At 44.3% G+C, this 258,803-nt stretch overlaps 2 protein-coding genes across 4 annotated transcripts; both read right to left on the bottom strand.

Moving 5' to 3' along the window:
* Positions 1 to 25,552: 25,552 nt before the first annotated feature.
* GAREM1 (GRB2 associated regulator of MAPK1 subtype 1) lies at positions 25,553 to 182,213 on the bottom strand. 2 transcript variants are annotated; one of them, XM_074987230.1, is made up of 6 exons: positions 181,818 to 182,213; positions 142,350 to 142,490; positions 61,500 to 61,630; positions 44,983 to 46,161; positions 37,210 to 37,376; positions 25,553 to 29,724 (listed from the first exon to the last, which is right to left on the bottom strand). In XM_074987230.1, the coding sequence occupies exons 1-6, from the start codon at positions 181,924 to 181,926 to the stop codon at positions 28,824 to 28,826; spliced, it is 2,628 nt and encodes an 875-aa protein (XP_074843331.1). In that variant the 5' UTR covers positions 181,927 to 182,213; the 3' UTR covers positions 25,553 to 28,823. The 2 variants fall into 2 exon arrangements, with proteins under 2 accessions (XP_074843331.1, XP_074843332.1); XM_074987231.1 differs by having other exon boundaries at positions 25,553 to 29,721.
* An 11,413-nt stretch (positions 182,214 to 193,626) lies between these two features.
* LOC142009343 (ras-related protein Rab-10-like) lies at positions 193,627 to 250,847 on the bottom strand. Of its 2 annotated transcripts, none has more exons than XM_074987229.1 (6): positions 250,595 to 250,847; positions 230,159 to 230,219; positions 227,897 to 228,035; positions 212,986 to 213,075; positions 204,445 to 204,546; positions 193,627 to 194,712 (listed from the first exon to the last, which is right to left on the bottom strand). In XM_074987229.1, exons 1-6 carry the CDS (start codon positions 250,728 to 250,730, stop codon positions 194,635 to 194,637), a joined length of 606 nt encoding a protein of 201 aa, XP_074843330.1. In that variant the 5' UTR covers positions 250,731 to 250,847; the 3' UTR covers positions 193,627 to 194,634. The 2 variants fall into 2 exon arrangements, with proteins under 2 accessions (XP_074843330.1, XP_074843329.1); XM_074987228.1 differs by lacking the exon at positions 193,627 to 194,712 and adding an exon at positions 194,732 to 195,555.
* Between the last annotated feature and the right edge of the window lie 7,956 nt (positions 250,848 to 258,803).

Here is a 258,803-nt window from a genome sequence, read left to right as displayed (position 1 = left end):
GCCTTCTGCCACCTCAACGCACATTTTAGGTGCCTCCTGACTGCCTGGATGTGGGTGAGCACAGTGTCCCCCAAGTTCCCACTTGTTGTGCCCTCCACAACTTTGTGGAAGGGAAGTGGGGAGGCTTTCCTCTCAGGGTAGGGGGAAGCCACCGGTCACAGCTATGAACAGCTGGGCACAACTCCAATCCACCATGCCCATCAGGACAGGCTGCAGATCCAGAAGACCCTACAGGAGAGCTTCTCCTGCGATCTTCAATGATCCTCCCCATACCCAGCACAACCCCTCTCCCCGCATCACCTCTCCCTGACCCCTCCCCAGTAAGGATGGACACAGAGGAGGTATTCAAATAACTTGTTTACTTACAAAAAGATAAATGTGATGAAAATAAATGTTGAGGAAAAACTAATTACAAGGTGGAAGAAAATACAATTACCCAGACTAGAATGAGGGTGCTTGGGACAGTGGGTGGGGGGGCCGTAATCCATGGAGGGGGTGGGGGCTGTGACACCCCCCCTCCCACTGCAGGTTCAGAAGCTGAGAGTATGGGGAGCTCCAGCAGTGGTGGGGCTGTGGTAGGGTCAGGTTTGGCAGTAGGAGCGGGGGAGGCCTGGGGGAATTGAGGGGGGGTGTGGCCATGGCCAGCACCCACCAGACAAGGTCCAGCATGTCTTATTTCAAACTGTAAAGAACAGATCCTGGACTTCATAAGACTGTTGCTACAAAACAAAGCTATTTTAGTGCAATATTTATAACGAGCTGGAAAAAAACCTCAGAACCATCTTTGTCCATTTCAATAAGCTAGAACATTGAAGGGTTAGTCATCCTATTTTGACAGGTGTGACAAAGCCTCCCCTATGATCAGTAATTCCCCGAGCTCCAGAATACTTTTCACGGAATAATTTTATCACCTCTTATATATTCTTCAGAGAAATGTAGCTGAATGTTCTGTTTCCTGAACATTCCATGAAGATGTTTTGGAAAGATGTATTCCCACTGCGGCTGCTCCAAAGAACCAGTTCGATGTGCAACCCAACATTTGTTTTATTAGCAACAGAAGCTCGAGGGATACTGTTTTGGGCCAAAGGGGCTTTTGGAGCCATCACATGACTTGTTGGAGATTAGTGACTGCATAGACAATGTGTTATCATACATCGCAAGATACTTCCCTCTCCTGTGCAGGCCCCTCTCCAAAAGAAAAGATGGGACTACAATTTTTCACAGATTTAGTTAAATGCTGGTAGTACACTGAAAATAAAGTATTGTTTTGATTATATCAATAATTACCTACGTGTTATCCATTTTAAAAGGGAAAGCAGGACTTTCTAAAGTGATGGAATCCAACACTCCCATTATTTCACACATCAGTGCTGACAGCTGCCATGGGCTCCAAGTCAAGGTGGCCCCAGAAAGGGCCGGGCCAGGAGCAGATGGGGAGGAGATAAGGGCAGACAGCCCTCAGAGCTGCCCAGACCATGGTGATGGGGTCCAGGCCCACTTTCTGACAGCTGCACACATCTGGAGCAATGCTGCCACGGGATTTCAAAGAGACCCAGTGCTCCAGACACCACCACTGGAGCACTGGGCCCTTTGAAACGCTGGGCCTGGAGGAAACTTTCCCATTTGTCCGCCACCAGTCCTGTTGGTGGGCCCGATTTCCCCCTAATCCTTTTTGTAAAACCGAGTTACCAAAACAACTTGATCAGTTTGATATATATAAGAAAGTTATCTCTGCCAAGAGCTGTCACGAACTGCATCAGCTTTACTAAGTTAACTGCATCTCAGTTACAAACACTGAAAAGAACTGGTGTTTACAAATGAAGCAACAATGGTTACACGTCGGCACGGTGAATGTTGAGAATGCTAACTTCATAAACTTGCTAGAAACGCTGACAGCCCATTCTTGACATCAGTGACTGAGCATTTTGCCAGTGGAAGGAGTACATGATCAGGTGCTACCTTTACAGTAGAAGCTCAGAGTTGCAAACATCTCTGGAATGGAGGTTCTGTGGAACTCCGAAACATTCATAACTCTGAACAAAAGTTATGGTTGTTTTTTCAAAAGTTTATAACTGAACATTGACTTAATACAGCTTTGACACATTACAATGCAGAAGAAAAAGGGTGCTTTCCCTTTATTTTTAGTACTTTACGTTTCACACAGTAGTACAGTCAGTCCTCAATATAAGTTATTCCAATATAAGTTGTTTCATGCTTGCACCACTGAAACTTCGAGGAACACGCCATAAAAATCCCTCCTGCTTAAGTCCTTTAGAAAATGGAAGATTAGCATATCCTCTGCAATGCTCCTCTGTCTCATATGGCACATGGGATAAAAAAGGTTTTAAAATGCATTTTTGGGTTAGGACAATTTTTTTAAATGTTGCTTTAAATGCATGGTATGGTAAGTGAGTGGTACATTAGGGTTTTAATGGTCACACAGGCAAAGCTTACGCTCTGACAGTTCCTAGCCCCTGCTATTTACATTATTTCTTAGGGGGGAAAATTCCTCATTATATGTCATTTTGCTTTAAGATGCAATTTAACGGCCCCTGTCCCTGACATATATCAAGGAGCCCCTGTTTGTCATCCCCTGCCCCTGATCTTTGCTGTACTTCCAGTTTGTGCACTTCCAGTTCCAAATGAGGTGCATGGTTGACTGATCAGTTCTTAACTCTGGTGTTTGCAACTCTAAAGTTCTGCTGTATTGATCATTATGACTCCACAAGTTAGGGACAAAGACCAGATGTCAAGGAAGTGGGAAAGTGTGGGACAATACAGAACTGGTAAAAGTGTGCCCCAAAATAAAATGCATTGATTCTAAGACAGGAACAAATATTTTTGCAAAGGGCAAAATGATACCAGTCATTGTGCTAGTTTGGCTTTTGTTTTCTCACTAATATTGCATAACAGAACAACACCAGCATCATGATGAAGAGATGGATAATACAAATAACTCTTCAATGCATTATTAATGCTACCTGCTCTTATCTGTTAGTAAAAGATGTTGATGTCTCCTCTAATGTGCGTCCCATTGTTGAGAACTTCCTCATTACCTTCCAAGTAGCATACACAAAATGGCTTTTTTAATACACTCACGGCCATGACTGTTTGGTGCTAAAGACTTGCTTAAATGGTCAAAGATACCCTTTTTAAGAAACAGGAAACATTTATGTTGCACATTATCAACATTAGACTAGAATCTCATTATCCAGTAGCCTGTGTTAGTGCTATTTGTAATATAGTTTAGTTTGAGCTTTGCAGAATTGCTTAATCTTTGCCACATCATCGGCTAAGAATGCGATGCCATTTCTTTGGTCATCAGTTTGATATTATTAGCCAGCAGGATATTCTTGGACATGTTTACCCTGATGCAAAGAAATTTCATGAGATTAGCTACTAAATAAATTAACTATTAAACAAACGCTGCAGGGCTGAGTTAACCTTTTGTGGGCCCAGCAACAGACATATTTGTGGGGCCCCAGAGCACCTGGGTCTAAAAATCAAGCCCAAGCCCATTTCAAACGCAAATCAGCTTCTTTCTGCAGAAAAAAGGTCGGGGATTGGACACTTTTGCCCAGCCTTTTGCTAGCCCACCTTCCTGAGTGCTTCATAGCCCTGGGGGAAATCATTCTGTTTTGTTTGGAAAATGCTGCTCTACGTCTCGGCAAACATGTGCTGTCCCAGGCTTTGGAGGGGGCGCATTTCAAATCCGCCTGGGCCCATGTCATTAACACATATGCAGTTCGCTGGTTCAAAGCCTCAAGGTCCCTCCAGAAAGTGGCTGGACTGGGTGGATCCTGGGGTAAGGTGAGGGGGCAGTTCTGTGCCACCAGAAGGGACAGGGCCTCAAGCTGTCATCCCTTAGCCCCACCCAGACTGCAGCACACCCATCCCAGCCCTCAGAGCCCTGCAGGGTACTCCCATAGCAATTCAAAGGAGCCCAGGGCGTGAGGAGGTAAAGAGGTACCTTACTTGCTCCACTGGCTGCTCCCCAATATGCCTACCCCCACCACTGGGTGGGCCATGGCTCACACCTCCTCGCTGCCGTCCACTGGCTGTCAGTCACCAGCCGCTCAGCTGTGACCTCAGCACAGCAGTCTCAAGTGATTTCAGCTCCCAGTGATTTTTAATTCCTGGCAGGCAGGGTAGAAGAAATATAACTTTACCATAGTTAACAGGACAGAGGCTGCTAATGAAGCCTATTTAACCACTATTCATTAGAGGATCTGAGGGACCAGGTCAAACCAGCCCAGGCAGTAAGATTCCCTCTTAGCTGCCTGGCCACACAACTGTCCGATAAGCCCTACACAGGGACTCAGGGCTGCTGGGCATGGAGCTGTTATGACCTGAGGAGAGGCCCTGCTCGTGGCAGCTCCCTGCTGGGGCTTGAAGACAGGCGTGCTCAGCTGGCCACAGCGGGGCCAGTAGGGAGCAGCACATTTTCAAAGTTTTCCTTTGGCTGCCCCCAGCAGCACAGACCTGCCAGAGCCAGGAGAGCGGTGCCCTGCCTCCAGCCCAACCCAACCCAACCTCACTGGAGCTGCTATGGCCAGCAGAGAGGCACCTCACACCTGGCCCAGAGCTGCGGTGGTGAGAGAGGCATAGAAGGAGCCCTCTGTCCTGGGAAAGCCTGTATCAATCCCCCCTCATCTCCAGCTCCATCACAGATCCTGCACCTCCAGCCACAGCCTTCACCCTTGACCCTAACCCTCTGCTGAGCACCCCCTCCCACACACCCAACCCCTCGGGCTCACCTCTACCGCCAACTGGCCATGCGTAGAATGAATTTTATGTGCACCAGTATGGTGAGGATGTGTCATTCTGCACGTGGCCATAAAAAATTTTTTTTTTTGGGGGGGGGGGGGCAATGGCCAATGACTCACAGAAAAAATCATTTGGAAGCCACAAAAGCAAAGCAAAATAAAACAAAAACAAACACCTCCCCAAAATCCCTGAAAAACAAACAAAAACAGGAGGACTGCCCCCCCAAGCTCATTCCCCTTATATATCAGCCCCAGAGCTGGGTGGGGGGGTTAGTATATTTTATGTTCAGAAGTAGGCTGGGGGGGATCTGACTAGGAGGGGGTGCAGAAGAGGGGTGTGGTCTGGACAGGTGGAAGAGCGTAGTAGGGTTTGGAGTGTGAGGGCTGGGAGGCAGGAACAGGTTGGGGTGGGGCATGAGGGAGGGAGGGAAGCTGCAGGAGGGGAGCTGGGTGGGAGGGGTCACAGGCTCAGTCAAGGGGTGCAGAGGCTGGGCGATGGGGTGCAGCGTATCTGTGCGGCACCCCCCCCAACACACATGGTTCTGTGCCCCCCTGCCCCACCCCCTGCTCCCAGACGACCCCTCCACTGCTCTGATTGGCCAGAATTACAGCCAGAGTGTCAGGACAGACTCCCGGCAGTGTTGCCTCTCGCCAGCCCCTTTCTCTGGCTGAGGTAATGACAGCAAACAGCCGCTTCCTGCCCCGACCCCGCCTCCCACTGTGTGCCTCTTCAGAGCCCGTGGGCCGGATCCAGCCCCAGCTTGCCTGGCTCCAGCCCATGAGGCTCCACACAACCCCACTCCTCCATGGGCCGAGCCTAGGGGGCTGGAGCCAGGGAAGCCGTGGCTGGGGGTTTTCCACCCCATCTTAGAGATCTGAAAGCCAGGCCCCTGCTTAGCCAGCGTCCTCCTGCTGCGAGCCCGTCCCTTGGAACAGACTAAGCACAGGCCTGTTTTTCAGTCTTCCCACAAAATTACAATAATTGGTAGCCATATTTCAGCTCTCACTGCAGTCAATACAAACATAGCTAGTGTGGGACTCTAATTAAGTTGATCACAATGAGCAAAAAGCAGCAATTTCGAAGTGCCGCAGCCAGCGGCATGCTAATAAGGTGCTGAATATGCAGTTCAGAGCCTCATTAGTATTCTTGAAAATGGCCATTGGTATGGCTATTTCGAAGTTTTCTCTAAGCGTAGCTGTAGCTGTAGACACAACCAGGGTCTCACCCTCCACTTCCAGTATCAGAGGGGTAGCCAGGTTAGTCTGTACTGCAAAAACAACGAGAAGTCCTGTGGCATTCTATAGAGTAACAGATTTACTGGAGCACAAGCTTTCGTGGGCAAAGAGCAACTTCTAGCTCGCTGTCAGGGAGCATTTCTTCAGCTCCTGCTTACACATTTCACTCTGCTTGCACCGAGCATGCACATAAACTAGTCTCACGTCGGCTGTGGCCACACTTGGCCAAAACTTCGAAATGGCCATGCAAATGGACATTTCGCATATTACTAATATTACTAATATTAGTGCCTCATTAGCATTAGGATGCTTCCAGCCGTGGCACTTTGAAACATGGTCTGGGAGATTTTGAGCTGTTAAGAAACAGGATCAGAGAGCACCGAGCATTTCATGCTAAATATTCAGAGGCCTTAATTCAGTGTAATTTAGCTTCCTCATAGATTTAAGTAAATTAGTAACTTTCATTGCTAACTAATGAACACGGGAGGTGAAAGAATGTGCTCCCCAGACAACAGTAGCCATGTTAGTCTGTACTCCAACAAAACAAAACAGCAGACATGTAGCACTTTAAAGACTAACAAAATTATTGTTATTTTGTTAGTCTTTAAAGTGCTATGTAAATACAGTTTGGCCCAGCTTTGCTTAGATTTGCTAAATGTTCAGTTGATAAAGCAGAGGGTTTTTTTTTCTCATTGTAACAAGCTTGGCTGATATTGGGTCACCAAATGTGTTAATACCAATTGCAGTTTCTGTAATTATTGAGGGCATATGGAAAAAAAATGACTCTGCTTAACGTGGCTCAAACATACTCAGTTTAAAGAATGAAACTCTGAGGTGCATGTAAATATAGTTCCTGCCGATTATGGTGTTTTGGTCATTGTAATTAACTGGATGATTGTGGGGGGGTCTCAAATGATGTGAGTACTAAAAGCAGGAACTGTGAAACATGATCCCGAATACGTGCAGTTATGGGGGAATACAGAAAAGACAGACCATGTTTGTATTATTTTGAAAGAAGAGGGAGACACTGTCAGTTGAAAGGATCTCAAGAGGGACAAGGGCTCCATTGCCAGATTTCTGTGAGGGAGACTTTTGGTCAGCCCACTACATGGTCTCCAGGCATTGGCTGTAAGACTGGTTTTGCCTGTTTCTCCCCACTGTCGCAATAGTAGAGGCTAGAGGTAAAGTAGACTCCCTAAGGAATCTCTTTTATTATTTTAATATTTATTCCAGCAGATGCTGAAATTTCTTGTGGCTGGGCTGGGCTTTGGACCAAGAACTGAAATCACTGAGTTTTGCTCAAAGCCAAATCCACCCCAAGCAGGCAGGACAGCTGATGGAGTGATGCAACAAGTGGCTAGTAGAGCCATGGTGGTGGAGAGGTGCAATGTGTGCAGGGTGACAGTGGAGAGCAGGTGGGTGGTGAATGGCCAACAGTGTGAGTAAGATTTCTCTTTTTCGCCTCCCACTTGGGATGGGAGGTGAACTCTGTGGCCGTACCTCTGAACTCTGGGTCTATTCTGACCAAGGGCAACTACTGAGAGTGGGGAGAAGAAGCAGGTTGGGCATGTGAGGGGGACATTCAGATTGCTGGACTTAAGAAGCTGAGAGGAAGAGCCCACTGCCCAACCTATTTGGGGTGGGACTTTTACTCATGGTTCTTGTTTATGAACTCTGTTTGTCGTGTTTTCCCAGATTAATGCCAAGTTACTTCTCTCCCTTTTGTTAAGAGTTTTCTATACTCAGATGCTGTGCTTGCAAGTGGAGAAGCATTGCCTGTCAGAGGTGTCTGGAGTGGCGTGTGAATTGCCCAGGTTACTGGGTGCAGGCTTGAGCCAGTTCTGCGTTGAATGGATCGAGAGGAAACCTTAGCCTGGTGCTGGCTGCTCCTGGCTTCACCTGGCAGAAGGGTTACACTAATTATACAGAGCTGAACATACACTTGGGATTTTAGAGAATTCCAATGCAAAAAGGAGAATGAATGCCCTAATTTGATGGTGTTCTTCAGGTTTCTGTGTTTCAAGCATCTTCCACCCTAACCCTAATCCTAGCCCTACTGTGAGGGCTTGTCTTCTCTACGTGGTGGATTCAATGCTGCAGCAATCAATCCACCAGCAGTTGATTTACTGCACCTGCTTAGACATGATAAATCAATCTCTGAGTGCTCTCCCATTGACACCAGCACTCTAGCATATGAGAAGAGTAGCTGGAGTTGATAGGAGAGCAGCCAGCCAGCAACCTTACCACAAGGAAGACACCGCAGTGAGTACCTCAACTTCAGCTACACTATTTGCATAGATTATATCAATGGGGCGGTGGGGGTTGGTAATGTAGACAAGGCCTTAGAAAAATGTATTAAAGATATTACTGACAGGAAGAAGTGGTGTGGGATGTGCATTATGTTCTTATTTTACTTGTTTGGGTGGTGTACTTTTAAATGCAGGAACAACGATCATTGTGGGCCTGCAAATCAGCTAAACTCTATAGGAGTTGCTTTGTTCATCAGAAAAACACATCCTTTGTGTTTTGAACCCAGGTGTGTAGTGTTACTGAGAGGGTCTTTGCATGCTCTCTCTTGTTTAGCCTTCTGTTCTTTCTCAGTTGAGAAGAAGCCATTCACACAGTTACACAGTTGATATTTGTAAGAGCCACACAAGACTCTAGCTTTAAAGTTTCATGATCAAGAGCAGTGCTACAACTTCAATAGGAACGCTTAGACGTATTTTACTTATGACTTTTTCCATTCCTCATATTTCCATCTAAGCTCATTTATACTGATCTTTGCCAGTCACATTTCTGACTTTGCTATGGAAGATCCATCCCTTGGTCTTCCTGAAAATTAATTAGTTCAAGTAACTGAAAGAAACAAAGGGCCCACTAGAACACATGCCTTTTTTATCTAACAGAGGTTAAAATGCCACACCCAAGGTATTTTTATTTTAACTGGACAGCCACCATCATACCAGTAACCCTTTTTCTACTGCTGCAAAGGGAAGAGACCATCAAATCCAAACAAAAAGTTATATATGTGTGGGCAGGCCAGCTGACATTTTGCTGGGTCCTGAGCAAAACGTGGGGTGGGGGTGGGGGTGGGGGCACAATGGCGGAGAGACAGCTCTAGGTCCCCCTGTGAGGGAGTGGGCTGGGGGATAACCTCCCTGGCAACTCTTCTGCCCTACTTAGCACACATTGTCCAGGGTTCCAGCAGCAATTTGTAGGGCCCAGGGCTTCAGCTGCAGCTGTTTCTGCTGTAGCAGCAGTGGTGGCTGGAAATTCAGGGCCCTTCCGTATTGTTGGGCCCCCAATTAGCTATGCCGCCCTCCCCACCATTGGCAGGCCTGCGTGTGGGACACTAAACGCTGCATGACTTGTTAGCAGCATATTGGACTTATTCTCAACCAGGGAAAGAAATACCTCAGTGCAGCAGTGACAGGTTTATACTGCCACAGATCAATGGTCCCTTTGGGTGGGAGTGGGAAGATGGGGGTGGGGTACTCTTAGGTGCATGTGAACTCAAAACCACATGGAAAGGGAGGGCCCAGCCCTAGAGGGTCAACGCTTGCCTCTACCCAGACCTTCAGAATAATACTCAGCTCCAGTTCAGTACTTTGCAAATAGCCACATGGGTAACCTTACATGTAAGTGATCAACTGTTACACCAGGAAACACACAAGGTACCAATTACCCCCCGCCTCCTCCCCCGCCAGCACAGGATTGGGACTAGGGAAAAAATGGCTCTGGAAGCCTGGTCCCTGGAAAATCCACAAGGGGCACAGACAGCAGCAGGGAAGGAGTAAAACTGACTGTCCAGCATACGCCAAGCGCTGATCCACAAGTAATCACAGCTGGGGGCGTGGGGAGGCAAAGGGGGAAACTACCCCTGGGCCTGGCAATTCAGAGGGGCTGGGGACTTCCGGCTGCTGTTACTGCACAGCAGCCGAAGCCCTAGTCCCCATCCCTGCCAAAGCCTGGAACAGTGCACGCTGGGCAGGACAGAGGGAACCTGCTCCAGCCCCGCCAGCTCTACGGCTGCCCCAACAGCCCACAGCGGCTCCTGCTGCTCACAGCTTCACAATGAGCTGCCCTGGGAACACAGTCATAATGCACAACTCTCACTCCTGGCTGTTCAGCTATAAAAATAACTCTCAGCCTGCCACTGATGTTCCTCCCAGCTTAAAAGCGTCTCTGTTCACAGCGCACAGACGAGGGCACTCGAGGCAGAAGGTGCGCTGTGTACTCCAAAGCCCATACAATACTAAAAATAAACACTTGAATGGACTGTGTAATTTTAAACCGTTGCCATTCGCCTCAGCCGCTAATGGATGTGTCCTCCGTCCAGCAGGGTTTTCTTGGGAGGAGTGCGTTAACAAAAGGGTGAACTATGGCTCGCTGCCTTAAAACTGACCCAGCAGACCAAGAAAAGCAGCCACAGGCAACTGAAAAAAGACAAGAAGTGTTTTAAGTCTTTCTTGCGCCAGTAATTATGTTATACATTTATTTGTATTACAGCAGCAGCCCTTGGCTCTGACTGAGGTTCAGGCCCAACGAGGAGGGAAGCAAAAGGGGCTGCTGCCTCAGAGCCCGATGAACCTAAAAGTCCCAGGGCTCCGAGCTGCTGCATTGCTTCTGTGGCTGAGGGAGTGGCCAGAACCCAGGGCCCTTTAAATTGCTGCCTGAGCCCCGCATGGAACGCTCTGGGTAGCATTGAGGGCTGGCTGGGGTAGGTGTGCTATACTCTGGGCAGCACTGAGTCTGCCTGGGGAAAGCTAGCTCCAATCCATCCCTTTGGGGCATGGATCCAGCCCCCCTGCTTTGCCCAGGAGCCCGGCGAAGCTGACAGCCACACCGCTGAGGTTATGCTAGGCCATGTGCAAGTACACAGAGAGAGAGAGACCTTGTTCCAAATGAATTTTTAATCTAAATGGTCAAGAAAAAGCTGGGGATAGGAAGCCGACGTGAGATCACAGGCAGATATGGGAAACAAAATTCATGGCCCTTCAATCAGCCTAGTCTTCTAAACGCTGCACCACTTGGACTTCCTAAGTAGTTGTTTTGGCTGAGATAGCATCAACTTTCAGCCTACATCTGAAGAAAGTCACATTCACAGATCCCCTTCCATAGGCTGTTCAATAAGCATTAGCAGAATACAAACCATAAACAGGAAGCAGAGAGGGTGTGTTTATTTTTTCTTGGCAGACACATAGAATAGTGCAAAGCCTGAGCTCTAACCTAAAGTTAAGTTGAATTATATATTCCTGTACTGACATCTTTGGTGCATGCAATATATTTGCAGCATATTATAAAAGATAACTGGACTGGATTAAGCTGCTGCTGAACAAATCTTATCTTCGATGATGTCTTGTGAGCAACTAAGCCAATCCTTAATAGGTAAACCTAATCACAGATAATCCCACCATCTGTGGGTGCTATGCACTCTTATGTACTGCTACACTTGTCTTCTAATATCTGGATACGCTGACTTTCGAAATGTTTGATTCCTTGCAATAGTTTGCTGCCACAACAATCTGTTCTGAGCTATCATTTCCAAATCACCAAGAAATATGCCACATGATTTTATGTTGGCTTTTAAGATCTCTTTATAACGCTTATACTGACTGTCAACAAAACATTTTGCACAAACACACTGGCCACACAAGACCATCTTTGGTATCCTCATAACATGACAAATCCAGCAAAATTGTTTGTTCACAAGCATTGCTTCCATGCCCATGACACAACACAGCTCAAGGACCACCATGTTCAGAATTTTACCCCACTAATTCACATGGGCAATCTTCCAGAGGCAGTGCCTATGGAACTGATTAAGTTTTGAAACATGGGAGTGATATACTGTCCTTGACACCAAAGTATACAACAGGATAGTTGGGACAACTTCCTGATAAATTGCTACCTTCATAGGAAGTTTAACACCATGGTCATTCCATAGGGGTTTAGTCAATCTTCCAAAGGCAACACTGGCTTTGGATAATTAGGCAGTTACATTGTTGTCAACATTTATGCTGGAGGACAGTATGCTTCCAAGTTAGCTGAACTTGTCAACAGCCTTAACCACAACATGTGCAGATGTGATCACTGGAAGACTGGGCTCTTTCCAAACAAACCAAGACATAACTTTATCCTTCTTGAGGTTCACAGGGAGTCCAAAATGGTGAGCAGAGGTAGCAAAATAATCAAAAAGGTCCTTTGCAGCCTCAATTGACTAAGACAACGTTGCACAAGCATCAGCAAATAGGTAGTCATGGATGGTTGTAGTATATACTTCGGTACAAGCCTGAATTCTTCAGCAGTTGAAATGCTGCTGTCAGTTTGGAACTGAATGGGTATGCCCAACGCACAGTCATCAAAAGCAGCTAAAGTTGTCACTGAAAACTAGACGTACAAGAAAAGGAAGGACAAATCATTGTCTTGTACCATTTGATACTTCACTGTACCAGTGTCACGCCATTATCAAGAACACATCCTAGCACATGAACAATACTGAGGAATTTTTCAGAACAGACAATTCAGCCAAGTGCTTTTCCAAAGCCTGTTTCTGTTGACCTTGTCAAACACTTTGGTCAGGTCGATGAAAATCATGTTGACAAGTATCAGAGAGGCAGCCGAGTTGGTCTGTAGCTTCGAGAACAAAAAGAAGTCTTGTGGCACCTTATAGACTAACAGATATTTGGGAGCATAAGCTTTCGTGGGCAAAGACCCGCTTCATCAGATGCATGAGTTGGGGAGGTGGGTGGGTTTCAGAGGGGTATTTAAAGAGTGGGGTCCCAGTCAAAGGGAAGGCCAGAGCTGACAAGGTCTATTCAGCAAGGTGGAAATGGCCCAGTGTCAATAGTACTTATAAAAAGAGGAAAAAACAAGTCAGATCAGACAGGGGGATGTGAGCCTTTGTCAGAGTCTAATGGGGAAGATATTAACCCCTTACAAAGGCAGCTTCTCTGCTCTGGATGTTAATATTTCCGCATTAGATTCTGACAAAGGCTCACATCCCCGTGTCTGATGTGACTTGTTTTTTCCCTCGTTTGATAAGTACTGTTGATACTGGGCCATTTCCACCTTGCTGAATAGACCTTGTCAGCTCTGGCCCTCCCTTTGACTGGGACCCCACTCTTTAAATACCCCTCTGAACCCCCTCCCCCAACTCATGCATCTGATGAAGGGGGTCTTTGCCCATGAAAGCTTTTGCTCCAAAATATCTGTTAGTCTATAAGGTGCCACAAGACTTCTTGTTGTTCTCAAAAATCATGTTGACATCCTGATGTTGCGCTCTACATTTTTCTTGGGTCTGCCTGGCTGCAGCTATCACATCAGCAGTGCCTTGACAGGCATAAAATCCACATTAACTTTCATGAATGATGCCATTTGTAAACCCATGTAATGACAGTCAATTGCAGCTAATGCAAGTCAGGATCTTGCCAGTTATAAAAAGTGAGACACCCTTGTGGTCGTCACTGAATGTACCGTCACTTGTCTCGTGTTAAAGGTGACTTGATTATATGAATTGTAAATTAGGCATAAAGTGTTCTAGTGCTTGACTTTAAGAAACATTTTAGCTAGTTCCAATTATGAATGTCATTTAAAACTGCACTAAACTTCGCCTGCTTCACCAAGATTCCTGTTCTTTATGCCACTTTTTAAAATGTCCCAATCTTTTTAAAGGCCCCCTTTCTTCCCTCCCTTGTTTTTAAGGAGACTCCAGCACACTGAAGCCTCCACATGCGCACACTGGACCAACACAAACTTGTGAACAGCTTTATTTTTTGCTATCTGTTTTGTGACTTGAGAAGTTTTAAATCACAGTAATTCAGCTGCTCTCTCTAATGGAAGAAGAGACTGACCAGTTGTGGTAGCCAGAAACACACTGGTGGGAGAGGCAAATTGGGCTATGCCATGAATCCTGGCCTGGCTTCTGGCTGGGATCAAGCATATTAGAAGTGCTAAAGAAAGCACTCAGGCTTTTCCCTAGTTGCCATGGGGAGATTTAACCTGGAGTCTATCTGTAATTCGTGTCCTTAAAGAAACTCAAGGATGGCATCATTAACTTGTCCAAAGGGGCACAAAAGGGGAAGGGCCGCTAGTGTTGCCCCTAAAGATATCTGAAGCATCAGTGGTAGAGCAAAATACTGATGGGGCTCCTAAAACTTCAGTGGGGAGCCAAAGGCAGTCACATGTCACCTTGGTCATCTGCTACAGGGTCGGAAGCAAACAACAGTAGGAGCTAAGCATTTCATTTATGAGATCCACTAAGGTAATATTGGCAAGTGACAAGGTGAGAGGCTCGTCTGACACTGAGCCCAGGTGCTTTGGGCATTTATAAGGTATCAACAAGCTAGGCTTGTTTCAGAGGCCAAGGGGTTCCAGTGGAAGAGTTCGGGAGGTAGTGAGGCCAGCTGGGGGTGATGTCCTTAAGCTGTAAGTAGGAGAAAAGCAGAAGGAGCCTCTTGCTGTTTTTTCTCTGTATGTTTTTGCAGCATTTAAAACTTACACTAACTTCTCCAAGGAAACAAAGGTGCCTTCAACAAAAGTGCTAGTGATAATTAAACCAGCAAACCCTGTTCCTCAGAGGAGAGCGCATGGATGTCCAGAGCAGCCTGCCAGCCTGGTGATGTAACCACAGACATTGACAGGCCCTAGGAAGTAAAGACACAGTCACTGCGCAAGCATAGTGACTAGACCAAGCCCACTTGAAGAATGCAGACTGTCAGATCGGATTTGCAGACAAGGTTTTTTCCTTTTTTTTTTTTTATGTGGTGTGTCTAATTTCTCATTGGTTGGTAGCTAAATATTTTACCAAGGCACACAAGTCTGAACTTGAATTACTTCAAACCTTGGGCTTATCACTTATCTAGGTGTTTTTATCCTGAGTCCATCTCTTTTGAGGTTTGGTTTGTCCCATTACCTAGAAAACAACCAGAGAAGAAACTCAGATCTGGAGAAGATGCTCTATTTCCATACATTCCAGAGCTCTTTGGAGCCAGAGTTCTGGTATTAGCCAATCTCTAAGAGCATATGTTTATATTAACATGTCAGGAAATGGTAAAGTTTAGCTTTCATACTTTCTAAAAATGAATAAAATGAAGTATTGCTGAGCAAGGTTGGAAAATACTATTGATTTTTGTGTTGAGAGTCTGTCACTTGCTTCCCACCAAATGCCATTTAAATTGGAGCCTACTTAGTTACTAGATGGCTAGTCACATATTTGGGGAGTTGAGGGGTATTTGACACAGAAAGACCAACATGCACTTCTAGCTATTTTACAAAACTAAATGTGGGGAGGGAGGGAAAGGAGAGGCAATTTGAAAGCACTGTGCTTTCTGCAAATACTCATAGACAAACGTAATTTGTCCCTTACCTGCTCATCATGAGCGGACAGAATAGTAAAGTATGCATGACTGGCTACAAATATTGGCAGATGTAACACAATTTATTAGGCCAAATTCATCCTTGATGTGATGCTGTTGGCTGAAATGGAGTTACATCAGGGATGAATAACAGCCCATTATGAGTAGCACTGTCTTTCTGAGGGATAGCACTGTAACTACTGCTAAGGAGAAAGACCAGGGGCAGGTTATGGATGCAGTTTGTACTTTTGGAGCAGCAGAAGGACGGTCAGGTCATAAATCATAAGCCCAGATAATCAAATTCCATATTAATGGCAGGTAGTCTTTAAAAAAATTCATTGCAATCAGCTAGTTCTCAGACATACTGCTTGCTTAACTACAATCCTGCATCAATACCTTTATAATCACTACGATACATAGCCCTTTGGAATTCAATGAGACCTTTGTGGCTCCTTAGTGTCATCCTATGAGGCAGTTTTCTTTTTGGCTTCCTTTTTGGGTTAATGCACTAAAACAATGCAGTAGAGCTGGCCCATTGACCTATACTAATCCATCGTCAACAACCACGGGCTCAGCACCCGCTGGTGTCTGATGTGCGTCTCACTATTTCCTTCCATCTTTCCCTGTGCAGTGCAGAGTGGCTTAGTTTCTGTAGACGAGCTCCGCACCAATCTACTATATCCTCTACTCCTTTTCTGTGGGGCATACTAATTAAGAACTGTTTATGTAATGAAACAGCACAGAATGATTAAGGTGGACTTTAATCATAGCAGACTGTTTGGATAGTGAGTCACAAGTCCTAATGAGATTCCTGGTGCCAGCTGTTTGAGCAATGTAGCAAGTATTTAGGCCATTTTTTTTTCTTTCTCCAGCTATATGCGAGTCTGACACTGTGTGGCCTATCATGGTACTACAGTGCCCAACCAACCACTCAGATCAACAGCACTCGGAGAATGACTTGAAGTTTACCACTGTTTTGCTGTTCCCATTATGGTTGTAAAACAGGAGATATCTGCCAAATCTCTTCGCAGAGCCCTGCAGGTTGCTCCATTGCCTCTTGCTATAACTGGATTCTCCTTTCCTCCCACTTCAGGCCTCTGATCCTGGGGGTGGACTTTGGAGCCACTCAGTGCTGCTGTTTGTTTAAAAGGAAGCTTAATAGCTTGACTCCTTCAGTTCCCTTAGGGCATTCTCATTCTTCTAAGGACCAAGGGAGACAATGGATCGGGGTGGGGTGGGGGATGGATATCTTCTATTACCCATGCAGTCCTACCTGCACCTTTAAAAATAGAATGTTTTTAAATGTTCTTAAATGTTTCCAGTAGTGACAGCGTAAGGCCCAATCTTGCAGACCTTGGTCAAAACCGTTGTTCACAGTGGGATGGGCAGAATAACCTGATCACACATATGTAGAGGGCAGATATAGTGGAAAGAAGCAAGTGTGTGAAAATGTGAAATAGGCCCGTTGTTGGATGCAGTGTAGTTGTAGCTGTGACAGGCCCTGGATAATATGTAATAAAAATAAAAGATATTACTTCACCCACTGGCCTAATATAAATTAGTTACTATAAAAATAGACTGGCCTTGACTCAGTTTGACATGCAAAACAGGGTTCATAGCTCCCCACCCTCTTCCCCGTGTGATGCCCATAACATCCTCCTGAAACCTGCTGGAGGCAGTGAACAGCAAAGCAGCCCATGGGAATGTGTCTCCCTCAGAAAAAAACTGCTGTCGTGGACCCGGGGGCACCAGTGAAACAAACACTTAGTGCACGGGTTTCAGCAGAACGCTGTGCAATAGTCTATTGTATAGAGTGACCATTTGTCCTGTACTGGGTGGACAGCCCTGTATTTTGGGCACCAGAAAGTCCCCCCTTATTTTTTAAAAGGGGCTTATTGACCCAGTCCCCCACTGGTTGACCTTTTCCCACAGCAGTGTGTGCAGGTGTAGCTGCTGGCCAGAGTGGACATGGAGAGCTTACATGTTCTCTGGCCACAGGAAGAGGGAGCTGGCAGGAGGACTTCCAAAGACAGGGCTGGTTGGTGCTCTGCTTCCCAGCTCCCTGTGCCTTTTGGGAAGCTGGGGGAGCACCAGTGGCTGTCGCCCCCTTTCTGGCTCCCTGAGGCTTGGGGAAGCACTGGTGGCTGCTGCCCGCCTGACAGCTCCCCAAGACTCAGAGAACCCTCGCGCCCCCACCATATATGGTTGCCCCATGACTGTATGGCCCAGCATCTCAGCTAATGCTGCAGGCGTACCATCCAGTCCTCTGTTTCCCATGAACGAAGGGCAACTCTGTGAAAAAGTGGAGTCTGCACCTGCCCCAAAGTGGTATATGGGTGTGATTCTAGCCATATCATACGCAACAGCAACAAAGCACTGTAGTGGTTTGTCACCGACATCTCAGATGAAGGACCACAATCTTTCATTCTGTTGTGTAACTGAGTCCCTCACCTCCAGGATACAAAATTCAGGTGAAAGGCTCAAACAGTTTTGCATATGGCTTATGCCCATCAGAAGGTAACAGTAAACAGCCCAAGCATGTCGTCTCTCTTTGGGCGGAAAAAAAGCTATTTTTTTAAGAAACTTCTGCTATTGATATATTCCTTATTTAAAAATAGGTATGGCTATTAACATGATGCACAGGGAATTTGTTTCAGATGTTACATGCCAATTGTTGTTTCACAACACTTGTATACATTTGAGATGTTTTAATATGTTTAGTGGGAATGATATTTTCCAGAAAAGAAAAATTCTCATGTGTTTTACAACATGCTACTGCTCTTCCCTTCCCCTCTGTAGATCAAACAATTGCTGAAGAGCTTGGAATTCAGCCAGGTCCATCCTTGCTAATTAAAGTGCATAAAAATCAAACCATTTCTCCACTTGCAGCACTATCTTGTGGTTTTCATCTGGGATTATTCTGTAACGGTGTTTCTCAATGACTGGTCCATGGCCTGCCACCAGTCCATGGCGGCCTCCTTGCTGGTCCTTGAGTTCTCCTCGCTATCATTTAAGGAGGCAGCAATCTGGTGCTGGTATAAAAAAGGTTGAGGGATTATGTATCCAACAGCAAAATGTTCCCACAGCAGGGTAGTTCCATGGATTTTAACGGCAAAACCAAAGCATGTGTTTCATCACATTATACCAACACAACTTATGTTTCAGATGTTCATCATCTCCTCCTCCACTCCCCCCAAGACACACACAGCCTACGTCTACACTACAGAGATCTTTCAAAAGAGGCTCTTCCGGAAGATCTCTTTTGAAAGAGAGCGTCCACACCCTAAAAAGTGGCTCGAAAGAGTGATCTGCTCTTTTGAAAGACAGTGTCCACACAGCCCCTGCTCTTTTGAAAGAATGGGCCAGGTATTGAAAATGAAGATGGTTATTTCAAAGGAAGGGCCCTGCAGAGTGTCTACTCATGTTCTCTTTCGAAAGCAGCTTTCGAAAGGGGGCGCTTTTCCTGAAACAGGAAAGGAAGAGCGATTTCTAAAGGAGCACCACATTCTTTCAAAAGAACACTTTCTGTGTGTAGACGCTCCATGGGCTGTTTTGAAAGAGCTCCTTTCTTTTCAAAAATCTTTTAAAAGAACTTGCAAATGTAGACGCAGCCACAGTATTTCAGTGGCACATGAAGCCCTATCATAGATGGCACCTTCTGAGGACTGAATTGAACAAGTCAGCTAGGACAGATCACTGTTTTATGTAAACAGAAGTTTTGTGCCAGATACTGCATCATTTTTTGCAGGATTTATTTGTGATAGATATGGCAATTTCCCGCAATGACCTGGAGAAACCTCGCTGGATGAAGTTAAATCTTATTAAATCTGGTCATTGTGGGCCAGGGATGCTATGTAATTCCACCGGGGTGAGGCAGGGGGGATGAGGAGCAGGGAACCACAGCCCTCCAGTGAATAAGAATAATGCAGAGCGGGTAATTAAGCAAATTTACTCAGGTGGTGACACCTCCTGAAAGGTTCTACCACTTGGAGATATTCCCATGTACTGGTTCAAACTGGACTCTTTAGATGCCAAGCAGATGAAGGAAGGCATGTGGGTAAGTAGTTGGGAGTTTAAAATAACTCCAGACCTGCATTCAGATCCAGCAAACACTCTGGCTCTTCCTGAGGAGGGTTGGAAGGACTAAACCTATTCACTGGGTTTCTTATTCTAAGGGATGGGGGCTTGAAAGATAGTTTGCTAGCCAAAGTCTATGTTCAAGCGTGGGATGATCTCCAAGTTATTAGCTAGCCTGTAGAGTCTTTTATTGCTTTTAATGTTTTCTCTGTAATGCTTTTGTCTTGAATATGCTGGTTTAGAAAGAGCAGCATGGTTACTTAGCTATGAGGAAGTACAAAGTTTATGTACAGCCTCTGAGGAGAAAGCAAGCAGGACTGGGTAGGCAGTTGGAGTTGCTGGGAAATCCCCCAGTCAGGACGACAAACCCAAGATGTGTGACTCATGAGGAACTGGAATTCTACAGATGGGTAGAGCCCATCAGTGCATCTCTGTGGGCTGCGGAACATGTTTGTAGACAGTGGAGCAGACATGGACACAACCGTACAAGGCTCATCTCACCTACGGTGCCTGGCCTGCAATGTCAGCTCAGGCAGCCTGGGGGCTGGGCAGCGTGCTCAGCAGCCCACGGCTGGGGTGGGGGTCGCAGGTCTGAGTGGGGCTGGCCAGCACCCACTTGCCACAGTGCTTCCCATCAAGTGGCTCAGGCCCCTTGGGCAGTGCAGCGTCCTCCACTCCTGGGCAGCCAGAGCTGCCCCTGGTTGTGGGGACCTCTCAACCCCCACTATGACGCAGTTAGCACTGGTGCTGCCTGGTGCCACTGCTCGTGAGCCCTTGGGAGCTGCACACAGTGTGACATCCCTTCTCCTCAGCCCTGCTATTCCATTCCTTCTGACACCCTGCTCCCCTCCTCGCCCATCTCTGCTCCTGCCCTCCCTTCCCAAGACAGCTTGCTGCTGCAGGTGTGGGTGGGGACAGAGGCATAAGATAGCTTAGCAGGTTGATCCGGGCAGAGGCAGACCAAACGTGGATCCACATTTTTGGGTCAGCACAGGGGTCTACGACAGGGTGCTCTTGCTAAATCAGGGAGGAGGCACACAGACAGGTGGCGTTATCCTGAACTGTTACAGAACATATTCATGGTTCTGCACTACAGATGGTTCTCAAAATTTTAACAGAACACACTTCTCTGAGAGTACGCTGTGGTAGAAGACCCAGAGCTCAGAAAAGCAGTGCTCTACGTGTCCATGGACAAGGGACTTGCTAGTTATAAATTCTTTCCTAGCCCTAAGTGTCCTGAAGATATCAATACAGTACAATTGCAGGACCACACAATTACATGAACTCGCTCATCCAGCGATGTTTTCTCACAGGCTTTTAGTTAGCCAAATGACCACTTATGGGTGTGGCCAAGTTTCCCATGGCCCCATAAAATTTGTTTACAGTCACCAGTGCTGGCTCTTCGTGTTCTGTGCTGTTATTTAGCTGTCATGTCCGCTTAAATGTGTTCTAAGAGCCCACTAAGCAGTGGAAGTGTTAGTAATGTTGCTAGACAATATTGACCTCCTGTGGTCCAGAATAATTCTCTCATTTGACACCCGGTCAAGTCCCAAGTGAGGTTCAACCTGTAGTAGAATTTCTAGAAGGGAGAACAGAGAAGCCTGATCAGTGTACCTGAAAAGAGTAATTTTCCATGGAAGCAGGGAAAGTGCAGTATTTGTTATGCTTGATATACACTGATCTGAGTGAGGTGTCAGTCACCTACTGAGGTTTTTAAACCTGAAATACTGAACAATATTATTCTCCACCTGTGACCCACCCATTATTTCAGCAAACTGCATACACATTTAAAGTATCATGAAAATAATATCTTTAATATACAGTTTATATACTTACAATACACAATTGAAATTTGTTTACATACATTACAGGGATATTTATTTGCATCTGGTTTAAATCATCTGCTTTGAGTCTTTTACAGAGAAGCCTAAAACAGCACAGAATTCCATGCCTCCACCCCCGAAAAAAAACAAACACATTTTATAAGAGAAGTGGACTGAGCCAAAGGATCTGGAGTTTTGAGTTTGTTTTCAAATGTTACTTTTTGACTACAGGACATGCATTTAATCAGCGAAAACTGGAAGTTACTCCTGTTGTCGATAAAAATCCAAAAAGACTGTTAGAATGAAGAAGAATCATACTTGAGACATTCCAAGTCTGGCCATAATGAATATGAACAGCTCTTGGATTATTAGGAGTTGAAGACATCGTTAACGGAAAGGTATTTTCTCCTAAATTGCTGTAAGGCCTCTAAATTGACTTATTACCTAGGTATCACACAATATTAGTGACAGTTCAGGCAAACACCATTTCCTACCTGCCACTGACGTGCTAAGAGGTGGGATGCTGCTGTGTATTCATGTAGTGGTGTGCACCCTGCTCGCTGGAGAACTCTGCCCAGCAGCACCTGCTGGGGTGGCACTTACACCCGGGGGGCCGTAGTCCCTCCCCCATGCGGTATAAGGGAGATGCTGCTGAGGCCCAGTCCGTTTCTCACACTGGATGTCAGAAGTACAGTCTCCGATGTAGCGTGGACAGCGGGTGGGGTGTGGAATACCTGTTCATATCTCCCCTGCCCCAGAGAACAGCACATACAGGTATGTAGCTGTTTGGTGAGGAGATGCAGTTATGTATTCTGTGTGGGTGAGTCCCAAGGAGTGCTTGCAGGAGATGGAGCCTGGAGTCTGTTCAGAGGACTACCTTCCCATAATGGTGGTTTGTAAAAATATGCACAGAGGACCAACTGTCCACCCAGCAAATGGCCAATACAGACCTGAGGAAAAGCTCTGTACAAGCTTGAAAGCTTGTCTCCCCCACAAGCAAAAGCTGGCTAACTAAAAGTCATTACATCATCCACCTTGTCCCTCTATTACCCTGAGACCAACACAGCTGCACCGAACACTGCATACAATGTAGGTACATCATTCAGAAATGCTATTACCACCACCTGAGCTCTTGTGGAATGCGCTCATACCCCTTGTGGAGGCATAGCCTTGGCTATGTCATAGGCTGTCATGACACAGGAAGTTATCCCCCTGAAGACAGGCTGGGGAGAGAGTGCTTGAGCATTCATTCGGCCCACTAATGAGACAAATGGCAAAGTGAGGATCAGAAAGCTGTATTTCTACCCAGATAAAATGCTAGACATTTCCTGCACTGGGTGTCAGGTAGATACTGCTTCTCTGGAGTCCCACACAGCTTAGGGAAGAACAAAGGCAGTTACATAACCAACACAAACTAAGCCTAAGGCACAACTGCATACAAGAAAAGCTCTCAAAAATCTGAGAGCAAAAGTGTGAGAAGACACTACACAGGGCCCTTACTAGCCACGAGTGGTGAGAAGGAACTCAGGGAGGTGGAGCATCACAGTTCTTACAAAGCTGGGCATACTATGGATGAGAACTGCCTCTGTGGGTACTGCTTGGTAAAGTGATCTGGCTCTGGTGCACTGGGTACACACACACAGGCACAATACACATTTGTAGCTATTCAAAGACCTCTCCTTTCCTCCCGGTCCTCACAGATTTCACTAGTTTCCTCTAGTCTGTGCTTTGAGCATTGCAATGCTATGCACACACAGGGTAGGTCTACACAACAACTTGACACAGGCTCCTGGCCTGTAGTGACCAGCTCAGGCTCACAGGGCAGTTCAATTGCTGTGTAGACTTCCAGATTCAGTTATAGCCTGGCCTCCATGACTCTGCAATGCGTGAGGGTCCCAGAACTCAGGCCCCAGCCAAGTCTGGAAGTCTACAGAACAATGGTAGGGACCTGCAGGCCAAGTCCAATGAGCTCTCGATGGGTGACATGGGTTTCTGTGCTACGTAAACTCATTCAAGCAGCTGGGTGAGTTGAGTCTCTGGCTAGGTGTTTATACCTTTGCACACCTGCTAGGCTGGAGGTGCTCCCCTTTGAATGGTCTAGTCAATATTACTACTAAGAATATTCCTCCTATGTTCCCCTAAAGAGGTTATATGTCTTCCTCCGCTCCACACATGCTTGTCTTCTGCCACTGCATCTTTCCCTCAAACATCCAGCTCACTGCTAGTGACAGAAACCTAAAATATAACTAACTGGCATGAGGAGATTTTAATTAGTATGAAGTCAAGAACTCATATTCAGAGGAAGCTGTGGCACAAACACATCCAAGTACTTAACAGATTTCAAATAAAGGGTTTTTAAAGTCTTGCAGCCATTTACACAATGAGCTGTTAAAGATATTATGGCATAAATCAGTTTAAAAAGATAATTAAAATGGTGATGCTGACAAAACGCACACAAAATATAAAGTGCTTTAATCTACTGTTTCTTAGCTGCACGAGAAGGCTTTTAAAAAGACATTTTCCTTCTTGTATTGGATGGATCATGTGTCTTTAGCCTGTATTTGTGTAGCACTAAAGTCTGAGGTTTAATACAGTGAAAGAAAGAAAAACCTACCTGAATACAAAGATACACAATGAACTGATTTCAGTAAAACTTTGGTTAGTCAGACAGGCAGAAGTATATGGGTACTCAAGGAGAACCTAAACATACCCTAATTTCCGCCCCCTGAAAAAAATTTTGTTGCTGCCCCCTTACAAAAGCAGACAAGTCCCCCTTGTGTTAGGACTTACATTAGAGGGGTATGATTAGTCAAGTACTTTAACTGCCCATTTAATTCTGTTGGCACAACGTACAAGGTACTAAGTTCCCATTAACATACCGGGGCCATTGGAGTGCACTATAAACCACAGGAAAAAGACAAAACAGGATTCAATTCAGAGCAGTGTTCCAGAATTTATATCTTTAAAAGGGAAACTTATTACAAATACCAACAAGAAAAAGGCATCACTGGCTTGATTTTTACAGATAAGGAAATCCAAAGTTAGGGATAATATTCTGCTTTGGGAGGAGAAGCGTATCATTTTAGCATTCAGTCATGGAGGTGCTGGATCTCTGAACTCAATAGTTAGCTTTAGAAGGAGAAACACAAGCTAGTTCACATGCACAAAGAGCATTAAATGTGGCTATTCCAAGAGTAACATTTATTTTTTCATGTGGAATTTCAGAATTTGCTTGTTTGCAAAATACACATCAAAGTGCCTAATGCAGAATAGAACATCTACGAGCTCTAAAGCTGTGACTGTATCTCGATTCTAAACAATTGAGGTTCAGATTTATTAGGCAGGGAAAATCCAGTTCTCAAGTTATAAGGAGAACGTGCTAAAAAATTATTCAAAGTTAAATATTGATGGAGGGGCCAAACGCTATAAAGGGCTGAGCATTCTGACTTCCCATTGACTTCAAAGGAGTGGGAGCAGCTCAGGAGAGGTGTTCAGCACACCAAAAGATCTGATTAAATCTGAAACCGCCGAGCAGAGGAGGGAATGTTAATACAGTTTTGAATCCAAGTGAGTGCAGCATCTTGTAACTTCGTTTTTCGGATTGAGCTCCTAAGGCCCAGAGTTTTAAATCTGTTCAGATACTACTGTGCTCAGCCTCACAACACCCAACTTAGAAGCGCAGATGGCATTTAGGCGCTTAGGAGTCTAAATCCCATTGGCAGCTGACGAAACTCAGACTAAGCCCTGGTCTTCACTACTCAGGTCAACATAAGGTAGTTAACATCAGCATACATATTATGGCCATGCTCCTGCCAGCGTTACACTGACAGAAAATCTCCACCTCCACAAGAGGTACAGGGCTTACGTCAGTGCAGTTAGGGTAACACAACATCCACGTAGATGCCATATTACTTACACCAGATATGGGCTCCATGCTGGAGCTGTGAAATTAACAAGAATGTCCTCCTTGTTCCCCGCCAGGCTGCTGCCCAATGCGTAGGCCCTCTACTCAGAGCTGGGCTCCTCCTGGGGTCGCACCAAGATTCCTTCTGAAAATTTGTGCTGCGGTGTGGAGTGCAGCAATGTATGAAGAGCTTTAAAAATCTGAGCCAAAGTGACTTGGCCAAATTAGAAACTCAGGCCTTGGAATGCCCAACCACCCTTACACAGACGGATCCAGGCAGCTTTCCCAAGTTATTCAGGACTGGAAAACAAAACAGGACAAAACAAAGAAACAAACCAAACTAAACAAAACAACAAACCCCCCCCCCCCCAAAAAAAAAAAACAAAAACCATTTACAGTTATTCATCAGTATAAAGAATTCTAATAAAGACCTGGAAAATTATGCCTATGAACAACAGGCAAGGCAGAAAGGGTACGCCTACACAGCAGCCTTATTTGAAATAACACTGCTGCACACAAAAATGCATTTTGAAATAGCACTTAGCTAATCCAAATTCATCATCTAAACATATAGGCTGTGTCTACACTAGCTCCCTCTGTCAAAGGGAGATTACTAATGAAGTGCTGTGGTGCATATGCAGCATTTCATTAAGCTAATTCTCCCCCACGGCAACTTCAAAGTGTTAAACTTTGAAGTTGTCCAGGCGCTTAGAAGTACCAGCAGGTTAGCCAGGGCTACACACAAGCCAGCACTTCGAAGTCCTTTTACTCCTCAAAATTTTGAGGAGTAAAGGGACTTTGAAGTTGCCCAGGCACTTCAAAGTTTAACACTTCAAAGTTGCCATGGGGGAGAATTAGCGTAATAACGTGCTGTGCTTCATTAGTAACCTCCCAACACCTTACTTACCACGCTCCCTTCAAAGCAGAGAGCTAGTGTAGACACAGACATAGAGTCTATTTTGAAACAGAGCCATTCTATGCCCTAGGGCTACTTTCAAAACAGGTGTTATTACCTATCTTAACAGCACCTATTTCGAAATAGCTATTTGAGGTTTACCAATTTCGAAAGAAGTTATTTTGAAATAACTGTGCTGTGTAAACCTACCCAAATACAGCAACGTGCCGCAGATTGTACTCAAAGAAGCCAAGCCCCTGTGCACTTTTTAATATCCTCAGAACCATCTAAGATGCGTGAATGTTACCAAGACAGCAATCTTCTTCCAGAGATCAAAACTTTCCCCAGAGTAGCAAGAGCACCGAACAAACAAAATTACTTAGAAGGGGTCTTCCAGTGTTGAATGCCTATTTGGTTTAGTTAGGGCTAAACACTGTAACTGCACATGACACAACCCTAAGGGCAGAGTAACACTGAACTTTAAAGAGGATTTGAAGTTTATCCAATTTATTCTTACTTGCACTTTATAGCTATAATTAGGAAATGTAAATATTTAATGGATATTTAAAAACTCGAACAGAAGCGACAAAAAGCAGTCATCGGTTTGTTCTCTCACTCTATCTTGTCAAATGTTATAAACACTTTTGGGTAGGAAATATTTACTTATTATTCGTTAGGTGGATGTTTAGAACCCACCAAAAGAGAGTCTTTGTCCCCCACTGTGACTTCTAGATGCTTTTGCAATACAAATAATAAGCAAGCCTTTTGCACCAAGGCATAGCCTGAGCTTTGTCCAGCTCACAGAAAGCAGCTTGATCTTTTAAAAGACATCCCGCTTTTTGTGCCTCAGAGTGGCTGAGAAGACCTGCTAAATCAGCTTTTTAACGTTTGTCTGCTTTCTGGCTCCGCTATTCTCCCAAAGGCAAAAACTAATCATGTGTGACAAAAATCATGGAGGACATTCTCACTCCCTGCTCAAGTCCCTGGGCCCCAGGGCAACAAGCCAGAGACAGGCTAAGGTACTAACACCTCTGGGTCTGGCCAGGCGAGAAATCCCCTAGTGCAAGAATTGAGGACAGTCACAGTCTTGAGGATCCCCTTGTGAATTCTGCATCAAGGTGTGCCGGTGCAGGGTATATCAGGGCAGGCGAGTGTAGGCTAACACAGGTCATAAGCAAGCTTGCTGCTCATAGACAGACAGTGACAGGCTGCTGAGGCCTGCCTAGGTTACTGGCCAAGTCACTTTGTTCTCAAAGCAGCACAGAATTGGAAGGGCTCAACACGTGTCTGTAAGTCACCTTCCCACCCCAGGCAGCCATGTTCTGTGCTAGGGTTGTCTTCACCGCAGGCTAAATAGGTGCTGATGTGAGCAATGCAGTGGCATTGATTTAATGGGTCTGCTGAAGATATGGTAACAATGGGAGCGCCCTCTCCTGGTGACTAAAACAGCCCATCTCAACAAGACGCGGAACCTGCATCGACAGGAGAGCATCTCCCACCAACGCAGCACGGTCTAGGCACCCCTGTAAGTCAACGTAAGCTGCATCAACTTAAATTATGTAACTTAGGCTGACTCATTGCATAGGGTAGATAAGGCCCTAGAGAGACAATACCGAATCTTACCCAGTGCATTTATTTTCTCCCTACCTTTCAGCATCTACCCTGTTACAGGGACTTAGGGTGCTTTTGTACCTCAGCAACCATTTAATTCCAGGGGACGCTACACAAGTGCAATTATCAGGCTGCAGAGACCTCTTTGCAGAGTCTGCATGGATTCACGGAGCTCATCACAACAGTGAAATTAATCAAACTGGGTTTCTTCCTAGTGATGGGGACATGGAATGCGTGAATTAACAAAAGGCGCAATTTGCTGCATGCCACATAGGGCTCTGCTGAAGGAACACGTGAAGTGATTTGAAACAAAACTGCCTTTCCCGTGAGAAATTGACATGACCTGGTGATCATCCTAGTAAGTGACTCACTTGATAACAAAGCACCTTTTGAAATCGATGGATCATGAACTCTTAATTGGTTTATGGCAAGAGCAGAACGGTTCAGAGTAGCAAATATTTTTCCCCATGGTCAACCAGATAAGCAGGCTCTTTATTTTCAGGAACACTGAAGCTTTATTTATTTATTTCCTATATAAGTATTTTACTGAGAAGCAGTAACATGGCAAATTTGTCTAGGTAGTCATGAAGATATTTTGGTAAAATTATCTTGCAAAATATACTGTTTTAGTGGCATTTCAATAGAAGTTTCAAAACTTTAAAAAGTTCAGATACACTGTTAAAAATGATATTTTATATGTTTGATCCTATCCTTTACTAATAGGAGAAAAGGAAAAACTAAGTCATGGCATGTTGCCAATAATCTCAACAGAAATAACCTCAGAAAAGCACTTCTTGCTGTTAACACAAAACTGTAAACTGGAGTTGTATGTGGCTTTGCAGATTAATTGCTCAGTAATAAATATAATGTCTTGACAGACTACATGAGTAAAAATTAATTCCCTTATGTCCAGTTTTTAGCAGCTGCTGAATGTTCAGTGATGCACAAGGCACACTTCTATGGATTCTCTACATTTTTATTGACATATAAAAATCTGTTCACTCTAAAACTTTATCTGCATAGTAAGAATTTCTTCCACTATTATTTACAGAAAGGGCTTTTAGTGCAAAAACAGGAATGATGTACTAGCCCCCCTCCCACTCTTCTAGCACATCTCTCATACATGTTCATTAAACACCAGACAGACTCACTGGACTACATCTTCGGCCGCCAGCCATTAATGAACTGCAGTATTTTCTTAACCTGCAATTTGCTTAGCTTAAAGTCCTCAGAAAGAATCTCTTCTGTAAGCTGAACAAGTAAATTACCATCAATCTTCTCTGTAACAAAAAATGATATGACATCTTCTGATAAACCAATGAACCTCAGAGATTTAGACACTTCCTCTATGGAGAGCCCAGAAAGGTCTGTTGGTGGTTGCCAGGGAGAGCCATCACCACAAGACCTTGGAGCTAACTGGAGGTGAAGGGGAGATGAAAAAGGATAAGACACTGAGAAAATGTCCTGCATGCCCTTTTTAACAGCATATTGATCTTCTGAGAGGTCTGGTGACCCAGTTTGAGATTCTTCCTCTGCACCATCTATTTTCAGAGACAAAGGACAAGTGTTTAGAACTGGTTTCTCACTGTTTGCTTTGGGTACACGAGGAGGTAAGGCTGGGCATGAATGACTCTGCTTTGTCTTGCTGACAGCCATATTTTTCTCATCAGTGCATTCTAAAGAATAACTTGCTGACTTTGGACAACTGGAGATGGTGTTGCTGAACTCTGCCATAGCCAACTGCGTGCACCCAACAGGGAGTTCACACCCATCAAAGTCGAAAGAAAAAGGAGCTGGACAGTTTCTCTTTGGTGTACCTGGAGTCTTCTGTCTGGGATAACTATAACTCCTGCTTGGATCCAGCAGAAAATCATTCCTGTTTGAGCCTTCAGCAGCTCCAGAAAAATGGTTTGGCCAGGACAACCTAGAAGGCAGAGATTCAGCAGAAGGCATCCTGCTGTCAGGCTCTTTTGATTCGGCTTTCATCATGTTGCAAGGGTAGCAAGAAACAGGGGCACACTCAGTTGGATTTGTTGTGTCACCATCTGTGATGCTGCTTAAAAAACAAAGCAAAAATATGGTTCATATGAAGAACAGTTAGTGTTTAAGCAATGCTGATATTTAACGTTATAAATTAGGAGATGGGCATTTCAAAAAGTGAGGACCAAGGCAGAAGAGCTTTTAACATCTGAACAAGCTCATCTAAGTTTATTATTAACATTGTTAATCTTCTAACTCAAGCGAAAGCAGGAAACACCAGAACACTTACAAGAAACAACATATTACGTCTCAGATATTGTCCATTCCCCCTGCACCTTAAACTAGTTTCCTATACCAAGCACCATGGTATCAGAGCTTTTCTACAACCTTACAAACATAGCATCTCCTCCTACTGTATTTTATTACTTGTAGTAAATATTCCTACCAACTAAGGGCCCCAGTCAGAACTGGAATCCCACTGTACCGGGTAAATAGTACAAGGCTTGAAAGATTTACAATTTAGAATTACTATAGTACTCTGTCAGAAAGGGTCAGTGCTTAACTTAGGCCAGGGCTGAGGCCTGGCACATGTAGGGTTCGTAGTTCATAGCCCCAGCATTTCAGAGATTGCCATGTCAGTTATGAAAGTAAACCAGTTGCTTGAGTACTGGCACTTCTTTCATTACAGATTAAACACCAGACAGGATCCATGAAGATCACTTATGTGAGAAGCCCTGTGGCACTTTATAGACAGAGGCCATGCCTACACTACGAGATAATATTGATTTTAAGTCATTTAGCTCGATTTTACCATGTCTGTAAATTCCATTAGCTCAATTTGTGGTGCACTAAAATCGACATAATAACGATATCATAATATTGCAGTAACCCGACGGGTGTAGCGTTCAGTTTGAATTTAAAATTCCGAATGGAGGCTAGTGTGGGAGCTCCATGTCTTTAAATCAAATTCATTAGCCTCCAGAGATGTCCTGTATGCGCCCTACAGTTCTCCAATCTGGCCTCTTCTATCTCACTGCTTGCAGGTGCGGAGGAATTAGGAAACAGGAAGACCGTTTTAATTCAGCGCCTGGAAGCCAGTGTCTGTTGGGTCATGAGAGGCAGCTGGGGGGGGTCCGTTGTTCTGTGTCTACCTCTGCTAGCTGCCTCTTCTTTTCTGCACTGCCTGGCACCAGCCACTGCCCCCCCAGCCATGTGGTAGGCTGTGGGTGGCGGGGTCATGTCTGTATGACAGGACGAGACACTTCTTTTCAGCTGCTTACATTTTGTCCTGACACCCACATCCCCTCTCTTCCCTCCTGCTGGAGGCGCCAAGCAGTCTGGAACTTTCCAGCGCCCAGACGCATCACATGGCTTGACCCTGAACCAATAAAAGGACATGCTGTGCAAGGTGCCAGGCAGCCTGCACACGGTGAGGATCACCGCGGTAGCCGGCCAGGGGAAGTCTCCCTGGTCTGTCATGATTTTTGGGCAACTGAAGAAAATACTTTGTCACGAGAGTGGCTGTCCTCTCACAGGAAATTCTTGAATGGGCTTTATCCAAAGGTTAAGGGGCTGGCTGCAGCCAGGGGTTTATTAGCTGCCTGGGGAAGTCTCCTCGGCAGAGATGATTTTTGGGTGCTGGCTGTAGCCGAGGGTGTTTTAGTCACCCTGAGCCATAATTGTTTCAATAAAGGCAATGCAGTAGCTATACAATTACCACAGTTCTCGAAGTAAGGCTTGCAGTGAGGAATATTCTTGTTCTTAGTCTCTTCTCTGGCACGTCAAAAACTGGCTGTAGCTACTTAGTCTCCCTCGGTGGATACGATTTTCGGGGCTGGCTATAGTCATGGGTCTTTAGCTGCCCTGAGCCATAACTGTTTCAATGGTTCATTGCAGTTTCAGTGTAGCGCCTGTGTCTACTTAAACAAATTCTTGTTCTGAGGGTTTTCTTTTCCAGGAAGTCTACAGCTTTGCCAAGTCAAAACCTAGGTCCAAGCCTGGGCATGCTGTTAATAGGGGCAGGGGGTGGGTTTCCCTTGGCAGTCACAGTTTTTGGGTGCTGGCTGTACTTTGGGGTCTGTTAGCCACTCTGAGCCGTAACTGTTTCAATGATTCACTGCAGTTTCAGTGTAGCACTTGTGTCTACTTAAACTAATGGGTCTTCTTTGCCAGGAGGTCTAAATCCAGATGCAGGTGTCCAGCCCTGAAGCCAGGGGGCTGACTGTAGTCGGGGGTCTTTTAGCCGCCCAGGGAACATCTCCCTGGCCAGTCACAATTTTCGGGTGCTGGCTGTACTCTGGGGTCTTTTAGCCATCCAAGCCATAACTCTTCAATGATTCATTGCAGTTCCAGTGTATCGCCCATGTCTACTTAAACAAATGGGTCTTCTTTGCCAGGAGGTCTAAATCCAGATGCAGTTGGTGGAGGCCCCTGCAAAGATCCAGTGCTCTTTTATCCCATTTTGAAAACCTGTCAGTTGAGGTTTTCTAACCATTTCTAACCATTCCTAAGCGCTTTACCACTCCTCCTCTCCTCTCAATTATAAAAAGCACCTCTCTTATACAGGCAAGCCAGACCCCGCCTGGAAAAAGGGATGTTTGGTTAACAATGCAGGGGAATGAGGGAAATGAAATGTGGGAAGATGTCGTCGGATACCCACAGCCACTTGCGGAGCATTTTTTCCCATGCTGCACCAGTGAAAATAGCCAGAATGCTACAGGGCTCAGGGAACTGTGGGACAGGTTCCTACAATATACTGCTGCAGCAGTCGATTTGAACTTCTTGTGTGTGGCAGCAATAAGTTGATTTTGTGGGGAGCATGTGGGAACGTAAGAATGCTCAAAACTGAATTGATAAAACCCAGCATTAATATATTGATTTTAATAAAACCAATTTTAGCCGATAGCGTAGACACAGCCTAACAGATTTATTGGAGCATAAGCTTTCATGGGCAAAGACCCACTTCATCAGATGCATGCATGGGTCTTTGCCTATGAAAGCAAATGCTCTAATAAATCTGTTAGACTTTAAGGTGCCACAGGACTTCTAGTTTTTGAGGATATAGATGAACACGGCCACCCCTCTGATACTTATGTGAGAAGTAATCCATCAATCATACTTACAAAACATAATACAAACTGAGTAAAACGATAACAATAATGAAAACTTGCTGCCATACATAACCCATTTAAATTTGCAGGTCCCTCTTCCTTTCAAGCGCATTTAAGGAAGGACAGTTCTAACAGGTAAATTAAACTCTGGATCAGATAATTTATATCCAAAAGTGAAGAATTAAGGAGAGAAGTTGCTAACTAAACTATGTAATCTCCTACTAAAATCAGGTATATGATAGAGGACAGGACAGTAGCAAATGTTTCAGCCTTTTTTTTTTTTGGTTAAAGATGCTTTGGGGTGGCTCGAGGAATGACAGATCAGTAAGCCTTACTTCAGCGACAGGGAAATTGGAAAAGTTATAATGAACATAATTCTTTTAAAAATACCTGCACGTACAACAGAGACAAACAAGCACAGAGATGAAAAGAGTTACCTGAGTTTTTCATATATTTAACTAGGTTTGGAAGAACTGGATTTATTTTTCTCAGTAAATGTATGTAAATGTCAATTCCCTCTATACGCACCCAGATTAAAAAAAATCCATCAATTATGATCAAAACTGATGGATAGCAAAAGAAAAATGTTACTTGAGCTGTTTATTTAAAGATATTTTGTTTACATACTTTGACATAATGTTGACAATTTTTCTTTTAACGGTTATAAATAAGGTTCTACTTGAAGTGCCAGATGATCTTCAATTGTGGTTGAGTTGCAGAAAACATGTGGGAAATAGTGGAAAAGTGATAATGGACTTTTTTTTTTTAATAGCAGCAATTTGGAAAAGCCAGAGTAGAGATATCTGTTTAAGAAAAGTTTTCTGGAATGATATAACACTCAATTATTATGTTCAGTCTGCTAATTTTTTTTAATAACCAGGTATTTTGCTCCAGCTATATTACACAGAATCTTAGAATGCTAAGACTGGAAGGGACCTTGAGAGGTCATCAAGTTCAGGCCCCTGCCCTCATGGCAGGACCAAGTACTGTCTGGACCATCCCTGATCGACATTTATCTGACCTGGTCTTAAATATCTCCAGAGATGGAGATTCTACAACCTCCCTAGGCAATTTATTCCAGTGTTTGAACACCCTGACAGTTAGGAACTTTTTCCTAATGTTCAACCTAAACCTCCCTTGTTGCAGTTTAAGCCCATTGCTTCTTGTTCTATCCTCAGAGGCCAAGAAGAACAAGTTTTCTCCCTCCTCCTTATGACATCCTTTTAGATACCTGAAAACTGCTATCATGTCCCCCCTTAATCTTTTTTCCAAACTAAACAAGCCCAATTCTTTCAGCCTTTCTTCATAGGTCACGTTCTCTAGACCTTTAATCATTCTTGTTGCTCTTTTCTGGACTCTTTCCAATTTCTCCACATCTTTCTTGAAATGCGGCGCCCAGAACTGGACACAATACTCCAGCTGAGGCCTAAGCAGCGCAGAGTAGAGCAGAAGAATGACTTCTCATGTCTTGTTCACAACACACCTGTAATACGTCCCAGAATCACGTTTGCTTTTTTTGCAACAGCATCACACTGTTGACTCATATTTAACTTGTGGTCCACTATAACCCCTAGATCCCTTTCAGCCATACTCCTTCCTAGACAGTCACTTCCCATTCTGTATGTGTGAAACTGATTGTTTCTTCCTAAGTGGAGCACTTTGCATTTGTCTTTATTAAGCTTCATCCTGTTTACTTCAGACCAGACCATTACTTAAGGAAAGTGACTGCTACAATATAAAGTTCAAAAGACTAAAAGTGTTGACACAATTGCTGTAGGAAAGGAAAGGAAAAGTTAGGCAGTAGAAGGACTGGGATAGAAACTAGTGAAAATACTACAGTATCAAGGTATTGTTTTCCAAGACAGAGTGGTGAGGGCGGCTGTAGAGAGCCAGCTGTGCTTGCTGATTCAGAACCATGACAACCCAGCCCACATTATATCTTCATGGGAACTGCCCTAACTTACAGCAGTGGAGTAACAGGCACGGCCGAACTCTTCACCAATGCACCTTCTCCCCCCTCCCTAGTTTCTCTCTGACATCTTCCGCCCCACCCTTCGTTGTGCACTTGACGGAAGGGGGTGGGGGCAGCTAGTGTAGGTGGCAGGTTACCAACAGGAGACATCATTCCTATACATGCAGTTCATTCTTCTCTGGTCATATCCCGCTGCTTTATCATCATTTAGAGCAGTGGTTCCCAAACTTTTTGGCATTACACCCCCCTTTTGATTTTTGATAAACCCTCACATCTCCCTACTTCTTCTTTACCACCATCCAACCCCCCTGTTAACAAACAATTCAATTTATAATTTAAAATAAACACAAAAACTTGACATCAAAATGTAAAATTACTTAAAATTAAATATAAGCACAAATATTTTTTCTTGGTCCTTTACAGGTGCCTGGTGCAGCCCCAGCTGGCCAGCTTCCTCAGCCCTGTGCCAGGCGCCAGAGCTGCATGTGTCAGCGGCCCACCCGCCTGAGCCCTTCATTGCCAGAGCCACCCAGCTGCCCACCTAAGCCCTGTGCTGCCAGGGCCCGCCACCAGCCCAAGCCCCATGCTTTCGGGGCCAGCTGCCCACCTGCCAGCCTGAGCCGCCCAAGCTCCACGATGCCGGGCCCATCCACCCAAGCCTTGCAAGCCCTGCGGCCCAAGCCCCTCCCCTCCCCTCCCCCCGAGCCAGGCACCCCCAGCCCCCCCAATTAACCTTCTACTCCTCCCTTCCCCAACGCACACTCACTCACCTTTGCAGGATGCAGCTAGCTCCATGTGGGTCTTCGCTGGCTGACTGCTTTTTATAGTGGCTGTGCCGGGTTACCCACCCAAAATGGTGGGGGCTGAGAGCGCTGGAAGCAGTGGCCAACTCTTTCTTTGGGTGAGGGAAATGATGGGGGGGCTGGGTTGCCCCGTGCCCCCCTGGAATTTCTTCACAACCCCCCCAGGGGGGCATGCCCCCCAGTTTGGGAAATCATGCTTTAGTGCCACCAGGCTGCACAAAGTAGTCTTAGCAGATGAGAGACTCCAGCCCAAGGCCAGTCTAGTTTTGAAGGGTAGTTCGTAAGAGGGCATAGCGGGAGTGTACAAAAAGAACACGATAGAGGAAATGAACTGGTTACTCTCATCTACCTTCTGCCACCATCTCAGAACTAGGGACTCTTCAATGACATTTTTTAAAATAGGAGCAATACATTCAATATGAAAATACTTTTGAAGATATTTATTGATCTCTCTCCCACCTGCCACAAATGACCCTACTGGATCTCAGTGCACCAGGACTTAAAGGGGCCAGGGCTCAGGAAGGGCTCAGGAAAAGATCATTAGATGTCTGTAAGACCAATGGAAACAATCAACTGAATGTCAGATTTGTTTTTCTGAAAAGGATACATACATAAACCTCTATGCTTAAAGCCAAATGCTGACTTCTAACAAGAGAAGTCCCCAGGAAAACAACTTGCCCAATAAGCTAGTCCATAATCTCCCTCCTACATGGCTTCCAACAGTGGGGCCATGCCACTGGTTTCAATTAACACAGTAATTCCACCATAAACTAGTTTCATAGTTTACTAACCAAGCCTTGATGATAAATATATTTCAATAAAAATGTTGAAGAGCAATGTACAATATATGCTTGATGACAAAAGTGTTGCTAGGATATTTAGTTAAATTTTTTACATAGAGTTAAGTTTGTACATATAAGCTAACAAACATTTTCAGGCTTTTATTCTTATCCGCACAGTCTTAACATTCTCTTCATAGGTTTTGTTTTAAATTAAGCATTATATAGAATTTTATATGATTCCTCTTGGAGTTTAGGACAGCGTATCTTGTGAAATGCAAACCTGCAGTAATGTATTAAGTAAGGTATTAAGTAATAATTGTCAAGTACTGTATAATAAATCCCCATTAGACTCTGACACAGGCTCATATCCCCCCATCTGATCTGACTTGTTCTTTCCTCTTCTGATAAGTACTGTTGATACTGGGCCACTTCCACCTTGCTGAATAGACCTTGTCAGCTCCGGCCTTCCCTCTTACTGGGACCCAACTCTTTAAATACCCCTCTGAAACCACCTCCCCACTCATGCATCTGATGAAGCAGGTCTTTGCCCATGAAAGCTTATGCTCCAAAATATCTGTTAGTCTATAAGGTGCCACAAGAACTTCTTGATGTTCTCGAAGCTACAGACTAACACGGCTACCTCTCCGATACTTGTACAATAAATTAACAGTTTCTACTTACGTGAGTTTTCTTTCCCTTGAATATTTTAAAAAGCTACTTTACCAAGTTAACCTCCAACAGGAAACTGTGACACCAACACACATCATATGTTAACAGAAAACTTTTAAACAAATTTGTTGATAGTTTCAGACCAGATAAAAATGTAAAAATCTATAGACAAGCCATACTAACTGTTCAGTGTTATATTTAGAGTTAATAGCATCAACCACCTACATGTTGTGCAGTCCTGAAGAATAGTAAGACAGAGTAGGGCTGGGAGAACGAGTCTGTTGCCGGGCTGGTTTGCTTGTGCGAGGAGGAATGGAAGGACTGGTGGACAGGGGCTTTGAACTTCGTGGTGGAACAGGTGGAGCGTTGAGGAGCCTGCACTCCTCTCTTACCTGTGTTAGAAAAGAACATGTAGAAAATAAGCTTAAGAACCCAGGGAACAACGTTCTGTGGCAGATGGCACCCATCAGTTCAGGTTTCTACCTTGGAAGGAAATAAAAAGAAGAAAGGAGAAGGAAAAACAGTAGTGGTAATCAATACATTTTAGCAAAATATAATCAATCAGTCTTAAGTACGCGCTAGAGGAGACAAAAGCTTACAGGAAGTTTGCAGCCAAGTCTTACTACTGGGGAAGTAAAGTTACTAGTGTATGTTGTGACTCACTTTTATTTCTCTAGCTTTACATTTGTTCTTTCAAAAGAGCTAAGACTGAAATATGTTGAAAGGAAACTTTAAGCCATGTGGAAAGTTGAACTATTTCAGATACTGTATGTACTGTAGGTTAATGAGTCATCTGAAAAAATCTGTTTGCTAATGGAGTTAGTTGTAATAATACTTCCTAAGATAGGAGGCGAAAAAGGCTAAATAGGTTTTAGTGCTTCATGGTATAGGTTAGCATCAGCACTGAGAAATCTACCACACCCTGGGCTAGTTGCTACCTTCTACCACCCACTTACATTTTTGCTAACGTGTCATATGTACCGTAGGATATATTTAACACTCCAGAGCAGATGCATTAGCACTGCAGAACTGAAGCAGACTAGTTGGGACACCTGACACTTGATTTTGGTTGCCATTTTCACTTTTTTGCAGCTCTGTCTTGTATCTTGCTCTAGTGGTCTTGAGGGACATCATGTAGATGTTCCTCTTGCCAGCCAGCAGAGGGCACATGGTAACCAGTCCTGCTTTCCCTGCCATCCTTAACCAGGAAAGTACAAATACGCTTGATGGCCTACAATTTAGGAAACTTGTATCTACCTCTAATATCAGATGTGCTGTAGAAGCTGAGGGGAATTGGCCATGCATGATAACTAATATACTTGTCTTCTCAGTCTTCATTGATTCTGCTCAGAGGGGGTTTAGGTTTATTATAACATCACATGGAATTGCAGGGGTACTATAGGTTGGGTCTGACAGGGAGTTCTTGATCTAAACTTTATGGAAATCCAGATGTACTTCAGAAGCCAAGGACTTAGAAAATCTGTGTAACTCTGAGATGTGATGTATGACACCATATTACATGTAAATCTACAAATGGCCTGACATATTTTTTCCTTCTATTTGTGGTGCAAAGGGAAAATGGCCTCCAGCCCCCAAGCTCAAAAAGGGAGTTAGAAATACTCAGTGCTTGGGCTGGGGAGAGTGGGTGGGCAGAGAGAGAGAGATTTCAGAGAGCAAGATCACCACTTCTGTAACAAAAATAGGTTGAAGTATGAGGGCAGAGGAGCCTGATAAAATACAAACTCATCCTATTACGATGGATTTCAAGCAAAAAACCCTCTTTCACCCAACAGCTTACATCTACATCACATGTAGAGTCAAGACAGTGGCCCAGATGTCATAATAAGAGCAGTGTTCATAATTCATGATTATTGGAGTATTACTGTAATTATTCCTCCTTTATCAAAGTTTTAGTTTGGGCTCATTTCTAGCTGGAAAACTCCATGGGAACTTTCCTCACAGAACAGAACAACAGGTTAAAAATTTGACTCAGCCAACAATGAATAACTTACTCAAAATAAAAGTTATTCATACAGGTAATATTAAGCCCTTCATACACTGCATCCAGACTTATTTTAAATATATAACTGAGAAAAGAAAATTCTCCTTTTAGCTAGAAATTTTATTTCTAAGTTTCAGAATATTAATAGTTTGGTGACACTGTAAGATGCAATTAGTGTTTAAAGCAATTTATTTTTTAAAAAAGGGAAAATAAAAAATTTGAAATTGACTTCAGTGCTTCCCCAACGCAATAACACATTTAATACTTGTGCAAAAAAGGGAAATCAGGGACTGGGACATTTCAAGTACATTCTTTTCTCAATTCAGAGAAAGCTAAAATGACAGGAAATGCCCAACAGCACAAAATGCTGAAATAAATCTGGCTCTAAGGGCTCTTATTTTCTCTCTCTCAAAAATTGAAATCAATTTTATATATGTTTATTATTGAATTCAGGAATAAAACTCTTCAACCATTTTAGTGCTGTATCCCCCCGAGGATGCCTAGGGACTTCAAAAAACTAAACCATACTAAGCAATGGTAATATGGCATGCTCTGTAACATGCCTTTAGGGTCAAAGATAGACCATTCAGAGCATCTCATTGTACACATGGAGCAGTTAAGGGGTTACGACATTTTTTACTTGAAAGAGTAAAAAATATTGGCACAAGGAATTACACTTACTGCCAGTCACCTATGTCATTCTGTGTTTAATTCAGGATAAGGCCACAGACGATACTAGTTTGCAGTCTTGATTTGTTCAGTGGAATTGGCAATGTATTTGTTCAAGACCGCCATAAAACTGTCAGGGCTCAGCTCCGAAGAAGCCCAGCACAATAAGAGTAGGGACTGAAAGTTACAGGGTAGACTGGTCAGAGCTTGGGAGAAAAACTCTCACTAGGTCTGGCTCAAATTTTATGAGCATGAAAATGGATCAAATGGAGAGGGGAAACAATTAAAAAGTATCTAACTTTATATGAACCAAGAGGAAAAAGGGACCATGCAGCCTCCTCTGGTTTATTGAAGAAAAGGTTCTGTGAAATGAACTGGGAACATCACTCTCCTGGCTCAGAGACACTCATCTTCTAAGAGAAGTGCTGACCAGCACCTACTCCCTCTGGCATGCAGGATGGAGCAGGTTCATCCAAATCCTGCCTGGTCCCATGCCGAAACCATGAGGACCTGTACTATGGACTCTGGTTCTGGCCGGGGGGTGTCAGTTGAGTCAGGTACAACGTCTGCACCAGTGCAGATGGACTCTGCACCAATGACATATTAGGCAGAATTGGATCTGCTTTGGTTCTTAATCCCCGAGAGCTCAGGCAACAGCAATAGCATATCTAAATGGCATTCCAATACTGGACATCTGCAGCAAACCTGTTGGTCCCTTGAGCATACTAGTGCAAACCATTGTGCCACTACTCCGGCCTCCAGCTAAGAGGCACGCTTTGGGAAGGCAACACTTCAGGGCTTCTAAAAACAGACACAGACCCTCATCTTCTGCAGTTACTGCTTGCAAGTCACCCTCAAACACCCAGTGGTATCTACTTGAACAAGAAAAACTGGGTAGCCATCTGTAACTGCTGCTGTTCGAGACATGGTGCAAATGTGCGTTCCATGACCAACCTGCCAATTTCCTCTGCATCCGAGACTCAACTTCTGACTTTTGGTGAGAAGGAACTGAGGGGCTCACAACAGCGGTACCCTTATATGACCAAGGAAATGGCTAATGCCACAGGGCGTGAGCATCACCCGTGTGGACACTGCTAGACAAAGTTCTCTAGCTCTGATGTGGGGGGTATATGTCTGTATCGCGTCTCAAAGAACACAAGTTAGCAGTAGGTCACCATTTTTCATTCTTTCATTTCTGGAAGTGGATGATCTTTCCGCTACTGGTCAACAGAACTAGTCACATTAGCTAGGTGCACAGGTTTGCTTTGCCAGGGTTAAACAAAACAGTTTGCTTAAAATCAGTTCTTGAAGAATACTCAGGAATCCCATAAGTCACCATTTCAGATCATCCACACTCTCTACTCCACGCCTCAGACATTTTGGAGTCCATTGACAGCTCCTGAATAAGGGCAGTCCCCTCCCTCCAGCATCAGTATCTAAACTGCCCATCTGTGGCACAAATCTTTTACATCGAGCACTTGGCTTTATGCAGAACAGATATTCCACCTTTTTAAAAAGGCCTCAGGGGTAAGATACTTTCTTATAATGAGCTTCACACAGGCAGCTCTTTGGCCACAACCCACACAGCTGATGGCAGAATCAGGACAAGTTACCAACCTTAGGGCACACTTAAAAAAAACTGGGCACAAATTGCACGCTCGCTAAGCACTCTTATACTTCAGCTTCACCAATCAAATATTCAGTGTAAACTCCTCAGGCACTGATGGTAGCAGCCTAGCCATGGAGAATCTCTAGATTGTCACCTAGGCAAGCTGGACTTTGTGATACATGGCCCCTTATGCCTAAAATCAAAACAGTATTCAGATTATTCCCAGTCCCAAAGGACTAGTCACTTATCCTTGGTCAACTATGCCTTAGATCTTACACCTTAGATAATACTCGTATAATATTCCATAATAAACTACCTAAGCCTCTATTAACCAGGAAAAGGAATAAAAAAGTTGTTGACATGGTTAAAGCAGGAAAACACATATGAGTTACAGTCAAGTTTTAAAAGGTAACAGAAGTTTCTCTAATAAGCAAGCTCTATTATATCTCTTAGGGGTAGCCCGGGTGAAATGCTGGGGATCTCTGGCTTATGCCTAGAAAACCTTGCCTTCCAAGGCTATGTCTACACAGCAGCGTTATTCTGGAATAAGCTATTCCAGAAGAAATTGTCCAGAATAACTTATTTCGAAATAGCGCTTCTATGCACAAAATGTGTATCAAAATAGCTTATTCAAACAGAGTATTCAAAATAGAACCTCCACACTGAGTGTATTCAAAGCATATTCAAAATAGAGCCCTTCATACTGACTGGCCAGCAGAGCACCCTGGGTGGCACTGGAGGTCCCCTATTTTAAAATAGCTCCTATTTCCTGTCTATACAGCCCCTGTTCCAAAATAGCCTCTTTCAGCCCCTATTCTGAAGTATAAATTGTGGAATAGGCACTATTCTTCATAGAACGAGATTTACAGAATTTGAAATAATCCACCTGCTACTTCAAAATAATTTCAAAACAGTGCTTTTGCTGTGTAGGTGTTTGCAAAGTTATTTCAGAATAGCAGCCGTTATTCCGAAATAACTTTTCTGTGTAGACATACCCATAGTGTCCAAACAGCACAGAGATTCAGCTTTTTTTGGTTACTGGTTTATCCTATTCCTCATCACTGTGCTGCAGTTCATCTGATAGAAGGCATTCGCTCAGACATTCTTCATGACAGGAGCACAGCAATCGAAGTCTTTTGTCTTCTGATATTCCACAATAATTAGTCTTGTGTGGATGGGCCTTCTTTGTTAAGCAGGAAAAAAACAACTCCTACTAATGACTAGTATTTCATACTAGTTCAGTGATACTCAGACTGAAGTTTGTGAGCTTCAAGTTGCTCCTTAAATGTGTCCCCTTTGCGGCTCTTTGCAACACATGATATTAAAGCATTATGACATAATTATTAACTAGTCAGGATGCTGTTACTATGTTAGTAGCCAATTGCAATTGATAAAGTAATACTACTTGGTCATTTTGCTGTGAGATATAGGATATGGATATAGATATAGATACTAAATGAAGCCATGAATTCATACCACTGTGAGTGACTCTTTCAGGTAATATTGATCGGTAACGTAGCTTCTGAACCATGGTGGTCGGAATATCACTGCACTAGTTAATGCTTCTTTCCTGTCTGGTGATTTAAAGAGGATTACAATGCATGCACTGAAGTACTACCTTATGGCATTGGACATAAATTATAAAGTGAGATAACTGCATGCAGCAATTTACATGCATTCCATACAGTCTAAAAACATTCCTTATTTCTAATATCTATTGTAACAATACTACACATAAACGAGCCAGACTGCTTCCAGCTACATGTGTGTCATTGTTCACTTGAGACCTACAGCCTTGACGTAAGAAAGTACCTGGTCTGCCAGGGTCACAGTCTAAAGCCTTTTGAACTACATAGAGTAAAATTATCAGAGGCACTAAGTGACATAAGAGCTTCTGAAAAATAAACCCATGACACAGAATACATCCCCGTCTATAGTTTTAAAAGTAGAAAATATCATGCTCAAAATTAAACTAACAGGGTCTCCAATTGAAGCATATTAACTTTTCCAAAATATATTTCTAAATTTTTTTGTTTTCATTTATAGAAACTTGACTCCTGCAGTACACAGTAAACAAATCAGAGACTTCACATAGCAATAAGTCTCTCTGAAATTTCTTGACTTCCTATTTATAGGCCTTTAAATTGAGTTATTTGTTTTCACAGCCACAATTTTACTAATACAATGTTTACAGAATACAGGATTTTTTTTCACATAGTATTAAAATCTTACGATAATGCAGACAAAAACCATGTCAAACTTCTGAATAGTTACGTGTGCCACAAACCACGTTTTTCCTTTTTCATGCATATTTTAAAATTCTATATATGCAGAAATACAAGCATTAGCCAGATTTTATGGAGAAATACTAAAGAATAGCATTTCAGGAGAGTGATGACAAAATTGTATGTTCACTAGCAGCTACTGAGCTATAATTGCTCTATAAATACACCACATGGAAATTGAAAAAAACAGTCTTTTCCAACCCTCATTCCCTGATGAAGTCAGTAGGTCGCTGATTTTGAACCATATCTCATAAATACCTTGCCCAATTTGCTTCAGAGTTTCTTAAGGAGGAAGATGTGGAACTTACCCAGAGATCAGATTACAGTAGGGTCTCAACATTTGCGAGGGTTCCGTGTCGAGAACCCTCGCGAATGTTGAATTTTGCAAATATGTCAGCCACTTCCTGCTGGGAGCCCAGCTGCCAGTGCTTCCTGTTCGGAACCCTGGAGGAAGCGGTGGCAGCCGGCGCTCCTTGCCTGGAGCCCCAGAGGAAGCAGCGGAAGCCGGTGCTCCCTGCCCGGAATCTCAGAGGAAGTGGCTGCTCATGAATAATTGAATTTGCAAACCTTAAGTTTGTGAATGTTGAGACCCTATTGTAATTTTGGTTTGGTAGAGGATGCAATGGAAGAGGGTGCTTTAAATATACTCCAAAATATAGCCAGGCTTATAATGGAGGAGAAAGTAATCTACAATCACTTACAAATTTAAGTGACTTATGCACAGTGACAAACTACAGTAAAAGCTTTCATATCTGTCAGCCTCGGGACCAGGACATTGCTGGATATTCAAAAATTCTGGCTAATAGAGAACTATACCTAGCAACACATAACACCAAAGAAAAACAAGATTAGCTAGGAAAAACAAAAATGTATGCTGAGTACTTTATTTACCAACAACAGTAGGTTTGGACAGTGTGAGCTTGTACTGTATTTGCTGTATTTATTTGTATTTACTTTCACTTTCTGTACGTACGGAAAATGTAACTAAAATTTACTTATGGTTAAAATGCAGGTTATTTGAGAGTTCTGGATGATAGAATGCCAGATATGAAAGAGTTTACCGTATTAACTAAAGATACACATTAAAAATATTGAAATATCACTGTGTAGCAATATCTGTGGCTTCGACAAAATTTGAGGCATTGAAAGGGGGGAATAATTTGAAAAGAAAAGGAAACATTTAGGGACTGAGATTCCTTATGCAGAGCGGGTAACCAACACTATATAAATCCAAAAAATGAAGGGAATAAATGATAGTAGTTAATTTGTTTTAAAGTCGATCCTATGGTATGATTTTCATGTGATAAGGAACAGATTACTACAGACACTTCTTAATTCCTTCCCCATCTCAACGCTGGGGTCTTGCCCTAATAACTCCCCAAGCACACCCTCAGTTACAAGTAAGTAAATAAAAACAATTAACACTGACTTACAGCTTCTGATTTGGGAGGCACCGGAGGCGGAGGTAGGGAGACATCTGAAGATTTCGTCGCTGCTGCTAGTGTTCCAGGTATAGGAACAGATGCAGTACCACACTTTGATCGGAAAGAACTTCTGTAATGATCACATTTGTTTTTTTCACTGAGCGAGCGAGTAAGAGGCGGATCGTTGGGCTTCCTGGACTCTTGGTCCAGCCACAGTTCTTCATAAGGGAGTTCTGGTTTTGCAGGTAGAAACATGGATTCTTCACTAACTTCAGGAAAAAGGTAGTCACTGCTACTATCACCAGAGTCCTGATACTGCAGAGCATCATGAGAGAACAGAGCCCACTCGCTACACAAGTCTCTGCACCCATGAAGGTTCACCTCACTATTCCCATGCAAGTTGTTGCCATAAACGCAAACTGACAGCCGGTGAAAGGACTGTGTTAGCTCATCCCGGGCGTAGCTGAGAGAACTGGGCACATGATTGTGCCCAGTGCACCGACTTTTCTTAGGGCTCTTACAATCATCACTCCAGTCAGTTTTCACATCTCGCACAGCGCGGGAGTATTCATCTATGTCGAACTGCTCCTGGCAGATGTTGAACCAGTGCTGGACCAAAGTTTCATGCCACAGCTCCCCCTTCACAAGACTCTCTGGAAGGCTAAACTTTGGAAGAGTCAAGTGCAAGGGAAAATGCATTGGAATAACTTTGTTACCACGCAGCACACAACACACCACTACAGTCTTGGTTTGGATGTTGACAAACTTGTACCTATGCCCCTCACGGATAAAATGCAGGTCATAAGGGTTTCTTGGTGGAGGGCTTGGCACAGTTACATTAACAGGCAACCTTGTTTTTTCTACTATATTACGAATTGTATGCTCACCTTCTTGCATCTGTAGCTCTAGTGGACTGCGAGTGCTAAATCTGCCCTTGCACTGGAAAGGAAGGCTAATGCTTTCATTGGTCCTGTGGTTCATGCAGATGAGACAGGGCATTTTGCCTCTGCCTAGCTTACTGATGGAATTAAGTTTCCCAATTTTCTTGAAGATGGTGTTGAAGCGAGACTTTTCCTTGGAAGATTTTGCATAGAGGATTTCTGCTTGTCCCATTAAAGTGAGCTCATCCCCAGTGCACAGGGTGATATTATAAACCTCCGTGTCTTCATTGCATTCACCTGAAGCCACCTACAATACAAATATAAACAAATAAAATATTTTTCCCTGGACAGTGAAGATAGATTTAGTATGAATTCAGGTGGGATTGGACAGTAGGATAGGAAATTAGATCTAGAAAAAAAACCCTGTAAATTATTTTTCGTATAAGTTTTTAACAGAGTCAAAAAAGGATTTTATCGTGAAAACCTTCAGAAGCTGTATTGCTTATATGCATTACACATTAGTATGGTCTTGCCTGAGAAAAAAGTAGGGTACCTAGAATGGACATAACTGCCAGAAAGACTGTGACTAGACAAGACTAGTCTTTAGGGAAGGACAAAAAGTAGATTCTGCACATTTAAATAGCAAAGGCAGTAAAGTATATCTGGGAGATACTGGAATCCTTTGTTATTTGGCATCCATTCTCTCTTCTCTTTGTTGTTTTACACCATTTCCCTGTGGAAGTCTTGCAGGAAAAAGGTTAGAAGAACAGAGATGGCCCGTACCTTCTTGATATAATCTCTTCCCAGGCCTCCAGCCTTCTAGAGTGAATGCACCAGGGTCAAGCATATTGCTTCTGCCATCTCTGCTCTCTGTCCCTATCACAATCTAGGCTTCCCTCTGGATGTTACTAAGATTGTGATTTGAGAATTTAGGTAACGTGTGTGGTCAAGTGTTTCCTTTTATGGGAAATGTACCAGAAGGAAAACAATGTTGAGGCTTGGTTTGTTCAAAGACTGACTAACTCTAAATCCTTCCTCTATAGAGCCTTTCTGCCTCAGATCTGGGTGCTGTAAAAGAAAAAAAAATATCCCCTTCTCAGGCTATATCTACATTAGGCAAAGTAAGTCAACTGCAGACACGCAATTCTAGCTATGGCAATTGTGTAGCTAGAATCGACACATCTGTGTTTGGCTTACTTAGCCATCTTTACTGAAGAAGGTTGATGGGAGAGTTTCTCCCATCAACCTCCCTTAATCCTCAAGTCTTTGAGGAGTAGCGGGGTTGACAGACCCCTGAGAGGTCAATTTCGCGTGTCCCTACCAGACACACGAAATCAAACACCAGAAGAATGACTCTTAGCAGACCGATCTTCTAGACTAGTGTAGACATAGCTTCCATGAAATAAGACCATCCCCAGTGGACAATGGTAATCCGGGAGGGGGTAGCGCATTTGAGAGGTCCTGCCACAGGGCAGACGAGGCAAGGCAGAGAAGAAAAGAATGTCAAAAACTGTCCCGTGGCCTTCCAAAAGCTATCGACATCTGTCCCTTCTGTAATAAGAGCTGTGGCTCCAGAATTGGGCTGATCAGCCATCAATGGACTCACAAATAGGAGGAGGACATGAAGATGTCCTACTTGTTATCGAGTGAATACCAAGAAGAAAAGAACTCAGCTAGCCCTGTCTCACCAGGATCAGTATCTGTATGCAGAGTGAGGCTTCTCAGGCAGACCCTGCCATCCTGTTATAAGCACCTGCTGTATGCTGGCTGAGCGTGTTGATCAGGGGTTTAATTTGCAGATATTTTTAAACTGCATAAAAATTGTTTTCTTCACCTACAGAAAATTCTGTTTATGTGCAGAGTAAAGTCCTAATTCCAGGCTTCAAAATCTGACACACTAAGCCAAAAGATACCCTGCAAATTATTAAGACAATTTACTAACCAATTTTATTCAGTTAGTTTGTTACGGAAAAGAGAAATGCTGTAAGTAATGCCTTTCCTCGTGGAAGTTGTAATTTGCAATTTGTCTGTATCAGTGAAAAAGCGATTTCTTGACTTCTGTGATTTTCTTCTGAGCAAGTACGAACAGTGTATTCAATACAAGTGTTTCGGTATATTCAGCAAGTCTACTTAGCACTTCAGTTTCAATGTTTCCTGACAGGAAGTTATTCAAGTTCTGCATTATCTAAACAAAACTAAGTAGTCAAATCCAGGAAACTATCAGGGTTTTATTACATATAACACCCATTCACAACTTACGTTAGAAGTCAGGCAACATTCAGAAACACTGAGATACATAAAAGGAAAGCATTGCTCTTTTGACGACAACATTTTCACCAAACTCATTCCAACTGACCCTTACAAGCACAGGACACAGGAAGTTAGAGTCAGAATGTAGTTACTGGAGGTCATTGTGACTTCAGTGGAAATGGTGGGTGTCGAGTTGTACCCATTGGCTTCTTAGAGTCATCTTCGGTGAGAACGGTTACTTGTATGGAACTGAAACTGTATGCATATCCTTGGAAAGAGGCAGGGCGCAAAGAGAAATTTAAGACTTGAGAGGTAGCTGCATTTTCTTACTGCACTCTTTTTTTAGAGCACCAGTGGGAGTGGGGTGACCATCTGTCCCGTTTTTACCAGAACGGTCCTGTATTTTAGGTAGGCATCCCGCCTTCTTTTACAAAAAAGCTAATTTCCCTGTATATTCACTCCCCCTGCGGAGCTGGCCTTTCCCCAAGACAGTGCAGCTGCAGGTAAAATCAATCAGGAGCTGGCCAGATGGCATGTGCAGTATGTACCAACTGGTCAGTTCAGGCAGCAGCAGGAGAGGGAACCAGGGGCCCTGCCACAGAGGTAAGGAGGATATGTTAGAGGGTAGGGTAGTGTGTTTTGTCTCCCCCTCTAAGATTTTAAGGTGCCCCAGCAAACCTGGGCAGCCCCTCCGTGGAGCAGCTGCCCCTGCAGACAGGGAGACCACGGTGGGGAGGTAGCCCAATCACTGCCACAGGACAGCCTCCCATGTAGCTGTCCTCTACCCCTTGTGGGGCAGCTGCCTCCTCAGGTAGGGAGTCTCTGCAGCTGAGAAGCTCTCCCATGGGGCAGCAGACCCATTCCAGATGACCCGAGGCATGGGGCAGCGGGGTAGGTCCCCCCGTGAGGTGGCATTCCTGGTTCCCAGAGGTGTGGGCAGCTGGGAGCTGCAGCCGTCTCCCGAAGCCAGGGAGTGACCCCCAGCCACAGTGCAGCAACCCCCACAGGGCAGCCATGGCTGGAGCCAGAGAGCATCCCCGCAGCACTCCCAGAATGCAGCAGCATGGGGCAGCCGGTGAACACCCCACCCCCACTCCTGCAAGGCAACCACCCCTGCAACCAGGGAGTTCCCCATGGGGCAGCAGCCCCATTCTGGCACCCCATGGCATAGGGCAGCTAGGGAACTTCATTTGCTTGGGAGATGCAGCCATGGAGTGCCCCCTGCCCCAGGGTGTCCTGTATTTGGCATAGGGTAATGTAGTCACTGTAAGTGGGAGCAAAGAAAAGCTTAAGGGAGTTGTAATAATCTGACTGTTGAGTTGCTGCTTTGGTAATTTGTCATCCCCTAGAGATCTACTATGATCCAGAACAGCAGGAAGCACTTAGCCAGATATTAAGCTACTGATGTAATTAATCCAGGGCTTCACGATGAAGCCTATGTGTCGATGGAAGTGAATGCTAGTGATCAGCGATGTCCAATTTAAAATCAATGATAGTGAACTGACTAATAAGTTGGTCAAGTCAAATTTCATTTTTTTTTCAACCCAGGCTTTTAGCAGAGAGTTTTATACTTTACTGCAAAAATTGACGTGGTGATCATTAGAAAATAAGGCTAAATTTTACTTATGATGTGTGAAAACAATAGAAAGGTCTTGCCAGAGTTCCAGGTTGGTTCTTGCCTTGAATAAAATACAACTCTGCAAACTTCATTCTGAATGGCAAATTCAGTACAAATCAGCTGTTGTCTGAAACCACAAGAGAACCATAAAAAAATTAGCTCCCATGTAAAAATAACGCACAACTAGCTCGCACCTAAAAATCCTCATAAAATGAAATTAAAGCTGAAGGAAGATCTCAGTGCGTTGAGTGCACATTAATTTCAATATTCTTTTCAGAGAATTAAGAAAGCCTTAACTCCCATTTTCCTGGCTTATGTGTAGATTTGATTTTTTTTAGTCTTATTTTGAACATATTAATATGTTCATTAAGACACTTGTATATTGTAGTGCAGAGCATGCAAATGTTTATTTCAGGACACAAAACATTTATTGCTAGTCTAACTACATTAAGCTGTCAGTGTTCAACACAGCCAATGAGTATGAAGAGGACATATCTGTATTATTTCTTAGATATGGCAGCTGAAGTATTGTGACTCTGCCCTTTACCAGTGTCCTGAGAAAATTAAACTCACTAACTTGGTCATAAAAATTTTACAGTGATCACAAAACTAGTGGTCACCTTTATCCTTACTATGCTGCTCTATGGCTCTCTTTATTATCAAACACCAGACAAAAGCACAACTTAATCACTTCTCATGCTTACAGACCCAATTCTGCCAGGGCTAAGGGCACCCATTTCCTTATCAAAGGTGCTCAGAACCTTACAGAATCAGCCCCTCTGGAATCCATGGTATAGCCAGTTAGCCAAGTGTTATTAGACACAGAGCTAACTTGCCTCCATATACAAAGATAAATATGAAGATGGGTGAACCTGAGGATGTTGATATAATAGGCATCACAGAAAACTAGCGGAATGATGACAGTCAGTGGGCTATTGGTAATACCAGGATATGAAATATATTAGAAAAAAAACAGAGTAAGACACGATGGTGGAGGAGTGGCACTACATGTGTAAGTGTGTATAGTAGATCCAAATGGAGTGAAAATCTTAAATGTAGGAATGTATTATCAACCACCTGACCTGGGTACTGATAGTGACTGTGAAGGGCTCAGGGAGATCAGAGAGGCTATAAAAATAGAAGAAAATTCAGTAATTGAGCAATTCAACTATTCCCACATGACTGGATACATGTCACCTCAGGGATAAAATTTCCAGACACCATCAGCGCCAGCTTCTTGGAGCAGCTGGTCCAGCAACCACCAAGGGAAGAGGATGTTCTTAATTTAATCTTGAGTGAAGCACAGGATCTGGTCCAAGAGGTGACTACAGCTGAACTTCTCAGTAATAGCGACTGTCATATAATTCAATGTAACCTCCTTTCAGGGGTGGTAAAATACCTAAGAAGCTCAGCACTGTAGCTTTACAAAAGCAAACTGTACCAAAATGAGCTGTCTAGTTAAATGGAAATTAAAAAAGGAACAGTCAGAAAAATAAGGCGCCTAAAAGCTGAATGGAAAGTTTGTAAAAACGTCACAGCAGAGGCTCACATTTAACGTACATCACAAATTAAAAAAGCTGCAAAAGGACCAGAACAGTGCCACCATGCCTCAGCAGAGTAACAGAGGTGTTTCAATGCAAAAAGACAAAAACTGAAAGCCAAATCCTTCCTGAGGAAAACACTAAGGAGCATAAATGAATGAAGCTGGGTGACTGGACAACAAAAAGGCAGGTGAAATTCAATGTTGATAAATGCAGAGTAATGCAGATCTGTATGTATGAAAAACATTACAGAAGATGGTTTTACTGTACTCAGCTTGTGACCAGGAATTGAGAGTAGACTGGCATCTCCATGAAGACAGAATTAAGATGGCTCTGGTGCCCACTCTGAGTCAACTGAAGAGTCTCCTGATGTTTGGCACACTGTTAAAAAAACTCTAGGAGTCTATTAAAAGTTGTAATACTCAAGAGGTGACAGAGAATAATATTGGAGAAGAAAAAGCGATACTACAACCAATAACCAACCATACTGAACTGCTCAGACATCCTTTATTGATGGCATTAGTGTCCTGGTAGCTCATAGAAATCCCAGTCTGGATCAGGGCGCCACTGATGCATTTTCTCTTCTTATTTCCATGCCTACTGATCAGCAAGGCTACTGCCCCCAGATTACCTCAAATGTGGTCACATTAGGATATTCCTAGTTCCTTCGTTCTAATTCTATTTGTGGTATTGCCAACCTCAAGTGATTAAAAATATGATTTTTTTTTAAGAAAAAGTTTGATTTTCTGTGGGGGAGAAATCAAACAATGTTTTTAGTTTATTTATGTTAACTTTCCTTCTATTCCTCTATCAACATGTGTGATGATTTCAGGTTGAAAAGTCCACCTCCAATGACCCTTTAATGCAACCAAAATGCATGTCTCTCCCCACCTGTTCAGAGAGAACTACACCTCTCTAACTTCAGGTGAGGGGAGGGTAACTGCCATTCAGATCATACGACCATCATGACCCCACAGCAACACATCTCTGCCTGGGACCTAGCAGCAGCTGCTTCCCCAACAACTCTCTTCCTTATCTGCTGCCTCTGGAGCCCTTTCCCAGCGATAGGGCTATACATGAAGGCAGGGTTCAGTGGCAGGGCATGTCTGCATCTTTGCCCCAACGCTTTAGCACAGCGTTCTGCCTGCATACCTAGGGCTAAAAAATCACCAGCCAGAGGAACATCTCACATCATGATGACACCTCCCTCCCACAGGCACCAACACCCCACAACTCACCATCAATTTGCAAGTGCCACAACATTGCAATCCTGTCTCTTCCTAGCTGGCTCGAGGGAACTCTCCTTGCCTGCCACTGGCTGGGTGAGCAACTACCTGGGCCCTCCATCTCATGACCATTACTGTACTCTGCACCCTGTCAGCCTCCTTCCTGCCACCCACATCCAACTACCATTCCTAAATCTGCCTCTCGTTCCTGCCACTGCCTACCCACCCCCAGTTCCCGTTGTTATACTGCCTCTGCTGCTCCTCAGAGTGCTTGGCCCTCTCAACAGGGGAGTGGCAGCCATTTTGCCTGGGGGTCTGGCTTAGATCTCACTGAGAATGGTGGGAGGTGGCAGTGATTTTTTTTTTTTTTTTAATCAAGGGCAGCCTTATTTCCACATGCAGATAGATGGCAAGGAAACGGTGCCCATCGTGCTGGCTTCTGCACCAGTCGTGTTAATAGGAGATGGTGGTTATTTTGACTGAAAGAATATTTTTAAGAGGGTGCCTTTCGCCATGTTTGCATGAGACAGGTAAAAACACACCCATAATCTCTAGAGTTGGGATAAAAGCGTTGGAGTTGACAATACTAGTTTTAAAACAAGTTAATCTGGGAGCAAGCGCCCTGCCTGCTTGTAGATCCATAAACTCCAGTGATGAGATGTCGAAGGACAGTGAATGAGTTTTGTTTGGACAGTTCGCCTCCCCACAGTGTGACAGCATCACATAGTTTCACATTTCTTCTGAAAGCTTTTCCCCCTTCCACTTAAAATAGAAGTCTTTGAACATTTCACTATGAAACTCCGAGGTTCTTGTGGTTAGCTTGTTAATAAGCAAATCCCGAGCTAACAAATCCTAGATCATTTTCTTTGGAATTGAATCAGTTACAGTTTATTGTTATTATCTTGTGAACACTAAGCTTCCTCGAGTTATTATATTAACCTGGCAGAATCCTCAAGTAACCTTCTCTTCCTCCCACCCCACCCAGTTATTTTTGCCTTCATGCTTGTTCTTGCAAGATGCATTATCTTACAACTAACACTAAACTACATAGTCTGTCTCCCCCGAACTTCCTACATCTTTCAAATTTTATTTCTCGACGATATTTGACCATTCCTCCCTTGGCATCTGCAATATTTGCTGTATTGCATTTCAAAGCCATTTCTAAATCACTAGCACACATTTAAACTGAACCACTCCCAATTTTCAGCCAAGAAGGTTTGGGACATATCTTCCACCAGAAGGATCCTCTTTCCTATATTAGTTGCTCTGTTTTCTCTCTGCCAGTTAAGAATTCACCAACAACTTTGACCACACTGGATTCCTACAAGACATTTTATCAAATGCACTGCAAAGCAGTAAATTATGTTACAGTAATCTTTTAAACCCTCCGTCTCCTGCAATGCAATGGCAATTTAGATTGTGTAGAGTGACATTTGCTGCAGAAGACACAGACATCTGGTAGATAAAAAGTGGCTACCTAACCAAAATTCTGTACTGGGAAGATTAACATATTGCCTCTCACAAGTTAGCAGAATCTATTATTTCACACTAACAGCTGATGCGATAGGGTTTCAAGTCCTAATTGTTCTGTTCTGTTTGACGAAAAAGTGTTTAACCATCTGCATATATAAAGGTTTATATAAAAGACATGTAATTAGTTGCTTTATTATAGCTTGTTATGTCTGCTGCATGGTATTATGAAGGACTGTAGCAGTTACTGCACAGCAAACGCTACTTAGTATCAGTGGTAACTAAAAATCCTTTAACTACGAGCCTGCATAGTCACCACTGCAGCAGGTACTTTTGAGTACAGATGGTCTTTCACAAAATAAGTTATTTATAGATAGCAAAAAGTTAAAAAACAGAAAGCTTATTTTTTCAGGCTACATAAGCACACGTTCTTTTTAAGACGGATGATAAATTGGAAGAGTTAAGCAGTTGTGTCCGTGATCAGAGACTGAAAGGTCTTTTTTGTCAGTAGTATGCATGGTGTTTCATTCCATCTCCTCAAGCAGACTTGGTCTGGGTGAGGTGGAATGAAACGCTGCACAATACCGACAAGAAAGGTCTATCAGCCTCTGATCATGGAGGCAAACGAAGTGATCTCTCAACCCTGACTTTAACAAGGGGTGGGGAATCTGCTTTGCTTCAGCCTGCAAGGCTTGGGGCTTGATGCCTCATCACCCGCAGGGGTGTGAGCCAGCACCGGGGCAGGGGAGGGAGGAGATGGTGTGGCTGGAGCACCAGCACTGCCTCACTCCCCTGAAGTGAGGTGTGTGTGTGGTGTGGGGGAAGGGGCGAGCCCTAAGAGCCTGACCCAGCCCACAGGCTCTGCCTGGTGGGGGAGGAAGCAGCTCCTGCACACTGCAGGGAACCAATAGGAGCAGTGGGGTGCGATTTCCTGCAGTACATGTGCAGCAGCCCCCCCGCACAGCTGTGCCAAGTAGGTGCCCCCATCCCCTGTCCCCTCCCGTCCAGACCCTCTACCCACCCTCTACTCTGCACCCACAATCCACTTCTGCACCCTACCGCCCACCTCCCACCCAGACCCTGCACCCCGTCTCCATCCTGCAGCCTTCCCCGACCATACAGCCCCTCTGCCACCCTACTCCTGCACCCAGCCCCTGTACCCCCAGCCAACGACTGCACCCCAAGCTCACTCCTGTACCTCACCTCCTGCCAAGACTCCACACCCCACCCCAGCCTGCTCCCTGTCAGCTGCCTCCCCTGCACTGAACCCCTCACTTTGAGCCTACCCCAGCAGCTGGGAGGCCCCACAAAACCTACGAGCCCCAGCCCCATGGGATGGTGCTTGAGGGTAGTGAAATGAAGATTGTTTGTTCGGTTTCTCAGCTGGGGGCCCACATATGTGAGGATTTGAGGGGTTTTTCTCCTCAGTTGGGGTGGGGGGCAGGTCAGTGAGGTTATTTTATGCTTTCCACTTACATAAGAAACAAAAAAAAAAATTACTTTTCACTTGCTTGTGGTCTCCAACTGATTTTTCTGGCCCTGACTCAAACAAGGTTCCCCACCCCAGCCTATGAAGTGAACCTTTCAGTGAAAAACCCTAAAGCACAATGTACAGCAGGAATGGGCCACCTAGGCTAGTAAGTGGGACACATGATTGGCCCTCCTAGATGCATGCACTTTTCAGAGTGCTAACTGGAAATCGCGGTGGGCAAGATACAGGCCGCAGGCTGGGTCCAGCCCACCGAGCCTTTTAATCTGGCCTACCCTATGACTGCGTGGGGGGAAGCTTTGGGTGCTGCTCCCACCCCCAGCAAAATCTCTCAGCTCCCATTGACTGGTTTCTAGCCAATAGGAGCCGAGAGATTCTGCTGGAGGTGGGGGACAGTGTGTGAAGTCCCACCCCCACCACAGACAGCCACATGGAACAGCCAGTGGGCTGGGACTGCTGGCCGGCAGGGAAGCCTGACAGAGTGCTGCTGGCCAGGGGCTGCTTAGCTAAGTGTCTCCCACCCACAGCCTGCCTCTGGCACCACAGCTCAACTCCCTCAAAGCCTGCACCCACTTCTACGTTCCTCCCCCAGGCCAGAATCCTCTCCTGGCCCCATACCTCTTCCTGGACATTGCACCCCAATCCCCTGCCCCAGGTCACAGCCCCAACTCCCTCTCAGACCCTGCAGCTGCTCCTGCACCCAGTGTCCTACCCCAAGCTCCTTTCTGCACCCACCTACCACACCCTGCACTTACTCCACAGAACAGTGTGGCCCTTGACCACTTACCAAAAACTTGGAGTAGCCCCCCCACGTCAAAAATTATTGCCCACCTCTCTTGTAATCCTGCCCCACTGCCATTCTTTCCTGTGAGCTGAACACATGGGCTGTCACCCAGAGTGACTCAAATGCCACCCAGCTGATTATCAGAACGCCCACAGCCAGCAGCATGTATGTCTAATGGTGGTGCCCATCCGCACATCTCAATGCACACAAAATTTAATCCACACACCAATGTGAAAAATTTAAGGGAACACTGCCCACCACAGGTGTTTGTTTGAATAGGCAAGGATCACACTAGACTATCCATAATAGAAGAAGGAGATGCATAATCATGGATGGATTAGCATACATGGATAGGGAGCAGTTCAGCAGTTACCCTGATGCATTAGGGAAGACAGGAGCTTTTTCTTTTAAAGTTAGCCGTCAGTGTGAAACCCTAACAGTCAGACCACGATTTTTTGGATGGGAAAACATAATTGAAAGTGAGGGAAAGCTAGGAGCAGAGGCTTAGAGAATGAACAGTGGCTGGAAAAGCAGATAGATACACAATGGAGCAAAGAGGTGGACGAAGGAGGATTCAAACAGGAGGTGAACATTGTACTGCCCTACGAAAGGAAGTGTTCAGTTTTTGCTTCCATAAGGAAGCAAGTAACAAGGTGGAAGATAAAGACAATAGGAAAAGAGGGAGAAAAGAATGGAAAAATTGTTAACATGACAATATCCAAGGGAAAGGAATTGGTTTTTTAGCATATTTCCTGTATTTTATTGCACTATGTTAACTGATAGAATGGGAGTGGAATAACATTGATGCTGCTGAGCATGTAACAATAGTGATAGGACGTATAAGCATGGAACAATATTAATTGGGCAGACAGCTTTCAAAACTGTCATAGTGGCAGTAGATTTTCCTGACTTGCCTGCCAAGCTTAGTACAATATTTGGGATTCTTTATAATAACAACAAATGAATGCTCATTTTCTAATAAGAATATATGAACGGACACACTGGGTCACACCAAAGGTCCCTCTAGCCCAATATCCTGTCTTCTGATAGAAGCCAAAGCCTGATGTTCCAGAGGGAGTGAACAGAACAGGTAATCACAAAAACAATCCCTCTCCTCACATCCATTTCCAGCCTCTGACAAACGAAGGCTAGGGACACCGTTCCTACCTGTCCTGGCTAATAGTCATTGATGGACCTAACCTCCATGAATTTATCCAGCTCTTTTTTGAGCCCTGTTAAAGTCTTGGTCTTCACAACCTCCTCCAGCAAGGAGTTCCACAGGCCTACTATGCACTGTATGAAGAAAAACTTCCTTCTGTTAGTTTTAAACCTGCTACCCATTAATTTCATTTGGTGACTCCTAGTTCTTTTGTTACAGGAGCAACTAAATAACTTTTCCTTATTCACTTTTTCAACAACAGTCATGATTTTATAGACTTCTATCATATCTCCCCTTAGTCTCCTTTTTTCTAAGCTGAAAAGTCCCAGTCTTTTTAAATCTTTCTTCATATGGCACCTATTTCAAACGGCTATTAATTTTGTTGCCCTTTTCTGAACCTTTTCCAGTGCCAATATATCTTTTTGAGATGAGGCAACCACATCTGTACACAATATTGAAGATGTGGGTGTATGATGGATTTATAGAGGCAATAAGATATTCTCTGTCTTATTCTCTATCCCTTTTTAAATGATTCCTAGCATTCTATCTGCCTTTTTGACTGCTACAGCACATTGAATGTATGTGTTGAATTATCCACAATGACTCCAAGAGCTCTCTCAAGTGGTTATAGCTAAATTAGTCCCCATCATTTTGTATGTATAGTTGGGGTTATTTTTTCCAACGTGCATTACTTTACTTTTGTCAACATGAAAATTCATTTGACATTCTGATGTCCAGTCACTCAGGTTTGTGAGATCTTTTTGAAGCTCTTCACATTCTTCTTTAGTCTTAACTGTCTTAAGTAGCTTAGTATCGTCAGTAAATTTTGCCACCTCACAATTTATAAATATGTTGAGCAGGATTGGTCCCAATACAGACACCACTTGGGGAACACCACTAGTTACCTCTCTCCATTCTGAAAACTTACCATTTATTCCTATCCTTAGTTTCCTGTTTTATAAAGAGCTTTCAGTCCATGAGAGAACTTTCCCTCTTATCCCATGACAACTTATTTTATTTAAGGGCCCTTGGTGAGGGACCTTGTCAAAGGCCTTCTGGAAATTTAAGTACACTACAATTCTTGATACAAGAGTTTTCTGCTATCAAATTACTAACCCCACACCTCTGGTTTTAAGATTTCCTTTGCAGAGGACTCTATGGCTATGTGTACACTACAGTGATTTTTCAATAGAAGTTCTTCCAGTAGATCAATTCAGAAAAATCTTCCTTCGAGAAAGCCCACCTACCCACCCACAAAAAAGAAGATCAAAAAATTGATCCACTCTTTCAATAGAGTGTTCACACAGCCACGCCGCTTTCAAAAGAACAGGCCGGGGATCGAAAAATTTGGCGCCATGAGGACTTCTCTTTTGAAAAAAAGGCTTTCTTGGGCATCCACATGTTTTCTCCCAAAAGAATCTTTCAGAAAAAGGTGCCCTTCCTCATGTGGAAGAGGAAGAAGGCCTCCGGAAAAAGTGCTGCATTCTTTCGATTTCAGATCAAAACAGTGCATTTTGTGTGTAGATGCACCACAGGTCCTTTCAGAAAAGGCCCATTTTTTTTTTCAAAAGAATTTGCTAGCGTAGACACAATCTCTGAGAGAGCTCGTGATTCTCAGTCTTTTCCCATGTCCGTTCCTCCCTCCCATCCAGCTGGAATCTACCCAGAATCTTGAATATGGGGAGAGTGATGGAGGGAGAAGAAATCATGACCCCCAAGTTAAAGAACATTTAGTGTAACTCCAAAGAACTTCTTGTGAGCATCTCTGTAAATGCTGCAAACATACAAAGGCGTCAAGACTACCCCACACAAGCTGTTTTTCCATCTTATATTTGAACACTGAATAACAACATATTAATTTACAACATATAAAACTGGAGAGATTTATTATACATAATAAACTTTAGCCCTTCTTCCTGTGCTTAAGTCAATTTCCTAGGCTCTTGTACATATGGCATTTGTATTGTACAATATTTATTTTGATAACTTTTTTATAACAGACTATTACTTAAGCCATTAGTCAGTCTTCTTAAATTACTTCACTTTTGTTTTCTATTTTTGGTCTGGAGAAACATCTTTGATTTGAAACAGTTGTGAGGAAAAAGGCTAAGACAACTGTTCAGTCCACTGTTAGACAGAGGATTTTTTAAACTGAAGCACATTACTGTATTCCGAAAATTACTCTGAACTGTATTGGCCAAGTATTTGAACAAAATTTGTATTCAGCTTCTGCGGGAATATTTTACGTTTAACATGCTTATATTTGTATACTCCTCACCTGGGCATTTCATTCGGACTGCATGTTAATTTTTCCATCGATCAGTGAAATAATGCCCGTACATTTGCACACTGCTACACAGAACTATAGGTCCCACTGTAAGACTGTATTTCATCTTATGAAGATTAAGCTTTGGCCTTGGAATGAAAAACTGCTCTGTACTCTGACATAATAAAGTGAAGTCATCAGGTACCTGGTTGTACACATTAATCAACAGTCTATATGAAAATAAAGGTGCTGATTTTTTGAAAGAGGCAGTCATTTTATCAGTACAGTAAACCCTGGATTTTACAGATCTCCGATTTAGCGGACTTGGGGAACAACAGATGTCTGCCAGACCCCCTGTTATTCCCGAAGCCTGTGTAATTGAGGCCTGGAAAATTCTAAATCCCTCCTTCACACCTCCTCCCACCAGGCAAAAGTATGGGACTTATCCAAGGTGCCAGAGCCACCGCTGCCTGGACCGCAACCAGCCTGCACTCCTCCCACCTGGGGTGGGGCACGTATGTGGGCAGATGGCACTCGCATACGTCCCCATCCCGGTGGATGAAGCATGTGGCAGCTCCAGTGGCAATAGCAGCTCCTCTAGCCACATGGTGGGGTCCAGCAGCTCCAGCTACAGGTGGTGTGGGGGTCCCCTCCAGCTATGCAGGGCAGCCCCAGCCATGGCAGCAGGCTCTGGCTCCTCCAAGGGCTGTAGTGACTCCAACAGCAGCAGTCTGGTGAGTCTCTGGCTTTTTTAGGAGGCTGGAGCAGCCTGGCAGGGGTGGGTGGGCAGTAAACCCTCCATTCAATGGACTCTTGGTTTCACCAAACACTTCCCCCGCCCTCATTAATCCATTAAATCATGAGTTTACTGTACACGAGTTAAAACTGTAGGTCAAAGATCACACCTCACGTGTACGGGAACTGTGGGTGAAACCCTGGTCCTCTGTTGCAGCATCACAAGAGGGATGAAGGAGCCAGGTAGGGATTCCTCCTGGGCAGAGAACTCACTGGAGGTGTAAAGCCAGCATAATCAGCTGGCTCCCCCATCAGAGTAGGAGCTGTGGTTGGAACCTACTGGGCTCTAGCTCCAAGAGGTTATGTAATAGCCTTAGTTGGTGTTCCAGCTGGCACAAATCAGATTGACCTTAAGGCTTCTGTGACCTGAGCTGGGCACCGAACTGGGCTGCACTGTATGCTATTGAAACAACAGACAAGAATGTGCGTAGACAGATTCAGACATCGCCCTGTGTAATGCAGTTTCAGTCGGGAGTGTTTGTGTGAGGTCACAGGTGATTCTTTCCCTTCCCCATGTGAATCACTCATCCTGTCACAGACTCAAGATGTACACAGGAAAGCAAGTGGGTCTTTTTGCTGCCACAATGCTATTTAACTACAGTAATCTTCCTGCTGACTAGAGACAAGTAAATCCATCCCAGCATCCTACACACTGTCTGGAAATGAGGCTTTCTGGAGATCAAGTGGAGCAGCTGGTGCCTGGCAGGGACTAAAATCCAGACTGTGTTCGGGGAGGGATGTGTGTGTGTGTGTGTGTGTGAAACAAAAGCCACTTTGTCTAAAATCTGGCAACAGGATTCAAGTCAGAGGGATGGATTATTGGGAGTACTCCCCGATGGGCTGCAGGATCAAAAGGCTCTTGAAGAACACACCGCTTTAATATGACAAAAAAATTATGCTGACAGTCACTGCCTAGAAATGTAAGATTACAGACTCATCTGTCTTAAAGTTGCTTTTCCCACATATGGCACTTGCTCGTTTGCCATGTGTATAAAGATTGTAACACTTAATCATTTAGATGGGGACAAATATTTATTCAGGGGCTACCTTAACGTTGAATGTTATTTCCTCCATGACGTAAACTCGTTCAGGAAATGCTTTAGCCACCTCCTCCACACTGTTAAAATACTGCACTGGCTCCTTAATATCTCGGTCTTGTTCCAGCAGCTTAAACTGCCCTGAAAACAGATGATAAACAGAAAAGCAGTAAGATATTTACATTGGACAGCTGTCACTGTGGTAATTACTTGCTCACTCCTTTGCTATCAGGCTCGGTCAGTTTCATGTGATTATTAACAGTGAAGCAACAGCAGAAGAGATTGCAAAAGAGTCTCCATAAGCTTGCAAATTAAAAGTTCTCAAGTTTCTCTAATCCAGAACTACAAAAATGTGTAGGAGGTAAAGTCAAATTGAAAAAGGAATACTTTATCAGATGGTCTCTCTAGAACTGGCAAGTATCTACTAGTGCTTCTACATGTATGTACTTATCCCTTATAGCTTCTGTGTAGAAAGCTTGTAGAATACTTTGATTTATAGAAAACACACACACAAAAACTTGTGCTGCAAAAATAAAACAAAACCAACACTGAAATTTGAAAAGTGGCATTGGATTGCAGGCAGTAAAAGAGTTAAACTAAAACCCATATCCTTCCACTGTATTTTGGTAAAAGTAGCGTAGTGGTTGAATGGTTTTCACATAAGAATTTCCGGTCAGAAAAAACATACCAAATAACTTGTTAGAGCTAGTTCCATATTACAAAATTTCACCTTTAAATGCACATACACTTGACTATTTAAAACTCTGTGGAAGACACAGTATTTTCCCTTCTGAGGTAAATAAAAAATGAAATGTTGGAAATAAGTGTTGCCTGCTAACTTTATCCAGAACCACACGACAGACATTTTAATTTTATTACTTTTCTAAATGTCACAGAAGACAAATTTGTTCCCAGACCACGTACTGTGGCCATAACCAGGATTTTGTAAATAATGTTTACACAATCCTGAACAGTCACTCCATTTACTGCATTGCTTTTTCTACAATATGAATATACAATTTGAAAGTAAGCTTTTGCTCTAAAGAGCAGGTGCTAAAATTGAGATAGACACTATATTTTAAATAGTTTAAATGGTGCCTGTCCAAGGCTCCAGGCACCCTAATACACTGTTAACAAATGCAACTTGATCTCAAAAGCACTCAAATTAGCATTTACACAGGAACTCAGCTAGTCAAACACCTACAAAACTTCCTCCTGTCCCTTCTAAGAAATATACCCTCTACCTTCTCCAAAACATTAGGCAAGTATCTTTTGGGAAATGTCAGAAGAGCTTCAAATTTTGACTGCTTTGAACCAAGGGCACCAGAAATCACACCCCAGAGTCCAGGATCTCTGAAAGCAGCCCACTCTCTTTTATAATCAGGGAGAGCCAACCCAAGTGTCCTATCAGCCTTCAGCCCCCTGCCGACAAATGTAGGATAACAACTGTGGAACAAGCAGGGTTTGAGGATTCCCTTGGGGAGGAGGGAATCATAAGATAGGAATTAGCCCTTCTTGAATAGATTTCATGATCATTTTGAGGTATGATAATAGAAAGGGCTGTTAACTTTGCCTCTTAAAGCTCCCTGACATTTCCCACAAAAATGATACTGTTCTCAGTTGCTTATAAAACGTTGCCAAACTTTAACCATTTGGGCTGAAATTTTCCATTATGGTTGCTTGGAAAAATTCAACCAAAACCAGTTCAGCTGTTTCTGAGAATGAAGCTGGGGACAAATAAGTTGTTTTACCCAGGCTAAAAAAATCTTACAACCTTTAAACAATTCTAGCCCTTTTCTGCCCCATTATTTTGGAGCAAGGCCAAACTGTAAGCCTTTGAAGAGTCACGGTTACACATAGGCCGTGTCTACATGTTAGCCGGTGGCCGGGTAACGTACGGTGAGGTACCAGCTATGCCCTTGTTACCATCCGAGTCTTTAACTGCGAGGCACGGAGCTCGTCGCTGCAGGCAGCGACAAGCCAGACTGATGGATTCCCCTGGGGTTCATGCTGCGATAGGGTGAACTCCTACTTGGATAAGGAATCTGGAAGTTCTGGTTCTGGTTTTATCATCGTACCCTGTAACGGGATGAGGCTTGCTGGGATTTGAGTCCCTGACAACCTTGTCATCCTGGGTGCTGGGAGGGTGGAACTGAGTGTCTTGCTTGTAATCCCTCAGAGTGGAAGCCATCGTGTGCGAGGAAGCTCCAAGGTTAGGCTGGGCCCTTCTGTCCCGTCCTCCTAGCCAAGCAGGTGCGGGTAGAGGTAACCAGTTTGAACTTTCGTGGAACTGAGTGTCTTACTTGCAATTCCTCGGAGTGGAAGCCATCGCGTGTGAGGAAGCTCCGAGATTAGGCTGAGCCCTTCTGTCCCGTCCTCCCAGCCAAGCTGGTGTGGGTAGAGGTAACCGGTTTGAACTTTCTGGATTAGACCATAATTCCCATCTGCCTTCCTGTCTAATTGTTCTCTGTCTGAGTGTCAGCAAGGGATGGGTGGGTCTCAAAGTATGCAGTCCTGGCCCAACAAGGAGGAGTTTGTGCTGTAATTAACCAATCTTGCTGCTTTTAGGTAAACACTCAGAACAGATTAAACAGGATGTATCTGCCATCAAAGATGCAGTTAAAATCTTACATTCTGTAACTAAGAATGGAAAGATCTCATAGTTAAAATGGCTAGCTCAACAATTAGAATTTTCTCTTACTCCATTCCTGCATTCTATTGTAACCACTATTTTGATTGTTCTTATCATAGTAGTTGTGTTTTGCATAACACTGTGCATCGTTAGGCGACTAATTGATGTGGCTATCTCCTCCACGCAAATCCGATACATGGAGCTGACAAGTGATCCTAACCATTTCCGCGATTCCCCATATACTAATCAGATCGCTGGGCACTTTTAGATTTCTCCAAGGAGGGCAAGAGGTGCTGGCATCACCACCACCTTGCGTTCTGGGATGTAGTGTGGTGCATTGGGGGTGGAATGTAGCCAGATGAAGTCTCCCCCTTACAAGCCAGCTTGCTCGCTGCCCCGCCCCCCACTGAGGTGCCTCACAAGCGCACACGGCACGGAAACAGCTGCTGACAGCACAGTCTGATGTCTCTCACTGAGGCCCAGATGTGCTAGCTCATCGTGACCCTGAGAAGCAGAAAGTACAGATAAAAGTCTAACAGGCCAAACTGTCAACAAGGGGGGGACCCCCTCAGGAAATCACCCCAGCTGGCATTGATGGATTTCATGTACACACACATACCATCCCAGAAGAGGAAATCTCCGCCCCTGCAAAAGAATGTCCTGTACTCCCAAATTGCTTATCTCCTGTCTTACAAGTGCAAATTAAGTAAGAATTGCCCTTGTAAAAACTGGAGTCACAAAAGACAGACCAGTACGATCTGGCACCACAGATGAGAAAGAGAATACATGACCCGGGGGTATAAAGGTGGGCCCAGCAGCACTCTGACTCTGAGTGCATCTCCACCAACTACCTGCTGGTCGGGTCAGGTGATTGCCTCCCGATGTCCGCAACTGAGGACACCCAACTTCGTATTCGTCTTTCCGCGGAATTGAGTGACCGATCCGACTTGGCTACGCTGGTATCGAGAGACGCAAGGAGGGTAAGATATACCCATGCAAGGTCTCCTTTTTTGGTGCGCACAGTTAAAGAATTAGAGCTCTGTAACTAGATGTCATTGTATCAAGATATCATTGTGTTAGATGGTAACAGATATCTTTGTATTGGATTGTAACATTACCTGTTAACACCTGTACTTTGCTAGTATATAAGAAGTAGACAATAGCCTTTTGTAACCGCATGCTTCTAACTGTAGCTTAATAAACTTGTAACTAGTTAAGATCTAAGCCTGACTGCTGTTACTCTCTGTCACTGCAACACAGCCAGAACAATAAAAAGAACTTTAACTGTTTGGTTACCACAGCCTGGCCATAGGTGAGAGCGCCAGGAGGTCCCTGCTCCAGCAGTAAAAAATGGGGTTGTTTAGGACCCAGGGGAATACCTCACCGCACATTACCCGGCCACTGGCTAACACTACACTAGCCAAAAACTTCGAAATGGCCATGCAAATGGCCATTTTGAAGTTTACTAATGAAGCGCTAAAATACATATTCAGTGCCTCATTAGCATGCGGGCGGCTGTGGCACTTCGAAATTGATGCGGCTCACCGCCGCGCAGCTCATTCAGACGGGGCTCCTTTTCGAAAGGACCCCGCCTACTCTGAAGTCCCCTTATTGCTATGAGCAGATAGGAATAAGGGGACTTCGAAGTAGCCGGGGTCCTTTCGAAAAGGAGCCCCTCTGGAAGAGCTGTGCCAATTTCGAAGTGCTGCGGCTGCCTGCATGCTAATGAGGAGCTGAATACGTATGTCAGTGCTTCATTAGTAAACTTCGAAATGGCCATTTGCATGGCCATTTCGAAGTTTTTGGCTAGTGTGGACGTAGCCATAATTAGTAGAGACTGGCTAGAGCTTTAGGGAGACTCTTCAGAGGTTCCATGTCCAGTGAGGATACTCCAACCCAGGGGCGCAAAGGACTTTACCTACAACTAACAACTTTAGGCTACTGTGGACCAGGCCAGGGCAGGATCCAGATACTGAAACTGAAACAGGATGACTTTCACTCCTGTGCTTTCAATGCTTCCCTTCCCTAGCAAACTTACGTATGTATTACAATACCATCTTTAAATACATGATCATCTACTATTTACACATACTAGCTATGTCTACACTAGCACACTATGTCGAAGTAGCCTATTTCGATGTAAGAACATCAAAATTGGCTACTTTGACGTGTCCTCCAGGGCTGGCGCCATCGACGTTCAACGTCGAAGTAGCGACGGAGAATGTCAAAAGGAGCTGCCTTGGAAGGAAATGTGGAGCATCCACACACACAAGTGCTACCCATCGAAATAAGGGGCCAGCAAAGCCCCAAGCTGCTCCCTTAAAGGGCCCCTCCCAGACACACTCGGCCTGCACAGCACGAGATCCACAGAGCTGACAACCGGTTGCAGACCCTGTGCACGCAGCATGGACCCCCAGCTGCAGCAGCAGAAGCAGGAGCAGCCAGAAGCCCTGGGCTAAGGGCTGCTGCATGCAGTGAACATAGAGTCCCGCAGGGGCTGTACAGAGCATCTCTCAACCCCTCAGCTGATGACCGCCATGGGGGACCCCGCTATTTTGAAGTAGTGGGATGCGGATTGTCTACACACGCCCTACTTCGATGTTGAACGTCGAAGTAGGGCGCTATTCCCATCTTCGGATGGGAATGGCAATTTCGATGTCTCGCCGCCTAACGTCGATTTCAACGTCGACATAGCACATGGCATGTGTAGACATGACGTGTGCTATTTCAACATTGTGCCGGCTACTTCGAAGTAGCCAGCTAGTGTAGACACATCCACTATGTATGAGGGCTGCCAAGGGATTGAAAAAAAAATCACAAATAATCGTGCTGTTAAATAACAACAGAACACAATATATTTAATTTCGGGATGTCTTCTACATTTTCAAATATACTGAGTTCAATTACAATAAAGAATACAAGATGCGCAATCCAATTTATATTCATTTTTATTAGAAGTGCTGTATTTGCACTATAAAAACAAAACAAGATTTTTCAGTTCATATCGTAAAAAGTACTATTTTTCATTCTTTTTATCATGAACCTGTAACTTACTAATGTAGATGTACATACACAAATAACTGCATTCAAATATAAAAAAAATATAAAACTTTAAAGCCTACAAGTCTACTCACTCTTGTTCTACCTCTTGTTCAATCAATTGCTCAATCATTTGTTAACAATTGTAGGAAATAATGCGGACCACTTCTTGTTTATAATGTCATTTAAAAGCAATAGCAGACACTGCTGTAGTTGATGTTGTAGGATAATTATGTGCCAGATGCACTAAAGATTCAAATGTCTGTTAATACTTCAACCACCATTCCAGAGAGCATGTGTCCATACTCTTGACAGGTTCCATTCAGTAACACTCCATACATAGCAGTATGGACCAGAGCATGTTCATTTTTATCATCCAAGTCAGAGGCCACCAGCAGAAGGCTGACTTTTGTGTTTTTGGTGCTTGAGTTCTTCAGTTTCTGCATCAGAGTGTTGCTCCTTAACACTTCAGAAAACATGCTCCATGCCTCAGCCCTCTCAGACTTTGGAGAGGACTTCAGATCCTTAAGCCATGGGTTGTGGCTATCTTCAGAAATCTCATATTGGTACCTTCTCTGTGTTTTGTTAAGTTTGCAGAGAAAGTAATCTTAAAATGAACAACGTGTGCCGGGCATTTTCTGAGGCTACATCTATACGGTGCAGCTCTTTGTGACAAGGCTATGACGACACAACTTTGTCGTTAAAAATCAGGTAGCGTGTATGCTGTTTGTTGGCACTTTTGTTAACAAATCACTTCCCCTCCCACCCCGCCAAATTGGGGGGTTTCACTTTGTCAACAGCAGAGCACTCCTGCCAAAAAAAGCAGCACTCACTCTTTTCCCTACTGTGGCAAAACTCTGTCATTCACGTGGGGTTTTTCTTTAAGCACCCATGAATGACAAAAATTTTGTTGCTGAAGTGCAAGCACAGACATAGCCAGAGTCTCCTATAACACAAAACGTAGGGCAGAACGCAAGTAAGACAGAGCAGGAGACATGCAATTCTCCCCCAAGGACTTCAGCATAAAATTAAAGCATTTTTTTTAAACAGGCATCATCAGCATGAAATAACAGCCTCTGCAACGGTGGCTGAAGCATGATGGGACATATGAATGCTTAGCATATTTGGCACATAAATGCCTTTCAGTGCCGAACATAAAAGTGTCATATGAATGTTCTCACTTTCAGGTGACATTGTAAATAAGAAGCAGGCAACCTTATTTCCCATAAATGTAGTCACTCTTGTTTCCATTAGCAATTGGCTGAACAAGAAACAGGACTAAGTAGACAGGTAGGCACTGAAGTTTTATATTGTTTTGTTTTGAGTGCAGCTATATAACAGCAAATTACACATTTGTAAGATGCATTTTCATGACCTAGAGCATAGTCTCCGATGCAGTGAAAGCAAGACAGTGTATGAAGGTATTCCTGCATTTTTAAGACAGCATCTAAATAGGTTGAGAAAAGAGATTACTGTGTTTGCCATTTTCATTACCAGAACCTATGCACAGAAATAGAAATAAAAAAGATGAGCACAGAAATGTGAAACAAAACAACAATAATCACTACCAACACCCTAGAGCAGCCATCCTGCCTTTGGAAAGCAGCACACCTGCTAGCTTCAGGATAATCTGTGGATCCCTGGCAACAAACATAAAGCAATAAGTGATACACAAGACAGCATATTCCTCAAAGTTATGGGATCCACTCTCCTGTTAAAAAAAAAACAACAAAAAAACCCCCCCAAAAAACAGTCCTCCATTAAACTGTTTTGAATAAAACTCAGAAGAGAACCCAGTGCAGTGAGACTAGTAATTTTATTTCTTACTATAATAATCCTTTCCACCTATTTTAATTACTGTTTACATTCCCAGAGACAATGTAACAGTTAATACAAACACAAAAGCAAAATGTGAAATCAATTTGTTAAATCATTACAGAAATTCTATAACAGAATACTTAATAGTGAATTCAGTAACACTTTCTGTATAAAAATATTTTTGTGCCAGAAAATAGAAAGGGTGGAAGTTGGCGAAACATCCGTTCAGATACGTAACTTGTCACCTGACTGAGTCAAACATGATCATTCAGTTGGAGATCGCATAATGAATAGTGTATTGTCTTTCAGTACCTTCGATTATTTAATAAAATCTCCACGTGAATTATTCCACCTGCAGGGCCTAGTGATGTTCTGGAACACGTTGACAATACATTGAGATAGAAAGAGAGAGAAGCAGAGGTTTGTATTTCACACTATGTTGAGTGTTGACAACATACTTGACATTCGCAGAACCACAACCATGGCCTAAACCATTTAGAGTATACCTACTAGACAGCATTCCACCATTTTGGAAAAGACTATGTTGATTTTGCCAACAACCCCCGAAAGAATCCTTTTGCCTATGAACACCATGCATTTCTTTCGGGGGAGAATCACTTTAGCAAGAATCAGAGATTTTAAAAACACAGTAAGAGGGGTAAGAAAGATGTGAATGACCAAAATAATGAATTTCAAACTCAAGTGATTTGGGAAAAGAGGACACGGTATAGAGGGAGGGATAACTTATTAGGAGAACGATGGAATGTAATACCACGCAGATTTCAATCTGAAAGGACACCTCAGTACCGCTGCTGCTCATGTGGATAGTGGTATTGTACATGCTCTGTTGACATATGCACATAACTCTCATTAGTGTTCCATGTACACACAAGGACAGACAATTAACCCCACTGTCTGACAGGGAGGTACAGGTGTCTCACCAGGGGAAGTCCCAACTTATCTGAAGAATCTTCACTCTGTCTGCTAATTCACAGAGTGGAGCTATCTTACAATACGGATAAGACAGAGAACTGATAGGGAAAACTGGAAGGCAAAAAAACCCCTCTAGTACTAAAATAATCTTAACCCATATTACCATGCGGGTGATTTTTTCTTTTGTAGCTACTTTAACTTTTCTCAAAGAGCTATGCATGTGGCACTCAACTACTGCATTTCGGAAGTATTAGGGTGATAATTTCTGCAATTACATATGCCCAAAGCATCACCTTTTAGGGAAAAGCCACAACAATCGTAAGCCTTGATGCAGCTATACTTTAAATCGTTCTAGCAGCATGTCACACACTTTGTGGGGACATATAAAGTCATCATAATATCTTCCACCAAAAGCTTACCCTCTAGATAAGCAGCCCGCAAAGGAAAAGCTTCGGGGACATACAGCAATGGTGACAATTAATGGGAAACTACATGTCCTGCTTTCTTGTTTGCTTCTCTTCTTTCTGTCCGTTGCAATATATCCTATTTTCTAGTCTTTTATTAATTGGCTTACAATCTTTTTGCATAAAGAGTAGAGGGCAGAAGGAGGGCAGTTAGTCATTTTGAAACAAGATGTCATCCTTGGAAGGAAAGAATCCATCTTTAGGAGAGCATGAAGCTATTGTCGACACAGTAAAGAAAGAAATTCCAGGTAAACTTATGGAGTACGTCTGTATTTTATATCGGCTATCCAAACATTATTAAAACTTCAACAACCCTGACTTAGTAAAATATTGCATTTCTCAATGAAATATATATTTGTATTTATCACATTCATTTACCCCACCCCTTATCCCTGAGAGAACACCATGCACACACCCTTTTAGCAAATTTGGGAATGGAATGAAAATAGTAAATACTAAATTGTAATTAGAATCTGTGACCTGTATGTGAGCTGAAATTATGGTACTATAAAACACACTACAGAACAAGACACGATAGCACTATCATTAACTTAGGAACTGATTGCATAAACTCCTACACACAGTGAAAAGGAACTGGCCAGTGGAAAGAAACAGGAATAGTTTTACTTCTTGGGAGGATTTTTTAAGTTTTGAGGGCTAAAAACACCACAATTTATTTCCGTTTTATAACCCTGGCTAGGGGTCCTGCTTTGCTGTCATCTGTTCAGCCAAGGAAGACTGAGCCAAACACAATCATTCGGTTGGAGACGTTATAATGAATGGTTATCAGTCTGGCAGGACAACACTGTTACATATATACTGTTCAAGAGATCAGAAAAAGACAATTAAAACAGGGTCCTCCATATGACAGTACAATCAAAGGCTACCTGCATTGTTCTGGACATTTAATTAGAATGTACAGTCATGCCTTGGTGAAGAGAAGGGGACTCTATGGTCCTCTCCATCCTTTCCTTTTCCAATTGTTCTCATTCTAAAGGTGCAGATATTGGCACAATAATATCAATCAATATACGTGTGTGCCAACAGCACTTTCATCACATTTAACTTAGCTTTAGCCCAAGATTTTACACATGCATTAATTTACAGATGACTTAAAATGGCAAACCAAGAACAAATATCAGCTCCATCCTTTGTTTTATAGGCTACAGTCACAACTACTAGGTTACCATAATAAATAAATGATATGCTTTACAGAAGTCACATGACTAACTGCAATATACAGCCAGGGCATAAAATATTAACTAGGGTATGTCTAGGTTAGAAACACTATTGTGCAGCTGTGTCACTTCACTACAAGGTTTCTTCTGTTACTGTAGGTAACTCTCCTTGGGACAGAAGCTAGGTTAACAGAAGAATTCCTCCATTGACCCAGTGCTGTCTGCACCTGGGATTAGGTAAACTTAACTTTGTCTCTCAGAGGTATGGATTTTTCGCGTTGCTGAAAGAGGTAAATATGCTGATGTACTTTCCAGTGTACAACCGTACATTTAACCCATCTTCCTGGATATTATCAACCTCATTCATAATTAATATCATTTCAGGTTTCTTGTGTGTTGCTGAATGATATTAAAAACCTTACAGCTTTCAGTTTCTATCAGCTTGTGTGCTGGAACAATGGGCAGACTAAAGTGAATGTACTGTAATGTCTGACTTTCTTCATTAGCAATATCCTTTGTAATATTTGTTGAGCAACAAGCTTACAAACACACACCCACATTCACAGCAAAAATCTACAAAATGACAGCAAAACCCACCACACTGTACAGCTTGAACTTTTCTAATCCAGAATTTTATCATCTGGCAACATCCATAATCTGTCATGATTTTAGTTAGCCAGACAACCATTTATCATGGGTGCGTCCAAGTTTCCCGTGGTCCCATAAAGTTTGTTTACAGCCACCAGTCCTGGCTCTCAGTGTTCGGTGCTGTTACTTAGCTGTAATTTACCTATAAATGTCTTCTAAGAGCCCAGTAAGCAGTGGAAGAGTTGGTAATGTGCCAAAAATATTGACCTCCCGTAGTATGTCAAATTCTCTCATTCAGCACTGATCAGGTCCAGAGGGTGCCAGAGGAGAGGGAAATTCCTCAACAAAAAGATTAAATGAAGTGTACAGAAACTGCTTAATTTATTGACTGAAACAATTTCTTACTATCTGCCCCAGAGAACCAACAACTATAGAACACTGATAAACAATGTCTTGTGCTTCAGCTAGGTTGCCAACAACTGAAGGTTCAGAATCCAAAACCCTTCCTTATACAGCTGTGTTTTTTTGTTGTTTCCTTTGATTTTTTTTTTTTTTGGTCTTAATAAAAGTTTGATTTTTAGGCCTTGACCTGCAATGCCAGCCAATACTTAGACAAAATCTGATTTGCACTAGAAAACTGAGCAAAATTGATGCAGAAGTGATACCAAATGGAGAAGGAATACCAAGATGTTTATACGGGAGTACTTTCCAAACCATAACCAGATTTTGATATGATGGTCACCGTTGCTCTCCAATAATTGATCTTCTGCACCATATTACTGTCTGGGACAGTAAATTAGAAGAGTTCAGCAGCAAAAAAAAAAGTACTGTACACACACTACAGGTTGAACCTCTCTGATCCAGCACCCTTGGGACCTAACAGGTGCTGGATGAGAGAACTTGTCATACTACAGGAGGTCAATAGTGTTTAGCACACTACCAACACTTCCACTGCTCACTGGGCTCTCAGAAGACATTTGGGGTGACTTACAGCTAAACAACAGCACAGAACACTGAAAGACAGTACTGGTGGCTGTAAACAAATTTTATGGGACCACAGGGAACTTGGCTCCACCCATGGTAAGTGGTATTATAGGTCTGGATTGAGGTGCACTGGCTATTTACATCATAATTGTCCATTTAACACCTTACTTAAATTGGGTGTACAGGTTCCATCTCCCTTGCCTGTCCCCCAGGGGACCAGAGCCCTCCCGAACCAGAGATTTTGTTAAAACAGGGAAGGAAAGAAAAAAAATGAACAACTCCAGTGCTGGGGAAGAGAAGTGGTATATAGAGAAAATGGAAAGTAGATCTTGTGCAAATTAATGACTTCAGTGCTTCTTAAAATAAAAATGATTTGTGGGAGTTATGCCAGAGAAACTTAAACAGCATGCAGATACGGTAACCATTTAAAAATATAGATTCAGCGTAATGAGACTGGCCTTTCCTTCCAGGCTTAGACACATTACTTAGCACTTGACAAATTTTTGGGGCAAAATTCGGAGGAGCCTAGAAAATGCTAAGCTATATGATTAATTTCTCTGCAGCAGCACATAACAGTTTTAAAAGAGTTTTCAGGGTTCATGCTTCCCAACAGTCAGCACATTAGAGCCTTGCTAGAAATAGCATGCTAGACTTTTTCTTCTGGGCCCAGAACTCCCCTCCCCTCTTTTCTTTTTATTCTTTTGCTGACAAGGCTTCCTGGCTTTGCTGCTCCCACATCAGTGCCTCCTTTTCAATAGCACAACTTTTGCTTCATTCATTGCAACCTTGCTTATAGAGCATTCTTTTGTGCCTTTCAGGTTTTGACCCTGTTCCATGTTCAACAGGCTGTGGTGCAAGTGTAGGATGGCGTATAGTAAAATATTCCATTTGACAAGGACAGTGCTGTTTCTGGCAGAAACTTCTGATAGGCTAAACAAAGCTGAAGAAAAAGTGCATTCAGACAGCAGCAATTTTGAAAATGTCCATAGATCCATTTCAGATAAAAAGTGCTTTTGTTTCCTGTGCAGGAACAGGTTTTTTAATTAAGTGACTGGGACGAGCTTTAAAAACTAGGAAAGGACTGAATCAGCAGCCATAGGTCTTTCCAGCACAGTGCTTTATGTGAGAGGGATAAAATGAGAACTTAAGAACTGCCATACTGGGTCAGACTGTCTTGCCCCATTTCCTGTTTTCTGATAGTGGCCTGTGCCATAGCTTCCAGGAGAGCATACAGAGCAGGGCACCTTGAACTTCCTTCCCTCCCACCCCTGCCTTCTCTTTACAGCTTCTGGTACTCAGCGGTTTGGGGCTGCATTACAGACCATCTTGATCAATATCCACTGATGGGCTTATGGTCCATTAATTTATGCTGGGTTTGTTTGGTTTTTTTTGATACAGCTATACTTTGGCCACCTCAACGTCGCATGGTAGTGATATCTATGTTAGTTCTGAATTATGTAAAAAAAAATACTTCCTCTCATTTATATTGGACTTCTTAATTTCATCATGTGACCCCTGGTTTTTGTACTGTGTGAAATAATCACATCTCTAATCACCTTTTCCACACACTTAATGGTTTTATAGCTCTCTATCATATCCCCCCAGTCTGTTCTTTTCTAAGCTGAACAGCCCTTAATCTTTTAAGCTTCTCCTTGAGACTTGATAACATTTGCTGCCCTTTTCCAAACTTTTTGCAGATAAAGTGATTAGAACCGGGCACGGTATGGGTGCACCATGGATTTACATTGTGGTGTTATGGTTATTTTGTTTTATTTTCTATCCTACAATCTAAGACAGAATGTAAAATGCAAACCAGCAAAGCACTGACTGCATCACTAGGAGCTTCTCCTGTGACTCTTCTCTAGAGGCAGTACGTCCAAAGCCGTGCAGCCAAAAGCCATGGACTACCTGAATGCATAGAATCAATAATTAAATGTAAAGATTAACCCTTCTCCCCACTTTTTTAAAAAATGGGGCTGGTCTGGTGTTTATAGTGAAAGGAAAAAAAAACAAGACAAGTTCTTTCTTCTGTACAGTAGACCCCCAGATACGTACATCTCGAGCGCACATATCTTGGGTTAACAAGGAAACCGACCAGTGCTGCTGCACTGGTCACTTTCTTGGCTCTTGTCAGGGGTGGCAGCTGACTCAGCTGCCAGACAGGAGTGGTTTCCCTGCTCCTGTCAGGGCCAGCAGCTGCTCCTGTCAGTGGTGGCAGCCGAGAGTCAGGGTCTCAGCTGCTGCCACTGACAAGAGCAAGGAAACTGACCAGGACAGCAGCCCTGGTCACCTTCCTGACTGCAGTGAGTGAAGGGGAGCCAGAAGCCAGCTGCTTGGTCAGTTTCCTGGCTCCCCAGTTGCCTGAAATTTGACTTACACAGGGGTTGCAAGAATCCAACACCCACATAAGTTGGGGTTCTACTATACAGTGGATGTGAACATATCAGTGAACAGATTAACATATGATCCTTTAAAGGCAGAGAAATACAGCACAATAAGAAGGGAATATGTTAAACTGAACATGAATCTTTAATATTAGAAGTTTGATATTAATAACCTACCTATTGTGCTCTTTTTGCTTTACTGCAAGATTACAGCACTGGACACAAAAAGAGCTGGCCAGATTTTTTCAATTAGCTTCTAGTAAGTAAAACAAAACAGCAGAAATGTAGCACTTTAAAGACTAACAAAATAATTTATTCAGTGATGAGCTTTCATGGGACAGACCCACTTCATCAGATCAATCTCATTTCCAATACAGGCTGACATTTATAAGTACAGAGGACCAAAAAAAAAATGCAATAAAAACTGACAAACCAAGTACATAGAACTGAAGTAGGTGGCAGAGGAATGGGGGATGTTAAGTGTCCTGCCTTAGATAATTCCAAGCATCAAAGAAGGGAAGCAGTCCTTGTAAGCAAGTCCTTCTAATAAGTAAAACAAGCCACATATACACATCAGGTAAAACTGCTGTACCTACATTTGCTTTTGATGGACAAAATGAGTATGAAAAGCAGTGCCATTTCTTATATGAACTGTGCTTTTATCCCTTTGAGTCATCTAGGAATTGACTATTTCTACCAAACAAAAAGAAGAAAAGGTCAGGTGACCTGATTCTAGTTTATCTCCTTGCTACTGTAAGATCTGTCATGATAGTATATTTCAATATTTTGCCCTGTCTAATTTTATCTATCTTAAAGAACTTCTACCATTTCTCTCCAGCGACTAACCACAATCTAATAGATGTGGTAGTCCAGAATATTTTTCCTGATATTTAGTCTATATAATTCCTTTGTTTTATTTCATTACTCACTTATAGTGCTTGTGCCCTCTTAAGCAATCATTCTACCATTTTGATGCATTTGACATAAATTATTGGAAAGTACAGGTTGAACATCTCTAATCTAGATCTCTCTTGTCTCGCAAACTTCGTAATCTGTCATAATTTTAGTTAGCCGGATGACCACTTAGCATGGGTGGGGCCAAGTTTCCTGTGGTCCCATAAAGTTTGTCTGTAGCTACCAGTCCTGGCTCTCAATATTCTGTGCTGTTATTTTGCTGCAATTTACCTCTAAATGTTTTCTAAGAACCCATTAAGCAGTGGAAGTGTTGGTAATGTGCTAGAAAACATTGACCTCCCATTGTCCAGCAAATTCTCTCATCCAGCACCAGTCAGGTCGAGAGTGCCAGATGACAGAGGTACAACCTCTGTAGTACAAATGTGCTCACAGTCTGCAGCATAGAGAGGTTTGAAATCAGGAGCAAGTTACATGAGACAATAGCTTTGCTAAAGAAACTCAGGCTTCAGCCTCAAGACCACCCATTAGTCGAATTAGAAAAAACAAAACTAGATTTTGTGTAACTACCCATATTATAGAATATCCGGATTAATTCAGTTGTACCAATATTTTTTCCAAATTGAAAAACTTTATTGGTTAGAATCTTATATCCAAGATTCCACTTTGTACGGCTATTAAAAGAATGTTCAACCAGCATCATTAGTGTCTTCATGCTAGGTCAGTGGTTCTTAACCTGGGGTGCATGACCCCCCGCCCCAGGGTGCGTGATGCCCTTTCTGGCGGTGTGAGACAAGCCAGATTTTTTTAGAAGGTAAATAATCAAAAAACACAAGTTAAGCAGAGGCAAGTAAATACAACTACTTTGTTTCATCAAACCTATGTATTTATTAACATTATATATTTTTTAACATTTACTGTAATATACAAACAAAAAAATTTCAAGTTTTTAAGCTAAGTGTAGTGAAATTATCTCGCTACACAATACAGCGTATGGCCATGTTGCAGGGTATTTCTCTACACATGCACAGATGATGATGTGGCAGTGCAGTGGCTTTGTTTGAATTCAGTTAGCCGCTAACCGTTAGCGTGTCAGTTACAGTTTACTTCCCCAGCAAAACTCCGCAATATCTCTGGCTAGTAACTTGCACAGTTTTGTGTTGCCTACTGTACTATTACTTGTGGCAAATAATAACATAAAACTATTTGACATCTATTTCATATGCATTTAAAAGTGTATAGGCCACCCATCTCCATTTCTGATTGTTGATAAGGGATGGGAGAACATATTTTGAGAACTAAAGGGAAGCAGGCTGCAGTAAAGGTTAAGCACCATTGTGCTAGGTGGACATATGCATACACCCCCATCTATACTATATGACACGAGGCGCATTATCAGAAAACTAGAGCACCAAACAACTTTACGTGCTTCATGAGTTACTATATGGGATTGGCCAGCTACACCTTCCCACACTATCTATGACTGTAGCCTGGGCCTGCAGGCAAATACTATGGAAAGATCTTTTTGATGTTCAGTGGCAGTTTGAATCAGCGTATGATACTGATAGACTGAATATAGCTGGAGCAGACTGCAACCTCAGAGATAGGAATGCAATGTAAACGAACAGTGAACTTGTTCAAGCCTTGCTGTTAAATTAGGAGAGAAAAAATATTAATGTCCTTTTGGCTAAAGAAAATTTACCACAGAACAAGTGAGACAGTCTAACAGGATCTGTAGCTAAATCTGCAAAGATTTCCAAGCAATGTTTGCTTATTACAGTCATTAAAATAATCACCTAAGCCTTTGCAGGGTCAACAGTTTTATGAAAATCAAAGTTGCTTTATTTCAGCTTTGGTCATCGTCAGCGGGAAAGTTGTTCTTAAATGCTCATCACCAGGGTGTTTACAGGATAATGTCCAGAACACAGCTCCCTGGGCTTTTAGGCACTGTACTGATTTGCAATACCTAACGATGCTGAGAGTAGCCAGGAGCAAGTGTGTCATTCTTTGGATTCATCTGCACTGCATGGCCTCATTCTCCTTCCTCAGTGAAGGGTCACATCTCTGTCCAAGAGAGTGGGACAGTACAGCCTGTTCTTTATCCTGCTTCTCTCCATATCTCAGGAGTCTGAGCTGCTGCCCTGAATTCAACAAGTAATCCCGCGAAGGTGCTTCTGAAGCCCCCAGGAGGCAACCCTGCTCCAGTATTTCAGACAGCAAGGCCTGATAACACAAGGTTAAACCGATGCGGGGTTCACTTCTTAAGGACTCAGCGTGGCTTTGCTGACCTTGCTGACCTGTGCACTTGGGACAGAAAGCCCACAGGTTCTTTGTGCTGCACTTGTGCTCTGAACCAAAATGTGCCATAAAGCATCCTTAGGCCTTAGCCTGTGGCTCCAATGCCTCTGAGCTGCAATCTAAGGTGTGACTCAGGTTGACTTATCCATGCTAGCTCCTACTTAGCTCCATAGCTAAGAATAGCACTGAAGATGTAGTGCAACAGGCATCAGATGAGCTGTGAAAGCCCATCTAGAACCTCAGATATGTACTCAAATTACTAGCTTGGGCTGAAGCCCATGCCATTGCATCTTCCACTGCTATTTCTAGCCATGCTACCAGATGAAAGCACATCCCCTCACACCTTGGACTGCAGTGTGGCCATACAACAAGACCTCTTAATACTTTCTTTTCTCTTCTAGCAGCAGCCTGCTAGGAGCAGTGGTTTCCATCAGGCATAATACCTGACAAAAGGATTTATAAATGCCAAAGTTCTAACAGCCCCCGCAAGGGCTATTTCCTGGCAGCTGCAAGAGTAAATCAGGGGGCTATGTTAAGGTGTTTTATAGCTTCCCCCACACTGCTTTGTGCATACCAGATTCCCCTCCCCCCCCCCGGGCCCAGTACTATGTGTCAGCACTTCGCAGACTACTCTAACTTACTCTGGCTCTTAGGAGACCCAAAGAACTGAACATATAGTCCAAAATCTGTGTGGAATGAAAGTGTCACAACCACACCCTTTTCACTGCTACCTCTGCTACATTGTGTGTGGCATACAACTCTGACACTGCACATTAGCTATCAGAAAAATACCGTTGTTTCCTTCAATACTGATCAGCCAGCAATACTTTTATCTCTTCCACTTTCAAAGACTTGGTTCAATCTCACACTCACAAAATTGCTTTGGACCTGAGATCTGCACCCAGCACTGCTTCTTCTCATGACGAAAGAACAATCAGGAAACTTTTGAAACTATCCTTTTTTAGCTCAAAGTGTTTTTTTCCTGGAATCTGAAGCCTTGAGTTCTACCCATATGGAGTATCAGCATTTGAGATGCTGGCAGGTTGAGATTTCAGAGACAATTGCAAATCTGTCTAAACAAAAACAACAGATTTGCCCCTTTGACAGGGTTCTTTCAAGCTGCTGGTAACATTACTAAGCAGTCAGGACTACATTTCCAAACTGGAAGGGAAAAATAATGGTGCTGAAGCCCTCACTTTCTTATAACAAAACTGAAAAACCCACAGATGGACTGATCTGAATACAGATTAAGGATTATAAATGAAGTGCTCTTCATGCATTTTTGCTTGTTTCTTAATAGTTTATCTTGTTTTCTTTTAGTGTTATGCACTGCTAGGTATACCTCTCTGTTATCCAAAATATTTGACTGCCTGGCAACCTCCCCGTCTCGGGGCTGCTGGATATGAAAGAGTTTACTGTATTAGATTAAAGAGGTAGCTACGATTGCTGGAGATTAAAGGATTTGAAATCTTTATTTGTAAATAGCTGGCTACCATGATAAACTCAAAACCTGCTGAATCAATTTCATATTTATTTAGTCAGCCTGGTTGCCTGTTAACTATTTGAGGTGTGAATTCCAGTTAGGACCATATTAATTCCCTTCAGTATGTTCAACATCTGAAACAGAATTCACAAATGGGAAAAGAATACTTGCACTATTTTACAATCTCATGGACTATATCCAAAATATTTGATAACCAGTTTTAAAGAGTCAAAATGATAATTTATGTAAAAAACAAAACAAAACAAAAAACCCTCAAAAACACAGGTGTGCATCTTTGGTGTGGGACATCATATTTCCCAGGTCCTTACACAGTTATCTTTGCTCCTGGATTTCAGTTCACTATTGATAGATACTGTGTAGTAGAGATGGCTTTCGGAGAGAACAATTTTTATATTCTATAACTTCTTACATTAGTATCATTGTAATAACTGACATCAAGCTGTGCATACAGTGCAGAAGGAAAACATTTTTACAACTACAAAAATCAAATAAAAGAATTTTAGGGATTTATATGACCTCAAATTCCTACTGACCCCGGGGTCCAGTATCAAAAACAATTTTTCCACATATAGTTGTTTGTAAATTAAGCTCCATTACATTTCATGATTTCAAAGCAGAATCCTTTCAGTACTAGTGAAAAACTGACATACTAATGAAAGCTTAGAATAGTCTTGTATTTCAGTATCTAAGTACCTCTTTATCTGAATGTAGTAGATTTAATACAAAGTTTTAACAAACAGACTATTACTAAAGAGTCAATACAGACAGACTTAATTTATAAACCAAGAAGGAATTTCCTAGTTCCTGCTAAGCCAGGGTGGGGAGGGGTTGGAGTTACTGTAGTTAAATAGTCAAGAACCCACATAGAAATAATTTGCATTGCCCAACTCCATTCCAATTTCAGTGGGATCGGGAACTAAATATTTGCCTCCAGCAGGGTAGAAAAAAATGTGTTTCCATGCCTTTGCTGCATAAAGCAACACCTGAGAAAGGTGTTTTGAGCTAGTACTTTTAGTACGAAACGTCTGGGTTAATTTTAAACAGGCCAGAGCACTCCTAACCGGTAGAGAAGATTGGAATGGTTAGCTTGCTAGTTCACTGAAAAAGAACAATGCTTTCAAATATTATACATAAATTACATTTAAAGAGAAAATTACTTAAACAACTCCAAGAAATGAAGAGCTAAGCCAGCATCACTAAACCGGATGGAAACTATTGCTCTGTAAAGCAAAAGTTCAGGATGTCAGAATTTCCACATTTACTACAAAGCAAAGCAACAGTACGAGATGGTGAAGAGTTGTTCAAGCATGGCAGAAATCACGTGCTGTGAACTCCTCAAGAACGGAGTATTTCAAATCCACGAGGTTTGTCATTTTAGATACAACATTCGCAAGCGTTAAGTTTCAGGGTCTTAAAGTGCCAAAGGGCACAGTGCCAGCTTTTCAAACAATTACCTCTGGAGAGGATGTGTGGTTAACCTTATTCTTCTTGCCATATGCCAAATTATGAGAGAGTAGGTCATCGATGCAGCAGGCGCTTGGGGAAAACCCTCACTGAGAATTCTGTCAACTCAGCAATTGCCATTGCTGGAGCTATATAACAAAGGAACCTACCTACAGGCAGCAGAAAAGAGCAGGAATCAAAATGTTTGGCCCCGACAAAGCCATACATTTACACACTGTGAAAAACCTGCATGGTAAACAACGTACCCTTCATTTGGTGGGGAGGGGTAGAGAGCACAGGAGAATCTTACCTAGTGAGCACAAGAGAAGCACATGTACTGCGCCTGAAATGGGGAGCGGAGCACAGAAGAGGTAGAAGAATGATCCTGACAGCAGCCAAATGTATCTCCGTTGTAGCATGTTCGATGTGATATACTTGGACTGGCAGAGATGTGTTGGACGGCATCAGGACAAATATGCGGTTGCGAAGTCATTGGGTCAGGAAACGAAACAAAGCATGAAGCAGGAGTTGGATTCCTTCTTAGCAAAACAGCTGGAAGAGCATTATTAGGATACAAACCAGTGGGTGCTAGAATCATGGTAGCGAGATTCGAAGCAAAACACTTCATCATCTCAGTCATTCAGGTGTATGCACCCACGTCGGACAGTACGGAGGAAGAGACTGAGCGTTTTTATAAAGGCTTGACAAAGACAGTGGAGGAAATACTGAAGAAAGATGTGTTGATCATTGGAGGAGATTGGAATGCGAAGGCTGGAACAGATAATGAAGGTTGGGAGAGAGTGTCATGGGAAGGTTTGTATATGGAGAAAGAAACAAGCAAGGTGAGAAACTGCTAGCGTTTGCTACAGAACATGAGATGGTGATCTACAACATGAGATTCCAACAAAAGGACTGTAGGAAGTGGATGTGGCAATTGAATGACGGGAAGTCCAGGAACATGATAGATAAGATTTTGATAAGAAGATGGATAACATCAGTACAGCAGTGCCGAACTTTCCAAGGAGCGGATATAGACTCAGACCGCAGTCTAGTGATTGCAAACATCAAGATAAAACTCAAAAGAAAATGTAAGAGACAATTCAAGAAAAGAAGAGATGTGGCGAGGCTATGTGAGGAAGAAACAGGGAATGCATACAGAGCAGCGCTCAAAGAGAAGATTAAGAATATCACCACAGAGAAAGACCTATATAAGAGAGTCTCAGGGATAGCCATCACTCTAGAAGAGGCAACTGAGCAGACTATTCCAGAAGAAGAAAAGATCAATAAGAAGTGGATTACCCAGGAGACACTGAAGTTGGTTCAAGAGAAGACAGTGTTGAAGATCAGAAGAGATGTCTCTGAAATGGCAGAACAGCAATACAGGATGAAATGCAATGAGGTAAGGAAAGCTGCCAGAAAGTATAAGGAGATATGGTTAGAGAAACAATATGAAGATATTGAGAGGTATTACAGTAAATGTAAAGACCGGGGAGGTGTATAAGACAATTAGGAATATTCATAGGAAATGGCAACCAAAGCAGATGGCCATCAAAGATGAGAACGAAGAAGTGCTCATGAACAGGGAGAAGATTGTGCAGTGATGGATGAGATATTGCACCGATCTGTACAAAGCACAGTTGGACCCGAGTGTCTCAGAGAGACTGACTGAAGAATTCAAAGAGATATCTCCCCCGAGCATCGAGAGCAAGACCGATATTTCGAAGGAGGAAGTAGAAAAAGCAGTGAAATGACTAAGGAACAATAAGAGCCCCAGAAATGATAAGATCATGGGAGAGATGATCAAATACGGCAGAGAAAGCATGATTCAGGAAATACATTGGCTATGTAATATAGCATGGAAAGAAGGGAAGGCACCTAACGAATGGACAAGATCTGTGCTAGTGACAATACACAAGAAAGCAAGTACATTGGAGTGCATGAACTACAGAACGATTGCCCTAATGAGTCATCTAGGTAAGGTGCTGATGATGATACTGACTGAGAGATTAAGATCACAGATAGAAGAACATATAGCAGACAAGCAAGTGGAGTTCAGAAAAGATAGAAGTACCATACAGCAGATATTGGCACTAAGACTGATAGCGGAGAAAGCTTGACAAAAGAACAAGAACATATACGCTTGCTTCATCGATTTTCAAAAGCCATTTGACAGTATAGATCAGAAAGTGACTTGGGCAGTGTTGGAGTCATATGGAGTGGATAGCAGACTAATATGGTTGTTGAAAGATATCAATGACAATGCGGAGGCAGTGGTGAGAACATGCGGGGATTTGGGAAGCTGGTTTAAAACAAGTAGATGTACGAGACAAGGAGATCGAATATCACCAAGTATCTTCATTGCACATCTGGAGAGAGCGATGGACAAGATCAAGGAAGGAGGTAGAAGGGATATCTGTGCATGGGAAAAGAATTAACAACTTGAGGTTCATGGATGATATGGTTATCATTGAGGAAGATAAGGAGAAGCTAGTGAAAATGGTGCAGGTGTTAAACGAAGAAGGGGGCAGTATGGACTGATTATGAACATTGATAAAACAAAAACAATGGTATTTGGAGATAAGGAAACAGGAAGGAAGATCAGTGTCGATGGTATTGAACTAGAAAAATGTAGAGAAGTTCACATATCTGGGGAGCAACATAACATATGATCTAGACTGTAAGAAGGAAATAGCGACTAGAATAGTGAAAGCAACAGCAAGTTTGAAGGCAATGGATAAGATCTGGAAAAGCAAAGCAATTAGCTTTAGAATGAAGCTGAGCGTCTTGAAAACGTGTGTATTCAGCAACACGTTGTACAGATGTGAGACACGGGTGATAACGAAAGATTCGAAAACAAGAATATTGGTGTTTGAAAGGAGTTGTTATAGAAAGATTCTGAGAATAGGATGGGTGCAGAAGGTCATCAATGAGGAATTATATAGGAAGATACAGCCGAAAGAGAACCTGCCGCAGAAGGTTATAAAATGGAAGCTACAACTATTTGGACATATTTGCAGAATGAACGACGAACGAAAAATCAAGACCCTAGTATTCGGCATAATGGACGGATCGAACAGGAGAGGCAGACCCTGCAGAGAATGGATAGATGATATAGTAGATTGGCGTGGAGCTAGTCTATAGAAACCAAGCCACTCTGCACTGGCCAGGGAAAGACGGATGAAAATAGTGAGAGGCATCAGACACCAACAGGAGCTGAGCCCACGGTTATTGATGATGATGATGATTGTAATATGTTAGGATCTCAGGGTATATACCTAAAAACACAGCTCTTCATGCACAAGCAGTGCCTCCCCCATTTACACCACTATATTTAGCAGCTTATCCAGAGGGTAACTGAGGGAGAAAAAACATCAGGGAAAGAGATTTCTGAGGAATGCTCTTCTCTTCAGAAACTGGAAGGGAAGGCGAGGAGGGTCCTTCAGAAGACATGGTTGAAGGAGTGATTAGAGAGGAAGGGCAGAACCATGAGTCGACAGCCACAAAAACCAAGGGAGGGCAAGGTTTCAAGACGACAAAGGTCCAGGATGAGGAGGAGGAAGTAGCGGTAGTAAGCTTTAACTTGGCAGAAGCTATTTGAATCTTTGGTGAGAATGGTTTCAGTGAAAGGCAGGAGCCAGACTGGAACTGGAGGCAAGGAACTCTAGAATAGAGCAGTCTGATCTCTGCAAGGAACAATTCTGTTCATTCAGTTTTCCTTTCAGCATTTCCAAGAGCCAGGGACTCATTTACTTTGGCTGCAGTGAGTTAAACAGCTTTGGATTCAAAGCTTCAGCATGTGCAGTAAAACTGCTAAATAATTTTCCACTCAAGGACTCAGGGTGATTCCAAACTGAACCTTCCTACTTTCGGCTTACTTGGAATTGGCAAGCCCACCAAAGTGATGAATGGTCCCTTTTATGATTTGCAGTGCACGCCTGACCTGAGGGTGGTGAAGGAAATAGTAGATTAACCATTTTAATTTTACACTGAGGAGGGTTCATTGACACAAGCCTGGAATTTACCACCTGCCTCTGAACTTCACCAACACAAAATCTGCACTGAAAGACTGTTCTTCACCCATGTAAATCAGTTTTACACAGTCCCTAGCGTTAAGTAACAATGGAATTTCAGCTGAAGTCAGCCCTGGAAGGGGCATTTCCTGTTACATAAAGGGGAAAACAAACTTTTCTTAAGAGAGAAGGTGAGAGCTGAGAACAGAAAAGAAGTTATCCCTACATCCTAGCAACTGTTCCTTTCTGGTATTTATTCCTCTGCTTAGTTTAAGGTTTAAGAACACATCAAGTGTTCCATAAATTCATGCTTTTGGTCTTTGATATGTACTGCCATCATTTTGCTTGAGGCATCTTTTTTGACCTTTTTTTGACGTCTTTTTTGACATTCCCATTTTGAAGCGGATTCCCCGTAAGCTGCACACAGCTTTTGAACTGTAACTGTCAGCATTTAGTCTTAGGGTACATCTACACTTATGGGAAGAGCGACACATCGGCAGTTGACCTTCCTGGGTTTGATTTAGTGCACCTGGTGAGGACGCCCTAAAATTGAACGGTCACGATGCTGCTGTTGATTCCAGTACTCTTGGCAATGTTGACAGTGGCAAAAAAAAAAAATTGATTTTAGATATACAAATCCAGCTGAAATTGCATAGCTGAAATCAACATATCTAAAATTGATTTTTCTTCATAGTGTAGACCAGGCCTTAAAGGGGTAGCTTCACAAATAACAAGCAGTCCTGTGGTACCATAGAGATTAATGCAAGTGCATTTTACCCATAAAAGCTCATGACCCAATACATTTGTTTAGTCTCTAAAGCGTCACAGAACTGCTTGTGTTAGCAATTCGGATTGCCAATCTACATACTTCTGTGAGGTAAATTTGCTACAGCGTCAAAGCTGTGTAATATTGGTATACAACAGAATATTTAGCATCCATGCAAAATGTATGGAAGACAAAACATTATTGTTTTGATTTCAAGGTTCTGAATGAAAGTACTAGATGGTGCTTTAGTCATCACCCTTACATTAAAACACTTACTCAGCATAAACAACTTCATTGACAGGAAGTCTGTCTGAATATGGAAAACCCACTTTGAAAAAAAAAAATCAAGAAGGGACAAGAATGGAAAAATAAAATGGAAGGAGCAAAAAGTATAGTTTTCCCCTAGTCTCTTGCAGACCTTGGTACTCCAGTTACAGAAACACACCATTGTCCTCTGAATTACATAATCTCCTTATTTTTTGAACACAGGCAGCCACTTTTTCTATAAATTGTTTTAAAAAATTACAACTTTCCTCTTCCTTCCCAGTCTAGCTTCTTTCAGTAGTAATTTTCTCTTCTTCTCATATATACGAAAGTGACAAATGTTCCGGACAGGTTCCCCTTAATTTAGAAACGTTTATGAAGAACTCACAGCAGAAATTGCAATGAGAGTAAGACATATTGTACTAAATGGATTGTAAAATTTTGAACAGCTTCTGGGGCAATAGGGAAAAGAATTGACTTTCTGGATGTTGAAGTGTATGAAGAGTACAAGAATCTTTAAAAATATGAATTAAGTAAAAAAGTTCACAATTATTTTTATTTGAATTTTTAATAATACAGCTGAGGGCACACACTTTGCAGAAACACCATAAAGTAAATTCATAACTTTTCTAATTCCAGTGAGCAGGAGGTTAAATAGAATCCAAATGAGTCTTACCGTTTAGGCAATTCAGAAATCCATTGCCTAAAGTATGAGATTTAATATCTTTACACTTCACCACTGGACATTTTCTTAAAGGTGTGCCATATGACTCAAATTCCTCTCAATAAGTAAATTAATATCGGAAATAGAGAAACAAGGAAACTTTTGTTGAACACCCTTTTTTCAGAAGGTGCTGGATAAACAGCTTTTCCTCGAGGATAAGAGCTGCAAGAAGTAAAAGGAATACATAGTAGTTTACAAACATAAAAACTGAAGTTCTATCAGAAAGGATGAAAGTTAACCAAATATCCCCATGTATATGTCTACTCCACTTTCTCCTGGAAGGCCAAACGCATTACACTGATTTGTCAGTCTGAGTGTTTAAGACAAGTTTAATTCTATAATCTTTATGTACAACATGCCACTGCTATGTTCAAAGCTAACAGCCATTTACAGGAAGTTTTGCACCTTTAAACACATTAAATACCATTAAAGCTTTATTTAGAATGAAATATTTTATCTGACAGCAGATCAACAGAGGAGAATGGATTTTGTTCTCAGGGAGCAATATTCATACTCTTCTTTGATTATCTGGTTTTGAAAAAAAAACACAAAGAAGTGCAAATGAATGTGGTTTTATAGTTATGGCATACCCTTCTAGTTTTCCTTTTGTGCTCTTTTTTCCCCAGTTATGATATGAAAGTTACTTGACGTTGACAGGAGAATTTACACCACAGTTTTAGAGAAGTTCCACGTTACTCATTCTTAAGCAATAAGACTTGCAAGAGCAATATCTCACTGAAATTCACAAGTTATCTTAACAGCAGTTCTGACTGGTAACAGCGCATAAAATAGGAATGCTTTGAAAGTTACAAATATTTATGAGATAATATCTTTCATTGGACCAACTTCTCTTGCTAAGAGAAACAAGCATCAACATTTATGCAGAGCTCTATGCAAGCATGTCTCTCTTACCAAGAGAAGCTGGCCCAGTGAAGATACCTCACCAACCTTGTCTCTCGAATATCCAGGACTGACACAGCTACAACAACCCTGCACAAATACCTACAGAAAACAAGCTTATATTCTTTTAAACCAAGTGGTTTAAAAAAAAAAAAAAACCTACTTTCTTCTGGAAACTTCTGGCTCATCTCAGGAAGCTGTGATTTTAAAGCATGGGTTTATTCTAGATAGTGACAAAAGCAGAACAACATTTGGAAAAACTACAGAAATAATGCATCTGCTGACTGGAATGTATGCATTTATGAATGTTTGTCACTGACTGCCTTTACGTTAATACAGTCAGAAACTGTGTCCTGTGAGACATCTTTATATACTTATCCCTCACTTAGTGTCCAGTTGAGACAGAGAATGAATACCGTTACTGATGTTTGCAGCATGAGCTAGATTCTCGTTTCTGGGTGCATTCAGATGTATGTTAGTGAATGAGAGCGCTATTAGAGGATGAGACCTGGTCCATAACATTTTTCTTCCTTGAGATGTGCTGCTCGTGTCCAGTCCAAGTTCAGATTGTGTGCTTACCCACCCTCATCTCCTTCTTGCCAGAAACTCGGACAGTAGGGAAGGAGAGAGGCCTGTGGAATGGACATGAGCAGCCCATTGCAGAGAACACCAGTTACTGAACAGGGAACTGTCCTTTCTCCTTCGAGCAATTGCTCAGCTTCATTCCAAGTCAGGAGATTTTAAGCTGTATCCATGGAGGTGGGGACTCAGGACTGCAGCAGGGAGAAATCTGTCTCTCCAAGCCCTGAAGCTGCCACAGCTGGTGGAGAGGCACCTCCTGCCCCCCACTGGTTCCAGTAGGGAGCCTCCCAGGTAAACCCAAGTTCCAATCATGCATCCCACCTTCAAGCCCTGAGCACCTTCCTATACCCCAAAGCTCTCATCTCTGGCCCCAGGCCAAAGTCCACACCCCATCCCAGAACCTGTACTCTCTCCTGCATCCCAGCTCCCCCCCAGCCTGCACACTAAATGCCCTCATGCCTAGAGCCCTTGCATCCCAACCCACTATCCCACCCCTGAACCCCAGCTCCACCCTAGAGCCTGAACTCCCAGCTGGAGCCCTTACATGGCTGCAACCCAACTCCCTGCCCCCACTCCCTCTCACACTTAGAACCCCCTGTCTCCACCCCCACCATATGAATTTTGTTATGTGCACCAAATGCAAAGATGATGTGTTGCAGGTCAACTCCCCATCAGCTGCATATTAAAAAGTCATTCTGCTTTGGGTGGAAAAAGTTAGGGGGAACACTGGGCCCGATGACACCTCTGCCCTCTTTGAGTCTGCCTTCATGACTGGCAACGGTGGGATACGTGCCAGGTTATAACACACACTAATGCAGAAGGGGATCCAAGACAAGATGCTCTGTGAGGACACTGGAAAGCCCTTCCTCCTGTCAGCAATTGCCTTGAAGAGCTGGGATGATTTTCTGAAGGGCCTGATGGGAGGTAGGTAAAAAGCCAGGATATGCCTGATGTCCACAGCACGTAGGCTCCTCTCCTCACTGTTGGCATGTGGCTTAGGATATTAACGTGGAAGGACGATGCTACTTTTGGCAAAAAGTCTGGGGTAGGAATCTGAGCTGGACCTTGTCTGTATGGAATATTGAATATGGAGGTTCTGATATCAAGGTTTTAAGCTTTGACACTTGCCTTCCTTGTGGCAGTGACATCAGCCACATGACATTCCATGGATAAATGAGCCAGGAACACAAGCCCAATGGGGCAAAGTGCAGTAACATCAGCCTAGAGAGAACCAGACTGAGGTCCCGTAGATGGATGGATCCTTGACAATAAAGGAGAGCTTTTCAAAGACTGTCAAGAACCAAGCTGACCTCTGATGTGAAAAACACCCGTCTGCCTTGAATCAGGTGGTAGAACGCCAAGGTGGCCAGTAGATGAACCACATTGGAGGAAAGGGTTGAGTCCCAATTTTTTTTTTTTTTTTTTTTAAAAGGAAAAGCAGATATTCCAGGATGGAATGTAAAGACAAATTGTCAGGGAGATGTTCTGCTCAGCTGCCAGAGAGAAATCCGCATCCGCTTTGCCAGGTAAGTTGCCCTAGTGGAGGGCTTCAAAGTGCCTAACGGCACCTCCTGCCATACCCTCTTATCACACCTGCTTCTCTGGGGTTAGCCATGCAGCAGCCACACCGTAAGGTGGAGGGATGGGAGGTTGGGGTGCAAGAGGTGACAGTGGCCCTGGGACCGAAGGTCCAGACAATCAGACAGGGCTACCGTGAGGTCCTGGAGCATGCCAAACCAATGTTGGCGTGACCACACTGGGGAGATCAAGGTGACTCAGGCCTCTTTTTTCTTGATCTTTGCCAGGGCTCTGATTATGAGAGGAATGGGCAGGAACACATGCATCACATCTCCTGACCTAGCTAGGAGTCAGATATCTGCAAGAACCCTGCAGGGTGCAAACGTGATGACACATCCTGTTCTATCTCACAGCAAACAGATCTACTTGGGGAGTTTCCCCACCTCCAGAAGAGCATCTGCAAGTGGAGTGACTACGTTCACATGGAGTTAAGAAGGATCAGATGAGGTGGTTTGACATGAGGAAGCTGAAATGCCTCCAAGATGGACCGCACATTGTATTTGGAACTCCCATAGATGCAGCATCTCTTGACAGAGGGCTGAAGAGTGTGCTTCTTTTCACCTATTGATGTAGAATAGGGAGGCCATATGGTCTGACAACACCTACACCACATGGCCTTCCAGCTGCAGGAGGAAAACTGCACATGCCCAATGAGCAGCCTTGAGAGCTCTTTGACATTTATATGCAATGTCAATTCCTTGGGTAACATTTACCTTATGTCCACTTCACTCCAAGGTGGCAGATATCAGCGAGACTGACAGAAGTGGGCTGTTGAACAAGACTCCTGTAGGACCGTTCTAGGATCAGTCCACCACTGCATTCCCTTGAGGACATCCAATGGAGTGGTGGCCACCTTGTCCAGTGGTCTCTGGATGGGGGCAGGGGGGTAATCTCTGGATTGCTGGGACAACATATGTACACATTGCCATGTGGTCCAGTAATCTCAGACAGACTGTGGCAATAGTGAGGGGGAAGGCAGAGACTCCAGGCATGAGATCTCTCATTAACTGGAAACCTTGTCTTGGGAGAGTCTAGGATTGTCCCAGTAAAGTTTGTCCTTTGTCCAGGGACTAACACTGACTATTTTTTGTTTTTTTTAACAGGCCTAGCCTCCTGCACACAGGCAGCAACATCTCGACAGGGACTGTCCCCTGTGATCTGGCGTGGTCCTTTATTAACCAGGTTTCAAGGTAGATGAGAATGCCCCAAATGCCTGAAGGACTCCATGACCACTGCAATGCATTGTGTGAAAACTCGTATTTAACAGAACTAAGGGAACCACAAGAAAAAATTATTACAACCACAAATGTTCATGGGTAGTAACTGGGAAAAAAAGATTGCTGAAGCAAGAGAGCATTCCATTCACCGTCACTGGTGATGAGCAGGAACTGAGGGTGGGGGGGACCATGCAGTGCCTCCATATCACACCATGGTGGCAACCACTGCAGGGTTGCTAGAGCCACTCCCCTACAGATACTGCTGGGGAAAAAAATACTTTTGGCACTGGTGCATGTGGCAAGCACACCCCACTATCTTGGAATGGACATAAGCAAGCACTACAAGAATAGCTACTGTTTCCCATGCTAAGGTTTATTCCAGATCTGCTGGAACACGAGTAAGGTCTTTCAAATGATTAGAACAACAACTAAATTAAATCCTTGAACATGTGCCTCATTTAATCATTGGTGTGAATGGTTTACACGACAGTATAATTTGGAAATGCAGCCTGTGACCTCTCCCATATTGCGCCCCAGAGAAGAGCTTGTTATGGTAAGAGGGGTGAAGGTAAAAGGTCAGAAGGGTATATTCAGTTTGATGGTTAAATGACTTCGTAGCACAGCGATACTGTAATCATAATGCACTTATTTTTATATTAGCAGGATTATGCAGTTACTGGATACTTATAGTTTCATCCCTTTAAACACACTCACAATTGTTTTCTGCAGATGGAAAGATCTGTCCAAAACAAGGAAACTCACTATTAATGGTATTGCATATTCTTATACAGACAGAACTGCAAACCTCGGCTCCACCCCCCTAGTACCTTTGTAAAAGAACTCTGATCTTCAATGAATCAATTTTGAAACACTTTGAGGAGAGGAAGATGGTGAGGAACAATCAACATGGATTCACCAAGGGCAAGTCAAGCCTGACTAACCAAATTCCTTTCTATGATGAGATAACTGGCTACATGGATAGGAAGACAGCAGTTGACAGGATATACCTTGACTTTAGCAAAGCTTTTGATATAATCTCCCACAGTATTCTGCTCAGCAAATTAAAAAAGTATGGCTTGGATAAATGGACTATATGGTGAACAGAAAATTGGCTAGATTGTTGATCAATGGCTCAATGTTTAGTTGGCAGCTGGTATAATGCACAGTGCCCCAAATGGTCTAGTTATTATAGTAGTTCCTTGAGTTATGCGACGGTTGCGTTCCCATGCACACTCGCATAACTCAAATTTTGCATAAGTGGGGAGGGGGGCAGTTTTTTCCCTTGGCAAAATGCACATTCTGCAGAGGGGAAGCAGCAGGAGCACCTGTAGGGTTAAGCCTGGAGATGGGTTAGGGCCATGGGATTAAGCCTGTGGTGGTTTAGGGCTGCAGGGGATGGGGGTGGTGGTGGTCTGGGTCCACATGGCCCTTGTGGGGAGGGGGGAGCTGGGGCCATGAATGGGGCATTTGAAGCAGGGCTGGGGGCAGCTGGATTTCGAATTGCGCTTAACTTGCACTAATGTGAGTTAAGAGCAACTCAAAATTGCACATTTCAAGGGTTTACATTACTTAGTCCTGCCTTGAGTACAGGGGACTGGACAAGATGGCCCACCAAAGTCCCTTCCAGTCCTATTATTCTGTGGCTGGCATCTACTGGTTCTTTGAGCTATAAACAATTAGAAGTAGTTGAAACTGCTGAGTCTGCTATCCATATGCTTGAATCTGTTTACTTCCCTAGTCCCAGCTTCCAAACTTCACCAAATCAACAGGACTCTGCCCACCAACACCTTGCCCATTCCCCAACATTTTGGAATAAATTGGGTGAAGATATTCAAAAGTTCCCACGTTACAGACAGACTCCACAAGTGAGGAGAGAGTTTAGGTACTGTAGAAACTCCACACAGGAGCAACACCCACCCTCCTACTCAAAAGGTATACGTAATCTTTTGAAAGTAACTTGCTGATAATGTGTACCACAGGGCATTCTCCTCAGCTTTAGTTCACCTGCATGGAACACAAGCCTCAGAATAAGAGCTGATGCACCTGTGTATGCCACAAGCTGCCAATATTAATTAAACTGAAGAGTACTGGTGACTGGAAAAGTTGAGGGTTGTTTCCAAGCCAGATAATGGTGTTCAGGAAAGCTTTCTTCCAATTATGGATTGTTTGAGGATACCCTACATGGTTCCCAATATGGATTGGTAGGTGACAACTAGGGATGTACAGCAAGGTTGCGACATTCGCAAGTTTAATGTTTGCAAATTCAATTATTTGCGAGCAGCTGCCGCTTCTCCGTAGCAGGAAGCACTGGCAGCTGCTGCTTCCCCTGGGCTCCTCCCACAGAGCCCCAGTGGCCGCCACCTCCCCAAGGCTCCAGGCAGAGACCGCCAGCAACTGCTTCCTCAGGGCACTGACCGGCTCCCCACAGCTCTGCCACTAGTCTCTGCCTCCCCACACTACTGCCCAGAGCTTTCCAGGAGCCCACTGAGTTCCTCTCTCCCAGCCAGGGTAAAATGATATTCATGAAATGATATTCGAGAAATTCAACAATCACAGGGTTCTGAACACTGAACCCTTGCGAATGTTGTGACCCTATTGTAGTTACTGGATTCCGGGCCCCCCCCCATACTAAAGCAGGTTCTCTTGGAGGTATTTGTGTGCCACATTCCTCAGTCTGATCTACTTCTCTGATGAAATATCTTTGTCTGGTGAAGATGAAGGTGTGTAGCTATCACTTATGAATGAAACCTTTCCTCAGCTCTCTCTCTTGGCCTTCAAAGAATCAACTCCACACTTTAGTAAACTCCCCACAGACCAAAACACACCACCTCAAAGCAGCATGGGAGCCTGCCAAATTACAGCTGTAACACCTGAAGACATCTCTCTGCTGCTAGGATGTTCAACATTCCCCACAATGCTTTTCAAGATCCCTGGGTCTTAGACACGCTTATCACAACATGTAGTATACTTGTCAATGCGTTAAACGTCCCAACCGCCATCACTATGCTCACAAATAAACTAGCCCATGAAAAACAAAAGAACTGTGGGTGACCACTTTTCATATCATGATTGCTCCATATCTAACCTACCAGTCCATATCCTCAAAAGGAACCCACACAACCCCTTCAAACAAGACAAGCTTGGAAGTTAAATTTATAACTCTGCTACATTCTAAAAATCATGGTTTCCACAGAGACAATAACTTCATGGCTCATTATAACAATTTGTAACCTTTGACTAGATGGTGTGTTCAGCCTTTCTGGGTTCTGTATTCTTCTCATGCTACAGTTGTTACCTATAAGCTCCACAGTTCGAGCAGAGGGTTTAATTTCCAGCACAGGGTGATGTAAGTGCACTAACTTCCATTTAGCCAGTGTTCTAAAAACAGTAGCTTAACCACTGTGACACAAGCAGTGGGATGGGGTAGTTGCCTGGGACCCTGGGTATGTACTTAAGTGGCCAGCTCCATCATTGCACCACAGCTACTCCGCTATTTTTAGCATGCTAGGTTAATCAAACCCAGGCTATGCCTACACAACCTAGTTATTTCAAAATAAATTTGCATTGTCTAAATGACGCACAGACCATTTTGAAATAAATTTGAAATAATGGGTGCTTTATTTCGATTCCAATAAACCTCATTTCCTGAGGAATAACACCTGTTTTGAAATAGGCCATAATGGGCTCCAATGGCACTATTTTGAAATAGTGCTATGGACCCAGAACTGGTATTTTGAAATGTATTTGCATGTGGTTGTGTTATTTCGCAATAGGGTATTTCAAAATATCTTATTTCGCAATAGGGCTGTCAAGTAGAGGTAGCCCTAGTGGGCCTATGACTCCCCAAGCTGGAAATTATAGCTCCAGCTCTAAGTGTGGAGCCCCTAGACACTAACTACAGCATGAGAAAAAACACAGAACTTTGAGGGCCTGAAAACAAGTCTTGGCAAGTAAGTGAAGGAGGAAGTGATTTTAAAGCAATTGCTCAATTTATTAATTGTTTGAGCTTTAAGTTTTTGCATTTTAAATTAAATTTATTTCACCTTAATGAAAAAGCCCATAGATGCCAAGAGCCCTAAAAACAATCAGGTTGCCAGAGATCCTGGGAGAAGCCAAGACATTTGGGCTATGTCAACACTAGCCCCTCCCTTTTGAAAGGAGCATGCAAACGTGGTGGATTGAAAATGAAAATGAGGTGCTGATTTGCATAATCAGTGCTTCATTTGCATACCGGTGACCACTTGCCATTCCGGAAGAGCTGCTTTCGAAATGCAAAACGGCCATATAGATGGGGTTTCTTCAAAAAGGGGAGGGGCCAGTGTAGATGTAGCTTTAATGACTGAGATGCAGTCCTACATTTGCCATGCCCATGTTTTCTTTTCTTACCTTACAGTTATGTACAGTCTCTCTCTCAGTATTAGAGATATTTGAGCTTGTGTTGGATTATAAAACTCTCCACTTTAAAAATCGTTTAAGCTGAACTTATTTTTACAGACATGCATTGTGGTGTGTGGTGTTACAAAGACACAAATCGGAGAAGTTTTTCAGCAGTGCCTAAACTGGAGTAGCTGCATCAAAGAGTTCATGCACTGGACAGACAACATGAGAGCAGAAGGATGGTGCAGCTCCGGTCTTTTGTTTGTTGGTTTGTTTTGAGAAAATGGGTTGGTAACAATAGTTGCACTGGAAAGAGTTAACAGTTTACTTGTCTCAAATACATATCTAATCACCAAGGTGTAACCCACAGCTTTCCTCCTGCCCTATTTATATATCTGCTATGTTGCTGTTATGTGCCTTCACACAAAACTCTCTTTCTGGAAAGGATGTACTGAAAGGAATTCCAAGGGAAAGGTGAACGCTAACAAGGTCCGACTTCCTTTTCACAAAAGGCATGGGGCTAGGGCAGGCAACCCTGACCCCTGGCAGTCAGCAATCCCACCATCCCCCCACACTGTGGATAGTGCCTTCTCACTCTGCAGGCCTACCTAAATAAAACAATGGGCTTCCTGCAACTATACAACTCCCTGGTAGCACCAAGAGGCTTGAGATTGCATAATAACAATAGAGGATTGTCCTTAATAGGAAAGAAAAGCCATCCAGCAAGAAGCAGGATGTCCAGATTAATAGGATTCTACTGTCTACACCAAACAAAGCAATCACATTAGCTATAGAGAAGATAGTGCCACTGAGCTTTAAGAACATAATCCTTTAAGCCATTGGCTCTCAAACTGCTCCGTGGGGTGGGAACATATCTTAAGGAGATACTGTGTGGTGGACAACTTTCCTATTCAGAAACACTTACTATCTTGATGGCAGCAACAGCAATTACTGAAATGGCACAGAAATACATTTTTGTTAAGCTTCTTTTAATGACTTTAGCAGCTGGAAATGAGGAACATAGCCAGTTGCATGTCACCAGCCAGCTAGCTCTCTAAAGACCACTAACAAGTGGCCCACAGGCCACAGCTTGGGAACATTTGCTTTACAACTAAATACCTCTAGAAATTAACTAGACAAGGTTTTGTTTTCTAAAACCACATTGGATAAAATAAATATAAGCCCTTTCTCTCCACGTAAGCACAATTAACATATCCCGCTATCCTGATTAGCCTGACATTCTCTTGGAAGGGGGCCAGAGGTTACGGACATGGTACAGGAAAGGAAGCTACAGAAGGAGCTACTGTATTTGCTTAATAAATCTACTGAACAGACTGCTGTCAATGGATTTTGTTCCAAGAAACTATACAAACAAAACAGTCTTTGCAGACTGGAGAGAGAGGAGGAGGAGGAAAAAAAAGATTTGATCTTATGCTCTCTAAAGTTGAACAGCTGAAATATTCATTGACTGTCTGTAGAGCCTGTGGAGATCTTTTGAACTTTTCTGAGAGAGCCTTGCATTTTGCAACCATAGATGAAGTACATTAAGTGATTTTTAAAAATGAATGTTCACTTAGAACTTAGTAATGTAAGTAGTTTTCTGTAATAAAGAGAATGAAAGTGATCCCATTTTTTGGTGAAGTTGGATGCATCTTTTTGGGAAGATTTCTGCCATCAGTAACTTACCATTTGGCTACCATGGAACAGTTTTTCATAATGGAAATTACACTTTCCACTTGGGAGTCAAATTTTTAAAAAAGATACACTTTTATAAGTATTAAGAAAAAAGTTTAGTACAAGGTTTAACAAAACTTTCTTTAATAGCTCTGGTCTTCCTCAACTTGCATGCTTAAATGACATTCCAACTTCATATAATGTAAAATACTTCATTCAAACAGATTTTAATCTTCCCCCAACCCCACAATCAAGTGCATTTACTACAGGATCTCAAGGTGCTTAAAGATTAGGGCTCGGTGTACACGTGCCCCTTCCTTTCGAAAGGGGCATGTTAATGAGCAGGTTCGAAAGATGCTAACGAGGCGCTGCAATGAATATGCAGCACCTCATTAGCATAATGGCAGCCGCAACAATTCGAAAGTGCGGCTTTTCGAATCGCGCACTGCCCGTGGTGACGAGACCTTCTGAAAGGACACCCCCCCGTTTTCGAAAGCCCTTCTTCCTATCTGGTGATCGGAAGAAGGACTTTCAAAAACTGGGTGGGGTGCTTTCGGAAGGTCCCGTCTCCACGGGCAGCGTGCGATTCGAAAAGCCACATTTTTGAATCACCGCGGCAGCCATTATGCTAATGAGGAGCTGCATATTCATTGCAGTGCCTCATTAGCATCTTTCAAACCTGCTCATTAACATGCCCCTTTCAAAAGGAAGGGGCACATGTAAACCCAGCCTATATGAATACTAACAGGAATTTTTCTTCCTTCATTTAAAAAAACAAAAACTATTGGGAGATAAAAATAAAAGATGGGCAGCTTTATATTTACAGAGCAAAGCTAGGAGTAATTAGATTTTTTCCTTACATGCAGGGTAAGCTGCCTTCAGGTTCAAGTTGATTTAATTACCACTCCCAACAAAGCAGTATTACTACTACATGGAATGGAGGGTACATGCTGATATCACTGAGACAGAAAGCGTTTACCTTACACACAAAACATTATATGCTCAATATTAATTTGCCTCCCAAAATAGTTTCTAAAAGGAAAACTTTGAACAGAACACCCAGTACACGTATCAGTGACAAAATTCAGTATACATGCCAATTATTAAGGGAAACTTATTTTAGACAATTAAGTCACCTACAAGTGCCCTTTGTAACTGAGCAGGAGCCTTACCATTGCATTCTATCATGTACTTTGTCAGCAATCACCTTCCAAACAGACTCACTCATCCTACAGAAACATTTTTTCCTTCATCCATTACTGCTAAGGTCAGCTAATCAGCTACCTTTATTTTATTTTCTGCATTAAAAGAAACCCAAACAGGTTCTCAACTGTTCTCAAAAAAATCAAAAATTGCCACCACAGACTCCCCATCCATCTCCATTTCTGTGCATTCAGAGCTTCATAGATATTTTAGGAAAAAGGAGTGAGGCTAACCAAGCATTTTTAGCAAATGATGGGATACTGTGGAGAAACACTTTCAGGAGTTTTACATAGAATTGCTTTTTGTGGATTTACTTTTAAATTACCTTTAAACAACTGAGGAGCCCTCTCATAGAAACAGTAGCATGCCCTCCTCCCAGTTCACACAGCCCAGTCCCCCAGACTACTTCTCTGTAGGAAGGCCTGGCTAGTGCAGTGGCCTGGTAATACTTCCCTGTGCAGCTGGACTTTTAGCTTTTATAACCAGGTGGGTGGAAGTCACACTCTAATCTCCTAAATGTGTAAGAATCAACAGAGCTCCCCTTTGAACACCCAGCCCACGCCAAAGTACAGAACAGATTGTTTCAAATGACAGCTGCGTTCTGGCAGAACACATAAATTCCCTACCAAGAATGGAAGACAGGAAGCATCACTCAGTCAAGGGAAGAGGCTGCCAACAGAAGAGAAAACAAGGGAGCACTAATTTGAATAAAAGATCCATGTGACTCCAAAAAAATATACCATGTACATACTTGGTGTCTCTTTATTGACTGCATCTTTCTCCTCCCTCACTTCATATGCTGCTTGTCATTATTGGACTGACAACTCTTTGTGGAAAAGGACTGTGGCTTCCCGTGTCTTTGAGTAGGTGTGTGCTACTGAAATACAAATAAATAATCAATTCACTGGAAAAGTCTGATTCAAAATTCATCACAGTCTGGTGCTAGGAAGTGGTGCATACCCCTCAAAGTCAAAGTGAACGTTTTTACAGATTGAAACTCTCTAATCCGGTACACTCTTGCCTGGCAACATCTGTAATCCAGCATGATTTTAGTTAGCTGGATGACCACTTCTGGTGGATGTGACCAAGTTTCCCATGGTCCCATAAAGTTTAATGGCCACCACTCCTGGCTCTCAGTGTTCTGTGCTGTTATTTTGTTGTAATTTACCCCTAAATGTCCTCTAAGAGCCCTATAAGCAGCAGAAGTGTTGGTAATGCTGCTAGACAATATTGACCTCCTGTGGTCTGGCAAACTCTCCTTGTTTGGTACCGGTCAGGTCCCAAGGCTGCTGGACTAGAAAGATTCACCAGTAGTTAGTCCATTAGTTAGTCTTTGTTTAGCTTGGAAAAAAGAAGATTGACATGATAGCAGTTTTCAGATATCTTAAAGGGTGTCATAAGGAGGAGGGAGAAAACTTGTTCTTCTTGGCCTCTGAGGAGAGAACAAGAGGCAATGGACTTAAGCTGCAGCAAGGGAAGTTTAGGTTGGACATTAGGAAAAAGTTCCTAACTGTCAGGGTGGTCAAGTACTGGAATAAGTTGCCAAGGGAGGTTGTGGAATCTCCCTCGCTGGAGATATTTAAGAACAGATTAGATAGATGTCTATCAGGGATGGTGTAGATAGTGGTCGGTCCTGCCGTCGGGGCAGGGCACTGGACTCGATGGCCTCTCGAGGCCCCTTCCGGTCCTAGTGTTCTATGATTCTATGAAAACAAAAAACAGTCATGTAGCACTTTAAAGACTAACAAAATAATTTATTAGGTGATGAGTTTTCATGGGACAGACACACTTCTTCAGATCATCGCCATACCAGAACAGACTCAATATACAAAGCACAGAAGTTGTCTATAGGAAAGAACGGGTCTGTCACCTAGGGCCTTCTGGAGTGTGGCATCATGATTCAGGATAGGTTGTATGTCTTTAATGATGCGTTGAAGTGGTTTGAGTTGGGGGCTGTAGGTAATAAGCTGTGTTCTGTTATTGGCTTTTTGGGGCCTATCTTGGAATAGCTGGTTTCTGGGTATGTTTGGCCCCAACTCAAACCACGGCAACGCATCATTGTGTTAAAGACCTGAGAGTCTGTGTTCTGCTGAAAAGAGATATTATATACTTAGCTGTCTGTCCTCACTCTTAACTTCCCCCCTGCAAGCCACCACACCCACCCCATCTCTCTGCTCTTCTGATTTGCCAACCTTAATAACAATTTTTTTGATTTGTGAACATTGATAATTTTTGGACCTCTGTGCTTTATATACTGAGTTTGTTCTGGTATGGCTATGATCTGTAGAAGTGGGTCTGTCCCATGAAAGTTCATCACCTAATGAATTATTTTGTTAGTCTTTAAAGTGCTACATGACTGCTCTTTTGTTTTGATATAACACAGACTAACATAGTTACCTCTCTGTCATTAGTCCATTAAAATAAAGGAGCTGTAGTTGCTGACTTTCGTCATACACGTCACACTACGTACTCACTGTATGTTTCATTCACTCTACTGTCAGCAGGTGAAATTCCACACAAGTTAAGAGTGTTGTAGACACATCAGGTCTGAATTTCGTTCTATATGATGGCCATTTACTTAAGTCTAATTTCTTTAATAAATATATCTTCATAGTTCTACTGTCATACTGCTTTTCACCAACTTTCTGAGTTTTAGACCAGGGTTTAGAAAGCTAAGTTAAACTAGCACAGTTTTTACTTCCAAATGGAAATATAAGCAAAGTGCAACTTAAAATTAGTTGTAATCAACTAAATAAAAATAATAATAAAAAGCACTAATGCTTCATGTGCTTTCCAACTGCATGACTAAAATTTGTTTGTGGGGTCATCTGATGCATAATAGAGTGAAAAAAAATGTTCAACTTTTTTTCCCAAGTTATTTTTGGGTTCTACTCACTCCAGGACTCAGTTTTGAGAATAGGTGAATTTTATTTTTCCCTCATTTCAGCTGCTAAATCCCAAGACAATCAATGACCTAGCTGATGAAGTCACTGATAAGTGATCATTAATACCTGGGGACAACTACGTCTGACAGTTTTGAATTTCACACTTCAACCATTTACTTTCTGTATAAAATCGTAAACTAGAGTTCACTGTATCTTAAAATTAATGTTACATATCTTGTACACACATTTTATTATAACGGAGTACTGTGCAAAATCTCCAGATTTGTTAAAATGTGGGTCTGGAAAGTACTGCCCAGAAACAGTTAGTGAAAGGCCTGTACCTGCCAGCTTCAGTGGGATGAAGAAAGGAAGAGAAACATATATGGGATCAAGAAATTCTAGAGGAAGCAGGCTCCCAAGGTTAGATGTTTTTCTGAAATAAGAAAGCCAGGTAAATAAATTTGCCTCAAATAAATTTCAATATTATTGCGTCAATAATACTGAAAGGAAATACTGAAATGTTAATCTGTGATTGGAAGCTTTTTCAAATGCAAAAGAGTTGAAAGAGCCCAACTATTCCATATATTTCACTTTTGGGCTGAAACACGGTGTTCTGTTCATTTCCTCTGGATACTGGGCAATATAGACTATTTGGTCTAACGAGCGATGGCCATTTTCACATTCTTGTGATTTACAAAACATTCTGCTTGCCAGAGATAACAATGAGAAAGTGTTCTTGTAATAGGCAAGACAATCCAGGAAGTTTTTGGAGAATGTTGGGTATAACTTCTTGGTACAAGTGCTGAAGGAACCGACCAGGGGTCGTGCGAAACTTGACCTGCTGCTCACAAACAGGGAAGAACTAGTAGGAAAAACAGAAGTGGGAGGGAACCTGGGCTGCAGCGACCATGAGATCGTAGATTTCATGATCCGGACAAAAGAAAGAAAGGTGAGCAGTAACACACAGACCCTCAATTTCAGAAGGGCTGACTTTGACTCCCTGAGAGAATGGATGAGCAGGACCCCCTGGGAAACAAAGCTGAAAGGGAAAAGAGTTGAAGAGAACTGGAAGTATTTTAAAGAAGTCTTACTGAAGGCACAGGAACAAACAATCCCGCTGCGTAGTAAGAAATGCAAACATAGTAGGCAACCAGCTTGGCTTAAACAGGGGAATCCTTAGTCAGCTTAAATTCAAAAAGGATGCATACAAGAAATGGAAATGTGGACAGTTGACTCAGGAGGAGTATAAACATACAGCTGGAGAATGCCAGGCAGTAATCAGGAAAGCGAAAGCACAACTGGAACTGCAGCTGGCAAGGGATGTGAAGAGTAACAAGAAGGGTTTCTACAAGCATGTGATCAATAAACAGGTTATCATAGAAGGGGTGGGGCCATTACTGGATGAGGGAGGTAACCTAGTGACAGATGATGCAGGAAAAGCTGAAGTACTCAATGCTTTTTTTGCCTCAGTCTTCACGGACAAAAATCAACTTCCACATGACGGTCCTAGACAATGCAGTATGGGAAGGTGGAGGGCAGCCATCTGTTGGGAAGGAACAAGTTCTGAGCTATCTAGAAAAACCAGATGTGTATAAGTCCATGGGTCTGGATTTAATGCACCCCAGGGTACTGAGGGAATTGGCAGAGGTCATTGCTGACCCATTGGCCATTATCCTTGAAGACTCTTGAAGATCGGGGGAGATACCGGATGACTGAAAGAAGGCAAACATAGTGCCCACCTTTAAAAAAGGAAAGAAGGACAATCCAGGGAACTATAGACCTGTCAGCCTTACCTCAATCCCTGGGAAAATAATGGAGGGAATCCTCAGGGAATCCGTTTTGGAGCACTTGGAAGAGGGAAAAGTGATCAAAAGTAGCCAACATGGATTCACCAGGGGGCAAGTCCTGCCTGAGCAATCTGATTAGCTTCTATGATGAGGTAACAGGCTCTGTGGACATGGGGAAGTCAGTGGATGTGATATACCTTGACATCAGCAAGGCTTTTGATATGGTCTCCCACAACATTCTTGTCCATAAGTTAAGGAAATATGGATTGGATTCTTGGACTAGAAGATGGATAGAAAGCTGGCTAGATGGTCGGGCCCAACGGGTAGTGGTCAATGGCTCAATATCTGGATGGAGGTCTGTTTCAAGCGGAGTGCCGCAAGGCTCGGTTCTGGGGCCAGTGTTATTCAACATCTTTATTAATGACCTGGATGAGGGACTCGATTGCACCCTCAGCAAGTTTGCAGATGACACAAAAGTAGGGGGAGAGGTAGATTTGTTGGAGGGTAGAGAGAGAATCCAGAGGGACTTGGATAAACTGGAGGACTGGGACAAAAGAAATCTGATGCGGTTCAATAAGGAGAACTGTAGAGTCTTGCACCTGGGGTGGAAGAATCCAAAGCATTGTTATAGGCTGGGGACCGACTGGCTCAGCAGCAGTACAGCAGAAAGGGACCTAGGGGTTATGGTGGATGACAAGCTGGATATGAGTAAACAGTGTGCGCCCTTGTAGCCAAGAAGGCTAACGGCATACTAGGGTGCATTAGGAGGAGCATTTTGAGCAGATCCAGAGAAGTAGTTATTCCTCTTTATTTGGCAGTGGTGAGGTCACATATGGAATAGTGTGTCCAGTTTTGGGCCCCCCAGTATAAAAAGGATGTGGATTTGCTGGAGCAGGTTCAGCAAAGGGCAACAAAAATGATTAAGGGCCTGAAGCACAAGACCTATGAGGATAGGCTGAGGGATTTGAGCTTGTTTAGTTTACAGAAGAGAAGACTTAGAAGTGATTTAATAGCAGCCTTCAACTTCCCAAAGGGGAACTCTAAAAAGGAGGGTGAGAAACTGTTCTCAGTGGTGTCAGGTTGCAGAACAAGGAGTAATGGTCTGAAGTTGAAGAGGGAGAGGTGTAGGTTAGATATTAGGAAAACTACTTCACCAGGCTGATGGTGAAGCATTGGAATGCATTGCCTAGAGAGGTGGTGGTTTCTCCATCCCTTGAGGTTTTTAAGTCCTGGCTGCACAAGGTCCTGGCTGGGATGACTTAGTGGGGGTTGATCCTGCTTGCAGCAGGGGGCTGGACTAGATGACCTCCTGAGGTCCCTTCCAGCCCTGTGATAGGGTTCACTTTGCTTTGAGAGATGAAACAGTCTTGTCAGTGAATGGAATTGTCACTTAATTACACTCAGCAATCTCCAGTGCAACAACAGAAAAACTTCTATTTAAGGTTTCTGTGGTGCTGATAATGTGTAGGGCAAGATGAACCTTTTGAGACATTACTACAGCGTCCTCTTACATTTGCACACATGCAGTGCCCTCTGGCACTTAAGTGTTGAACTACTACAACCTGGTCCAGTCTTCCCTTCAGGACAGACATGTGCTTCTAATACAGCCTGGGCAGCTATTGGCTACTATTCCGAATCTTGGGTGGGAGGATCCGACATGCCTCTTGGCTTATGGGAACTGACAACATAGTGCCTTACAACAGGAGACCAGAGCCTTGGCCCTCTGAAGCCTGCGTTGTTGTGGACTGTGGGGACACACACACACACACACACACACACACACACACACACAGAGTTGGTATCTCCGAACAAGGGAGGGCCCCTGATTAGGTGAAAGGCTATACCTTGTGAGGTTTCCTCCTTACACCTGGGATTAAAGGTGTGTACACACACTGCAGCCGGCAGTATGCCAGCTAGATCAGGTAAACTGACTCATGGTTCTGGCCTGGGATCAAGCGAGCACATTAGAAATGGCTGTGTGGATGCTGCGGCATCAGCAGAGGCATTAGCTAGCCATCCAAGCTCAAATCCAACCGACTCCCTGGGTCTGAGCTCCCAGCTGCAGCACAGGCAAACCCTAAGAAGTTCTATAGAGTTCTGGTGCCATTACTGAAGAAACTAGCATGCTGCTCCAAGCACTCCAGTTCCACCCACTTGTTGGAACCTACAGCAGACGCTCCAGTCTTCCCCTGGGGGGAGAGAGTGGACATATGAAAAAAATGGGATTTCTGAGAGCCAAGAGTCTAGCAAACTCCAGCAAACGGGGCTACTTGCAGTAAGAAACAACCACTCAAAACTGCTTGTTTCTTAGAGGAAAACATTTGTAAAATGAACAACAAAATCTAAAATGTATATTCATTAAATTATTGGCCTGATTAGAGTTTGAAGCTGGACTTTCATACAAAGCAATCGTTAAGCTAATGTACAGCCTCCTAAGTAAATACATTCAGTCACCTTTTCCCACCTCATTAGTGCACTATGCAGTAAACTCTTTCATATTTGGCAGTGCATTATCCTGAACTCTCACATAACTGGCATTTTAGTTATGTTTTCCATAAGCACAGTATAGTGAAAGTAAATACAAATAAATACAGTATACATTTACAGTGTACAATACTACTGTTGTTGGTAAATAAAATACTCAGCATACATTTTTGTTTATTTCTTAGAATCTAATCCTTTTCTTTAGTGTTATGCGTTGCTAGGTATACCTCTCTATTACCCAGAATATTTGAATATCTGGCAACCTCCCAGTCCCTGGGGCTGCTGGATATGAAAGAGTTTACTGTATTAATCTGGTTTATTTATATGTGTGTACAAGTTACACAATGGAAAGGTAATTATTTAACTTGTGGTTAAATAGTCTAGTAATCTTCCTCGCATTCAACACCTATTTGAAGTGTACGAATAACTATTGCTGGTCAAATAGATATTGCACAAAGTTGAGAATAATGGATTGTGATGCATGAACATCTTTAAAAAAATACCTCCTTGTCTCAGAATTCATCATTTTTAGCTCTGTCACATAAGTACGTTGACTAAGAGTTCACACTATTGCATAATTTTAAAACAAAATGGAGCAAATGAATATATCTGAAAGTGACTGCTGTATTAGGAACTTCACAATCAATACAGTAGACACATCAACGCCACTAACATAACTTGGTTTAGTCACCAATATCTATTGAAAAGTTAGTTTGACAGGAGAAGGGGGACAAATCCTACAGAAGACCAACCAAGCCAAAAAGAAATGCCCATTTTCTTTTCTGAAAGGTAATTAACTCTTTGCATGAGACTCAGCAAACCTAGTACAGGTTTAAGCTCTTTAGTCTGGCACACTCATCTGGCACCCTCTGTAGTTCGGCATGATTTTAGTTAGCCAGAGGACTACTTATCATGGATGCGGCCAAGTTTCCTGCGGTCCCATAAAGTTTGTTAACACACACCAGTCCTGGCTCTTAATGTTCTGTGCTGTTATTTAGCTGTAATTCACCCCCAAAATGTCTTCTAAGAGCCCCGTGAGCAGTGGAAGTGTTGGCAATGCTGCCAGACAATATTAGTACCAGTGGTTCAGCACCAGTCATGTCCTGAGGGTTCCGGACTAGACAAGTTCACCCTGTACTTCCTCTGCACATTGTAACTTTGACACTGGGCTAGTTTACACAAACAGATGATGATTAAGTGATGATCAAAAACATTCAGGTGATGCTCAAAAGGGCTACGTCTACACGTGAAGCCAACATCGAAATAGCTTATTTCGATGTAGCAACATTGAAATAGGCTATTTCGATGAATAACGTCTACACGTCCTCCAGGGCTGGCAACGTCGATGTTCAACTTCGACGTTGCATGGCACCACATTGAAATAGGCGCTGCGAGGGTACGTCTACACGCCAAAGTAGCACACATCGAAATAAGGGTGCCAGGCACAGCTGCAGACAGGGTCACAGGGCGGACTCAACAGCAAGCCGCTCCCTTAAAGGGCCCCTCCCAGACACACTTGCACTAAACAACACAAGATCCACAGAGCCGACAACTGGTTGCAGACCCTGTGCCTGCAGCATGGATCCCCAGCTGCCGCAGCAGCAGTCAGAAGCCCTGGGCTAAGGGCTGCTGCCCACGGTGACCATAGAGCCCCGCAGGGGCTGGAGAGAGAGCATCTCTCAACCCCCCAGCTGATGGCCGCCATGGAGGACCCGCCAATTTCGACGTTGCAGGACGCGGATCGTCTACACGGTCCCTACTTCGACGTTGAACGTCGAAGTAGGGCGCTATTCCCATCCCCTCATGAGGTTAGCGACTTCGACGTCTCGCCACCTAACGTCGAAGTTAACTTCGAAATAGCGCCCGATGCGTGTAGCCGCGACGGGCGCTATTTCGAAGTTAGTGCCGCTACTTTGAAGTAGCGTGCACGTGTAGACACAGCTAAGGACACTCATGCTCAGGAGGACAAACAACAAAATGGGGCATGTAGTACTGCTAAACTGCTTCCACTGAGAAAACCTCTCTCAGTTCAACTTCACAGCCAAAGGGATATTTTTGGTGGCCTTGTAATCACAGCTAAAACTAAACTGTTTGCTCCTTTAAATTATTAAAAGGGATAACTGCTGTGTGAAGCAGCTGTGATGTTGACAATTCAGACCTAAATATTGTCTTGAACCTAATTCTTCCTCCTTTAAGCAGGGGCAATGACTCTGAGGTGTGAACACCATCAACTTAACCAGAGGGACAAGTAACAGAGAGGCAGCCATGTAAGTCTGAACTTCAACAAAACAAAGCAGCAGAAATGTAGCACTTTAAAGACTAACAAAATGATTTATTTGGTGATGAGCTTTTGTGGAACAGACCCACGATCTACAGGCCGGACGCTGGCCCAACCCCACAGGAGCCACTGTGGGAGGGGTGCTCTAGCCCAGGTGAAGCAGTCCCTGTCTGCAGCAGCTGGGGGAGAACAGGGCTGGCAAACCCCTTCCTGTGGTGCTTCAGGGACTATGGCTGGAGTACCCCGGTCTGTGGCACACCGCGCTGCAGGCAGCAGCACTTTAGCTTGGGCACAAGCATGGCGGAGGGTGGGGGAGGTGGGAATGTCGACCCCGCTTTAGTTGGTTTAGACTACCATTTCACCTGATAACCAATTACATGGGATTTTACATCCCTAGTTAACATATTTTGAGAGCAACAAGAAATCTTGTGGCACCTTATAGACTAACAGATATTTTGGAGCATAAGCTTTCGTGGGCAAAGACCCGCTTTGTCAGACGCATCATTCTACTAATATAATATATGTCATCATGCGCCAGCAATGCCCCACTGCAATTTACTTTGGCCAAACTGGACAGTCTCTCTGTAAAAGAATAAATGGACATAAATCAGACATCAGGAACGGTAATGTACAGAAGCTGGTGGATGAACACTTCAATCTCCCTGGACACACAGTGGCAGATTTAAGGGTGACAGTTCTGAAACAAAGAAATTTCAGAAATCAAATGGAGAGAGAAATCTCTGAGTTGCAATTTATTTGAAAATTTGACTCCATTAACTGTGGATTAAACAGAGACTGGGAGTGGTTCGCAGCTTACAAAGACAGCTTCTCTGCTCTCGGTCTTAATATCTCCCCATTAGATGCTGACAATGGCTCACATCCCCCTGTCTGATCTGACTTGTTTTTCCCTCCTTTGATAAGTACTGTTGATACTGGGCTATTTCCACCTTGCTGAACAGACCTTGTCAGCTCTGGCCCTCCCTCTTACTGGGACCCCACTCTTTAAATACCCCTCTGAAGCCACCCCCCGCCACTCATGCATCTGATGAAGCAGGTCTTTGCCCACGAAAGCTTATGCTCCAAAATATCTGTTAGTCTATAAGGTACCACAAGACTTCTTGTTGTTCTTAAAAAGTGTGTTTACTTACGCTACACAATCTGTTCTCCCTTGTATTTAGCTGTGACATTCTGCATACCTTTCCCAGAACTCCAGAAGAGTTCTATATAAGCTCAAAAATTTGTTGTTCTCACCTACAGAAGTTGGTCCAATAAAATATATTACTTCATCCACCTTTTTTCACCAATATCCTGGGAATAATGCCACTACAACAATGCTGAAAACAACAATGGTAGATTGATGACAAGTATCAGAGAGGTAGCCTTGTTTGTCTGCATCTTTGAGAACAACAAGAAGTCCTGTGGCACCTTATAGACTAACAGATTCTTTGGAGTATAAGCTTTCATGGGCAAAAACCCGCTTTGTCAGACGCATGAGTGGGGGTGGGGGGCGGTTTCAGAAGAGTATTTAAACAGAGGGGTCCCAGTAAAAGAGAAGGCCAGAGCTGAGAAGGTCTTTTCAGTCAGGGTGGATATATATCTAGGTAGTCCGTTGTGTCTGCCGATGACTTCTTGAGCTTGCACAAGCTCATCGGTTGTGGAGTCACATGTGGCTGAGGAGTCCAAGCTTTGAACAGCACAGGCATCGCCAGTGGGTGCAAGGGAGTTGTCCTGGCTCTGTTGGTGCACCTGCTGCAGTTGCTTTCTCCCTCTCACGAGCATCGATGAGGCGTGCGCGTTGCTGCTCTTCAAAGTTGTCATATGCGTGTCGTACGAGAGCACACCAGCCTGTTCGGTCTTTTCCATGCTGCTTTAACTGATCTGGTTTTAAACCATCATGAGCAATGCTGGCCGTCATGCAGTCTTTATACCTCTTGCAAGGCCCACCTTGATTCCTTTTGCCCAGGGAGAGTTCACCGTAGAGGAGTTGCTTAGGGATTCTTGACTCCTCCATTCATATGACGTGCCCCTGTCCAGAGAAGCTGGGCTTTCAGAATCATGGCTTCGATGCTCGTGTTCCTGCTCTGTCCAGGACTTCCAGGTTTGTAACTCTGTCCTGCCATCAAATGTGCAATATTGACCTCAGGCTGCGTATTTGGAAGCGCTCCAGCAGTTTTATGTGTTTTCTGTACAAGGTCCAGGCTCACAGCCATACAGGAGACTGGTCAGGACTACAGCCTTGTATGACTTTGAGGTAGACAGAAGTGATGAGAATGTGCAAAGAACCTGTGCGGGAGAATGTTTAAAGTGGAAAAGCCGTTGCACAGGGGCAGCTCCACTCTCTTGACCTTAGAAGCCTAGTTTCAGTGGTGCGAAAAGTCGTCACGGCTGGGACTTCCTAGGCTGCAGTGGATGACCATGCCGTCTTTGGTGCCTTGTCATGCCCTTCGCTCTCCACGGAGCGTTGCAGAGCCGCCTTCCTCATCATTGGATCTTGCTGTTGATCTCATCTGCCCAGTCCGCTGGGGCCAACTTTGCATGCTGGGATAGGCAATTCCCTATCTCACCGCAGGTGTCAGACCTGCCGGCTACCCTCACCTGGTTTAGCCCACCTGTCGAAGCGGTTTATTGGGGTGTGGCTGCTGCATGCTACAGCTTCTTGGAGCCATAGGCGAGAGTTGGGTGCCAGGTGGTGACACCTCATATACCCCAGTAAGGGTGGAAATGGCCTATTATCAGTAGTCTACATCAAGAGAGGACAAAAAACAAGCCAGCTCAGTCCGGGGCATGTGGCCCATTGTCAGATTCTAATGTGGAGGTGTGAACTTCCACAGCAGAGAAATTGCTTTTGTAAGGGGCCAGCCACTCCCTGTCTCTGTTTTATCCCTGGTTGATGGTGTCAAATTTGCAAAGGAATTGCAGGTCAGAGATTTCTCTCTCCATTTTATTTTTGAAATGTTTTTGTTGTAGGACTGCTACTTTTAAATCTGTTACTGAGTGTCCAGGGAGACTGAAATGTTCTCCAACAGGTTTTTTTATGTTACCATGCCTGATGTCTGGTTTGTGTCCATTTATTCATTTACGTAGAGACTACCCAGTTTGGCCAATGTAAATTGAAGTGGGGCATTGCTGGCATATGATGTCATATATTATATTAGTAGATGTGCAGGTAAAAGAGCCGCTGATGGTGTGGTTGATGTGGTTAGGTCCTGTGAGGATATCACTGGTGTACACATGTGAGCAGAGTTGGCAGTGAGGTTTGTTGCAGGGATTGGTTCCAGGTTTAGAGTAACTGTGTTGTGGTCTATAGTTGCTGGTGAGAATTCGCTGAAGGTTAGCGGACCCCCCCACTTAAACCTTCCTCTGAACCCCTTCCCCACTCCCACTCATGTATCTGATGAAGCGGGTCTTTGCCCTGGAAAGCTTAAGCTCCGAAATATCTGTTAGTCTGTAAGGTGCCACAGGACTCCTTGTTGTTCTCAATGGTAGATTCTCTCGAGTTGACTTTGTCAACTGATCATTTGAGCTCACACACAAATTACATCAAAGGTGCCTAGAAATAGTTGTAACGGCAAAATTACACGTGTAATACTTTGCAGTTGCAAAATAAGAACATATAAAGGAAGCCTAAATATCACACATATGGCTGTAGCCTGATACGCATCTGTAGAATTGGTATTATAGGATTCCACATTTATTAAGGATTTCCTGAACAGATGTAACGCAATACAAGATGAAAAGGAAGTAGTATAAACATGTGTATCACTAAAGCAGCAGATGTGACAGTGTACACCGAAAAAGGACACAATTCTGCTGAATTAGAGAGTTCCATACAGAAATAAGCCAATACTGGTGTAACTCCATCAGCTGCACTTAAGTTTAGTCCCCTCCCCTGAAAGGCAGGCGAGCTCCAGTGTAAAGCATGATTTAACTTGAGCTAGGAACGTGTGTGCACAGATACCATTTGGCATAGGGCCAACAGTTAAGCTCCATCTCATGCTAACACTGCAGAGAAGACACGATCTTAGTTCGAGGGAGCTGGCTTCTACGTTCCAAGCAGCTATATCTATAAACCCATCCCTACTGACAGTGGTAAGTGAGGGTCTAGTTTAGAACCTTTATAAACCAGTGATGAGGTAGAAAACCCAGAGTGAGTTTATGGAGTTTGTAGTCAAACTCTCTACATTCAACACGTAATCAGCCACACAGATATAAGCAACGTTTTAGCAATATGCCTGTCCATACTAGGAGATCCGCTAATTTAAATATAATCTGTTTTGAAGCATATCTATTTAAACCACACAATACAGATGTTTAGATAAGCCCTATATTTTCAGGGAACGACCACATACTGATTTTAATCTTCCATTAAACATTAAAAGGACTTCAGAGAGTTACATTCAGAAATGACTTCCTTTATACCCCTTCGATACAAGCCTCAAATTCTGGTCATTGGTCCAAGCAACACACATCAATCACTTTCTCACATTCTCATTTTAAATCCATCCTTACTTATTCACCTAAATCTCATTCAAATGCATCATCCACAAAAAGCCTGGAAAAGATGGATAATGAGTACTTTCAAATGCTCAAAACAAGAAAGCGGCTTTTCAAAAAGTGGTAGTTTCAGGAGTTGAGCACTGACCTGGCTCTGCTTCCACTCAAGTCAAAGGGACTTTGCAATTTGTTTTGTAATACGCATATGGATATGGCAGTTAGAGTTACTTCAGAAATGAAAAATAAAGAGAGTTTGATAAACTTAGAAGACATTTGAGAAACGTTTCAGCTTTGCTTCGTCATGCAACAAGTTTACTGATTCTACTCCACCATTTAACTTAAAATTACCATCTGCTTCAACGTCACCAGCATGCTCATATTAACGGTATAGAAAAAAACAAAACAAAACATCTTTCTTCCTAAAAAACACTGAGACCAAAAGTATGATTCTTTGGTTTCACTACATGAATAACTTTGAAAGTCACTTAAGTATTTATACTGCACATTTATTTATGTACCTGAACCACTTACATGCTCCCTAGAAACAGCATATGTTTCATCAGAAAACAGTATAGAATTAGTTTCCTAAATCCCAGAGAAAGTATAAGAAATCTACACCTCAGAAGCTACTTTCTAAATCATAAGGCTCAGAGAAACAATCCAGGCCTTAATGTAAACATGTAAGTTTATATTTATTTTAAGTGGAATCATGCTATATTACATCTCACTAGACTTAGAAAAAATATGATTAAAATATCACAGATGTTGATAAATGTTAAGAACTGAAAAGAAGCTAACATTGCTCATCCAATGGAGAGGAGTGGTACTTAGTTTCAGCATTACCAAGATGCATTTTGTTTCTTTTCTTCTAAAACACTGAATAAAAATTACTGTCGTAGATCTCCCCCATGCTTTATGAAAACTAGCTTATTAATATGAATACGCATAATGCAGACACTTTACACAAAACGGATCGCATGTCATTTTCAAAGTTACAATTGGCTGAAAAGACCCTATTTTGTACACATATCATTCTTGTATGTGAAGTTCTAAATATGAAGCATGAATCTGATTTAATTCTAAATGTGCTAATAGGTACCATTAGAGATACTTTAGGAACTTACTGGCTCAGCACTCAAGCCAACAACCTGTGAATGGATTAATTTTTCCTGTAAGCCCAAACAGTGGTTGCTCCTAGAAAGATGCGACTATGCCACCCAGCTTAGAATAGGGGTGCTGGAACAATTTCTGCAACGTGGTGTTGAGAGCCATTGAGACAAACTGTCAAAACAACGTATAATGGAAACCACTTCAAGTTAGGGGGTGGTGCAGCAGCCCCAGCACCTCTGTACAGGAATCCATCCTGAATCTCGTACTTTCACGTGGGCACAGGGAAACTGAACAGAGGGGTCCCATGGGCATAGGAAGACTGAACAAAGGGTTCCTGTCCTGGGGGAAGTCTGTTTAAGGCATGGTTTCTGAAACTGGGGGCCGTGCCTCCCCGGTGGGGGGTAAAGAAATTACCTGGGGGGGAGGGGCAAGGCCACCCAGTCCCCCCACCACATCACATCATTTCTTCCATCCCAAGAAAGAGCTGGCCAATTGCTTCTGGCTTTCAGCTCCTGCCATTTTATGTGGGTGACCCAGCGCAGTCACTACAAAAAGCAGGCAGCCAGTGAAGACCCACACAGTGCTAGCTGCCTCCTGCAAAGGTGAGTGTGGGTTGGTGTAGGGTGAGGATGGGGTTAAATAGGGGGCTGAGATGCCTGGCTCAGCGGATGGGGTCAGAGTGGGGGGGGGTGCCTGGCTTTGCGGAAGGGCAGAGGAGGGGCTCGGGTGGGCAGCTCGCAGGGCTAGGGCAGCTGGCCCTGGCATTGCAGGGCTTGGGCTGGCGAGTGGATGGCTGCCACGCGGCTCCATGGGCGGCTGGGGTAGCTGGTTGGTGAGAAGCTGGCCCTGGCAGCTCAGGGCTCGGGTGCTAGCAGGGGGGCTGCTGGCCGTAGCTCGCAGGGCTCAGGCAGCTGGCGGGTGTGTGGCTGGCCCTGCCACTGTGGGGCTCGGGTGACTGGCGGGCAGGCAGCTGGCCCTGGCAGCATGGGGCTCAGTCAGCTTGGGCGACCGGCTCTGGCAGCACAGGCAGCTCTAGCGGTTGCTATGGGGCTCAGGCATCTGGTCAGATGGGGCTTCCCCAGGCACCTGCAAGGGACCAAGAAAAATTATTTGCGCTTATTTTTAATTTTAAATAACATTTTAATATCAAGCTTTTGTGTTTATTTTAAATTATAAATTGAAGTATTTTTTTTTAAAAGGGGGGGTTGGATGATGGCAAAGAAGAGATGGGGGGGTCATGAAGGCTTCTCAAAAATCAAAACGGGACATGATGCCAAAAAGGTTGGGAACCTCTGGTTTAAGGAATGGAAAGCAATCAGGTATTTGTTTTCAGATGCCCTTTGAAACTGCTTCACCCATCCTGAGGCGATATCTGAAGAAACCTGAAGACAAAAACCTCTGAAAAGTTGCAGACCCAGGCCACAGTAAAGACAAATTGACCTGAAGCATTTTACCTGAGATGATAAAAACTGTTTAAGGTAAGAATTTCCATGTAACAAGTTTATTAGTGTATTATTAGCTGGAGTCCTTTGTTTATTTTAACTTAGTAAGCTACTTTGATCTTCTTTTTCACCTGCAATCAATCACTTTCACTTGCAATTCTACTTTCTATACATAATAAATATACTTTTGTTATTATCAAGCCCAGCGTAAATAATTGTTACCTGGGGGAAATCAACCACTGCTCTATTTCTCTTCCATTGGTAAAGGGGGCAAACACCTTCATGAGCTCTCTCCCACTCTCTCTCTCTGCAAAACTTTTACTGAGTAAAACTGATTTAATTGGAGTTTAGGCCCCTTTTGGGGGTTATGTTCCTGGGTGCTATCAGTGGCCTTATAGCAGAATCCTCACAGAGCTGAGCTAGTTCAGGATCTGTGTTGCTCTGAGTGGGGGGAGGGAGCAAGTAACCCCAACTCTGTGTCTGGCCTAGCAGAACAGTGTGGTGGGGAGCTCCAGGGGGCAGGAAGGCAAACATCACTGGCTTGATCAGCACATCCAGTGACAATTGCAAGGGGATTTCTGTGATCTAACCTGTCACAATTACATTCTTAAAAAAAAGTCCTGACAGGCTAAAAACAACCCAAGGCTTTTGTACTGTTGACCTCTATATAAGCTGTCAATACTGATGCTCAGGGCAATGATCATTAATCAGATATCAAATTTCTGTTCCCAGTGGGCTATACATAGGGGAAGATTTCTGAGGAATTAAGCTTTTTTAAAGTCTACCTGAAAGAAAGTGCTCTAGTTGATTCACAGGTCATAATGAAGATTGCCAGTTATTTCTGATGAAAATGCTTTCTTTCTGGTGTACAATAGCTGAAGTGACTTCAGATTTTTAATGGCAAGTTACTGATCTTAGAGATATAACCTTTTCAATAAACCTGACTTCTACAAACACCCTCTCATTTATACAATAAGCTTATCAACATTTATGCACATTTACAATGAATAAAAACAATAAACACCGCCATAGACAACAAATGTTAACAAGATGGGACCAAGTATGTACTTAGCTTGTTTAGTCAACAACTCTTAAAATCAACCAAAAAACTCCTCACGCCAGCCATCTAGGTACATAAGAATGGCCATACTGGGTCAGACCAAAGGTCCATCCAGCCCAGTAGCCCATTTGCCGACAGTGGCCAGTGCCAGGTGCCCCAGAGGGGGTGGACCAAAGACAATGATCAAGTGATTTGTCCCCTGCCATCCATCTCCACCCCCTGACAATCAGAGGCCAGGGAAACCATTCCTACCCTTCGCTAATAGCCTTTTATGGACCTAACCTCCATAAATTTATCTAGCTCTTTCTTAAATTCTGTTATAGTCCTAGCCTTCACAGTCTCCTCTGGCAAGGAGTTCCACAGGTTAACTATGCACTGAGTGAAGAAGAACTTTCCTTTATTAGTTTTAAACCTGCTACTTATCAGTTTCATTTGGTGTCCTCTAGTTCTTGTATTATGGACACAAGTAAATAACTTCTCCTTATTCACCCTCTGCACACCTGTCATAATTTTATATACCTCTATCATGTCCTCCCTCAGCCTCCTCTTTTCTAAATTGAAAAGTCTCAATCTTTTTAGCCTCTCCTCATACAGGACCCGTTCCTAGCCCCTAATCATTTTTTTTGCCCTTTTCTGAACCTTTTTCTAGTGCCGGGATATCTTTTTTTTAGGTGAGGAGATCACATTTGTACACAGTATTCAAGATGTGGGTGTACCATAAATTTATATAGGGGCAGTAAGATACTCCTTGTCTTATTTTCTATCCCTTTTTTAATAATACCTAACATTCGATTTGCCTTTCTGACTGCCTCTGCACACTGCATGGATGTTTTCAAGGAACTATCCATGATAACTCCAAGATCTCTTTCCTGATTAGTTATGGCTAAATTAGCCCCCATCATATTGTAAGTATAAGTGCAGTATAGCAAATTTCATTTGCCATTTTGTTGACCAATCCCTCAGCTTGATGAGATATTTTTGAAGTTCTTCGCAGTCTGCCTTTATTTTGACTATCTTGAACAGTTTAGTGTCATCTGCAAACTTTGCCACCTCACTGCTCACTCCCTTCTCCAGATCATTTATGAGTAAATTAAACAGGACTGGTCCTAGGACTGACCCTTGGGGGACACCACTAGTTACTCCTCTCCATTTGGAAAATTTACCATTTATGCCCACCCTCCGTTTCCTGACTTTTAACCAGTTCTCAGTCCATGAAAGGACCTTCCCTCTTATCCCACGACAACTTAATTTACATAAAAGAGTCTTTGATGAGGTACCTTGTCAAAGGCTTTCTGGAAATCTAAAGTATACTATATCCACTGGATCTCCCCTGCCTGCATGTTTGTTAACCCCTTCAAAGAGCTCTAACAGATTAGTAAGACATGATTTCTCTCTGCAGAGAGCTGTTGATTTTTGCCCATCAAATTATATTCTTTTACGTGCCTGACAATTTACTTTACTATTTACTATTACTATTTAGTCTTTACTATTGTTTCAACTAATTTGCCCAGAAGTGACGTTAAACTTACCCGTTTGTAATTGCCAGGGTCACCTCTAGAGCCCTTTTTAAATATTGGTGTCACATTAGCTATCTTCCTTTCATTACGTAGGGAAGCTGATCCAAATGTATTCCCCATCATCTATCGCCTTAGTAAATGAACTCCTCAAATGGATTTAGAAATATGATAACTAATCTCTCCCCCTCAGAAAACACATCAGTATACAGTGGCCAAATCAACAGATGTCATACTTACCTATTACTGAATAGTTCTTTGGCAAAGTGAACAGTCATTAATATACTTTTCAAAATAATGGAAAGGAGATGGAAGGAGTCAATAGCTTATAAAAATTGTACTTTGATGAAAAGATACCAAGCTAGGACAACCCCCCGCCCCCCGTATTTCCCACAGTTTTGACGGGCAAGAAGACAGTTACAAGCCTCTGCAAAGTAAGACTATGTCTATATAATTCAGACTGGCCACAGTCAGTGGCAGGCAGGATTGAATCAGAGACCACTGAAGTTTAGTGTATGACCCTCTACTGTGAGAGCTAAAAGCCACCTAGTTCAAAGCCACGGATGTAGCAAACCCAGCAATCTCTAGATGGTCTTGGTGCCACTAAATGGGGACAGAGCACCATACCAAATAAGCACAGATGTCATGCACATGGCAAAATCACGTCAACTTACCTCATGTTGGCATATAGCCACCGCAATTAACTCACTTGTGCACACTTACACTTAGGTCCCTGCTTCACAACACCACCATGAGCACTTGTTACCAAATGTACTATCAGTGTGCAGCGGTGTTGGATGGCTCTCGAAAGCCAGTAACAGCCAAAGCAAGAAATGCAGTGTCTAGTGTTGATCTAATTACCATGACTGTGACTGTACATTGCTTTGGGAGATGGTGCAGAGACACATTTATGTTGACAGTAGCCAAACTTGAGTGAAAACGCTTCTATGGCTAGGACTGATGCAAGGCAACTTTATGGAAAACTGGTCTTACCCACGAAAGCTCTATTATATTGGTTAGTCTTTAAGATACTACAGGACTGCTTGTGAACCTGATCTTGTAATGTAGATCTGGCCTAGGATTTGCTGGGGGAAATGCTGTCTATCCTTAATTATGATAGTCCATTGCAATAAGCTACAATAAAATAATCAGAATTAAGTGTATCAGAAATCTTCTTTTCCCCGCTACCCAATACTATTTCAAGTGTTCCTGGAAGCATAACTTTATTCTGTCCCTTCGGACATTTGGTATGTTAACACTTCAGCACTTCATTTGGCAAACATAAAACACTGGAAGAGCTACGGTTACAAAAATACAGCATGCCATAAAAGGAGATATTTATCACTTAATCATTAAACAACTTAGCCATAAAAAACTGCTACAAGTTACTTATTTATGTAGGGAAGTAAATTTACACTGCCCTCTACAAGATGGACTAAGGAAATGGGAATCTACTGAATGGTTTAATTTCCCCGCTAGGAAAGTACTGTACACCATTTCTCACCATTGTACTTTCTAGCAGTTAACTGGAAGTCAGAGAGACTATATGCTATGCATGGCTGATCTCACCTAGTTTAACTTGCTGTATAACTACAGATAGTTTGTCTCCACTACATTTCTACAAAAAGATAACTGTTCACTAGCCTAGCTGCCAGAACAGCTAACAGTTATCTTGCTGCAAAATCCCTTTTTTATCTATTTATTTATGTCAGAGAACATAGCTATGGGAACTGTAAAGGAAATGGAAAAACCCCTTACAGGATGCTCCTTCATCCCCAGAGTGAGGCATCTTTATCTTTATTTTAAAGTTCATCTTATAACCATTTTAACAGAGGGTTGCCACACATCGGGGTTTTACCAGACTGCAGATTTTGACTTCTGGGTCCAGGTGCCACTTCAGTTTGTCAAGTTTTCAATTGGAAAGTCTGATCAAAAAGGGTCCTGGTAACTCTAACTGGCATCTGAACCAACATTTTGATTATTGTGTGGCTGGTAGAGGCACCAGGTTTTTAACCTATGCCAGCCCCTGCTCAACTGGGGCCACCGCCTATGTGCACATAGGCCCCCCAAGACCATACAGTGACCAACAGGGGCTGGGAGGAGTGGAGCAAGTGATGGGGATGAGGCCTTGGAGGAATGGCTGGAGCTGGGGCTTTAAGAGAAGAGGGCAGTGACTTGAAGATCCCGTTACCAGCAGTTAGGAAGGTAGGAACACCATTTTAACATTCTAATGCAAGTTTGGCCTTAGCAGTAGGGAAAGCCACTGTGCATCATGTCTCAACACGCTGTGCTTATGACATCTGATCCTTACAGGGCACATGGGTAACTGAAGATATGTAGTGGGAGTCTTACAGTTTCTGCTTGTGAAGAGGAGACAGACTGAACAGAGAGGAAAGTTTATCTGCTTGCAATTGGTATGATCCACTGGATTACCCAGCCAGGAGCAAGACTGTTTACGTGATTTGCTGTACTGTAGCACAAGATTATTTTTATATTATGTGGATTCTATTGCCATTTTCAATGAATGCTTAAAACCCAGGAGGTTTCTCTTGAATTTAACAGATCCATTTTAAGGGAAAGGGCAGTTCGTCATACATCAAAGGTAAGCAGGTACGTTAAGGGTTTGCAGGGCCTTAGTAAGAGATATTAGTTGCATAATCATGTTATAGCTCTTATCAAATATCTATGCTCACAATTCAGCCTCACCAACCAGTAATGATTTTTAGTGTTTACAAATGGAAGTTTTCAGACAAAAACATCTGTCTTGTATTGAGGGGCTTCCCGTATTGAAAACGCTATTCCTAAGGAAGTAGCCTCAGAGGGGTAGTTGGGTTACTCTGTACATTCAAACAAGCAGTCCTGTGACACCTTAGAGCACTGGTTCTCAACTGGCGTGCAGCGAGAACTGTCCAAGTGTTCCCCGAAATTTGATCAGTTGCCCCTCACCATGTCTCTCTGCGGAGTCATCACCAGAGGAAAACTGAGGCCTCCACACCAGCCTTGCTGCCTGGGGGCAGCATTGGCCGTTTCTGCCCTCTGCCCCCCTCCCTGCAGTGGCTCTTTGCAGAGCGGCTGCAAGGGGAAATGCCGATCCCACAGGAGCCTGTTCATGCCAGGACTCAGCTGAAATGCTACTTCCTGGCTGGAAAGGGCTGCCGGGGAGCCCGCGCCCACTCCCTGCTGTGGCAGGGACATGGTTTAAATGCTGTCTCCCAGCTCCAACAGACTGGCGGAGAGGCATCATGTTTATGAAGTGATGCAGCTGAAAAAAGCGGGTGTGCCGCAGAACTGTTTGACTCATTGAAGAGTGGCATGTTACTGAAAAGGCTGGGAAACACTGCCTTGGAGACTAATAAATGCATTAGGTCACTCCATTCATCTGAGGAAGTGGGTTTCACCCACAAAAGCTTATGACCTAATAAATTTGTTACCCTCTAAGCTGCCACGGGACGGCTTTTATTCCCAAGAAGGTCTCACAGGTGCATTTGGAGAGACTATTACCCTCCTGCCTTCTCTGGGATAAATTGATTCCATAAATGCAAGCCAGAAGCTGCAGTGCTCTCTTTTTCTTCTATGCTGCATTGTTGTAAGTGGCTATTGCTAGTTTAAGACAGAAGACTACAGTACAGTAAAGCCTTGAAATACGCGGCTTCAAGTTGCACGTAACTCACTTAAACATAAGCACAACCTGAAGCTGCTCTGTGGCCCCTTCCCCCTGTCTTCTCCCAGCCACTTAGCTGGGGGAAGGGGCTTTTAGCATGCCTAGCTGCCCACTGTGAGCTAGAAGTCCTCTCCCTGTCTTCCCCCAGTAGCACAGCTGTCAGGCTGACAGCCCTGCCACTGCAGGAAGAAGCAGTTGGGAAACTGACCAACCCTCATGGGCTGGTCAGTTTCTTGGTCCAGCAAGCAGAGGAGAGCTGCGAACCAAACAGCAGCCTGGCTCCTGGCTGCCCTGTGCTGGTGGAACCAGGAAACTGACCAGCCATGAGCTGGTCAGTTTCCTGGCTCCTGCAAGGGGTAGGGAGACAGAAACCCAACTGCCCCCTGGTTCCCAGCTCCCTGCCACTCTGGGAGCCAGGAATCTAACCAGCCATCATGAACTGGTCTGTTTCCTGGCTCCAGCAAGCCCAGGGGAGCCAAGAACCTGGCAGAAGCCTGGTTCCCTCTCCCCACCCTGACTTGCACAAAAATTCAAGTTATGTGGGGTTTGAAAGAATACAACCCCTGCATAACTCAAGGGTTTACTGTATTTGTGCTCTTTCTGCAAGTGTCCAGAGTGCAAAGCGGGGAGAGGGTAAGGAACAAATTCATAATATGCAAAAGTCAGCCATTTTTCTCTCTCACATACTTTCCCACCCTCTATGAAAAACTGCAATGTAATGGTTTACAGGAACAAACCTGGGCTGTCATATGAAAAGCTCCAATTTACGAAGAGATCAGGAGTTTGTCAGCTGACGGATCTAAAATTCTAAACAGGCTAACCGAAAACACAGCCTTAACCATCTCCCAGTTTGTTTACATGACTACCACATTGCTCATGAGATATACTTTGCATAGTGATATTAAATTAGATTTAGCAAATGGTAGAAATATGGGAGCTGAAATAGTTATTGAAATTTAATTTAATAGATTGGATACAGATTAACTGTTTTTGCTCAGGATTTCTTCTCCTAAATTGAAAGAGGAGTTGCAAGAACTTTTAAGAACACAACTGCAAGGAATTTTACTACAGTTTCTATAAATATTTGTGTCAACGTAACTCTGTCATTTCACAATGTTCTAGTCCTCAGTGAGTCCACACATGGATCCCTGTGTCTTTCATACAACAGTTTTCTTCTAAAATTATTTAATGTGTTTCCACACCCTCCTCCAGTATGAGAACTTGACCAGAGGCACAAAAAAAGCAACACACTGAGCACTGCGCAGATATAAATTAATCATTTCAATGTGCAGCAGTGTACACTTAGCCATCCTGGTTCATGGACACGCAGGAGGACGCCTCCATGTATATATAACGCTCCCTGCAAACCCTTTTGTACCTATCCCTCAATGTGTTGCATGGCTGCAAGGAGCAGGTGCACAATAGCCATTATCAGATACATTTATACCTGCTGAGATTTTTTTTTTGGCTTCAGTAGTTCTTTGACTGATTTTGAGATGCATAAAGTCATGTGCAGGCACCTGCTATATACCCTCATGACAGATGCAGTGGTGATGGGGTGGGTGTGTGTGAAGTCAACAACCTTAGCAGCAGTTGTCAGACAGACTCCAAGGCCCAGAACTTCGGTCATTATTAAGATGAGCACAAATGCCTTTAGGTGCCTCTTCAAGATGCCAAGATGAGTATTTCCTCCCTCTAGTGCTCTCAGACCTGCCTGTCAACTTGCAAGTAGCTTGGCAGGTTGCAAAGTGCTCTAAGCTTTCAAAGCAGTCACTGGAGCGCAAGAAGCATTGGTAGATTACACCTGGAAAGAAACTACACCACTGCAGCAGCTACACCCATCCTTATCATCAAACATTAGACTTGCAAAAATGTAGAACAGCATGAGGAGAAATAGCACGGGACTTTGCCTTTGTCTAAGCAAGGCCACCACACTGGAGAAGTACTGAGTCAGATCCCGATCTTAGAATCATTTGTGGAGCACAGGTTTGCCTTCCCCAGGACAGATTAAATATAGATGATGGTCTAGTTTTATCACAAATTTACTTGGCTTCTCCAAGATTAGTGAAAAACTGTGTGTGTCAAATATGCAGAGCAACTTTTTGCCTTTAATTATACCCATGCAAACTTGTCACTTGAAACTGAATTGCACCACTATGACCAAGAGGCAGAATTTGGTCACCAACAAGAATTTCAGACCATAGGAGAAGAAGTTTAACTTCAAACATTTTAAGACACCTTTAACATCCACATGATACTTTCAGAACACTGGAAATACTCATGGGGTGTTACGTAATTTATTATTAGGAGCTCTAATATAAGAAGCCATGTTGTGAAGATATGTCAGAAAACTGTGGTTACCTCATCACCATCAAGGGAGAAAGAATTTAACTCTTACCCACTTCCCAAACTAAGTTTTACCACATTTTCTCTTGGTTTAACTTCTCCAACATTAGTAGATCTGTGCCTTTATTACACTGTTACATTTTAGTCTATTTTTTGCTAAACCTGAAAGGTCATAAGAATTTTCTGGCAGCAAAAGGCTTTTTCAGCACTGCACCACACACAAATTGGATGAGCAGCCAACTGCTGAGTGGGAAGCTCATTGACACAAGCCATTTGCTTGCCATATGTCTTTTTTTTCCCCTAGAAGAAACTAATTCCAGTCTTTGCAGCTTCAACTATAAATACAGCTCAGCAAACAAGTTTGTGTTGAAAAGATATGACCAAACTTAAATCAAACCACAGCTATGAAATAAACTGAGAATATTACAGGTTAAAGATCACAGCCCTATTCCTGAAATTCTAGCAGCATGAAGGGAGCTGTATGCCTGAATGGGATCCCACTGAAATAATGGGAGCTGCCAAGCACAGGGACCTGCTCACAGATGCAAGCCCTGCTTCTGCAACCTGAAATGCATCATTAAGCACGCAAAAAAAGGAAGGATTTTCAGGAAGACACTGAGGGATATGTATTCAGATTGCTATCAGGCTAGCATGTTTATCGCTTATGTTTACCCTGGCACAAGACTTTACCTCTGTCTTTCATCCACCACTTCTAAATGCCAACTCTCTTTCTTCATTCAGAGCTAAGTTTCTCAATAAATATAAAGCTCACATTTCTATAGCAACCATCCTCCTGAAGGACACCCACGTGCTTTACAAAGAAATTTGATACCACATAGCAGGGTTCACTTCACCTCCACCACCAAACACCACAGCCACATCTACAGAAGTTAGAGCTGTTTAATACTATAAAGCAACCCTACTTCTCATTCTAAGAGTTCCCTGTCAGGGAGCACTGGGCATGCTATGCCCTGGACTCCTCTGCAGTCTCTCGTGAGTGCACCCTTCCTAGTGGAGGTCCTGAGAGCCCCACAACGCTGCCATTCTTAGACTAGGTCCCGAGGCCTCAGCATGGCTCCCTTTGCAGGGCCCATTTGGCTTGGCAGGAGTCCTTTCTCTTGGAAGCACTGTACATAGGGATAGCTCAGCCTTTTCAAAACACAGGACTGCTTAACGGTGAGCAGAATACAAGAGTCAGAGAAATGGGTTAAAACAAATGAGACTGGCACGCATGAGTCTGACCAAACTTCACTCCTTCCTTGCAAGTTTTCAGTACTTTCCATTCAGCCTAGTCACCCCTACTCCTGGGCTGGGACAGACAGCGAGCCCCAGCAGCATTCTGCATCTCAGAGAGAGAGAGGGAGAGAGATTCGCCTCCAGCCTGTGCTGCCAATTCATTTCCACCCATCCCGTCTCTCCCCCGCTTCTAGGCCAAGTTATTTAATGGTTGTGTCTTTTTGTTTCTAGGCTCAGATCCAGGGGAAAAAAAAACCTGGCAGGAGTGAGGCAAGTGGATATTTCCCAATTAATAGCTCTCCCATTGTTGTTAAGGACCTTGATGTTCTCTAGGGGCAGCATCTTGGCCACTGTTTCATTTCCTCTATCCTCCTCTCCCAACCACTTCGTTCAATCTCATACAGTCACATCAACTACTGCCAACGAGGTAAAAAGCCAGATATACATAATACTCATAGATATCAGACAGAAATATTCCAGATTCTCCACATTGCCATAAACATAATATGCAAGTTAAAAGTTAGGAGGAATTTTAAAAGATCTTTTGATTTGAGATTTTCCTGAAGCTGGTAACAACCATATTCTTGAAAAACGCCCTGAGATCTTTAACAACCACAGAGGTCAGGACTTATTTATTTACAGTGGATATAAACTACAGGGCCAGCTGCACTGAATTCAGCCCTAGCTCCCATCCTGCACTGTGCCAGAGCACTGGCTCTCTTCTGACTCTGTGCCATCCACCAACACTCTATCAATAGATATTGCCGCCCATTGGGTTTCTCAGAGGGCTCCCATACAAATGCTGGCCAGTCGAGACCCTGCTGCCAGATTTGGCTTACCTGTAAAGAGCTTTATTTTAGTGACACTGTGTATTTGGTGATGAGTATCTTTCTGCAGTATGCTCCTTGACCAAAGTTATGGGCAGCAAACTAGCAGAAGGTTTAAGTAAGATAGGGGAAAAAGTATCCAAGAATATATACATTAGATTTCATATAAGCACTTGTTCAGGAGCATGGAAGGTGAAAAATGCAGGAAGGACATTTAAGTGCCCTAGAACCATAAAGCTTGAGATTTTAGCACTGTCCTCCATACATGGCTAAAACTCAGAAGAAAGCAGATTGCATTTTGAGACTGTCACACTTAAGTTTTAGAAGCTGTGATGTCCAATAACCTATTCCACTCTATTGCATATGCATCAGTACTTTTCAGATCATTCTTTACCTTACCATAGCATATGTACATCCTTCTTCTAGTTCCATACGACCATTTAATTCTCTAGTTTCTCCTGAAATTGTTCATGAGATTTAACTTGGCAGAGGTGAAGCTAATGAGCAATTAGTGACAACGCAATAGGCTGTTCCATAAGACTTGGATTTTGAACTGACATGTCCAAGGAAACGGATCTCTTTCTTCAAGGCTAGACGGGAGGAACATTCCAGAACATTTCTCTCTTTTACAAGTGGGTGAGTGTCACAGCACAATAACCCCTGAGCCACTGATATGAATAATCCTGAAGGGGATCACTGTCACAATACTCCCTCCCACTACATAACTCGTCCAATGGTTTAGTTTTAAATTTCTTCCTTATCCTCTGAAGTCCTTCCATCATCTAAATCACAGCATCTGGGGAAGTCTTAGCAGGTTTGCCAGTTGGCCAACCAACCAACCAACCAACCTACCTCGCATGTGACAAACCCATGCATGCTGCACTGTCCCCTCACTCCCTCGGCTCTCTGTCCTTAGGATCAAAAAAGGAGTGTGTCTCCATTTACTGAAAAACAAGAGCGGGATTAACAAGAAAGCCAAATAGAAAAACCAGTGCAGAAAAAGTGTGTATAAAAAGTGTGGAAACCACCCCCTCTCCCCCGCCACCCACCCAAAAAAAAAAAAAAAGCACAGCAAGTTACAGTGCTGTAAAGCATCAGTGGAAACAGGCTGCCAGCATAGAGCACTGGAAGAGCTCTCTCCCAGGGCTCCTTTTGTGGCCTTACTTCTACTTTAAAGCTCTGCTGCAGCTGCACTCTAATTTTACAAGTGTAGACAAAGCCACAGCAAAAGTTTAAAAGCAGATGCTGCAGAGTTACCGTATTGCAAAAGGCATTGAGCAGACAAAGGAACACAAATATTGTATTTTTTTAAAAGGGGGGAGCATCTGATCAGTCTATTTATAAGATGAAGGTACAGGACGCTTGCTCCCAAGAGAACACAGAAGAATGCTGCTGGCTTGAGTCTGCTGAGGCACAGAGGCTGGGTCTACACGTGCCCCTTCCTTTCAGAAGGGGCATGTTAATGAGCAGGTTCGAAATATGCTAATGAGATGCTGCAATGAATATGCAACACCTCATTAGCATAATGGTGGCCGTGGCAATTTGAAAGTGTGGCTTTTCGAATTGCGTGCTGCCCGTGGAGACGGGACCTTCCAAAAGGATCCCCCCAGTTTTCAAAACCCTTCTTCTGATCACCAGGTAGGAAGAAGGGCTTTCAAAAACTGTTGGGGGTGGGTCCTTTCGGAAGGTCCCATCTCCACGGGCGGTGTGCGATTTGAAAAGCCGCACTTTCAAATTGCCGCGGCTGCCGTTATGCTAATGAGGCATTGCATATTCATTGCAGCACCTCATTAGCATATTTCGAACCTGCTCATTAATATGCCCCTTCCAAAAGGAAGGGACATGTGTAGACCTAGCCAGAGAGATTGGCAGAGAGCATCAGGAAAAGAAGTCTCAGTGTACAGAAATATTTAAAAGGCCAACCACTATTAAGGAAAATGGCAGCTCTTTAATTCTTCAATTCAGATGCAACTGAAAAAGCCCTCAAAACTGCATGCCTGCTTTACATTTACTTTGTTTCAGAGGAGGAATGGATAGTATTTTCATGGACCTTAGTGCAACTAACCAAATATTTGAGTTTAAAAAAAACCTCAAAATACAGCTGTTATAATTGGACATTTCTCTAACAGTTATGTATGACTACATATGTGTGCTGTACTTTTATCATCTCTCAGCAAAAGAAAGACATTAGCAACTGTGATGTCAAAACTAAACTCAACAGGGACCAACATCAGCAGGTGCAGCACATGTGTAACTGTCTTTGGGAAGCGGCACATTTTTATTTACAATTCTTTGCACATTTTGGCCATGTCTACACTTAGGCAAAACTAAGAAATAGCCATGCTGATGGCCAAGTCCAAGAATACTAATGAGGTCCTGAAATGAATATTCAGCGCCTCATTAGCATGCAGCCATCCATGGCACTTTGAAAATGCTGCATTTCCCTCGCATACAACTTGTCTACACTGGGGGTCCTTTTAGAAAGGACCCTGCAAACATCAAAATCTCCTTATTCCGGTCAGCTGAACTTGCCAGAAGTGCTGTGGCTGCCGGCATGCTAATGAGGTGCTGAATATTCATTTCAGCACCTCATTAGTATTCTTCAATTTGGCTATCAGCATGGACATTTCTAAGTTTTTCATAAGTGTAGACGGAGCCCTTGTCTTAAAAAACCGCATTGCACTGTTCTTTCTGAAAAGTAACAGAGAGGAAGCTATACTAGTCTATACACTATCAAAACAAAAAGCAGTCAAGTAGCACTTTAAAGACTAGCAAAATAGTTTATTAGGTGAGCTTTCGTGGGACAGACCCACTTCTTCAGACCATAGCCAGACCAGAACAGACTCAATATTTAAGGCACAGAGAACCAAAAACAGTAAGCAAGGAGGACAAATTGGAAAAAGATAATCAAGGTGAGCAAATCAGAGAGTGGAGGGGTGGGGGGGAAGGTCAAGAATTAGATTGAGCCAAGTATGCAGATGAGCCCCTATAGTGACTCAAAGTTCCCATCATGATTTAAACCATGTGTTAATGTGCCGAATTTGAATATAAAAGCCAGCTCGGCTGTTTCCCTTTCCAGAACAGTGCGATAATTCCTTTTCAGTAACACACATACCTTTAGGTCATTGACAGAATGTCCCATTCCATTAAAATGTTGACTAACTGGTTTGTGGATCTGGAGTGTTTTGATGTCTGTTTTGGGCCCGTTGACCCTTTGTCTAAGGGAGTTAGAAGTCTGTCCAATATACAAAGCATCTGGGCATTGTTGGCACATGATGGCATATATGATGTTAGTAGAGGAGCATGAGAAAGTGCCCGTGATTCTGTGAGTAACCTGGTTAGGTCCAGTGATGGTATTTCCAGAGAAGGAATGTGAACAAAGCTGGCAGCAAGCTTTGTTGCAGGGAAGGTTTCCAGGACTACACCCTTCTAGTTTCCATCCTGCACACGTGACTAGGTCCATTGTTTACAGTCAAGCTCTTAGGTACAATCGCATTTGCTCTGATCCAACTGACAGAGACCAAAAACTACAAGAACTTTACCAAATATTCATAAACCTGAATTACCCACCAGGAGAAGTAAAAAAACAAATCGACAGGGCCAGACAAATACCCAGAGACCAGCTACTCCAAGATCGGCCCAAAAAAGCCAACAACAGAACACCACTGGTCATCACTTACAGCCCCCAACTCAGACCACTGCAACGAACTATTAAAGACCTACAACCTATCCTTAATCAGGATGCTACACTCCAGAAGGCCCTGGGTGACATGCCTGTTCTCTCCTACAGACAACCTCCCAGCCTCATGAGGATCCTCACTAACAGCCACAGTCTATACCCCAGGAACACCAGTCCTGGAACCTTTCCCTGCAACAAAGCCTGCTGCTAGCTTTGTCCACATATCTTCTCTGGAAATACCATCACTGGACCTAACCAGGTTACTCACAGAATCACGGGCACTTTCTCATGCTCCTCTACTAACATCATATATGCCATCATGTGCCAACAATGCCCAGATGCTTTGTATATTGGACAGACTTCTAACTCCCTTAGACAAAGGGTCAATGGGCCCAAAACAGACATCAAAACACTCCAGATCCACAAACCAGTTAGTCAACATTTTAATGGAATGGGGCATTCTGTCAATGACCTAAAGGTATGTGTGTTAATGAAAAGGAATTATCGCACCATTCTGGAAAGGGAAACGGCTGAGCTGGCTTTTATATTCAAATTCGGCACATTAACACATGGTTTAAATCATGATGGGAACTTTCTGAGTCACTATAGGGGCTCATCTGCATACTTGGCTCAATCTAATTCTTGACCTTCCCCCCCACCCCTCCACTCTCTGATTTGCTCACCTTGATTATCTTTTTCCAATTTGTCCTCCTTGCTTACTGTTTTTGGTTCTCTGTGCCTTAAATATTGAGTCTGTTCTGGTCTGGCTATGGTCTGAAGAAGTGGGTCTGTCCCACGAAAGCTCACCTAATAAACTATTTTGCTAGTCTTTAAAGTGCTACTTGACTGCTTTTTTTTTTTTTTTTTTTTTATTTCCGAAAGTTATACAGCCTTTTAAGGCACATTTTACCCCAGAGACCCACGTGCTATTTGGGTGTCAGTCTATACTATCTCAGGCCAGAGTACTAAGTAAATTAAGAAGCAGAACATCCTGCTTTGTGGCTGGGCGTGCAACTACGTGTGGGAAATTCACGCAAATAAACTCTCCACCCAACAACAAATCTACGCCCTGTTCTAAGTCTCATCCTCTTTTCTTGGAACCTCTTAAGGAGGAGTCCCTATGACCTAAGCTGTGCAGTTCCACTGGCAGACAGTCAGGTGTCTGGCATCAGGGAAAGCCAAATATACACTACCCTACTCTTTCTCCCAGTTGTGCAGCTAGCTAGACAGAGGCCCATGCCATTCACAGAACATTTGGGAGATGTGGGAAGGGAGGCTTCCCTCAATTGTGAATTTGGGGTGGGCGGCTGGAGCAAAGAGTTGTTGCAGAGGGGGGAAAGGAGGCATCCCTTTCTTCCCAGCTGAATTCTAGTAGTGATAACCTTGACAGCCAGCCCCTCTAAAAACACTGAACATACTTAGTATGTGGTGGAAGTCTAGCAGGTTTGACATATTGCAGAGGGGCAGATAAGGTCACAGCTCCATGCCAAGTTTCTTATGCCCTGGACAAACTACAGCCCCAGTATGGCCATTTAATAATTCCATTTGTCCAATGTTTTAAGAAAGAAGCTACAGTGGTGTGTTAAGTGCCATAGTATGGAGATATTGGACCTTCCTTATTACTCCCCAGGCTCCAGTTGCTATGCAGCGGATGGCAGAAGGGCTGCCCAAATCACAAAATCAGCCGCCACGAAGCCAAAGGACCCTTATTAAAAGGTGCAGCTTCTGATACCACAAATCCCAGGAGTCTTGGGGTATGCCTTTACTGCTTTTTAAAATCCATGCAACAAGCCTCAAAACCAGGTCTACAGATTCAGGTTTGTGTTACGGCACTAAAAACTGTTGTGCGGATATTTGATCGACAGCCCGCAAGAGCCTGAGCCCAAGCTACGGATTTTTTTTCGTGCCACAGGGCACACCCCTCAAGCCTGAGTTTGTAGATCAGGGGTCTTCAACTTCTGAGGGTCACAACACCTCCCTTACCACCTCTTCCCAGAGCTGAGGCTGGAAGCGTGCCACAACTTGGGAGGGGAGGAAAGACCATGGACTGTAGGATGAGGTACTCATGGCTGGGGCTGAATCTGGAGGATGGGTCTAGGAGCAGGGGTACAAACAGGGGATAAGGCTGGGGTTGGGATGTGAGCGAGTCAGGCCAAGGCTGGAGACAGCAGGAGATGGGGACATGACTAGGGAGTCACTGAAAGGCTGAGGGGCTGGGGGCTGGCCCTGACCTTACTGCACCCCACAGAGGCTCCTCCACAACTCCCCTAGGGAGGTACACCCCACAATTTGGAGACCTCTGCTGTAGACCCAGATTCAGAGATTAGCCACCTCAAGTTTTAAAACCACTGTAGATGTATAGAGCTCTCCAGCTCCACAACTGCAGAGACAAGTTTACTCATGAGAATGGATCCTCCTTCTCTTTAACCAGACACTAATGAGCAACACAAGACTAAGAGGGATTGCATCATGATTAACCAGTCAAACTAGTATGAACAAGCTTCCAAGCTACCATACAGTAACATCCTACTAAACCAACAAAGAGATTGCTGCCTTATTCATCCCACCTGCCCCCCCCCCCCCCCCCCGTCAAAGACTCATGTGACAGAGTTTTAAATTTTTTATCATTGCTTCGTTAAAGAGAGACTCTGATAGCTATTGAAATGTGTAGGTAAGCGACAGGACAGGGCATGTGCTATTATAGCACAGTAACTGCACACCTCCACTATGCGGTGACGCTTGAGGTCAAAGGCAGAATGTTTCCAACACCCAAAATATATGTAACACACCCTGGAAAGTGATGTGCCTTTAGATTAAAATATTAGGAAGTATTTTCTTTTTTCCCCAATTACATTGTAGCTGCCTCCTGTGTATTCAGTTATTCCCCCCTCTCCCAGATCTCCCAGGCTGGGAGAGAAGATTTAAAAAATGGTTTAGTTTGCAAAACATGTTGCTTTAGGTCCCTCTTCAGAGGCATGTGCTTGCTCTGAGGAAACACAAACGTGGCAGGCAGAAGAACAAACGAGGCAAGCAACATGTCATCAACACACAGCAGATTTAAGACCCTGTATTTCTTTTTCCCCAAAAACCGGACAGCTTCTGTTTAGCCACAGTAGGTTGAATTAGGGTGAGGCAGAGTAGAAGTCACAGCAAAGGGGTGAGGCAGACAGATCACTGTTTAATTGAAACTCCTCTTGCATACAACTTGTTTATCTTTAATACAACCCTCTTCTTTGCCTTGTTTTTTCACATACATTTTTTTTAACTTCCTTTAAGAATGGCCATAGTGGGTCTATAACAAGAATGGCATGTTTAGCTCAGTATCCTATCTGAGGCTGGCTCTACATGGGCTGCGGAAGATCAAATGCTTAGGTTAGATCTGCTGGGGTGCTGTTTCGTGCATGCATGAAACGGCGCATTCTGGGGTCAATGTGAACCCCAGAATTCCTTGCAAACCACAGGGATCAAGGAACAGTGACAGGAGCAGTGCGCCCATTGACATTCTGCAGTGAGGACAGGAACCAATATTGACGGCTACAGAATGGATTTTAGGCACGCAATTGACATACCTAAAATTGCGTAGCAGTTGTCAACATTCCCAGTAAGTGTAGATACAGCCTGACAGCAACCAGTACCAGACATTACAGATCTAATGAACTGAACAGGTCGATTTAATGAGTGATTCAATACTTGTCATTCAGTCTCAATTTCCAGCTGTCAGAGGTTTAAAACACCCAGAGGATGAGGATGTATCCCTGACCATCCTGACCGATTGCTCCAGGAATTTCTCTAATTTCTTTTCAAACCCAGTTATACTCTTTGACTTTTATGACATCCCCTGGCAATGAGTTCCGCAGACTGACCGTGTGTTGTATGAAGAAGTACTTCCTTATGTTTGTTTTAAGCCAGTCTATTAATGCCATGGGGGTGGGGGGAATCCCTAGTTTCTGTGTTATGTACAGGGGTAAATAGCACTTCCTTATTTGCTTTCTCCACACACCACTTATGATTCTATAATCTTTTTGCATTGTATTACACTTACCCACTCCATCTTTGTTCCTCTGTAAAGCTTTGTTTTGCTAGATTAAAAATCCACACATGGGTCAGTCAATTTCTAGAATTATTGAAGTTCTTACTCCACATGTAATTCCTGCGCAGAATAACATGTCTAATGTGTCCACCTCTAGGGACTGTCAAAGAAATTTCATTACATCTGCGAATCCTATGACCCCACATAGACACGATGCCCATCAGCAATGACTGAACCTGAGACTCTCAAAAATCTACCCTTGAGAAGAAAGAAACCTAAAGGAGCTCCAAGATATTAGTAGAACATACAGCCAGCGGAGTGAGACAAGAGCACACACAGCAGCCAGTGGCTACGTCTACACGTGCACCCAACTTCGAAATAGCTTATTTCGATGTTGCGACATCGAAATAGGCTATTTCGATGAATAACGTCTACACGTCCTCCAGGGCTGGCAACGTCGATGTTCAACTTCGACGTTGCTCAGCCCAACATCGAAATAGGCACAGCGAGGGAACGTCTACACGCCAAAGTAGCACACATCGAAATAAGGGAGCCAGGCACAGCTGCAGACAGGGTCACGGGGCGGACTCAACAGCAAGTCGCTCCCTTAAAGGGCCCCTCCCAGACACACTTTCATTAAACAGTGCAAGATACACAGAGCCAACAACTAGTTGCAGACCCTGTATATGCAGCACGGACCCCCAGCTGCAGCAGCAGCAGCCAGAAGCCCTGGGCTAAGGGCTGCTGCCCACGGTGACCACAGAGCCCCGCAAGGGCTGGAGAGAGAGTATCTCTCAACCCCCCAGCTGATGGCCGCCATGGAGGACCCCGCTATTTCGATGTTGCGGGACGCGGATCGTCTACACGTCCCTACTTCGATGTTGAACGTCGAAGTAGGGCGCTATTCCCATCCGCTCATGGGGTTAGCGACTTCGACGTCTCGCCGCCTAACGTCGATTTCAACTTCGAAATAGCGCCCAACACGTGTAGACGTGACGGGCGCTATTTCGAAGTTACTGCCGCTACTTCGAAGTAGCGTGCACGTGTAGACGCAGCCAGTGTGTTACATACTACTTTTCAAATCCAGGTAAAGTGCCAATGTGTAGCACACAGGGGTCAAAGTGGAGGATGGCTCCATAAACAGACACTACACAAGATTAGTCACCTTTCCAACCAACCCCGGGAGACCATCACTGATGGGGAGGATGCAGACAGTCAATGGTGATAAGAAGCAGTCCATGCAGTCTGCTCCTATGTGCCTTCCATTTCCAGAGTCCCTTTCATTTTAAAAGTGTAATCCCAGAGGTCCCTCAGTCCTATGCACCAAGATAAGACGACAGCTTATTTTTTTCCTTGGCAGACTACTTTTTACTGACATCCAGAAAGTTATAGACAATTGCCTAAGCTGGTGTTATTAATTTTTCCAACCTGGCCCATGCATAATTCATACAAGCAGTTGAAGATACTACAGAGGCAGATGTCCATTTGTTCAGTGTGTAGAGCCAGGAGTAGGTGCATTTTAAACATTTATAAAGCTATTTTACAAGAGGGTGCTTCCTTGATAGGTTTCATTTATGAAATAAAATGGTGAATGCCAATTACCCTGGGATAGGGCAGACACACTAGGCAGCAAATTAACACCAGTATGTGGAATATAATGTCTTTAAACTTTCATGAAGCCAGATTCTATTCATACACATTAAAATGGGATTCACAATCAAAATGTTAATTTTGACCCACCCTTCATTTAACATGCATGTGAAGACTCATCTTTTGTTTTAGGAGCCAGATCACATTAGCCATTTTGTTTTAATTATATGAAAATTGAACTAGACGCTACATTAACTTTAGCTTTTACTCTAAAGAGAAGCAGACTGGAAACAGTATCCAAAAGGGAACAGTAACAGACTAACAGCTGTGTCATACTGAACTGTTCCTCTACAACAAGAGCCTAACCTTGTCACCATCGCCAGTTGAATATTTACAATGAAGCAGCGGGAAAAAGCTGGACGTGATGGTCAGCAGGACAGCTGAGCTGAGCCCAGGATCCGCTGTTCAATAATTCATTTCCATCCTGCTAAAAACACTTTGGGTGAAATAAATATTAATATCTAGCCTTCTAAAGAGTGTCTGCACCTTATTCTGAGGGGTGGCAAAATAATGCTGGCTCAATACTAGCAGTCATGCATATGAATGACGGTCTTGCAGTACGTAAGCCTAAAATCCAAGAATGACCTTAGTTGCAACTTCTCCTTCTGTTCTGTAGTTGCACTCAAAGGTCTTAATGAAAGCTATGCTGTTATAATTTTGACATTATAAGCAAAAATCTACTTCATCCTTTAAAAGAAAATAAAGATTGCTATTATAACTGCAGGAACTGTATAGCTCTTGTAGAAAATTTTTAACTATAGCCAGTATCAAATAGCTACCGTGGAGTTCACACAGCATGTTTCCAATTCATAGGACCTCAAAGCTACAGCATTCATTAAAAACAATAGTAGTCAGCAAAGCACTGGATAGCAAAGATTTAGAGAGATAGAGTATTTAGAACTGCACTATTTAAAAAAGAAAAAGCACACCAGATATTTTTTATCCACCAAAAACTAGCTAAATGGTATAACTCCACAGCAAACCCCCTGCCAAGCGATGGGCATTTTTACAAATAGAAAACAGAATTTTTTATACAGATTGGTTAGGAAGCTAAATATACCTCCAGTACACCTCAACACCAAGCACAGCTGCAGTGCTTACCCTTTAGTAACATTTGGACCAGAGCTGGCAGCTGAGTGTTGGTATTGAAAAGCTGCCATTATAGCCACATAAATGTACCACCCAACAGCAGACTGCAAAAACTGCTCTGAGAAAAGTTAAACACACATACACAAGGTCTTCTTTCCCAGTTCACCACCACCTGTAACACTATGTTTTCAAAATCACTTCTAACTCATGTCTGAAGCTATTTCAGAACCCAGCAAGTGTGTATGTTCATGGCATACTGAGGAAGCAATGAAATTCTTCATTAGCTCCAAGTTAAAATTCAGAAGCTGATATTTAGTTTTTGGTCAGAACTTTCCTATATCCATGGAAGATATTTTAATGTTAATGAATTACACTTAAGTTTATAATGGGACTCTCAGGGTAAGGTAGGAGGGAGTGGTGGTTTTACTTTTCTAGCGTTTCATTTTCCCTGTTGCTGTTCTTCACTGCAGAGCCCTGAGTGGAGTCAAAAAGGCAGATCTGCATCCAACCCACAGCTGCCAGGATCAACCCATGATCTGACCTGCAAATCACTAGCCATCTTTTACCTCTATCTACACCTGCAGCAGCAAGCCAGCTGAAAGGGGGAAGGAAGTGAACAGGAGGAGAAGTCTTGCAGGCAAGAGGCAGAGTGAAGGCAAGGACTGGGGATAAGTGGCAACATAGGGATGAGGTAAGCAGTGGTGGGAGGGGAGAGCCATTGGGTGGTGAGCAGGCAATAGACAGCCCCGACTCTGACCTATCTCCCAGCCTCAGACACTGGCTGCCAGATGTGAGTACGTTTCACCAGCCGGGCTGCCCAAGCCGGACTTCACAAGATCAGCACCACCAAGAGCAGGGTCCTGCCAAATTCACAGTCCCTTCTGATCAATTTCAGGGCCAGAGTGTTTTCCAGCTGGTTAAGTTCACCATTTCAGAGGTTTGTAACTGTAATTTCCTGGTGTTCTAACTCGGGGGTCCTGACCCAACATGGGGAAGTTGCAAAGTTGTGGGGGTCCTCAAGCATCCCACCTTCACTTCTATGATGCATTCAGGGCAGAGACAGAGCAGGCTTCTGGAGGTGGCAGTGGAAAATTTATGGGGCCCTAAAGAAAAATGGGCGCCCCAGGCCTGGAAGAAGCCCCAGAGGTTATAGCCCCACACCCAGTCACCCAGAATCCAATCAGGAGCCCAGGCAGATGACCCAAACTGCAGCTGCAGCAACAAACAGTTACCAGGAAGCCCTGAACCTGGTAGGAATCACTAGAGGAAGAAGGCCAGTAGCAGAGCTCAGGAGCCACACAGGAGCTGCAGGGGCAGGAGGGAAGTGAGCCCAGGCGGCCCCCAGTTGCAGCTGCCAGGAGCAGTCCCTAATCCTGGCTGGAGCTGATGGGAAGAAGGAAGCACTGGGCTCCGTGCCTTGATCAGGACAGGAGCTGCGAGGGCAGAAACCCAGGAACAGGGGTTGTCCTGGCTGCAGCAGATGGGAGCAGAAGTGCTCACCCCCTGCTGGAGCTGCTGGGGAAAGATGCTCCAGTCTCCACTCCCAGAGCCACTGGAGTAGTGGGTGGGGAGTTAGGAGAGAACTCAGAGCTCATCAGGAACAGCAGCCCCAACCTCGGGAGGAAGGCCCCCAGTGGTAGCAGGAGCCCAGGGTTGGGGGCAGGGGTTGGAGGGAAGATGGGGGCCCTGCTCTCTGGCTACGCCAATGCAGAAGAGACAGTGTATCACCATCATTTCTGCACTGCATCTCAAGGTGGTTCTGATCTCCCTACCAGAAATGGCCATATAAGGGAAGAACAACTTGTCCCTCCCTCGGCTGGCCAGGCTAGCAGCTAGAAGCTCCTGGCTCTTAGCAGCCTGGGGAGATCCTATTTCATGGGGCGGGGCAGGGCAGATATTACAGTTTGTGACTCTCACAACTGTGAAATAGGCAGAGCCCTACCTATGAGACAAGGGGTCGTAGCCCAGCCACTACCTCTCACCATGTACCTGCCAAATACGGGCCTATTGCCCTGGGAGGACCAGGGGCAGTACAGGGCCCAGGAGTCCCCATGGCTTCTCCAGAGCCCAACTTGGAGCTCCCCACCACCTGCATGCATGGGCCTGCCCTCCCTGTAGTGACCGGCTGCAGCGATGGGCTCCCAGGTTTTCTTGCCCACTCCAGATTCTCCCCAGCTCGCTGACTTTCATCCCTCTGCTCCATGAGACATCCAACAGGGAGCCCAGCTCCTTGGCACTTTCTGATCTCTCCAACCCCTGCCAGGTACTGACACTCCCCTTTTATCATCTCACTCTCCCTTCTCCCAGACTGGGCTGTGGCTTTTTATCCCTGTTTAAACCCCTCCAGGCTCTTATTTCCTGGACACATTACCCAGAAGAAGTGGGGAAGAGTGGTCACTGCCATGGTAAAAGGGGCTGGCGACTGGGCTGCTCATTATAAGCCACTCCATGAGCACTGGGAAGAGACTGGGCATTTCCAAAGCAGTTTAGGACTTGGCCTGTGTGGCTTAGCTTGCCCCATGACAGCATCTCAGTCTCTGCTCCAGATCCACAGAGCCTTGTGTAGTTGTATCTGCATCTGCTCCGCTACCCACAAAAACAGTCTGCAGATATCCATGGGTTTGTACAATTCTACTTTACTGGCATCAAAGCGTATTACACATGCTAAACACAATTTTTGCTTGGTATCAGCCATATTCTATACCAATGGATCCCTTATGCAACTAGACTTCTGTGGGATCTTGGGAGTAGAGCCTAATTTCAGGTTTTTATCTCAGTGACATTTGTGTAAATGTTGAGTTACTACATAGGGTGGAGTAACTCTACATTCATACCAGTGTAAAAGATTAGAATCTAACCCTCCATCTCAAATTCAGAATTAGTAAAACCAGTACAGTAAGGTCTCAGAGTACATGACCCCACTCTTGCATGGCTGACCCCTTATTCATACAGTAATCCACTGCTTACGTGACTTCACATTGCGCAAAACTCACTTGAACGTGAGTTTTGCACAATGTGAAGCTGCTGGGCTCTCAGCCTGCCTAGTTTCCTGCAGCTGCAGGCAGCCAGGCAGGCTAAGCATCCCTTCCCCTGTCTTCCCAGAGCAGCACTATGCACCTCTCTGAGAAAGTAGGGGGAAGGCTTTTTCTGAGGGCCCCAACCCACACCCACCCCAACCCTCCCCGACTTACACAAAATTCAAGGTACGCGAGGATTGCCTGGAATGCAGCCCTCATGTATCTTGCAGGATTACTGTATTTCAAGAACAAACAGGAGATCAGTTAACTACTGCAAAAAGACATCCCCAGTAGCAATCATGTTTTAATAAGCCCCTTGTGATGTCAGCACTCTTTCATGCCAATAATTAGTTCAATTTTGTATTTCCCATCTTCCAAGTTTACATTAAAGATTCTAAAATGCACCATTCGGTAGGTAGAGATCTAAGTATTTATTCAGCTAAAGCATTTCAACTCAAGTCATAATGACTCTGAGTCTGCTGCTATAGGCTGAACCTCTCTAATCCTGCACTCTCTCATCCGGCAACATCCGTAATACGGTCTGATTTTAGTTAGCCTGATGATCACTTATCATGGGTGTGGCCAAGCTTCCTGTGGTCCCATAAAGTTTGTTTCAGCCACCAGTCCTGGCTCTCAATGTTCTGTGCTGTTATTTATCTGTAACTTAACCCTAAACGTCTTCTAAGAGCCCAGTAAGCAGTGGAAGTGTTGGTAATGCTGCCAGACAACACTGACCTCCCGTGGTCTGGAAAATTCTCCTGGTTGGCACTGGTCAGGTCCCAAGAGTGCCAGACTAGAGAGGTTCAACCTATAATACACCTACAGTAAAAACTGTTCATATTAAACAAGTTTAATTTCACCTGCATTATAAAATAGTATTGTGTATCTTCAGGATGAAGAATATAAACATAGCTTTTTAAATTAAGATTCCAAACTCCAAGAGAAACAGAAGCTGGGAAAATAACTGGAGTAAGTCCCATCACTGAGATAAAAGCACATCACTGCAGAATGACTTTTGTATTCAAAACTTTTTGCTTTAAGGCTAGCTAGCTCATCCACAACAAAACAAACTCTCACTACATTAGTTACATATTGGAGTGCACCAAAGAGAGTGTTAACAAAGGAAAATAATCTGGTCAACATGGTATAGGAAAGAAAATAGGACTCCAATTTTGTTTTTAATGTTTTATTAGTGTTTATAACTCTAGGGTCATATCTACTCATGCCCCTCCCTTTCAGAAGGGGCATATTAATGAGGCAATTCAGACCAGATTAATGAGGCGCTAATGTGCATATTTGGCACCTTATTAGCATAATAGCAGCCAGTCATGCTCCAAAAGTGCAACTTTCAAAACGCAGACTGGCTGTATAGACACAGACACTTCAAAATTCCCTTGAATTTCAAAGTGTGGTGCTTATTTCGAAGCACCCGTATCTATACAGCCAGTCTGGGTTTCAAAAATAGCACTTTTGAAGCATGACTGGCTGCCATTATGCTAATGAAGCACTGAATATGCACATTAGCACCTCATTAACCTGTTCCAAAGTGCCTCATTAACAAGTCTCTTGTGAAAGGGAGGGACATGTGTAGACATGGCCAAGCTGTCTATTATACTTTATATTCCTCTTCTCCCCTCCCCCACCAATTATTTCCCCTCAAAGAGAAGAGTTTATGTCTCTTCCTATGGTAGATATTATTTAAATGCTAAACATGTTATCTTGTTCAATTTGGAAACAATGGCAGCAAATTAGTAAAAAAGTTTCTGCCATACAGAAAATAAACTAGGAAAGTATATTAATCAGTTATACCACATTTATGCATAACAGTATAAAACAAAAACTGAATACACATAAAAACTATTGGCAGCTAATTATACTCCCAAATTATTCCCAATGTTGTCAACAGTAGGGCTGTCAATTGCTGTTAAGCCAAGTGATTTAAACGCAAAACAAAGCAACAAAATTAGAATTGCCACAATTGCAGGTTTAATCACAATGTTAACACCAGAATACCAATTTCAATGTATTATAAATATTTGGGATGTTTTCCTATGTTTTCATAATTCTAGCACCCTGCACAGTGCTCAGCTTTATATTACTTTTGATTACAAACATTCACACTGTGCACAATAGTATTTTTCAATTCATCTCATACAAGTACTAGAAGCGCAATCCATCATGAAAGTGCAATTTACAAATGCAGAATTATTTTTTTATGTGACTGCACTCAAAAACAATGGAAGATATTAGAGCCTATAAATCCAGTTCTTGTTTAGCCACTCAAGTTTGTTTACATTTATGGGAGATAATACTAACTGCTTCTTACCGACGTCACCTGAAATTGAGAACAGGCAGTGCTGTGGCCAATGCTGCAAGGTATTTGCACATCAGATATGCTAAATGTTACTCTGCCACTTTACATTCCAACCTCCGCTGCAGACTACATGTTCATGTTAAATTGCTATTCTGTTAACTATGCAATTAAAACTGACTAATCATAACTCACCCCCCACCCCAATCTCAGGATGAATTGCTATTATTTTTGGCATTCGACAGCCCTGCTGAGTAGCTATATGATTTGCCAGAGTACTGCCTAAGTAAATAAATGCATTCCATCTCGTGCAGTAGGCTGGACATGGTTTCAGTTTCTCTTACACTCTTTGATACTGTTATAAGGTTCAAACAAAATGACTAGCACCAGGTATTTAGCTTCTCTGCCAAGCAAAGAAGTCATCAATGTAATTGACAGGAAATTCATTCTCTTTTGATAGTTTATTTTAAAATTAACGGTAGCTTTACCTGCATAATGTACAGGGATTTCTATCTTTGGCCCTATGACATAATGACCTTCCTCCAGACTATGAGCTGTAATTGTTGTCCACTGCCGACATGAGTGAATCACCAGGTAATCATTCTCTCGAAGGCCTTCAATGGCATCTCCTGCAAAACAGATGCAAAATTACATCAGATTCACTGCAAAAAAGAAATACTAAGTTCTATGGTACTTAATTTAAAATAACCCTTTTATACTGCATTGCTGTTTACTGTAGGGATTAAGTATTTTTAACACTGAATTTCACAAAGAGTTTGGTATTTATAACTCTTACAGCTTGACAAAATGAATTTAATACTAGTGTATAAATATTAGACAAAAAGGATTCAGCTACACAGTAGCAGTTCCGGGGTTTTGTGTTGAAAGCTAGAATGAGCAGACTTTTTGGCCTTTGTTTACTTTTATTTAGCTCCCTTGAAGAGAAGCACATGACATTTTAATTTTCAAGTACAGTGATAACCTTAGCTTTGCCAGGCATCTGGTTTTTGACTGGAACCCCTGATCAAAAAGGGCCCCCGGTGACTCCTGTCAGCACCGCTGGCTGGGCCAGTAGAAGTGTGATCAGCAGTACAGCAAGGCTGAGGCAATATTCCCTGCTTGCGCTGGCTTTGCACGTCTCCCAGAATAAGACGGTGTGTCCCTGCAGCCCCTAGGTGCAGGGGCAGTCAGGGAAGCTCTACATGCTGCTCCCTCCTTGAACAGCTGCACAGCTCACATTGATCGGGAAATATGGCCAAAGGAAGCTGCAGGGATGGCACCTGTGCACAGGGGTACTGTGCACAGCACAGCCACCCGGCCACCCATGTGCCGAGAGGCCACAGAGATATTCTGGCCACTTCCTGGAGCCAAGGCTTAGCTTTGCTTCCCTACCAACCAGGGACTGTCTGAGCAGGAGTCACCTGGATCGACCCCAAACCTCCACCCACATCTCAACCTCCTTCCCACAGCCTGCATCCCACATCCAAATCTACTGCCTCAGCCCTGAGACTGCTCCCAAACTCCAATCCCTTGGCTCCTGCCCACAGTCCCCTCCTGCACTTCAAACCCTTCATTCTCAGCCCCACTCGCAGCCCACATCTCAGCCCTCTGCCCCAGGCCTGAACCCACTCCTACACCCCAAACCCCTCCTCCCCAGACACCTCAGAGCCCTCACTCCACCCTGCACTCCAACCTCCGGAGACAGCCCAGCAGAAGTTAGTGAGTGTGGGGGAAGCAAGCGATAAAGGGGGAGGAGGTTGAGTGAGTGGAGGCAGGGCTCAGAAGAGGCGTGAGGCAAGTGACTGGGCAAGGATGTTCCGTTCTGTGAGATTAGAAAGTTGGCAACCCTAGATAATCAGTGTGTTTACTTTTCGGATACCTTACTGGGGGTTTTGGAGCAAGTGGTGGGAGGACAATATGGTCAAAAATCAGGTGCCTGACAGCCCCATGGTTATCTTGATATTTGAAAATTGAAAGAACAAGGGACAGCTTTCCCACCTCATGCACAACTATGATTCTTATTATTAAAAAAAACACATACTGGGACTATCTGCACAAAATCAACATTTGTACTGAGAATTGTGGAATTACCCAAGATACTTTGTTTCTAAAAAAAGCTTCATTTCATCATCCACCTTTGCAATTGTATGTTCAAACCACAAAATAAAAGAAAGCACTATTCTGCACATTCAAAAAGAGAAGAAATGCTTACAAAACTGATAGAGATATAGCCGTGCTAGTCTATATACTATGACAACAAAAAAGCAGTCCAGTAGCACTTTAAAGACTAACAAAATAATTTACTAGGTGATGAGCTTTTGTGTGACAGACCCACTTCATCTGAAGAAGTGGGTCTGTCCCATGAAAGCTCATCACCTAACAAATTATTGTGTTAGTCTTTAAAGTGCTACTGGACTGCTTTTTTGTTTACAAAACTGATGAATATCAGAAGGGTATCTGAGTTAGTCTGTATCTTCAAAAACAAGAAGTCCTGTGGCATATTATAGACTAACAGATATTTTGGAGCATAAACTTTCATGGGCTAAGACCCGCTTCATCTTCGCCCACAAAAGCTTATGCTCCAAAATATCTGTTAGTCTACAAAGTGCCACAGGACTTCTTGTTTTTTAATAATGAGCAAGTACTTCCTACCATACTGCAGAGTACAGCAATCATAGAAACATAGAACAATAGAGCTGGAAGAGACCTAAAAAAGCCATCAAGTCCAGCCCCCTGCTCTAAGCAGGACCAAACCCATCAGATCAGCCCTGCCAGGGCTTTGTCAAGCCGAGAATCAAACACCTCCAGGGATGGAGACTCCACTACTTCCCTGGGTAGACCATTCCAATGCTTCACCACCCTCCTAGTGAAAAAGTTTTTTCCCTAATGTTCAACCTGGACCTTTCCAACTGCAGCTTGAGACCGTTGTTCCGTGTTCTGCCATCCGTGACCACTGTGAACAGCCTCTCTCCAGCCTCTTTGCAGCCTCCCTTCAGTAAGTTGAAGGCTGTTATCAAGTCCCAACCCCCCACTCTTCTCTTCCGCAAACTAAACAGTCCCAATTCCCTCAACCTTTCTTCATAAGTCATATGCTCCAGCCCTCTAATTATTTTGGTCACCCTCTATCCACATCCTTCCTATAACTGGGGGCCCAGAACTGGACACAGTACTCCCGATGTGGCTTCACCAAAGCCGAATAAAAAGGAACAATCACTTCTCTGGATCTACTGGCAATGCTCCTCTTGATGCAACCTAATATGCCATTAGCTTTCTTGGCTACAACGGCACACTGTTGACTCATGTCCAGCTTCTCGTCCACTACAACTCCCAGGTCCCTTTCTGTAAAACTACTACCGAGCCAGTCGGACCCCAGCCTGTAACAATGCTTGGGATTCTTCTGGCCCAAGTGCCGGACTCTGCACTTGTCCTTACTGAACCTCATCAGATTTCTTGCAGCCCAGTCTTCCAATTTGTCTAAGTCAGTCTGGACCCTGTCCCTACCCTCCAGCGTACCTACCTTTCCCCCTAGCTTAGGGTCATCCGCAAACTTGCTGAGGGTGCAATCCAACCCTCATCCAGGTCATTGATAAATATGTTGAACAGAACAGGACCAGGAACCAAACCTTGGGGCACTCCACTAGAAACCGACCGCCATCCCGACATCAAGCCCTTGATCACTACCCTCTGGGCCTGACCTTCTAGCCAGCTTTCTATCCATCTTACCGTCCATTTATCCAATCCACATTCCTTTAACTTGCCAACATGAATATTGTGGGAAACCGTATCAAAAGCTTTGCTGAAGTCAAGATAAATCACATCCATTGATTTTCCCCTATCCACAGAGCCAGTTCTCTCATCGTAGAAACTAATCAGATTGGTCAGGCATGACTTGCCCTTCATGAATCCATGCTGACTATTCCTGATCACTCTCCCCTCCTCCAAGTGCCTCAAAATGACTTCCTTGAGGAGCCCCTCCATGATTTTTCCAGGGACCGATGTAAGACTGACCAGCCTATACCTCCCTGGATTATCCTTCTTCTCTCTTTTAAAGATGGGCACTATATTTGCCTTTTTCCAATCATCCGGGATCTCTCCCGATCTCCACAACTTTTCAAAGATAACGGCCAAGGGCTCATCAAAAACATGCGCCAACTCCCTCAGAACCCTAGGATGAATTAAGTCCGGGCCCATCGATTTATGTACATTTAGCTTTTTTAGATAGCTCCTAACCTGTTCTTTCCCCACCAAAGGCTGTCCACTTTCATCCCACAATGCATCACTTATCGCATTAGTCCAGGAGCTGTCTCTGTCCATGAAGACAGAGGCAAAGAAAGCACTAAGGACTTCAGCTTTCCCTACATCATCTGTCACTGGGTTACCTCCCTCATCCACTAGAGACCCCACGCCCTCTCTGATCACCACCTTCTTGGTAACATGCCTATAGAAACTTTTCTTGTTATCCTTCACATTCCTCGCGAGTCGTAATTCCAGTTGCACTTTCACCTTCCTGTTAACTGCCCTACGTTCTCGAGCTACACATTTATACCCCTCCCTAGACATCTGTCCCAGTTTCCACTTTTTGTAAGTTCCCTTTCTGCGCCTAAGTTTTCCAAGGATTTCCCCATTAAGCCAGTCTGGTCTCTTACCATATTTACTTCTCTTGCTGAGCATCGGGACAGTTTCTTTCTGCGCCTCCAATAGGGCTTCCTTAAAATACTGCCAGTTTTCATGGACTCCTTTTCCCTTCATGGTAGCATCCCAGGGCATTCTGCACATCAGGTTCCTGAACGAGTCAAAGTCTGCTTTTCTCAAGTCCAAGGTATGTAATTTGCTGCTCTCTTTCCTTCCTTTGGTCAGGATCCTGAAGTCTACCATCTCATGATCACTGCTTCTCAGATTGTCCCCCACGTCTACCTTCCCTATGAGTTCCTCTCTGTTTGTAAGCAGCAGGTCAAGCCGCGCACAACCTTCGGTCGGGTCCTTCAGCACTTGTACCAAGAAGTGATCCCCAACATTCTCCAGAAATTTCCTGGACTGCTTGTGTACCACCGTATCGGTCCCCCAACAGATGTCAGGGTAATTGAAGTCCCCGACAAAAACGAGAGCCTGTGATCCGGAAACTTCTCTCAGTTATCCAAAAAAAGCCTCATCTACCTCATCATCCTGATTTGGCAGCCTGCAGCAGACACCAACCACCACAACTCCAGTGCTGCCTACACCACTAAGCTTGACCCATAGATTCTCAACAGGCTTTTCTCCCTCTATGTACTGGAGTTCCAAGCAATCATAGTGCTATCTTACATACAGTGCAACTCCTCCTCCTTTTCTCCCTTGCGTGTTCTTCCTGAACAGTTTATAACCTTTCATGGCAGTGCTCCAGTCGTGCAAGTCATTCCACGAAGTCTCTGTTATTCCAACCGAGTCACAGTTGTTGGACTGAGCCAGGGCTTCTAATTCCTCCTGCTTGTTACCCAGGCTTCTGGCATTGGTGTACAAACACCTTAGATAACCAGTCTATCTCCCCGCCCTCACTACTCGAACCAAGGGTCCACTTTTGTTGTACATTCCTCTTTGCATTTCTTCCCAGCCTCCAAGTTCCTTTCTATTCACAGGGTTTCGGTCACCTTCCCCCAGCAATCCTAGTTTAAAGCTCTCCTCACGAAGTTTTCAAGCCTACTTGCGAAAGTGCTCCTTTGTCTCTTGGTTAGGTGGACCCCATCTCTTCCCAGTAATCCTTGTGCCTGGAACAGCATCCCATGATCGAAGAATCCAAAGCCCTCTCTCTGACACCACCAGCGTAACCATGCATTTACTTCCTCAATTCAATAGTCCCTGCCTAGCCCTTTCCCTTCGACAGGAAGGATGGACGAGAACATCACTTGCACTCCAAATTCTTTGACCCTTCTTCCCAGCGCCACATAATCTGCAGTAACCCGCTCAAGGTCATCCTTGGCCGTACCGTTAGTTCTCACATGCAGAAGTGGGAAGGGGTAGTATTCTGAAGGCTTGAGCAGTTTTGTAAGGCTCTCAGTCACATCCTGAATTAGAGCTCCCGGTAAACAGCACACCTCACAAGATTGCAGGTCCGGTCGGCAGACGGATGGTTCAGTCCCTCTTAGGAGGGAGTCCCTTACCACCACCATCCGTCTTTTTCTTCTGGGGGTGGTGGCCATTGAACCTCCACCCCTAGGACTACACAACCCCTGTCCTGCAGTAGAAACAGTTCCCTTGCAATTTTTTCCCTGTGAGGCTCCTTCCAAAGTGTTCACCACCACAGAACCAGTGGAGAGTGCCTGAAGGCAATTACTTATCTCTATATCAATGGGGGCCTTGTGTACCAGCCTTCTTTTTCTTCTAGCAGTTACATGCTGCCAGTTCTCTGCTTCATCCCTTACCACCCTCCCCGGTTCTTCTGCCTGCCATGCTTGCAAGATTAAACGTTCCCTTCTGTCAAGGAAATCTTCATCCTCCCTGACTGAGCATAGGGTCAACACTTGAGCCTCTAGTCCTCTAATTTCTTCTTCTAAAATGGAGACCAGCTTGCACTTAGTGCAGACGAAATCCCTTCTTTCCTCAGGGAGGAAGACAAACATGGTACATCCCGAGCAGGTAACAGCAGCAGACCTGTCACTATCCATGCCTGCCATCCTAGAACAGTGATTTAAAAGAAAGGCAAGGGTCCCTGGCCCCTTCCACTCCCTCTCTAAACTCCCTGTTTGCAGTCCCCTGTTCGCAAGGTCACCTGTTTGCTTGGACACTGGCTTTATAAAGCCCTGAACTGCCTCAAAGTCCCTCCCCTTACTGAGGCTCAGCCAATCAGCAGAGGCTTCTAGATAACAAGCTTATTTAGAAGCCACCAGATTCCAACTGCCAGTCCCAGTCCACCCTCCATGATGATTCTCTGTTCTGATCAAATGCATACCAATGGAACAAGCACCTCTGAACGTAAGCTAATAGGGACATGGTCCTCTAAGTTCATTCATGCAGATAATTTAGTGCACATTTTCTCATCTTTACCCTCTCAAAAGGTTTTTATTTTCACTGCTGGAACTCTCCACAAAGTAGATATAGGCAAACTGGACAACTCAGATCTGTTTTATATATGCACAGATGTTGTCGGTAAACAGATGTTGTCATTTACATCAATGAATGAATACTTTGGTTACACTAATGCTTGCTTTAAAAGGCTTTACTAAATAAGATTAAACAGGTATCCTAGATAACCAAGTCATACAGAAAATAGGACATAGTAACACATTGTTAGAAGTGTCCTAGGTAAGAAGATATCAAATAATTTTCACAAGTGTATGGGCAGTAATAAGTCAGTTACTCCTATATGCAGAGGTATTCTGAGGCTTCTTTAAACACCGGAATGACTTCCATTCTGTGCGCTAGACCAAAGGTGTGCAAAGTGGGGGATGGGTCCCCCAGAAGGGGTGTGACATTTTGTAAGGGTGGTGTGCAGCACGATCGGCTCTCCCCTGCCCCCTACAGCTTCCACTGCCTCACCAGCCCTCTGCTTTCTCCTGCGCAGCCTCCACCGCTGCTGTCACTGAGGGAACAACCCACCTGCCACTGGGCCAATCAGAACGGGCGGAGGCACCGAGTCAAGAGGCAGGGGCAGCCAGCAAGTTCTCAGCTTGGTAAGGTACCCTCCTGGGGTCCTCCCGCCGAGCACCACTCCCTCTTTGGGGCACTCCCTGGAGCCCCGCAGCACCCACCTTCCTGAGCATCCCACCCTCTTCCTGAGTGCCCCTCCATCTCTTCCGGTGGTTCTCACAAAGGTTGTGGGGGGAGGGAGTCAGGATAACTGTAGGACTGAAAAGTGGGGCCTGACAAAGAGTTTGCTCACTCCTGCTCTAGACTGTTCTACAAGAAATTGCAGCCAAAATCAGTTACAATGAACAGGTCACTGCATATATTCATGGGCATGAGAAGATATTTCAGTTTAGTCATTCGATCCTCTTCCCACTCACTACCTAGATGGTAGTTCCTGTTATTTGAGGCTCAAACCCAGAGTCTTCATGCAAACTTTTCCTAATGTTGAAGTAAATGAAAATTCAAGGTATGCAAGAAATGTAAAGCCAACCTTTAAGTGATATTGCCAGACACCCTTCCTTCTATCCGTCGACAGGTGCCATGCGCATCCCAAACATTGTCAATTCACTTCCGCCCACAACTGTCCAGCCTCTTCATCTCCTTGCCAAATTTCAGATGCAAATGTCCCTCACTAACCCTGAGCAGGACAGAAAAGTGTTTAGCATGCACAACACCTGAGACAATCACATCACGTGGCCAATCAAACTGCCAGACAAGCAGGTGCAACACAACTTATCACAGTAATAGACCCTATAATGTAAAACAAATCAAAACAAAGCAATCTTACTACAATACCTCACAAATTGGGTTATATGGCCACAGCACTTACATTACAGTCTCACAATCCATGCTCCATGTTCTGTCCCCTATTTAGCATGTTGCTCTCACCTACCTTCAACCACATTTAATCTTTCTACCCAATGCACAGGGAACAGCCATAAGAAAATTCCTTCAGTCTTTCTATTAAAAAGCCTTTCGAAACTAATGTTTAGCCACCAAAAGTCACGCATAGTGAAGCATAAATGCCAACAAGTTTAGGTGTCACCCCCTTTCCACCTTCCCCTCCCACCAATGATGCCCCCCCCAAAAAAAAAAACTTTCAAAAAGCAAGTCCTCTTTCAACTTTGCCATCAAATTTGTCTATACATATTCCCATTAACTACTACAGAAGCTCATATACTCTCTCCATTCTTGGAACTCGTCCTCTAAGTTCATCCATGCAGATAATTTAGTGCACATTTTCTCATCTTTACCCTCTCAAAAGGTTTTTATTTTCACTGCTGGAACTCTCCACAAAGTAGATATAGGCAAACTGGCCAATATAAAGTATGAGGCAACTTCTATGGGTACGTATATACCTACTGGGTGTTCGATATGCTGCCACTGACATTCCAGAGTTCGATGTCACCAAGTGTGTGAAAATGCAGCAAAAATTGATCTCATTGGGCTCAGCCATCAACCCTGGTACTCCATGTGCAGTAAGGAGCATTGGCACGAACCCAAAGAGCCCCAATCTACACTAGGGCAGAAAGCTGACTCCGATACTTTGATTCTAGCTACGCTAATGGTGTAGCTAGAATTGCATATCTGGGATTGACTTTATTCCCTAGTGTAGACCAGGCCTAACATTCCATTCACAGCAACTGCCACATGCTTTATTCTTGTCACGTTTGATGCTTCCATTCCATCAAATTATCACCTTCCTGAACATTTTTAAAGATGTGTTCTGTGTGAATTCATAAATTTTAAGACCAGAAGAGGACATATGGAGCACATCTAGTTTTAACCTCCTGAATAAGATTTATCACAGAATTTAATCCACTTACTCCTATATTAAGCCCAGTGCCACAGGCTCCAGCCCAGGGTGCTCTGGTCCAGCAACATCTGTGGTGTTGCTTTTAGAGGCACAACTTGTTGCTCCTTCTCTGGCAAAGGCCAAGCCTCTGAGGGAGAAGGCACCTCTTCATTTAGCTTGGGGTCAGCCACCAAAATAGCAAGAAGTGTCATTTTTACTGCAGAACGTTCACAAACTTTTTACATATTCTCTTGAGGTTGCATTTTTTTTGTTGTTGTTGGAGAATTTCTCGTTGTAAATGAGACATGAAAGCCCAGCTGAACTCAATATAAATGTGGAGGTCTGGGTCCATTCACTTTGAAATTCTCTGTTTTCAGGTTCAATTTTCCTCTTTTTGAAGCCATTCCAACCCTACTTTAATTATGCCATTTTTACTTCACGTTTACTTTCCGTTTTCTTTTTTAAAATGCCTGTTGCTCCTCTCAGCAGGAATGCTGCAAGTTTCCTTTTTCTTTTCAAAAATCAAGACTTTGAGCAATACAATCAAAACACAGATACAGTATCATATCCCACAATGCAATGCACATATTAAAGGGGGAGTTATCCAACGTTTTGAGATCATGTATCGTTTGCCATTTAGATACGAGCTGTTCATTGTTAAGAACATAAGAACAGCCATACTGGGTCAGACCAAAGGTCCATCCAGCCCAGCATCCTGTTTGCTGACAGTGGCCAATACCAAGTGTCCCAGAGGGAGTGGACTGAACAGGTAACGATCAAGTCCTCTCTCTCTCACCATCCATCTCCAGCTTCTGAAAAACAGAAGCTAGGGACACCATTCCTTACCCATCCTGGCTAATAGCCATTAATGGACATAACCTCCATGAATTTATCTAGCTTTTTTTAAACCCTGTTATAGTCCTAGCCTTCACAGACTCCTCCGGCAAGGAGTTCCACAGGTTGACTGTATGCTGTGTGAAGAAGAACTTCCTTTTATTAGTTTTAAACCTACTGCCCATTAATTTCATTTGGTGTCCTCTAGTTCTGATATTATGGGAACAAGTAAATAATTTTTCCTTGTTTGCCTTCTCCAAACCACTCAATTTTATATACCTCTATCATATCCCCACTTAGCCTTCTCCTTTCTAAACTGAAGAGTCCTAGCCTCTTTACTCTCTCTTCATGTGGGTTCTGTTCCAAGCCTCTAATCATTTTAGCTGCCCTTTTCTGAACCTCTTCCACTGCAAACATATCTTCCTTGTTAACAGAGAGTAAGCCGTGCTAGTCTATACGCTATCAAAAAGAAAAAGCAGTCACGTAGCACTTTAAAGACGAGCAAAATAGTTTATTAGGTGAGCTTTCGTGGGACAGACCCACTTCTTCAGACCATAGCCAGTCCAGAACAGACTCAATATTTAAGGCACAGAGAACCAAAAACAGTAAGCAAGGAAGACAAATCAGAAAAAGATAATCAAGGTGAGCAAATCAGAGAGTGGAGGGGTGGCGGGGGGAAGATCAAGAATTAGACTGAGTTAAGTATGCAGACGAGCCCCTATAGTGACTCAGAAAGTTCACATCCCGATTTAAACCATGTGTTAATGTTCCGAATTAAGACCACAAGTGTATGCAGTATTCAAGATGTAGGCGTATCATGGTTTTATACGAGGGCAATAAGATATTCTGTCTTATTTTCTATCCCTTTTTTAATAATTCCTAACATCCTGTTTGCTTTTTGACTGCCACTGTACACTGTGTGGATTTTTTCAGAGAACTATCTTCGATGACTCCCTTCCCATCTCAAATGTCTACAGCTACAACCACAAAGACTTGAGTTATGTTTGACTGTTTGGTTTCTTAACTAATAAAAGGCAGGACAGCAGAATATTAAACTCACTCCTACAGTGCCTCAAAACTTCCTTCCTTCCAAAATGCCAGTGAAATTTATCTACAAAGCCTGAGAAAAAGTAGTAACAGGGCCTGGCTGGCAGTGTGTAATGCCTAAACAAGGGTTCAATACCTATCTTCCCCCTCAGTATAACAAGTATCACATTTGCTGAATTTCTTATTTCGTATATAAATAGGTATCTACATAAGACATCAATGGAATTAACATAGTTGCGAGACTAGCAGTTAGAGCCAGTGGTTCCCAATCTGGGGTCTGCAGTCCCCTGGGGGTCCGTAAGGGTATTGCAGGGTGTCCATGCAAAAAATAAAGAAAAATAATCCTAGAAAGTCAGTTTAATAAATTGCAAAGTTACAATCAATTATTATTATTAAATAAATATCTTCCAATAATGTTACTAACTGCCGTCCAAAAATCTGTGCTGTGGTTCCCTTTATCATTTAATGAAGTGTACATAGAGGGTAGAATTGGCTTTGACGGAGAGCCGTGAATGGCTTGGAGGGCGACTGGGGTCTGCAATAGGGAAAATGTTAGGAACCACTGATTTAAGACTATTGTAGCCTGTATCATCGTTACTGTAATACAATAACCGAAATGTTGATACTTTCATTCAAACTCAGAGTTGAAAGCCCAGCTGAACCAGCTTACCATTCTTTAAAGGATGAGTAACAGAAATGCAACCCATTTACTTCCACAGAAACTACAAAACAGGTAAAAACCCCGCTGAACGACGAAATCCACAACTTTTTCATGGCCTGTTGCCAAGGGATCATTCAGATCAACAAATCATTATCTTTTGACAGAGTTGACAAAGCTGGCATTTGGTCCTAGCATTCAGAATCTCACATGCCTTACCCAGGCCCATGCCTACAAGTCACCCTTCTAGGGCAGATATCTCCCTGCTCAACCTCCCATCTAGTTCCAACAGCAGTGCCACTTCTTGAAATCACGGTCAGCTTTTGTTAAAAGAAAAAAGACCCACTGGCAGTAAACTCTCACCTCGAGATGAGGTTTTAACTTTGAATACAATGATTCAGAACTTGATGAAAGCACTGCCGTCGGTCATGTGCTGGAACAGAATGGAGTAAGCGTTTGTGTACAAGGATGTAGGGTTCAGTGGTGAATCATGTCACTGCCATGGATGTGACCATTACCTGACCTGACTGTGTTCGGAAATGGCCTCCAACTATTTTAATGGTAAACTAAAGCATTTGCCATGGAATATGTTCGGTAAAAACTGCATTTTTTTATACTAATGATTTGGGATCAGTCAGCAGATGCATGTTTATGTAAAGTGGAATGGCTTTATGTATCCTACCAAAAAGGCAAACAGTGTATTCCTGTAAAATATTTTCACCATTTTACTGTGCAAGAACAGATGTTTTTATTTAACTCAGCATGTTTAATAAATATCTGCATGTCTGCTGTAGTAGTTAAAACCACATCCTAGTCTTAACAGTCAGTAAATGGGGTTTGTCTATTTTAACAATTAAATTTTGGTCCATTAAGTTTCATAAAAGGACGTTCTTGCCCATTATACACGCTGTAGGTGACCACTTTTCAACCAAGTTTTTTGTAAAGTATCTTATTCTAGCACTAGTAAGCTGACATTCAAGTTACTTACGAAATATGAGTATCAACATGACTCACTCAAAAATATGCTGCTGAAAATAAAGTATAGCTCTACAAGAATCAACATATTTCAAAAGTGCCACTTTCGGTCATCTTGGTCAAAAATTTATATCCACCTCCTTAAAACTAACGAATTTTTACTCTGGAGACATTTGAAAGGAAGATAAAGACAGTTTTGGAAAAGAAAGAAAGTAATGGCCACTATTTAAATAAACCAGATTATCAAATAAACGAGATACCATACTTCTGGCAGAAAGCTTCTGAAGGAAGCACTTCTTTGTCTCCATTACAAGATGAAATGAAGCCTAGAACAAACCCTTTGTCTTCTTTTGAACACACTGAAGTTTAAGCTTGCAAATGTTTCTCTTCCTACAATGTCTTTTTCACTTTCTCACAAGAAACCTGAAACAGCAGCTTACGGTCTAAAATCATCCCTAAACTGTGTACTATAGCACCTGATAGCACTGTACAAGCTAACTATAAACCCTGCTGGGAGTCTACTGAATGGCTGCAAAGTCTTCTGGGCCAGCTTCATGCCAGATCTAGGTATTCATACCATGCTCAGTAGTGAAGTCCTGGAGCAAGAGATTTAGACACAGCCTTAAGTTATGCCAACCCAAAATGCATGCTTCCTTTTATTGGTGGTTTCACCTATCAAGCCAGTGTTTGACCAATTTCTAACAGTACAGTAAATATTTTATTTGTAAACCTTCTTTGATCTCTTCATAACTAAGTAAAATGTGGAGCTGTGAATTTACCAGTTAATGATCAGTACAGAAAGACTCAAGTGGCAAATTCTGGACCCAAGTTTAAATTATTTGGGAGTATGTGGATTTGGTTGAGACAAAAATATCAGCAACACTGATCATTATTTTTTAAATCACAAATGGGTGTTTCTTTCAAAGAATCAACTCTCAGACCTTAAACAATTTTTGAGACAATACTGACTGATGGAACTAAATCTAATGGGACCCATGTTTGAGTCGCGGCCCATAGGTTGGGAATCCCTGCTCTATGTACATACGCCACATAACCTATTTCTGGTGCTAAACTATTCAGATACATCAGAAAAGTACCTAAACTCAACTAGCTTATGTCAAGTTACAAGCACTTGGAACGAATTGGAGACGTTTACATGTATTTTAATGGGAATTTAGTGTTACTTTCTGAGTTTTCACCTATGAGCAGAAATTTGGGAACCAACTGATACGAGCACAATTGGTTCCCAAATTTCTGTTTGTAGGTGAAAACTCATAAAACACATATAAAAGTCTCCAATTCGTTCCAAGTGCTTGTAACTTGACATAAACTAGTTGAGTTTAGGTGCTTTTCTGATGTATCTGAATAGTTTAGCACCAGAAATAGAATGTAGTGTATGCACTTAGAGCAGGGATTCCCAACCTATGGGTCGCGACTCAAACATGGGTCCCATTAGATTTGTTAAAAGTCACCAGCTGGGCAGTTCCCAGCTGCATGTGGCTGTTAAAAGGTGCCATTTGCAGTTTCTTCACACTGTTGCCTCAGGCAGATATCTATCAATACAGATAGGTGCTGGAGATGGCAGCTGTCTCTGTCACTAGAGATAGCAATTACCTTATGCCTAGGTACTGAAACCTTAACACTCGAGTTAATTGCTGGGAGCTGGAGAGCTGGGGGAGCCACCCAGCCTAGCAGCCCAGGTGAAGAGGCCGCAGGAGGAGGAGAAGTGTTTAAGGCTGGGGCTGTTTAGGGATGCGGGGGGTGGGGTGTAAGGCTGGGGGTGATTTGGAGCTGCTGTGGGGGGGTGTTAAGGGTGGGGACAGTTTGGAACCTCGGGATGGGGGATTAAAACCTGGCTGAGAGTGAGGTCTGCAGGGCAGGTAGGGGAGGGGACTAATACAGAAAACCCTGGAGTTACCTGGGGTTGTTCCTACAACCCCTGCATAACTCAAATTTTCATGCAAGGGCAGGGGAGCCAGGAACCACCAGGGCTGGTCAGATTCCTGGCTCCCAGAGTGACAGGAACTTGGAACCAGAGGCAGGCTGGTTCCAGTCTCCCCATGGCTTGTGGGACTAGGAAACTGATCAGCTCTTGACTGGTCAGTTTCACATTCCCACCAGCGCAAGGGAGGGAATCAGGCTAAGAGCCTTCTCCCTCTCTTCCCCCAGCCGCAGGACTGGCAGATAGTTGCATGTCTGAGGGAAGGGAGGGAGAAGGCTCCAGCCGTGGGGCTGCGGGTCTCCCTGCCCCAGACCAGCCAGGGACCCTACTGCTGGCTCCGCTCCAGACATGGGACTGCAGGTCTCCCTGCCCCCTGGCCAGGGACCTTCAGCTGGAACGGAGCCAGCCACAGTGTTGCAGGTCTTCCTGCTCCCTGGCCAGGGACCCTGCTCATCTAAGCAGGGGAAGTTCACTCGTTTAGTGAATAAAGGTAGGTATAATTGCTCCTCATTTTAGTGAGTACTCGTTAGTAGAGTACTCATTAAACGAGGGATGAGTGTACTCTAAAATGCAATCCTGAGTTGGCAAGATGGCCTCCATCTTTGTTCTGTAGGCCAAATTCTGTCCTTAAATATGAAGGTCAAATTCCCACTGAAGTCAATAAGAGCTACATATGTACATGCCTATGGGCAGATATTGGTCACGTGATTCTAGGCTTGCAACTGAGCCAACCTGAATCCCATTACCAATCACTTCACCAATCCAATCAGCCAGAAAATCAGCATAAAAGAAAAGGTGTTGAGGAAGTGTTCAATGAAATGAATCCCGGGGAGCTGAAGACAGTGTAAAAAGCAGGGAAAGCACATGATGATCAATACCTGTTCAAGACAGCTTACAGTCTCAAGACAACAAACAGTGACCTCTACCTACAAGCAGGAAAAAAACAAAAATGAAAATAAGTTTTTCACGGGCCTGGTCTAAAACAAGATCTATTTGCAAAGATTTCTCACTGTTGCTTATACCAAACAAGAGTGAATTGGTGTTGACAGTCACAGGAGCTTTTCTGGTGTTTTTAACACACTGCACTGCTTATACTACTCTTTTGTTAGCCGTGGTGAGAAAGTTTAAAAACAAATCCCAAATACAAAATAACTGAGCAGTGGAACAGAAACCTGAAGAAGATGGTCAACTTGCCAAGATCTGAACACCTGAAGGACTGGTTAGATAAAATGCAAACTGAAGTGATACTCTCCTGCAAAATTAAGTGTAGACTGGCGGACATGATCTTTTCTGACCTTATTTACAATGAGGGATGCAAACAAATTTGAAAGCTTGATATTCTGGTGGTAGATTTACTGTGGAACTGCACGTTACTGTACAGCTCCCTCTCTACTATGCACAGCAGCATGTGGCCGACTGGGAGCAGTTCAACATCTGCTTGATATTGAATGACACAGACTTCAGCTATAATAAAAACAACTACTGCATTTCAAACACACGAACTGCCCAGCTTTGGTTTAATGGCTGGGAAAGAACGCACCAACATGCACAAATGAAAACAGCATGACAAAAATCTTTTCTAGCCAAAGGCCAATCAATGTTCATTTCTCAACCAGCTCATGACCTAGGAGAATGTTACCAATGGATCATGTTTTATATCTATGGTACAGTTATATTGAATTATCAGTAACTCTTCCCTTGCAGGTACCTCTTTATTCCTGCAGCTTCTTCTTTAAAAATTTTTTCATATTAGTAAAAAAGTAAGATTTAAGTGATTCAGAGGGAGGAAATGCATGTTTCTTGTAAAGTCAGAATACAGTATTACAATTAAGAGGACAAAATTCTTCTTAAGATCAGAGAGAAGATACAAGCTGCTCTCCTGCTTAACTCTATTAAGATCAAAATCATAACTAAAAAAAGCCAGCGCTGCAGTTTGTTACCAACTTAGACCATAGACCAGCGTGCCCCAAACTGTGAGGTGGGTAGAGGCCCAGGCCGGCCCCTGAGGGGATGAAGAGAGAGCACCACACAGTCAAGCTCTGCCACCAGCCACAGCCACAGCCCAGCCCCCAACTCTAGCTGCCGACCACAGTTCACAGACAGGGGGGCAGGAACAGATTCCAATATAGGTGTATGTGTGGTGGTGATGGTTGGTGGTGGGGGAGGTGGGGAGAGTCATGATGGAAAAAATCGGGGAACCGCTGCCAAAGACTGCGTCTACATATGTTGTTTAAAATGAGGCATCTTAATTAGCCATTCAGTATTTAGCTTTAAAGAACAGTTGGGGGAGAGGTTGGTTTTGTTTTTTGCTTAGTCCAGTACCCTATGGACTTAATCTCAAAAGCACTGACAGGCTGCACGCCATGTTTCTTCCATACAAACACACCTCAGGTATGTATAATGATGGCAAGGAAGAGTAAAATGCAATGAATATTCCAGCTTCTAGTTGTAACAAGAATTCAACTATAATTCTGACAAGTACAGTAAGGTCTCAGAGTACATGAGGGTTCCATTCCACTCATCCTTGCGTAAACCCAGATTTCGTGCAAGTTAGCATCTGCCTTTTTCCCTGGCAGAACACGTGTTCTGCAGCCGGGGAAGCAGCAGAAAGGTAAGAGCTGTGGTGGAGGGGCGGTTGGGGAGGGTTAAGCATGGCGGTGGGTTGGGGCTATGGGAAGGGGGCAGGGGGGTGGGCTGAGCCTGCGGTGGGTTAGGGCTGCAGGGGGGTGAGGGTGGAGTTGGTGAGCTGGGCTGTGGGGGAGGAGGGGAGTTAAGCTGGAACCAGAGCCATGTCTGGGTGGTGAGCCACTGGGGGGGGTTGCACCAGAGCTATGGTGGGCAGGCAGCTTGTGAGCTGGTGGGGGGGCGGTGTCACACTGGAGCTGAGCGCTGGGGGGAGGGACATTGTCATCTTGTGAGCCAGCAGGGGGATTGCACCGGAGCCACGTGGGGCGGGCGAGCAGGCAGGCAGCTAGCTTGTGAGCTGGCAGGGGGGTCACGCCGGAGCTACACAGAGGCTGCTTGAACCACAGCCACTTGCAGGTGGTTTAAACCGGGCTAGGGGGTGGGGTCAGGGTCAGACACGTAAGAGGGGGGCGGCGCACTCTGAGTTTGTGTACTCTGAGACCTTAGTGTATTTGAACATGTGGCGGGAGTAAGCACTGTTGTGAAAATAATGCACCCAGCAATGAGGGACAAAACTCTTGAGACTACAAGGTGTGGAGACTTTGCCTTCTGGTCACTAGTACTAGAGTGAGAGGAGCAGGGGACCCTCACCCCTTGTTCAGTCTGCACCCCCTCCCTCACCCCAGGCCCCTCCCTGATGCCTGTCATCATACACCGAACCCCTCAGTTCCGCTCCCCAGCTTGGAGATCCCTCCTGCATCCTGATCTCGTCATTTCTACTCCCAACCTGGAGTCTGCACCCCATCAGCCAGAGCCATTACTCCTTCCTGCACCCCAATCTCCTGAACTAGCCCGGGGAAAATGAGAGCAAGAGTGAGGATGAGGTGAGCCGGTGACAAAGGGAGGACGAATACAGAGTGGGCAGGGCAAGGGCCAGGAGGGTGTTGTAGCCACAAGAAAAGCAAGTGGCCAGAGCAGCAATATTTAAGAAACACTGCCATAAGCAGTCTCTGCATGCACAGCCTGACAAGCAGAAGCCGCTCAGACTTTGTTGGAAGGGAGAACTACAGTGGCAGTAGAGGTGTTTGTTTTACCAACTGATTTTAAAGTTTCAACATCGTGAGTCTCCAGAGTGAGCATTCACAGCTCTCTGAAGGTGTGTCGTTTCCGGTTCTGGGAGCTCACAAGACAGGAGTTTTAAACACTGGTGTCTCAGAGCCACAATGCTGTTTTGTCAGTCATTTATTGGATTTCAGGAGACTGCAGTTTTCAGTTCCTGGACTGCAACAGAATTTATTTGTGTCAAAAAATACTACTGCAGCTAAGGGATAATTGTTAATGTTTTAGGGAGCAATTCTCTCAGCATAGGAAAAACAAACTGAGCAAGTCTGCCAGGCTACAATCTTCATTTTCCCCTCTATTACTATCAGTTTCATCCTGCATAAACAAATCAACAGTTTTTAACTGCAACTTTTTTTTCCCCCCAAAATATCACACTTACATGTACATTTCACTATTTCAACACCAACCATACAAGCACAGGTTGCACCTCTCAAATCTGGGACTCTGCCAGACCCCAGATGTTGCAGGACCCAAAAGCCCAGGGTCTGAGGCCAGACCTGCATCTGTGGGCCTTCGTCCAGCAGCCAGACCATAGCCAGTGTCTGCAGGGACCAAGCCTGAGCCCCCCCACCTGCCCCACAGCAGCGTGGGGCTGGGGCCAGAGCCTCATGAGAGCCCTTGGGAACAAAGCAGCCCTGGACCACAGCTGGTAAGGCAATTCTCTTGTTTGGGACCCATCAGGTCCACACTATGATGGAGCAGGCAGGGGCAACCTGTATACTGTGGAACAGTTGAAAAATGAATTTTTTAAATGCCAGCAGCAGTAAAATAATCTAACGAAACAACACATGCAAAATTTCTCTGTGTTGGTTATTCTAATCTGAAATGAATTACTTAGGATGGAATGCCTGGCAAAACGAAGAGGAGGAGGATGAAGAAGAAGTCTCATGGTAACATTAGTTCAGAAAGTTCCTTCTAATCATCAGAAATCCAGAAAGAATGGGATGTATATTTTGAGTATAGAATCTATCCATGTTTGGAACTAAGCTCTCGGCTAGCATTCTTCAAGCATTTAATCTGTGCTTCCAATCCATTTTCCATAGAACCCATAAATATTTAGAGCTATCATTATGCCTGTACAGTACTGTATTTCAAATGTACAACTTGGGGTAATCAGGAGTTGTGGATCACAGTTCAAATGCTTTTTCTTTTTTTTTTAATGAACACCATCCAATTGCAATCCAGTCAAACACACACACAAATGAACTTCCTACAAGTAGTTTCAGGGGCCATACCTGCTTCTCCTCCCCCAAATGCCCATCCCAATCTGAGGTTTTACAATCACTGTTCTTTCTTAAAAAAAGTCTCATCTCTAGTCCCCTAGCAAACACAAAAGAAAAAAAGGGAGCCCAGTGGCGGGGGAGGGGTGAACAAGGAGGAAAGTCACTGAAATTACACACAGTAAACAAGTGGATGAATACACACATTTTCTGGCTCCTCGCTAATCTTTAGTGTTACTTATAACAAGTGCTAAGCGTAGTATTAAAATAGATGTTCTGATCACAAGAAACCTCAGACAGACAGAGCCCTTAACGCTGTAAGTGCTTGGCTGCTGTTACCTTATTTTCAAGGGAGACCACTCCAGGGTTACACTCATATGTATTTTATTAAATGTCACAATCAGATTAAAGGAAAAGGGAGAACTATCTTTCAAGCACACCCACACTCATCCACTTACACAGACAAACTCAAGCAGGTAAAGAGTTGCATAGGGTCAGTGGAGAAAGCCAAAGCACAGCAAGTCTAGTGCCAGGCTGCAGTCATGAATCTGGGGTGGCGAGCCCTTGTCAACATGGTACTCCAGAGCAGCCAGTACCATCCAACCAGGGGAGAAAGAAAGGATGCCAGGACCCTGGGCCACCTCCTACCGCCCCAGCCAGCAGAGTAACTGATGCAACCATCTTTTTATATGGTTCGGTCCCTCTTGCCCTGTCCCACAGCCCCAGGATGCTGTACGGCCATAAGTCATCAGCTAACAGCAGATGGGACTTGGATCTATTGACAGGCCTCTTTCTTGAGTGGGTTTTTTGCAGGGCTCAGCTCCTATAATTCTCTGGCCATCAAGATGCTTCTGGCAGCTGGTTTCCCAGACAGGCTGGCCTCAGGGAATGACTCCAGAGCACACACCCCCACATTCACACTTTCCTCACTCACACAAAGGAAAGCTCACTTCAGAGAAAGCAATTTCTTTTACAAAGGAACAGCCAGGATTTGTTACAGACATGGTAGCTATCAACAACTTCTTACTAACTTACAACACTTAATAAAGACCTAGCAGCTGCTACACAACAAACTTTATGAGACAAAACAGAACTACCGTAAACCCTCAATTTTGTGGACCCCAATTTAGTGGGCTTCGTGAAAAACAGATGTCCTCCAGATGCCCGTTGCGACTCCCGTTGTTCCCAAAGCCCACTTAACTGGGGCCATAAAATCCTAAATCTCCCCAACCCATCCCAAAAAAATTACGACACTTACCTGAGCCACTGCTGCCTGGACCGTTGCCACTGCCGGAGCTGCCACATGCTACTCCCACCAGGGGTGGGGCAAGTACAAGGGCAGATGGCACTTGCACATGCCCCCAGCCCTGGCAGGAGGAGCGTGTGATGGCTCTGGTAGTGGCGGCTCCTCTAGCCAGGCAGCAGGGTTCTGCAGCTCCAGTGGTGCGGCGCCAGGCCCGACAGCTCCAGCCACAGCCCCCCATGTGGGGTCCAATAGATCCACCCACGGCATTGGGCTCTGGCTACTCCTGCAGCAGGTGAGTGGCATGCATGGGGGCGGGGAGGCGACTAGGGCTAGGGGAGCTTGGCAAAGTGGGTCTCAGTAAACTCTCCAATTTAATGGACACCCCGGTTTAACAGACACCTCTCCCCCGCATTAGTCCATTAAATCAAGGGCTTACTGTGTGGACAGAGCTAAATCTACAAAACAAAGCTCCTGGGCTGAGCAGAGGCTTTACACAACAGTTGCGTTTTAAGTACCAATGCTGCAAGTAGGACTGAAGCCCATACAAGATGGGTTAACAACCAAACTATGCTGAGATATGAAACTGACAGCAAACAATTGTTTAGGAACAGAAGTCAAGATCCATTACTGCTAGGGTGTTCTTTTGCTTTCATTTCTGCTAACAGACCGCTCTACAAAATACTGCACAGAACCCTTTCTTAACTTACAGAAGCCAATGATAAAAGGTTAAAAACACCAGAGGGCTCATTACACTGTTCTTGGATAAATAAGAAGAGTCTAGGGAAAGAGTGTAAAAGGGGCCTGGACATTTGGAAGTACTTGTACAATTCCAAAAGTTTCAATAAAGGATTATAGCTCAGGTACTGTATTTGAATTTTAGAAAGACACTCTCCTGAAGCTTCAGTTGATTAAGGTGAAGAACTGTCAATTTCACCAACTAACTTGCAGGAATAGAAAACTACAGCATTTACCCAAAGAAGCATATCATCCAAAGAAGGTTGTCTGGATCTTTTAGAGTACAAAGCTGTTCCCAGCATACAACATTAGCTCATATGTCAAAAACACAACACTAAGTGACTTGCCCAAACTAAGAAAATGAATCTAGGGATACAGTGCTGCTGTAAATGAATCTATGGCAGAGCTGGGAATAGAATTCAAATGGGATTCCACGCCTCTTCTCTAATTTCTGAACCAACCTGGTTTATCTGCCCTTCATACATCAGGCACTGCTAGTACGAGGCTAAATGATAAAGCAGCACTACAGAACTGATAGCGGAAAATGCAACATCCAGATGAAACTGCAGAGGACTCAGGGGTAGATAGAATCTAAATCACCAGAGTAAAAATTCAGTTAGTACACCATAGCTAATTCTACATTTTTAGAAAGAGAACACCAGTGAATAAACACAACGCCTTTATCTTTCCCATTGCTTCAAGAACACTGAAACCCCCAGCTTGTTGTAATCTAAAGAAAGCTTTTCTGCTACTTCAGGCCTACAAAATCATACAATCTCAAAGATGTGTAAATTCTGTTCAAACTACTACTCATTACAAGTAAAAAACATTTAAAGTATGCAGCTTTCTGGCTAACAAGACACTTAAGAGTGAAGTTCTTTGGCCCCACTGAAGTCAACTACAAAACTCCCATTGATTTCAGTGACGCTAGGGTTTTCCCCCTGATGTTTTGATTCAGTTCTTGTTTATGATCCACCAAGTGAAAAGCCAAGAGTAACAATCCAGGCTTCATCAGATATTTGTTTATGTTTGTTTTACATCTTTTGAATAAACACCCCAGAGCACCGGAAGGGATTCCTTTTTATGAACACAAGCCAAACAACACGGAGCAATCTTTCAAAACACAACCCTTCCAACACCACCACACAGATAAGTCTTTCTCTGTAGTAATGTCCCAATGGTGCCACTTACATTTCAAAACACAGTATACTTTCTGTTCCTGTCCTAAGACTCCACTCTATTCCTTAATGTCGCTCATCATAGGCAGCACTTCCAACTTTGCTGTACTGTTTGTTCATAACATTCAAATGGTTTCTTATGCACTGCTGTGGAAACATCTTAACGAGTCCTCTAATTAAAACAGCTGACTTAATAATCAGCAGCAGATTTTATTCAAGTCTCCTGACATTTAGTACTTTAAGAAATATGTCATCTTTAGAGTCATAAGATTACATGAGAATTTCAGGTATCATTTTTTAAAAGTTTCTAGCCTTCACAATTGTGAAAATATTGAAAATGTGAAACCTGAAGACTACAAATAAAACTAAGACAGAGAGCCTAAACTTACCCTTCTAAAAGTATCATGATTTGTGGCTGACTGTGACTGGCAATACTAAGCACTTTTTTTTAAATGACTGACTTGCTCTTAATGGGCTCAATTATGGAGAAGCTGACTGGAAGCAAAGATCAGTTGGGAAACTCACTAACCCTCCTTAGATGCAGGAGGCCCATATTAATAACACTGTGTTACTTCCAAGACTTAAAGGATGGGCTTCCTCTAGTGTGCCTGTAAAGGTTAACATAGTTACTGTAAGCCCCGTCTATTCATTCCAGCATTTCTTGAGCAAGGCAAGCAAGCAGAGGTATTGTTACAAGCTGTCATACTGTCAGCTCCTTATATCTCAGATGTCCGCCTGCTGCCAAAGAACTCTTCAGAGCATTGAGGAAACTGAGGCACGGAAATGGCTGTTGTTATTTTATCTAGGTCTACGTGTTTCTTTTGACAGATGAAGAATAATGACATTTAGTCTCTGCCGCAAAGTTCAAGGTCTGGATAGTTGGAGTCCCAGCCAGGGACCAGGCCTGCACTCTTTTCAGACTCGTGCTTGAAGAACACATGGGGCCCCCAACGGAGGTGTGCTCTGCAGCCAGCGGGCGCTCTATCAGGCCTGTGTGTGCAACTCAGACTTTTAAACTCATCCTATTGCCTGAGCAGAGCAGCACAACTCAAAGTACTACAGATTGAACCTCTCTAATCCGGCACTGACTGGAGCCAAACCACAGAATTTGTCAGACCACAGGAGGTCAATATTTTCTAGCACATTACCAACACTTCCACTGCTTACTGGGCTCTTAGAAGACATCTAGGGGTTAATTACAGCTAAACAACAGCACAGAACACTGAAAGCCAGGACTGGTGGCTGTAAACAAATTTTATGGGACCATGGGAAACCTACCCACACCCATGATAAATTGTCGTCCAGCTAACTAAAATCACGCCAAATTATGGATGTTGCCGGACGAGAGTGTGACAGATTAGAGAGGTGCAACCTGTGCAATATATACATAAGGAAGATTAAAACTTTGAATAATTACTTTAGTTCTGAAAAGGAATTTATCCTGTTATAGCCTTGTAATTATTTTTTCCAATTCCACTGCAAACTGGAAGTATTTATTAAAACCCAAACCATCCTAGTCTCAAATGAATAATACTAGGACAAAAAAAAAAATCACTAACCATGTTAGTGTTATTTTAACTTTTCTACAGCAGCAATTTTTTTAGAAAGAGTGAAAGGCAAAAAAGATTCCACTGTCATCAAGCAGCATACAATAATGAGAAACAGCTCCATGACCATCTTTCCTATTGCTAAGTGCGTGGGGAAGGGGTGGGGAATAACATCCCCAAGTCAGAGCACTTTGATTATGAAATTCTGTATTTTTTAAATAAACTGTTCTGATATACGGTTCTTTCACCTGCACGCTGTAATGGCACTTGCTGTAGTTTTGCTAGCCACAGCAAGTCTCTGAACACTTGGGTTGTGTCTACACTTGTTCCCTACTTCGAAGGGAGCACAGTAAGTAGAGTCTCGGGGGATTATTAATCAAGTGCTGCAGTGCATATGCAGCACTTCATTAAGCTAATTCTCCCCCGTGGCAACTTCGAAGTGCCAGCTTCCGTGTAACCCTGGCTAACCCGCCGGTACTTACAAGTGCCTGGTCAACTTCGAAGTCCCTTTACCCCTCGAAAGTTGCCCAGGCACTTGGAAGAACCGGGGGAGAGCCGCGGCTACACACGAGCCAGCACTTCAAAGTTGCCGTGGGGGAGACTTAGCTTACGGAAGTGCTGCATACGCACCGCAGCACTTCATTAATAATCTCCCGACATGTTACCTACCATGCTCCCTTCAAAGTAGGGAGCTAGTGTAGACAAGCCCTGTGTGTGGTACCATACACAGACCATACAGTAAACACTTTGATGGCCAGCAACCTGGGGATCGGGAGGTTGCCAGACATATTCAAATATTCTGGTGAACTGAGAACTGCTGAGGGGAGGCACAGGCAGTGGCAAGTGGACACGTCCCCCCCCATAAGAAAATTCAGCTCCTCCCACCACCCCAGTGCCAGCACCTGCTCCACTGCTGCCTCGTTTACCTTTCGGTGGGGACATCAGGAGCCACTTGCGGGGCCATGGATATTGCCACGCAGGGCAAGGAGACACTTGCGGGGCGGCAAGCACGGCCATGCCCGCGTGGAGCCCTGTGAAGAGCCCTATGAAGAGCCGGTAGGCACAGCAATGCCCCATGAGGAGCTGCTTGCAGGGGGACATCACCATGCAGATGCCATGTGGTGTGAGGAGCCTGGGGCTCAACCTTGGGAGAGGGGGCTTGTGCAGCACCTCAGGACTCTCAGGAGAAAAAAAAAAAAAAAGGAAGCCACATTTGCCAGCATTACGCTGGTTATCTGAAAGTTCTGGCTGATCAAATAGCAGCTAAACAAGAGTTCACTGTACAGAATTAGTATTTTTATTATGATCTGAGGGAGGTGTGTAACTGCCCACAGGCAGACTGGAACCTGGGGCCTCTGGAGCTTGGCCCAGACACCTCTACAGTTTGAGCCAAAAGCCAACGTACTCTCAGCTTAGGCTGTAGAGGACAGTTATTCTTTCTCAGTGAAGCAGTCTAGGTACCACTATGTACAGTTAACCACCCCTAGGTGTGTGGGTTACAGTCAATGTTCAAGCCTCTCATATTTCCTACTCACCCTCCACAGAGGCTCAACATATTTTCCTAAAACTAACACGAACAAGCTTCAGATCTAAAGAAGACTGAGAAAAGTCACAAGTCTGACCATAACACAATTATAGGAGCACAATTTCAAAAGTGGGTGTTTCATGATCAGCCATAAAATGGCTATAACCTCCAGCAAAGGAGGGCTGGTGGGGAGGAGAGATGTAGGTCTTTTAGCAAAGGGTTTGCATTTTTCAGTAATTTTATACAGCTATTCGAGTGTAATTTAAGGCTTCTGAAAGGATGTAAGGATGTAAATCAACTGAAATTTAATTAGCTCTGTGACTTCCAGTTATTCACATCCCATGAATGGGGGCGGATGATTTTTCCAGCAAAAAACATGCAATAGAATCATAAAATCATAGAAGAGTAGGACTGGAAGGGACCTCGAGAGGCCATCGAGTCCAGCCCCCTGCCCTCATGGCAGGACCAAGCACTTTCTAGACCATCCCTGAAAGCCATCTATCTAACCTCTTCTTAAATAGCTCCAGTGATGGAGATTCTACCACCTCCCTTGGCAATTCGTTCCAGTGTTTGATCACCCTGACAGTTAGGAACCTTTTCCTAATGTCCAACCTGAACCTCCCCTGCTGCAATTTAAGTCCATTGCCTCTTGTTCTGAACACACCTCCCCAAATGCCATGATCTCTCATCATTATGTTGTATTTTCTGTCTAAATTAAAGTACAAAGCTTTCTGAGCAGGAACACTGGTGATATTGTGCATTTGCTTCTCAAAAGTACTAGGACTAGCTACAGAGCTGTATCAGATACGGAAAATACAGGCTATACAAGAATAAATTTTAAAATAATAATTTAAACTAACAAAGCAACATAAACATAAAAGTCACTACATATATGTAATTTGGGTTACTGTGTTTTACAGAGCTTGTTTTTTGAGTCATATCCAGTATGTGTTATTAACATGATGAGTCTTTTCCTACAAGAGATTCTCAGATCTTTCACTATGCCAAAATACCAATATTCTTGCTGCAGTCAAACCACAGACAGAATTCCTGGAACACAGCTCCTGTTACTGAAATTGAAGAGATATACTATGCTGTCCCATATTCAGTAGCATTTTTGGCACTATATGTTTGCCTAAGTTCACGGGACTACTATAGGACTGCTGAAGTCATTTAATTACAAATGCCAGCAACACCCTGACCCATAAAGATGTTTAAAAAGTTAACTTCTTTCCCATGCCAGTTTTAATGCTAGTTCCTTGTGTCATGCTTAATTACAATACGGCAAAACAACAAGGCATGAACCACTTCACAACACCTTTATTAGTTTCTTAAAAACTAATCCTACTTGCTTGGGCATCTAGTCTTAGTTTGCTTTAAATTTGTGCCCCAGGTCAATGGCTCTTGATTAGGGATGTAAAATCTCGCTTAATCAGTTAACTGGTTAACCATTGTGGGGAGGGGCTAGGGAGACCACTCCAGCCTGGCTGGGCTAGAGTGGAACCCCCTGCCACTAACCAGGACTGCTCTGGCTTGGCTGAAGCACCCCTGCCTGTGGCACTGCCACAGGTAGGGGGCGCTCCACAGCAGCCAGCTCTGCCCCTGTGCACAGCCTCCAAGCCCAGGAACGCCATGGGTAGGGGCACTCCCGCCTAGCCAGAGCGGCGACACTCCAGCCAGGCTACAGCAGCCCCTGTTTGCAGTTGGGGGCGCTGCTCCAGCCTGGCTGAGTTGGAGTGGCCTCCACAGCACTCCTCCTCCCCCAGCCAGTGCAGATGGGGGCTGCTTCAGCCATGCTGGAGCATTCTCCCCCACATGTGGTGGCCCAGCAGTGCTGGAGCAACCCACTGGGCATGCCATGCAGGGAGCTGCACCAGCCCCCACAATTGTAACCACTTATCCATTTCGGTTAACCAGTTAATTGTTAACATCCCCTTTTCTCAACCTGTGGTCCACAAAAGACTCAGACTGAAAACTGAGTAGAAGTCCACTATATATACCCAGACACATTTTCAAAGGAGTGTGCACCTACATGCAAAATTTCCAAAGTGTTTATAGATTAAATAAGGTTGAGAACAACTGCCCTTTAGTGCACTAAATCTAACAATAATGAAAAAACAGAACAATCATTTAAAAAAAACCCCACAAACAAGTATTTTCCCTCCACTCTTGAACAAAAAGAATTTGCTGTAGAGATGTTCCTCTGATACTTTTGTCTGTGTACAGGTCAGGAGTGCAAGCTTTCAGCCCAGAAGGTTGTATTTTGTGCCTCTATCTCGGTACCATCCGTCTGATATCTGAGCACTTATGAGTATATGAAAATAGCATCTTAGGACAAACTGTTTTGAATCCTTGACTACCATAGCACAGCATTAGCAAAGGCTGACAATAACAAAAGTACCACATGAATTAAAAAACATGGAGTACACTCTACTGCAGCTGAAATTGTTATCGAACACAAGAGGCTCAAAAGAGGGGTTTCAGCTTTAAAACTGAGAAGTATGTTAGTGAACTCATGTGCACCCCATCTGGCAGACTGTTCTACACTTGAGAATAGATGTTGCCAAGTTACTCGGACTCGCTCTCCAGGAGGGCACTATCATTTTCACAGATGTCACAGGGTAGCAGACTTAAATTAAAAGCTTTTTCAGTCAAATGTTTCTGGAACACTTTTCTGCCATCTGGAAAAGAAAAGACAGGAAGTGTTGGTTTATAGCTTGCCATCATCTGCTTCTTCACTCAACTGTCACGATGGAATCAGCAGACCATGAGGGAAGGTGTGTGCGCATGGACGTATGTGCAATTCAAACATCAAGGGTCTGATTCTTCAAACCCACTCAGTGTTGGGTTGTGCGGGCGGCGGGGAGGCGGGGGGCGGGGGTTAGGATATAGGTAAGTTTTAACTAGTCCCAAAGCACATCCTGTCTTTTTGCCTTCTTTTAAACGGAGGCTTTTACCTACCCATTGAACCATCACCTGCATGCTGTACAATAGCTTGCCTTACACAGCTTGGGTGGTCTGATCATGTACATTCCAAAGAGCTTAAGTGCACTAAGTCTTTTTGATCTACTTTAGTTTTTGCCACAGCAGCTCTTACCACCTCCTTCAAATACTACACACTTGGCAATAGTTTCTTGAAAGACCATTCACAACAACAGAATAAACAATACCACAGTCAAGCCTCAGAAGAGTGAAATTCTTAGTATAAAGCCATTGCTCAATGTCAAGGATATTCCTGAGATTGTAAAAGGATACAATGTGAACTGTTCACTATGTATGCAGTCAGACTCTTCCATTTCACGTGATGTTCCTTGTCTTCATACCATACAAAGCTCTTGTATCAGTTAGCACCAGACTAAACATTTACATGCTGCAGGGATCAATCTTGCATTAACTGGGGAATGGCGCAGGGAGGGGGTCTTTTCATTTCTAATTTCTAACCTTCTTATTATGGTTACAAACTCATTTTTAAAAATAGATTATCTTTGCTGTGATAACTGACTGAGTACTGAATTTACAACTCAAAGAACAAAACTCGTTCCTCTCTAGCAGCAACATGGCATCATAGAGCCTAGCCAGATCAGACAACCAGTGAAGCAGTTATCTCCTAACACAGTTATTTAAGAGACAATTTAACCTGGGTTCATAAGACATTTCACCCACCTGCACAACTCCTCCTAGTCATAGGCTTTCCCTCCTTGAAATCCACAGCATAATTCAGTCTTCCTTAAAGCAACCACAAACATTGTGTTTATGGTGCAAGTCAAAAGAAATTGTTCCTTTCTAAGTCTTAAGATAAGTCTGTAGTGCTCCATCAACACTCTCTGCAGAGACATTCAGAGTCATGTTCTCAGTTAAACTTACTGAGCAGCCAGAAAGGACCTTTGAATACTGGTTCCTCAAGTTTGGCTCTCTACCCAGATTAGTGCCAGGATGGTGGATTTTAAAAACACTAATACCAATTTGTTTTAAACATGTTTTCTGCAGTGATGAAGGTTAAACAACTTACAGCTCTGAGATATTTTGATTCACAAGAGGAGCATAAGCAGACTGCAGTGAGTGACCTCATTGCTAGAGACCCATCTCCCAATTCAGAGACAAATGTGGCCTCAGGCCCTTCATTTGGGGGTCAAAACAATAGCAAGTTGTCAAAAGTTAACAATGGTGCTAGGAAGACAGCGGTCCTAATAAATAAGACAACAGTAGGACATTGAATTGTCCCATTTAGAAACAAAAGCTGGCTTGAATGCCAGCCACGGAGTTCACCATTTGCAGCCAAAAAGCCATGCAGTTTCTCTCATTAACGATAGCATAATTTTCTCCCCTTTAATACCATCTTTAATTCCATCTTCCAAGGTTATCTTTAGACTACAACAGTGCTACCAGAAATTTCAAAAACCTTGAGAAAGTAAGGAGACACTCTATCTGGAGTGTTGACTTATTTACCAGATAAAGAAGATTAACTCACCAGAAAGGTCAAATGGTATAATATTAAGTATTTTATTGTCTATTTATAATCCCTGAATGGGCTAGGTCATATAAAGGTATGTTTGCATTGGTTTCACAAGGAGCAAGCCTTTCCTCTGGGATGTTAACAGCAAAACTCCCACTGACTTTACAGAGGCCAGGATTCCATCCTGTAGAGTGTAATTCAGGGCAGGGAAGCAAGACACTCATCCAGTTCTTACTGTCTTTTAAACTGGTTCTTCTGGGCCTGAATCCCCCCAAGACAGAACGTAATGCTAATTCACTGAGTTTAGCGTTTATTAGCTGTGCTTGCACTTGGTTACCTTGGGGGTTTTGTTCATATTTAGCCCATAAACACAGACTATTATTACCATGCATGTTGCTAGCATAAGTACGACCACTTGTTAAAGGTAACAATGCAGCTGTGTGTGTGTGTGTACCTATATATAGATGCATGCACAATTGCCGTGACAATAGGCACCCAGACACAAAACCAACAGCATCTGAAATAAAGTATTTGCCATCTTTAAGAACCATGCTGTCTGACAGAGAAGTAACCACTTTAGCAGCATTGTGACAAATTCCTAAGTGCAAGCCACTTTTCATCAGAAGTTATGAATATATCTTTTAATTTCAATTTGAGCTGAGATGTCACAGCCTAACTACTCCTGTGTGTGGATTTCTTCCCTTTCCCCTCCCTATTTCTATAGGAAACCCAAAACCTCTCTCCCCCAACTCAAGAACAACAAGCTATGCTGTAGCACCTTAAACACTAACAAAATGTATTAGATCATGAGCTTTCTGGGGTAAAACCCACTTCCTCAGATAAATGGAGTAGAAAATAGAATCCAGGGTTTAAATAGCAGGGAGGGATGGGGGAGAGGGTTAACTGTCATTAGTAGGACCAGTTGATGAAGCAAATTAAGTAGGATGTATCCCTTTCCTGTGACTATCAAAGAGGGTGGGGGGGTGAATTGCTCTTGTAATGCATAAGGTAATTGAGAGCTCTGCTCAGGCCCAGGTTAAGCGTGTCATATTTGCAGACAAATTCCAATTCAGATGTCTCCCTCTGCAACCTTGTGGACAAATTCTTTTGTAGAAGAATGGTTTGTCCAATGTACACGGCTGAGGAGCATTGCTGGCATATATCACATTACTGTGTGAGCACCTGATGGTATAGCTGATGTGGTTAGGCCCTGTAATGGTGGTGGTAGTATAGATACGTGGACAGAGTTGCCCATGGGGTTTGTTGCCAGGATAGGTTTCTGGATTAGTGTTTCTGGGGCACAATGTGTGGCTGCTGGTGTTTTCTTGAGCTTGGGTGGCTGACTGTAAGAGAGGACTGGCCTCTCACCCAAGCCCTGCGAGAGAGAAAGAGGGATCATGTCCCAATATAGGTTGTAGATTGTCAATAATATGCTGGAGGGGTTTCAGCTGGGAGCTACAGGTGATAACAAGTGGTGTTCTGTTATTTTCCTTGTTGGACCTTTCCTGAAGATAATGATTTATGGATACTCGTCTGGCTCTGTCAATCTGTTTCTTTACTTCCCCAGCTGGATAATTAAGTTTTAAGAATTCTTGATAAATCTCTTTAGGTTTTTGTCTCTGTTGGTGGGACTGTAGGAGATACGGTTGTATCTTAAGACTTGTCTGTAGACAATGAATCGTGTGATGTGTCCTGGATGGAAGCTAGCAGCATGAAGGTAAGAAGAGTGGTCAGTGGGTGTCTGGTATAGAGAGGTGATTATGTGACCATCATTGATTTGTGCTGTAGTGTCCAGGACATGGATCTCTTGTGTGCAATCATCTAGGCAGAAGATGATGGTGGGGTGAAAATTGCAGAATTCTTCAAGGGTCCCCTCACCATGGGTCCATATGACAATGTTATCAATGTAGCATAAGTAGAGGAAGAGTGCTAGGGGACAGTAGCTGAGGAAACTTCATAGGTCAGCAATAAAAAATGTTGGCATATTGTGGGGCCATGTAGTTGACTATTGCAGTGCCGCTGACTTGAAGGTATAAATTGTCCACAAATCAAAAATAGTTGTGGGTAAGGACAAAAATCACAGGTTAATATCAGAGATCTTAATTCTGAACAATAAATTTTACTGATTCATAGCAGCTGTGTGCATGTGTGTGCGCACACGCACGCGCGAGCTTACAAAGCCATCTGAACTCTCCAGGGGAGACATTTTCACAAGGAGTTCATACCGGCAGTCTAAGACCTGATCTACAGTAGGGGATAAAATTGAATTTAAGGATCTCAAGCTGATTTTATGAACTAACAGTCTTCATCAGTGCTCAACAGATTGCTTTTAAGGGACTCTTAAGGTTGACTTTTCTACTGTCGATTTCACTGGGAGTAACTCCGAAAAGTGATTTTTCAATGTCAACTTATGCAACTGCAGATAGCAGCATTATAAAATCAATTTTATTAACCTCCGACACTATCCCACAATGCCCCTTGATGTGTCCTTTCTGATCATTTCAACTCCGCTGCTCTCCAGGTAGGCAGGAAGTAGGTAACAGGGTTGCAAAAGAGCCACAGCATGGAGCCATCAGGACCTCCAGGATCTCATTTCTGTCTGGAAGTTAATCTGTGCTGAGAAAACTGCAAACCAGCAAAAGAAATGTGCACATTTATGGGAAGATTTCCCAGGGCATGCTGGAGAAAGGTTGCACCAGGGATACAGGGTTTCAGTAGTTGAGAAGGCCTTTTCCCTGCACAGGATTCACCACAAGAGGCTGAGAAATTTGTTTTCTGTGCTTCACATTTTACGGGGCAGCCGCCATGCAGCTGGCAGGCTAGCCCCCCCCCCCCCCCTACCACATGACTAGCCCCCGCCCCACGCAGACCCTGCTTACAGGTGGTGGCACGTCCTGTACTGTGCTGGGTTTCAGTGCTTGAGAGGGCTCACCCTTGTGTAACCTGTGGTCCAGAGCCACATGCGGCTCATTAAGGACTTGTTATGGCTCCCCACACCATAACTGTAAAGTTTAAAAAAAAATTAATACTTATTTTCGATAAACAGTGAACGTCTAAAAGCTCAGTAATGAAAAACTCATATCTATATGGCAAATATGTGATCCTGAAACACTGGATAACTCCCCTTTAATATGTGCAGTGCATTGTGGGATATGACACTATATCTGTTTATTGATCGTATTGCTAATAAAGTCTTGATTTTGAAAAGGAAGCTTGTAGCGCTCCTGCTGCGAAGGGCAACAGGCATTTTACGAAAGAAAACTGAAATTAAATGTGAAGTAAAATTGGCATAATTAAAGTGGGGTTGGAATGGCTTAAAAAAAAAAAAAAGTAGAATTGAAGATGTAAACAGAATTTCAGACTGAATGGAGCCAATCCTTCCCATTTACTTTGAGTTTGCCTAGGCTCCCTTTATGTCTCATTTGCAATGAGAAATTTGCCAACAGCAAAAAATGCAACCTCGAGTGACACTTTCTTAAAAAAAAAAAAAAGATACAAAACACTACTTCCGTCAAACAGTATCCAGCTGGAGATGCTCAAAAAAAGGCCATGGAGAAGCTGCTATGGAAAGCAGAGCAAAGTAAGAACATGGTCACTAAAACAAAAAAGCAGTCCAGTAGCACATTAAAGACTAACAAAATAATTTATTATGTGGTGAGCTTTCGTGGGACAGACCAACTTCTTCAGACCAAAAGGGTGAAATCACCAAGTAGCATACCTGTGGCTAGTTTTGTGGCAACTCAAGAGATCCTGAGATGAGGAGACTGTTCACAGATGGCAAATATATAAAGGAGAGCTTTATCAAAGTGGGAAAGCACCTGTACAGCAATTTCAAAACCAAAACCAAAATTGTTCAGAATCTAGCATCCTCCCTAGAGAGAGAAGGTTCCGGAGTGAAAGTTAGGAAGACAGTGGTACAATCACACATATGTACAGCATGAGGAAATAGAATATGTAAAGAGTTTGTGAATGTCCTGCAGTAAACATGTATGTGCTCTTCTTAAAATAGGGGTTATGAAAAGTATGGTTTGATGTTACTTATTAAGGACCACTTCGTATTCACATGTATTGCGGCTCTTGAATTGAGGTTTTTTTTACTGAATTTGGACAAAATAGCTCTTCCTGCTCTTTTAATTGCCAACCCTTGTCCTTGTGGTTCCCTCCCCTGGCTACCAAGACATACTACAGTCACCATGCTAAGCTGTGAATAGGATATTCCCTACAGCATTTAACTATGTACAAATTTTTCGGCTGCCCCTCCCAAGCTGCCATGCGCCTGGTGGGCTAACCCTCATCCTCCTGCCATGTGGCTGCCGGGCTGCGTGGCTGATGCTTGCAGACAGCAGCATGCCCTGGTCTGCACAGGGTTTCAGTGGTTGAGGGGGCTGCCCCACACACACACACAGGATTTAGCAGGAGAGGCTAAGAAACTTGTTTTCTGTGCTGTACATTTTGTGGGGCAGCCTTCCTCCCCACCCCAAGGCACCATGCGGCTGTTACATTTTTAATTGGTCCCTGGTGGAACTGTACTTCAGAACATCTGCCTCTGCCCTGTTCTGCATTAGATAGTTTCTAAAGAGCACTGCCCTCTGTGCCTTTTTTAAAAATAACCCCAACCCAACAGGTTCTTTGGTTAAAGACCTTTTCCTATGCTCTCCCTGCAGGACCACACTTCGTTCCCAAAGTGTGTGGCTTGCAGGGTCAGTCTCCTATGAAGGAATGGAGTCTGTGGGCTCTCTCTCTTCCTCCCCTCTCCCACACAGGCAGTTGAGCTAGGACTTCTTTATCAGAAGAGGCAAGAAATCCCTTAATTCTTTAGTGGGGCCAACAGACAACAGTCCCAAGGGTTCAATTTTCCTCCATTTTTCTAATACTTCCTTAACTTTTCCTTCTCTTCTCAAGTCACTACTACTTCTGATGGGGTAATGGCTTCTTCCAGCACTCTAACAACTACATACTGACACCTTCTACCACTAGACACCAACGAACCTCTAGGAGGCCATTCTGAGCCTTTCCTTCTCTTCTATTTAGTCTTGAATTCATGAAGTGTCTTGGGGCTTGAGCCACTACTACCACTGCTAATGGTCTCCTCACCTCATATTGGAGACATCAGTGTAATGGCTCCTTCCAGCACTCCAACCATTTGACACCAATAGCCTCTACCACTAGACACCACTGCACTTCCAGGGTGGGAAGAGAACACGTCATTCTATCTTCTTTCTTTGAAGATAGTGGTCCACATGGCTCCTTCCACCACTCCAACCACTAGACACCAACTCCCTCTGGGATTCTACACTGAGTCTTAAAATAATTACAGTGTTTGGGCCACTACCACTAGACATCTATGACCTTCCAGCACTGAAGAGAGAACCCAGGAGACATGGTTACCAGCCCTTCCACCCTCTAACCTACTAGACCCCTCTCCCAGAGTGGGAAGAAAACACGTCATTGTATCTTCTTTCTTAGAGAAGATAGTGGTCACTACAGACAATTCCATTGGTATCTACACCAACCATAAGTGGCACTAGGGTATCATGGGTTTCACCGGAGGAAGAGACTCTTAGGCCAGAAGAAATCTCCTTAATTTACTTTAAGTAATGACTGTACTTGAGCCATTACTGTGCTCTGGGCAGACTGGCACATCAGTAGCCAGCCCCGATGGTGGCAATCAAAGCATGCTGACACAGGGGCAGCCTTTGGGAAAAAAGGCTGTTTGTTTTCAACAGCATGGGGAAATGAGAGCAATGCACTCTGGGATGATGATATCACACACCCACACCCACTTGCGGTGAATTTTTTCCCCACAAGGTACTGGCACAGAAAGCAAAAATGCAACAGGGCTGCAGGAACTGTGGGAGAGATGCCCACAAGGCACAGCTACCTCAGGAAATTTAGTGGGAACACGCTATGTTGACTTTGAGAGCAGGTGCAGACACTCAAATTTGACTGAATAAAATCTAGTGTCACAAAGTTGACTAACAAATTTGACTTGCTTCCCCGGTACAGACATACCCAAAGTAACAGGGAATTCTGGCACAAGAAATGTCACTTCATTTTCACTTTATTCTCAGCTTGAAATCAGTCATAAGACTAAAGCTATGTCTATACTGCACCACAGAGCGGACTACACGAGCATAAAATGCAGAATGCACTTAGGTGTTGTACTTTCGATGCGCCATGTGGATGCTGCTGGGGCAAATTAAAAATGTGTTTAGTTCACATTCACACAGCGCTGTTTGAAAGACGATGCTCTTCGTTCATGCCGGAAGTGTCCATGAGGGGCAGTAAGACTGCAACACTTCAGTGCGCTCTGCAATTCACACTACTGTCCTCTGTGAGGTTCCAATAAGTGACTGTTATATACAGTAAACTCTTTCATAACCAGTAGCCCTGAGACTGCGAGGTTGCCGAATATTCAAATATTCTGGAAAATAGAGAGGTATACCTAGCAATGCATAACACTAAAGAAAAACAAGATTAGATATTAAGAAACAAAAATGTATGCAGAGTACTTTATTTACCAACAAATATAGTATTGTGCACTGTAAACTTACACTGTGTTTGCTGCATTTATTTGTATCCACTTCCACTACACTGTATTTATGGAAAATGTAATTTATTTATGGTTAAAATGCCAGTTATTTGAGGGATCTGGATGACAGAATACAGGTTAAGACAGGATTTACTATACAGGGTATAGAAAGAGGACCTCAAATGACAAGATTTATAGCCACTCGTACAAATATCAAACAAACCGTATTTTCTCACTTCCATGGATAAAGCTCTGGTTTGCTGATTCCTACTTCCCATCCTAAGACAACTCCCTTTGAGGAAGAAAACAGCTCTCCAGTACCAGGGAGGAATCCTTTATAAGACATGGACTTCTGTGACTACCATTTCTGTGACTTCACAAGCGAAAGCACAGAAACCTCAGAAGACCTTAAAAGAGATGTAAATGCAAAGCTAAGCAGTATCTTTGCCTCCTCAATAAATAAGATGCACTGCTCTCAACTTCCAAAAACAAGATGCAAACAAACCAAGGCAGCTGGTAGGTGAGAGGTGGAGAAAGGGTAAGAGAGAGTGAGAGAAGCACTGGGACATAAAATTATTGATCTTATTTTCAAGAGCTCTCTCTGCTCCCAATAAGCTCCAGTGCCCTTCCAATGAGGCAAGTCAACACAGATGAAGAGAAAGCATTAACCACATAAGGCTGGGTGACAGAATTAGGAAGTTATCAAGAGACCCACTACACTTTTGAATTGCTGGCTGCCATCTGACAGTCTTGAACACAGCTGTAGGTGGCCATCTTAGCTGCTCCAAGTCACACAAGGTGGTACTACTACACAAGTTACATTAACACAGCAGCTTTCACATAAATATTGCTGTACCCTGTGACGTAACACTATAAAACTAATCAGCAATTAAGGCAGAAAAGTCTTTTCTTCAGCCTACTGCTGAACATCAGGAAAGAAGCACCATAAAGTTACATAGGAAACAAACTGCATAAACAAGGGGCAACGGCACTAAAAGCTCTAGTTCCCACTACTTCAGACTTGCAATAAGGGCAGGGAAACAATCAGTTGATTCCATGATGGATGAGCAGAGAGAGGAAGATGAGGTATTATTCAGGTGTGTTGGTCCAGTCTCACAGACTTCAAAGGACAACTTTTAAATCAAATGCAAAACTTTCTAACCAAATTATGTTACTAGAGCACACAACTCAGTGTCACTTCGCAGACATATAACTGCTGCAACAGACACCCAAACATGAGCCATCATCTTATTTGTCAAGGGTAAACCAATCACTTCAGCATTTGTATTGAGCCACGCAAAAGCCATTGCTTTTGTACTTCCTGAGGGACTCACCCTGGACTGACCCTTCTTCACTAAAGTTCCTCCTGCGCTCTCCTGCTGTGACCAGAACAATAATACAGCTTTTATGACCACCACTTGATGGTCTCTGAAAATCCATCATTATTTCCATGATACTCCAAATCCTGAAGGAACAGGAGTACCACATATCATGCCCAGATTCTTGTCTCGGATATTAACATGTTGCTCTACTAGCCAGTCTGTCAGGGCATAACCTCTAATTTACAGATTTTAACAGGAAAGAATATACTGACCTCGAGACACCAGGTTAGAATACAAGTAATTAGCAATAAAAAGTCCCTTTCCTTTGAGATTCACAAACTTCTCATGTTACCTCTCTCTTCTTACAGATCTGTAACTCTTTCTAGCAATACAAACCAGCAGTCATGGAGAACTGCAAAGACTAACAAAATGATTTATTAGGTGATGAGCTTTTGTGGGGGCAGACCCACTGAAGAATATACTAACCTTGAGACACCAGGTAAGAATACAAGTAATTAGCAATAAGAAGTCCCTTTCCTTTGAGATTTACAAACTTCTCATGCAACTGCTCCCTTGTTAAAGGTGTAACAAAACAAAGCAGCAGAAATGTAGCACTTTAAAGGAAGATAAAATGATTTATTCGGTGATGAGCTTTCGTGGCACGGACCTACTTCTTCAGATCAGTTTCCTTTCCGATACAGACTGACATATACTTGTTACAGCTCTGTAACTCTTTCCAGCAATACAGCCCAGCAGTCACGGAGCACTTTAAAGACTAACAAAATGATTTATTAGGTGATGCACTTTCGTGGGGCAGACCCAGGGGGTCTGGCTCTGCATCACCTAATAAATCACTTTGTAAGTCTTTGAAGTGCTCCCTGACTGCTCTTTTGTTTTGTCAGAATACAGACTAACAGGGCTACCTCTCTGTCACTGTTCTTTCCATCAAGGTTACCTATAGCCGAGATCACTCTTCAATATGCCTTATTCTTTGACCTTGATGCAGGTGCCACACCATCTAACCACAAGGGCTGCAAGTGTCTGCTGAGATTTTAACCATGGGGTCGGGGGCGGGGCGGTGGCTCTCAAAGCCACGCAATTGACAGAAGCTAGGACCCTGGAGCGCCCCGCACGTGCACCCAGCAAAGCCCACGAGCCGGGGTGTCGGACCCGAAGAAGAGGCAGAACGCGGAGGGCCCTTCCCAGCGGCGCGGGCTGGCTGCAGCTCGCCAACCACAGCTGCCTGCAGTGCGCGGCTGCCTGCCTCGGAGCCCCCAGCGCAAGGTGGATGGGGAGCGAGTTTTTCTTCAAGCTACAAGTTCCCGGCGTTAATCATTAACAGTCCCGCACTGCCCCACTTCCCGGCGGCCCACTCATAAGAGCCCACAGCAGGAAGCAGCCCCGGACGCCCCGGGGGCTACACACCAGGCGAGCGCCAGTGAGGCGCGGACTCGCTCCGCCACTGACAAGCGGAGGGTCCCCGGGCACGTCACTTCACCCGCCCGCGCCGCGCGCCCCCCACCCCCACCTTCCCGCCCGCCCGAGGGCGGAGTGCCGGGGCGGCTGCCGCTCCCAGACCTGTCCACCCCCCCCCCACTCACCGCTGTCCAGCCGCACCAGTTGGGGCAGCCGGTAGGTGCTGACCAGCAGGTCCAAGGGGACGGAGACCGCGCTCCACTTCACCTCCTTGAGGCTGACCCCCGGCTCCATTGCCCCGGCGGGTTGAGGGGGAGGTCAGGCCGGCGCGGCGGCTCCTGCCCGGCGGGGTGCTGCTGCAGCCCACTGCACCGAGCTCAGCGGCGGCGGCTGCTGCTGAAGCTGCTGCTCCTGCCGCCGCCCCCGCGGCCGCCTCCCCGGGCCATGCTAGGCGCGGCGCCCCCCGCCCCGCGGCTGCGGCTGCTCCGCCGGCCTCCCGGGGCTGCTCCGCGCTGGGCTGGCGGCGACGGCTGGCCCAGGAAACGCCATCCCAGCCCTGACTAATCAACAGGGGGCGAGAGACGCCTGCGCGGCGGCGGCTGCTCCTCCCAGCTCCCGAAAGGAAAGTGCCGGGCTGGCTCGCGGCTCGCCCTGCCCGGGGGAGGCTCCGCGCCAAGCCCGGCCCGCTCGCTCCCCCCTCTGACCGCTCCCGCAACCTGCAGCCGCCAGCCGGGCGGCAGGGCCGGGGCTAAGCGGGCGCAGCGTCTGGGGGACAGAAATAGACCAGGGCGTGCGTGTGAGCTGCCGGTCCGCCAGGGGTCAGCGCCCAGCTCCGGCTCCGAGACACGGAGCCTCTCCCGTTCCCCGGCTACGGCACCGCTCTCCGGCCCTCTGCTGGGAGCCATCGGCCCTGCTGGGTGCACAGCAGCAGGGGCCTCTGGGGGCTCAGGCTGCAGAGTAAACCGGGGCTGGCGCCAAGAGGTTGCACGTTTCTTCTGCTCGGTGGGTTAACGTGGTTTGCCGCCTTGTTCACCGCTGGCTCACCTGAGCTCAGCCTCGGAGTCCGCTCCAGGCTTTGAGATTTGCATAGCCTGGACCGCGTCTCTGATCTGAATAGTCTGTAAAATGTTTACACCAGACACTCAAAAAAAAGGACCCTGAGTCAGGCGCAAACTGTAGGCCACTGAAATCTCGCAGGACACTCTCTTCTTTTCCACACTAACTCAAATTTGCAGGTGGGTTTGCATCAGTCCAAAAGCAGCTGCCACCTCTGGAAAGATAATGTTCCTAATCTGACAAAGTGTTTACGCTTTAAAAATTGCTCACAGTGCTATCCTGCTGTGAGTTCTCAGAATTTGTGTTAGCAAAACCTTTAAAGCAGCAAACAACACAGGATGGCACAAAGTAAAGGAACAGAGAGATAGCCGTGTTAGTCTGTACTCCAACAAAACGAAGCAACAGAAACGTAGCACTTTAAAGACTAACAAAACGATTTATGCGGTGATGAGCTTTTGTGGGACAGATCTGAAGAAGTGGGTCTGTCCCACCAAAGATCATCAGGAAATAAATCATTTTGTTAAAGTGCTACGTTTATGCTGCTTTGTTTTGACAAAGTAAAGGAGATACACTATGTAATTTCCTTTAATGGGTGTGTTGTGCCTGGTTTAGTCTAAACAGCTCTCTGAGCTGTCTTCTCTTTACCCGCATGAGATTTCCATGTATGATTTCCCTATGCATGTATGAAAGAGAACAGATCCCTATGAAAACGCTTTTGTGTGTAAACTATTTACTATTATTTATTTTTCTATTTATTTGTATTACTGTAATGAGGGCTCTAGTCATGGACCAGGACCACTTGTGCTACACACTGTATAAATAAAGGCAAACAAATCATTGGCAACTTCATTTCTCTTAGAGCAATTTTGAGCTAGGCGTTTGCATCATTTAATTCAACACTCGAGATTTTGTCTGTAATTAATAGCACAATAGGAAAGATGTCCTATTAAGCTACGGATCGGTTTTTCACTTTTTACTTGAGACAACGTTTGAATATTTAAGGTGTGAAAACGATTAGGTCAGGATTTTAGGTTTACCATTATTACATATGGGATTGTTTAACGTGTTTGGTTATTGTGACATTAAATTTATCTGTTCAGTGACATTTTTAAACAAACCATTAGACTTCCTTTCAGAAGAGGTTTTGTTATAAAACCTTTATTTTGGAGAACCCCGCATTTTAAGTCATGTCATTCTTTACAATGAGTGTAGAATGTGCAGATTGCTAGGCAGTGCAAACTGTTTTAAATCCATAAAGAAAATGCATACGTCAGTGGGGAAAACTCTAAGCCATTATACTATATTGTGATAAGTTTTCTGGGTTCACTCTGTTGTCAGAACTCAGTTTTTCCTTGATTGTGTGGAATGCATTACAGCAGCATCTGTTAACATTAGCATATTGAAAATTGTTTCAGCAGTTGCATTATAAAAGTATTTTTCAGTGATGTGTAACACACTTATAAACATCCCCATATAAGATCTCACTCCAGGAGTGATAAAATCTAGTTACGATATTGACCCAGTTTATGGCTGATCCTTGTGCCAGTGCTGAAAGGAGATGAAGGAGCAAGGAGTCTTCTCCCTCCTTATACCCCTGCAGATATAGCACAAAGGGGCAAGATTTGCAATCCCTGCTAGTCCCTCCCCTCCCCCCAGAATGCAAACGGGATGGGGAAGAGGAAGAGGATGGAACATCCATAGTTTTACCCTCCTGCTCCACTTTCTCTAAAGAGCACAGCAGGTCTGTTGCAGAAAGAACTATAAACTGTGTGATCTTAAAAGGGAGCACAGCAGTTGTGAGCCCCATGGGGCATATTGTGGTACAGGTGTAGTCATGGGGGGGAATTCTGCAATTGTTACATTTCAAGCCATAGAAAAAATTGCAGCATTCCCCCAGGCTTAAGGCAGACAAACCCTAGGCTAGATTGTTTGCTTCCTAAGCGACAGTGTAATTTTGTACCCACTACTGCAACGTGGGATAGGTCTGTACCTTAATTGTTCAACGTGGCCCTCCTTCTTCAGAGCTCTGATGATAGAAAATTTTAATTTTAATTATGGTACTCCAAGGTGTTACGTGGAACAGTAGTAAGTATTATAATCTATTCAAATACAAGTAGCATTATTAATTTGTGTGCCATAATGACTTAATGTTTTGAAATGCTCAGCAAAAGAGCTGTTGAAGTGCAAAGTGACATTATGTTAGCTAAAAGCATAATTTAACAGGGAAAGCAAACAAATGGTTTGAACTTGCCCCTGGTGTAACAAATTCAGTGGCTACATTCACACTGGAAGCATCTGTCTACAGAGGTTACTGTCGGAGGAGATATTCCAACAAAACTGTTGACAGATCGCATGTACATATAAAAGATTGATCTTCTATTCCACTCCGTTGACAAAAGGGCTGATCTAGTTCTGTGGGAGTAAGGGAATTTTGAGTTGGGATGCTTATTTCACAGCTGCCCCCATCTTCACTGTCTGCAATTCAAAGTCTGTTCATGTGGCTGCAATTATGCAAATGAGGCACTGAATATGCATGTCAGCACCTCATTACCCTGTTTTGAATTGCCTCATTACCATGGCACCTCCGACAGGAGAATGGTAGTGTAGCAGCAGCCTAAGAGTGTGCTGACTCTGCTCAAAAAGTGGCTGCCAACATTCCAGCAATTAAAGCTATGATCACCAGGGATCTGGTTATACTACAGCAATCAGTGTCAGAAGAGATTTCCCAACAAAACTCCTGTCAACAGAGTGCAGCCAGACACAAAAGCCAGAACAGGCACCTGGATGCACAGCAGACAGGGCTGCCCATTGTTCTGGATGCCTGGCAGTTGAGAAAAGGCGCCCCAGAGTGTCCACACAGCTTTTGGTTGACAGAATCTTGTCAACAAAAGGCTCTCTTCCTCATTTGGGAGAGGCAGATGGTTGTTGGCAAATGTGCCAGGTTTTGTCTAAATGCTGTTGACAAATCCCATTTTGTGTGTGCATGCTCCACTAGTTTTGTTGACAAAACCGGGTTTTGTTGGCAAAACTCACTAGTGCAACCGTAGCCCAGTGGAAGATCGAATGCAAGGCATGGCTGCCCAAAATGAGATACATTTCTGGGATACAGAATTAATTAAAGTTAAATTGGCTGAGCTGGAAAGCAGATTACATAGAAAAAATCTTAGAAGTCCCTGAGGGAGAAGAACGAGGAAAGCCCCTGCAATATATTCAAACTTTAATCAGAAATTCTGAAGCTTCCTGCAGAGTTTATGTTTTACAATAGCACCTCAGCCTTATGAACACCAGAGTTACAAACTGATCACCCTCAACCCCACACCTCAGGTGGAACTGGAAATATGCAGTAAGTGAGCAGCAGAGATTAAAAAAAAATGAAACAAAACCAGCACAGGATTGTGTTAAATGTAAACAACTAAAAAGGGGGGAAAGCTGCATTTTTCTTTTGCACAGTGAAGTTTCAAAGCTGTATTAAGTCAATGTTCAGTGTAAACTTTTGAAAGAAGAGCCATAATGTTTTGTTCAGCATTATGAACATTTCAGAATTACGAACAATCTCAATTTTTTTATAACTCAGAGGGTCTCCTTTATATTGAAAGAGCCAACAGGCCTGTGGCTTGCCCCAGAGGCTAACCCCCGAACCCTAAAAATCCAGTTTCTCAGGTTCACAAGCAAAGAACTTGCCCTGGGCACAGTAACAGAAAAAGAAAGGTTTGCTGAGACATTTCCCCATCTTACGTTGTGAATTTTCAGAATTTTGCAAGAGAAGTTGTGGAGCAGAGGGCAGCTTTTTTTAGGGCAAGGCACTAGCAAACAAAAGGCCCTAAAGGATTATACAGTAAACTCTTTCATATCTGGCAGCCCCAGGACCGGGAGGTTGTCAGATTTTCAAATATCGTGGATAATAGAGAGGTATACCTAGCAATGCATAAATACAAGAAGAAGAAAAACAAGATTAAATATTAAGAAACAAACAAAAATGTATGCCGGGTACTTTATTTAACAAGAACATTAGTACTGTACACTGTAAACTTATAGGCTGCTTCTATATACGCACAGTCTTCCAGGAGAGCGGCGCCTTCTTCTGGATGATCAGTGGAGCATCTCTGCATGCGAGGCACTCTTCTGGATTCCGTACTCTGCTGCAAACCAGGAAAAGCGCCTCTTTCCAGAAGAATCTTCCAGGAAAAAGCATGTGTAGATGCTCCCGGACCACTTCTTCTGGAAGAAGCAGTCTGCCATGGTAGCAGCCTGCTGAAGCACTCCAGGTGTCCCCAGCAGGGCTCAATGGTCTCTGGGTCTTACGACTTTTAAAGCTGCAAGGACCCAGAGACCCCATGGCAGGAAGCTGAGAGTGTGGAAGCAGGCAGTGCATGCAGGGCTGCCAGCCACACTCCAGCGAGGCCCAGCAGCAGGCCCTGAGCCCCAAGCAAGCCAGATGGCCACCAGGCCAGCATCCTGTGCCCCCCCCAGGGCAGCCCAAGGAACCCAAACAAGGGCAGCCAGGACCCCGACTAGGCTCCCAAATGGAGGGTCCCCTCCCGGACAAATCCAGAACTCCAGGACCTCCTGGGACCCTGGTGTGATGAGGAGGTCCTCCGGGACACCAGTGGGCACCAGAGGAACGCCCCCACATTCGCACACCTTGCCCAGGGCCTGGCTGGCCAAGGGCACCCCTCCCAGACCCCCGAGCAGGCCCAATGTAAAGTCAAGGAGCTGCACCAGGGATACATGCGGGCCTGAGACAGCACCCACAGATCCGGCCATGCCCCAGCAAGCTGCCCCTTCTACTGGGAGCTGCAGGACTTCCTGGCTGCCGATGATGCCTCACCACCCGGGGCCACCAAGCAGATGGCTGTACTGGAGCCTCCTGCCGCAACAGACGGAGGAGGGCCCTGACACCATGGACGTCCTGTCCAATGGGGAGACCTCCAATGGCTCTCTCGTCATTGAGCTGCTCTCCACCACCAGCAGCCACGCCAACTCAAGTCAAGTACCCAACCAGTTTGAGGCCACTTCGGGTAAGCGTGTGCCGCAGCAAAATCCCAGGGGGGTGGGGCATATCCAAGCTGCAGTGCGATGCCCCGACCCCAGATGGCCCATTCCAGAATGGGGCCTGGGGCCACGGCCATGCCTGCGGGCAATGTCCGTCTCCCTCCCTGTGGAGAGCTCCCTGAGTGTGCTGAGGGCCCCTCGGGCACCATGGCTTCACCCAGCTCATCTGCTCCCCAGGCAGAGACCCCCCCCCCAAGGCCAAGCCCCCACAGCCCACCAGCTCATTCCTGGGGGCAGGCCACCACGAATAGTGCCACCCCCCCAGCATCGTGCCCTAGGGGCCAGCATGGTAAGCACATGGGAGCCCCCACAGTGGCAACCCCTGGGACATGGCTGTCCCGTGGGTCCGGGGTGAGAGTAGCCAACCAGGGCGTCCGGGATCATGGCACCCAGGATCTGGATGCGGCACCGACCCTGCCCCCATCCTTACTCCATCTTACAGTGGCACCATCTGAGGGGTGGGAGAGCCAGACAAGGAGCCTGGGACCCGCCAGCCCCATCCTGGCAGGAGGACCCAGCAGCCAGGCCCAGACCAGCCCCAGCTCCCACAGCACAGGAGCTACATGCCCAGAGGGCTCGACGCCGGGACCTTGAGGATGAGGCTGTTCCCTACACAGCAGCCCTCTACCACCAAAACACCCTGGCTGAGAGGCAGCTGGCCCTGGATGAGGCTGAAATAAATTGATGGAGGGACCCGTGGGGTTGCTCCGCACCATGTGCAGGGCCCTGGTCGACCAGCTCCCTTGCACCTCTGCTGCTTCCCCGCTGCTCCCCCTGAGGCCCCTGCCTTCCTGCCCACCCCACTGCTCCCCCCAAGGCCCCTGCCCCCCTACTCCTCCTGCCCCCCTGCTGCTCTTGCCCCCCCAGCCCATGACTCCGAGGCCCAGCCACCCTACTGCACCTGGGCCTGCCTGCAGCTGCCCTCAGGGACCTTGCGGCCTGGCTTGTGACCACAGCGGGCCCTGTGGAGGGTCTCCCATCCTGCAATGTGTCCTACCCTGCCCCTCCACTGAGCCTGGCCCTGCAATGGACCGGCCTTACCTCCCAGTGCTCCCAGACCCATCAGCGCCCCACAGGGGACTATGCACCCAATGCATGAAGGGCACCCACAGACGCTGGGGATCACAGCCCTCAACCCTGTCCCTGAAGTAGAGCCTGCACCATCACTGTGCCAGGCCCCATCCCAGTTCACATGCCCCCATTCGCTGACCCCCATGCCTATAGTTATGAAGGTTTTGGTATATGCATGTTTGTTTATTGTCTCATAAGAACTATTTACAGAACTGTTTCCTAAGGTTCTATATTTTGAATTATATACATATTTACAGTTCACATCCCCCCACGTCCCTGATTATTGTTGGGGAAGGTAGGGAGGGGCCTGTGGGGGTGGCTGGGGGGGTTAGTACTCCCCTCTGGGCAAATGCCTCCTGGAGCACCTTGCAGATGTTGAGCCTGTCGTGGCTGAGCCGCCCGTCAGGGGCTGCGGCAGGCTTCTGGTATCTGGGGGCCAGCTCTGCCATCCAGCCTTAGGGGAGCGTCCTCTCATGCACCTCAGTGAGGTTGTGGAGGGCACAGCAGGTAGCCATGACCTGTGGGATGTTCCCCACCCCCACATCGAGGCGCATGAGGAGACATCGGAAACACGCCTTCAGACAGCTGAATGTGCACTAAACAGGGTACTGGGTCCATGTGAGCCGGGCATTGAATAGCTCCTGGCAGAGTGTGGGGTGGCCCATGTACAGGTACATCAGCCATGGCTGGAGGGGGTAGGCTGGATCGCCCATGAGTCAGAGGGGCATGGCGACCTCCTTGACAATATGCTGGCACTGGGGCATGAATGCTCCAGCCTCCATCCTGTGGAACAGGACAGAGTTCTGTGGGATGTGTGCATTGTGCGCCCTGCCCAGCCAGCCCACATAAATGTCTGTGAACCTCCCCTGCACATCCACTACTGCCTGGAGCACAATGGAGTGGCACCCCTTGCGGTTCACACAGCAGCTGCCGCGGTGGTCCAGGACCCTAATGGGGATATGCGTCCTATCGATCTCCCTGATGCACTGTGGGAACCCGAGCTCCACAAAGCCCTTGAGAAGTACCTCCAGGTACTCCATGAGTACCAGCTGCCACACCAGCATGTGGTTGATTGCTCTCATGACCTGCAGGGGAATGAAAGCAGACATACTCATGAGTGTATGCAGGGGTAGCCCTGCCCCCTTCTCTGCCCCGCCGTGCTTACAGGGCCTGACCCCGCCCCCGGTCAGGGCACCCCTCTGTCAGTGGGCATGTGTTGTTCCCCCGGGCTATTGCTACCCACCCACCCAGTCTAGTTCCCTGGGCCCCCTGAGGGGGCCCCATGCCCGCCAGCTCCTCCCTCCCCCACTTGGCTGGGGTGGAGGACAGGGCCCGGGGCAGACCATACCTCTAGTACAACGGCCCCGACGGTGGATGTGCCCACCCTGAACTGCTGCTTGATGGACTGGTAGCTGTCCAAGGTGGACAGTTTCCATATAGCAATGGCCTTGAGCTTCTCCATGGAGAGATCCAGCCTCATCCAAGTGCCCTGATGTTGGAATATAGGGGTGAACACCATGCAGGTCTCCAGGAAGGTCTCCTTGATCCGGAGATTCTGCAGCCAGTGATCATTGTCCCACTCTCTCATGATGACCCTGTCCCACCAGTTGGTGCTGGTGGCATGGGTCCAGATGCGCTGGACAGCCTGGAGGGAGCCCAGCAGGGGTGGTGTGGGGTTGGGACCCACAGACCCGTGCCTCTGTCACCAAAGGAAGCCAAGGAGGGTGGCCAGGAGGACAGCCAGTCTGCGAGCCAGGGCAACCCTGCTGGCCTGCGGCTGCAGGGGGTCCATGCCTGCTGGTTGAGGCAGTCAGGACAGGGACCTGGGTCTGCCTTACTGCAAGTAGCACAGCAGGCCTTGGCAGCTTGTGCAGGGAGGGGCTGTTTGGGTGGGACCCTTTAAAGGGCCGTGTGGCCGGCAGCCCCAGAATAGCTCTCCAGCCATGTGACCCCATCCGTGCTGTTTCCTTCCCTGTTCTTCCAGCAGAGCATCCATGCATGTGTATATGCGCTCTTCCAGAAGAAGAGGCAGCTCTTTCAGACTGCATGTTACGTGTAGACGCAGTCACCTGGAAGACTATCTTTCGGAAGCTGTCTTCTACAGGATCATCTTCTGGAAGACTGTGCATGTGTAGAAGTGGCCATGCTGTATTTGCTGTATTTATTTGTATTTACTTTCACTATACTGGCATTTATAGAAATGTAACTAAAAGTTACTTAGGGTTAAAATGACGGTTATTTGAGAATTCTGGATAATAGAATGCCAGATATGAGTTTATAGTATAAGGTTTCCTGCACTGTTTCATGTAATAATTGGAAATGTGACCCATTCTTTCCAAAAACCTCAGGAGCCAGAGATCTTCATAAATAGCTTACAAATAGTATTTGGGCCATGTCTACATGGAAAGCCTCTGTTGCCAGATGTCACTGTGGGAAGAGATTTCCTGGCAGAACCTCTGTTGACAGATCACCTCTATACATAAAAGTGGATGAGAACAATGATCTGCTCTCTCGACAGAGACCAGCCACATATCCTCGCCTCTCTGTCAACAGACCTGGACCCTCTGTCCACAGAAGCGGTCCTGTAACCCTGGAAGGCAGGCACGCGTGGATGGACAGCCCTTCTTGGAGTGCTGGCCTCATGTGCCCTTAAAGGGCCTCCCCGACCCACACTCCCTGCCCATGCTGAGGCTTGCCTACCTCCTTGAGGGAAAGCAAAGCTGCTGCAGGGCTCCCTTGCTGTTTGAGAGAGATCCGGGTCCGTGCAAACCACTGCCATGCCAGAGCAGCCCCTGGGCTCGCCCTGGATCAAGGACTAGCTCATGCTGGCTCTGCCACTGATGATCACCAGTCTCTTCTTCTGCATCTGGGAGGACAACCACACAGTGCATGAGCCACCCAAACCCCCTTGGGTGCCCAGGCAGGTCTGGTGGTATCCCACCAGCACTGACTGCTGGGACCGACTGGTCAAGGGGCAATGTGGGGGACCACCAGTGGACCCAGAATTTCTGGATGCACAAGGTGGCATTTCTCAAATTGTGCATCTGGCTCACCTCTGCCCTCCGATGACAGGACACCAACATGTGGACTGTCACTCCCCTTCGAGAAGGCAGATCACAATCACCCTTTGGAAGCTGGCCGCCTCTGACTACTACCGCTGTGGGCTGCCAATTCAGCATTGGGAAGTCCACTCTCAGCACCATACTAATGCAGGTAAGACACCCCCAGACCACACACCCTGCATGGGGGAAGGGGGTGGTGAGGGGACAGGAAGGGGCAGGGGGCACACAGGGAGGGGGCAGAGTGGGAAGAGGGGGAAGCGGGAATAGGCAGGGGGTGAAGGATGCAGGACTTGCCTGAATCCAGGGCTGAGTTCCCCACCCCAGGTCCTCACAGGTATGTCCAGTCTTCTCCCCCTACACCATCAACACCATCCTGCTGCAGAGGTTCATCCGGATCAGCGACATGGACACCCTTGTGGCAGGCTTTGAATGGCTCAGCTTCCCCAACTGCCTTAGGACGCTGAACAGGACTCACTTCCCCTCTGGGCTCTGGACAACAGCGCTGCACAATATGAAATAGGAAGGACTGCCACTCGGTGGTCATGCAGGCCCTGGTGGACAACCAAGGTCAATTCCTCAGTGTCTACGTCGGGTGGTTGGGCCAGAGCTATGACACAAGGGTCTTCCAGAACTCCAGCCTGTTCCGGAGGATGCAGGCAGGCACTTGCTTCCCCCGGCTAGAGGTGGCCATTGGGGGCACACAGATGTCCCTGTGCATTGTAGGTGATATGGCCGACCCACTCCTCCTGTGGCTAATGAGGTCGCACACCGGGCACCTGGACCCCACCCAGGAGCTCTTTAACACCTGGCTGACACAGGCACGCAACACTGTGCATCTCACATCCAGGTGCTTAAAGGGGAGGTTTTGGTGCCTCCTGAATCTGGTTGAACGTAAGGAGGACCTTCTCCAGGGGTCGAGGCTGGAGGGCAGTGGCCCCTATGAACAGCCCGGGGCCACACCCAGCCACCAAGCACTCACAGAAGGGGTGCGCTTCTAGAAGGCCCTGTGGGAGTATCTAGCCTGCAGCCCCCAGTAACCCTCACCAGGTCATTTCCCAAAATAGAAACCACAGTGTAGCCATAGCCTAAGAGAAGGGATTGCTCTGTCCTATCACCAGCAGTAGGTGGGGAAAAAAAATCACCCGCACAGGGACAGAAACAATCCACACCCTTCTCCTTACTTGTTACCTGTGTTTGATACGGACCAAATTTGGTCATCAGTTATGCATATACAGTTCCCATGCTCATTGTGTAACCACATCAGGATTTGGTCCCATTTGTTTAGACCTTCTTACCCAAATTCTGTTTGCATTTAGATCAATGATAACCCAGAACAACTAAACAACTGAATTACTCTGGTATTTACTGGAGTAACTCACAGCAAAAAATGGCAAAATTTTAATTCATTCTTTCATTCATTCTGTTATCACCTACTAAACTGACAATCAGTTGGGGATGCATAACAAAAATTGTAATTAACCAAATAGGAACATACCAATACCACTCCTTCAGCTTAATATTCTTTATTTGATTCATTATGTGTGAAGTGTGATAGGGTTGTTCTAATCTAAAATAAATGCACAGGATCCAATTCTGTTCTAACCTATTATACCTGTATAAATCAGGAGCTACCTCACTGAAGCCAGTATTATTATACCACTACAAAATGGGTTCAAGTGAGAGCAGAATCAGATTTTCATTATTTGTGTACTGGAAGAGAATGATAAGATATAGATTAAAAAGCCACAAAAACTTAACACTGAAAATATCTTTATTAATACTCAGATCCACTAGTATAAAGGAACAAATTAATGAAAACATTAGAAAATGTGAACATATTGAAAATATCTATTATAAATTATTTTACAAAATTATAAAACTATCTTCTGTCCAATGGAAACATTTCATTGTTCTGATGTACAAATTTAGAAGATGCTACAACCATGTGTAACAGGATGAAGTCTTTTTCTCAGCATTGAGGGTCCAGTGAATAATCGCATTGATTATTTAGTATTCTATATACAGTATATAACATTAATATAAATATGTTATTGTTTTTACTTCATTTTAGTCTGTATAATGTATGTGCATTAGATTTTTTTCCCTTTTGTCTTCGGTTATGCCACATTTTGCACTGGTCTTAAAAAACAATAACAATTCTTTAAACAGAACCCCTCCCCTCCCGCACCGCCTCCCTCATTCCTCCCCAGAAAAAACTATCCAGAAAAATATATTAAGTGACCCATTCAAATGAAAGGCAGAATCTCAGTTATGGTCACTAATTTATTTTATATGGTCTCTAATTTAAAGTCAGTTCAGACTCTAATGGAAACCTTGGGAATACTTTAAATTGGTCACTTGGATCAGAGGGTTGCATGTGTGAGGAGCCCTTGTTGTAGGGTTCACTATGTCAAGAGACTGACAAAGGAAAAAAAAAAGTAAGGCAGATATTAACTTCAACAAGAGATGAATTGTACATTTAGGTCCCATTCCTGCAAACACTGGCGTATATGAATAGTCCCACTGTCCTGCCCATAAAGGTCCAAAACGCATATAACCGATTTAACTTCACTTTAAAAAACTTGGAAACAGAAGATTCATGTATATGCAATACTGTAGCCTTGCAAACATCAATATGTAACACAAGATCTCTGTAACACACAAAAATTGACTAAATAACCACATTCATTTTGAACACCTCTGAGTAGTCCTACAAAATAGTTAACATCTCCTGAAATAATACAGATGTGCAGGTGAAATTTCACAATTGGCAGCAAGTTCTCTTTTCCTTACTTTCATTTAGATCCACCACATCTAAGTCACACAACATGCACAAATTCTGTAAAACAAATTAAAATAAATGTGGTGTTAAGACAACTAACTGCAGTTGCACTATAGATGCATAAATATTCTTCCCTATTTATGGACTCTGAAGGCAACTCTTCATATATTGTAGCTATATCAAATATTTAGTGTGTCACTGAATATATTTCTAGCTCTGAAGAGCCAAATGAAAGACATAATGTTTTAGGGAGCTTTGTAATAAATTGGATGAGTCTAGCACCCATGGAAGTGACAGGCTGCTAAGGCATGTCATGCTTCACTCTAGCCACTTTTCTGAGTCTTGAAAGATCCTGCAGATGGACATATATGGTCTTCTGACAAGACATTACATTATCATAAGCTCATACTGCAAATCTCAGTCATGCAGGCAGTTCTACTGACTACTTCCATAAGTAGAGCTTTCCCTCATGAGCAATTCAGCCTGAGTGTTATCTAGGACTTTAAATAGGCATCAGATTTTGCTGTGACACATGATACAATAGTTTTGTGATGTGCACAAATATCTGTGTTCATTTTCACTATTAAACTAAAGTAGAAATGGATTTTATGCTCTAAAACCCCAATCTCCAGAGAGAGTGCACAGTCATATTGATGAATTGACCTATATTTTCTAATGTACCATACAGTAACAGAAAATAGCATAAACTCAATCAGCTCTGAGAAACTGGCCTTATTTCACCTCATCCCTCATTGATAGAAAGTCAGCTTAAAGGAAGGATTCCAGTGGCACACAGTTCCTGCTGGGAGGAAGGGGCGCTGTGCAGTCCCAGAGGTTGTTGTTCAGGCAAGCCCATGTCTGGGGCAGCCAGGGATGTGCCAATTCTGGGCATCCTCTGAGCTGTTAAGGAATCCAAACAATAACTTGCACTAGAAGAACCTTACAAGAGACAAGTAGTATGGAACATGCCTTCCCTTCTTCACTGATAACTCTCTTGGAGAAACAAGGTCCTTCTGTATCCAAGGATAACAACTGCTCCTTCCTGGTCCAGCTATGATGACCTGAGCCTGAGTAATATGCTTGTTTAGGACCTAGTTTGCAGACAAGCTGAACATTAACAGATCCAGTTGAAGTCAATGGGATTTGCAAGTGTTCAGCAGCCTTTTCAAAAACAGACCCTTCATTTTTATGAAGAAAGTTAATTTGTTTTGGCATATACAATACAGTTCAGTAGTGTTGGTTATCAATGTTTTAAATTCAAGTACAGCTCAGCATTTAATTAATTCAGTCTGAATAAAAGTAAAACCATCAAAATAGCATTCTATAATAGTAAACTATTTATTAATGTTAAGAGAAGATGGTAATCCCAGCAAAAGTTTTTGGCTGAGTGCCCTTCCTCTAAGTGATAAGATATACTGAATTGAACAATTACTACTGACCAAAAATCCCAGTCAAAATCAGTTAGTCTCTGAAGTGTGGGACACCGAACCCCAGAATGAGGGTTCAAAAACATAGGACCTTTTGTTATACAGATAGAGACTTTTTCTCTATTTTTTTCCTACTAATTCTTTCATTTTCTGCTTGGCATTGAGTCATCTCTGAATCCCAGCAGTCACTGGCTCTCAATCTTACCAGACTACTGTATTCCACTCAGGAGTCTGATTGGTCTAGTGTACCCCAAGTTTCAGTTCATTTAAAAATGACTTGCTTACTGTCACGAATGAATGCCTGTAAAGGGTTAAAAGAGCTCTCTGCAGGAGGCAGTCAGGTAAGCTAATGGGAGGGAGAGAAGTTCTTTTAAACTGAGAACAATTGCAATCTGAGGGGTCTTTGTCTGGTCTGAAGCTGGAGCAGGGAGAGACCAAAAATACTCAAATGAATCCAGTAAATCTGGCCGTCTCATAATCAGCACACAGATATATAAGTAGAAAGGAAATGTTTAGTGAGACACGATCAGGTTATGAAAACAAAAAGCAGTCAAGTAGCACTTTACAGACTAGCAAAATAGTTTATTAGGTGAGCTTTCGTGGGACAGACCCACTTCTTATCTTGGAAATGGTGACCTCTCAGGCTGGGTTGATCTTTTCCCCCATACTCTATAACTTCCAAACCGCTTCCTAAGGAAGTAATTCTCTGTGCTGCAACTGTAATGTTTTAAGTATTTTCTCTCGTTTTGTGAATAAATTACTTTCTTTAAAGCGATGATTTGATTCCTCTGTCCTAGAGAAGGGTCTGTGTATATTCAGGCCTTAGACTGAAAGGCCAGCTATCAGATTACAGCTCTTTGTTTCCAAGCTCTCTCCCAAGTGTGTCTTCCTGGGTTAAAGGGGTTTTTTCTCACTTGGGTGGTAGTGGTGATTGTCCCCCAGAGTGGGAAGGCAGCCCTGACATTTACAAAACCAGACATAAAAATGTAAGTGTCATACACTATTACTAAAAAAATGCTTACTTACTCATCTGTACCATATAATTATAAAATAAATAAATCTGAATATAAATATTGAACTTATTTTTCAGTGCATAGTATAACATATCATTATCTACATGAAATTTTACTTTTTACTTTGTACTGGCTTTGCTAGTACTTATTATGTACCCTCTTGTAAAATTAGGCATATAGCTAGGTGAGTTGGTGAACCCTGCCCTCCCAAGGAAGACCCCTGTGTATCAGTGGTTGAGAACCACTGCCAGTAGCAATACTTATATGTTGCTCACTACAGAGGTAAGATGTGGACAGAGACAGCTCTTTACCTGCTTGAGGGAGTAGGCATCATGGAATTCACAGCAGGGACCTGAACCAGGAAATTAGTGAAAAATGCCCTGCACAATGCCTAGAACAGTTGACAGGCATGACTGGGAGACTGTACAGAGTGTGAAGTTTGACATGAAAGGGATAAGAGATGAAATATTGGATATTTATCTAAAGATGATGGTTTTGGGTTTTCTGAAGTTTCACCTAAAATAGTTCAGCAATGTAGAACAGGTGTTTTAATTAGATGGGGCTGAATATTGCAACAGGGTAACTGGAATAGGAGCAGATCTGGACAAGCAAAGGCTGGGGAAAGTAAGTGTTTATAACCACTAAAAACACTCCCCTACTAAACCTTGAACTAACCCATTACTTCTGAATCTCAGCATTCCATTCATGGTAAACAGCTGTGAAACCCAAAGGCAAAGTGTGTCTTCACCCCTTTCTAGGGCAGGCCCTCATACGACAGCCTTCTACTGCTACCAATTACTCAATTAACTCAAGTACAACTGTGCCGTATGTAAGCATCCCAGCGCTGCTGATGATCCACATACAGGATCAATATAGATTCACATGATGGACATTTTGTTTTTTTCATTTCATTTTTTTAAAACCTAGGAAATTACATAAAAACCTGCTATGTTAAAAGAAAGTTAACATTCCAAAGTCAAGCACTCAATAGTTAAGATGAGGTGGGGAACCCTTTTTTTGGGTCAGAGGCCACTGATCCACAGAAAAATCTGTCATGGCCATATGCAAGGGAGAATTAAAAACAACAACCTGGCTTCACAGATGTGGCCCCCAGCTGAGATTAGACAATTTTGTGGGGCTTCCCTAGGCTCTAAGGTAGGGCCAAAATGAGTGGTTCAGAGCATGTGGGGGATTCTGGGGAAGTGGCTGGAAAGGATGCAGGGTCTATGAAGGAGGACAAGTGCAAGAGTGAGCTTGGGGTGCAGGGTCTTGGTGGGAGGAAGGATGCTGAGTGGGCTCGGCAGAAGTCGGGGGTGCAGTAATGGGCCAGAGGTGAAGGGTCTGGGAGTGGGGGAAGATGCAGAACTGGGCTGGGGTGAGGTCTAGAAGGGGGGGTGCAGGAGCAGACTGGGAGTGAGAGTGCAGGGTATTGACAGGTGGGAGGGTGAACAAGCAGGGTGGAGATGAGGGGTCCGGGCAGGAGGGAGGGTTCAGGAGGGGTTTGAGTATGTGAGTCTGGAAGGGAGAGGACAGGGGATAAGGGTGGAGACGGCTATCCGGTGCAGCTGTAGGGGGATGCACTGCAATTCAGCCAAGGGGTGTGATGGTGCAGTGCCTGCATGCAGCACTTCCCTGTAGTGCACAGAGGCTCCATGCCCTGCCCGACAGAGCTGCAGGCTGGATCAGGCCTCAGCTTGCTGGATTGAGCCCATGGGGGCCCCCCTTCACCATGGCATAGGAGTGTCTTGACAAGACAGTTGCATGCCATCCCGGAGAACTGGATGCTATGTGGTGCTGGCGAAGTCTCATGAGCAAAAAGGTATTTTTCATTAGGTTCCTCTGGGACCCAACTCGAATCACCTTGCTCTAATGACAGAGGTGGTGCTTGGTCTAGCCATGAAGGCAGGGAGCTGGACTTGATGACCTCTTGAGGTCTCTTCCAGTTCTAGCATATTATGATTCCAGATATATCAATAAAACATTGTGCTCAATTAATATAAGATCTCTAATCAATGTAAAATAAACCACTAGGAAATGGTTATAGCAGTACAGTAAATATACAGTAATGGTAGCTCATTATCCAAATATCTCATCATTAGGCTTTATTTGTTACTCTCATCTTCAGTAGAAGAAAATCCTGGATGGAACCATTGTGCTCAGCTTTGATAGCTCCTTTGCTCAATAACTGTAGGTTTATTAAATATAGGAAATTGTTCTGATGGTTAATTACTTTTCTGGGAGTTGAAGTACACTCATCCCTCGTTAAACGAGTGCTTTACTTACAAGTACTCGCTTAACCAAGGGACACACATACCTACCTTTGTTCACTAGATGAGTGAACCCCTCCTCCTGCTAATACGAGCCTTACCCCACTCCCTGCAGACCCAACCTGCTTCTGCAGCCTGAACGCCCTCCCACCCTCCCCATGGCCCCAGCCCACCTCAACTTGAACCCCCTGCCGGTCCTGCAGACCAACCCGCAGCAGCCTCAAACCCTGCCGGCCCCACAGACCCAGGCTGCTGTGGCCTTTATCCCCCTCCCACCCCGTGAACCCAATCTTCAGCAGCCTTAAAACTGCACCACCACCTGCCACACAGACCCAACAGGCAGCAGCCTGAACCTGCCCCTGCCGCCCTTCCCACAGACCCAACCCACCGCAAATTTAACCCCCCTGCTTGCCCCACGGACCCAACCCACCACCAGGTTTTAACCCTCCCTCTCGCTCACGGCCCCAAACTGCCCCCAGCCTTTAACCCTCCCCAATTCCACCCCACCCCAACCCAAGGTTCACTTCCCTTTCAAAAGCAGAGCCACCTGCTGCCACTCCTTTGACGAGTTAGGAGTACTTGGATTGAATCAGAGACTTAACATGTATTTTAATGGGAGTTTAGTGTCTCTCTTACAAGTTTTCATCTACAAGCAGGAAGTTGGGAACCAATAGTGCTCGTATAGTGAGGCATGAGTGTATATTGTTTTTGATGGTTTTGTTGTATTCTTCACAGTATGACAATTGCTCCTAGTGTTTATTTTGCTGATTTCCTTGCCTACTAGTCAATATGATATCATAACCACAAATGCTAAACTTAAGTTAAAGGGACTATAATAATCTTGTCAAAAGCTATTGGGGGAAAACTGATCTTCAGCCATTAGACTGAGCAACATATGATAGTATGCATAAATCTAAATGCTAACTGTATTTTTTTTCTGTTTTTGTTTCAAGTGTGACTCATGAGTGCGCAGTGGGTCATTTGGTAACCATCACCAATGTTATTAAACAGCTGTCATCTTCTAATAAGCAAGTTTAGGCTAATCTGAACCCATCTTAAAAATTCCAAATAAATAAAATACTGTTATTTGTAAACATACCTCTGAATCATAGAATCTTAGGGCTGGAAGGGACCTCAGGAGGTCATCAAGTCCAGCCCCCTGCTTCCAGCAGGATCAACCCCAACTAAGTCACCCCAGCCAGGACTTTGTGAAGCTAGGAGTTAACAACCTCTAGGGATGGAGATTCCACCACCTCCCTAAGCAATGCTCTCTCTGCAAACTTTCAATATATCTGATAAGCCCAAAATACAAATATCAGAAACACTGAATGATTGAAAAAATCTTTAGCATTAATTAATTTAATTATCGCTGTTTGGATTGAGCAAAACCATGTATCAGCCATTCTCAAAATTATGGCCTGCCTCTGATACTTAGGTGAGTAGCTGTAATGAGTTGAGGTGATCTGTTAATGAGACTACCCACATGAGAGCAGCAACACTGAGTCCTTACTGTAAAATAATTTTCACAACTTGAAGTCTATACAATGTTGTTCTGGATATCTACCACTGATCACAAAAATATGCTTCAAGACCACTACAAAAATACAACACAAAGGAAGATGTAGGGTAACTTGCTGTCATGGTTTAAAGCACAACACTCTTTTGCACTAGCAAGTCTAGCAAGAATCATTTTGTTAAACAAATGATCGTGGTATTTTTAAGTCTGTCTGAACGATTTAATGTTTCCTACAATCTGAGAGTCCTTCTTCAAACCACAAACTGTTCTAATTTTATAGGAAGCTCTATGCCTGTGCACAAATCATAGGTCCTCTGCATCCATCTCCACTGCAGGCAGAGAACATATACTCAGTTAATAAGTGCCAGCAGATGGTGCTCAAGAATATTTAGCAATAAAAGTTGCTGCTGTGAACCTTCAAATATATTTCTCTCTGCAACTATGTAAATCAGCTGTTAACATGCCTCACCTGCTTCCTGGCAACCTGGCCCTAATGGCTTCTCCGGGGACCTCCTTAAATGGGAGGTTTCCTCTGTGGGATTGGTGTGGGATAATATACTTTCCCCAGCCTCTCTACAGACAGCATGGGCCCACCTAATCCTCACCCCCTGCTCCTGCATGGATCCTCAGATAGGAGATGTGTGCCTCAAGGAATGACTTTGAACCAAAACACTGCGTAGGGCATTACCTTTTCTAGGATGAGTAAATGAATGTTTCACTATTGTACAACAATTGTACCACTGTCCCTGATGCATGGATTATAGCATGACATCATTTTTCACAGTTGCTGGTCACATTGCTGACCATGTTCACTTCTCCAACACAGAGTTATGTATGTTAAAATACAAGCAGTGCATCCACATTTTGCTGTTTTGTAAAAAAGCAAATGGTTTTATTGTACCTGAAAATTTTTGTGAAATCATCAGGCACATTGTTGTTTCTATTGTAAGCTGTGCTTTACTAGTCCAGTGAGAAAATGAAACGCAGGTGACAAAGTACCTTATCTAAATCCACAAAAAAAATTTCACAGAAGATGGTAGACCACTGACCAAAATAATGTCACAGAAGCACCTGTTAGCCCATCAGGGATTTCAAACGTCTTCAGAAAAGATAAAATTTTACCAATGGCAAATTTGCAATTCTCATGAAAACATTTTACGAAAGCATGTGCACACACAAAGGAAAGATTAATACCTTTACATACCATTACAGCTACATATTTGCTTCAGTTTCCATACCCTTTTCCCTTCTGCACTTCTGCTTCTTTTAAAGCTAACTTAGGTGTTTTGATGTGCCCCCGCTTCCCTTGTTAAGGATGCTGGGCCCGCTGCAGAGAGCACCAGTAAGTTCTGCTGTCTACTTTCACCCCCTGAGCACAGACAGGAGTCCTGGATTCATTTGAATGAGACTGTCAAAATCTTTTTGCTTATGACCAATGATGCATTTGAATAAATGTTTTTAGAGTTAAAAAAAATGTTCCCTTTAATCCCCAATATGTTTAGTACTGATATATAAATTTGCTAGTGAATCTTCATAACTGTTATTGCTTACCTATCATTTGAACTTCAGATGTGGTAGCAACCGTGAACTTGTCTATTACATTAAAACAACAATATCCTTTTGTGTTTCAAGTGCATGCAGTGAATTTCTTGGTTACAAGAGAAATTAAAACAGAGATACTTGAGGCTCTCTGCCAGATCTTAAGAGGCCTACTGTTAGTGCTTCTGATGTGAATGATTTTTTGACAATAATGTTACTGAGCTACATTTTCACATCAGCCCACATAAATAGATTTCTCTGATACATAACCAAGCTCAGTATTGTTGTATGATGGTATTGGTCCTTGATTTAGAAGCAGTCTGGCCCTGAGCTGATTAGTTTCACCACTGTTGTGATAGTTAGACCTATGAATTTACTATAGTTATGAGTACAACTGTAAAACGTGAGTAGGAGACATGGAGTGTCACAGGAACCTACAATAATAAATGTTGATGGGAAAAGGTGCTAAAGTGAGACACAAAGACTGAACTAGTACAAATAAAAGTCAAACAAACAAACAAATATGACAATTGAAGAGTTGTGTTAAGATCATTATTAATAAACAAAATAACAGAATGACAATAACTTAACTTAAATTGGTGTGTCAGAAATTAGGCTTAATTGGTAGACAAAATAATGAATGGATGGACTATGCCACTTATCACTGCCTTTTGAGATCCTTAAAAAAGAATTTGAGAGGAATTCTGTCTACCGGAGAAAAATTCACCATGATGTCTGCCACCCCACCATCTCTAACCCATGCCATTCCTTTCTCTCCTTTAATCTGTGTTTGTTTTGTTTTTTCTTGTAGGAATGAAACTTTAACAAAGAAGCAACAACAGTTCAAGCCCATCTCTACTAAATTCTTCTCTTTTCCCCAAAGGTTAATTTTTACCATCTTTAATGCCACCCAAGAGACAAGCTAACAATTCTTTCCAGCTAAAGGGAAAGGGAACAAGGGATGTTCAAATGAAAGCCTTATTTACTACTTTACATTGCAAAAACTTGCACCGTTTTTCTTGCTTTTCTGTATTTTTCATAAAAGTTTGAAAGGCTTTTTAATGCTGTTCACCATGATACTAGGCAACTGAAGTCTCTGTGTACCCCTTTTGAGACAGTTTAATGTTAGAGACTGACTGGGTTATGTTAACAATTTTGACGTTAACTCTTTGGCCCAGATTGACCATCTGAATTAATACACCACCACCTCATATGGCCATTTAATCAAAACACTGGAACTTTCAACTTTGTTCATAATTTTGTTCATTTATCTTCCTTATGACTTCAAGACTATTCTGCACTGAAGACCAGTTTTGTATAACTAATATTGGTGAGGAATGACAATAATAATAAATGTATTAAGAATATCCATTAGTTTCTAAAGCAATATTCTACTATCTAAAATAAATCTTTTTATGTAAAATATTGTCTTAGCTACTTAATAATTCAGTGTTTTGTTATTATTGCTTTAGACGCTCAGGCTCCATCATGCAGTACCTGTAGTAAGTACCTTTACACTGCCACACCCTTCCGCGTGAGAGAGACTGTTACCGACAGCAGTCATCCACTGCCAAATTAGAAATCTTTTAAATCCTCGCAACTTCAAAAGAGATCATTTTCCTCTCTATTTAGCAATACCAATATAAATCACTTACACAAACATGTTGTATATTGGGGATCAGACATTTACTATTTGAATGTAAAGGGCCACCTCTTCCACTGGTCCACTCTGTGGCCACTAGACCTTTCTCTGTGGAGAGGTGTCTGTGGCAGCACATCCACCAGACCCACTTCTTCCCCAGCCCATGACTTACTTATACCCAAAATTTCCCTGCGTGCTAGAGTACAAGGCGTACCCACTGAACACAGCTCTATGGTACACAGGTGACATACATTCCCCTTTAGGGAGAGGCTCACCAAACTGGTTCTGCTATATTAAAGGTCTTCTGCAGAACTTACTCAGGCCATAGGGTTTGGCCCAAAAGAGTTTTACTGCATGGCCTTCTACCCCCCAGAAAGGTGCTTACCTTTTTCATTATTTGTTTGACTAAAACTGAAAAGGCATCTTCAATATTTATGTTATCTGTAGCACTGGTTTCAAAAAAAGGTACACCATATTCCCATGCAAGCTGAAAATCAAATAAAAGCAAATGAAGGACATTCATTCATTCATTCATATGCACAATATTATCTAGAAAACAAAAATATTTTATAAAGCTACTTCTCAATGCTGTATAAGTAAAATTTAGAGTGCATTATAATATAGCAAACATTCATAAATTTAGTGAATCTGAATTCATAGAAAAATTTCATATGTATCCTCAATATACGAATTTTGGGAACTTTTAAATCATTCTAATACTTGCAGTGATGCTTTTTCTGACATCTGTCTTCATCCAGAAATTGAAAGATAAAAGTTTAATGGGACTCGTCTAATTGTTCACTGATATGGAAAACGGACTTTATACAACGAGTCTGTTTGGATGGAACTTTTAACCTATACAGAAGAAAGATTTAGAAAACCCAACACCTGCAGAAATGCAGTTTCAAATATGGGAAATTATTTTTAGCCAGAGGTGATGCTTGGGGGCTCACTGGGACTCACACACACCAATCAGCATCAGCAGCTTCGAGGTAGGGGGGACTGTCCCTCACACTCCCCAGAAGTGGTACAGCGCTTCCACAGGAAGAGGCAGGCGGGAGTGGAGCAGGGGAAGGAGATGGAGCTGGGGTGGGCAGGGAGCGGTATGGGCAGAGCAGGACATGGCAAGGCATGAAGACATGTGGCTGGTGCTCCCCATGGAATCTCTGCACTAGTCACCTCTGTACTTATAAGGCACTTAGTACTTGCTGGGCTCTGTTTCTTGTATCCTTCCTTGCTCTGGTACAGGTGGCCTTGTTCCCCTGAAATACCACAGTGTCCCACAGACCTTGGCTTAGGGCCTTTCACAGGCGTCTGCCCACTCCCTGAGGCTCTACATGCCACACACCTCTATCAGTCTTCTTATGAGGCTCAGGTGTGTATGAAAACTATTACCTAACCCCCAAGTCCCATCCTCTCAGGCTGGGAAGTACCTAATTAATTACAACTAGGTCCCACTCCTCTTCAAGGGGGCAGTTACCATGTGGCAATGAGTAACAGACATGGGAGAAGTAGGAAGGAGATAAGACAAAATAAGAGGAAAGCAGATGCACCTTTCCATGGAGCCCAAAGAACAGATAATGAGACTATACAGCAGACATTTGTGTGACAAAGTGGAACAGAGACAGATGGAATGAGTTGGGGACGAGAGAAAAGAAACATAAATGGTTAAAATGTGAAAGAAGGAAAAGGCAGCATGGCTTTTAGGTTACCGACTTGCATTTAATTTAGTTATGTTCCTTTTTTCCAGTGTATTTCCCTGACCTGCGTCCTTTTATCACTGTTAGTGTGGGGAACAGACTATTTTGAGCATTCACAGCTATTCTGAGAACCTAACCTTACTGGTTATGCTGGTTAATACAACTGGAAACTTGGAGAAGGAGTCAAAGGGCAGGATCATTTCCTTCCACTGCAGGGGACTTAGAGGGGACAGGAATGGAACCTCCGCAAGGAGAGTGCAGTGAAACTGTCCATCTCCTCTCTCTTCCAGGCAGTAAAGAGAGGTCCACATGCACATTTCCCTGCTATTAATGGAACTGAAGGATGAGACACCATTCACAGACAACAGCAGCATTTGCTGTGTGCACAAAATCCTGTGAGACTCAATTACAAATCCATAGCTGACCGGTGCCAGGTGACAAACTCCTGGGGCTCAGGGGCCGTTTTACTGTAGCGGGCTGTTTTACTCTAGCTCTAGGGCTGTCTAGTCTGCAGGGTTCTGTTAACAAAATGTCTCTCGACAGACGTTTGCCAACAGAGCGCACGTCCACACTGCAGATCCCTTGGAAGAGATGTGCTGGTCGGCAGCATTCTGTTGACATCCCTGTACACCTCATTCACCGAGGAAGAAGGGATGTCTCCATAGAGGGCTTTTTTCCCCAACATTTGTCCTTGTGTGGATGGGCCAAATGTCAGGAAAGCCTCTCCCAACAAAACTGTTAGCAAAAGATATGCAAATTGTGGAGCACAATTTTCATATCTTTTGCCGACACTTCCCCACAGTCTAGACATAGCCTAGGATCCTGTGATGCTCAAAGGCTGCAGCCTGAGCCCAAACATTTACACCATAATTAAACAGCCCACCAGCCTGCATCAACTGGCTTGGGCCAGCCATACTACAATGTAGACACATCTGACTCCTGGACCTTCAAGCTAATTTGGAAGCTTCCCCACTGGCAATTATGTATGATTTTCAACTAGCTCCAGTTCCAACTCAGATTCTATTTCCCTTTAAAAAGAAATAAATAAAACAGATTGCATTTTGGGGCACAGAAAGCAAAAATGCTCATCTGCTCACCCTCCTCTTCAGGTTCAAAAGGCAGCATTAGAAACACCAGACAATGCGGTTTTCTGGCATTAAGTAAAATTGCCGTATGCTTGATTGGTGTAAAAAGTTACAGTCAGCGTGCTTCAGCCTTCTTGTGCCAAAGAAAATTATCAGAATGTCAGGGCAACCCAGGATCTACACTGCCCCTTCCCAACACCCTGCCTTGCTCACTTCATCCCACCTCTCTCCCTCCCTCACTTTCACCAGGCTGGGGTATAGGCAGGGGAGACAAGTGTAAGACTGGGAAGCAGAGTTTGGGTGCAGGAGGAGTTTCTGGGCTGAGGCAGAGAGTTGGGGTGCAGGCTCTGAGAGGTCAGGGCTGAGCGAGGGGTGTGGTTCAGGAGGGGATTTGAAGTGTTGGCTCAGGGCTGGGCAGAGGGTTGGGGTGCACACGGGGGCTCAGGACACAGAAAGGGGTATGGGATGCTGGCCACAGGAGGAGGTTGTGGTGCAGCCTCGCACCAGACACTCCTGGTTGGTGGCACGGCAACATTCAAGGAAGTTCCCTATCTGCTCTGTCCCCATGCCTCTCTGGAGGTGCCAGTGCGCCTCTGCGGTTCTGGAGGGCACATGGTTCTGCATGCTGTCCCTCTCTACCGGTACCAGCCACTCAGCTCCCTTTGCCACAGTCCCCCATTCCCAGCCAATGTGAGCATCCCGAGGTAGTGCTTGCAGGCAGGAGCAGCATGCCAAGATGCCTCTCCCCTGCCCCTCCATGGACACCAAGCCCTTGGGCCATGCTGGTCCCTTCTGGGAACAGGCTGGCAGCATGGGGCCATGGCAAACAGCCAGCCTGCCTTAGCAACAGTCACGCTCTACCAACAGAGATTGCAATCAACTAAGAGATCCCCCAGGATCAACCAGTCAATCGTGATGAACTGGCTGGTGACCACTATGCTATAAAGATACTGAAAACAGTAAACAAAAAAATATACACGCTAGATCAGTGGTTTTCAACTTTTCCAGACTATTGTACCCCCTTTCGGGAGTCTGATTTGCCTTGCCCACCCCAAGTTTCATTCCACTTAAAAAATCTCTTGCTTACTAAATCAGACACAAAAATGCAGAAGTGTTGAAGCACATTCTTACTGAATATGCCATACTTTCTCACCTTTCCTATATAATTATAAAATAAACTGACTAGAATACAAATATTGTACGTATACATCAGTGTGATACTTGAGCCTGTCTTTCACTTGTGAACGTGGTCATCCAACAGCCAGAGTGAAGTGGCTGCTGAACAAATACCCAGTTCTGATGATGATGATGGCATGTCTTCAGAGTGGTGGCTGCCAGCTGGGGCATTCGTATTCTTTACAGCAGAGGAGGTCTATTTTTTAAACCTGCTCCAAACCTACAATACCCACTTTCACTTTTTCCTGTATTGTTTGTTGGATTCTTCTCCTATGCCTGCTGTTAAAGCAGGGGGTTCTGCAGGGCTCTAAAGCCTGTTCTAAAACTATGAAAGACTATTTCTCAAAATAAAGAATAGATATACTAGGTCATAAAACAAACTCCACCAACAACCAACCCATGAGCCAAAAAACAAATCACACACAGCAACCTCAGGGTGATTCCAATGTACTACTTGAGACATTGCAATGACGAACTGAAAAAGAAGAAGTTGTGGGGGGGAAGTTTTGGAGAATACCCGCCTACAAAAAGGAGTAATAAAACCTAATAACATAAGACAATTCAAAGGAGGAGGAGGAGGAAGTAATCAGAAATTACAGTAGGGATGTGCAGTAAGTGGCCTACTACTGGCAGGATGTGGCTCACCAGGGTTTGCCCCGGCGCGCTGCCTGATGCTTTATTCACCTGCATATCCACATGTATAGCTGCTTACAGCTCCCTTTCACAGTGGTTCACTGTTTGCAGCCAATGATAGTTGTGTGAAGTTGGAGTTCACTCCGTGCTATGGCCAACAAGAGCTACATGTGGCTGTGCCTGTAGACATGTAGGTACATAAAGCGCACAGTGGCCCATCAGGGACTAACCCTGGTGAACATTGCCCGGGCTGCTTATTGCCTACCCTGAATTATAGGAACAAGTAAGACTGGGGTGTAGGGTGGGGAGGGAGATCATATGAGAATGTTAATTTGATTAAAATATGGATAATACCGCCTCATAGCTTACATCTTACACAGAATCTATGGTTTTGTCCATTCCTCTAAGCATTCCTTCCCCTCCTCCATGCCAAAATATGTAATAGGTTTCCAAGTAAAAGAACACTGCAAGGCTGATCTATTTTCCTCAGCTCTCTGTATGGAAGGAAGGGTGGTGAATGGGAGTCCCTCTGGTGTGTGAATGCAGGGAAGTGGGAGGAAGAGTTTAATATAACCATTAGTCTTATTTCTTCGGAATGAATGCAAGTACTGAGATATTGCTCAGGCAATTTAGACAGAAATAGTCTTAAAATAGATCAGCCTGAAACTCGTCTATCATTATGGAATCTAAGTACTAAATGCAGAGCCCAAAATAAAGACAATTATGAGTAAGAATATAGCTTAGTTTACCACACCATGCAAAAACTGAAAATATTCAAAGCATGTTTTCTTCCTGTGGTTCTGAGTCCAGCCTTGAAACAAATGAATACAGAAATCATCCTTAACCCAGTGCTAGCTGGATGACAGACATCGTGAAGGTTATGCCATTGGTAAAGGCCTGTTACAAATCTGTAGGTAATGCAGAGACTTTGACTTTTTTCCACATGGGCCAGTGTTCCCTCTCACTTCCTCCACTGTGAGCTGAATGAATTTTCTTTTGTGCACCACTGTGGAAACGATGTGTGACACACATCACCTTCGTATTGGTGCACAAACCAAAATTCAGGTGGCAAGGGTAGGGCCAAGAGGTTCTGAGTATGGGGGTAGGTGCAAAGGTCTGAGGCAGAGGGTTGGGGTGCAGCAATGTGAGGGGTCTGGCTGGGGGTACAGGCTCTAGGCTGGGGTTGCGGGGCTCAGGGTGAGACAGGACTGGAGTGCAAGGTCTCTGGCTGGGGGTCAAGCTTAGGAGTGGGTCTGGGCATAACAGGTTTGAGATTCAGGAGGGCAGGTCCAGGTTTGGGGAGGGGCTCGGGCCTGGGGCTTGGGGTGCAGGAGGAGGTACAGGCTGGGGGTGGGGGCTCTGGGGTGCAGGAGAGTGCTCAGGGCTGCGGGGCTCAAGGTGAGGCAGAGGGTTAGGACTCAAGCTTACCGGTGCAGCTTCATGCTGGGGCCGGTGGGGAGACACTGCCGTCTTCCTACCACAGCAGCTCTGTAGTGGGGCCAGTGAGGAGTAGTTCCCTCCACCGGCCACAGCTCCTCCCTGCTGGGGCTGATGGAGAGGGGCTCTTCACTGCTGGTCCCAGCAGCTTCAGGGCTTGGGGAGAGGAATCTCCCCTTGCTGCAGCCCTGAGACCCTGTGCAAAGCTTAACAGGTTTACTTAATGTATGGCAAATACATAATGCCAACACCTCTCCTAAAGACAAACTTTAATACCAATTGTACATCACTTTGGAACTCTAAATATAGTAAGTTCTTAGCATAAAAATAATAACCCACCGTGTTGCTAACACTTCCATGCTTATCCAAAGAGAGAAGCATTTGGAATATTTATGATGCTGCATAGTATAGCAGACCCCTGCTATAAAATTCTTCACAATAGTGAACCTTGGGCTGTAAACAAACATGGTCCCTGGATCCCACCTCCAGCTCTGTCCACTGTGGTGGGGGACTGAGAGCAGCTCCAGCCCTGAGGCTACAATGGGTATGTTTGAGTGTGTGATATCTCCTCCACCTCGGGACTGTGGTGGGGCCTGACAAGTCCTCCAGCCCCCGGGCCACAGCCAAGTGTTACTCCAGCCTCAGGGATGTGGCAGAGGGCAGAGAACATCTCTGGCCCTGGGACTGTAGTACAGGACAGAGAGCTCCTCTGGCCCTGGGCTCACTGTGCCCCAGAAGCCACTGTTCACTGGTCACACCCCCAGAACTGAAGGATTTGCACCCTCCCCTGTCTCGCTGTAAAGAATTCGTAGCTATCCCAAACAAATGTCTGGGATCCCTGGCATTCATTATAGTGAGGATGTGCTGTATGATTGCTGCTTCATACTGTTATTTGTGTAAACTCCCATTTAAAATAAAGTATCAGAAGACTGCAACAACAAATGATGGAGGGTTTCTTCTTTGGCTAGTGCTATTTTCTGATCTAAAGATCTGTTTAGAGGAGAAGCCACCACTATGATCTATTAATATAATCCTCAGTTATATTAAAAAGCTACAATTTCTGTCAAAACAAATGACCACAAAAAAGGAAAAAAAAAGAAACTGACTTGTAATATAAACTATTTCATACTGTCAAGATTAAATTATATACCATAATGTTCTCTTCTGCACAGTAGAAGTGAGAGGATTACGAAGCCAAATAGTTTTAAAGAAATTCTCTGAGTGAAATTGTGTTCTTCTGTTATAAAATGTGATAATGTGGCCAGACTTGATGGCCCTTCAGGAAGAGCCAGAGTACAGGAGAATCTTGCAGAATCAGTATATTCTCCTGGCAGAATTCTGCAAAGGAATAATTCTTGTGGCTTGTCGTTCTGAGTGTCATATGAAATAGATGAATACGAATCATTCATTGGCAGAGTTAGTGTTTTAAGATTTTCTTTTAGTTAATATACACTTTCTAAAACTGGTGTGAGTGGACAGTGTTAGCTACTTCCTTGCTCATGGAACCTTTCACTAACTGGCTGTCTGGATTCTCTAGAACTCTGAAATCATATTACAAAAAGAAACAGTAGAACTAAAGAGTAATTCAAAACATAGGGGAAATCTAGGGAAGCGACTGGCTGGTGAAAAAGAGGTATCGATTTGTTCAAAAATGTGTTTAAAGAAATATATGGTTACATGGTTAAGCACTCAGAAGTTAGGAAAAAAAAACATTTAACATTCTGTGAAATCTTAACACTGCCCCCTTGTGCATATGCATTATAATTATGAGTATTCCACAAAGTGGCCCTTTTCATGTGAGCTAGTGTACCCTGACAGAAGTAACCCAAAGGCAGTTAACTTGAATTAACTCTGCAGTGAAGACAGACCCAAAGCATCATAGGGTTCAGAGAAGGAAGTGCTTACAAGACTTTTAACTCACAAAAACAGCTTTACAGTTGCATTCAACGAGAAGATGCCACTAAAAATACCTTCTCTCTCCCTGCTCTTCGGTGGGCAAAGAGAGAACACAGTGCTTTTCGTGTTCAAAGATATGTCACTGACTTATGATATATTGCCACTGACAAATCCAGAAGCCTGGGGTTCTGCCTCAGAGAAGTTAAAAACATAAACAGTACCTGTGAGTAGCGACTGTTTTATACGCAGTGACTACGTCTACACTACAGTCAATAGGTATGTAGATTTGGAATCTCTTACTACAGTTGCAATATGAACCAAGTAAGTGAGCATACCCTAATAAATATCTGGTAAAATTTCTCAGTCCAACCTTTGTAAGTGCAAAGAACAATTAAACTCCAATAAAAGATAAAGACCAAAACAATGAAAAAGAGAACTGAGTCCCACTGTGAAAGATGCTAAAGATAAGTTATAGTGAACAAATAGAGGGACAAAGAGGCAACAGCATTAGCCCTCACTGGAAAAGACACTATCTTGTTCTTTGAAGACTGAGAGTCACAAACTTGGTTGCTTATATAGGTGGCCTGTATAGTCAATGGCTATGTCTACACTACACTGATTGCTCAACAGAAGTGATTGGCGAAAGAGATCTTCTGACAAAAGTATTGTATTTTAACATCTCTCTTAAAAACAACCCAAAAACAGACTCCAAATATTTTAAAAGTCTAACTTTGAAATAAAAGTGTTTTCAGGTATGATTGTAGAAAGTATACAATATGTTTTAAAGTTAAACTCATAATAATCAGTGTTCTAAATATAGCAACTAGTATAGTTATTTGCCATATTCTGATACTACATTAAACAGGTACTGTTTCGTAGCAATTCATAACAAAATATTTGGAATTCAGCAATATATTACAGTTCTTAAGGCCACAGTTCACACTGATATGAAAAAATAATCTGCAGGTCTAGGAGAAAACACTTGTGACCAATACTTACCTTTTCTCCTCTATGTTTTGGAATTATACGTTCTGTCTCCTTATCACACTTGTTACCCAAGAGTACTATATCCACCTCGTCATCTGCTTTCTAATTACAGAAGAAAAAAATTAACATATATCATCAAGTTTAAAAACAACATACACCCCCTTTTCATTCTAACCTTCATTATTTTATTTCTTTGAAATAAAGGGCCAATCTTTCCCCAGCCTTTTCAAGGACAAGTCGGGATTCTGCCCTGAGAGCTACAAGGATCCCGATTACCAAGACAGGACATCATAATACAGAGTAATGCAGAGTAGCAGAATGTGAACATGTGATGGAGTATAATCTGATGGTCCTTTTGAAAAAGTACAAGGTACACAATCTCCACCTTCTGATTAATGCCTGGTGCTGATGATTTGAGAGGCAAGATATACCCCCAACTGCCAGACAAGCACCATTAGAGGAATGTGATGAATTGGCTGGCAAATTAGTTAGGTCTACCTTCTAGCACTTGTGAGCACAATGGAAAGAGCTGTCAGATTGCCTGAGCACAGGGGGTGCCACAAGAAGCTCCTGGTACTGTCTCAACCCTTCTTTCTTGTCCACCAGGTGGCACAAGAATATCCAGCCTTTTTTTGGAAGGTTCTGAAATATAGTCTCATCTTACTCTGAGGTAAACAGCAAAAACTCATCAGCCTCAAAAGGAGCAAGATCCAGCTTACTATCCTTTGTCTTCAGCCAGTTCTCCTGCTAATCAGCCTAGTCACATACTCAGGAGACTTAAATTATCTTTATTTTAGGCCAGGTCATCATAACTGTGCATGTGTGAAGTGGTGAAAAGGGAACTGAGAATTTCAGCAACTGAACCTGGGACTTGCCAACTGGCACCTGTGTTGAGATAAGTAATACTTACAGCTATTTAAAACCACTTTTCATTACTTGACTGAAGGGCAGCAGAGCCAACAGTCACTGCAGGCCCAGGGTGAGAGGGGGCCCAGCTACCTGTCCACAGAAGTGGGGAGAAAGGGCAAACGGGACGGGGCTTCAGGCAGTCACCCCTGTCCCCCTTCTCCCTCAGAGCCATGCACAGAATGGTGACACAGTGCTCTGTGGCATTTCAAAGGAGCCCAGAGGTCTGGCTGACACCACTGCTACTTCAGCAGTGGCTGGAGCTCCAGGCCTCTTTGAAATGCCAGGCCCCCGGGGGCAACTGTCCCATTTGCCACGCCCCTCTCCCTCCATCAGTAGGCTTGCTGAAGGGAGATGGTGACCTCAGTTCAGCTCCTCATGCATTGGCATCCACATTACAAAACACCACTATCATAACTGCAACTTAGTAAAATGCTTGTCAGTATCAAAAGAGGCCAGAGAATGAATAGGCATGGAGAATGAGTTGCCTTTTCATCCCTAAAGGTGTTCCAAGTAGGTCAAAGTTAGGTAAATTTGCTTTGCTGAAGACAAAACAATTAACATACATTGCTGAACAGAAACACTTCAGCCTATTTTATACTCATTACTCACAGGTCTTCAGCAAGCTAAGGTTTTGTCTACACTAGAATCACTACAGTTGCAGAGCTGTGTGTGGACTGTGGCACAGGTGTGGACAGACACTCTATGTGACAGGAGGGAGCTCTCCCATCACCATAATTATTCTACTCCATGAGCAATCCTGATAACATAGCACTGTCAACAATGGTGTTAAGGTTTGTGTAACTTACATTGCTTAGAGGGGTGGCTTTTCCACACTTAAGTTATACTGAAGTGAGTACTAGTGTGTACAGGTCCTAAAATGCATGCACAACCATCCCCTTCCTCCAACACACACACACTTTAAAATAAATGCAAAAAAGAATCTTTATTCATTAAAAGATCACAGAATCCTCATTTAAAAAGTATGGCACAAAGTACAATTATTTATTATTAGGGTGCACCATTTCATTTTTTAATCCACTCTCATTTTTGTCAGCTAATCTCATTTCATTACTTCAGACGATGGCCAAGATAATGTTGTATTAAAATGAAGTCCGCTCATCATAAGAGTACAAAGTACAGACCTAAAATAATAAATCAATCTAACCTAGATTAATAGACCAAAATGCTGGCTGTTTCAGAATGCACTGGAGCTTTACTCATTAAGGTCAATGGTTCTCCTACATAAAATTACATACATCAGTCCCTAAAATAGGATATAGTAAATAGACAATTTGAACACATCACATAATCAGCTTATTTTATTTCAGAGAAGATTTTATGTACCTACAATTTTCTAATGACATTTGACTTTACTTTGAAGTAAAAGGTCAGAAAGAAATTTTAATACTTATTGGGTAAAAAACATGCTACTCATGATTTAAATGAATTAATTTCTGTACGTTCAAGAAACAAAGAGTCTTGCCTTAGGAGTGTTCTTTCAAAACTGCTTCAAATCAGAAGTAACCACAAAAAAAGTTTATAAGAATGCCTCTTGCAGAAATCTATTTATTTCTATGATAATTTAATAATAAGCTTACATTTTTATAGCATCTTTTCTACCAAGTATCTCAAAGTGTTTTGCACACAAGTATTCTAGCTGTTCTTGAAGACGGGAAAAGCTGATAGTCACTGGCCTCACCTTCATTTTGGGAAACTATGAATGTTAAGCTGAAATTCTAATTTCATTTTTTTAAAATGTTGATTATGTAGTTGATAGTTCTGAAAAATGGAGACAGCTATGAATTACTCAGGCTGAAATCTGACTATGTAGCTAGATCTTTAGCTGGGGGAAAATCAACTTCAGTGGTGCTGTGTTGATTTACATGTGCACAGAATATGGCCCTCTGATTTTTTTCCACCTAAAATTCAGGATATTCATCACCTTTCCTGCAGTTACCCAGAAATATCCCTTTCATCCAAAAACACACAGCCAGATGTTCCTACCTTTCGGGAGATGGTGGTGGGAGAAAAGGACCCATAACTAGTTAGCAACTGCAAATGTGACACTGCCAAAGCAGCCACTGATGAAGTTTTGGGAGCCACAAGTAAGGCTCAGCAGGAAGTGTTTTTACATTCTGAAATTTAAAAAAAAAAATTTAAATGTTTTCCATCCCAAATCAGGGGCAGAAGTTGAAATCTCAAAAGTGTAATGAAACAAAAATTAGTACAGTTTGTGTCAATACAAGCACTCCACTCCAGGTGAGCTCGAGCCCTCCTGTGACTCTGAACAGAGATTTATAGCAATGTCCATTTGACCCATGCACGTGTGTTTATCAGTCTCACTCTTGTATAGCACAGCATGGGCAAACTACTCTCAGTTCCTTCTGCACCACTATTCTTGAGGAAGGCTGTAGAAGTGCCAAAGGATCTTGCAGAACCAGTGCATATATCCCAAAGTGGTTTGATATTGCAAGACTGATGACAAGAGTTAATGCAGCTTGATAACAACTTGCAGTAAACTCTGTCATATCTGGCACCCCCAGGAGCACAAGGCTGCTGGATATTCAAAGTAGTGGATGGTGGACAGGTGTCTTCCCCGGTCCCTTACATGATTCCATGCCTGCCTGCAGGAAGCTCTCATCCCACTCCTGCTGCAGCACAGTGGTCTCGCTTTCCTCCTTCTTCTCCACCTCATAGCAGGCGGCAGCTCCTTCCGCTCATGGCTCAGCTGGTGCGGCAACTCCTCCCACCACCAGCTGCACTGCTGGGCTGACCTTCTCCTTCCCAGGCACCTCCTTCTCCCAGGTAGCCCATGGCAGGGCCTTGCCGAGCCGCTCCCGATCCCATCACGCCTGCCCCAAATGGTGGAACTTCCCCTTCCCTGAGATCAGTCTACTGGTTTCCAGTCACCTCCAGCTTCAGCACTGCCAGGTCATGTGCTCAGGGGTGCTCATGGGGACCTCCGGGGCCCTGCACCAGCCAGAGCAGCCCACCCCACCTAGATAACACGGTGCATCCCCTTGACAGGGTTGTCTTGTCCCACGTCACCAGCTCAGGGGCACCCTGTTGCCAGGGGCCACCAGGCATGTGCTGCTCCCTGGGCAGCAGCTGGATTCTGCTCCCTGTGTGACCAATGGCCAGGAGAGGAGTGGGATGGGGAGGCAGCTGCAAGCAGCTCAGCCCCCTGAAGGAAGAGGCCTAGATGCTGGGATGGCTTCTGGTACCAGTTTGAGAATTCCAGTAGAATGAATACCAGTTAAAAGAGAGTTTACTGTGGGAAGCCTCTGGCTGTAGGCTGATGACCCTTTTGATCTGTTAGTGAGACAAATAACTTGTGAATCTTTCTGAAGGGCTGCAACAGGGTGTATCAACCCTACACTGGAACTGCAAGACTCAACCCTTCTCACTCAGCTGGGGAGACCTCATCCACTCACCTCTGCTGACAGAAAAGGGAATGCTGTACTCGTTCTTGAGGAAGACCACCTGCAAACCAGGGTGCCAGCCAGGGGGAGACCAATTCAGACACACGGGCCCACCATGCCACTGAGAAGGGAGAGATGGACAATCCTGAACTAGAGAGCCATGAAGAGTTGGACCCAGGGGAGTTCTGTGGGGAATGGCAATCTTACTGAAACAGCCTGGTGTATTTCAGTGGGAGGTACATCAAGCTGGTGGTGGGTGACCCTGCCACCCACAGGTCCCTGGTTTGGGACCCAGTGAAGAAGACAGGGCCAGATTCCCCTTCTCTGACTACCCCACCTCCTCAGATGGTGAACCTGCACTCTATGTTATTGTCTCAGCTGTTAGGCCACACTGTCCTGTGAGAGGGAGGAGTTGTTGCTGACTCTGGCCACTAGGCCATACTACCTGGAGGGGCGGGAGTTATTGATTCTGGCCACAAGGAGACACTGCCCTGCAGGGAGAAGGTAGGGTTGGCATTATTAACTCTGGCTGCTAGGCCGCCCTGCCCTGCGAGAACAGGGCTTTGCAATGGACCCAGTTTATCTGGCCATGTCATCCTGGCAGCCAGGACGAAAGGGAGATTACAGAAACTATCAAGTCAGAGTGCTGATCCCAACTGCTGGGCTGTAGAGTACCTGGCCCACACTTAGAGAAGGATGGATGAATCAACCCTGCAACACCAGCCCTCTGAGGAACCTTGCTGTGGTGAGGTGGGCAAAGGAAAAAAAGTCAAGACAGCTGACAAGTAGAGCCTTAGAGACCCCATTGCTGGACCCAAGGTTTTCAGAGTTAAGGTGCATTCCAGCATACCCAGAAGTGATGTGGTCATTGGTGGAATATGTTTGTTGCCACACCAGGTGGCAAACTGTATCCATTTCTGAGACTATGTGTGCTGAACAGACTGTTTACTATTGTATAATAGTTCTTTTTTTCATTTCCTGAGCAGGCTGTATCTAATCCTGAGAGCCAATAACTAACCATGCTTTGAGATGAAGCACTGTGAGATTGGGATGAAAAATCTTCCTGACTTCCTGAGAGAGGAGACGGGGAGCTGTGTGAAGAGTTATCAGACAACCAACAGCCAGCTGAAACTGGTAAGGAAAACATGTTTGCCTGGGTCAGAGAAAAATTATTAGGGTGACTCTGGATCCATCTTCCTTTATTTTGCACATAACTTTCGCTATTACGGGACTTGTTGAGAATGTGTCAGTAAGGCTAATGGCCACTAAAGATGAAAACCACCCCCTAGGGACTGGTAACCCAATCTACTCCCACGTAGTAGTAATTGCATTTCCTGTTTGACTCTGTGATGAAAAATTCTTACTGAGGGGTGCCTCTTTGACAAAACATGTGGTATAACATCCTGGGGTCTCCTTTCCACTTGTGATCTTGGAAGAAGTGTGTGCTGACTGCATCCATGGTCATGCTCTGAACCCCTAGGAAATAGGCTGTTGCGAAGGTGATCTAGTCGCACATGCTCAAATTCGAAAGCCCGACAGCTTTGGTGTAAAGGGATGGCAATGCTATCCTCTTTGACAGTTAATGTAAATCATGACTGGCATATTGTTTGTAATAATCTTTGTGTGATTGCTTCTGATTAGCAGTAGGTATCAGTGTCTGACCACTCTGAGATCCAGGAGATTGATGTCTAGCATTGCCTCTTCAACTTATCCTTGCCCTGAACCCTGTAAGTGTTTAGATGTACTCCCCACCCTAGCAGAAAAGCATCCATCATTATTATGAGTGTTGGGGCATGATGTGCAAATGGGACTTCTGGGCATACACTAGGGTGGTCTTTCCAGCAGTTCAGGGCTTGTTTTACACAGGCATGCATTGGAAAGGAGCATATTTAACCTGTGCCTGGTTGGTGAACAGAGAATTCTGAACCAAACTTGAAGCCTGGCCTTTGAAGTCTGGCATGCTGTGTAATGAAGTCGGTGGATGCCATGTGTCACAGTAATCGAACACGTTCTTGACCTTGATTTGGGGGCTGAGGTGAATTATGTTTGTATATTGGAAAGAGCCACAAACCAGTGTAGGGGAAAGTAGGTGCTTTCTGTACTGAAGCAAAATGTATCCTTACGAATTATGAGTTTTTTAACAGGTGTCCAGGTGGATTTTTGTACATTCACTTTCAGGCTAACCTGAAGAAGAAATCTACGGCCTCAGAAGTTGCTCAACATATCAGCTCCAAGGAGGGGCCTTTCAGCAACCAGTCATCCAGGTAAGGGAATACTTAGATACCTTTCCTGCGGAGTCACGATGCTTCTACTGATGTGACCTTCAAAAAGACAATTAGGATGGCTGACAGACCAAAGGGGAGCACTTGGTATTGAAAGTGGCCTTTGCCAACAATGAAATGTAGGAATTGTTCGTGTGGTGGATCGATAGTGATATGGAACTATGCATCTCGAAGGTTGAGGGTTGAGAACCAATCCCCTTGCTATATTGATGGACTTATCTCTGCAAGTGTCATGTTGAATTTCTGTGCCTGCACACAGGTGTGGAGTAGTTTCACACCAGGTCTCCAAAGTTCCCTGCCTCTTGATACCAGGAAACATCTTGAATAAAACCCTTTTTTGTCTGTGCTGGATGGAGACTGATTCTATAGCTCCCAAACATAAAAGTGTCTATTTCATGACAAAGCACACCCTTGTGAGAGGGGACCCTAAAGGGGGCTGAAGAAGGAGGGCTTTGTAGGCAGAAGTGAAGTGGATAGTGTAATTCGAGGTGATGATCTCCAGCGCCCATTTGGCCGTAGCAGTCGACGTCCAGGCTCACTTAAAGTGCTGAAAGCAATCAAAGAGAGAAGGCTGGTGAATAGGTGCAGCTGAAAATAATGAGACTGGTATGAGGACCTCAACCAAACTGTCGAAATTCTTTTTGGAGGTGGATGGGTGTGATACAGAAAGCTGAGAAGAGGATGCTTTCATCCTCTGAGATGTCTGCCTCTTTTGGTGTGGCTGACAAGCCTCTGGGGGGTAAGGAATTGGATATGGTAGTATCACTTGGCTGACTGAGACTTCCTGGGTTCTCCCTTGTAGGCAGGCACATAAATAACAAAAGAACAAGGCCTTCAACATTCACAGAAACTCATCAATACTATCTGCAAACAACTTAGTCCCACCAAAAACAAAGTTTTCTTCTATATTCTGGACCTATTCTGAGAATTCAGAGAGAGCCAGGAGACACTTCTAATTACCAACAATGTAAAAATCAAATGTGGGGCTGTAGCATCATTATCAAGGGAGACTTAAAGGATTCCCTGGCTAGCTGATGACCCTCTACAACAATTATCTGGAACTGTTTTCTGCGTACTGGCAGCAGAAGGTCCATGAATCAGGTCAGCTTGAAATAATTCACATGGATATACTTTGCCATCAAAGCCTGATAACTGGATATTCTAAACTGTAGGAAGGCAAAGGAATAAGACTTCCTTCCCAGTAGACCCAGATGCTTATGGTCTTTGTCAGGAGGCCTGATTTATCATGGTTCTGTCCACCATTTTAATTTGCTGTGTCAACTATCAAGGAATAAGGCAAGGAATGGGGAAATAAAAATTCTGAGTACTTTGCAGGACCATAATATTTCTTATCTATTCTTCTGCATGTAGGCAGAATAGAAATTGTGGTATCAGACATGACATTCACTGGGTCAAGCAGAGCCTCACCAACAGGCAGGACTATGCCTGGGGAGATCTCGGGTGAACTAGATGGTACTGGGCAAAATTCAGAAGATCTGGATGTTCTTAGGACTGACATCATCTTGGAGCAGAGTAACCAAAAATCAGGTATCTCCAATACAGCCAGGTCCTTAGGAAATTGGAACACCTGCAGAAGCATGAGGGTTATCAGTACACAGGCTTTGGGCACTTGGAGGTGGAGTTAATCAGTTTAGTTTAGTATTCATTCATATTCATGTTAATTAGATTTGCTCTGTAAGATTGTGCGAGTAACAGACTGATACATATTTAGAGAAACTAGGTAGTAGACATAAGTCAGATGAGCTAAAATGCAAGAAGCCTGTAGGCAGAAGCCTGCAAGACTTTTGCTTAGCTATTTTAGGCCAGGGATACAAGACATGATGGTACAAGTTAATGACTCAGAAATAATGCCAAATTATGGGAAGAAGTCAGAAACTGGTCATAGTGCAAAAGTATAATTGGGAAAGTTAAATTTGTATAGTAAAATGCTGTAACAACAATATTTGCTTATAACAGGTGCCTTAAACACAAGACAAAAGTGGTACTTCAATCTACACAATCTAAAGAATTTGGGGTCCCTTCTATTTCTAGTAGACATAGACTAATAAGAAGGAGAGGGACAATGCTTTCACGTGCAGAATGCAGGTATAAAAAGCGTGCTGAGGGTCGGGAAGTTGAGCTTCTGACAGGAACCTCTGCCATATTGACAATCAATCCAAATGAGGGCTACCAGATGCTAACTCTGCTTGGGAAGATGTGAGTATGTCTATAGTTATAATTAATGCATGGTACATATCTTTATTTTTAATTTATATGTGCAGCTTTCACAAAACTACTAACAGATAGATGCTCTTGTATGTGTTACTTGCCTATGGTTTCATGTATTACTACAGGCTCCAGATAGAGAAGAAACAGAGAACTCTCAGCTTGACACTTCAGCCATCAGAGTTGAACCCAGGGAAGCAAGATTGACATTAAATAAAATAAAAGGTTACAGAGAAGTTCAGTAACTGACTAACTATGGAAAACAACATCTATTCATCCATAAGAGAAAATAAAACTTGGAAATCTCAACAGGACACCTGCCACCGCTCTATCTCTGGATCAGGCAGTTCAGAAGGAAGTGATAGTGGTCTGCTCACAGAGTGCTCTAGAACAATGGCACTGGGCACAAGAACGTCTTACATACATGTGTAGTCTGAATGAACACTGCTATGAGAAATTTCCAATCAAACGTGGGATGGGTGACTCACACACCGAGAGTTAAATACATGTGGGCACATGACTTGAAGAAGACTCTTTAATTTAGATTTTGAATTTTTTTCTTTTTAAGACCTTTCAAAACCTCTATTAATCTTAATTTATGAATGTTTTGAAATGAAAAGTTATTTTAGTCCAAAAAGTGGAACTTTGTGTTAAAAAAATTCACAATTTCAAAACTTGTTTTTATTCAACCATAATTCAAGCCAGGAGATTCACTGAAATGAATCCTGCTTTGAAAACAGTTTCAGTTTCAAAAAAGTCACTTCTTCCAGCAATAAAATGTCTGTCTGAAAAATTTCCTAACAGCTCTACCCACAATTTCCTTAGGAGCCAACTCATCAGTTTTTCAGTGAGTATAATCTAACCACAAGGGGGAACAGTTCAGTAACACAGATCAGAGTGGTCCAACTGACAAGACTATGCACCAAAATAAGCATGAGGCTCAAGGCAGGACTACATGATAGCAGAAGGTTGAATTAAGGTATGAAATTCTAGCTACTTTAAAGTATATTGACTCTAGCTGCATAATTAATTAAGGCTTCTGCATTGTCTCCACTAAGGGAGGCTGACAGGAGCATGCACTCCTGTTGACTTCCCTTACTCCTAACAGGAGGGCAGGAGTATTGGCGCTGACACAGATACCCTGTAAATTCAATTTAGCACGTCCCTTTTCAGCACGCTCAATCGAATTCTGGAAGATTGACCACAGCAGGTTTGTTTTTCCCTTTAGTGAAGACGTACCCCTAGTCTATAAACCCAGCTCTGACATATATTCCTTCTGTGAACACAGTTAATTCATCTGAGCTCAATTTTCAAACTCTAGGCACCCAATTTGCACACACAAGGAAACACATAAAGTCATTTCTGTGTGAGAATTCCAATTTTCATATGCAGTCGCACATGCTAATTAAACATTCAACAGTTCACATTTTGTACATGCTTTTGTGTGACTAGCCTTTTGAAATCCAAGCCTTTATTCTATTTGTTTTAATTTCCCCCTTTTTACAAAAAGGTCACATCACTGGGGTGTTGTCACAGTTAGGCTACATCTAAAATGGGAGCGAGTGGTGTGACTGCCCTGCTTGTGTACCCATACTCACACCTGGTCTCATCATGTTAACACAAGTATAAACAGCAGACTAATCAGGATGCCACCTGTAACAGCAGTGGAGGCATGGCTCAGCTATGCCAAATACAGACTTGTCTAAAACATGAGCCATGTACTTGGCACAGCTCACCTATGCCTCCTCTGCTGGTGTCTCTGCTACCATAGCTACCCTGCTACTCTATGGGCACGTCTACACTAGCCAGCTACTTCGAAGTAGCTGGCACAACGTCGAACTAGGATGCGTCGGGTCTACAGGCGCCATGTGCTATTTCGACATTGAAATCTATGTTAGGCGGTGAGACGTCGAAATCGCTATTCCCATCTGAAGATGGGAACAGCGCCCTACTTCGATGTTCAACGTCGAAGTAGGGTGTGTGTAGATGATCCGCGTCCCACTACTTCGAAATAGCGGGGTCCTCCATGGCGGCCATCAGCTGAGGGGTTGAGAGACGCTCTGTCCAGCCCCTGCGGGGCTCTATCGTCACCGCATGCAGCAGCCCTTAGTCCAGGGCTTCTGGCTGCTGCTGTTGCAGCTGGGGGTCCCTGCTGCATGCACAGGGTCTGCAACCCGTTGTCGGCTCTGTGGATCTTGTGCTGTGCATGGCAAGTGTGTCTGGGAGGGGCCCTTTAAGGGAGCAGCTTGAGGCTTTGCTGGCCCCTTATTTCGACGGGGAGTGCTTGTGTGTGTGGACACTCCGCATTTCCTTCCGGGGTGGCTCCTTTCGATGTCCCCCATTGCTACTTCAACGTTGAACGTTGATGGCACCAGCCCTGGAGGACGTGTAGACGATACACGTCGAAGTAGCCTATTTCGGGCTACATCTACACGTGAAGCCAACATCGAAATAGCTTATTTCGATGTAGCAACATCGAAATAGTCTATTTCGATGAATAACGTCTACACGTCCTCCAGGGCCAGCAACGTCGATGTTCAACTTCGACGTTGCTCAGCCCAACATCGAAATAGGCGCAGCGAGGGAACGTCTACACGTCAAAGTAGCACACATCGAAATAGGGATGCCAGGCACAGCTGCAGACAGGGTCACAGGGCGGACTCAACAGCAAGCCGCTCCCTTAAAGGGCCCCTCCCAGACACAGTTGCACTAAACAACACAAGATACACAGAGCTGACAACTGGTTGCAGACCCTGTGCCTGCAGCATAGATCCCCAGCTGCCGCAGAAGCAGCCAGAAGCCCTGGGCTAAGGGCTGCTGCCCACGGTGACCATAGAGCCCCGCAGGGGCTGGAGAGAGAGCATCTCTCAACCCCCCAGCTGATGGCCGCCATGGAGGACCCAGCAATTTCGACGTTGCGGGACGCGGATCGTCTACACGTTCCCTACTTCGACGTTGAACGTCGAAGTAGGGCGCTATTCCTATCTCCTCATGAGGTTAGCGACTTCGACGTCTCGCCGCCTAACGTCAAAGTTAACTTCAAAATAGCGCCCGACGCGTGTAGACGCGACGGGCGCTAGTTCGAAGTTGGTGCCGCTACTTCGAAGTAGCGTGCACGTGTAGACGCAGCTTCGATGTCCTTACTTCGAAATAGGCTACTTCAACGTAGTGTGCTAGTGTAGACGTAGCCTATGAGTTTGTCTACACTAGGAACTTACGTCAAAGTTAATTTCAAAGTTAATGGCTTCTTCAAAGTAGCCTGTGGAGCATCTACACACATTTTCCCTTACTTCAAAGTTAACTTAGAAGTAAGGGAGCCCAACTTCAAAGTTCTTACTCCATTCCTGGAAATGGAGTAGGGCCCTACTTCAAAATTTAACTTTGAAGTAGGGTGAATGTAGACGCTCCACACCCACTACTTCGAAGTAAGGGGTCTGCCGGGGCAGTGCCCCCTTAGCAGCCCAGAGGTGCTCTGGCCAACCCAGGAGAGGCTCTGTGGTCACTGCTGGCCACCTGAGAGGAAGCAGCTACCCAGCAACCCCAGGCAGGAAGCTGAGAGCATGGCACAAGAAGGGGGATCATGTGCTCCCTGCTGCATGGCCCCCTCTCAAGGCCCCAGCTGCCACCCGCACCCCCAGCTGGCCATGGCATGCCCCACTCAGAGTGCTCTGACTCCCCTGGAGCCCACCGGCTGGCTAGTCCCCTGCGGACTCACAGCAGCAGGCAAAATGGCATCAGAAGAGGAGCCCCTCATGGAGTGACGCAGAAGTGCAGCACCTCCTCAAACTGTAGGGGAGGCAAGGAGGTCCCACTGCAGACAGGGGTACAGCAGCTCAATGTCGATGCATACGAGCACCTGGCAAGGGGGCTCGCCTCGCAGGGCAATCCCTTCTGGACCAGAGAGCACTTCCAGATTAAAGTGAAGGAGCTCCAACAGATGTACTGCTGGGCAAGGGATGCCTGCAGCGACTGGGGGCATGGCCCACCTGGTGTCCCCATTATGAGCAGCTCCATCAGCTCCTGGGGCCCAAGGAGGTCCAGCTCCCGAGTATGTGGTGGACACTACTGCATCCCCATCTGAGACAGAGGAGGAGATGGAGCTGGAGGCGGCGACCACTGATGAGCCAGGAGCCTTAAGAGACCAGGGGACCAGGGGACTGAGCCAGGGAGCAACAACAAGGATTCCAGAGATGTATTAAATTCATTTTTCCCCAAAATTCTATGAATTTCTAAAAAATGCTTCAGTATCCTTCCTGCAATAAACATGCTGTGAACAGTGCATCAAAGTTCTGATATATCCCCATATGTATTGAACTTTGCAATGACTGACTTCGTAGATTAAAACTTTTGTAGTCTTTCTTGAAAATTTCTCTATTCAGCTTTGCACGTACAAGTAGCTCTTTAGATCCAAATTTCAGAATAGTCTAAATCAGTGTTTCTTAAACTTTTTTTGAGACCACAGAACACCAAACAATGATAGCTTTTATGTGGAACACCTATGAAAATTTTCTTCAAAAAATTGTGGTCAAACAAAACAAAACAAAACGAAAAACGAAACAGCAACATATAGAGCACAAAAAAAAGTAATTTAATTAGGTATCATAGCAATGAAGAAATAACATTGTATCTGGTTTTAAAAACAGAAACCATACACCATCAGCGTATTTTTCTAAACACTTGCAGCACACCTGCGAATTGTTCACGGAACACCAGTGTTCTGCAGAACATAGTTTAAGAAACACTCGTCTAAATAGTAGAGTACTTGTATGTCTTGAACTCAGAACAACAATAATAACTTCTCCACCAAAGATGATACACAGTATACTGATAGTATAAATGAAATGCAAGCACAATACCACTTATAATCAGATTTATTAACATACTTATAGGTTAGTTTTAATTGAGGCTAGGTTACTGGATGTGGTCATTTAGATGGATTACTTTTAATATTTGTAAAAAGGGCATAGAGCAGCATACAGGTACTTTTAAGATCGGTATTATAAGAATATAAAGAAAATACATAACATTCTAAGGTGGATGCTGTAATAGTCTCAGTGTGGCAGGCTAACGTGAAACATAAGAGTTCTCTCAATCTTTTGTACTTTCCTCATAAAATTGCATTAAACATTTCATGAAATCTGCACCTTGGTTTTGCTTACACACTCCTGAACATTTTAAAACTTACAGGAGCAATAACAACCTCCACGCTGACAATTTAACCGGAATTAATGATTTGCTTCGATTATAGCCCTGGCACAGGAGGGAGACTTCTCTCAGTCGGTAAATAATTTTCATGAAATGCCTTGTGTTTTAATAGTTACTGCTTAAAACACATCTTTTACAATGAATGGCCCAAAATAATTTACCCAAGACACTCCATAAACTGACAATATACTAGAGCTGAATTAAGTGTTTATTATTCCTTATCTTCAATTATGAAACTTGCTAATTGGCTGTTTCTGTGCTGATCTGCAACAACAGTCACCTCGTTCACATTTATAGAAATTGTTTTAAAATTAATTCTTTTTTTTTTCCACTGTCAATCTACTCTAAGAAACTAGAAGTTTGAGGAAACATTACTAAACAAGATAAATATGTACAGTATGAATAAGCATCCAAAAAGAACCTAAGAGCATATGCAAAAAGACATAATCAAGAAACTGGAAAGTAGCTTTGTAGTTTAAGCCTTGTGCCTAGGTAATTAGCAGCAACCAGGAGTAACTGGAACAATGAAGTGATCTTGATAGAAAGCTAATTGGATTATAGAGACTCTCCATTGGTGATGGAAGCACTATAATATGAAATATTTAAAACTAGACTTGACAAAACTCCGAAACAGTTCAGCATTGATAAATGGATGGTCTGGATGACCTACTTCATATTTTTATTATTATTATTCTCTAAGTATAATAATTGTATACTGCATGCAAAGCCATAAAAGAGTAAAGTTAGGCAAGAAGCATTTATATGGAGCTGCAAAGACAATTTTCATGTATTTATTAACGCATTGTAAGTGCAGTAACTCAGGAAATAAATATGCTAATAACCCCGAACAAAATATCACTGGCTGTTAGGTATTCTTACCTCATGTATATCTTTCATCCAACTTCTTATGCCTTGAAAACTATCTGAGTTTGTGATGTCATAAACCAGAACAAAGCCATGTGCTCCACGAAAATAACTAGTGCTAATCGTATGGAATTGTTCCTGACCAGCAGTGTCCCTGAAATACATCATAAAGGGATCGTTTGACATTGCATACAGTGAAAGGGCATGGTTATTTTTTTTCAGTGCAACTTAAGAGAATACAGCCCCAATTTTGAGCTGTACCTTTTGGCTATGTCTAGACTAGCCCCTTTTTTTTTGAAAGGGGCATGGTAATGAACAAGGTCAGAAGATGCTAACGAGGTGCTGCCATGAATATGCAGAGTCTCATTAGCAAAACAGAGGCCGTGGCAATTCAAAAGTACCACTTTTGAATCGCTTGCCACCCATGTAGACAGGGGTCTTTCAAAAGGACCCCCCAATCTTTAAAAGCCCCTTATTCCTATTTGGTTTCAGGAATAAGGGGTTTTCAAAGATTAGGGAGTCCTTTCGAAAGGCCCCCGTCTACATGGGTGGCATGCGATTCAAAAGCAGCACTTCTGAATTGCCGCGGTTGCCATTATGCTAATGAGACACTGCATATTCATAGCAGCGCCTCATTAACATCTTCCGACCTCACTCGTTACCATCCCCTTTTGAAAAGAAGGGGCTAGCGTAGACGTAGCCTTTGAGAGAAGGGGGCTGGGGTGGGAAAGAAGTACATTCCAATCTGCTTGGAAAGAGTTGGCAAATTATTTTAAGATTAAAATTTCTGAATATTCTCGAGCTTCTACTTAAATGATTTAAAGAAAGAGAAAAAACAGGTTGTCCATATTGAAGTTTTGAGCACAGTATAATTAAACTTCTGTAATCATATTTGTGAAACCCTTAGCATAAAATGTGTGCACTGAAACAAAAGGACTTGGGGAAGCTGCAGAAGGGCAGAGTTTCAGCATCAGTGTGGCTACATTAGGGTAGCTACAACAATAGCTAAAACCCTACAGGGGAGGCATTCACACCTGTCCACATCCCTATGCAAAGTAGAGCTGCTCTAAAATGACTGGACCTGGTTGAGGGAGGCTTTCCCCAGCACAAGCACTGTAGAGGATGGAAGAAATGTTGTTTTCTGAGCACCGTGGTGTAATGCCTTGCAAAGGCAGAATATTGTAGGTAGAGGTGGGAGGTGCTGGGACCATGATATGCAGTGCTGCAGAGATTACAGGCAGCATCACAGCCCATACAGCCTTCTGGGGAGGCTGATGTAACTTCAGCTTTGTCTAAACTATACAACTTTTAGCAACATAGCCATATCAATACAGCCATATTACTAAAAGTCTGGCAGGGTAAATGGTGTTTGTCGTCACTTTTTCCAACAAAATATTTCCACCCACTACAAGCGGCCTTCACATTGCAGACAGGAGAGCACTCCTGCTGACAACAACCCATTTACACTGCCAAGGCAACACTTTTATCTTTCAAAAGAGGGGAGTTTTTAAGCACCTGTACACAACAAAAGTTTTGTGGCTCAAGCAGGCATGTAGAAAAACCATTAGACAGGCCTCCAGAGTGGTCTTCATTATGACAGAGATGACAGGGCACCCCAGGATGGAGTGAATGCATAGGTATCTCAAGAGCCACAACAGGCCCCTCCTCCTATTGGGCTGTGAGTTCTGTGCTCATAACTTAGATAAGCAGCAAAGAATCTTATCCTAAAGGCAGACTAGCCATTGGAGATCTTGTGGCTGGCAACCCAAATATTGGCAAACATACACAGACTTCAAAACAAAACTGGGTTCACCACAGTTATACCCCAAAATTTCCCCTTTATTTAAAAACTAGACAGACTCACAGACAAATATATATATATAGTAGATAAAGTTACAGTGCCCAAAGAGTCATCTTGCTAGCCCTCACCCAAACCCTAAACCTGACCCTATAAACATGTTTGTAGAGTAAGGAAATAATTCCAAATCTCCTGATTTTTTCTTTAAAGTTAAACATTTTAATAAATTTGCTTATATTTAGAATATACTATAAGTTACATTTTATCTACATGCTATAATGTGAAGTATTGCTAAGAGAACTCTTTTTCATGGTTGTTAAGGTTCTATACATTATGACTTCCTCCCCTAATTCAAGTTTTAAAATGATATATTAAATAATTATGACAGTACAGGAAAACAAATCAAAGCCAGAACAGAATTACCACAGCATACAATGTAATTTAGTTGGGTTTCATTTGTAGGACAAATTATAACTTACCATATTTGAAGTTTCACTGTTGTATCATTAAATGTTATTGTTTTTACTTTAAAATCAATGCCTAAAAGAAACAAAAAAGTCTGTTACATGTCTTGAGATAACATTGATTTATTTTGGAGACTTTGTAAATAGATGTTATTCTGTGGATGTAGAAAAATAGAAACACACTAACCAAGCAAACAAAAACACCAGCCAAAAACGTAATAAACTACTAACTGTATACAAACAAAACAGAGGTAGGGGAAAAAAGAACTCCTAGAGTTCTTTTTGATATACATCAGTAATTATATTGAAATTAACTATCAAATTGGTCCAAGTTTTACATTCAGTCACTCATTGTACATTGTCAATTTGGAAAGCATAGCTATAAACCAGTATTAGCTGGCAAGTGACATGACAACTGTTTGATGGTCCATGCACAAAAACTGTTGCAGTATTGGCAATTTCTCCTAAGGGAATCAGTCTCATAACAATACTGCTACAGTTCTGAATGGAGAATTAATGACAAATGCTTATGTAGCATTTGTGTGCCCTATGCCATTCTTTAGCCTTTACTGCAACATTACTGAAAAGAAGTGTCCAATATTATATCAACAGGATTCAGAAATTAATTAACTGAATTAATTAGATACAAAGATAAATTGACATGCACTCATGTTCCAGTAAAGACCATTAAATTCTATACTACACTTCTAGCTAAACATCCATGCCTCAAAATCTCAAATGTTTTGATACTGAAATCCATTCTGGACCTAAAGGTTCCACGTCTTTCATCTGGCACCCTCAGGACCTCAGTGGTCCCGAAGGAGGGATTTTGCTGGACGAGGGGTGGTTAATGTCCCCCAGTCCCTGGCCGCCCCTGCTGGCCTGCTGCAGTTTGCTGCAGCAATGGGCTCTCCTCCCCAGCCCTGGATCTGTGCAGGGCAGCCAGGGGGTTGCTGGCTCCCAAGCCCCGGCTCCACGTGGGGCAGCCAGGGGTTGCTGGCTCCCATGCTCTGGCTCCACGTGGGGCAGCCAGCTCCCTGGCCCCGGCTCTAGCACCAGCTCCGTGTGAGGTAGCTAGGGGATGCCAGGTCCCTGTCTGTCGCTCTAGCTCCAGCTCTGCATGGGGCTGCTGGTTCCCCAGACCCAGCTCCGCAACTCCCTGTGGGAGAGCCAGGAATGTCGATTCTCCAACTCCTGCTGGGCCCCAGCACCATGGGGCACAATGCCCCAGGCTATGCCTGTGTCACTGAAGCCCTGATGGAGTGTGGCCACCCTGCCTGCACTTTTGAACAAGTGCAGCAAAGGTTAAAGAGCTCCGCCAGGGCCATATGAATACCCGGGATGTGAGGCTGTGGGTCAGGGCAGCCACAGCCTCATTCCCCTTCTATGAGGAGTTCCACCTTCTCATGGGAGGTGATGATGGCTCCCCCTGTGAGGGGATGGTTGACACCAGCAAGGTGGACCTGGCATTGCCAAGCAAGCCAGAGACAGACCTGGACTCTCAGCAGGTGCCCATCATTCAGGGGGACCCAGACACCTCAACCAAGGGCCCGCTGGTCATCATCCTGGACTCTGGCCCCTCCAGCAGGATGACCTCCAGGGCAACTGAATACCTCTTTGGGGGATCAGGTGAGTACTGCATGGGCACACACCTGGGCCAGAGTAGGCAGGAGGCCACACCATGGGTGGGTGCTGGTCAGCCACTGGGGCAGCAACCTCCCCAATGCAGAGCGCCCCAGGCCCCATGTATGCAGTGGAGGAAGGGCCACCATGTGCCCTGCCACCTCGCCACCTATGCTGGGACCCCCAGAGGTCAGCCACTTCCCAGCCCACCAGCCCAGTGGTTTGGGGCACTGAGGAGGGTTGGCACGTTCCCCCATGGCAGGACATGCCATGCAGGGCAGATGCATCCCAGGGGCAGGGGCCACTCATCATGGTAGGTGGTGGGACTGTTTCGAGACAACAGGAATGTTTCTTAGATTCAGGCAGCTATTTTGGAATACAACCATATCCCAAAATAGTGCCTGCCATGTAGACATAACCTTTGAGACCATCTATAAGTGGGGTTTGGAGATGGCACTCAGCCACTCCTTCCCCAGATCAAGAAGCCAAGCTAAAAGAGTACTAAAGAATTCAGTAGAACATGAGCCTGCTCAAGGGTGTGCCAATCTCAAGAGTCCATAGGAGTACTCAGATTACACTCTGTGGTTATATCTGAATATTTGCACCATCTACTGTGAGCAGCATGTGATGTAGGTGGAGCTTATTTTGTGCAAAAGGCCTGGAAGAGCTCCATAATATTCCCACCACCTGCCATCTGATCCCCTGCAGAGGAGGTTTATTAGAGAATGTTAGTCACACCCCTGACAATTACAGATTGCTGAATTTCAATTACTCCCTGAGAAAATACAAATAAGTCTTATTTCAAAATCCGTCCTTTCAGATTAATGTTTAATGATTCTGTCACCAAGTCTTCTGTGTTGCAAGAGCAGTGGTTCTCAAACTTTTTCTTCTGGCAACCCTTCATACAGCAGCCCTTTGAGTGCGACCCTCACTTAAATAAAATATTTTACAAATATATTTAACACCATTATAAATGCTAGAGGCAAAGCTGAGTTTGGTGTACAAGTTCACAGCTCTCGACCCCCCACATATAATAACCTTTTAATCCCTAAGGCAGTGATGGGCAACCTAAGCTAGTTAGTGGGCCAGATGAGTGGCTTTCCTTCATTCCAGTGGACTCCATGATTGTTGTAACCAAGACAGTCTCCTGGGATAGGGCAGTTTTGCTAACTGTGCTTAAGTACCTAGAATTTGCAGGATTTGATGACTGAGCCATAGCAGTGCTTACATTGGATTCAGAGGGAGTGCACCTTACTTCATGTGCCTTTGCTTTATGTGGGTGTCACTTTAGTAATAGTGATAGAGGGAAAAAAACCCATGTGGATGGAAACCAGCAAGTCTGGCAACCCTGCCATGGTAAACAGTAAACAAAATGTCCAATACCATTATTCTTCTGCTTCTGTGCATTACATAAAATCTAAATGTTCCAAGGCAATTTCTCAGAAAAATCAACAATTTGATGTTAGAATCGTCACTTTGATTCCTATATAAATATGATTGCCAAACACCTCTATCAAAAGTACAATAAAATGGCAAAATTCCAGAAAATCTCCTTTCTCTTAACTTCCAGATCCATCTTACAGCAGACTTCAGGAATAAGCATTCAGGTGCAGGATTCTATTTCGTATTATGAGCCAGCGTGGAGAGCAGTTTGAATGGAAAGAGTTACATCATGCTGTAGGCTGTGCTCTTTGGCTGTTGAAAATTCTCACAGAAGTGTAATGGAAGAGACAGATGAAATAATAAAACTAATTAAGGCTGTCAATTTTACATGAAGTGTTTTAGTAAAGGTGGCTGGAAATATAATTTAATTCAAACATGTTTATAAATTCATGTCAGGTGACCCAGAATTTTAAAGTGTAAGAAAAATATTCATTCTTGCATTCCAAAGAACCACTTCTAGATTTTGGTTTTATTATTTGCTTAGCTTTCTACAGTAGATGTTACAGTCCTTGAGCAGGATGTGATATGTCGTGGAGGTCTGAAAGGTCAAATTCAAAATGTTGATTTGGGAATACTTTAAAAAGTTACAGTCCAGCTACATAATTCCAAATAGGCAATTCCACCCCTTCAGGAAAACAGTTCTGACTTGACATAAATTTTAATAATAAATTGTCAAGAGTATTTTAAATATAAAAAAGGAACTAGAGACTGCTGAATCAGACCAAATTTTAATCTAAATTAAAATAAGCCATATTGACTTCTTAAGTCAACTTAAATGTATTGACCTAAAGGGTCAATGAACGTTAGTGAAAAACAGAAGTCAATATGTACTGCATGCATGAATTGTTCATGTCTTTATATGAAACTTCAGCCAAACATAGAAAATTGAAAAGACAAGAAAGAAAAATGAAAAATCTAGTGCCAAAGACAGCTAACAGATTTCAGATGGTTTTAGACCAATGTATTACATAACGTAAACAAAACCAACATTGATCATCAGCCCAGGGAGAAAAGTTATGTGAATGCAACAGCTTGCATTTTCTTCTTTGGGTTCTTTGTACAAAGCCAAATATGTTATATAAACCAAACCAACTTCTAAATGCGATTTTCAAATGATTACAGCCATAGGGTATATATGATTCATTCATTCTCCTCCTTTCGTATAATCTTGATTCTGGGAAAACTAACATAATTAAGTATATAATAACTACAACAACATTAAAACTCAGCAGCTTTAAAATAATCAGTTTCACAGGAGCTCAGCCAGCCAACCACTCACAGTACCCCCTTTGGTATACCCTCAGTCCTATGCAAAAACTCAATTAGATGTCTTTTGCCACTTGTCCAGAAGGTCACTAAATTCAGACTATTTCAGGTCAAGACACAAAGCAAGTTTCAGAGTCTTAGAATCTTCACAGGGAACATCCTGCCAGCTGCCCCTGCTTTCTTATTAAGTGCCTGAACACCCCTATTGACCATAACTGTGGCAATATGGCATGCCCAGAGAAGCAATCACTCAGGTAGGTAGGTACAAGGATATTTTCATAGAATCATATTTTAGGGCTTTGTAGGCCATGGCTAGAGACCAATGGGCAGACAGTGTCCCATTCAAAAGCAACCAACTGCACTCTTCACAGGGTTTAGTATCCAAATGGTTTTAGTGTAGTCTCCTGAATCACATTGCAATAATGACAATCCTTAGGTAACAATCTGCATGGGCAAGAAAATATTGTGACTTTCTAGCCAAAAGGTAACAGAGTTATTGCTGTAATATGACTGTCAAACAGCAGCTGGGAGTCAAAAGTCACCCCTAAGTTGCAACACTTGTTGCAGATACATTCCTTCAATCAAAACAGGTAGGTGGGTTTGATATTACCTTTGCCAGCTCCTCCAGAGGATTTCCCATGTCTTATCCAGCACCTTTCTCTCATCCATGCCCTCATTTCAACTGGACTTTGGCTGAACTGCACTGTCCAGATCAGACTAGACAGACCTGCAGTTAATTTAACAGCATGCTGACAACCCTGCACCCTAAACCTCCTTAAGCAACACTAACTGACCCATAGATGAACAAGGATGATGACAGAATGACCTCACATTTGAGAGCTCTATGAGAGGAGAAGCAATAACCAACAACTATTCACTAAGAACCCTCTGAAAGAAAAGAACAAAGCCACTGGAGAGCACCCTGTCCATCCTGTCAGATTACTTAAATGAGTCACCAGCACACCATGATCAATAACACCAGCATGTACACCTCATCATCATCTTCTGCCAGGAGATCTCTGACTGTGACAAAGTCAGGTTATATCCAGATTGACATGGGCCGAGGAAGTTAGTGACATCTAGATAGATAATGTAAGAGTTGTCTCATTATCATCTTCTCCACACTCTTACCCAAGACAGCAAGATGTGATATTGGTTAATAACTGGCAAGACTCTAAGCATCAAGCAATGTCTTCTTGAACAAAGGTTGCATTATTGCTTCCTTCAAAGCAATAGACAGCCTGCAGTCTCTCAGAGAGGTGCTGATTATCTCCACAAGCAATGGACTCAACACTTCACTAGTGGCCTTCACCAGCCAAGAACACAGATTTGAAAGCACAGGCGGTGGGATAAACGGGTCTTAAATTCAGTATCTTAAAAAGCATCACTGACAAACTCTAGCTGAAAAGATGAGGCCCTTACTCCCTGAAGATCTCGTACTGCTGCCAGGTTGCACCTCCTTCATCCAGCATCCTTGAGAAGTGACTGGTGCCAGATGAGGGAATTTGCAGGATGAAGGGAAGTCTGCTGCCCACTCATCTTCCCCCAGCCACCTCCAGCCCTGAGGCTCCCTTATATCCTGCCGGACCTTGGCCCTTGCTGGGCTGACACCGACCCAGACACCCCCATCTGCCAGCTGCGGAGGCTGGTTCCAGCCACATGCTGGACATGGCCCAGACCCCGGACATGGCCCTGGCCACATGGGCACCGGCTCCGCCCTGACTGGGCTGTCAGCATAGCCCAGATCCTACAGAGGCCAGCTCCAGTGCCGGACTCTGCCCCAACCCTGCAGGTGCCAGCCCTAGCCCAGAGGCAGGCTCTAAACCAGCCAGGCTGCTGCCACAGCCCCCACCTTGTAGATGGTTGATGTAGCCCCAGCCAGGCTGTCTGCATGGTCTCAGCCCCGTGTGTTCCAAGTGCAGCCTTGGCCCCACTCTGCTGGCTCTGGACAGCTGTACCCTCTGTCCAGGGATGCAAGCCCAGCTGGGCTCCCCTGCCCAAGGTGACTGCACTCCCCTTACTAACCTCCCAACCCGGATCCCTTGTCCAGTAACATTTGTGGTTCTGCCTGACGATGGATGTTGCCGGATGAGAGAATTCTGGTTTCAGAAGGTTTAACTTGTACTGATTAATCTTGTCTTTAAAATAACACACAATTTCTTCACAAGACAAGGGGAATCAGATCAGCTACCAAGTCAAGACAATGGCTTAATTACCTAAAACAAACGTTATCTGAGACTTTGCAGCCTTAGAGTTAATTTAAAAAAGGACAAGGATCTTGTATTTATGAATATGTTTCCACTGAGTTGATTAGCAACAAATTCATTTGTAGGTAAGTCTGAAAGTTATCAGCTATAATGGGCAAAGGGAACCTCAAAAGTGTTCAGCAGGATTTAAACTCTAATTCCTGAAATGGCCTGCTGCTGCTGTTGTTGCTAAGAGGACGGGAGAAGGAAGCGGAGCAGCATAAGCCTCATGAAACAGAATAATAAAATGGTTAGGTTAGGACTTTAGAGACCTGGGTTTCAAGTCTCTACTCTGCTACATCCTTCCTGTGTGATCTTGAGCTAATCACTCAGTCCTTCTGTACCGTCTGTAAAATTGGGATTATAGCAGAGAAGACAGTGAGCCCTTTAGATGCTAACAGAATCAGGTCCACGGAAACAGAGATAAACCTGTGCTCACACATAAGAACAGCCATACTGGGTCAGACCAGAGGTCTATTTAGCCCCATTATCCTGCCTTCTGATAATGACCAATGCTAGAGGGAGTGAACAAAGCAGGTAATCATCAAAGAGCTCCCTCTCCTGTCATCCCTTTCCAGTCACTAACAAACAGGGGCTAGGGACACCATTCCTACCCATCCTAGCTAACAGCCACCGAGGGACTTAACCTCCATGAATTTACCTAGCTCTTTTTTGAATCTTGTTAAATTCCTGGTTTTCACAACCTTCTCTGGTAAGGAGTTCCACAGGCCTACCATGTGCTGTATGAAGACTTTGGTTAGTTTTAAACCTGGTACCTATTAATTTCATATGATGACTCCTAGTTCTTATATTATGGGAACAAATAGATAACTTTTCCTCACTCACTTTTTCCATAGGGTGGCCAAATATGGGACATGGGGGAATGACATCATCTCAGCCAAAATGGAATGGATGGTCACCCTTACGCTGGAGTCAGGCGGTGGCTGCCCTGTGTGGGCTGCCACCCTGCTGGGATGAGGGAGTGTTTCCTGGCTGTCGGGGGGACAGCTGTGGCTCTCAGCTGCCCCATGACTTGGGGTGCCAAGATCAGGGCTGCCGTCCCACAAGAGAAGCTCCCAGCTACCCCAGCTGGGGGAAGCTGGGCAACAGCCATGGCACTGGTCTTGCTCCTGGCTCCCGCCAGATGGAGGAAGCAGGGTGGCAGACGTACCATCGTGCAGGTCTGCCTCCTGGCTCCCCCAGCCACAAGGAGCCAAAATTGGGTGCAAGAGCCACCTGTGCTAGGGTAAAGGTGAAATATGGGGCAATTAGCCCCTTTAGCAAAATAAATCAGGACACCTTCCTGGTGCCCAAAATACGGGAGTGTCCCACCCAAAACTGGATGGATGGTCACCCTATTTTTTCCACACCAGTCATGATTTTATAGCCCTCTATCATATTCTCTCCTTTCTCACCTCTATTCTAGGCTGAAAAGTCACAGTATTTTTAATCTTTCTTCATATGGTACCCATTCCAAATCCCTAATCATAGCATGGCTAGCAGGTATAAGAAGCAAGGGAATTACTTGCTCTGAGTTTTAGTGTCCAAATCTTCCTATACTTATTCTGACTATTTCTGTAGGCACCCACAGCAAGCTGTTATATCCCGGTGAGTGTTCTCTGGATAAGGATCTAGTAGCTTAAAAGCAAAAAGCCTTTCCATTTGCCAGACCTACTAGCTTAACACCGAACCTGTGAAAGTGCCAGTAAGTGGTAATGAAGCCATTTTAAAGAGGTATGTGCCAACCCATAGGTATACATTGTCAGTTTCTGAATTTACTGACAAAACCAGCTGTGAATTACTGTAGTATGTCTGCAGGACCTTAGTTTAAAATATGATTTAAATATTTCATTAGTATGTTACTGAGATTATAAAATCATATTTCTAAAAATACTTGTGTAGATTTTTAGATGCACAATCCAAATATTTATCTTTAGCATTATAGGCTTGGCTCTTCAGACATACAGGTTATTTTAAATAAAATTCTTCAGAAGATCGCCAATATGTAAAATACACAATTTTAATTACTGTAGTACAAAAGGCTTGCTTCCAAAGTCATCCTGTCTATCCCTGCTGTAACCTCTCTTCCTCCACCTGCCTGTTGAAGAGAGCTCTTAAAGGGACAACACTCTTTTCCTCCAGATATCTGAACAAATGAGTTTCCCTTTATTTCTGACTCTTCAATTAATTAGTTTTAAGAGACATCAAAATCAGTATCCTAGTAAGATATAAAATCCTTTGTTATACCTAAAATACTTGGAAACATTTTTAACATACAGATAGTGGTGACATTTCATAAACATGTATTATCAAAATCACACAAAATAAATTAGTTTTCCTTTTTTCCTAAAAGAAATGCACTTTTTATGAACACACTAAATAGCTCCAATTGATTAACTTAAAATAATGCCTTTGTGCAATGTATTAAATATGTAGTAAACTGGAATGATTACCTTATGAAGTAATATAAAATGTATAAAATTAAAATATAAAATTAACTTAGATATACTGATCAAGAAAATGTAAAACAGAGAAGAGCTGCATCATGTATTCCATAATATTTAATGTTGTTTTGACTTGCCCTTACTACAAAATTTCTTTAATAAATCTCTGGCAAACATCAGAGAAGGAAACAGAGAGGCATCAAACACCAAAGGGCTCTGAGCCCACGGTTACTGATGATGATGATGAAACTTCAGAGAATATCAAAAAGCCTGTAACTGACATTTTTTAATGCCAAATTTAATGCTTTTAATTAGGTACCTTCTGCATGTCCAGTCTTCACAATCTGGCATGCAGTGGAAAAACATGCTCCATTTTCTTTAGAAATAAATTTTAGAAGAGTGGGGTTTATACTACATTTCCCAGGTATTTGACTGGAAGGAGGTGATATGGGAAGGGGAGGGAAGAGAAGAGGGAAGCAGTGGGAGAGGGCTGGCCAAACTGGGGCCAGAGCAGGGGTGAAGTTTTTTTAAGAGCACGAGAGACAAACACCTGACAGGGATGGTCTAGATCAGGGGTGCACAAAGCACAGGGTAGGCCCCATTGGGGGGCGGGGGGGTATGTAATTACATAAGTGAGGGACACAGCAAAATTGGCTACTGGGTCTCAAGCTCATCCATCTCACCAAAAATGTTGAAATATGTGACTTTTTATGTAGGTGTATTCACATTTATATACTGATTAATACAGTTTTTACATTCAATATATATTTTTTTCATATGAACAGAACTGAAATTTCCATTGGTTTGGATTGCATTAGACAGGCTGGGGGACCCCTGCTAATTGCAGGGATGAAAAGTGGGGCCTGATATAAGAAATTTGTTCACCTCAGTCTAGTTTATGAGTGGGGACCAGCCCACAGTCCAGAGTCTGCAGGCAGCTTCCCCTGGATCTGGCCTCTGAGGCTCCCCTCTCCAGCTAGCGGTCTGCAGTGGGGTGAGGGGAGGCTGTGGAGTCAAGTCTCACAGGCCAGAGCCAGGAAACAGCTGCAGGCTATGCATGCTGCCACCACTCTCCCTCCTTCTCCCGCAGCTGGGGGAACAGCAACGCAGCACTGACTGGAGGCTTTCCCTCACTGCTCTGATTGGCCAGAATTCCAGCCAAACAGAGTAGCGAAGGGTGGTACCTGGAAGCAGTGGGGGAACTGCACCAGCTAAGTGCCCTCACATTGCCCAGACCCCACATCCCCACACTGCTTCTGCACCCCCTCCTGCCCGGACAACCACCCTTACCCCACCCCGTAACCTCCTCCCACCAAGAACCGCACCCCGCTGCTGCACCCTACTCCCTCCCAGACCCACCACCCTCAGCTCCTCCTCACTCCTTAGCCATGTCCCCTCCCCCTGTTTCTGCTGGCAGCCACCGGATCCTGGAGCTGCATCCCACAGTTCAACCTCAGCTCTCCTAGGACCTGGCCCAGCTCCCCATGCAGCCCTGGGACCCAGTGACTCTGTCACTGGCACCACTGGGTGGTGAGCGGCTGGGAACGCTGTGGGCACTATCTGGCCTTAGAAGCTGGGGAGGACAGCAGGAAGACCCAGAGACCTAGAGCGCCTCCAGGGGGAGAGCCGCGAGTCGGCAAGTAAGATCTAGGTTCAGTGGGCAGGTTGGGGCAGGGCATGCATCTGGAGAAGCTCGTCACTGAGCCGGCTTAATCCTGGGGATCATGGGGGGGGCTTGAGGATGAGAAGGGTTAAGCCTGGGACTGGGGGGGGCAGATTTGGGGGCTGGGGCAGGTAAATCCTGAGGAAGGGGTGTGGGTTTGTGGGCCCAGGGGGGTAGACCCTGGGAATGGGTGGGGAAGTGTGTGAAGGGATGATGTATAAATATTGCTCTTTCTTGCTTAAGAGCCTATCCCCTATTCCTTGTCCTCATTTGCTCTCCAATTCAGGGATGAAAGTAACTTAAACTTTCTAACTGGTAGAAATCATTGTGTGTGCTGTTCTCAAAACAGGGGTTACAAAAAGTAGGGTCTGAGGTTATTCATTAAGGACTGTCTCATATTCACATGCATTGCGGCTCTTTAAGTCCTGGTTTTGTAATTGAATTTGAAAAAAATGGCTCTTCTTGCTATTTTGGGGGCAGACCTCTATCCCAGACCCTAGACCTACTCCCTAGCAGCACCCACTGCACATTTAACCCTCAACCCCTTCATCACCAGGCCTCCAGAAAGTTAATCCAGACAAGGGGAAGCCCTTTACTTTGCTCCTTCCTTCTCTTGACCACAAGCCTGGAGTTTGAGATGTCTCAGTCAGAGAACACATAAGTAAGGGTGTTTTTTTACTTTTTGCTTCTCACTTTTATAGGCTCCCGACTGACTTTTCTTTGGGTCAGTGATCCCTGACCCAAAAAAGGTTCCACAACCCTGGTCTAGATGGTGCTTGTCCTCCCATGAGTCCAGGGGACTGGACTCAATGATATTTCAAGACTCCTTCCAGTTCTAGTACTCTATGATCCTGTTATTTTACAGGCAGAGCCACAGACTGGGGATCTTGTCTATCCAAAAAGAAGCTTCACCCACTGCTCATGACTTATAGGAACTGGTCTGCACCATATGGTTTAGAAGGGCTGGTGTAGGGGAACAAGCAGTTCTGTAGCACCTTAAAGACTAACTGAGTTGGTCAGGGTAAATGATCTTAGATAGCTTGCTGGTATTTGGGCAAGCTGAGTCAAGACTTGGCAGAGATGGAGGCCAATTTAATTTGGACCCAAATAGCTCTGAAACAGCATGGAGACATGGTTGTACATTCATGTTGCTTATTAAATATACTGTCTCTCTTATTCATAACAAGTAGCATCTCACTACGTGAGTAATCTCATGTCTTATTAAATAATGAATCTTAAATTAGATTATGGCTGGAGAAAGGTACTCCTCAAAATAAGTCAGACTGTGTCTATACTGTGAGCTAAAATAGACTTTATTAAAACTGATTTTTTTAATGCTGGGTTTTATAAATTCAAACTTGAGCACCCTTACCTTCCTACATGCTCCCCACATATTCCACTTACTTCTGCCACACACAAGTTGTCAAACATCGACTGTTGCAGCAGTGTATTGTGGGAGGCTATCCCACAGTTTCCTGAGCCCCATAGTGCTCTGGGTATTTTCACCAGTGCAGTGTGGAAAAAAAAAGCCCCACAAGTGGCTGTGGGTATCTGATGGCATCTTCCTATATTTCATTTCCCTCATTCCTCTGTCACATTAAGCAAATGTTCCTTTTTCCAGACAGAATTTTGCTTATCTAAGTGATTTGCTTTTTACAAGGGAGGGAAGGGGTTGCAAAGCAGTTAGAGTATTTGTCTGCTGAACCCAGTGCTGTGAGTTCAGTCCCTGACTGGGCCATCTAGAGATATGGGACAAATAGATTTAAACAAAAATCTGACCAGGATGGTGAGAGATCCTGCTGTGAGTGCAGGGAGCTGGACTCAATGGACAAAGTATGAAGAAAGCAGATACAAAGGGTTAGAAAAAAGATTTCTAGCTTTCCAACTGACAGGTTTTCAAAACAGGATGCAAACACACTGGAGCACATGTGGAAGTGGAGGAACTGAGGACAGGCATTCATGCAGCTATACTACATCTTTGCAATCTGACTTGAATGGGGCAGGAGGGGTAGCTCATAGCTTTTCTGCTCTATGGGCAACCTGGAGAATGAACTGTGACTTAGAGCAGATCTAAACAACAGCTGTGTAAGACTAAGCCTTGGATCTGGATTTAGACCTCCTGGCAAAGAAGATGCACAGAACAAGAATCTTCTTTTAAAGGCCAGTACACGGGGCATTACACGGAAGATGCGAATGGCTCATGAAAACAGTTATAGTTCCTTCAGTCGCTGCAAGCCTTACTTGGCTAACTCTGGTAGCTGTAGAACTAATACGTTGACTTCACTGGCCTCTGCATCAAGCCCATACAGAGGTATTGCTCTGTCACATTTATTTCTTGATGCTCCATAATCTAGCAATGTATGTCAAAGTACACACGGGCATTACACTAAATGTCTGCCCTCTCAACTTTTGATGGTACTTCCTATCCACCCAGGGAGATGTCCTGCCAGTCGGCTGCAAGGCTCCCCAAATAGCTGCCAGCCCCCGAGTATCTTATCCACTGAGGGGGACTTCCCCCAGACACCTTCAGGACCCTTACCACATGCAAGATGCTTGGCAGCATGTTCAGCACGTCCTTTTACTGGTTCGGGGTCAAGCCCCGTGATACAGCTGGGGGCAGAACATTTCCAGACTGCGTGGCGCCTCTTGGGGAGGGAAGGGACGGGATGTGGGGGGCAGGACAAAATGTAAATGGCTGAAAAGAAGTTTCTCAGCCTCTCATACAAGCACCACCTCCAACCACGGCTTACAGGGGCAGCAGCTGGTGGCAGGCAGTGCAGAGAAAAAGACAGCTAGCAGAGGTAAACACAGAACCATAAACCCCACAGCCATGCTAATAGCAAACAAAGAAGTACGTTTTTCAGCCTCTCATACAAGCATGACCCTACAGCCACAGGCTTCCAGGTGCCAAATTGAAATGGTCTTCCTGTTGCCTAATTTCTGAGCACCTAAGAGCAGTGGAGATGGAACAGGCAGAGTGGAGAACTGTGGGGCATACACGTGACATCTCTAGAGGCTAATGAATTTGATTTAAAGACATGGAGCTTCCACACTAGCTTTCATTCAGAATTTTAGACTTGACATGAATGCTACACCTGTCAGGTTCTAACAATATTGTGATATCAATATTATATCAATTTTGGTGCTCCATAAATTGAGCTAGTGGTATTTAGAGTGAAGACAGGTACTTGCGACAATCGAGCTAAATGTGTCAGATTTGACTTTAGCTTGTATTGTAGACACAGCCTCAGAACGAATCTGGCACTGCTCAAAAAATTGAAAAAACCCTAGAAACATGGGCTACATCTACACGAGGCCTTTACTGCAATGAGCGAGTTGGGAAGATGCTAATGAGGCACCTCCGTGAATATGCAGCGCCTTATTAGCATAATGGCAGTCACACACAATTCAAAAGTGCCGCTTTTGAATTGCGTGCTGCCTGTGTAGACAGGGGCCTTTCGAAAGGAACCCCAGACTTCAAAAGCCCCTTATTCCTAAAACCAAATAGGAAGATGGGGCCTTTGAAGTCCAGGGGGTCCTTTCAAAAGGACCCTGTCTACACATGTGGCGCACAATTCGAAAGCGACACTTCTGAATTGCACATGGCTGCCACTATGCTAATGAGGCACTGCATATTCATGGTAGCATCTCATTTGCATCTTCCCAACTCGCGCATTACCATGCCCCTTCCAAAAGGAAGGGACTAGTGTAGACACGGCCATATAGATCACTGTTCATATTATCTGTACTTACAGTCAATTCGAGTATATAGACCATATTTACTTACATTACTATACATGTCAATAAATTAAACCTATACTCTTCTTTTCTAAATGAATGTCAGAGAGGCCATGCAGACTTCCACAGTTGGTTCATTTACCTAAAATATGGCATAAAACAATTTGCAAAATTAAAGAAAAATGAAACTGCTATCTGAAAAGCTATTTCAATTTTAGGTTTCTGTAATCTATCACAACAAAACAGAGACAAAACAGTTTTACAGACATACATTCAATAACTGTGTCTCTTTAAACCGAAATTTAAAATATGCCTGTTCCCTCACTTCCCCACAAAAGGTGGAACTTGGATTTCTGTTTAAAGGACACATTGAATTGTTTGCTTCTTCCCTTTCCCCCAAAAGTGGAACTTGAATACATCCTTTGAACAGAAATTCAAAATGAAACTGTTCCTTGCCTTCTGTTTTTTCCCTTCCCCAAATAAGTGGAAGCTTCACCTTTTTAGAACCAAGATTGGCACAAATATTTTCCCACATAATAATATGTGGCACTGTCAAGAAGATAATAGCTAGATAACTTATTTCACACCTATAATACATAAAACAAATAAAGGACTGTACAGAAGCTTCATTTTCACTTGTACACAAGATTTATTTTCGTTCATAGGCTTTCCCTATGGCTTTCTGTCCTGTGCCATTGTTTAAACAAAAAGTTATTCTTTATAGTCTGCTATTCTCAGTGTGATGCATTTGCCTTATGATCCGTGTAAGTTTAATTAGAAAACTGCTTATAACTCACCCAAACTGCATAATTGAAGAGGAGGAAGGGCAACCATCCCTGAGTGTTTAAGTGCTGCACAAATGAAAATTTACTGTGAATGCATGTTTTCATCTTCCAAAATATGTAATTTTGGAAAGTTTCAATAAGTCTAGTAGCAACAACTATAATGTTATTTTTTTCTGTCTCAGCAGGCTTACCTGTATCAACACTGAATGTCTAGTTGCCATGCTACAAAAAGACACTCTCCATAGTTCTCCTCCAATCTTTTTTCTTCTATGACTACTATCTTTCCTCTCTGCTTAAAGGCATGTCGATGACAAACAACCCCAACAAAATACTCGTATTCCTAGGGAACTAAGTATCTCAGAGTACTGGTAAAGGCTTTTTAGTTCATTTCCAGGTGAAATTCCAGCTGGATTGACAGTGGTTAATAGCCATTCATAACCTTAAAATGCATATGCAATGGGCTGCAAGAAAGCAAAGCTCTGAGACAAGAGTAGTGTGGGCCCCTAACAACCCCCCACAAACCATTCACAGACCGCCTACCACCCTCCCATCAAAGCCAATTCTAGCCATTATGTACACTTCATTAAATGAAAACAATTTTCAGACAGCAGCTAATAACATTACTAGAAGATATTTAATTTAAAATTAATAATTGATTGTAACTTTGCTTTTTAAACTTATTTTCTATGATCATTTCTATTCATCTTTTCTTTTTATTGCAGATCACCTGTAATACCTTTGTGGAACCCAAGGTGGGAACCACCGGCTTACAGAATAGAGAAGATATAAAACTTTGTTAAAACAGTTTTTGAAAAACACACAAGACATGACTTTTGAAAATACACTCCTAGTATGATCGGTTTTGTGATACACAGGAGGTTTTATCAGTAGTTCCATCTGTTTGAGAAGAAAAGCCTCAGGGGCAGAAGTTCATTTCCAATATTAGGTATCATCATGAAAGCAGAGGGTATCACCATGAAAGCAGACATTCACTTTCACAGGTATTCCACTGGGACAACCTAGGGTCCATCATTCATTATAGGTTTTAAAGATCAATTTCGCTATCTGACATTCCCCTTTCTGATAGGCTCTGTTATCCTTTGCATCAGTTTCAAGGGAATGACTCCCAGAATTTGGTACTATTCAGCTTCAGTATGGGAGTTAAATACTGGGCCAAGTCATTCAGCTGTCATAGGGCCAGATTCTGACGTCCTCACTTACATTAAGTAATCCTGTTTAAACCAATATCAATATCAAGTGATGAGAAAGGTACCAGACAACATTTTTAACTATAAGGTAACAATTACATGAGATTTTCAATTAGAACAGGTTGGACAAACACTGATCAGGAACAGTCTTGGGCAGGGATGGGGAACCTATGGCCCACAGGCCTCCTCCAGCTCTGCGTGGCAGGGGGAGGAAGCAGCTGGGCGCATTGCTGTTCCTTTCCCAAGTGGCTGGGGGAACCACAGTGCAGCAAAGCTCTGCACTCCTGAGCTTGCTTACAGGCTCCACCCCATCCCCCCCACTGGCCTTGATATTGCCACCAATGGAAGCTGTGGGAGGAGGTGCCTGCAAGCTCAGGCAGCACAAAGCCACCTGTGCCCCCACTACCAAGCTGTACCAGGTAGGAATCACTGATCCCTTACCCCAATCCACACCCTCTTCCTGTCTAGATCTTGCACCCCCACCCCACTCCTTCACTCTACCTGCCACTTAGAACCCACACTACAACCTGCTCCCTGACAGCCTCTTCCCCCACACTGAACCACTCATTTTTGACCCCAGCCCAGAGCCTAAGGGAACCCCACAAAATCCACTAGCCCACAGAAGAGTTAATCCATACCTGGGAAAGAGGAAATCTGAGACCCTGTGCTCACACCGCCCAGGAGGCTGGTGCACAAGGGAAGCAAGGGGAGTGTCTTTGCCTTTTTTTTTTCCTTTCTGTTTCTCGGTTGAGGGCCATATCTGTGAGCTGTGTTCCCTTTAAACAGCCATCCAGGAGAAACTCAGGTTCACCCAGCTGATTAGCAAACCACTCACTGCTGCCCATAGCTAGTGTACATCTGCAAATGCCTTGGTGCACATAACAAAATTTATTCCACCTACTAGACAATGTCCCCTATTTTTCTATGATTCTATGTTTCAGAATGATAGAATCTCACTTATACTGAAAAAAATATAAGGACATACATATGAACAGCTGCTGGAATACAAGAAGTTTCTCTGAACACTTTTTCTCTACTTTTTCACTTAGTTTCCACTAAACAGCACATGAAATAAGGCAATTACAAATGCAGCCATCCACACCTATGAAAGAAGACGAGATTCTCTGGAAGATACCATGCCTGACAAATCATTACCTACAAGGTCAGTAAAATAAATGGAAAGGATTCTAACTTTATAACTATCACTGAAATTGAAAGAACTAAGCATTTTATTTCAGATTATAAATTCTCTGGAGCAAGGAATGTCATTTTCTGTGTGCACAGACAGCTCCTAGCACAATAGGGACTTACTTTGGTTGAAATTTCTAGGTACTACTGCAATAAAATATTTTAAAAAAATTAATAATTTTAAGAGCAACCAGAGTATGGCACAGGTATACTATTAATGACAGCTGATAGGAGGAAGACCTGGATGCTGAAATACAGGACCTTTCATTTCCCTCTAATTTGGCTCCTCTCCCTCTCTGTTTAAATGTCTAATTTAGCAAAGACTGGAAAGCAATTTCAGTATAGAAATGGGAAATGGTAGGTCTCAACACATACAAATAACTATTTGTGTGGCATGAAAGTGAGCATGTGGTACTCTGTCAGGATGTGTGTGATGTACATGTAGGTATGTGACAGTCTGCCAACATCTGAACATTTCCTGGTTTGAATGCAAGGGTGTGTGTCAATCTGTGGGAGTGTGAATGGTCATGCATCAGGGTGTGAATGTGGGGTGTCAGTCTGCAAGTGTGTGAACAGGCGGGTATTGGAGTGAATAGTATTAGAGGGGTAGCCAAGTTAGTCTGTATCTTCAAAAACAAGAAGTCCTGTGGCACATTATAGACTAACAAATATTTTGGAGCATAAGCTGTCATGGGCATGAGAGCTGAGGAAGCATTGTTCCAGGTCAGCCATAGAAATGTCAGCATACTGTGGGGCCATGCAGATGCCCACAGCAGTGTTGATTTCAGTGGGTTTTCCACCTTCAGTCCTTCTCATATGACATCCCTCAGTTTGCATTTGGAGAGGAAGACGATGTCTGTCTGTATCAGTGCAAGTTTTTTCATGAGGTTGATGGATTTCCACTCAATATAGCTAAATGCAGTGCCTTGCATGGTGACAAGTATCAGAGCCAAGTTAGTCTGTTAGAGCTTTGTGACTTTGTCCTCACCCACAACTATTTCAGATTTGCGGACAATTTATACCTTCAGATCAGTGGAACTGCTATGGGCACCCACATGGCCCCACAGTATGCCTGCATTTTTATGGCTGACCCGGAACAACGCTTCCTCAGCTTTCCTCCCCCAGTGCCCCTCCTCTACTGGCACTACACTAATGACATCTTCATCATCTCTACCCATGGGAAAGAAGCTCTTGAAGAGTTCCATCGTGATTTCAAAAGTTTCCACCCCACAATCAACCTCAGCCTGGACCAGTCCACACAAGAGATCCACTTTCTGGACACTACTGTGTAAATAAGTGATGGTCACACAAATCCCACCCTATACGGGAAATCCGTGGACTGCTATGCTCACCTCCACGCCTGTGGCTTCCACCCAGGGCACATGGCACATTCCATTGTATATAGCCAGGCACTAAGATACAACCACATTTGCTCCAATCCTTCAGACGGAGACAAACCTCTACAAGACATTTATCAAGCTTTCCTGAAACTACAATACCCACCTAAGGAAGTGAAGAAATAGACTGACAGAGCCAGATGTGTACCCAGAAGCCACCTGCCACAAGACAGACCCAACAAGGAAAACAAGAGAACACCACTGGTCATCACATGTAGCCCTCAGTTAAAGCCTCTTCAGTGCATCATTAGTTATCTACAACCTATCCTGGACAATGATCCTTCACTCTCACAGACCTTGGGAGGCAGGCCTGTCCTCGCCTACTGAGAGCTCGCAAACCTTAAACAAATTCTCACCAGCAACTATAGACCACAACAGTAACTCTAAACGTGGAACCAATCCCTGCAACAAACCTGGCTACCAACTCTGCTCACATATCTATACCAGTGATATCATCACAGGACTGAACCACATCAACCACACCATCAGCGGCTCTTTCACCTGCACATCTACTAATATAACATATGCCATCATGTGCCAGCAATGCCCCACTTCAATTTACACTGGCCAAACTGGACAGTCTCTACGTAAAAGAGTAAATGGACATAAATCGGACATCAGGAATCGTAACATACAAAAACCTGTCCGAGAAGACTTCATCTCCCTGGACACTCAGTAACAGATTTAAAAGTAGCCGTCCTACAATAAACAAACTTAAAAATAAACTCCAAAGAGAAACTTCAGTGCTGCAATTCATTTGCAAATTTGACACGTCAAGCAAGGATTGAGCAGAGACTGGGAGTGGTTGGCTCATTACAAAAGCAGTGTCTCTGCTCCTGATGTTCACACCTCCACCTTGGCTACTGATAAGAGGCCACATCCTCCATGACTGAACTGACTTGATTTCTCCTCTCTTGAGGTTCACACCTCCACATGAATTACTAATAATAGGCCACATCCTCCATGACTGAATAGGCCTTGTCAGCTCTGGCCCCCCCTTGACCCGAGACTCCCTCTTTAAACCCTACTCCGAAACCACCCGCCTCATGCATCTGACCAAGGGGGTTTTTGCCCACCAAAGCTCATGCTCCAAAATAAGTTACTCAGCGAGGTGCCGCAGGGCTTCTCTGAGCACTGGCCTGCTAAGCCCAGGTTGCGAGTTCCACCCTTGAGGAGGCCATTTAGGGACTGGGGCAAATAGCTGTCAGGGATGGTGCTGGGCAGGGGGCTGGACTAGATGACCTTCCCCAGGTCCCTTCCAGCTGCAGGAGATGCGTGTCTCCGCTCTTCTCTTCGGGAGCGACTGTGGGTCTGTGAAGGAGCGGACGCGTCTGGCGGGCACGGGCCAGTCAGACAGGGTGTGAGTGTGGAGGGGCGCGCGGGGGGGAGTGAACGGGCGCGTGTCTCCCCGCGGGCGGCCAGGGCCAGGTGCCAGCTCCCGCGCACTCACCCACGGTGGCGATGTAGGAGGCGGCGGCGGCGGCGGCGAGGCCGGGCTCCGTGTAGCGCCGCACGATGGAGGTTTTCCCCACGCTGGCCTCGCCGGCCGTCACTATTTTCACCAGCAGCGGCCGCGATCCCGCCATGTCCCGCCCGCGGCAGGGTGGGGGCGTCGTGCGGCGCGGAACCGAAACCGGCCGGGGCCCCGCGGGGGGGCGGCCTGGGGGGCGGCTCCTTCCCAGCGTCGCCCCGGGCCGCCCCCGCCTTGCGCAACAGCCGCCCGCCTGCGCGCGCCGCCCGGGGGCAATGGGGGGAGGTTCTGGGGAGGGGCATGGCCTCTACGTGTGTGTGTGTGTGTGTGTGTGTCTGGGGCCCGTGGGCCTCTGTGTGTGTGTGTGTGTGTGTGTCTGGGGCCCGTGGGCCTCTGTGTGTGTGTGTGTGTGTGTGTCTGGGGCCCATGGGCCTCTGTGTGTGTGTGTGTGTGTGTGTGTGTGTCTGGGGCCCATGGGCCTCTGTGTGTGTGTGTGTGTGTGTGTGTGTCTGGGGCCCATGGGCCTCTGTGTGTGTGTGTGTGTGTGTGTGTCTGGGGCCCGTGGGCCTCTGTGTGTGTGTGTGTGTGTGTGTGTGTGTGTGTGTCTGGGGCCCGTGGGCCTCTCTCTGTGTGTGTGTGTGTCTGTCTGTCTGTCTGGGGCCCGTGGGCCTCTCTCTGTGTGTGTGTGTGTCTGTCTGTCTGTCTGGGGCCCGTGGGCCTCTGTGTGTGTGTGTCTGTCTGTCTGTCTGTCTGGGGCCCATGGGCCTCTGTGTGTGGGGGTGCGCACGTGTGCGTGCATGTGTTTGTCTGGGGTCCATGGGGCTGTGTGTGTGTGTGTGTCTGGGGGTCCATGGGCCTCTGTGTGTGTGTGTGTGTGTGTGTGTCTGGGGCCCGTGGGCCTCTGTGTGTGTGTGTGTGTGTGTGTGTCTGGGGCCCGTGGGCCTCTGTGTGTGTGTGTGTGTGTGTGTGTGTGTCTGGGGCCCGTGGGCCTCTCTGTGTGTGTGTGTGTGTGTGTGTCTGTCTGTCTGGGGCCCGTGGGCCTCTCTCTCTGTGTGTGTGTGTGTGTGTCTGTCTGTCTGGGGCCCATGGGCCTCTGTGTGTGTGTGTGTCTGTCTGTCTGGGGCCCATGGGCCTCTGTGTGTGGGGGTGCGCACGCGTGCGTGCATGTGTTTGTCTGGGGTCCATGGGGCTGTGTGTGTGTGTGTGTCTGGGGGTCCATGGGCCTCTGTGTGTGTGTGTCTGGAGGTCCATGGGCCTCTGTGTGTGTGTGTGTGTGTGTGTGTCTGGGGCCCGTGGGGAGTGGTATGGGGCTGTATCTGTGTGTGTGTGTTTGGGGCACGTAGGGCTTTGTGTGTGTGTGTGGCCCCCGGACCTGTGCATATGTGTGTGTCTGAGGCCCATGACCCTCTGTGTGTGGGGGGGGGGGCACGGGTGTGTGTGCGTGCACATGTTTCTGGGGCTAGGGGGCTGTATGTGTTTTCGGCTCTGTGTGTGTGTGAGTACGTGTGGGGGGCTGTTGGAATTTGTCAGCTCCAAGGCGTGAATGCCTGAGCTCTCAGGAGGCAGGGTCGGAACTGTGTCTGTTTCTTCCCACTCCATTAGCCGCTATGTGGCTTTTTCCCCCCTTGGCAAACCCTGAGGCCTGAACCCCAGCGCAGGGAGTTTGCTGTATGAAAGGCTGGAAGTGGTTCCATCCTTGTGCTCAGAAATGAGCAGTGTGACTCCTGCACTCTCTTCAAGTGCCAAGTGTACAATGTCACACACAACCCCAACTGGTCAGATGGGAAAGTAGCTGCTTCGGACAAAGGGTTAATTGTTTGAAGACTGATTTGTAATGCTCAGCGCCAAAGGGGAAATAAAGGGTGGCTCATTCAGAGGCACAGTTTGAGAAGGATCTGTGATGAAAGCCTAACACAGAGGTTCCCAAACTTTTTGGCATCACACCCCCGCATTTGATTTTTGAGAAACCCTCATGCTCCCCCACATCTTCTTTACCATCATCCAACCCCCCTTTTAACAAACAATTCCATTTGTAATTTAAAATAAACACAAAAACTTGAGATAAAAATGTCTTTTCAAATTAAAAATAAGCACAAATAGTTTTTATTGGCCCTTTGTGGGTGCCTGGTACAACCCCAGCCTGCAAGGTGCCTGAGCCCGGTGCCGGCTGCCAGAGCTGCCTGTACCACCCGCCCAAGCTCTGCACTGCCAGAGCCACCTGCCTGAGCCCTGCACTGCCGAAGCCAGCCAACCACCAGCCACTCAAGCCATGCACTGCTGGGGCAGCCACCCGCCTGAACCCGGTGCTGCTGGGACATTGCCACCCACCCACCAGCTGCCTGAGTCCCGCGTTGCTGGGTCCAGCTGCCAGCCAGAGCCCCACAAGCTGCCCAGCTGAGGCCCTCTCATCCCCTGAGCCAGGCACCCTCACCCCCTATCTAACCCCATCCTCTTCCTCCCACCTCCCCCTCCCACACTCACTCACCTTTGCAGAAGGCAGCTAGCTTTTTATAGCAGTTGCCCTAGGTCCCCCAAGTAAAATGGCCAGGGCTGAGATCTGGAAACAAAGGCCAACTCTTTCTTGGGGTAGGGGGAATGATGGTGGGGTGCTAGGCAGCCTCGTGGACCCCCTGGAATTTCTTTGTGTCCCCCCAGGGAGACACGCCACCCAGTTTGGGAAATCATGGCCTAACAGGAGCTTACCTCAGATAATCCATTAATACACACACTCAGCTCATTTGTTCTTTCTCAACAGGGCAGTATAAATGTCAATGCAGGGATCATACCCTACAATATATGCTTCTGTCTTTTCCAGTACTACTTATCACAGCAGCTCAACAAGACAAACAACATTGTCAAAAAAAAATCCTGTATCACAAGCAAACTCATGGTATACACACCTCATCTATGATCTATTCCCTTCTAACACAGGTATCCTTATAAACAGCATCAGAACAAGATCTTCCATTTCGCTGCTTAATTCAACAGTGTCCAATAGGAATTCAAAGATCTCCACACTCGTGGTTGTCATCTTTCCATATTCACCACATTCACTCCAGCAAATAAATGTTCCGGCTCCCTCAGAGCCAGACACTCCCAGCCCCCCTCCCCTCAGCTCTAAATAAATGCCCTCCCTCAGAGCCAGACTCCCCAGTCCCTGCTCAGTCTAATTTAATGCCAGTGAGTCACTGGGATGGCCACTGGGAGACACTGCCAGGACCACCACGCATTTCTCCCAAAAGTGGTGGGGCATGTGCATGGAGGAGGTGTACAGCAGTCCACACGTGCAGCTCCAAGGAGGAGCCACATTTAAAGGCTCCAAGAGTTGCATGTGGCTCAAGAGCTGTATTCACCACGCCATGGTGTCCTGTTTGCCACATGTGGCAAGTGGCAAATATATTGGACAACACAGTCTTAACTCATCAAATATAGTGTAAGTCTATAACCCCCAAAGCATGACAATAAATGAAATACCTTTGAGGTCACATATGAGAAGTACAGAACAGTGTTCTGAACACTGGACTATCAGAAAATCCAGAAACTTGAGGTCTCATCCTGGTTCTATCCCTTTTTTTTTAATTTGCCTTTGTCCAACTCACCTAACTTCTGACTCAGTTTCTCCCTTCTATAAAACGCAGACAGTGTAATGTATTATATAATGTATTTCTAGAGATAACAGGCCTGCTATAGCTGGACATCCCACTGAGATAAAGACTAATGTCCTCTCTAGGATGGTAATCCTCATCATTCTGAAATATGGAACAGTCATGGAACTGGAAGGAACCTCTATAATTGCTATAATTTAGAGAACGTAATGGGCAAGTTATTTGACATGGAGCAACGTAGTCATTGTCAACTGAGACTCTGGCCCATAACTGCCTTAGGGCTTCTGATACTGTTTTGTCTGTCTTATACATGCATCATACTGGTTGGACTTGTCAATAGTTTCCTTGGTGGCTATCTCTTGAATTTAACTCTGCGCTATACAGCAAGGTCCCCACATTCGTGAACATAACATTCGTGAATTCAGTTATTCACAAGTGGCTGCTTCCTGGGGCCCAGGAGCAGGGAGCGCCAGCAGCCGCCGCTTCGCCGGGGCCCCAGGCAGTAGTGCTGGCAGCTGTGGCTCCAGGAGGAGAGCACCAGCGACTGCCACTTCGCCATATTTGCAAAATTCAGCATTCACAAGGGTTCTCGACACCAAAGCCCCACGAATGTTGCGACCCTACTGCACACACAAAAACCTCTGTGCTGGGTGGGATCACATTTATACTTGAAGCCACAAGCTGCATGTCAGCCTTCTCTCCACTTTAGGATTAGGGAAAGCTATAAGGATTTCCTCCCCCGCCCAGTGCCCTGCCTTTTTCCCTTTGTTTCATCACACTCAATGAGACAAAGAGCTTCAACCATGACCATATTACAAACCCTTGAAGTGCACAGGAACCAATAATGTACAGTTTATTTCATGTCAACTTCCTAGCATAAAGTTAATTTAAAGTAATGATCCACTGGGGTGGGGAGGGGATGAGTAAAGAAACAGATTGACAGCGACAGACAATTACCCAGAAACCAGCCACTTCATGACAGGCACAAGAAGGGAAATTACTGAACACCACTTGTCATCATCTATAGCCCTCACCTTAAATCCCTTCAGTGCATCATTGACAATCTACAGCCTATACTGGAACATGATCCCTCACTCAGGCTACGTCTACACTTGCCCAAAACTTCGAAATGGCCATGCAAATGGCCATTTCGAAGTTTACTAATGAAGGGCTGAAATACATATTCAGCGCCTCATTAGCATGCTGGCAGCCGCGGCACTTCAAAATTGATGCAGCTAGCTGCCACGCGGCTCGTCCAGATGGGGTCCTTTTTGATAGGACCCCGGCAACTTCAAAATCCCCTTATTCCTAACAGCAGATAGGAATAAGGGGATTTTGAAGTTGCCGGGGTCCTTTCGAAAAGGACCCCCGTCTGGGCAAGCCACGCAGCAGCAAGACTCGGCAATTTTGAAGAGCCGTGGCTGCCAGCATGCTAATGAGGCACTGAATATGTATTTCAGTGCTTCATTAGTAATCTTCAAAATGGCCATTTGCAGGGCCCTTTCAAAGTTTTGGGCTAGTATAGACGTAGCCAGGGACAATGAAAAGCTTGAAGAAAAAGTTGATAGTAAAGTTTTCAAAAAAAAGAGAGTTGCTGAGGGGAGGGTATTTGGCTTCCCAATTCATTATGCAGCTTCTGTGCAGCCTGTATTCTCAACTGGCCCTCCACCCTCTCTTCCCTGCATGAAGGGGTGCCAAGTTAGAAGAAAGAGGATAGAAAAGGCTAGGAAAAAAAGATTTTTGTCTTCCCTCTGCACTGCACAGACATTGACAACACGGAGGATGGCAGCAAGCCGCCAAAACTCTTGGCCAGCCAGGGATACCTCCCCCTGGTGGCAGCCAGCCTCCCAGATCCTTGTTGGAGTGTGGGACATGGGGGATTATCGGGGGGGGGGGCAGTTGAAGTAGTCCACCCATGCAATAGCAAGCCCCTGAAAATCTTGGCTGCTGGGGGGAAGTTGAATGTTGTGAGTGCAGGGGACTGGACTTGATGACCTCTTGAGGTATATACACAAATATATCTCCACATAAAATTGCTATATTGTCTTTCCAAAACTTGATGGTAGTGAAATCTCCAACGCTGAACTTATAATGGAAACAGGAGTCTCAAAAGGCCCTCCACCCACTGCTCCCTGTTTTTGGGGGGGCAAACCATGAAGAAAGAGAATACGAAGGGTTAGTGAGGAGATTTCATAACTGAAATAGCAACCATTTTGCAAAAAGCAGCAGGTGTCTGCAATGAGCAGCAAGCTCTCAGAAATATTTTTGGCTGGGAGGAGGGTGGCTGTGGAGCCAGTTGAAATGTTCCCCCACCTCAAAAATCTTCGCCACCAGGGGAGACTTCTCACCCACCCCTGGTGGCAGCAAGGCCCTGCATGTTTATTTAGGAAAGCGGGGCTGGGGTCTGTGGCTGCAGAGTCAGCTGAAGAGGTCCCCTGGGTGACAGCAAGCTCCCAAATGTATACTGAGGGCAGTGGGGGTGTTCTGGGGCTGTTGATCCAGCTGAAGGGGACCTTGCAGCATCTGCAAGGCCCTGCAAGACTTAGCTGTCATGAGAGACTTCTCCCCCAGTGGCAGAAACCCACCCCCCTAATATCTTAGCTGCTGGGGGAGACTGCCCCCGGGTAGCAGCAAGCTCCCGAAAATCTTTCCCACCCTTGGAGCCCTCAGTGTGTGCAAGCCTGGACATGGTGCTGCCTGGCAGAATGGTCTGCACCGAGCAGCAGGCACATCTTATAGGGTCGTGGGCTAGCCACATGATGTGGCTGGATGCAGCAAAGACCCCAACTGCGTGGTGCTTGTGGGGGTGCAGGAGGCGGGGACCCCTGCACAAATGTTAAGCTCAGAAAAGAAGTTTCTTGGTCTCTCATATAAGCACAATCTCCCCCAACAGCCTTGTTGACACATGGTGCAACAGAAAAGGGGCTGGCACCAGCTCAGGAAAACAAACAAACACACACAGAAGCGCTCAGCTAGCAGAGGTAGAGACAGAACCAAAGCTGACCTAATAGCAAAGAAAGAAGCAAGTTCCTCAGCCTCTCACACAAGCATGACCCCACAGCCATGGGCTTCCTAGGGCTGAATGCAAATTCACGGACCTCCTGTTATCTAATTCCTGTGCACCTGCAGAGCTGCAGACAGAGTGGAGAGCTAAGTGGCACTGTGGGTAACATACAGGACACTCTGGAAACTTAGAAATTCAATTTTAAGATGTGGGGCTTCCACGCTGGCCTTTATTTAGGTTGACCACCTGTCCCATATTGGGCAGGACAGTCCTGTATTTGGGATGCCAAAAAGGCATCCTGACTTTATTTTTTAAAAGGGACAAATTGTTCTGTACTTAGGCCCTCGGAGGTGGGGGAAGGAGCAGGAGGGCCCACAGCTGCCAATTCCCTGGGGCTCCAGGGCCAGGAACACCTGCGACTGCCGCTTCCCTGGGTCTGGGGGAGAGCGCCAGCTCCCCGGGGCTTGGTGCAGCCTGGAGGAGCTGCCCCTCCCACCCCCATATCTCCCTGTCCTGTATTTGGGAGAGGGAGATATGGTCACCCTAGCTTTATTCGAACTTTTAAATTCAAACTTGATGCTACACCCAGCCGGTTCTGATGATATTATATTGATATTAGTACTCCCTAAATCAAGCTAATGGTAGTTACAGTGAAGACATTCATGCGGCAATACTGAACTAACTGCCTTAAATTCAAATTTATCTCATAGCGTAGATGTGGAGGCATCTGAATTGAAATTCACTTGCAAGTTTAACACTTTACAAGGGTAAAGGGTGTCTGACAAATAGGGTCTTTGCCCACGAAAGCTTATGCTCCAAAATATCTGTTAGTCTATAGGTGCCCCAGGACTTCTTGTTATTTTTACAGGGAAAATTTCCCCACCTTTAATATTCACAGATGGTACCCAACCCTCTTACATTAATTTGTTTCTTCCACTGGTCCTATTAATGACAGGTGACACCCTCCCCTTTCCCCCTCCTTCCTTCCCTCTTCCCAGCTATATTAATCCTGGATTCTAATTATCTACCACGGTTTCCCAAACTAGGAGGCATGCCCCCCGAGGGTGTGTGAAGAAATTCCAGGGGGGTCATGAGGCAACCCCCCCATCATTCTCCCCACTCCAAGAAAGAGCCAGCCTTTGCTTCCAGCTCTCAGCCCCTGTTAGTTTATGTGGGTGACCCTGTGTAGCTGCTATAAAAATCAGGCTGCTGGCAAAGACCCACATGGAGCTAGCTGCCTCCTGCAAAGGAGTGTGGATTGGGGGAGAGGGAGGAGAATGGGGTTAGATGGGGGGCTGATGGTGCCTGGCTTTGGGGGAAGAAGAGGGCTCAGGTGGGCAGCTGCTCACACGGCTGACCTGCTGTTTGGGCGGGCAGCTCGGGCAGCTGGTGGGCAAGCAGGCAGCTGGCCCCAGTGGCTGGTGGGTAGGTAGGCAGCTCTGGCAGTGCAGGGATCAGGTGGGTGGGCAGCTGGTGTTAGTAGCTCTGGCAGCTGGCACAGGGTCAGGCAGCTGGGGCTGTACCAGGCATCTGCAAGGTGGAGGCTGTGCTGGTAGCCTGACTGGTCCATAGTCGGCCT

This window comes from Carettochelys insculpta, chromosome 2 (assembly GCF_033958435.1).
Source record: "Carettochelys insculpta isolate YL-2023 chromosome 2, ASM3395843v1, whole genome shotgun sequence".
Classification (NCBI taxonomy): Eukaryota; Metazoa; Chordata; order Testudines; family Carettochelyidae; genus Carettochelys; species Carettochelys insculpta.
Note: the sequence above shows the minus strand (reverse complement) of the source record. Positions and strands in the feature narration are given on the sequence as shown.

Coding starts and splice junctions, on each gene's coding strand:
- LOC142009343 (XM_074987228.1), bottom strand. CDS start 250,730: ATGGCGGGATCGCGGCCGCTGCTGGTGAAAATAGTGACGGCCGGCGAG. Junction 204,547..212,985: donor CAAAACATAGAGGAGAAAAG/GTAAGTATTGGT, acceptor TTTGATTTTCAG/CTTGCATGGGAATATGGTGT. Junction 195,556..204,444: donor TCAAACAAATAATGAAAAAG/GTAAGCACCTTT, acceptor ATTCCTTAACAG/CTCAGAGGATGCCCAGAATT.
- GAREM1 (XM_074987230.1), bottom strand. CDS start 181,926: ATGGAGCCGGGGGTCAGCCTCAAGGAGGTGAAGTGGAGCGCGGTCTCC. Junction 142,491..181,817: donor ACTGGTGCGGCTGGACAGCG/GTGAGTGGGGGG, acceptor TCTGTTTTGCAG/GAGATGCCATTGAAGGCCTT. Junction 37,377..44,982: donor TGCCTCCCAAATCAGAAGCT/GTAAGTCAGTGT, acceptor TTTCTAACACAG/GTAAGAGAGGAGTGCAGGCT.